The sequence below is a fragment of the Doryrhamphus excisus genome, chromosome 17, assembly GCF_030265055.1.
Source record: "Doryrhamphus excisus isolate RoL2022-K1 chromosome 17, RoL_Dexc_1.0, whole genome shotgun sequence".
NCBI classification, from domain to species: domain Eukaryota; kingdom Metazoa; phylum Chordata; class Actinopteri; order Syngnathiformes; family Syngnathidae; genus Doryrhamphus; species Doryrhamphus excisus.
Genome location: NC_080482.1, coordinates 7387347 through 7614975, shown reverse-complemented (window position 1 = coordinate 7614975; position 227629 = coordinate 7387347). Strand labels below are relative to the sequence as shown.

General features: G+C 41.0%; 26 protein-coding genes, 1 long non-coding RNA gene and 1 other non-coding gene across 53 annotated transcripts; 12 read left to right on the top strand and 16 right to left on the bottom strand.

Moving 5' to 3' along the window:
* Window positions 1–9931: 9931 nt before the first annotated feature.
* Window positions 9932–12930, bottom strand: med18 (mediator of RNA polymerase II transcription, subunit 18 homolog (yeast)). The gene is made up of 3 exons (XM_058053641.1): window positions 12165–12930; window positions 11972–12075; window positions 9932–11371 (listed from the first exon to the last, which is right to left on the bottom strand). Exons 2-3 carry the CDS (start codon window positions 12042–12044, stop codon window positions 10815–10817), a joined length of 630 nt encoding a protein of 209 aa, XP_057909624.1. The 5' UTR covers window positions 12045–12075; window positions 12165–12930; the 3' UTR covers window positions 9932–10814.
* LOC131105485 (cytochrome P450 4B1) lies at window positions 12491–22059 on the top strand. The gene is made up of 12 exons (XM_058053640.1): window positions 12491–12990; window positions 13086–13230; window positions 13313–13357; window positions 13440–13567; window positions 13715–13839; window positions 13921–14075; window positions 14141–14247; window positions 15857–16047; window positions 16124–16257; window positions 16329–16393; window positions 17823–17905; window positions 18050–22059. The coding sequence occupies exons 1-12, from the start codon at window positions 12802–12804 to the stop codon at window positions 18219–18221; spliced, it is 1539 nt and encodes a 512-aa protein (XP_057909623.1). The 5' UTR covers window positions 12491–12801; the 3' UTR covers window positions 18222–22059.
* Window positions 22060–24328: 2269 nt separating this feature from the next.
* ppp1r8b (protein phosphatase 1, regulatory subunit 8b) lies at window positions 24329–29749 on the bottom strand. The gene is made up of 7 exons (XM_058053266.1): window positions 29647–29749; window positions 29214–29274; window positions 28772–28925; window positions 27552–27769; window positions 26483–26627; window positions 26301–26365; window positions 24329–25144 (listed from the first exon to the last, which is right to left on the bottom strand). The coding sequence occupies exons 1-7, from the start codon at window positions 29697–29699 to the stop codon at window positions 24791–24793; spliced, it is 1050 nt and encodes a 349-aa protein (XP_057909249.1). The 5' UTR covers window positions 29700–29749; the 3' UTR covers window positions 24329–24790.
* Window positions 28999–29172, bottom strand: LOC131105760 (small Cajal body-specific RNA 1). The gene has a single exon (XR_009119992.1). It is a non-coding gene; the product is annotated as a small Cajal body-specific RNA 1 (non-coding RNA).
* Window positions 29750–30438: 689 nt separating the features above from the next.
* Window positions 30439–34518, top strand: themis2 (thymocyte selection associated family member 2). Of its 2 annotated transcripts, XM_058053465.1 has the most exons (6): window positions 30439–30557; window positions 30631–30771; window positions 30833–31243; window positions 32771–33888; window positions 33970–34078; window positions 34149–34518. In XM_058053465.1, the coding sequence occupies exons 1-6, from the start codon at window positions 30455–30457 to the stop codon at window positions 34241–34243; spliced, it is 1977 nt and encodes a 658-aa protein (XP_057909448.1). In that variant the 5' UTR covers window positions 30439–30454; the 3' UTR covers window positions 34244–34518. The 2 variants fall into 2 exon arrangements, with proteins under 2 accessions (XP_057909448.1, XP_057909447.1); XM_058053464.1 differs by having other exon boundaries at window positions 33970–34518.
* A 1262-nt stretch (window positions 34519–35780) lies between these two features.
* On the bottom strand, window positions 35781–40851 carry rpa2 (replication protein A2). The gene is made up of 9 exons (XM_058053753.1): window positions 40689–40851; window positions 40453–40547; window positions 40202–40303; window positions 39993–40106; window positions 39827–39901; window positions 38101–38211; window positions 37910–38029; window positions 37741–37835; window positions 35781–35988 (listed from the first exon to the last, which is right to left on the bottom strand). The coding sequence occupies exons 1-9, from the start codon at window positions 40699–40701 to the stop codon at window positions 35901–35903; spliced, it is 813 nt and encodes a 270-aa protein (XP_057909736.1). The 5' UTR covers window positions 40702–40851; the 3' UTR covers window positions 35781–35900.
* Window positions 40852–41111: 260 nt separating this feature from the next.
* smpdl3b (sphingomyelin phosphodiesterase acid like 3B) lies at window positions 41112–47606 on the top strand. Of its 2 annotated transcripts, XM_058053751.1 has the most exons (9): window positions 41112–41534; window positions 41604–41736; window positions 41800–42013; window positions 43496–43593; window positions 43674–43817; window positions 43896–44065; window positions 44873–45053; window positions 45200–45333; window positions 45397–47606. In XM_058053751.1, exons 2-9 carry the CDS (start codon window positions 41676–41678, stop codon window positions 45766–45768), a joined length of 1374 nt encoding a protein of 457 aa, XP_057909734.1. In that variant the 5' UTR covers window positions 41112–41534; window positions 41604–41675; the 3' UTR covers window positions 45769–47606. The 2 variants fall into 2 exon arrangements, with proteins under 2 accessions (XP_057909734.1, XP_057909733.1); XM_058053750.1 differs by having other exon boundaries at window positions 41112–41736.
* Window positions 42982–52015, bottom strand: mecr (mitochondrial trans-2-enoyl-CoA reductase). Its single transcript, XM_058053752.1, has 10 exons — window positions 51705–52015; window positions 51131–51228; window positions 50118–50249; window positions 49890–50033; window positions 49493–49595; window positions 49267–49369; window positions 48758–48831; window positions 48628–48688; window positions 48478–48550; window positions 42982–47143 (listed from the first exon to the last, which is right to left on the bottom strand). The coding sequence occupies exons 1-10, from the start codon at window positions 51908–51910 to the stop codon at window positions 46980–46982; spliced, it is 1158 nt and encodes a 385-aa protein (XP_057909735.1). The 5' UTR covers window positions 51911–52015; the 3' UTR covers window positions 42982–46979.
* A 257-nt stretch (window positions 52016–52272) lies between these two features.
* On the bottom strand, window positions 52273–66391 carry lin28aa (lin-28 homolog Aa). The gene is made up of 4 exons (XM_058053347.1): window positions 66259–66391; window positions 65983–66167; window positions 58407–58591; window positions 52273–55178 (listed from the first exon to the last, which is right to left on the bottom strand). The coding sequence occupies exons 1-4, from the start codon at window positions 66365–66367 to the stop codon at window positions 54944–54946; spliced, it is 714 nt and encodes a 237-aa protein (XP_057909330.1). The 5' UTR covers window positions 66368–66391; the 3' UTR covers window positions 52273–54943.
* Window positions 66392–69138: 2747 nt separating this feature from the next.
* yrdc (yrdC N(6)-threonylcarbamoyltransferase domain containing) lies at window positions 69139–84680 on the bottom strand. Of its 3 annotated transcripts, XR_009119962.1 has the most exons (7): window positions 84430–84680; window positions 83441–83636; window positions 83269–83383; window positions 83080–83199; window positions 82092–82222; window positions 71216–71329; window positions 69139–69260 (listed from the first exon to the last, which is right to left on the bottom strand). XR_009119962.1 is itself a non-coding variant. In XM_058053911.1 (6 exons), coding segments are annotated over exons 1-6 (744 nt in total). In that variant the 5' UTR covers window positions 84611–84680; the 3' UTR covers window positions 71182–71328. The 3 variants fall into 3 exon arrangements, 2 of the variants coding, with proteins under 2 accessions (XP_057909894.1, XP_057909893.1); XM_058053911.1 differs by lacking the exon at window positions 69139–69260 and having other exon boundaries at window positions 71182–71329; XM_058053910.1 differs by lacking the exons at window positions 69139–69260; window positions 71216–71329 and adding an exon at window positions 80304–81571.
* maneal (mannosidase endo-alpha like) lies at window positions 69809–80406 on the top strand. The gene is made up of 5 exons (XM_058053909.1): window positions 69809–69841; window positions 69985–70525; window positions 72092–72201; window positions 76835–76911; window positions 78189–80406. The coding sequence occupies exons 2-5, from the start codon at window positions 70048–70050 to the stop codon at window positions 78823–78825; spliced, it is 1302 nt and encodes a 433-aa protein (XP_057909892.1). The 5' UTR covers window positions 69809–69841; window positions 69985–70047; the 3' UTR covers window positions 78826–80406.
* A 58-nt stretch (window positions 84681–84738) lies between the features above and the next one.
* Window positions 84739–85213, top strand: LOC131105256 (uncharacterized). Its single transcript, XR_009119911.1, has 3 exons — window positions 84739–84896; window positions 84962–85063; window positions 85120–85213. It is a non-coding gene; the product is annotated as an uncharacterized LOC131105256 (long non-coding RNA).
* Window positions 85210–100114, bottom strand: mtf1 (metal-regulatory transcription factor 1). Its single transcript, XM_058053191.1, has 11 exons — window positions 99973–100114; window positions 98686–99169; window positions 93170–93408; window positions 91511–91642; window positions 91341–91414; window positions 91051–91184; window positions 90777–90857; window positions 89651–89753; window positions 88983–89590; window positions 88839–88908; window positions 85210–87903 (listed from the first exon to the last, which is right to left on the bottom strand). Exons 2-11 carry the CDS (start codon window positions 99127–99129, stop codon window positions 87434–87436), a joined length of 2355 nt encoding a protein of 784 aa, XP_057909174.1. The 5' UTR covers window positions 99130–99169; window positions 99973–100114; the 3' UTR covers window positions 85210–87433.
* Window positions 100115–100191: 77 nt separating this feature from the next.
* Window positions 100192–117256, bottom strand: inpp5b (inositol polyphosphate-5-phosphatase B). Of its 6 annotated transcripts, none has more exons than XM_058053186.1 (24): window positions 117121–117256; window positions 116445–116744; window positions 115787–115866; window positions 115584–115681; window positions 115452–115481; window positions 115254–115364; window positions 113733–113876; window positions 108646–108739; window positions 107138–107308; window positions 106664–106765; window positions 106361–106475; window positions 104693–104809; window positions 104411–104598; window positions 104045–104156; window positions 103858–103967; window positions 103652–103787; window positions 102942–103052; window positions 102700–102865; window positions 102315–102550; window positions 102140–102238; window positions 101950–102034; window positions 101717–101844; window positions 101522–101633; window positions 100192–100567 (listed from the first exon to the last, which is right to left on the bottom strand). In XM_058053186.1, exons 2-24 carry the CDS (start codon window positions 116499–116501, stop codon window positions 100443–100445), a joined length of 2727 nt encoding a protein of 908 aa, XP_057909169.1. In that variant the 5' UTR covers window positions 116502–116744; window positions 117121–117256; the 3' UTR covers window positions 100192–100442. The 6 variants fall into 6 exon arrangements, with proteins under 6 accessions (XP_057909169.1, XP_057909168.1, XP_057909172.1 ...); XM_058053185.1 differs by having other exon boundaries at window positions 117092–117220; XM_058053189.1 differs by lacking the exons at window positions 115452–115481; window positions 115584–115681; window positions 115787–115866; window positions 116445–116744; window positions 117121–117256 and adding an exon at window positions 113975–114106 and having other exon boundaries at window positions 100193–100567.
* A 261-nt stretch (window positions 117257–117517) lies between these two features.
* LOC131105374 (uncharacterized) lies at window positions 117518–125888 on the bottom strand. 3 transcript variants are annotated; one of them, XM_058053416.1, is made up of 8 exons: window positions 125612–125888; window positions 122454–123284; window positions 122167–122204; window positions 121982–122077; window positions 121082–121238; window positions 120906–120970; window positions 119697–119795; window positions 117518–118299 (listed from the first exon to the last, which is right to left on the bottom strand). In XM_058053416.1, the coding sequence occupies exons 2-8, from the start codon at window positions 123268–123270 to the stop codon at window positions 118051–118053; spliced, it is 1521 nt and encodes a 506-aa protein (XP_057909399.1). In that variant the 5' UTR covers window positions 123271–123284; window positions 125612–125888; the 3' UTR covers window positions 117518–118050. The 3 variants fall into 3 exon arrangements, with proteins under 3 accessions (XP_057909399.1, XP_057909400.1, XP_057909398.1); XM_058053417.1 differs by lacking the exon at window positions 125612–125888 and having other exon boundaries at window positions 122454–122567; window positions 122640–123314; XM_058053415.1 differs by lacking the exon at window positions 125612–125888 and having other exon boundaries at window positions 122454–123314.
* A 2165-nt stretch (window positions 125889–128053) lies between these two features.
* On the top strand, window positions 128054–133108 carry LOC131105401 (CAP-Gly domain-containing linker protein 2). 3 transcript variants are annotated; one of them, XM_058053463.1, is made up of 8 exons: window positions 128055–128221; window positions 128295–128416; window positions 128497–128581; window positions 129701–129885; window positions 129954–130035; window positions 130114–130231; window positions 132020–132256; window positions 132394–133107. In XM_058053463.1, exons 2-8 carry the CDS (start codon window positions 128345–128347, stop codon window positions 132449–132451), a joined length of 837 nt encoding a protein of 278 aa, XP_057909446.1. In that variant the 5' UTR covers window positions 128055–128221; window positions 128295–128344; the 3' UTR covers window positions 132452–133107. The 3 variants fall into 3 exon arrangements, with proteins under 3 accessions (XP_057909445.1, XP_057909446.1, XP_057909444.1); XM_058053462.1 differs by having other exon boundaries at window positions 128054–128221; window positions 128309–128416; window positions 129954–130231; window positions 132394–133108; XM_058053461.1 differs by having other exon boundaries at window positions 129954–130231; window positions 132394–133108.
* Window positions 133109–134795: 1687 nt separating this feature from the next.
* On the top strand, window positions 134796–140687 carry si:dkey-260g12.1 (uncharacterized). Its single transcript, XM_058053642.1, has 11 exons — window positions 134796–134864; window positions 134985–135057; window positions 135206–135257; window positions 136112–136222; window positions 137191–137334; window positions 139077–139176; window positions 139273–139313; window positions 139382–139501; window positions 139575–139597; window positions 139745–139802; window positions 139864–140687. Exons 1-11 carry the CDS (start codon window positions 134842–134844, stop codon window positions 140139–140141), a joined length of 1023 nt encoding a protein of 340 aa, XP_057909625.1. The 5' UTR covers window positions 134796–134841; the 3' UTR covers window positions 140142–140687.
* Window positions 140688–141409: 722 nt separating this feature from the next.
* cd27 (CD27 molecule) lies at window positions 141410–145074 on the bottom strand. 2 transcript variants are annotated; one of them, XM_058053685.1, is made up of 6 exons: window positions 144942–145074; window positions 144669–144804; window positions 144473–144598; window positions 143260–143394; window positions 141921–142007; window positions 141410–141842 (listed from the first exon to the last, which is right to left on the bottom strand). In XM_058053685.1, exons 1-6 carry the CDS (start codon window positions 144942–144944, stop codon window positions 141751–141753), a joined length of 579 nt encoding a protein of 192 aa, XP_057909668.1. In that variant the 5' UTR covers window positions 144945–145074; the 3' UTR covers window positions 141410–141750. The 2 variants fall into 2 exon arrangements, with proteins under 2 accessions (XP_057909668.1, XP_057909669.1); XM_058053686.1 differs by having other exon boundaries at window positions 144669–144735; window positions 144942–145006.
* Window positions 145075–147954: 2880 nt separating this feature from the next.
* Window positions 147955–155842, top strand: tnfrsf1a (tumor necrosis factor receptor superfamily, member 1a). The gene is made up of 10 exons (XM_058053267.1): window positions 147955–148106; window positions 148824–148924; window positions 149052–149160; window positions 149239–149364; window positions 150607–150762; window positions 150843–150921; window positions 151348–151403; window positions 153006–153166; window positions 153504–153630; window positions 153770–155842. The coding sequence occupies exons 2-10, from the start codon at window positions 148892–148894 to the stop codon at window positions 154069–154071; spliced, it is 1149 nt and encodes a 382-aa protein (XP_057909250.1). The 5' UTR covers window positions 147955–148106; window positions 148824–148891; the 3' UTR covers window positions 154072–155842.
* Window positions 155843–156886: 1044 nt separating this feature from the next.
* On the top strand, window positions 156887–167681 carry plekhg6 (pleckstrin homology domain containing, family G (with RhoGef domain) member 6). Of its 5 annotated transcripts, none has more exons than XM_058054038.1 (15): window positions 156887–156965; window positions 157768–157981; window positions 158934–159068; window positions 159364–159501; window positions 159604–159699; window positions 159774–159824; window positions 159992–160141; window positions 160926–161036; window positions 162462–162611; window positions 162679–162813; window positions 162898–163017; window positions 163090–163222; window positions 163290–163405; window positions 164668–165773; window positions 167317–167680. In XM_058054038.1, exons 3-15 carry the CDS (start codon window positions 158973–158975, stop codon window positions 167486–167488), a joined length of 2574 nt encoding a protein of 857 aa, XP_057910021.1. In that variant the 5' UTR covers window positions 156887–156965; window positions 157768–157981; window positions 158934–158972; the 3' UTR covers window positions 167489–167680. The 5 variants fall into 5 exon arrangements, with proteins under 5 accessions (XP_057910021.1, XP_057910018.1, XP_057910017.1 ...); XM_058054035.1 differs by having other exon boundaries at window positions 157768–158021; XM_058054034.1 differs by lacking the exon at window positions 156887–156965 and adding an exon at window positions 157227–157266 and having other exon boundaries at window positions 157768–158021.
* LOC131105715 (lymphocyte activation gene 3 protein-like) lies at window positions 167501–171478 on the bottom strand. The gene is made up of 8 exons (XM_058054123.1): window positions 171430–171478; window positions 171204–171315; window positions 170487–170707; window positions 169311–169565; window positions 168934–169245; window positions 168604–168858; window positions 168401–168504; window positions 167501–167823 (listed from the first exon to the last, which is right to left on the bottom strand). Exons 1-8 carry the CDS (start codon window positions 171476–171478, stop codon window positions 167728–167730), a joined length of 1404 nt encoding a protein of 467 aa, XP_057910106.1. The 3' UTR covers window positions 167501–167727.
* Window positions 171479–173641: 2163 nt separating this feature from the next.
* Window positions 173642–174741, top strand: mrpl51 (mitochondrial ribosomal protein L51). The gene is made up of 4 exons (XM_058053494.1): window positions 173642–173808; window positions 173993–174083; window positions 174274–174381; window positions 174459–174741. The coding sequence occupies exons 2-4, from the start codon at window positions 173993–173995 to the stop codon at window positions 174653–174655; spliced, it is 396 nt and encodes a 131-aa protein (XP_057909477.1). The 5' UTR covers window positions 173642–173808; the 3' UTR covers window positions 174656–174741.
* Window positions 174742–175384: 643 nt separating this feature from the next.
* Window positions 175385–178973, top strand: LOC131105634 (synaptobrevin-like). The gene is made up of 5 exons (XM_058053986.1): window positions 175385–175815; window positions 176956–177103; window positions 177186–177344; window positions 177432–177483; window positions 177858–178973. Coding segments are annotated over exons 1-5 (378 nt in total). The 5' UTR covers window positions 175385–175813; the 3' UTR covers window positions 177875–178973.
* Window positions 176427–184365, bottom strand: tapbpl (TAP binding protein like). 2 transcript variants are annotated; one of them, XM_058053984.1, is made up of 9 exons: window positions 184265–184365; window positions 184057–184114; window positions 183629–183835; window positions 183284–183553; window positions 183014–183214; window positions 181646–181813; window positions 180403–180506; window positions 180107–180332; window positions 176427–180024 (listed from the first exon to the last, which is right to left on the bottom strand). In XM_058053984.1, exons 2-9 carry the CDS (start codon window positions 184103–184105, stop codon window positions 179957–179959), a joined length of 1293 nt encoding a protein of 430 aa, XP_057909967.1. In that variant the 5' UTR covers window positions 184106–184114; window positions 184265–184365; the 3' UTR covers window positions 176427–179956. The 2 variants fall into 2 exon arrangements, with proteins under 2 accessions (XP_057909967.1, XP_057909968.1); XM_058053985.1 differs by having other exon boundaries at window positions 184213–184284.
* Window positions 184366–184831: 466 nt separating this feature from the next.
* LOC131105530 (tumor necrosis factor receptor superfamily member 5) lies at window positions 184832–192187 on the top strand. Of its 5 annotated transcripts, XM_058053716.1 has the most exons (8): window positions 184832–184970; window positions 185051–185176; window positions 185258–185404; window positions 185481–185574; window positions 185644–185720; window positions 188051–188158; window positions 190299–190448; window positions 190508–192187. In XM_058053716.1, the coding sequence occupies exons 1-8, from the start codon at window positions 184895–184897 to the stop codon at window positions 190651–190653; spliced, it is 924 nt and encodes a 307-aa protein (XP_057909699.1). In that variant the 5' UTR covers window positions 184832–184894; the 3' UTR covers window positions 190654–192187. The 5 variants fall into 5 exon arrangements, with proteins under 5 accessions (XP_057909699.1, XP_057909697.1, XP_057909698.1 ...); XM_058053714.1 differs by having other exon boundaries at window positions 185481–185720; XM_058053715.1 differs by having other exon boundaries at window positions 184843–185176.
* rbp5 (retinol binding protein 1a, cellular) lies at window positions 192173–195215 on the bottom strand. The gene is made up of 4 exons (XM_058053727.1): window positions 194951–195215; window positions 194595–194779; window positions 194041–194142; window positions 192173–192266 (listed from the first exon to the last, which is right to left on the bottom strand). The coding sequence occupies exons 1-4, from the start codon at window positions 195024–195026 to the stop codon at window positions 192213–192215; spliced, it is 417 nt and encodes a 138-aa protein (XP_057909710.1). The 5' UTR covers window positions 195027–195215; the 3' UTR covers window positions 192173–192212.
* Window positions 195216–195392: 177 nt separating this feature from the next.
* ptpn6 (protein tyrosine phosphatase non-receptor type 6) lies at window positions 195393–207970 on the bottom strand. 2 transcript variants are annotated; one of them, XM_058053709.1, is made up of 16 exons: window positions 207315–207970; window positions 207140–207214; window positions 205377–205499; window positions 204695–204889; window positions 201764–201947; window positions 200004–200120; window positions 199782–199910; window positions 198733–198829; window positions 198577–198656; window positions 198347–198493; window positions 198128–198259; window positions 197890–198044; window positions 196645–196712; window positions 196410–196561; window positions 196186–196250; window positions 195393–195650 (listed from the first exon to the last, which is right to left on the bottom strand). In XM_058053709.1, exons 2-16 carry the CDS (start codon window positions 207145–207147, stop codon window positions 195554–195556), a joined length of 1749 nt encoding a protein of 582 aa, XP_057909692.1. In that variant the 5' UTR covers window positions 207148–207214; window positions 207315–207970; the 3' UTR covers window positions 195393–195553. The 2 variants fall into 2 exon arrangements, with proteins under 2 accessions (XP_057909692.1, XP_057909690.1); XM_058053707.1 differs by having other exon boundaries at window positions 207341–207969.
* Window positions 207971–208814: 844 nt separating this feature from the next.
* Window positions 208815–227322, bottom strand: chd4b (chromodomain helicase DNA binding protein 4b). Of its 2 annotated transcripts, none has more exons than XM_058053698.1 (38): window positions 227178–227322; window positions 226812–227006; window positions 225842–225966; window positions 224827–225066; window positions 224633–224748; window positions 224062–224161; window positions 223795–223984; window positions 223599–223720; window positions 223392–223515; window positions 223142–223314; window positions 222348–222797; window positions 222051–222262; window positions 221777–221908; window positions 221589–221688; window positions 220982–221173; window positions 220562–220762; window positions 220333–220470; window positions 219306–219427; window positions 219054–219227; window positions 218518–218659; window positions 218187–218436; window positions 217994–218118; window positions 217123–217357; window positions 216812–216981; window positions 216557–216746; window positions 216168–216254; window positions 214622–214713; window positions 214399–214532; window positions 213370–213514; window positions 213138–213294; window positions 212929–213014; window positions 212645–212858; window positions 212532–212576; window positions 212239–212409; window positions 212028–212136; window positions 210669–210801; window positions 210402–210597; window positions 208815–210263 (listed from the first exon to the last, which is right to left on the bottom strand). In XM_058053698.1, the coding sequence occupies exons 2-38, from the start codon at window positions 226873–226875 to the stop codon at window positions 210061–210063; spliced, it is 5859 nt and encodes a 1952-aa protein (XP_057909681.1). In that variant the 5' UTR covers window positions 226876–227006; window positions 227178–227322; the 3' UTR covers window positions 208815–210060. The 2 variants fall into 2 exon arrangements, with proteins under 2 accessions (XP_057909681.1, XP_057909683.1); XM_058053700.1 differs by having other exon boundaries at window positions 216569–216746.
* Window positions 227323–227629: the final 307 nt, after the last annotated feature.

Below are 227629 nucleotides of genomic sequence, written 5' to 3'. Positions count from 1 at the left end.
ATTTTCTATGACGATTAGACAGATTTAGCTCAGATTAAGAGAGATTAGGTAACCCTAGATTTTAATCCGGAAGAGGTGAGGTAAAATGGGGTCTTTTTGAAAGTGGGATATATTAACAAAATGAAATGTCCACAGACGCACTCCAGGCAAAAAATGAGGAAATAAAAGACATGATAAAGAATCTAAGCGGACTCCTGTGAGATGCTGCCTCCTCCTCCTTCTTGACCTCCATCATCAGCCACCGTACCTGCTGCTGCCACAGGTGCTCTAAACTGATTGGAAGCCAAGCTCCACTTTCACAATGCATACATTTTAGTCAACATGAAAGATAAGGACCACCGGGAAAAGGAAATATAGTTCAATTGCAAAGACACGACCATAATGTCAAGACAATAACAGTCAAAATAAAGGCAACAATGTGACAAAGTCAGAAAAGAGAGAAATATGTAATATTAACAGCATTATGTAGGCTGCACGGCGGATAGTGGTTAGCACACAGGCCTCACAGCTAGGAAACCCGGGTTCAATTCCACCCTCGGACATCTCTGTGTGGAGTTTGCATGTTCACCCCGTGCATGTTTGGGTTTTCTCCGGGTACTCCGGTTTCCTCCCACATTCCAAAAACATGCTAGGTTAATTGGCGACTCAAAATTGTCCATAGGTATGAATGTATGGTAGGCTCCAGCGTGAGGATAAGCGGTAGAAAATTAATGAATGGCATTATGTGAGTAAAGTTGTAATTTACCAAGAAAAAGTCACAATCTTACAAAAAAAATGTCATTCATTAATTTTCTACCGCTTTTCCTCATGAGGGTTGCGGGGGTGCTGGAGCCTATCCCAGCTGTCTTCGGGCGAGAGTGGTCGCCAGCCAATCACAGGGCACATATAGACAAACAACCATTCACACTCACATTCATACCTATGGACAATTTGGAGTCGCCAATTAACCTAGCATGTTTTTGGAATGTGGGAGGAAACCGGAGTACCCGGAGAAAACCCACGCATGCACAGGGTGGAATCGAACCCTGGTCCTCCTAGCTGTGAGGTCTGCGTGCTAACCACTCGACCGCCGTACCACCAAAAAAAAATGTCATAATGTTAGGAAATGTTGTGAAAAGTTTAGAGCAAAGTGTCAGAATGTTACAAGAATAGTTAAAAACGTAAACTTATGTTGCAAGAATAGTCTGGAGGAAAAAACACAAAATATTACAAGAATAGTCAAAAAGTTAGGGGGAAAATTTTTCAATAATTTTTGGCGACTCCAAATTGTCCATAGGTATGAATGTGAGTGTGAATGGTTGTTTGTCTATATGTGCCCTGTGATTGGCTGGCGACCAGTCCAGGGTGTACCCCGCCTCACGCCCGAAGACAGCTGGGATAGGCTCCAGCACCCCCGTGACCCTCGTGAGGAAAAGCGGTAGAAAATGAATGAATGAATGTTATGAGAAAGTCGTGAAGTTAGTAGAAAAACTTCGTAATGTTACGAGAATAGTCATTAAATTAGGAGAAAAATCTCGTCATGTTACAATAATAGTCAAAGTTCGGAGAAAGGCATCATAGGAAAACGCATTTCAGCCTAGTGTATCCGCGATCTTGTTCTTACGGTCATGAATCCACAGCTCATGACCCGAGATGAGGGTAGGAACATAGACCAGTATATCGGACCGGTAAATTGAGAGTTTTGCCTTCGGGTTCAGCTCTCTTTTCACCACAACGGTCTAGCAATGCAGTCGCTGCGTCGATCCGCCTGTCAACTTCACGCTCCAACCTTCCCTCACTCGTAAACCCGACCCCGAGTTCAACTCCTCCACCCAGTGCAGAACCTCATTCCCCAATCAGGAGGGTGCAATCCACCCTGAAGACCATGGCCTCGGATTTGGAGGTCCTGAGTCTTATCCCAGAAGCTTCACACTCAGATGCGAACTGCCCCGGTAAATGCTGAAGGTCACAGCCCGATGACGCCGTCAGGACTACACGGTCTGCAAATACCAGAGACGAGGTCTTAAGGCCCCCCTGAACTGGACTCCCTCAACAGCTTTGGTTGCAAGTAGAAATTCTGTCCATGAAAATTATGAATAGAATCGATGACAAAGGGCGGCCTTGGCGGAGGCCAATGTTCACTGCGGAGAGGTTCGATTTACTGCTGGCAATGCGAACCAGGCTCCTACTCCGGTTGTACAGGGGCCGAATGGCATGGAGTAGCGCTCCGACAATCCCGTATTCCCGGAGCACCCTTCACAAGACACCACGAGGGACACGGTCAAATACATTTTCCAAGTCAAAGCAGTAATTTGAGTAAGATTAAGTTAATCAAGTTAATTGTGTGAGTAAAGTTACAAGATTATTCTAAGGTAAGAAGAATAGTCATAAAATGATGACAAAAAAAAGTGTATAAAATATTTAAAAATAATAAAATATTGCTAGGGCTGCAGGCGGTCGAGTTGTTAGCGTGCAGACCTCACAGCGAGGAGACCAGGGTTCAATTCCACCCTCCCTCGGCCATCTCTGTGTGGAGTTTGCATGTTCTCCCTGTGGTTAATTGGTTAACTAGGTTAATTTGGTTGACTCCAAATTGTCCATAGGTATGAATGTGAGTGTGAATGGTTGTTTGTCTATATGTGCCCTGTGATTGGCTGGCGACCAGTCCAGGGTGTACCCTGCCTCTCGCCCGAAGAAAGCTGGGATAGGTTCCAGCACCCCCGCGACGAAAAAGCGGTAGAAAATGAATGGATGAATGAATGAAAATATTGCTATTTTAAAAAATGATATGAGAATAAAAGTTATGATTAAAAAGTTGTATGATTCTAAAAATAAAATCTAGAAATAATTGTCATATTCTTTTTATCTCTTTACATATATTCAGAATGCACAGAAAAGTGAAATACATATGTGCTCATGTCCCACATAAGGATTGTGGATAATAAGAAAAATTAAGTACAGTTTTCCATGAAAGCAGGTATACATACATATATCATCGTAATATTAGGACTTCATTCTAATAGTATTTTTTTTTTTGCTCATCAGCGTGGCGCTTGGCATTGCTCCCGACTTTCGCCCTTTACTCAGCCAGTAAGATTTGCCAGACTATTTTGCAGTCTGCCACATTCCACACACACACTCACACCTGTAATGTTGGATGCTGGCTGCAGGGGAGGAGGTTATTACTTATTCATAAACTTGCAGAACCATTTTCACACACACATTAAATTCTGATTGCAGAGGCCACAACATTAGGTACACCTCCACAACATTCTGTGTTTATAGTTTTGATTGACACTGACACGGAGGCATTCATTTAACACAACTTGGGGTGTATGTACCTTGATTTTTAAGGTCACGGTTCAAGTCAAATTCAATACAAAACATCTAAATTTGTCAATTGATTTTTGGTCTAAGTGCCTATAGGAGTACGCATTCGTCCAAGCTGACTTTGGGCGAGAGGCTCGTGGACTCGTTAGTAAGCAATCGTGGGGTTTTGTTGAAATTCAAGCTCTGGTTTTGGCCTCGAAATCGTCACCACAGACCAAAATGGCTGACTTCCATTTCATTTGGGAATATGGGTTCTTGACTTTGATTTGACTTTTGATTGATGTCTCCACCAAATCTTGGGATGATCAGTGATGTGGTCTCCTTCACATCGAGAGGAGTCAGTTGAGGTGGCTCGGGCATCTAGTCCGGATGCCTCCCGGACGCCTCCCTGGTGAGGTGTTCCGGGCATGCCCAGTCGGGATAAGGCAGACCTAGGACACGCTGGAGGGACTATATCTCACAGCTGGCCTTGGTGTCGTTCCCGGTGGAGCTGGAGGAGGTGGCCGGGGACCGAGAAGTCTGGGCTTCACTACTAAGACTGCTTCCCCCGCGACCCGGGACCCGGATAAGCGGAGGAAAATGAATGGATGGATGGACAGTGATGATGGTGGCAGGGACAATTGAAAGCGGGTGCTAGCAAGTGCATTTTGGGAGTTCATGCTTTTGGGGCCCGTGAAATAATCAAATTTTTGGACTTGTAATGTACCATTACACCCCTACAAAGTAGGAGAATGAGGTAAAATCCATTTATACAGTAAACCTCGGATATATCGGATTCAATTGTTCCCACTGGTTTTGTCCGATATAACCGGAAAATGTCCGTTTTACGCATATATCGGATTTATATCCGGTATATGCGTAAATCGGATTTTATCCGTTATAAAAAGGCACTTCCTTGACTATGTTTCCAATGTACCTGGACTGGGCAATGAAAAGAGACGTAAGGTAATGACAATTTAACTTTATTGGACTCTGAGCATAACAAATTGTTAATTAAGCTAGGCCCTGTTACGCCCGTCAGGCCTACGTTATTTCCAATAGTGAGGTTAAGATCTCATTCACTGCTGTGCTAGTATTATTGACGTCACTCACTTTTTTATTGTCCTAAATCTGGAGCCAGGAGAAAGACAATAGCCAGTGACATCAACAAGATTAGCATAACGATGCGGCCATCCGATATATGCGAGGGAAATTTAATGGAAATGCATTGGAACGGGACTGGAGATTTTGTCCGAAATAGGCGAAATCCGTTATAAAAAATCCGATATATGTAATGAATTTTTATTGGAAATGCATTACAGAAAAATCGGTTCTTTTTTATCTGTCCGTTGTGAGCGAATTTCCGATATATCCGAGTCCGATATATCCGAGGTTTACTGTAATACGTATGTACATGTGCACTATGGGGGTCTTGAACCTTCAACCAGAGGTCAGAGGGTTTTGAGTGGATGTGTCATGTCGTGCGTGCGATGGCCAGGACTTTTAAGGGGGGGTAGAAGCTCAGAGGAGGCCTACTGCACACTGGAGTTGAACTGAAGCATTTTCTGAACGCCACACCAGCCACATCAGAACACGCGTTGTGTGTCTGCAAATGTGCCCTCTGCATGCAAAGTGTGCACATCAAAGTGGCACAACACAGTTTGCACATACCTAATGTCTGACAGACATTTGGACCAATACGCAGGATCTTTCCAGCCATAACTCCAGCAAGACACCGCTGTTGTTTGTGCCGCATCCCATTAACGTCCTCATCGCCTCAGCTCATGGATCCTGGAAAAACCAGAACCACCGAAGCTCAAAAAAAAAAACAGACGAGTCCGTCCAGGCTGCCTGCAACATTGTCCCCATACCAGACATTCCACAACGCTGGTGGCTGGGCTGAGTGCGGCTGATCTTGGAACAGCGCGTTCCTCGGAGCAGTAATCACCTCGCGTGGCCACAAGCGAGGCTGCTGCATCAACCAGGCGCAGCTTTGTGCCTGTCAATTAGCACCCTGGAAAAGTGCTCTGGAATTTATTTCACATAAGGCACTGGGGACGCATTTTCACTCCAAAAAAAAAAAAAAAAAAATCCCACCCTGGCTTCCTTCAACTTCAGGAGCCTAACACTGTTGGGTAATATCTATGAAGCTGCCCAGTGGGATTGCAATAAAATGAAGCTAGAGAAACCACAAGAGCGCTCGTGGGAGTTTGATGCATGTCTAGAAGACCCCCCCTCCCTCTCTTATTTTATCCTTCTCAACACACTAGCAAAAATTCTCCAACATATGGGCTCCCAATGACACAAGAAGGAGACGGCTCCAATCCAAAACAGTTGGAGACGTTTCTGAGAAGGTGAAGCTGGATTTCACCCCCCCTCTCGTGGCGCCGGCCCAAAAACGCCGACCGACTTAAAGACTTCCTGCCCTGAGCGCAATCCCGCATTTCGATGTGGCATCTTGTCATCCGGCGCTGCCAACTTGGCATATTTAGGCTGGGAGACAACACAGACAATGGCTGCCAAGAGTTTTAATTAAGACCGTGGTGAAATGGAAAACGCAAACGGCATGTTGCAGGTAATGACTCCTCTCCCCCCTGTTTTTTCAGTCTAACAAAATGTGATTAATTATCACTATCCGCCTTAGCCAATTAATTACATTTATTAGTTAAATGCCCAGAAAAAAAACACCCAAACGGTGCAGAGAGGTGAATCCAAAATCTCATATTGGCATGAGTGCATTTTAGGCGGCATAATAGGATTAAGATACAATAGTTAGAGATTTTAACAGATAAACATAAGAGACAAGCGGGTAGTGGAAATCATAATGAGATTGTTAAATTAGGTTCAATATCATGTTTTAAGACTCAACTCAATTTCTTTCCGGGTATCAAAATCAAGGGGTGAAGCGGTACACCACAATCAGGATTCTGTGGTACATACCCTGGTTTTAAGGTCATGGTTTGGTTCATTTTGGTAATGATAATGGTTTTATTTCATTTGAACATGCATCAGATTACAATTGAATGCATCACATAATCAGTTCACAGTTCCACATGTCCGAAAGGAGTAGGAAGAAGCAAAGCTTATTAAATCCTACCCCTCCATCTGGTACTTTTACAATCAGTAACTGTTACATTTGTTCACTTCCTGCTTTCCATAATACAGTTTCCTTTTACAATCAGTAAATGTTTCATTTGTTCACTTCCTGCTTTCCATAATACAGTTTAAAGACTCTTCATCCTTGTATTTAGCAAACATCAACTGCTTGTATTGTTTCTTGAATTGGCTCATCGTTGTGCATTGTTTGAGGGTCTTACTCAATCCATTCCATAGTTTGATTCCACATACTGAAATGCTATGGCTTTTTAACGTAGTCCTAGCATAGAAGTGTTTCAAATGTAGTTCTTCCCTGAGATCATATTTCTCCTCTCTTGTAGAGAAGTATTGGATGATATTTTTAGCTAATTGGTTATTTTTAGCCTTATGCATTATTTTAGCTGTTTGAAGATGAACTATATCAGTGAGTTTAATTTATTTGTGATTTTAGAAATAAGGAGTTAGTATGTTCTCTGTAGGCGGCATTATGAATTATCCTTACTGACCTTTTTTGCAGTACATTTAGCGAGTGAAGATTGCTTTTATAGTTATTACTCCATATTTCCACACAATAAGTAAAGATATGGTAGAACCAGAGAGAAATAAAGAGTGTGGAGTGATTTCTGATTATTGAATATTGAAATATTTCTGGCCACCTTATGTTGTATATTTGTAATATGAGGTAATCCCCAGAAATTTATTTTCCTTCACCCTTTCAATGTCTACACCGTCTATTTGTGTTTGTTAGTGCGTGGTCCTTTCTGCTGTTACCAGTAAGATTTACTTGAAAAGAAAAAAAAAACATGAAAAACTCCAAATTACAAACATGTATTGCCTGAAATGCAGCATTAATAGCATTCATTTTGCATTCATCTTATCCACTGGTCTTTGTCCGTTGATGTATTACACCAGAAAAGCTAAGTGTTCCCAAACAGGCCTTTAACTACGAGAGAGGGTTTTTCCAAGTAGTGGCTTCTCCTTGGCACTCTCTCTAGCCATGACTCCTACTAGCCAAACACTTAGGCTGTCCTGTATTTGTTTATGGGGAAGTCGCGTGACAATACGTTCTGTGTAGGAACTCTATCCACCTCTGCGCCATACGGGAAAAATGTGATTACAAGTACCTTTATACCTCTAGCTACCATATATCATCACTGGACATCTGGATAAAAAGCACAATTAGAGGGTAGTTGCTCTACAAGTGGGTGGGTCAGTAGATCACCATTTCTCGAAACAATGCTGAGATCTTAGACTTGTTTACTGTGAGATTCCACAATTATGCCTCGTCAGACCTGGTATTATCTGCCTGTAGACAGAACCCAGCGAAGACAGCATATTCCCTTAGCTGTGTGATGAAAAACACTGTCTGCATTGGCCGGACTATTATTATATACAGTAAACCTCGGATATATCGGACTCGGATATATCGGAAATTCGCTCACAACGGACAGATAAAAAAGAACCGATTTTTCTGTAATGCATTTCCAATAAAAATTCATTGCATATATCGGATTTTTTATAACGGATTTCGCCTATTTCGGACAAAATCTCCAGTCCCGTTCCAATGCATTTTCATTAAATTTCCCTCGCATATATCGGATGGCCGCATCGTTATGCTAATCTTGTTGATGTCACTGGCTATTGTCTTTCTCCTGGCTCCAGATTTAGGACAAATAGAAAAGTGAGTGACGTCAATAATACAAGCACAGCAGTGAATGAGATCTTAACCTCACTATTGGAAATAACGTAGGCCTGACGGGCGTAACAGGGCCTCGCTTAATTAACAATTTGTTATGCTCAGAGTCCAATAAAGTTAAATTCTCATTACCTTACGTCTCTTTTCATTGCCCAGTCCAGGTACATTGGAAACATAGTCAAGGAAGTGCCTTTTTATAACGGATAAAATCCGATTTACGCATATACCGGATATAAATCCGATATATGCGTAAAACGGACATTTTCCAGTATACGCATATAACGGATTTCACTTATATCGGACAAAACCAGTGGGAACAATTGAATCCGATATAGCCGAGGTTTACTGTATACCAATGTATGTTTTTACCAAGAAACCAGTATCTTAATTTTACTTATTTTACCAAAAATGTAATACTGTTTAGAATTATGTCAATAGTTGTCTCAACATCAGGATAAACTTAGACTTAAAGAACATGCCTACACTATTTGTCAATATTGGGGCACGCTCGTGTTGACATTGAGTGCCACTCCAGCAGTCCGGGTTCTATCAAATAAAAGCATGCAGCAGATATTGCCTCTGGCAGGGAGTTGAAGGTCTCACTTGTGCCCCGTCAGTGGTTGGCTGCATCCACAATAGCCGAGTAGGCTCGATGCCAAGACACTGATTAGCCCGGCTAGGCCCTCGTTCTCCAGGCGATGTGGAGTGGAGGTGCGGCGGGAGCGAGGCTCATCACCAAAGAGCACTGTGCTAAACACAAGTTTAAGTGGAAGAAAGCCAGCAAACTGTAGAGTATCCATGCCGGACACAGAAAGCCTTCGGCAAGGAGGCATCTGCCTCTTTAATGCATAATTCAGAGCGAGCTGAAAACACTGCGCTCTGGTCCCTCCGGTTGCTGGAAAACATCCATCCACTTGATCTAGAATAACCATAGCCATCATCTTCATGTACCACATGGACTCGGCAGCTTAAACATTTGGTATACCTGCAAAACCTCATCAGAGAATACCTCTCAATTTGTATCAGTGCAGACAGAGATTTATGTTTAGGATCCGTAGGCATGTAACAGTACATGCATTCTTAATCTACATTTTTCAGTACGGAAAAGAGGCATAACGAGTTCCCAATCCCAAACGGTTCACATTAAGTAAGGAATTGGAAGTGTAACAGCCTTGTGATATAGTTTTGTGTCTACTTCATGAACAAATACGGTGCAGCCCAACATGTGGAGATTCAGAGAGTCAGGCCGGAGTTTGAAAATGTTCCTCTGTATATTTTGCTTTCCATGTGAAATACATAACCAGACAAAGAAAAGTAGACAAAAAAGAATAAGTTTTTTAGAAAATTATAATAATTCCCTGTTGAGTTTATTACTGTTGTACTGACTCTATTAAAGGTACATACCGAAACATGATCATGGCATACCGTAACACCCCTATGGTTCAGTAATATTTATTCCCTGTATTAACTCGGTTCCCAAGTAACAGAAGATTAATTTAATATCCTAATACGATTACTATAGCGGCTGACCTCAAGATGATGCAGCACAGTTCTACACCATTGCAAACCACAATAAACACAATGACAGTGGCAATCAAAACTGTGCATTGTTATCACAAGGTCCAGGAGAACCTACAGTAGTATACGTCCTTATCCAATCACTATAGTACAATGGTCAAGGACCAGAAAATGTATGTCAGGGTGACAACGTCCCACCTTTTCACCTCAGCGACTTTGCCCTTATCACCTGTGATTTGCAGGTAGGTCAACTTGTACGGACAGCCATCGACCCCCCCCCCACCCACCCACCCACACTCAGTTTGAGCTCTTGCTTTCTGACATGCAATGCGGTCCCTTTACATCACAAATGCATCTTCCTGGCCGGATATTATTAGCGGCACTCATGTCCTATTGCCCGCATTATTATGGCAACTGACAGGATGTGCATTAGTTACTTCGGTTGGCGCTGTAGATTGGCCATAATGTTGACACACTGGCGTTACAGGCCAATTTGGAGCACAGCGTGAAGTGGGAAGAACCTGAGGCAGCTGTGGTGCTTTCATGCGTAATAGTCCCAAGCTCAAGTTCCCATGAAAGAGACTCTAATGGGTTAACAGTAGAAATGAGCGGGAGAGGGAGGGGGGATACAAAAAAAAAAATCAATGCTTTTGTTGAAGGGGAAGAAAGAAAGCCTTTCACAGGTCTATGTGTCATTAAGCAATTGAGAAAGCTAATTAGAGTCGGGTGGGGGATGAGCAGATCTCGCAGCTAATTATTTCCATGGCAACCAAAGCTCCTAGAGATGATCTGCTGTGGGGAGTCAAGCAAAGCAATTAGGAAAGCAAAATGAGGAGCAACAGTGACCCCTAGTGGATGAAGATGCGCATGAACGCTTTAGCCGGAATATACAGTAACGACTGTACTTTTGACCCTTGACTTCAGGCTGCTGTGATCACTTGGGATTGAAATTATGGATTAATCTGCGATTGTGATAATATACCGGGCCAAAGTCACCTAAGTAGAGTGGAACAAGGAAATTATATATATTATATGATAAATAGTATTGTATAACATGATCAATAGTTACCACTTTTTTTAACTATATGTAGCAAAAATGGTTAATGTGCCAAAATCATCCAAACAAGTAATTAAGTCAGGTGGTGCATTTAATGTCATGTAACATCTAGACTAAGTGGGAAAAAAGTGAAAAGATCTCGCATGTCCGTTGAGTCTGTCAATGTCTCTGTTTGCTGGGGTCAATCTTCTCCAGGTGTACCAAAGGTTTGAGCTGCTCCGCAAAACCACGCATGTCCTCGGATACTGTGTCCTGCCCGGCCGGCGCCAACACACTCAGTTCCACCAAGTACGACAGCGACAGGCGTTCCGTGTTGTCCGTGTTTCCCGGTACCAAAATGCGTGATAGCTTGCTGACGACAACTTTCATTGTACCTTTACGGAATATATGTCCGTTGGCGACAAACTCGTGATCCATGCGGAAGCCCATCTCGTTGAGGAACTCGGGCAAGCTGTGCGAGGCCGCCACGTCCACACAGTTGCGTACCAGAGCATGCCGGCTCTTGTCTCCCAATTCTGGCTGTCCAAGGTAGCGCAGGTGCCAAGGAGCTGTGGGGTGAGCGAGAGAGCGGCGGGCGCGGAGGATAAACGGGTTGCCTTGTTGGCCTTTCAGGAGGTAAACCAGTTCGTGGTCTGTAAAGGCTTCTGGTTCAATGTTGTCGCACAGGCCTCGCAGTCGATGCAAGAGGCTTTCCAGGGCCTGGTCAAACACACTTCCTAAAGGTGACCAATATACAGAATATGGTGTAATGAGTTTATCCTTACAACACACTTTTTAGGTGCTCCTGTTTTGTTTAGGGTATAAACATAACTTCAAAACACAAGGCCAGGAACTGAACTTAATATGATTACAGAATCCCTAACATCCATCTTCTATAGGGGTCACAGGCATGCCGGAGCCTATGCCAGCTGTCTTTGGGCGCGAGGTGGTAATCCCTGGACTGGTTGCCAGCCAATCACAGGGCACATATAGACAAACAACCATTCACACTCACATTCATACCTATGGACAATTTGGAATCACCAATTAACCAGAGTACCCGGAGAAAACCCACGCACGCACAGGGAGAACATGCAAACTCCACACAGAGATGCCAAACGGTGGAATCGAATGAATCCCAAACATGTTTTGATCCATTTTGCTAGGTTGGATAGAGTGACTACATACAGAACAAAAAGAGCAAGAAAAGCAATACAATGGGTATGTTTTTTTGTATCATTGTGGTTTATGAAACATAATTTCACAGCACTGCCTCTGTAATGTATTTTGTGTTTATTTTTGTTTATTTCCTGTAGATGTCATCAGATGTGTCTCACCTTGCAACAGATATTCCATCATGTTGATAGTGCCACCGGTGATGGGCATCACAGTGACAGGAGGAGCCTCCATCTCTTCTCAGGAGCGTCTTTTTAGTGTGTAACTGGTGAATAATAAAAAAAATGATGAGCTTCACATTGACCATCGTTAGACAAACTAGCTATGTAATTAAATACAATTTGATATAATTACCAGATCCGGGAGGTTCACCTGCACAGCAAAAGCCAACTCTGTCCAAGCTGGAATACTTAGCGTCTGCTCATACGTGTAGCATTGTTAGCCACCATGAGCTAACTAGCACGTAGCTAAACAGCTCTCAACACGTTCAAGCGATAAATAGGACAAACAGTGTGTATTGAAAAAAACTCTATATTACAGCCTGTTAGTGAATATATTCAGACTACGAGATATTTAAGCGAAGAACGAAAACTGAGCTAATTGCTAATTTGATGAGCAGACATGTAGCCTTGCTATCTTGCTATCGAGTGAGCTAACTAGCATACACGGCACATATACGTACGGCTAGATACTATATGTGATATGAAGATATATATTTTTTTCAAATTAAGCTTTAAAAAAAACTGCTGCCAAGGAAGCAACAACGAAGCCAGCACACAAAGGAAGTTAAGTCGAGCCAAACACGGAACGTGCTCTTCTTCTACTTCATCTATTAGTTCAACAGCGCATTACTGACACCTGGCGGAGGATGTGAAAGTTACCCTTTTTCTTCAGAACCGCCCACCCGAAAGTGAAGAATGCCGTCACGAATGTTGATGAGCGGACTTTTCTGCTAAGTGTCGCAGTCCGTTTTATCTCCACTTTTAAAACAATGTTCACCACGGAGGTTTTGTGGGGGCTTCAGCTGGGCGGCTTTGTGCAGTACTCGTTCGCTCTGTTTTGCCTCCTAGCTGTCGTCCACAAAGTTATCGTCCTATTAATGCACATCAGAAGGACCTCTCGAAACTATGACGCGTTCCCGGGGCCTCCGACACATTGGTTGTTTGGGAACGCACTTCAGGTAAAAAAAAAATATTACTTGATCGATTATCTTGATGAATCTCTGTGTATTGTCGTGTGCACACCTTTCTCCAAAGCATCAATTTGCTCTTTCAGTTTAAACAGGATGGGACTGACTTTGACTTGATTGTGAAATGGGGGTTGCAGTACCCCTACGGATACCCCATGTGGTTCGGTCCATTTGTTTGTTATTTCAACAGCCATCATCCAGATTATGTGAAAAGCATACTGAAAACAACAGGTGTTTATTTTTGTTTCTATTGACCTTTGAATGAGGGCAAGTGGAGTCTTTTTAAATGTGATGTCTCTACATTAAATTACAGAACCAAAAGATGATTTTTTCTACAAATTCATAAAAAGTTGGATCGGTAAGACATACTTTTTCAACTGAATATTGAGTTATGATGAAGTTACTCAAATAACTCAAACCCTGCCTGCATCCATTCTCAGGCGACGGCTTGCTGGTGTCTAGTGGTCAGAAATGGTTCCGCCACAGGAGGCTCCTGACACCGGGGTTCCATTATGATGTACTGAAATCATACACAAGACTGATGTCGGATTCAGTCAAAACCATGCTGGTTTGTACAATTTTACCATGACTCCCAGTAGCCGCAAAAGTAAGACCTCAAAATACTCTGTATGAAATATAAACTACTTTGCAATTTAAAAGCAGACATGTTTAAGCTTGCTAATGCTGCCTAGTCTAATGCACTCGGTCTCATCAGGACAAATGGGAGATTTATTCAAGCACCGGCGAGACCTTCGAGCTCTTCGAACATGTGAGTCTAATGGCGTTGGACAGCATTATGAAATGCGCGTTCAGCTACGTCAGCAACTGTCAAACTGAGAGGTCAGCCTAACCTGCACGGTTTCTGTACATTATTAACCTTGTTTTGAACGTTTTTTTTTTTAACATATATTCTGGTTACAGCGGAACAAACACGTACATCAAATCCGTGTATGAGCTCAGTTATCTGATCAGTTTGCGCTTAAGGACCTTACCTTATCACAACGACTTCATATTCCATCTCAGCCCACATGGATTCAGATACAGAAGAGCTTGCAAGGTTGCTCACAGTCACACAGGTAAGCCAGGAAACCGCAACATGTCACACCGCATGTCAATCATAACTCTTCCTGGTCTTTGAAAGAGGCCGTGATTAGAAAGCGAAAAGAAGCCCTGAACGGGGAAAAGGACACTGGCAACATCCTAAAAAAGAGGAACCTGGACTTTTTAGACATCCTTCTCCTTGCAAGAGTAAGTTTTAGAAGAAGAGTTGTTCTTTACATACATCTCTCAATGCATTGAAGGAAGAGTACACTATCGCTCAAAAGTTTGGGATCACTTGCAAATTTCTTTGTTTTCCAAAGAAAACATTTTCATGCATTTCACAAACATTTTTATATACTAGGACTACGTTAAAAAGCCATAGCATTTCAGTATGTGGAATCAAACTATGGAATGGATTGAGTAAGACCCTCAAACAATGCACAACGATGAGCCAATTCAAGAAACAATACAAGCAGTTGATGTTTGCTAAATACAAGGATGAAGAGTCTTGAACCAGTCATGATGTGCTATACATATCACTATATTGACACTTACTATGGTACCCATTATGTCATTGGATGGCCATATCACCTCGTACCGAAGTACGTTCATTCATTCATTTTCTACCGCTTATCCTCACGAGGGTCACGGGGGTGCTGGAGCCTATCCCAGCTGTCTTGGGGCGAGAGGTGGGGTACACCCCGGACTGGTCGCCAGCCAATCGCAGGGGACATATAGACAAACAACCATTCACACTCACATTCATACCTATGGACAATTTGAAGTCGCCAATTAACCTAGCATGTTTTTGGAATGTGGGAGGAAACCGGAGTACCCGGAGAAAACCCACGCATGCACGGGGAGAACATGCAAACTCCACACAGAGGGTGACCGAGGGTGGAATTGAACCCTGGTCTCCTAGCTGTGAGGTCTGCACGCTAACCACTCGACCACCCACTCGTGCCGCCCACTTCAGTACGTGACAAAAAAAACAAACTTAAATTATATTAGAAAGCAGGAAGTGAACAAATGTAACAGTTACTGATTGTAAAAGTACCAGATGGAGGGGTAGGATTTAATAAGCTTTGCTTCTTCCTACTCCTTTTGGACATGTGGAACTGTGAACTGATTATGTGATGCATTCGATTGTAATCTGATGCATGTTCTAATGAAATAAAACCATTACCATCCATTTAACAAACAATTAAAATTAATCAGATGGCTTTTTTAAGAATGATCTACATTTTTGCATAGAGGCCTACTATCAACAACTGTCAGTCCTCTACATCAATATCCTGGTATGGCTGCTAATCCAAGTTAATCATTTTATAAGACTAATAGTTTATTAGAAAACCCATCTAAAAATATCTTACCATGCTGTTAACTACTCCCTTCAGAGAGCAGCACAAACTGGGTCTAACAAGGACATAAAAACGATGCACAACTGTGCAAGAAGACAAATATCTGAGAGTGTGTAGCTTAAGACAAAGACGCCTCACAGGTCGTCACTATATAAATAGTTGCCGTCAAACACCAGTGTCAATATCAACAGTGAAGCGGCGAGTTCAGGACTTCAGACTTCATGGCAGGATTGCCAAGAAAAAGCCGTATCTCAGACTGGCCAAAAAAAAATTCCAAGTGATCCCAAACTTTTGAGCGTTAGTGTTAGTAGTAGGACTAAGTAGAAACCTACCAAGATAAAACCCGTAGGTTACACCTCACATTGAATGCAATGATGATGAACCATATGATGTGGAACCATAATACTGACCTTCCATTCATTGCTTTTTGTCGTCAACAATCTCAAACCTTCAAGGATGAAAACCAGCAGGGACTTTCAGATGAAGACATACGAGCAGAAGTGGACACCTTCATGTTCGAGGGCCATGACACCACCGCCAGCGGGATCGCCTTCATCCTCCACACCCTCGCCTGCCACCCAGAACACCAGCAAATGTGCAGGGATGAGATCAACCAGGTCCTGGATGGAAAGGACAACGTGGAGTGGTAACATAGTAGTTCCAGGTACCCTCGGTGTATTTGTTCAAGATGTTGCTTGATAACAAAGTACTGTCTTCACAAGGGAGGATCTCGGTAAAATGCCGTATACAACCATGTGCATCAAGGAATCATTAAGGCTATACCCGCCTGTACCGGGAATTGCCAGAATAAGTACCAAACCCATGACTTTTTTTGATGGGAAGACTTTGCCAGCAGGTCAGTTGAGTCTTTGGACAGTCTTTAAAGACGTATAACCTGAGAACCTGAGAATCCATTTCTGTTTGTAGGTTGTTTACTTGGGGCAAGTGTGTTTGCGCTTCACCGGAATTCAATGGTTTGGGAGAACCCACATGTGAGTAAGCTTGTTTTGGCAGATGGTGCAACAAAGCGTCCTCAAGCAGTTGGAGGACACTCAAAAAAAAAAAAAAAGACATAATTTCATAGTCTAATGACATAGCCAATTGTCAAGATATGTAAAAAAAAGTGAAAGGTTTCACTTTTTTTTTTTTTTTCAAGAGCGCTTGGATCAAATTTTAACAAGATGTATAAACACTGAGTTTAATGTTTTACTTTTTTATTCAGGGTGAAGAATGACGTTGGTCAAAATGTAACTAGACCTATAAAAGTTTAATGTTTTACTTTTCTTATAATTCCAGAGTGAAGCATGACATTCATAAGTACTTGCACATGCACTTTCTGTGCATATTGAATTTTTGGGAAAGCTTTGTGAAATTGGGTATAAAATTTGGACAGGTCGGACAAGTGGTTAGCATGCAGGCCTCACAGCTAGGAGACCCTGAGTTCAATTCCATGCATGTTCTCCCTGTGCATGCGTGGGTTTTCTCCTGGTACATTCCAAAAACATGCTAAGTTAATTAGCGACTCCAAATTGTCCATAGGTATGAATGTGAGTGTGAATGGTTGTTTGTCTATATGTGCCCTGTGATTGGCTGGCGACCAGTCCAGGGTGTACCCCGCCTCTCGCCTGAAGACAGCTGGGATAGGCTCCAGCACCCCCCATGAGGATAAGCAGTAGAATAATTAAATATCCGGGCTGCCCGGTGGTCGAGTGGTTAGCGCGCAGACCTCACAGCTAGGAGACCAGGGTTTAATACCACCCTTGGCCATTTCTGTGTGGAGTTTGCATGTTCTCCCCATGTGTGCATGGGTTTTCTCCGGGTACTCCGGTTTCCTCCCACTTTCCAAAAACATGCTAGGTTAATTGGCGACTCCAAATTGTCCATAGGTATGAATGTGAGTGTGAATGGTTGTTTGTCTGTATGTGCCCTGTGATTGGCTGGCGACCAGACCCCGCCTCTCGCCCGAAGACAGCTGGGATAGGCTCCAGCACCCTCGCGATCCTTGCGAGGAAAAAGCGGTAGAAAATTAATGGATGAATGAATGCATGAATGAAAATATTGCTATTGAAAGAAAAATCTGAACGCTATGAGAATAAAAATTATGATTAAAAAATTGTATTATTCTAAAAATAAAATCTAGAAATATTTTCTTTTTATCTCTCTTTATATCTTTAGAATGCACAGAAAAGTGAAAGACATATGTGTTCCACATAAGAATTGTAAATGATGGGCATAAGGATAAGCGTTAGAAAATGAATGAATGAATTTTGACAGGTTAATGTTACTTTTCAACATGTTCTCATGAGTGATATCATGATAGGCTTGAGAGATAAATTTCATGAGCCCTGAAGTTACACAACCTCCCAAAAATGACCTATTTTTTTCATCTGACCTATTTTTCCTTCTACTGTGTCACCACAGGTGTTTGACCCACTTCGGTTCCTGCCAGAGAACATTTCCCAGCGGTCACCACATGCATTTGTGCCGTTCTCCGCTGGCCCGAGGTTTGTTTATTCACTTGTGCGATTGTTTCTAGGCAGCTTCTCAACTATTTGAAACAGCACCACCAATAAATGGACCGATTTATAAGCGTGACCAGGGTGTGTTTACTCACCGCTTCCAAAATTTTACTCCATTCTGCTCACTAGGAACTGCATCGGTCAGAACTTTGCCATGAATGAGATGAAAGTGGTCGTGGCCTCGACGCTGAGGAGGTTCCAGTTGATAGATGACCCAACGAGGAAACCCAAGCTCATCGCACAACTGGTGCTTCGCTCCCTCAACGGCATCCATATTAGGATCAAAGCAGTGAACACTTGAGAGCTAAGCGCCATTCATTTTCGACAGTCTTGGATCATAATCCTTGTTAAAATGGGGCTCCTCTGTATAGGAAATCTTCAACCTAACATATTGTTTACATGCCAATACTATATACTATAACACACTTGCTGAAATGGATTATTTTACTCAACATGTTTCTGCTTTGTAATTACAGTAAACCTCGGATATATCGGACTCGGATATATCGGAAATTCGCTCACAACGGACAGATAAAAAAGAACCAATTTTTCTGTAATGCATTTCCAATAAAAATTCATTGCATATATCGGATTTTTTATAACGGATTTCGCCTATTTCGGACAAAATCTCCAGTCCCGTTCCAATGCATTTCCATTAAATTTCCCTCGCATATATCGGATGGCCGCATCGTGGCGCTCCGATTCGCCGAATCGTGACAGGCCGCTATACAACGTCATTTGCAGCGTTTGCAGCGTTGCCTGCGCGTCCAGGTACATTGGAAACATAGTCAAGGAAGTGCCTTTTTATAACGGATAAAATCCGATTTACGCATATACCGGATATAAATCCGATATATGCGTAAAACGGACATTTTCCGGTATACGCATATAACGGATTTCGCTTATATCGGACAAAACCAGTGGGAACAATTGAATCCGATATATCCGAGGTTTACTGTATTACATAGTAGTCTTGTCGGGTACAATAGCATGGCAGCATTCTTTCTTTAATCACGGAAGTCAACACACTACTACGTATATAATGTAGATTTTTCCAACAATCAAGAGGATGTGATATAACTGGATTCTGAAAAGGCATTTATTTACAAAATAAATATATTTGCCATAATTTCCACTGAGGGCAACATGGCGGTCGAGTGGTTAGCGCGCAGACCTCACAGCTAGGAGACCAGGGTTCAATTCCACCCTCGGCCATCTCTGTGGAGTTTGCATGTTCTCCCCATGCATGCGTGGGTTTTCTCCTGGTACTCCGGTTTCCTCCCAAAAACATGCTAGGTTAATTGGCGACTCCAAATTGTCCATAGGTATGAATGTGAGTGTGAATGGTTGTTTGTCTATATGTGCCCTGTGATTGGCTGGCGACCAGTCCAGGGTGTACCCCCGCCTCTCGCCCAAAGACAGCTGGGATAGGCTCCAGCACCCCCCCGCGACCCTCGTGAGGAAAAGCGGTAGAAAATGAATGAATGAATTTCCACTGAAAAGAATACCCTGTGCAAAATATCCACGTTCCTATTGTCTTCCAAAAGTTTACATACATGGATGTCCTAAGGCATGTACTATAGGTCATGCTTAACCTTCCTCTTGTATTAGTATCGGTTTTAATGCATAAAAAGATTCACATAACATTTGTTTATTGCATCAAGGCTTTTTGACTTTGTCAGGAAACTCTATTTCAACAAAATAAAACAAAAAAAAAATTTTTTTTACTAATTTTAAAATGAAATTATGACCACTGTATTGTTAGTGTCGGTTTCGACCCGGTAATAATAATATGATTATAAAGCAATATTTTGAGCCAAAACTGAAATTATAAGTGTACAATTAGCCAACACAATTACAACTAGCTCCTTTTCTCATATTGTAAGCTTCAGAGGATTCTCATTTTGACCGCTTTTCCAGTATAATAGCAGAAAAACTACATCCAGCCCTGTGAGGTGAATTCACTCATTTGACTGGCTGATTTCATATTTACAATTTGGATCATGGAAAGAATGGCACATGGAAAGAAGTACCAAATTTTTGGTGGCCATTACGGAGAGGACAGACCAGTATAGCTATTGAGATGAGCAGGAGGACTACGTGGAGTATGATCCAGAAGACACAGATGATGCGAGTCAGATGAAGAGGTTGCTGGTGCTGAAGCTGTTCTATATCCCTCAGTAATAACCAGGTAACAAAAGAACCTTCAATGTATTAATATGATTCTTTTGAGGTTCATTTTAACATTTTGGAAATTTAAAATCGAGGGGTATAGCGACAAAAAAAAGGCCTACTTGCCCACACCAAATGTATTAAATGAACATTTTCATGGGTGAGGAAGCCTAAGCAAATTTGATGGTAACTTATTGTTTTTAGTGTATTTTATAGCTGATTTAATACATGGATCAAAACCGACCCTTTAACATAAGAGGTGATACCAGAAAGCTAATACAAGAGGAAGGTTAACCGATGCAGGATCTCTCGGTTTGTTTTCTGGCTTAAGCAACTTAAACACTGGATAATGTGTGACAAGGAGTACTAAGAAGCTGTAACAACTTACTTGGTCCATGTTTGCTTTCCAAACAAAGCATTCACACGTTTTCTCAGTCTCTATGAAGAATGCAACTCTTTGACAGGAACCAATCATGAGCGATGAGAAAAGTCGCAATGAGCTTTTAAACCTATTGGGAATCACAGGATGTCATTACTTAATAAAACAACAACAACCAAAGAAATATACAAGACCAGTACCATTATCTCAAAATTAGTCCCACCAGAGTACTTCATTAGCCAATGGCTGCCATGCTGAGTTCATGAGCTTCCTCTAGTGGCCGGCGGCACTGCTTCTTAGTAGTTCTTGCAGTAGGAGACAATGTCATTGCATGTTTTTAATTACCGTATTTTCTGGACTATAAGTCATACTTTTTTTTTTCATAGGTTGGCAGTTCCTGCGACTTATAATTCACTATTTTGACGGTTACTATGGTACCCGTTATGTCATTATATGGTCCTGTCACCTTGTACTTCGGTACATGACAAAAAAAACAAACGTAAATTATATCAGAAAGCAGGAAGTGAACAAATGTAACAGTTACTGATTGTAAAAGCACCAGATGGAGGGGTAGGATTTAATAAGCTTTGCTTCTTCCGACTCCTTTCGGACATGAGGAACTGTGAACTGATTATGTGATGCATTCAATTGTAATCTGATGCATGTTCAAATGAAATAAAACCATTACCATTACCATAAATGAAAAAAACTGTTTATGTTACATAAAGACTGGACACCTTTTCTGTTCATGTTTATTTTTTGTGTAGCTGAATAACCATCTTACCTATTCTGCCTGTTCTCTATTCTTTTATTGTTAGAATTCGCCTTCTGTTTTGGTCAAGTCCGCAAACCTGCAAAAAGTGCGACTTATGTATGTTTTTTTTCTACCTAATTATGCATTTTTGGCCTTGTGCGACTTATACTCCGGAGCGACTTACAGTCCATAAAATACGGTAATTACAATCATAAACGTTTTTTTGAAATACACTGCTGAAATACAAACTTTCTTGCAACTTTTCAAACATGCTTCAAGCATGATATGTCACCCTCTTTCTGCTCCGGAAGCCTCGCCCCACATAACACACACAATTTGCCTGTGTACTGTGCCTTTAAGAGGGAGAGAATCTACAGTAGACAGGTTATGAGAAAGAAATATGACAAAGTTGACACAAAGTATATCTTAATAGGATAACTTTGCCTCTGAAACTCTGTAAATTTATAAGAAACAGGCAAAAAATTTGTTTTTATGAAAGAATATGCAACAGAATTTTGAATTTTTGCTCCATACTAGGAGTGGTTAATTAAATTGTGTTCTTTTTTTGGAGAAAACCGGCATCGCGACTGTGTGTCAGACGGTGACCTGTGGCGTTGCAAGTACGGGAAGTGCAAACTTTGGTTTCATAAAATGTTGCCAATATCTTCTCAACACATGCTTAGCTAATCATAGCACATGAACTGCGACAGATTCAGGCCTAACGACTGGACCTATGGCAATTGTACGTTATCGCTTTCCAACTAACTGTTCCCCTGCTAGTCTATTGAACGTTAATTTTAATAAATTGGTATCTAAATTGTTGACCACATGTCTTTTGTCGTTGCAACTCAAACCATTCATTCATTCATTCATTTTCTACCGCTTTTTCCTCACGAGGGTCGCGGGGGGTGCTGGAGCCTATCCCAGCTGTCTTCGGGCGAGAGGCGGGGTACACCCTGGACTGGTCGCCAGCCAATCACAGGGCACATATAGACAAACAACCATTCACACTCGCATTCATACCTATGGACAATTTGGAGTGGCCAATTAACCTAGCATGTTTTTGGAATGTGGGAGGAAACCGGAGTACCCGGAGAAAACCCACGCATGCACGGGGAGAACATGCAAACTCCACACAGAGATGGCCGAGGGCGGGGACCGAACCCTGGTCTCCTAGCTGTGAGGTCTGCGCCAACTCAAACCAGCTTCTTTCAAAATAGGTATTGTTTTTTTAATCTTACAAGTCGTTCTAACACTCAAGAGTCTGTGATATAATTGGTTGCTAAAACGGCATTTGATAGAGTTGAATGGAATTAGGTATTTTAGTTTGGGTGTAGATATTCTCTTTCATAAGGAATATGCTAAGGAATATCATAAACAAAATGTCAATTTTAATATTGCCGTCCAAATGTTGACGTGCTGTACATGGATGTCCCGAGGCATAGGCGACTGTGGACCAAGTTTAACTGACGCAGGATCATGTTTGTTTCCTGCCTTGAAGGGGGAACGGCACTTTTTTGTGTGTTTTTTTTCCCTTTTCTGTGCATTACAACACAAGAAAATGAGTTAATTTCAGCTAGCTTACAATGCTGTCATTGGGATACATCTACAGTATTTTGACTATGAAGCCCTCTATAAAAAAAACAACTAACATTGCAACTGTTGATAAACATGCTGTGATCATGCCATATCTTTCCGTATTTTAAAACACTACCGAAACTTATTTCCTCGGGGCATTGATATTAGCTAACATGACGCCTCGCTAATCGTTAATCTCAGCGTCATTCACAGACGGAAGAATCGCTACAAAGACTCAACAAGATGCTCGTTTGCCGTCAGCATATTTTACCTAAGGATAAAATAACACACCACGTCTTGTGCTGGAAGACACAGCCATCCCAAGGACAGCGGACATCGCAAGTTTTGTTGCCACTGTTGTTGACAGAACTAGCGTAAGTATGTATATCAATGCGGCATGTATATCAAACCATGAAACGTTGTCAGCGTTTTTTTTTAAGAGGGCTTCATCGTCGAAATAGGTGTATGACAATGACATGACTGTATGCTAGCAGAAATTAACGCTTTTTCTTGTATTATAATGCACAGAAAAGGGAAGGAAATCTGTTAATGTTTCACATAAGTATTATGAATGATGAGTAAAATCCCCCCCAAAGAAAAAGTTCAGTTCCCCTTTAAGCAACCCAAACACAAATTTACCTGCAAAATTTCTGCTTTAGTATTGCCAATGGCGGTTCTAGCTATGAGTCACATGGGCAATTGCCCAAGGCGGACTTTTCTTCAGGGTGCCGCGAGGGCTTAAAAAAAAAAAAAAAACATTAAAAAAAATAATTCCTCATGCTGTACAACATGATCAAACAAAGCGCCTACCAGGTTAATTACAAGGTTTTAAATAAGAAAGTATAGAATTGTTCAAATATAATGACATTCTTTTTGGGGATAATGTGTGATTTCATATATTATTTTTAAAAAACCATCTAAGCTCCAGCACCCCCACGACCCTTGTGAGGATAAGCGGTAGAAAATGAATGAATTAATGTGTGAATTAATCTTTTGTAAAGAAAAATTAGTAGTGTGAATTGGGTGTGGGAAGGGGTGGGGTTTAGCATCGTCCACTCAAGACGTCAATCAAGCCAGAACCGCCACTGGGTAAGTTGACATACTTGGGTGTCTTGAGGCATGTACTATGGAACAAGTTGAACTGGTGCAGATTCTCATTTGTTTTACAATTGCTATCGTTTGTTGAACAACCCAACAACACTGAAATGTGTGATATATGACGATACTGCAAAATATCCACCCACTTTCGATACCGCTTGTCCTCTGAGTCATTGGTAAGTTGGGACGGATCCCAGCTGAAGGCTGCAAAATGTGTTTTTTTTTTTTTTTTTTTTTTTGGGGGGGGTGCTTCACACTATCTCCGTATCGAAATATCATTATCGTGAGCCATGTATCGGATCTGTTTACCCAGATCTGCACCAATCTATAACAGCATAATTGTTCCCACCTGGGAATGTGGTCCTACCAAATTTGCCTTTTTGCATCGACATGCCGTACAACCATCATGTGCGCATAAGTCGCCATCTACTGGCTGCCAAAACGACTGCAATATATTTATTAGAATTTGGTCAAATCCATTAAGACACAAGACAATTTCTTCATCACATATCGACTGTAATGTGTTAGAAAATAAAAATAACCAGATCTCTTTCCTCCTGACTGACAGGACTGTCAGAGTAAAATCCTGGGTATAAAAATACTCTTTTCGCCATTTATTAATAGCGTTTTCAAAAGCACTGAAAAGAGTGGAAAACAACTAAAGACCGTTACATTAGTCTGATACACAAATCCCGTTACTGACACACAACCATTTCTAACCATGGCTCAACATGTGGTGTTTCGTTTCGTATGCAACTGCTCCGCACCAGAAGGCCCTCCAACACGAAATAAAAAGTGGCGTCAGGGCTGATTGACGCCACCTCGGCCAGGTTGGTATCAGTGAAACATCCCCGCCGGTACCTGAGAGTCAGCATGCAGGGCAAAGCGGTCATATGAGTAGCGACGGCGTGGGTTTCTTGCCCGGCCACGCCTCTTTGGCGTACTTCTTTTTGCGTGGCTCGTTGAGGGTCTCTGGTAGGTAGGGGGCCGTGACAGGAGTGGGGTTGAGCATGACGGGGGGCTGGTGTGCCTCTGGTGCCAAGTCCACCTCGGGTGCCGGATTGGGGAAAGGCAATGGGAGGCCGCCCTGCATGGAGGCGCCACCCGGAGCGCCTGTGGGCTGGTTCTCATGGCTGGTGGGAGGCAGGTCACCGTAGAGGCCGCTGCTCAGGGAGTAACCGTGCATACGTTTTGAGGCAAAGTTGTCCAGACCCAACGTGTTTTGACCTTCTGAGCGCCGTTTCTAAAACAAAGTGAGCACAATGATAACATCAGGCTGCATTTAAGCAGCAGCCATGATACATCCTCTTCATATTCTTGCGTGTTTGTGTCCTCTTAGGCTGGCATGACTGAGACCCGAGAGACCTTGCAGGGGGGCATCCCTCATGACTGAAGGCTTGGCTTTTACAACAGGACAATGCCGGATTTCGCAATTCCCACCTGACAGGACTTCGAAATTTGTCACTTTTTGGGACCATTCGGCGTGTTCCCCCTGATTTAAATTCAATTGCCAACATTTGAGGATGGATGGTAAGGGAAGTTTGTAAAAAAAGTAAAAATGTACACACTATCTGTATCTGTTCTCCCATCTAAATTATCTGTATCAGTACTCGGAGGGGTGGGAGGCATAAACTGGAAGTGGGTGTGGTTTAACCTGGAATGGGCAGGGCTTAAATCTGTACATTATTTTAGGTCTGAAATAGAAATTGGATTCATGTGTGTGTGTTTGTGTAAGTGATCCTTAAGACTTTATTCTTTAATTATTTTTAATGAGGGGCGGCACGGCGGACGAGTGGTTCATGCGCAGACCTCACAGCCCGGGTTCAATTCCACCCTCGGCCATTTCTGCGTGGAGTTTGCATGTTCTCGCCGTGCATGCGTGGGTTTTCTCCGGGTACTCCGGTTTCCTCCCACATTCCAAAAACATGCTAGGTTAATTGGCGACTCCAAATTGTCCATAGGTATGAATGTGAGTGTGAATGGTTGTTTGTCTATACGTGCCCTGTGATTGGCGACCCTCGTGAGGAAAAGCGGTTTCATACTCGTATCCGGCAAAAATACATTATCTGTAACAGATACTCATTTATAATAAGTGTCCGGCTACTACTACTAACTACTACGTATTACTGAGTCCTTTTTTCGACATTTCATTTCAGTTTTAGGAGGGTTTTGGGGGCTTTTTTTTAGGTATGGTCTTAAACTTTTAATCAGCTGATGAACAGCCTAATTCACTTGAACTGTTTACTCACACTTTTTTTGTCTCACTTATTTTTGATCAGGAGTGTAGTTTAGCGTAGTCGATGTGCAGTTTGTATATTAGGAGTACAGAAAATGAGTCAACAGACAGCCATTATAATCTGCAGTAAATGGCTTTAATAAGCGACAAAGCCAAACCTTACCTTGATAGGGACGACGGCGGTCTGCACCATATTCCTAAAACGTCCCACCGAGGGGTCGATGTCCTCTGTGAAATGAAAAAAAAAATAGAGTGAAAATAAAAAATAATAATTTTCTTTACAGCATTGTGCTATTGTGTGAAAGGCACAATCTCTAACGACTGCATGGAAGAGGTTATTGGCACCTGGATTGATTATGCAGTCCTCCTCATTGAAGGTAACTCTGGAGTTTCTCCTCTTCCTCTTAGGCCTTTGGATGTCCAGGTTGCCCTCTTCGATGGTCAAAAGGGAGATGCGCTTGTTGTGAGCCGTGTTAAACTCCGTCAGATTCTGCCAGGCAAAATGGTCCCACATGATTCCATTGTTATTCATTCATTCATTCATTTTCTACTGCTTATCCTCGCGAGGGTTGCAGGAGCCAATCCCAGCTGTCTTCAGGCGAGAGGCAGGGTACACCCTGTACTGGTTGCCAGCCAATCACAGGGCACATACAAGTCTGTTGGCTCATGTTATTCTTGTAACGTAACTTTTTTTTCACAACCTAATTTTGCGAAAATTGCTGATAATTGTTAATGTTACTAAACTGACATTTTTCCTCGAATTAGGTTATTAGAATAAAATTTTAACTTTTTCTTGTTAGATTACATCATTTTTCTCTTGCTTTTTTGACATTATTCTTGTAAAATTACTGCTGATTTTTTATTTCCTTGTTATATTCTATTTTTATAATGATGGGCAAGCTGCAAATAGCCCCCAGGCTCCAATTTTGACTGTAAACAAAAAAAAACTGCAAAAAACATATAAATGTTTGTTTTTATGCTGGACTGATGTTTTTTTTCATCAAATGGTGCAATTTCCCACTTTGTTCAATAGTCCTTGAATGCACCATAGTTGCTGTGAAAAAGTGGCACTAGCCCCGTCCCAAAAATTTTCTACCGCTTATCCTCACGAGCGTCGCGAGGGGTGCTGGAGCCTATCCCAGCAGTCTTACGGGCGAGAGGCGGGGTACACCCTGGACTGGTCGCCAGCCAATCACAGGGCACATATAGACAAACAACCATTCACACTCACATTCATACCTATGGACAATTTGGAGTCGCCGATTAACCTAGCATGTTTTTGGAATGTGGGAGGAAACCGAAGTACCCAGAGAAAACCCACGCATGCACGGGGAGGACATGCAAACTCCACACAGAAATGGCCGAGGGTGGTCCAATGTTATAAAGTGTATAAAAACAACAACATCCTCCATACCTCCAGCTCAGTCTCCTCCTCCGGTAGTCCGAGAAGTCCTTTCAGCTCATCTTCATCTCCTATCTTAATGTCTCCAGTGCCTCCCCCTCCCTGGCTTTGGGGTTTCTCTCGGATGGTGTAAGTCCGCGTGGAAGCGCCAAAGGATATTGTGGAGTCGATGGGAACCTGCTGAGGTTTGTGCGCCTCAAGACGGATGTGCCCAAGGAAAGTACCATGTGCTAAAAAAAAAAAAAGCAAAAAAATTATAAAATGCTCATTCATTACTTCTATGCAGTGTTTACCATTTGTGGTGGATCATCACAAATACTTTCGGTGCTACCAGTTTGCCCTTGCTCATAAACACATTATAATGGGATGTCTGGGAATGTAGCTTATTACAACTGCATACACTTGGTACTACTATATTATCCAGTATTACTGTTACGCGCTAACGATGGATCTGCACGATCGATTGATAGCGCTACGCCCGAGATGGATCCATCGTTAGCGCACAAATCGATCGATTTCTGCGCTCACAATCGATGGTATATTACTGCGCCCGGGGATGGATGTGTGTAGTTTGTTTAGATGCCAACAGATGGCAGCGCTGAGCGTTGTTACTTACAAGAATCAACAAGAAGTCGATGCATGCAAATTTAAAATCTTTGATTAATTGTCACAGCGGCACGGCGGTCTAGTGGTTAGCGTGCAGACCTCACAGCTAGGAGACCAGGGTTCAATTCCACCCTCGGGCATCTCTGTGTGGAGTTTGCATGTTCTCCCCGTGGGTTTTCTCCGGGTACTCCGGTTTCCTCCCACATTCCAAAAACATGCTAGGTTAATTGGTGACTCCAAATTGTCCATAGGTATGAATGTGAGTGTGAATGGTTGTTTGTCCATATGTGCTCTGTGATTGGCTGGCGACCAGTCCAGGATGTACCCCGCCTCTCACCCAAAGACAGCTGGGAATGAATGATTAATTGTCAAGCAGTTCACTTTGTTACCGTTCTCGGTGGGGGGGGGAGTGTGAACCCTAACCCCTAATCCTGTCATTGTATGCAATGAGCAGATCAACGATTGTCATTATATTGTCAGCGCAGTGTCAAAGTATCGGTCTCCAACGCAAGGCAGTTATATCCATCGTGAGCGCACAAATCGATCGACTTCTGCGCTAACGATGGATCCATCTCGATCGCGCAAATCCATCGTTAGCGCGTAATATTACTACTATTACTACTTACTACTGTTGAGATCTATGAGAAAGAGCCTCTTCAAATGTTTATGGTAGACGAGGGCGGCATGGACGCGTGAGCATGACTGATGGTCGATGGTGAAGTCGCACCAGTCTGGATTCCTCCCAAACAAGTAGAACTTCTTTTCGTCTATGATCAATTTCTACACACACACAAAAAAAGAGAGAAAATGCATCTTGCCGGATTGGACATATTCACCAACAATATTGCAGTATGACTGTGCCTCTGAGCCATAACTCAACAGTGTTCCTCCCCACTGAGAAGCTTAAAATCAGGGCTTTATTATGCTCTGGCACCGCTAAGAAGCCATGCAGCCATTGAAGTAAAAGTCCAGTTTGAGAAACTCAAGCTGGGACTCTACTAGACTGCCTGGCTTGTAGTTGGTGCCATTCAAGAGAGAGTATGATTGCATGCATCACATTCAGCTCACCTCGATCAGTTTGTCTCCCTTCATCACGTCGAGGTGGAGCCCGACGGGTGGCTTGCCTCCCCTGAAAGCAAACCATCTTAACTGGGAACTATTAATGCTGAATACACTGTGCTCTAATTGGAATAATGTTCAAGCTCTAAAAGATAACCAAAATACGACAAATTAGGGCAGAAAAGCAACACGCCTGCAGATATCTAGCACATAAACTAACACATCGTTATGTTTGGTTGGCTATCTGTGCATCCCCAGGTTAGCTAACCTCGTTAGCTAGCCAGCATTGCCGGAATGCTACGTTTAGCCACCTCCCGCTATATTACAAAAATGCATCCCTTAAACAAACATAAGGAATATAATTCCATTTTGGTGTACTTTCTTTGCATCAAATAACTGCATTGCGCCATAATGTTAAACAAAAAGATGTGGAATCGCTCACCATGATGGACAATCAAAAGGAGGGGGGCCGTCGTTACTTGTTTTAGTCGCCATCTTGGCCTCATCTTCCCAGAGCCGCGGGGCATGTTGGGTAAACCCCGATACTGATGCTGCTGGGAATTGTAGTTCTTTTTTTAAAAGTGCGGAAGAACCTGTATATTTGGCTGGATTTTCGTGATGTGAGGTTCTACAATGTCCAGTCAATTACAAGTGTACTTTGAATGCGTATTATTGATTCGATTAATTATTGTATTAAATGTGTATATTTATTTTTCAGATTTTGTACCTAATAATGCATTGTAATCAGTTCATTTTTTGCAGGTTCTTTGTATCTGTTTTGTTTTAATTACTTTACAAAGTATATGCCTTTATCATTGTTATTAACATAATGAAATATAACTATTAAATATGTGCTGTGGATATAGGAATTTCAATTAAATAATTTAATTTATTTTATAATTATTTAATTATACACGCAAATATAATTGACATTTATATTATTATCATGAGTAATATTATACTTATGGCTAATATTATTTGTATTATAATTACAAGTTTTGCTTTTTAGTTTATTAATGTGATTATATTACTATGACTAAATAAATATTGACTGTTTTCATGTTTTTGCACTGTTTTTGCATATTACCATGCCAAAGGCGTGTTATGCTTTCTGTTTGCAAGCTTTGTGCAGAAGCATCTGTGACTTCCTCCTTCTCTTTTGTGGTTTTGGATCTAGAGACACCCCACTATCGCATCTGTCTGTCTGCACGATTCATTCTCTGATGGCCTGCCCTTCGGCACGCACAGCAATGGCCGACAACAACGTGTTGCCTCTCCAGCAGTACATCGCATCACTAGACAGCACAAGTTTGCCCAGAATCCTACAAGTCTGCTCGGGAGTGTACTTCCAAGGTAGGTTTATGTCTTTGTGAGTAAAAGTGCCACTGTTAGATCTCCTCACCGGTGCTGCTGTCGTCTTTTCTAGGCTCCATCTATGAGATCTCCGGGAATGAGGTGTGCTTTTCCACGGGGGACATCATCAAGGTTACCGGCATTGAACTCTTATCTGTATGCTGCGAAGACGTCAACAGTAATGAGACGTTTGAGTTGCCCATCAACCATACAGGTGCTCCTTGGAGATGTTTAGCACCTGAAATGATCCATAGGTGACATTTTGTTCTTTTCAGGGCTGTTTAAAGTAATCCCAGAGGTGACGCCGTACAGCACAGTGGAGGAACTGGTCAAGCTGAGGCCTGTGGATTTAAAGTCCTGCCTCCCTGTCAGATTCACCACACGCTCCAAAATCACCCTTGAAGATGTAACGCTAGGGGCGGGATCAGTTTTGACGTTGCTGTCCGTGGAAGATGATCGGTGCCGCTGCCACGTCAGAAACCACAAGGAGGCCTCGGTTGAGATGTATATACCGCTGGAGACTCGTGGGGAGTTCTACGTGTGCGAGGGCGAGGAGAGCTTCACTCTCAGGGAGATCATGGCTTCACCATGCCTGCGTGTTCAACGGTTCCACTTCCTCAACACCGCTATGTGCACACGGACGCTCGTACTCAGTCCTGTCTACCAGATCTGTGCCATCATGAACTGTGAGAACACTCGACATCACACTTCCTGCTTTCATAGACATTTTTTTCCTTATTCATTTAGGGGTTGGGGGCAGCACGGCGGTCGTGTTCGTGTTCAATTCCACCCTCAGCCATCTCTGTGTGGAGTTTGCATGTTCTCCCTGTGCATGCGTGGGTTTTCTCCGGGTACTCCGGTTTCTTCTCACATTCCAAAAACATGCTAGGTTAATTGGCGACTCCAAATTGTCCATAGGTATGAATGTGAGTGTGAATGGTTGTTTGTCTATATGTGCCCTGTGATTGGCTGGCGACCAGTCCAGGGTGTACCCCGCTTCTCGCCCAAAGACAGCTGGGATAGGCTCCAGCACCCCTGCGACCCTCGTGAGGAAAAGCGGTAGAAAATGAATGAATGAATTTATGGGTTGGGCAACGAGAACACAAACTTTATCAACACTTTAGCTCTGTGACGTTAAAGCAGGGGTCCCCAAACTAAGGCCCGGGGGCCAGACACGGCATGCGCTGATAATACATTCAAACATTCATTCATTTTCTACCGCTTATCCTGACAAGGGTCGCGAGGGGTGCTGGAGCCTATCCCAGCTGTCTTTGGGCGAGAGGCGGGGTACACCCTGGACTGGTCGCCAGCCAATCACAGGGCACATACAAGTCTGTTGGCTCATGTTGGGTTATGTTATTCTTGTAACATAACTTTTTTTTCACAACCTAATTTTCCAAAAATTGCTGCTAAATGCTAATGTTACTAAACTGTAACATAAAATTTCATCATAAAATTTTTACTTTTTCTTGTTAGATTACATCATTTTTCTCTTACTTTTTTGACATTATTCTTGTAAAATTACTGCTGATTTTTTATTTCCTTGTTGTATTCTATTTTTATAGCTGCAAATAGCCCCCAGTCAATTTTGACTGTAAAAAAAAAAGGCAAACAACATGTAAATGTTTGTTTTTATGCTGAATTGATGATTTTTTCCCCACTTTGTTTGATAGTCCTTGAATGCACCATAGTTGCTGTGAAACAAAGTGGCACTGGTCCTGTCCCAATCATTTTCTACCGCTTATCCTCACAAGGGTCAAAAGGGGTGCTGGAGCCTATCCCAGCTGTCTTCGGACGAGAGGCGGGGTACACCCTGGACTGGTCGCCAGCCAATCACAGGGCACATATAGACAAACAACCATTCACACTCACATTCATACCTATGGACCTAGCATGTTTTTGGAATGTGGGAGGAAACCGGAGTACCCGGAGAAAACCGACGCATGCACGGGGAGAGCATGCAAACTCCACACAGAGATGGGATCGAACCGAGATCTCCTAGCTGTGAGGTCTGCGTGCTAACCACTCGACCGCCGTCGTTTATCTGTTAATAAAATCCATCAATAATGGTCATATTTCACACATAATGCTGATTAATCATTATTATTATTAATTATTAATTTGTGAAGTGTGCTTCATTTGATTACATTTTGTAACGTAACGATCCCAATATCTTCTCACAAATGACGTGATTTCTCCCATTCTGTGCGCAGTGAGGAAGAACATGTTGAGGTTCCCATCCAGCTTAGAGGTGGACGTGGTGGACATCACTCACATGGAAATGGAGGTCAACTTTGTCTCCCCTCTCAGTCTCACAGACATCCATTCCCAGCCTGACGAATACTTCCCCGTTGTCGTGGAGATCCTGGATGGTCCGGAGAGCTGTGATCTATTTAATTGCAGATGGCTGACACACCTCCGGAAAGGAACCTTGCTGATTTTCCACAAAAAGAGAACTTCGGAAATGACTGTGATGTCCAGTTTGAAAAGTCGCAAGTTGCAGTACTTCCTTGTCTCAAAGCAGTACGACGGACAATTCCGGAGGCGTCCCAGAGAGTTCGATTCTGTCTATGAGCTCTATGTGGCCTCCATGCAAACATCAGGTTTAAAAGTGTCCGTCACAAGGAACTGTGAGGAAGTTGAGGAGGAAGGTGTTCCTGTTCTGAGTGTCGGGGAGCAGCTTCAGGTGGTGGGTTGTCAAAAAGTCCTGCTTTCATGTGGAGGCACTGCGAGGCAATCCGTTGAAGCTCTTGTTTGCCGGCGCCTCCAAGATGCAGATGAAGAAGATGAGGAGGTCTTTCTGCCTTTGTACATGCAAGGTCACTTTGTGGAGGTGCTCAGCGACAACAAGAAGTACAAACTGGAAGACTTGGGAAGGATGTTCAAGTTACCGCTGGATGTGAAAGCAGTTACCCGGGATCCCAAACGGGAGACGGACCCTCTTGTGGGATTTCCGTGTCTTCGGATAGAGGGGGTCACGCTGGAGCCCACCATCCTAGCGAGCTTCCTGGACTCCCCGGAGCTCTCGTTCGAGATCCCAACCCAGAGGATCTCGGTGTCTGTGTATCAAACCCAGCATGCCCTTCCGTGGCCTGTTGTACCCCCTCAAGAGTGTCACATGGAGTGTGTTACTGAGGTGACAGACAGGTTCCTGCACCAGTTCCTTAAGGAGGCTATGACAAGGGAAGAGCCTCCCCCCAGACCCCCCAAAAGGAATCAGTCTGGTTTGACCATAAGGCTGGAAAAGTCGACCCAAAGCACGCCGAGCAAAGAGTTTTCCAGTTTGAGCTTAAGAAGCAGAAACGAGAGCTGCTCACTTCCTCCGCCTCCTGTAAGTACGACCATCATGAAAACCACTATCTCGCTCTCACACTACATTCAAAGCCACCCGTGTTCGACTTCCCCTCCCCAGGCAACCGACAAACCGCTGCCAGTCACGCCGCACAAGAACTCAGCGCCTCCAACGCTGCCCGCAAGGGCCACGGCCAACACATACGTGGGCGTGGCAACTCACGCTGAAGGTGAACGACAACCTATTCTCTTTGTGTTGCTGCAAACTGTGGAATCTACCAAATATGCTTCTTCTCGCAGGGTCACCACAGTGTGCTTCTGCAGCAGCAGAAGACACAGACGACTACGAACAAGTGGAGAACATGCTGGCAGTGATGGTGAAGGAAGCCCACTAGACTGTGGCTTTCTACTAACCGCACAATGCTAGCTTGCAGCAAACTTTTAGCTAAAGAATTACATCCAGCCGCTCACAGTGATGCACAAAGCTGAAGCAATTAAGCTAATGCTAATGTGGCAGGTTGACTCCCACAAGGTGGCGTTGTCGGACGACTTCCTTTTGCATCCCTCCTTCAGCTCGCCGCACTAAGAGTCCACTGGGTCGGCGCCTGTTGGTGACAGTTGGCGCCAATGGAATTTGCTGTGGCGCCTACTGTCGCCAATAAGGTGCCTAGTGGCGTGCAGTGGCTCAAACTGCCTCACAACTGGCTCGTGGTGGCCTGAAAAGAAAATTTCAAAATCTTTAAAATCTTCAAAGTGTCCACCAAGTGGAACCAAATGTTGCAAACAATCCGCCTATTGGAATCCACTGGAATGTAATGGCACGAGCCAAGTTGCGCCAATGATGGTCGGAGTCCACCGGGCCTCCGGCGCCAGTTCGCGCCAAAGATTATGTGATTGGCACGTAGTGGCACGCTGTGGCACCAAATAATGCAACATGCCGAAAGAACATTAATTCGGCGCCACAGCGAGCCACTACGTGCCAATTACATAATTTTTGGTGCAAACTGGCACCAACCCAGTGGACTAGCATAAGATAGCTGAGAAAGAAAATCAATAAGACTGAAGGTGACAACTGACAACTAATGGTGACTAATATAAAATTGTAAACAAACAAATATTGAAAAAGTGGTACTGAAAAAGATGGCCAATGGTCCAAGGTCCTGTTTTCTGACCAAAGCAAATGTGTCTCATTTGGAAATCCAGACCTCAGGGTCTGGATGAAGACTGGAGAGGCACGGGACAGACGCTGCCTAAAGTCCAGTGTGAAGTGTCTTCATTCTGTGATGATTTGGGGGCGCCATGTCATCTTGTTGGTGTTGGTTCACCAGAGTCAATGCAGCTGTCTACCAAGAGATCTTGCAGCACTTCAAGCTTCCATCTGCTGAAAACCTTTTGGGAGATGCTGACTTCATATTCCAAGATGGCTGCCAAAACCACTTGTAACTGGTCTACTGACAACGGTGTTACTGTGCTGGACTGGCCTGCAAGAATCTGGGGGTCATAATAGGTAGCCTGAAGGTCCTGAACAGTTGATGTTGGAATGGCTTGTATCGGTTCAGAATTGTGGAAGTAGTAGAAGGTACTTTGTTTTATGGAAAAATTATGAATTTGGGAAAACTTTTGACTTTCGGATCACCGACAAAATGTAACGAGTTCTACCATATCCCATTTTCAACAATTCTTGAAAATTTCATCCAAATCCATTCAGAACTTTTTAAGTTGGTTTGAGTGTAAACAGATGAATGCCGGCAAAAACATATCACAGCAATCCATCAAAACACCATTGTCTTGGTTATTCAAAATGTCATAAAGAATGAAAAAAAAAATGAAAGTCGAGACAATAATTCTGGTTATTACATCACAACTTATGTAACACCCCCACCCCCAAGGTTGTCATGTATCACAGTATTGTATGATAAATGACACAAGAAATCAATAGTATTTTGTTTATTCTCAGGTACAGGACACAAATTGTGTATTGTTTTTTTAAAAAATGACAAAATATCAACTTTTGAACAAAAAAAAAAATTTTTCTTAACGGAGGCAGAGCATCTACTCGTCGCAGTCTGTCGACTTGAAATGGTCTTCATCGATGGTGGAAAAGATGTGACCTTCGTTGCTGAGGAACTCCACCACTTGCCTGTTTTTTTTTTTTTTTTTTAAATAATTCCAAACAACAATACCGTTATCGTTAATCATCAAAGGATATTTTGGAGCTTACATCACTTACAGTACAGAACACAAGTTCAATTCCCTGAAGCTATGGGGAAGTGCAATTCATATTCTACGAATATTGAATTTGCATTCCGAGTTCTGAGAAATCTGCAGTTGCGCGTTTAGTCAACTGGGGTGTGAACCCACAAGTGATCAGGCCACATGACAAAAAGTAAAAAAAAAAAAAAAAATCACCACCAATCCCGCGGAAGCTCATTTTCGTGACTGAAAAAAAAATCTCAACGGTGAATCATAATTATGAGCTTAAATCCAAAAATTATGACTTATGATTATGGAGCCTATCCCAGCTATCTTGGGGTGAGAGGCGGGGTATACCCTGGACTGGTCGCCAGCCAATCACAGGGCACATATAGACAAACAACCATTCACACTCACATTCATACCTATGGACAATTTGGAGTCGCCAATTAACCTAGCATGTTTTTGGAATGTGGGAGGAAACCGGAGTACCCGGAGAAAACCCACGCATGCACGGGGAGAACATGCAAACTCCACACAGAGATGGCCGAGGGTGGGATCGAACCGAGGTCTCCTAGCTGTGAGACTGTACTTTCTTCAAGGACATTTTGTCAAAAATGTAAACAGACAGTATGGGAATCAGCACCATAAAACCCGGATGGGAACATCCCTAGTAAATTAGTGGTGCGCAAAACCGTTCATCTCAGTGAACTGGAACATTTCGGTTCATTCAGTAAAAAGATCTGTTCATTTTGTACTTCAAAGTATTATGCCAGCCCTACGGATCAGAGCATCTCAGCTCCCTGGTCCGGCATTACGACTCAGTTATTGACTCTCCAGCCAATCAAAAAAGAGCATTTGCAATTGGACGGACTGAACGGGTACTTTAGAGGCGGTGACCTTGTTCATTCCGTTCACAAAAAAGAACTAGTTCTTTTGGCCCGTTCGTTCATGACTGATTTTCTGTGCCTACTGAATCCTGTTAATCAAATGTTTAAGGTTTATGGGGACCATCTTTTTTTAATAGGATGCTTTTTTAAATATTAAAACACATCAATTTGCTCATTCTTTGTTGAAAAACAAAACTGAATAAACAAACGATTAGAGGCATGCAAAACATATGATAACAGTGACCAGCCATCTTGAAATTTTTATATATGCTGTAGTCAATATATGACTTCATTTTTTAATTTTTTCCCGCCAAAATCAATTACATATATAACGGAGAGCCTGAAGCATTGTTGCCGGTTTTTGCAAGACTTTACAGGTGGAATAGTTGCATCCCATTACGTGCATTCCTGCTGCCTGTTTTTCTTTCTTTAGAACGCCAAGAAAGAAGAAATATACATGTGCATGTCTCACACGAGGTATATGAATGGAGAAATACCCCAAAAATACAGTTTTCCTTTACGGATATTAACATTTTAAAAATAATTGTACAGTTAAAGACCATTATGTTTGACAGTTTGACCTTGGAACAGATTATTTCCAGTACAGTGAATTACTCCATTTATTTGAATTGGAACAATTTTACAATTCAAACAAATTGAATACTGTACTAGTACTGTACTGTTCACCGCAGTACATAAAACTTATAGAAGACTTATAGAAGGAAAATATTGAAATAAAATGACCTCACATAAAAGTCATTAAGCAATTAGAACCATGTAATTGACCTGTCTATCATGTTGTCACTTACTTGATAACAGTCATGCTGAGGCTGTCCAGTCTCAGCTTTATGTCGTGAATGCTGATGCCGCGTGGATCTGGACATCCTCGTATCAAACTCAGCACCTTCATGCACGTGAAAGGACAACCCATGAGAACATGACGCCATGTTTCAGCAAGAACATTAAATGTACTCCTACCTGGTTCTGGTTTGCACTGAGCCCGTTGTTAGTCATGTCAGATGCGCCCGCATAACCCACGTCACCACCCATGCCTCCTGTAGACCGCATCAATGCCGAGGAGCTCTGTCCCGGCTGACCCTGAAACCGCCATTAGCAACAATTAGCTTCCTAAGGATACCGGATCATCTTTCTACGTTTTGCTTCCTTACCGAAGTCTTGCCGAGCGCCATGTGCGCCTGGACAACCTCCAGCATGTGTGACGTGATTTCATTCATGTCCTCCAGGGCCCTGACACTGAATGCCACCACAGAGCGGTTATTCTGGACACACACGGGGGGGCACGTTTGGCGTTAAGATACCGATTACCACGACCCTTTTATATAAAACAGACACTTACACTTCATCAGTGACATAAATATAAATATATTAGTGCTGCAATGATTATTCTAATAATTAGAGTACCTGGATTACAAAAAATACTATTTTTCTTTAATATCTTATTTGAGGACTCGCTGACTACCGATTCGCTGTCGCCACTGTGCAGCAATAATGAAACTCCAGCGGTTGCTGGTGTGACCGATAAAACAACTATACGGTACACAATTGCCACCTGTCGTGTCGGCATGAATTTCTTTGTTTATTTATTTGTTTATTTATTTATTGTGTCACCTTGATTTCAGCTGTTTTTTTTATAATAGTCTCTTTTTATCTTTATCTTTAATGGTTGCTAAACTCAATGTAACTGGTAGAACATGTACTGTGTATAATGGATGCGGCCTAACCTGTTTGAAATCCTATTGAATCATTCATTCATTCATTCATTTTCTACCACTTTTTCCTGATTATCCAAAAAATTAAACCAATTGTTCATTCATTATTTAGTCAAATGTGCCGGGGCTTCGAAGCGTGTGTCGAGTAATCCAGTGGGCACTTCCGCGAAGCGTGTACCGAGGCTTGATTCATCTGGGGAAGGGGCCGGAATCGATGACGTCCGAAGCCGCGCTGCCCGGCTGTACCACGTGAGGGATTTGGGAAAAGGTTCCGAATTTGCCGGAATGTTTGCCTGTCACTCAGCGCTATAAATCTCGCAGGCTTAAACGTTAAAATGTGGAGTTTTGTGGTGAGAGTCAGTCAGTTGAGCGTGTGGATAGTATTTGTCGATGGTTTGGTTCCTATACGGTTACGTTAGTTTGGAGTTCAGAGAGAGAAGATATGGAGCCAGCTAGAAAGAGGAAATTTTCTCCTGTGTGGAAACATTTTGACTTGATCAGTAAGCCAAATCAACACTATTAAGAGATGGTATGTTTGCATTTCAAAACCTGTATTTTCACTGTTTGTCATTGTTATTGAGAGGTGAAGTGTGCACATGAAGCTTCAAGAAATGAATCCATTCTCGAACCAGTTGACTGAAATGGTTCAAAGCCTCATGGGGCTTCATCTCGCCATCACTAGTCAAATGTTTTATTCTTTCTTGTAAAATTATTATTGCTCTTTAACCAAGCAAAAACATGTTTTTTTCCCCCCAATTACTCGATTAATCCATAAAGATTTCACAGCAGCCATAACATACAGTGTATATATTTTATCTCAAGGAATATACTGTTTAGTCTAATTAGTGTGGATCAATTTTTAAATATTGTATTGGAACAGGCTGCAATTTTGTTGTTTATTTAAGATTTTAATATATAAATAAATAAATATAAATATTAATAAATTGATATATATATATATATATATTTAAATATAAATATTAATAAATTGATAAATATAAATATTAATAAATTGATAAATATATATATATAAATATAATTATATATTATAATAAATATAAAAAATATAAAAATATATTAAAAAATATAAAATATAAATAAATATAAAATATAAATATAATAAATATAATATTAATAAATATTTCCAGCAGGAGCCTGAACTCACCTGAAAGGAACGCAGGTTGCCAGAAATTTTGACATATGTCCCTGGAGGCAACATATTTCCGTCTACATTGAGGTCCTTGGACAAAATGAAAAGGATTGTGAAACATCCGGTGTTTTACAGTATCACATGATCAATTTAATAGTCCAATGACAGTCCAAATAATTACCTCTGCGTCCAACCACTGTTTCACATCCATGGGGGCTGACGTCATGTCGTCCACCTTGTACTGGATGTTGGTCATGGACTTGTCTGTACTCCTGACGATTCCCACGATGGTGACCTAAGAAACCATGCATTGTTTAGATTTTTTTCATAAACCTTCAACTTATAAAAGGAGACTGCATTTATTTTTTTTTAAAAAAAAGGCTTCCTTACTTGTGCCACTTCCACATCTCCAACTCTAAAGGCCTCATCCGACTGGGAAGCGCTCATCAGCTGGGACACAGTGCAGGGGATGATCTGTGAGGTTCTGGTTCTCTGCAAAAGTACACATAAAACGGCATCAGCAGCCATTATGGCAAGTGTTTTTGTGACCAAGGAAAACGACACTAGGAATCTTAAGCTCCACTTTGAAGAAAGATAATACACTAAACACATTACAGTAAGGTGCATATTAAAGCATTTACCCCTTTCTTCTCTCCTCCCTGAGAAAGGGAAGGGGATGCAAAGCCTCCATGGGACTGAGTGTATCCCCCCGCCACAGTGGAGTCATTATATCCACCTGAGAAATAAATAAACAACGTTTAAAAACAATGGCTGCATTTGTTGTCTATCACAAGCTGTGCTAACTCTTATGAAGCCACAAAAGCAAAGTTATTCGTCCGGTGTTTTTGTAAACAAGACGAACCGGCGTTAAACTCACCTTGGTTCCACATTTTATTCGAACAAAGTCGGTGGTAATAGTTGAACTTCAAATGTTAATAATGAGCAGGACATATGAACATGTCTGACTGCTTCCTCCCGCGCGTACTTCAACTCAGAGCGCATGCGTCAACTACAATTCCCGCGAAGCTCCGTATAAATTGAGAGTAGAAATGCCCCGATTGTTGTCTGACAACTTTCTGTCAGTGGCGTGTTAGAAATGATACATAGCCCTAGTTGAGACCATGATAGTGATAAAAGCGTCGTCGTTTGTTAGGAATTAAAATATTGTTGTAGATGACACAGAGGATAAGTATCACAAGGAGAGACGAAAAAGGAACCTGCAAGATTAACACCGGGTCAAAAAATGCAACATTTACAACAGGTCGTGCTGCCTTCAAGGAAAGCGAATCGAGTCGTAGTTCATAGAGTCGTTACGTGATCATATGCAGTTCTGTTGGTGCGTTCAAGCGTATATCCTGTATTATAAAAACATTTACTATTAGAAAATAATATACTTGTGGTGGAATGCAGTGAATGCAACGTATCGTTTTCATTTTACTTCAGTTTTCATGTCGTCCTAATGTCGTTCTAAGACGAGCATTTTTAAAATTTTTATGACTATATTTGCCATTAAGTGCAAGGACTTAATACCATAAACTTAAGAATTACTTAAAAAGTGAATATGGAGACATCCCACCCAACTTCTTGGATTTGTGAAAATATGTATTGACAGGTCATTTGACTATGTCTGATTTCAATGTGAGGGACGTTTTGGAATTACCAAACTGGTAATTGAGTAAATTCGGAAATTGCATGTAAAATCAACACGTGGTTTCTTTCCTGGGTGAGTGAAATATTGACAATATGACAGGCAATAAATTTGTGACGCATTTGGAGCCTTGTCTGCTATCAGGGCTGGCCTCTCCCATTCTCAGTGGACTCGAACACACACCACTAGTGTGTGTGTGTGTGTTCTTTCTTCAACATGTCTGCACAGAGGTTGCTGCTGTGTTGTCTTCTTTTTAAAGGGTCTCTTGCGCTGTTAGGTAAGTGACCTAAATACAGAACAAAGACAGGTGTGTAATTAAACAATTATTTAAATTCAACAGGCAACTTTTGGCACATCACTGACCTGCACTGGGACCCGTCCTACAGTCTGGGAGATGACCCCTTTAAGGTGTGTGCATCAAGCGGTTTCAGACCTGCAGCCAATGCGGGTAAATTTGGTGACCATGCCTGCGACTCCCCGTGGAACCTCATCAACTCCTCTATTTATACTATGAGGAACATCCTACCGGATCCGGATTTCATTGTGTGGACCGGGTATGTAGTCTCATCCATGCAGCATTCTCGACTGTTAACCGTTAGTTTGACAAGTCAGTTTTGCTTTCTCTTTCGTGATTCTTACCTAATGAATGCAAAGAGTCAAAAAGTAAACAGCATGTATGTCAACAGTAATAAACAAATAGCTTCAATAGATGTAATATGTAATGGTTAGCTTCTTTTTACACTTGTATGATGGGTAGGAATGTCCAAAAGTTTCGGTAACCAAGTCCCTAAACGCCACAGGCAATATTCCCTTTATTTTTTCCAAGTATCTGAGCATACACAAAAACAACCTGAGCATTTATTGGACCTATGTGAGTGGCATCGAACGTGCACACTGTAGTATCGCACCTGTGAACTTCCATTCATAGTCATATTTTTTGCATATAACTTATTTCTGGAAATTTACTAGAAATTGATGGCAAATTTATTGTAAATGTTTACTATTGTCTAAATAAAAACAATTAACATTAATTCTCAACTGACTTTCCGGTGACCCTGAAACAAAAAACAAAAAACATCACCCGATTGTTCTCCTGTTTACATATACTCTAAAAGCCAGTCCACTTTTTAAAGTTTTGGTTAAGTGAGCGGATGTTGCACTTCCTGCCTCTTAGTTCCACCATAATCCAGGGTTAGCATTTAGCCGTTCTTAGCTGGCTGCAGACGTAAATAAATGCAAACAGGATCTTATCACAGTGTTTGTCATTGTGTTATACAGTAATCCCTCCTTTATCGCTGATAATTGCATAGAACGCCTGTTTAAAATTATAATTATATTTTTTACTCATATAACTAATTATAGTAAACAATAATGTTTACTGTATAGAAATAGAAAATATGACAGGAAATAGACTAAAAGGAAGCACGTTTAGACATTTTGGAGTTCACATAAAAGTTACAGAAATGACTCACAAGAGCAAAAATACTTTTCCGCTGTGTAACAATAATGTAGAGACATTGTTGTCGCAACACGTGTTGTACGATGGTGAGGCAATCAGTGCAGAGGATACTGAACAATAACTTCCTGTATTGTAGGCCTATAGCAGGTGTACCCAGGTCTTGTATTTTCCTTCATTCAGCAATTTTTATACTTGAAATGCTTTATTTAGGCCAAAAAGACTTTAAAAATTGCTTAAATATGCATATTTTTGATGACTAATTAGCTGTAGTTAACCACAAAACAGCAATAATTAATTAATTCTTAATAAAAATAATCAAAATGATTTTGCAAGGCATTACTGTGTGTTGTTACTGCTTGTTATTCAACCTCAGAGGTTCCACTGTAATTCTCTTTTAGAATATATGTTAAGATTTTAAATATTTTAAATTTTATTTTAAATATATATTTTTTATTATTTTAAATATAAAATGAGATTAAATGATTATGTGCTTTAATCGTAAATCTGTGCACCTGGTCTCCTAAAAAAACACCCCAATGGGAATACAATTTTTCCATGCTTGTATTATTTCACACAGAGACGACACACCGCACGTTCCCGACCAGAAACTGGGCACAGAGGCAGTACTGAGCATTATCAGAAATCTTACAGACCTCATAAATGAGGTTTTCCCAAGTATGTCACACTCGGAAAAAGGGAAGTCAGAGAAATGACTTTTCAGTATGGCCTCATAAATGTTATTTGTCTGTGTGCAGGAACTAAAGTGTACTCTGCCCTGGGTAACCATGACTACCACCCCAAGAGCCAACTGCCTGGAGGCCCGAGCTTCATGTACGACGAAACAGCCCAAATGTGGCAGCATTGGTTGGAGCCCGAGTCCGGTGTAACATTCCGGAAAGGTGGTTGTTTTAAGCCTGGCGATCAGTGATGTCTTCTTAATGGAGATATAAGGAGATATGAATGTGTGTTACATGCAGGTGGATACTATACGGAAAAGCTGCTAAATAGAACTGGTTTCAGGATGTTGGTGCTCAACACCAATCTATACTATAGCAACAACATGCTGACCCAAAATGATGAAGACCCCGCGGGACAGTTTAGCTGGGCGGATCAGGTCCTAGCAGAGGCGACCAAAAACAAAGAAAAGGTAAGGAAAATATTCATTCATTCATTTTCTACCGCTTATCCTCACGAGGGTCGCGGGGGGTGCTGGAGCCTATCCCAGCTGTCTTCGGGCGTGAGGCGGGGTACACCCTGGACTGGTCACCAGCCAATCACAGGGCACATATAGACAAACAACCATTCACACTCACATTCATACCTATGGACAATTTGGAGTCGCCAATTAACCTAGCATGTTTTTGGAATGTGGGAGGAAACCGGAGTACCCGGAGAAAACCCACGCATGCACGGGGAGAACATGCAAACTCCACACAGAGATGGCCGAGGTTGGAATTGAACCCTGGTTTCCTAGCTGCGAGCCGCTATAATTATTAATTCATTAATTTTCTACTGCGGGGTAGCGGGGGGTGCTGGACCCTATCGCAGCTGTCTTTGGGCGAGAGGCGGGGTACACCCTGGACTGGTCGCCAGCCAATCACAGGGCACATATAGACAAACAACCATTCACACTCACATTCATACCTTGGAGCCTTATTCATACCTTGGAGTCGCCAATTAACCTAGAATGTTTTTTGGAATGCATGGGGAGAACATGCAAACTCCACACAGAGATGGCCGAGAGTGGAATTGAACCCTGGTCTCCTAGCTGTGAGGTCTGCGTGCTAACCACTCAACCACCGTGCAGCCTCCTATAAGGAATTAAGTTATTCAAAGTTAAAAGTGATGGAAGAGTTTCAAACAGGAATAAAGTGTACTAGTGTATTACAGCCCTGACCATGATAGCAAAGCCACACCCACTTATGCTACCTCATGTTTGGGTTTTGACCCACAGGTGTACATCATCGGTCACGTACCTCCAGGCATGTTTGAGAAGAAGAGAAACAAGTCCTGGTTCAGGAAACACTTCAACAAGCGATACATGGAATTGATCCAGAAGCACCATTCCGTCATCATGGGACAATTCTTTGGACATCATCACACCGATACGTTCCGCATGTTCTACAACCCAGAGGGTAACGTCCACACAGTGTTTGCTGCAAGATGGCGGAGAACATATACATCTATGTTTTATGCCACTTATTGTCACTAGGGTTGCGGGTATGCTGGAGCCTAACACAATTTTTTGCCTGGACTGACATCACAGTCTCTGTTCCTGCAGGTTCTCCTATCAGCACAATGTTCCTCACCCCTGGGGTGACACCGTGGGAGACGACACTCCCCGGAGTCAAGCACGGCGCCAACAATCCTGGCATTCGGATCTTTGAATATGACACCCAAACCCTCCTAGTCAAAGTAAGACTTTGAACATAAATGCCGCTAAGATGCCAGACCTGATGCCATGTCTTCCCCACGCAGGACGTGGTGACCTACTACCTGAACCTGACTCATGCCAACACTGCCCGGGATCGCTGGGAGAAGGAATACCGCCTCACCGAGAGTTTCCGCGTCCCCGATGCCTCCCCTGCCTCCATGGACCGGCTCCTGGACGGAATCTCTGCAGACCGCTGCCAGTTACAGAAGTACTATGATTTCAACTCGGTGAGCTATGACCTCAGCGAGTGCGACGGCGCCTGCCGCGTGGACCACGTGTGCGCGGCGCGAGAAGTCGATTACGAAAGGTACGAGCGCTGCCTGGTGACAGAAGCGGCGAGTTTCATTGGCGGTGGTTCGTTTCTCGTTCTCTCTGTGGCTGAAAGTATCCTGTTTGTTTTTAATCAGCATTTTTAATTCCTATTTTTGTTTACTATCAGTCACCATTTTGTTTTTGTCTATCATAATGGTGTTGCGGTCTGCAAATTGACGCTCTGATTAGGTTCCATTCTCAACCAAAATTCCGAAACCATCGCCACTTAATGTCCTGTATCGATGCAAGAACTGTTAATTTTAATAATGTCTTACACCAGGGGTCTCAAACTCAATTTACCTGGGGGCCACCGGAGCTAGGTTCTGGGTGAAGCCGGGCCGCATCAGGTTTTCAAAAAAAACCCCAAAACGCATTTATTAAAAACTGGAAAAAAAAAAAATAAAAAAAATATCTTCAATGCTTTTGCTTCTGCTATACCCTACACTTTTTCAGTACTTTGGTTCCGGTTTTCCACACCAAAATATCTGATAAAACATTCCACTGTTCTCAAATATCTTAATTTTTATTTTTCTATACACAAAATAAGATTAAAAAAATAAACAAATTAAGAATAAAGACAATAAATCAATTAGTAATAAATAAGTAAAATAATAATAAAACAGCAAATAAGAAAAACATAAGAAACCACATACAGTTGGTAGAGAAATTATTTTTTTCAGATTCAAATGTACAGTATTAACAGTTATTTAACCTTTAACATGAACATTAATGAAACTTAATAATTTTACCCAATTAGCAAGTTAGCATCGTACTCAGTTCCGTCTGGGAGCAGCGTCGTAACTTTAACAACATGTTTGATGAGATGCTTTATCTTGACGTGTATTTTCCGTTTTATTCCAAATCATTTCCTGCGTTTATTTGTACCCAGCGTCATAAGCCTTTAGCTTCATTGCTAATCCAAAGCAAAACAGGATAACAGGGTAGGGTAACAGTATAGGCGGGGCAAAATCATGTTAATTGTGTCCGGTGTGCACACAGCTTTAAGCTGTCATTTCAACATTAAACTTCGTCTCGCAGGCTGCATTTGGCCCGCGGGCCGCGAGTTTGAGACCCCTGTCTTACACCATTATGTTGAAGTTAAAAAAAAAAAAAAAATATATATATATATATATATATATATATATATATGCTGTTCCTCTCCAACCAACACTATCATGTTAGCTATAGCCCCTAATAAAACCATAACACAACCAGCCTCAATCCTTATGTGGATTATCTTAGCAACAAATATGACCCATGATAATGATAGTAAATATTCAACTCGACATTTATTGCGTGACGAACCAGCAAAGAGTCACGTGATCAGGACCTGCTTAGCGGAGGTGAACGGCTGCATGGCGTCGTCCAGGGCTTTCCTGTAGTCGTGGAGACGGACCTCGGTGCAGGCGGGAGCGCTCAGTTTCTTCTGGCGAATGAGGGAGCAGAGTTGGTCCAGCATGGAGCGGAATGCTGTTGAATCTACGGAGCACGGAGATAATGTTTTTATTCATCACATGGAGTGCTGTAATAGTATTTTAGTATAGGAAAACTGCACTTTTTCTGTCATTTTGCCCATCATCAACAATCCTTACATGAGACTAGCTAAGAATGTACATGATGGAACACATATTGCCCCTACGTTTTTTGTTTTTGAGTTTGGAAAAGTTAATACTAGGTGCAGGCGTTCCTAAGGAAGTCCCGCTAATGCTTAAAAATGGGCAAAATACTGTAAGTAAAACTTTATTGTACTTGCTAATACATGGTTACAGCATGTATATAAAACCATAACCCCCTTGTTGGGTTTTTTTTGGACATGTTTTAATTGCGGTCTTTGTAGGCGGCATAGTTGTGTCCCATTACGTGCAGTAATAAACTGTCTCTTTTCATGTTTTTATATTTTTAGAACACACCGAAAAGAGAAAGACATGTGCTCATGTTTCACATACGGAATGTAGATGGAAAAAAAAAACATTCATCCAACATCCATCCTTCCATTTTCTACTGTAATAGAATGTCAAAGCATTTTTGCTGTGTTGTAAGTGTTGCTGTTAATACAAGTACAAAATGGAAAGTTGAAAAAACGCCCAATAATATTCCACTCTAGTCCTGCAGGTGGTGATACTGCTGACTACAAAGTTGTTGGGTATGCTGGAGCCTATCCCAGCTGCATTTGGGCACAAGGCAAGGGTACACCCTGGACTGGTCGCCAGCCAGTCGCAGAGCACCATTTACATTCATATCATTCATTCATTTTCAACCGGGTGCTGGAGCCTATCCCAGCTGTCATCGGGCGAGAGGCCGGGGTACACACTGGACTGGTCGCCAACCATTCGCAGAGCACCATTTACCATTTCATATCATTGAATAATAATTTTCTAAAAAGTGATAAAAATTATATGCAACACGTCAAAATGTGGGGCTGCACGCCGGTCAAGTGGTTAGCGCACAGACCTCACAGCTAGGAGACCAGGGTTCAATTCCACCCTCAGCCATCTCTGTATGGAGTCTGCATGTTCCCCCCGTGCATGCGTGGGTTTTCTCTGCCGGTTTCCTCCCACATTCCAAAAACATGCTAGGTTAATTGGCGACTCCAAATTGTCCATAGGTATGAATGTGAGTGTGAATGGTTGTTTGTCTATATGTGCCCTGTGATTGGCTGGCGACCAGTCCAGGGTGTACCCCGCCTCTCGCCCGAAGACAGCTGGGATAGGCCCCAGCACCCCCCTGCAACCCTCGTGAGGAAAAGCGGTTGAAAATGAATGAATGAATGAATGAATGAACGTCAAAATGTGGACCTGTGTCAGTGAACTCACCATGTGAGTGCTCTCTCTTCCATTGTGTCACCCAAAAGCCGCAGATTTTCACATCCTTGAAAATAAGAGCACTCTAGAGAATATGAGAATGAGAATATTAGAGGTTTTGGGTTTTTTTTTTTTGGTGTGTGTCATGATGATGCATCTTACCACTGGGACAGTCACTGGCTGTTTGGACATCCCCCCATACGTCACCATGGACCCTCCAAGTCTGCGATAAACACCCACCATATGTATTTATTGTTATATTTGCATTCCACTCAAGACAGTGCAATCTTACTGTAGATGACGAAGCAGCTCAGTCGCACTCTTTCCTCCGACTGCATTCAAGGCCAATTTAGGCCTTGGGCATGTCTGAAAGGAAGCAAAAAGTGGAAAGTTTACCCATAGAAAATAATAGAGATGGCAACTGTTCTGTGTGATGATCTGTGTAAAAGTGTAAGATGAAGTTAACCTTTATCAATGAGAGGCGTGGTACACCCTGGACTGGTGGCCAGCCAATCACAGGGCACATATAGACAAACAACCATTCACACTCACATTCATACCTATGGACAATTTGGAGTCGCCAATTAACCTAGCATGTTTTTGGAATGTGGGAGGAAACCGGAGTACCCGAAAAAAAACCCACGTATACATGGGGAGAACATGCAAACTCCACACAGAGATAGCTGTGGGTGGAATCGAACTCCGGTCTCCTAGCTGCGAGGTCTGAGGCTAACCACTTGTCCGCCATGCAGCCCCCAATATTTTCAGTTCTGTGTTTTTCGGGTCTGTTAAATGACATACCTGAAATAGTTCCTTCATTTCGGGTCGCCTGAGGTCTTCCTCCTTGATCACGTGACTGGCTCCAAGGGCCTTCAGCCTATCACTGAGCTGTGTGAACTCTGGCCTTTTTTGTTTTTTTTAGAAGGAAGTTCATAAAAAGCAGTAATAGAGCTTATTTTATTAAATTATTCTTACTTTTCAAAAATATACAGTAATGTCATAGTTCAAGTATATAAAATGGAGAAACCTGTCTCGGACCACGTTAATGGTGTTTATTCCCCTGGCTGCAGCCAGCTGAATGACCGCCTGTCCAACTCCACTGTTGGCTGCATTCTGGATTACTGAATCACCTGCAGGGTCGTACACAGCCCATAACATTAGGTGCACCTTCTCCATCAAACAGGATCTACTGCAACAATTGTCCAGATGTGTACATCCAACACATGTATTCTTAGTGATACATTTGAAAGGCTTTTGTCTTCATTATAATATATAATATTTTTGGTTACTTTAGCTACACAAAAGACCTTGAAAAAATATATATAATTATATATATATATATATATATATATATATATATATATATATACACACACACTACACATTCATTAACATACAGCATATGCTATGGCATGCCAGCTTACCAGGCTTGAGGCTCTCAAAGTCTGAGAGCATCCTAAACGCAGTGCAAGGGTTCACCCCCAGCGTGGCAGCACACAACATGGGAATATCATTTGGCACCGAGATGACATCATCCTCTTTCAAGATGGCTGCCGTCCTCCACATCCCTACACACACACACACACACACACAAAAATACACATTAGAAAGATGCCATTGCTGCAGATATCATTGCAGTTTCACTCATTTACCCACGCCGGCATCTTTCGGAATGACCCAGTCTCCTATTTGGAGGGACGTCACCTGGCTGCCCACCTCCATCACCTGGGCCACTCCTTCGTTACCGCCCACAGCAGGAAGGTCAGGGAGAATGGCGTACGTGCCTGGAAAAAACACAGCATACTTTCAAACCTTGTTATATGTGCAGGAGTGATGATATCACTAGCCACGCTAACATGAGGAGTTTTTCTCTTTCCGAATGGAATCTTTCCGAATGACCTTTCCGAAAGCAATGGTATACATGGAAAGGAATATTCCAATCACGTGTCTACATGCGCCGCTACAATTAACCAGAATAGTCAATGGGGCATGCGCAGTAAAGCATAATCACCAACATCACGTGATACCGACTTCCTCGAGTTTTTCTTTCACTTGTTGGAATAACTCCGTATTGCCAGTTTTTCATTCGTCCAGTCTTGAAATTTAGTTTTAATCAAAAACAAACTTTCCACAGCAGTCCAGTGCCGATTTCTCGCCTCCATTTTTTTTTTTTTTAATCGGAGAACATCTCGTGCTACGTGTTACGTCATATCTCAGCATTCGCTGAAAGAACGCACCCGGGAACAGGAAAAGATAAAAGTTCAATCTTGCTAATATTTTATAATTAAGCTCGGCACATGTTTTATATAGATATGTATTTTCTTTTTTTTAATAAAACTGGACTTGTGAATGGCGTATAGAAGGGTTTAGATTCTGTTCCACAGATGGCGCTAAAGCACACGAAAGCTGCTTGCCAACCGCCAATAAACAAAAGAAGAAGAAAAACACCACGACAACTTTCCGATTGAGCGGGTACAAGATACCTCAATCGGATTGGGGAAAGGAATATTCCACCCCTGGGAATCCGATTATATATTCATTCGGATTGGCACTTTTCTTTCGGAATGAGGTGTATACAAAGGTTACATTCTTTCCGTTTGAGCAAATAAACCGAATGGAATTGGAATATTTGGGTCCATGTATACGTGGCTAATGAAGGGGTTACCTTGGATCATGTTGATGTCAGACGGGTTGATGGGAGCTGCTAGGATTTTCAGCAAAACATCTTTTGTACCCAGCTGCGGAAGGTCCAAATCCTCCAAACTGCCAATTACAAAATCCGCACATTGTACTTTACGTTATTTCGAATGCACTCGGAAAATGCTGCAAATTCTGTACGAGAAGCTGCTAGTGCTTTTCTTATAATCCATCCATCCATTTTCTTTCTTTTTTTGAGCTTTCGTACCTCCTGGGGCCACATCTGTCCCAGCTTACACCTTGAAATCCGCTGCATTTGTACAAATACAGGTCACAGCCTGGCACTCTCTGCTGTTGAGTAAACACCAATGGTAACTATACTTATCCGAGGAACTATCTAGTTAGTTTTGTAGTTCCCCAACTGATTGATAACCAAATTAAACACATTTATCGGGTATATTAGTACAGAAAACAGTGAAAAGACCACCCATATATTTTTTTAAGTCACAGTTGCTTCCGTTTGACCCACGCATGATGTCTGAAAAAGCTTACTTGTACTAGCTGTGATAACATATTTATTGTTTAGCTGTTAAATATCTTACCGGATGACACTGGAAGGGTCTCCGTGATTTCTGTACACCAGAGCTTGGCAGGTGGAAGCATGATGTCCGTAAAGTGCGGCTGCTTGTTGGCTCAAGTGGTTAGCGTGACGTCGGTAGCGTGACGGATTTAAATGAGCTACGGCAAAAAAAGTTCTTCGACAAGCGTAGTGCCTTTGAGTACAAACTGCGCGGATTTGAGTCCACATTGTGACACAGCGTAGCACCGAGTATAATCCCGTGGAAGTGCTATTTAAAAGTGTTTACAGAAATGGCTAGCTAGCTGACCCCTCACTGTGGGCGGCCATATTGCAATGGACCCGATTTACAATGTAAATAGCCGACAGCGCCCCTAGCGGATACAGCATCATTATGCACTACAGTACAGTACTGTATACATAAATGCTTTAGTAATGTGGTCAAAGATCATTTGATTATTTTTTTAATAATCGAGCAGTGAATCTACAATACCTAACTTTTTCATTTTTGTAGCTATGACAGAGGAAACCAGGACAATAATATGTGAGTACTGACATTTATTATGAAATGGAGCAGATCTTTCCACATAGAAACATCATGGCAGTGATACTTGATACATGCTGCTCATCGCCTGACAAAGTCAAGATCATCTTTTTATGGTAAACATCCATACATTCATCATAAATGCACATCTTTCATCTTTTTAAACAATTTTTGTTTTTGGGGCTCTAGAGCCATTCACCCGATTAGATAAAACACAAACAACTACGGTAATGAAATGGCTGATGTGTCACAAAGATAAAATAAGTAAAAAAAAAAAACAAAAGAAGAAGAGTTACCCTGAGAATCTTAGAAATATTAAATCACCAAAACACGTCATTGAAGGGGTTTGATGACATCATAGAGCAAACATCACAATACAGTTTCTAAATCAACAGAAAGCACTTCCACTTTGCCTTCACAACGTACAGTGACTGTGTGTATATATATGTGTGTGTGTGTGTGTATGTGTGTGAGTGACAACATTCTATTTGTCATAAGCATTGATAGTCTGGAACACCAATCGTTGGCCATGTTTCGAGAGAGATGATTTCACTATCAGCCCCACCCTGCATCCCTTCTTATTCTACTACATCCCCATCTACCAGCATTATAGAGGAACAGAACAACAGCGGAACATTATCTTTCATGGCGTGGCATGTCAAATCAGGACAAAAAAAGGGGGAGAAATGGCTGAAATCCCTGAGTTTACACCATTTTCCTGAGAGAAGAGGAATGATACTGAATGTTAAAAGTAAAAAAAAATAACACATAAAAAGGAAGTTTCTCAGAAGACATTAATGCATCTTACACATGATTAGTGCAGAGTAACATTGCATTGTTTTTTTTTGGCATAGATAGAAGCGTTAAAAATTAATAAAAATCCTATGACATACTGTATTTTACAAGAGATTTGATGACATTTCCTTGGACCGAGTGTCCAAAGTGGAGGTCATTTTTTCCAATGGCCCTTAACACATTGTAAAAGTAAAATTAATTCATTATTAATGCAATATACTGTATTATTCTATATCACATTCATTTGCTTTCTCACCCTATTACATGAAGCTGAGATGTTAGTGTTTTCTTCAAATAGCATATACCCAAACTACTGTTTAGCATAGTAAAGAATGTCAAAGCATGTTTTGATTTTTCTACATGAGGCCCTCGATGGAAAAAGGCCTATGGGGGGGTGTCAATAAATAGATTGTTGTGTTATCCTGAACTTCCATTTTGTTTTTGTGATCCATTTTCTATACTACTTATTATAGGGGTATGCTGGAGCCTATCCCAGCTGACCATAATATACATTCATTCATTCATTTTCTACTGCTTATCCTCACAAGGGTTGGGGCAGGGGTCTTCGGGCGAGAGGCGGGGTACACCCTGGACTGGTCGCCAGCCAATCACAGGGCACATATAGACAAACAACCATTCACACTCACATTCATACCTATGGACAATTTGGAGTCGCCGATTAACCTAGCATGTTTTTGGAATGTGGGAGAAAACCCACGCATGCACGATGAGAACTGTCAGGGTTTGAATCAAACTCTGGTTTTCTTGCTGTGTGGCCTGCATGCTAACCACTCAATCACCGTGCAACCGATACTGTATATTATAGGTGCTACAACTAAAGCAGTCTGTGTCGTTGGTGACAAAGCAAATGGGTGTAATATCTAAAATATAATTCATAAGGATTTCATTTTAATCTAGTATGCCAAGGGCAAATAAAAAAACAAAACAATGGCAGGCCACAAATGGCCCCTGGGTCGCACTTTGGACACACAGAAATCAATGACTACGCCCGTCCCTAATGTCTACTATGGTGAACTGTAAGGTTAAAATGAGTAATATGAGGCTGAGAAGCTGCATCACATCTGGGATGAAAATAAATACATAGCATTCTCTCTCTTTTCCAAAAAGAAAAAAAAGCATAACTTTACATACAGTATATATTAATTAGGCGCCGCCGTCTCCTGTAAAACGGGAGTATGACACCATTTAGCTAGGTAGGTCTACAGGTCTGCTCTGCTCAGGCTTGTTCCCGAGGGTTCTAGAACTATTCCTCAAAGGGAGCTGAGAGGGGAGGGGAAAAAATAAAAAAAATGGGGACATCCGCTGTTTTGGGAGGACAGCTGTGGATTAATGCTGGGATTAGCATGTGATTAAATCTCTATGAATCATGTGTGGTTAGGATGATTAGTACTGATAGTGTAGCATAATGCCACCATGATTTAAAAGCAAAAAAATGATCACAAAAAAATGATCACCGATTTTGACATTCAACGTGGCCGTCAATAGTGGCACTGTAGTAATCCTAACGCCCTAAACCCTTCCCACCCCGGAACCCCACCCACTGTCACATCGCTCATCAGGAAAGTAAGGCAGCTAAAGTGTGCGATGTGATGACCTGAGTTTTAAAAAAAGTAAAAAAAAGAGGTAGAGCTGCCTAATAAGAGGCCAAAAATTAAAAAAAAGAGTGATTTATCATGATGGTGGTGGTCCTCTTCATCCAAGAACAGCACCGATTCTCACAATTGGAATGAGTGCAATAAAACAGCGGAATTCCTGAGTGTAATCAATAACAAAATCTGCAGCATTCAATGAGAATATTTTTCAACCTGAGGTAGTTCCAAAAAGAAGCTTCAGGCCTCCTTCTTCTCCGTTAAAGCAGTTTGATTGGCCTCCGTGCTACCCGTCACCTCCCCGTCACCGACCGGCTAATCAGAGGGCTCCTGAGGAGGCACAGGCGGAGGTGCAGAAGAGCGTCCGTGCTCCTCCTCGTCTCCCTTCAAGGACGAAGGATTTCCCTGAGAACCCGGCGAGGATTGCTGTGCTTTGATTGGACAGTTGGCCACCATGTGATCAATGCTCTGGCAGAAATGGCACTTTTTGGGCTGAGGTGGCAACTTGCACTCCTTAGCGTGGTGGTCCAGGCCGCCGCAGTTGTAGCACCTGGAAGTATTCACAAAAATAGTCATTAGTAATTATATGTGGGGCGGCACGGTGGTCGAGTGGTTAGCGCGCAGACCTCACGGCTAGGAGACCAGGGTTCAATTCCACCCTCGGCCATCTCTGTGTGGAGTTTGCATGTTTTCTCCGGGTACTCCGGTTTCCTCCCACATTCCAAAAACATGCTAGGTTAATTGGCGACTCCAAATTGTCCATAGGTATGAATGTGAGTGTGAATGGTTGTTTGTCTATATGTGCCCTGTGATTGGCTGGCCACCAGTCCAGGATGTACCCCGCTTCTTGCCCTTTCCAGCACCCCCTGCTACCTCGTGGTAGAAAATGAATGACTGAATAATTATATGCGGCTCGCAGCTAGGAATCCAGGGTTCAATTCCACCCTCGGCCATCTCTGTGTGGAGTTTGCATGTTCTCTATGTGCATGCGTTTGTTTTCTACGGGTACTCCGGTTTCCTCCCACATTCCAAAAACATGCTAGGTTAATTGGCGACTCCAATTATATGAGTGTGAATGGTTGTTTGTCTATATGTGCCCTGTGATTGGCTGGCGACCAGTCCAGGATGTACCCCGCCTCTCGCCCAAAGACAGCTGGGATAGGCTCCAGCACCCCGCTACCCCGCGGTAGAAAATTAAATGAATGAATAATTATATGCGGCTCGCAGCTAGGAGTCCCGGGTTCAATTCCACCCACAGCCATCTCTGTGTGGAGTTTGTATGTTCTCCCCGTGCATGCGTGGGTTTCCTCCCACATTCTAAAAACATGCTAGGTTAATTAGCGACTCCAATTATGTGAGTGTGAATGGTTGTTTGTCTATATGTGCCCTGTGATTGGCTGGCGACCAGTTCAGGGTGTACCCCGTCTCTTCCCCGAAGACAGCTGGGATAGGCTCCAGCACCCCCGCGACCCTTGTGACGATAAGCAGTAGAAAATGAATTAATGAATTATATGGGGTGACCATTAATACAACTGGCATAGTTCATACAGTGTATAGAATGGAACCTGACGCCGTGTGCCGCTAGAGGGCGACATTTCATCTCGACTGTATACCTTTGCAGGAGGGCATTTCAGGTCATCACACGTAGAGTCAATGGAATAACTGAAAGGATGGAGCTAACTTATACAGGGCTTAACATCTTACATTACTAAAACGTTGCTACACCATTATTGTTAGCTTTTTCAATGATAAAGGTATGTATTTAATTTGAGGTGGCATAAAGTCAGATATCCAATCCCAGTTGAGTTTATTGGCTTTGAACTATGGGTTCAAACAATGGCAAATGGTCCACCTCCGTTTGGACGTAAACTATAGAAAGGCCACGTGTGCATTGCCTACAAGACAGATGGGTGGTGGGCGTGTGGTGGTCACTTTGTACCATTAAGGGACAAATCCTTGCCACCCACTAAAGAAACAGATGAGCATTGTACAGGGGGGAGGTGGGGGGTGCGGCTGCCCAGGGGTCAGCGCTGCTTTGTGGTGGCGCCCATTGGGATGGCGCGGGTGTCCAACCCGTGGAACCTCCCTGAATCGACATCGATCAGGAGACGCGCAGTGGCGAGTGCAGGGGAAGTGGTCCTTTGTCCAAGAGGGCGGCAGTAATGACCTCTGAACCTTGACCCCCACCCCCCCCTTCTCAGTTCTTTAACCCATCCCCAGCACCCCACCGCAGTGCGCTTGCAGTACTCATACATTGTTGCCATGGCAACCCTGACCTTTCACCCAGCTTGCCTTGCCTCTTGCATCTGTTATCAATTAAACGGACAGCGGTTTCTTCCACGCTACCAAATACGCCCGAGAAATGCGGCAGCACCGAAAGCAATCTTTCAACCCCCCCCCCAATTGGTCCACCAAATGAAAGCGTCCAATGTTGCATAATGAAACTTGATGGCCGGAGGGGGAACGATATCTTATCAATGGATTAGCGCCGTCCAAGGAGAGTTATTGAACCACAAGCAGGCCTCGCAGGACTCTTTGAAGTCATAATGATCCCCTTTCTCATACCAACTACTCCCTGGTTCTAATCACCAGTGACAGTAGGGTGAAGGTGATACACCTCAAACCCCCGCCCCCCACGCTGTCATGATATTCAAAGAATGGAGCTATAAAAAAAAAACATGGTACTGAAACATTCAGTTGAACATCAGGAATATAAATGATCCAAGTGGTGTATTTCGTCATTTCTTGGTCAAACTTATCAGGTTTTGGTTGAACGTGAGGGCCAGTTCTGGGTGTTAATCCACTGGAGTCGGGGGGGTTGCAGATTTTAAACAGTTATTGATCCAGGTCACACGTCCAGCTTGCTGATGTGACCCTTTTCTAGCTGCCTAAAGGTGGGGGGTTTCAGGACAGGAGGCAGTAGAAGCTAGAAGAACAGTATTGGACTGGACCAAAATTGGACTGGACCACTTTGACATAGGAAAACAATGAATACACGGTTGGCAGAATTACACCCAAAATAACAAGACAGATCTTGATGAAAGGAAAAGGAAGAACCTATAAAAATTTGAAAAATTTTGTCATGGCAGCTTGCTGATGTGACCCTTTCTAGCTGCCTAAAAGTGGGGGGTTTCAGGACAGGAGGCAGTAGAAGCATAACAGTATGAAGCTAAATTGGACTGGACCACTTGGACATGGGAAAACAATGAATAGGAGGACACACGGTTGGCAGGATTACACCCAAAATAACAAGACAAATCTTAATGAAAGGAAAAGGAAGAACCTATAAAAATTTGAAAAATTTTGTCATGGCAGCTTGCTGATGTGACCCTTTCTAGCTGCCTAAAGGTGGGGGGGTTTCAGGACAGGAGGCAGGAGAAGCTAAACAGTATGAAGCCAAAATTGGACTGAACCACTTTGACATAGGAAAACAATGAATAGGAGGACACACGGTTGGCAGGATTACACTCAAAATACAAGACAAATCTTAATGAAAGGAAAAGGAAGAATCTATAAAAATTTGAAAAATTGTGTCATGGCAGTTAATCATCGTCCATGAACCAGGAAGTAGTGTTCACTCTACTGTGTGACATTTATGGTCATCAGACATATCAACTGAATTTCACATCAAATGGTGAAAACTGGTGTGCCCCCCCCATTTTTTCCATAGGGTGCTACTAATTGCACTTTTTGGGTCCTCGTTCAGGACCCATTCATTTTCACCAGGGACCGCAGAGGGCATCAAAAAAGCATCGTAAAGAAAAGTCAAGTCTCTTACCGATCTCCTTTCGAGCGTCGCTTCTGGACTTTCTTGCCTTTAGGTCGGCGTTCGCTGCCCACACAGTGGACGCCGCCGGGACCCGTGACCCGCTGCGATTCCAGACCCTTTGAGGATTTCTTGAAGGTAAACTCCACGGCTTCACCTTCTTTCAGACTGCGGAAGCCATCCATGTGCAACTTGCTCTGTGTGGGGGGAAAAAAATCGGCAAAAACTGAAGATATTTGTCACAAAAAGTGGATTTTTTTCTGTGTAAATGGCACCGGAATTGCGGAGCAAGGTTGATTCGGCAACTTCCCGCCTTGAATAGGTATTCGGCAATGCGAGGTGTCGACCCGTTTCTACCACCTTGTTGGGTTAAAGGCAATGGTCACTGTCCATCTTATTATCTAGGATGTTGTGTTGCTGTATGAAAGTGCACACCATCAGATCAATGCTGCGCTTTGCTGTGTTCTGTCATTCATTCATTTTCTACCGCTTATCCTCACGAGGGTCGCAGGGCACATATAGACAAACAACCATTCACACTCACATATTTGGAGTCGCTAATTAACCTAGCATGTTTTTGGAATGTGGGAGGAAACCTGAGTACCCGGAGAAAACCCACGCATGCACGGGGAGAACATGCAAACTCCACACAGAGATGGCCGTGGGTGGAATTGAACTCGGGATTTCCTAGCTGCGAGCTGCATATAATTATTCATTCATTCATTCTTTTTTTTTTTATTTTTTTTTTACATAAATTCATTTTCTACCACGGAGTAGCGGGGGGTGCTGGAGCCTATCCCAGCTGTCTTCGGGCGAGAGGCGGGGTACACCCTGGACTGGTCGCCAGCCAATCACAGGGCACATATAGACAAACAACCATTCACACTCACATTCATACCTATGGACAATTTGGAGTCGCCAATTAACCTAGCATGTTTTTGGAATGTGGGAGGAAACCGGAGTACCCGGAGAAAACCCACGCATGCACGGGGAGAACATGCAAACTCCACGGGTGGAATTGAACCCTGGTCTCCTAGCTGTGAGGTCTGCGCGCTAACCACTCGACCGCCGTGCAGCCCGGTTAGAAAATTATGTGGGAAATATGACATCTCCATATAGCCATCCACCATTTGACGCCCCTGAACAACCTGAAGGTCAATTTGTTACTTTGAAGGAAACAGCAAACTAGCGTCCCCTCCACTGTACCATGTGGAAAACATCTCAGGTGGGTTCTCCTTGTCATTCCAGTAACGTTGGAAGCCATCAGGACCATCAAGGTTATGTATGAATAAAACCCTTCTTCCACCTCTCAATGTCCCATGTTTAAATCCCTTCTCTCACCGATGCCGTTTGATGCTTTCTCGACTGCATTCGCCATTCGTGAACAACAGCCAATCACATCCTGTGGCTGAGGGCGTGTGACATGTTTTGGGTCTACCACTTTTTTGTTCCATAACCCTCAGGGCGTTTTAGGATGTTTAGAATGTCTGCCTTACTGCATCCAACCGTTCAAAGAGAAAAAACTTGTTTTCTTCTACCCATTTCACACAGAACCCAGTAAATGTGTGAATGTAAATTTGACCTAAGAGACCTAAGACCTAATTTTCTACCTTAGTGAAGTGTCAGATCTTAAACGTCCCACTCTTGGCATTGTTGTATACACTTTCACACAGGTATGGTTCCACCTCTGTTGCTACCTCAGAATTTGGATAATTGCTGTTATTTTGCATTGCGTGTCTTTTAGGCATTTAGGTGGGTTAAATACTGTGTGGAAGGGGGTGGGGGTGGGGGGGGGGGGGGTTCTACCTTAGTGAAGTGTCAGATCTTAAACGTCCCACTCTGGTCCCGGCATTGTGGTATACACTTTCACACAGGTATGGTCCCACCTCTGTTGCTACCTCAGAATCTGGATAATTGCTGTTATTTTGCATTGTGTGTCTTTTAGGCATTTAGGTGGTTTAAGTACTGTGTGGAAGGGGGTGGAGGGTGGGGGGGGGGGGTTGTTAACAAGAAGCATTCTTCATTGTGTCACCGGATAAATAATACACACCTCCTGTATGCAAACACATACATTGCCCTGCAGTGTTGGTGCTTAATGCCTTTTTCTGCCCCCACCCTCCCTCCCTCCCTCCCTCCCTCCCACAATGTTCCAAGTGGTCAACCTGATGAGGGTAACCTTCAACCCACCCCCCCACCACCGCTTCTCTGGATGGAGGAACAGCATTCCACACTGCTGCCCCCCACTCTACTAACACACTGACCACCGCTACTAAAGACCCAAACTGCAGGATGCAAGGGTTAGCATGATGGGTGGGGGTGGGGTGGGAAGGCAGGGTGGCTTCTCTGGGAGGTTTTTTTTTTTTTTTGGAGGAGGAGGAGGGAGGGTGAGGGGTGATCAGAATGACATTCCTTGCATGGTTGTTCGGCACAAAAAGGCAAAACAAGATTGAAAGTTTAAGGGTAGAAGTGTTGGTCTGACTGATGTCTTCCTTTGATAACACCCCCACCCCCCCTTTTTTTTTCCCCAAACGCACCCCACCATGAACCCTCCTCGCGACATCTTGATGTGCGATTTTCATGTTGGGGTTTGTTTAACTACGCGTGCCAGGGGGCCGACTAGTTGAATTAATCAAGGGGGTGACAATGAAGGTGGGGCCTCGGCAAACATGAAGATAGCTTAGAGATACGATAGTTAGAGAGCAAAAACAACAAGGATAAGATCCTTGCGTGACTTCCTGATAAATGTACCCTTTAAATGGGGACCATATTTACTTCCTCTGGTGGGTGTCCATGGCATAATTCACTATAAAAGGTAGTACAGTAAACCTCGGATATATCAGATTCAATTGTTCCCACTGGTTTTGTCCGATATAAGCGAAATCCGTTATATGCGTACACCGGAAAATGTCTGTTTTACGCATATATCGGATTTATATCCGGTATATGCGTAAATCGGATTTTATCCGTTATAAAAAGGCACTTCCTTGACTATGTTTCCAATGTACCTGGACGCGCAGGCAACGCTGCAAACACTGCAAATGACGTCGTATAGCGGCCTGTCACGATTCGGCGAATCGGAGCGCCACGATGCGGCCATCCGATATATGCGAGGGAAATTTAATGGAAATGCATTGGAACGGGACTGGAGATTTTGTCCAAAATAGGCGAAATCCGTTATAAAAAATCCGATATATGCAATGAATTTTTATTGGAAATGCATTACAGAAAAATCAGTTCTTTTTTTAATCTGTCCGTTGTGAGCGAATTTCCGATATATCCGAGTCCGATATATCCGAGGTTTACTGTATAATGACAACCAATCAGCTGAATGATGTGGTATCTTATTCTGTAAATAATCGACTCCTTCGAGGGTATTGATTTGACCGACACCAAATTCGAATCAGTTGATGGATGAGTAGTGCCGCATTGCAAAGTTATTGACTTTTTTTTTCACTGCATGTCGGTAACGATTTTGCACATGAAACTGGCATAATTTTTGTTATTTATTTTATTGGGGCAAATATATGAAACATTACAGTGCATTTCTTACATCAATCAAAATATAACTTTCCATTATTTACATTTGTATTCAACTATCTGATCACAAGCCCAAAAGGAGTAGGCTGAAGCAAAAGCTTATAAAAGATATAATCATGTTCATGCCACAGTATTGTTTTCCCTTGTTATTATTATCATTGTAATATTATTATTGCTATTATCATTATTATCATTGTTGTTATAATCTTTATCATTATTACCATTATTATTATTATAATTCATTCATTCATTTTCTACCGCTTTTCTCATCATTAATATTACCATTTTCATCATTATAGGTGTAACATTTTTTTTATTTTTTATTATTTATTATTTAATTTTACAAATTTCATTGCTTCTTGTAGAATGCTGTATTATTCCATCTGTTTTCTGAAATTCATTCACAATAGGTTGATAATCATTTTGGGGTTGCTCCCTATATAACAGTATGTAAATTCGCATCCAATGCATGAACCAGCTAACCTGGGGTGTGCATTCTGGGAATGGAAACTCATTTATAGAATTGCTCATATACTTTTGGTAATGGTATTATTTCATTTGAACATGCATCAGATTACAATTGAATGCATCACATAATCAGTTCACAGTTCCACATGTCCAAAAGGAGTAGGAAGAAGCAAAGCTTATTAAATCCTACCCCTCCATCTGGTACTTTTACAATCAGTAACTGTTACATTTGTTCACTTCCTGCTTTCCCAATATGGTTTAAGTTTTTTTTTTTTTTCATAATGTACCTCGTACTGAAGTACGGGGTGATATGACCATCCAATGACATAATGGGTACCATAGTAAGTGTCAATATAGTGATATGTATAGCACACCATGACTGGTTCAAGACTCTTCATCCTTGTATTTAGCAAACATCAACTCCTTGTATTGTTTCTTGAATTGGCTCATCGTTGTGCATTGTTTGAGGGTCTTACTCAATCCATTCCATAGTTTGATTCCACATACTGAAATGCTATGGCTTTTTAACGTAGTCCTAGCATATAAGTGTTTCAAATTTAGTTATTCCGAGATCATATTTTTGCTCTTTTCGTGCGATCCAGCAGTTAACAAGAACTACATCTAACTCAGGTAATTGCACCCCCATCACAAACCGATTGGCAATCTAACGACTGCCACTAACGAGCTCATTTCAATTTGTGAATCCTTGTAACGAAAAAAAAAAAGACCATCTGCTGCAATGTCCCACATAGACATGACCGCTCGGGCCGGTGGACGACCACCACAACCACCCAACAAGTAGCGCTTACAACCCCAATCACATCAAGCCTCTGGGCCCTGATGGTGACCGTTAACCCACTTCCTCTCCCAAAGTGTGACCTTCCCCCACCACACCAATGCTAGGCCCTCGTCAACAAGTCTCCAGCAGGTATACAGAAGATTAAGGTGGAGTTAAGTTTGTTTGGTTTTGTTGTGTTTTTTTTAAAGGGATACACCCAATGTATCTTTTGTTTTTTTCTACTATAAAAGTTGAGAATGTGTCTGGAAGTGAGACATCACAGCCATGGTTGGTTGGATGGTGGTGGGGCGCTATAAGAACCGCCACCGAGACAAAGAGGGGCTCGGTCACGGCTGAGGGGGTGCCCCATTCACATGCATGGTCCTATTGTCCACCTGCACAAAGGCCCAGTAGATACTGGGAGTTTATTTTCTGTGAAACAAGGCTACTAATTTTAGGGCTTTTTTTTTTTTTAACGCAGCCATAACCTCTTATAATCCGTCATTGACACGTGCGTCTCGCTTCCCTCCAGTGAAAGGAAGTGGGGTTGGGCGGTAGGGGTTGCTCGGGGGGGGGATTGGTTGTCAGCCATCAGTGACACCTTTCTTAAGTTTCGTTGAATGAGACACTTTTGGAATGAACATCAAATTTCAAACTTGATGCACAATCAAATCATCAGCTTGATTGGATAAGATGATTTAAAATGGTGTCCAAAATGCGGCCCCCGGTGCGACGTATGCGTTTTTTAATTTATTTTAGAAACAAAGAAAAAAAAAGACTGGTAGAAATGTTGTTGCTAATAAGACTAATAATACTACAACACAAGTTTTGTCATTAAATACATCAAAAATATATTAGTATTGACATCACATTAACTTTTAAACACGTCTTAATGTTAAGAAAAGTTGCATATTTCATGCAATGACAATAAAATATCTAAATTTGGGGATGGGGGGGTGGTTGGCAGGGGCTCAGACAGACAGAAAAGACCCGTTAATGACTTTACGACAGGCACCTTGAGGTGAATGGAGCTAGCGTCTCTTCCTCTCATTCACATGCTAAGCCTCTCCCCCCCACCACGCAATCTTATCACACAGCAATGTAGGCACTCATTGAGAACGGTGGAGGTGATGGTAGGTAGGGTGGGGTGCAGCGAGGACACCTCTGCACCTCCCACTGACAGCGGTAAGTTATCATTAAGTTGAAGATACTTTGATTTTATTGGAATATTTCACATTTTTCTGTGATTAAAATACAAAAATGTTAAATTTATCAACAGTAACTTATTTTCTGTGTGGATTTAATTCTGAAAATATGTTTTTCCATGTATTGTTTGCAGCAGATGGAATGGAATGAATGGAGTGGACAACCCGGTCTCAGGTTTCCTCATTACGAAATAATGAAAAATGTAATAAAAGTATAAAAATACATTCCAAATTTATGAATCTGACTCATTTTATGATCACAAATAAACAGGATAATTACATAAAAGAAAATAGATTTGTTCATTTTAAATGTGAATGTAGCTCCTGATTCTATATGATGATTACTTTATGACAATTATGTAGATTTACTCTTAGGGATGACAGAAAAGTAATAATAATAAATAAAAAAATCTAAAATAGTATAAATTAAATTTAAATACACCAATTTTATCTCCTGCTGCCCCCCTCCTCCTTCATTATGGATAACAAGATTGCATAATCAAACAAAAGAAAGATGAATAGTACACCTTTTTAATTAACATATACATTTAGCCGCTGATGTGGGGTGATTTTTATTATTTTTTAACAATGAAAATTATGTAGATTTGCCCTCAGGGATGACAGAAAAGTATAATAATAATAAATAAAAAATCTAAAATAGTATAAATTAAATTTAAATACACCAATTTTATCTCCTGCTGCCCCCACCCCCATCATTGTAGATAACAAGATTGCATAATCAAACAAAAGAAAGATAAATAGTACACTTTTTTTAATTAACATATACATTTAACCGCTGATGTGGGGTGATTTTTATTATTTTTTAAAAACATACTGAAGTTAAAATATCACATAATTTGATTTATTTATATTTATACTGTTTATTCTGTATATTTTGTATTTTCATTCTTTTTTTTAATAGATGTGTCTGCACCTACTTCACCAAAACAAATTCCTAGTATGTGTTTGATCATACCTGGCAATAAACCATTTCTGATTCTGATTTGATTTTTTTCCCCGCTTAAAGGAACTGCAATAAAAATAAAGAAAAACTTAATAATAATTCAAATATACCCCATCTAACTATAGCACCTCATTTGATGACTATATTGTACTGGCTTTTATCATCAAAAATAGATTGATATTACAAAAGAAATATCTGAAATAAAATTCAAATCAAATCCAATAATTAACTATGAAAAACAAAAGCATAAACTGGTGAAAAAATATAGTGATTGTTAAGCAGATGAGTAAATGTAAAATGTACATAATGTAGCTGCTGACATGAGATGATTATTAAGGATTAAATGTATCCAAAATGAAAACCTCACGTGTGCCTATGACAATAAATAATAAAAATAAAATAAAAATAAAACAACATACAGTTGTTCACATTGCATCACATTGCCTGGCTGTTGCACCATGGGGGGAGGAAACACCCACAATGATGACCCACACCCCCCCCCACGCCCCTCCACCACCACCACAAAAAAAATCTGAGTTATACGTGTATTTCATGTTAGTTTTAAAGAGTACTAAGATGTACTTTTTAAGGAAAATGGGGTAAAAAAAAAAAACACGAGTGGGTCCCACGTCCTACCTGGTGCACGAACACGTCCACCGGCTCCTCCAACTGCACGCCCTCCCGGCTGGTCATGGACAGGAAGCCGAAACCCATCCGCACGTTGAACCACTTACACACGCCGAGGCCGTGGAAGGACTGCGTGGAGTCCTCCACCTCCTCCGTGATGCTGGGGCCCGAGTTCTCGTCGGCCTTGCACACCCCTGCAAACACAATCATATATATTTCTAACTTGTGATACCCCCCCACTCCCCATTCATGCCTGGGGGAGGACTTTTTACCTCCTCGACCCACCTGGGAAGTCCTGGTTGGAAACGGAGCCCATGTCCTCGTCTCGAATATTAAGCAACCACGCTCCCCTCGGCTGGCGTCTCCTCAAATCCACGCAGGTTTCCACTCTCATGCAAAGTCAAGCTGGGGAAGAGAGGGGGGGGGGGGGGGGGGGGGGGGGGACAAAAAGGGGGCTGGCAGTGGAACCCCCCTCACAATTGGAGAGATTGCAAAAGACAATGCAAAGAAAGCCCCGCCCAATCAGGTTGGACTGATTTCACTCATTCTGCCATGTTTGCGTCTTTGGACCCCCCCCCCCCCCCCCCACACACACAAAATAGTGATTTCTTTACGCACACACACACACCTATCACCATTATAAGGTTCGGTCAGTACCACGTCATTTATTTTTGTGTATCTGAACCCTTGTAATTATAAGATTAAATCAACATTTAATTGTGGTGTGTTTAAGTTGATTGTATATGATGTTTGTTGTATGATGTACAAAAAACATTTTTTTTGGTTAACATTTTAAGGTGATTTATTTATTTTTTGCTAATTGTGGTCAGCTGGGATAGGCTCCAGCTCACCCAATGAGGACAAGGTGGCAAATTGGATGAGTTGAACATTTTGTCCTCTTTCAACAACAAAAAAAAGTTATGTAATGCTTATCATTTAATAGTATTTTCTGCATTAAAAATATGTTGCCATTTTATTTGCTATTTTCTTTGTTGTATGGTTATAAAATTATGATTGTTAAAACTTTGATTTAGAATTTTGTTTTTTTTAATTGTAATTTGTTGTATGACTTATAGTGCATTTTTTAAATTATATATATTTTTGTGCATATTTGTATAATTCGTGTGATTAAAAAAATCTTTAACAGTTTTACTTGCTATTTTTAGGTATATTTTATGAACTGATCATGGTTTAAAATTAGCTTATATATATGATGTGTAAAAGTATATATTTTTTTACATTTTTCGTTTAATATTTTCACTCATTCAAACCTAACAAAAATTTTTTTTAATACCGTACATAATTAGTCGTGTTAGCCCATTTATGCAAAAGGAACGCTGTTATATGCTGGCTATTATTTGTGGATTTTTTCGTTATTATTAATTATAATTTTTTGCTATTTTATATGCTGGTTTTTATAAATGTGTCATATTATCTTGACTTTTAGATTAGATTGTCTCTATCAATTTTTTAAATTCTTATTAGTGTTTTTAATATTATGCATTTTCACGACAATTATTCCACATGCAGGAATCTTATAAAATAATAGTACTTTAAATGATCAAATTAAGCCACATTTAATAAGATTTCAAATTACAGGCCTTATCGATGGCATGTTTATGCAATAAAGCTGCATCGACAAATTAATTTAATATTTGCCTTGTACATGTTGCCTCATGTTTCATTGTTGTTTTAGCTGTTTGGCTGCAAAATATAGGGTCAAAACAAAACAAACAAAAGAGGGACATTTCAAAATAGCAGCTCAAGCACCGTTTATGCTTTTCCCCCCACTTTTCTGACCTATAAATGTTGTTAGGATTTTGTATTTTCAGATTATGAGGTTTGCGAATTTGGAAGTGAGTCCTGAATGAAGTTTGGGATGACTCAAAACGCTTTTTTTTTTCCTAACACAGGCTCCCGGTTACCTTTCTTCCTTATATGGGCATGCCCAGGTACAAGCTGAGTGAATGCAATCACAGCGGAGTGGCTGTGCCCTGAGGCGGGCCGTGGGTGGAATTAATTAAAACAAACCGTTTTTTGGATATGCAAGGAAATCCATCTGGAACGGGCACAGATTCTGGAAGATCTAGAAAGCTTTCTGTGGAGGTTATCGTGTGTAGCTGTTCTATAGGAGTCCACAACTCAATACAAAGAGCCTAAAATGAACACAATAGGTCCCCTTTGAGTCAAGCTCCAAGAAAATAATGCAAGCACCTCAAACCGATGCATGGATCAATACAGTGATTGATCACATCATGTTAATACGTCGACCCCCCTCCACTGATAAGATGACCGCATCTGAAAGACACAGAAGAAAAATCTTTTTAAAACATACAAACGCACATCATAGATAAAACACAAGATCATAATTTTACATAAACTATGGATTACTTTCTGGAATTATTACATTTATTTTACATGTCTACATGATGATCAATGTTTCTATGTGATGAATTAGGTTGCATAAATATTTGAAAAGTACATCATGCAATTTGGAGATGAAAGAAACCGGGGAAAAAAATCATAAATATGACTTTTTTTGTGTGTTTGGGTGATGGTAGGTAGGTAGATACTTTATTCATCCCCATGGGGAAATTTGCATGATTGGGGATTCAAAGCTTCAGTACCGGCACAACGACACCTAGTGGACAATGTGCACCATGCACGCATTTTTAATGCACTTTTAATCATTTTATGGAAAGCATTGCCTAGAAATTACCATAATTTCCTGAAGAAACTGTTTTAATTTAATGATATTTAAGTTGAATTATTTTTCTACTTGAAAAAAATATATGAATGACTTAATATTTAAGACTTTAAGTTACGGAAACATTTGTATTGTATATACAAAACGACATATATGGAGCTACTATATGAAATCATTGTGTTTTTAGTAGGATAAACTAACTTACCTCTTTTTTGCCTGTATTGTTAAATACCATGTTAAAGTGAGTTGTATCAAAATATAATATTTATGCTTTAAAATGTCCCAAAGTATATCATTATGGTTGCAGATTAACTATTCACCTTTAAAAGCCCTTTATGGCATTAAGGGAATGCCATTAATGCTCAGTGGCCATTAATAAAGTGCTTAATTAAAAAGTCAAACAATCTAATGTCTTCCTTTGAAAACAATAGTGGACTGGAGGGGTGGGGGGTCCAAGGCGACCCCCCCCATCCATCATCTTGGCCGGAATCCAGAAGCTAAAGAGTTGGATTAATTGCTGTGACAGTGATAGTTGTTTCACGCTGTGCGCCGTGCTGCATTCAGGGACGCTTTTCACCCCCTGTTGACAAAATGACAAGAATGTATGATGAATGGAGGTTGATTCATGACTATAAACATAAAAACACACACACACACACACACACATATATATATATATATATACACACACACACACACATATGAGAAACAATGCACAGATTTGCATAAATACAGTATCTTTGTAAAATAGTGGTGTCCAATATTTTTCTTAAGAAGGCTGCTCCTGAAAAATCGAAGGGTCACTTTGCTATATGAATTATGTTTTTTTAAACAGAAAAATCAACGTTATATTTATTAACATCACCATTTCCGCTTTTTTTCTGGTTCTACCCCCATTTTTTGTTTATAATATTTATGTATTCAAACATACCGATTGTACCTAAAACATTTTACACCGCCCATATTGACGCAGGAAAACGCTAAATTGCATTATTTCCAAGCGCGTCTGAACGCAACAAACTGACGTTTTCAATGCACTACCCACTCTGGCCGCTGGATGTCAGTATAAATCACCTCCTGACACCCGAACCGGAAACACAACCCTACATTCGTGTGTCCTGCCTCATCACAAATGACCGCACTACAACAGAACCTCTCTGGGTAAGCATCTCTTGTGTGCTGCTGTCAGTCTGAGAGGACCACCAGTGTCGGACTCAATGGAGGAAGAACTGCTGAGTCCACAATCCGGATATTTATCATGTAGAGTCGTACAGAAGATGGAGATGTGGTTTCTGCTCCTATAGGCTGACAACCATAGAGTCACACACCAAAACCCAGCGAGGACGAGCCGCCGGTACCGGTCTAGCATGGGCAGACTGCGGAGGAGAGCATGCGTTGCGCTCTTTCTCTTCGCGCTCTTTATCTTCGGAACCATGATGGGACTCAGGACCCTCAAGACGGGCGACGGTTTATCAGATCTGGTTCCGAATCTGGAGCTCGCCGGGAAACGATCAGTGTCCTCCTCGTCATCCTCCTCCTCACCGGGTCATCACAACACTAAATCCGCTTTGCCGAACTCCGGTCCGGAGGGATCGATATTCGACGACGTGCACATGTTCTACTATGTGTGGTACGGAACCCCGCAAGTTGACGGCAAGTTTGTGCACTGGGACCACGTCCTGGTTCCACACTGGGACCCGAAGATCGCATCCAGTTACCCGAGGGGCAGACACATGCCTCCTGAGGACATCGGCTCCAGTTTCTACCCAGAACTTGGACCGTACAGTTCTAGGGACCCGAATGTTCTGGAGTCCCACATGGAGCAGATCGCTGCTTCTGCTGCAGGTAAAACTCCCGGAAATAAGATACTGTATTCATCCATCCATATACAATTAGCTGACATTAGCGTTGGAATTTAAGGGTAATTAACGATGAATGTAATCAGTTTTGATGACGTTTGATACTAATTTAAGGATTAAAAACAGAATATCGAATAATCTATAACCGACTTTTAATTCAAATTTAGATAAACATTTAGAATAATCTATACAGTTAGCTGGTTTAATTGCAATTTTTGGATTAATAACTAACTAATCTGTTTTAAAAAATCTAATTTAAGTATCAGATAACTACATATGTAATAATGTACATATTAGCTGACTATTGTAATTAAAACATTACAAATTATGATTAATCTCTACAATTTGCTGATAAACAGAACCAAAACGTGGGTCAAAACTATTCAGGACCATGGACAGCTCCTCACACAGCGTATTGGAATATACGCACACAGTATAACTGCATTAAACATAAATATAATCATAAAAATATACATTTCACCATCAATTTACATTTACATGTTTTTAAACGAATCTAATATTAATTATTTTAATGTAAGCCAATAAAACAGTAATGATTTTAAATAGAAATAATGCATGAATGTCAACTAGAGCGACAGTTGAATGCACAATATTTAACTTAAAACCACAAGATTGAAGTTGTGTTGAAATATTAATGTGTGTTGCCAATCGTTACCCTCAGTGACACCAGAATCCTTGGATAGTGTTCCAGCCTGGAGGAGTGGGGGTGGTGGTTGGTTAGCGTACACCCCGGCGTTGGTGACAGATGGATGATGAGTGGATGGACAGTCTGGTGAAACATTTCACTTAAGACACTAGAGCAATAAAAGCAATATAATATATAATATATATAGCAACAATATACGATAAGTGGTCAGAGCAAAAGTAGTAAACCAGATTACTTGGTGAAACATTGTTGCAAAAAAGGGACCCTTCATGTTGACCAATTCGCCAGTGGTGTCCAAAGTTTGGCCTGGGGGCCATTTGGGACCTGCAATTTAGTTTTTAAAAATTGTCATGAGCATATTCTGAATATGAAAATATTAAAATGTAAATGAACAAACAATCAAACAAGTACATTTAAAAAAAGCCAATGTTGAAAAAAAAAAAATTCAGTGCTCCTCCCGCCAGTTATTCATGATAATGATTTTTAATTGTTATGGGCATATTTTCAATATGAAAATATTAAAATGTAAATGAACAACTAAACAAGAACATTTAAAAAAGCCAATGTTGAAAAATAATAATAATTCAGTGCTGCCCCTGCCAGTTATTCATGATAATGATTCATGATTTTTAATTGTTATGGGTATATTTTGAATATGAAAATATTAAAATGTAAATAAACAATTAAACAAGAACATTTATAAAAGCCAATGTTGAAAAAAAGTAACATTTCAGTGCTACTCCCGCCAGTTATTCATGATAATCTCTACCTCTCAAAATAGAAATAAACAGCAAGACAGAAAACAATTCACAAAAAGTCAGGAAAGGTTTCAGCCTGGATTCCGGCACTGTTGGTTGAAGTACGGTATTTTTATGTGTCCTTTAGGGGTTCTGGTCCTATCCTGGTACCCTCCAGGCCTGGCTGATGACAATGGGGAACCCACTGAGGATTTTGTACCGGCTATACTGGACGCTGCTTATAGGCACAATCTCAAGGTAACAAAAACAAACAAGAGTATGGGTAAGGGATAAACAGGATCGGTCTATTTTTGGTACAAGTTCAAAACTACAAAGATCAAAGTCCTGTAAATAGAGTTTATATCTGAGGCCACATGAAAAATATTATTTAGTGCTTCTAGTTTTCATAATGAGGCACTTTATTGGTAGAATGGAATAGATCAGTATCTCATTTGCTCTACAAGCTTGACTTGCAACAAAATAAGTCAGAGGAACCGGAAACAGGACCTCATCAATGCAAATTCAACGTGGAACAAACAGAAATGGGTGCATACACACCAATATACATGCAAAAGAATACCAATTTATACTAATGTATAACCCGCAAGGCATGCTGGGCACACTTCCCCAACAGGAAGTGTTGGGGAATTAACAAGTCATACCACTTCTGCATGCAATACAAGAGATATATGCTTTTAAGTGATCAGATTTTCTGGAACTTTCTGTATAACCCGCAAGGCATGCTGGGCACACTTCCCCCACAGGAAGTTACCCAGCATGCCTTGCAGCAGGATGTCTGGTGACTCAAGTCAATTAAACCCCAACAATACCAGTGCCCACACTTCCCCAACAGGAAGTTACCCAGCATGCCTTGCGGGTTATGAATGAGTATGAAAACTATTGTTTTTATGTATATTTGTGTGTAAGCGTCTATTTCGATAGTCCTTGTGGTACAGTTGTGTGTTCCACATCATATGGTGTTGGAACTGAGTACTGCTGTTGTGTTTAAAGGTTTAAAAACAGTGTTCGACTCCATGTGCCTCATTACTTAAAAGATGTTACTTTCACAATATGACCTTCAAATACGTGTTGCAGGTGGCTGAGTCTGCATCTTTTGAGGTAAAAAAAAATGAACTTTTCTTTGCTTCAGCTCAAGCATTTCAGCTACGTAGATGCTGGCAGTGCAGGTGAACAACGTTAAGCATAACAATAATGAGGCACTAACCTTATTTTAATGAATATCTACTTAGTGTTTCAGTCTGGTTTCTATCATTTAACTCGCGTCATTATGGTACCACATTTTGGAACACTTCCCTAGTAGTAGGAGTTAAAGTCGGCTATGGCTACGTTTGACAGAAAACCAAACAATGTTTAAAATAAGCTGAGTACAGTTGAAGCAGAACTCACTCGTATGTGCGGTTCCTTGTTAGGATGCTTGCAGAGCTGTTGACATTTGCAGCACAGGAGACATGAGGGACATGGGTCAAAGAACCGCTTCCACTGCCTAATCTACAGGGACTGAACAAGCTGTGTAGAACAGCAATACAATATAGCAGAGCGATGGTGGACCATGTAACCCATTGCCAATTAGGTCGGAAAATGGGGGAAAATAAGCGCAGAAAAACACGCGTGGGCGTGCTGTCGCCATATTGAAGGCTTATTAAAGTTTGAAAAGGGAGCGCTTGATAATGTGAATTAACAAGTCATGCCACTTCTGCATGCAATACAAGAGATATATGCTTTTAAGTGATATGATTTTCTGGCACTTTCTGTAAAATTAATGCAGAAGGTGTGGTTGAAAAAAGTGTCTGTGGTCTTTTTTTTTTTTTTACTGGTCATTAATATTGCAACGGCTGCACGGCGTTCGAGTAGTTTGCGCGCAGGCCTCACAGCTAGGAGACCCGAGTTCAATTCCACCCACGGCCATCTCTGTGTGAAGTTTGCATGTTCTCCCCGTGCATGCGTGGGTTTTCTCCCACATTCATTCATTTTCGACTGCTTATCCTCATGAGGGTCGCAAAGCTGTCCCAGCTGTCTTATGGGCGAGAGGTGGTGTACACCCTGGACTGGTCGCCAGCCAATCACAGGGCACATATAGACAAACAACCATTCACACTCACATTCATACCTATGGACAATTTGGAGTCAAAAATTAACCTAGCATGTTTTTGGAATGTGGGAGGAAAGCGGAGTACCCGGAAAAAACCCACAGGGAGAACATGCAAACTCCACACAGAGATGGCCGAGGGTGGAATTGAACTTCGGTCTCCTAGCTGTGAGGTCTGCACGCTAACCATACGACTGCCGTGCAGCCCCATTCCAATTGGATTAGATTACAATTGGATTACAATTATTCTGTACTATACATTATGTATGTTTTATCAAAAATATGACCTTTTGCCATAGTTTTATTGCATTTCATCCTAGTGTAGATTAGTGTCATGAGATAGGAATAAAGACCCAGAGAAATGAGATACATTTGCATGTTGAATTATCTTACAGTCGTCACTACTGCTAAACAGCCGCAGGCTAAGACATAACTACACAGAGTACACACGCAATGTCAAGAAGAAGGGGTTTTATACACGATCCTGTCATGAGAGAAACGCGACTACATGGAATTTAATGCGTTACTGGTAGTGTTGAAGTATAACGTGTACGACCTGTGACATGCACTTACTACTCAACACATACAGGGAGCTCTTAACATCTCAATCGTACAAAAACAACCTCAGAGAACACGTTTTAGGAGTGAAATATTCATGTTTTTGTCTGCCCTTTTCAGCGTGCAAGAATCAACCTCTCAACTCTCCAGTGGTTTCATGCCTAATTTCAATAGAAAGAGAGGAATTTTTATATGTTAAAACACTTTTTAAGATTACTTTTAAAGCTTTTCTGCACCTGGCAACTATGATAAACTAGTCTTGTTGTACTATGTTGCCATAGGAAATAATGGAAAATGAATTAATCCGTTCCAGGGTTAAACTGTCATCGTAAAACCTTTATGAACTTTTAAAAAGTTGTTGTACGCCTTGGACTTTTAATTCATTCATTCATTCAGCCAATCACAGTGCACATATAGACAAACAACCATTCACACTCACATTCATACCTATGGACAATTTGGAGTCGCCAATTAACCTAGCATGTTTTTGGAATGTGGGAGGAAACCAGAGTACCCGGAGAAAACCCACGCATGCACGGGGAGAACATGCAAACTCCACACAGAGATCACCGACGGTGGAATTGAACCCTGGTCTGCATGCTAACCACTCGACCTCCATGCAGCCCGACTTTTAATTTGAAAGTGTGAAAATAAGTTAACTGTTAGGCGTGTAAAGGTGATATAGGGGTGTTATTTCAGGTCTGGAGGGCTCTAATGTAAAAAATATATATATTTAGAAGATCATAAAAAGGTTTTCTATGCTCCAATTATGAATATATTGCATTTATAAAGAAGGAAAAAATCACTTATTCTGTCAAGTCTGGACACAATTAGCCGCAATAAGCATTTTTATGGTGTATATTTTGTTTTTCTTTTTTCATATGAGTGTCCCAGCCAGGACAGAGATCCATATATTGCATCATGACATCACAAATACTGTATTTGAAAGCACTTTTGTAATTCTACTAGCACCCCACAGTGAGCCCACTTGGGGTTGATGCTAAAAGGCAAGCTACACACCTTTATTTAAAAAAGTTATTATATAATCTGAACAGTATTTGAGCAACACCCACGTACTCATCCCTTGTGCAGCACTACATTGCATTGCATGACCTCCCATTGAAGAGGACCTGAAATCCACATCCACACTAAGTGAGGTTTTGTGTGTGCACAGAGGCTGCAGGGAGGCTCCCTGGAGTCAAGTTTGTCTCGCTGGACAATCACGTCCCTGATGGCATGTAAAAGTTTTGCATGCTAAATGGACCGTGAGAGGTGCATGCACAACAGGGAGATACGTACAGTATTGAACTCTTAGTTAAGTAAATATGGTCTTTATTGATTCAATAGGACTTCCTATGTTTAAAGTATCCATTAAAAGAAGGACAGTTACTGTGAATTAGGAGTGGAATTACCGCAATTGTTTATTGAGAATTAATGTATGCCGCTAAACTGTTAAGCTATTGTGGTAAAATGGAGTGTAGAACTTCTGTAGGTACTTCTGATTCAATGAATCTCAACTAATTTGCTATCTACAAACAATTATGTGGTTAACAAGTTGTTTTGTTTCTTAACTGTTAAAATTAGATATATGAGAATATTATGTTGGAGTACCCCAGGGGTCAATGCTGTGACCAAAACTGTTCAACTTGTATGTCAATGACATCTGTAAAGTGATGAAAGACTAAAAGTTGGTATTATTTGTACATGTTCTACTACTGTCTTTTGTTCTGAAGAAAACACACAAGAACTAATAACAAAAAAAACACAGATTAAAAGGCTATATTAAAAAGTTGTTTAGATTAAGGTAGGTAACAGCAAATTTTAAACCAATACAATCAGAAAAAAGCCTAAAAAAATATGGAAATATGTCCAGTGAGATGGTTCACATATTTAAAACCCAAATATTTAGAACAGGAAACCGGCACAATTAATAAACTGTGTTCTTACCCCTCTTAAGACATTTTTCTTCATGTTTTCGCAGGATAGAAAAGTGTTCCATGCCAGTCATGAATATTTTACATTGAATCCAGCGTCCGTTTGCCTTTTAAGTATTCATATTATGAACTTTTTGAGTGCGCGTCATGTTGGATTGTTTGTCGCATGGCTGCTTCTGTCAGTCAATTATAGGGTATGTTTGGGGGGGGCGGGGGGTGGATGTTAGGGGGCTACACAGCATTGTGCATTAAAATTTAAACATGCATTTCGATCTATGTGTCGTTTGTCCAGGTTGCCTTTCATATCCAACCATACAGAGGACGAAACGACCAGAGTGTGCATGACAACATCAAGTACATCATTGACAGGTAGACACTTTCTCACTTCCATTACCAGCTGAACTTGAATGTTATTTTAGAAGGTGGTTATATAAAGCCTGGTTTTGGTGTATTAAAGTGAAAAGGCTATTTAAATATTACACAGCAAAAAAGGCTTTCAGACCACATATGAGAAAGTTTGGGGATTTCTGACACTTTTTAACTCAACTTGAAAATGTAGTCCGATTACAAAAGAATGATGGACTCTCATTTTAGGCTAGGCTAGTTGGTAATGGTAATGGTTTTATTTCATTTGAACATGCATCAGATTACAATTGAATGCATCACATAATCAGTTCACAGTTCCACATGTCCAAAAGGAGTAGGAAGAAGCAAAGCTTATTAAATCATACCCCTCCATCTGGTACTTTTACAATCGGTAACTGTTACATTTGTTCACTTCCTGCTTTCCATAACATTTTTTTTTTTTTTTTTTAAATAATGTACCTCGTACCGAAGTACGAGGTGATATGACCATCCAATGACATAATGTGTACCATAGTAAGTGTCAACATAGTGATATGTATAGCACATCATGACTGGTTCTAGACTCTTCATCCTTGTATTTAGCAAACATCAACTGCTTGTATTGTTTCTTGAATTGGCTCATCGTTGTGCATTGTTTGAGGGTCTTACTCAATCCATTCCATAGTTTGATTCCACATACTGAAATGCTATGGCTTTTTAACGTAGTCCTAGCATATAAGTGTTTCAAATTTTGTTCTTCCCTGAGATCATATTTCTCCCCTCTTGTAGAGAAGTATTAGTTAACTATATAATAAGACAAAAATATGAATTGCGATGTAGCGACAAAACTACATTTGTAGAACTGTTTTTCTTCCTGTGGGTTGACTTACTTGTAAATGTTACTCCATTAGCAAAACAAAGCAGCGGATTAGTGGCATTATCTATGGAAGGCACCGCTAACGGTTAGCAAAAGGATCATTACAGTAAGATAAATGACATAAAATTAGTGACTAACAGCAGATTAATAGTATGAGCAGAGCGAGGAACTGCAGGTAAAAGCAGACAAACAACATTAGCTATGAAATATTAACAGTATGAGCCATAGGAATCAGAGCTAGCATACCATTAGCTGTAAGAAGAAGAGCTAACAGCTAGCAGCATACCAGTAGCATGAAAAGACGAATGTTAAGCTAGCAAAGAGCTATGAAAAGTAGCAGTAAAGCTAGCAGAAGACCATCGGACAAAGATTGACCCGACATCCATGAAGGTGTTTCAATATGCTTGTCTAAATTCTGTTGAAGGTATGGCGACCATGCAGCCTTCTACAAGTTCACCTCCAGCACGGGGAAGAGTCTTCCTCTGTTCTACATCTACGACTCGTACCTGACCCCTGCGGAGTCTTGGTCTGAACTTTTGTCACCCACGGGCTCCCACAGCTTGCGGGGCTCCGCCTACGACTCGCTCTTTATTGCTCTGATCGTGGAAGAGCGCCACAAGCAGGACATCCTGGCTGGCGGATTCGACGGCATGTACACATACTTTGCCTCCAACGGCTTCTCCTTCGGCTCTTCCCACCAGAACTGGAAGGCCATCAAGAGTTTCTGCGATGACAACAATCTCCTCTTCATCCCAAGTGTGGGACCGGGATACGTCGATACCAGCATTCGCCCGTGGAACAGCCACAGCACCCGGAACCGAGTCAATGGGCGATACTATGAGACAGCACTGCAAGCGGCGCTTAACGTGCGTCCCGAGATGGTCACCATCACATCCTTTAACGAGTGGCATGAGGGGACACAGATAGAGAAGGCGGTGCCCAAGAAAACTGCCACTAGGGTCTACTTGGACTATCAGCCACATGGACCTGAACACTACCTGGAGTTGACACGGCGTTGGGCCGAGCACTTCAACAAGGAGAAGGAGCAGTGGCTCATGTGAGTGGCGCTTTCTACCGACCCACCGGCATCAAACCATGCACTTAAATGGACGTTTGTAACCCCTTTCAATGCTGGCTTTTTCCTTGTGTTATTGGTTAAAATAAGGGGGACAACTGCACCCTCTGATGGACTATCGCAGCCGTAACAGAGGTGGCACGGCAACAATGTGTAAGGGTATATATTCCCCAACGCCGGGACTGGGGTGCAACGTTTAACACCCATTCTGTTGTGCTGAAAGTCGCTGTCCGACAAGTATCTTGCACTGTATGTCACACCAGACGCAGGCCGTCTAATTAACTGGCTGCGTGTCGCTGTGTGAAAAGACACACAATCACTCTAACGTCCCGCCTTCACGAGGTTCCTGAAGGGCTCAGGACCTAAGAGGGCTTGGATTCAGCTATTTTGTGGTATATCTAGGGGCTGGTAAAAGCAAAAGTGACGGACACGGATGACAGTACTTAGGTTGTTGTGTCGTCACAAAATTTTATTCGGAAATCACGATTATAAATAAATGTTTTACAGCGACATAGCCATCACTGTCCATGACATCACTACCATGCACTGACTAGTCTATGAATTTGTCAGCTTCTCCGAAAAATAGTCAACCCTCATTAAATGGAATGCTATCATCTTCGGTGGATTTCCTGGTTGAGTCACATTTGCACCCATGTTGTGACAATGCTAGGTGTCAAAATGTTAGCATTCTAACGTCAGGGATTTAAGAAGATAGCTGGCGTTAGTGCTTACGAACAAACGTACAAGGCCGTTTTCATTCTACGGTGGACTATTGATCAAAGAAACATTTAGTATTACATCCTAATAACATTTTCTTAACTGTGCTAGGTAACCGCTGTGTAGTTTTTGCGTAGCCCCAAAAGCTAACCGGAGAATAAACAAAGTTGGGTGATATGTAACCTCCCTCTCGAGAGAAAACAGTCCTCATTAAATGGAATGCGACAATCGTCGGTGGACTTCCTGGTTGAGTCACATTTGCACCCATGTTGTGACAATGCTAGGTGTCAAAATGTTAGCATTCTAACATCAGGGATTTAAGAAAATAGCTGGCGTTCGTGCTTACGAACAAACATTACAAGGCCGTTTTAATTCTACGGTGGACTATTGATCAAAGAAACATTTCGTATTACATCCTAATAACATTTTCCTTAACTGTGCTAGGTAACCGCTGTGTAGTTTTTGCGTAGCCCCAAAAGCTAACCGAACAATAAACAAAGTTGGGTGATATGTAACCTCCCGCTCAAGTCATGACAAGGTTCGAAAAAAAGATTTGATATATTTCCACTAAATTTTCCCGTACCATATCCTACTCCATTCAAATGCAAAAATATGTTTACACTTTGTTCCCTGCTGATTTGTTAAAAGTTTTTTTCCTGGAGGGTATTTTCACAATAAAAAGTATTGAGTCTCTTGTGGTTGTGTGGTTAAATTCCCAATTTGAAAATAAACGTACGCAAGGGAAACAGACAAGTCATAATTTGTTGGTAAATACGTAGAATTTTATTATAAAGATTTAACTTAGGTTAACAGTTTTTAACATGCATGAAGGCATTGACCTTCCCAAAAGGCAAGGTTAACATTGAATTCCCAGCTTCTAATAATATATACTATATTGCATAATAATTAGGGCTGTCAAAAATAACGCGTTAACGTCATTTTGTTTGTTTCCGCTTTTTCCTGATTACGGAGTAGCCACAGCGGATCTTACCTAATCTATTTCATTAATTACCTTAATTCTTTTTGTGTAATTAACGCATGTGCAGCAGAGCAACAACGCCTTTCTGTTAAGAAGGCAGACTGAATCACATTGGAGCGCTTTTCTAGCTTCGTTCTCACCTGAACACATCAACAGCAGTACAATTCCAACACCATATACTGTATGTATCTCCGATTCACACACACGTCTTTAGTCTGATCATCCTGGGAACGACACTTCCTCATTGTCATTACAAGAACGCAAGATGCATTCAGGGACATACCGAACAGCTTCAAAAAACATGGAGGTGAAAATAATAACTCTTAATTCGAATGTACAATTTGCTACATTTAAGTATACTGAAAATAAGTAAATTATATCTTAAAATTATATGACGTCGCTGACCGCAATTACTCATTGCTCATAATAACTTGATTTAAAGTGTGATTCAAATGTTCTGCTATTATTACTAGCATTAGACTGATTTTTAGATTGACATATTCAGTTCATTTGGAGCTGTTAACACATACAAACATATATAATCCTATCCTGTCATTCATCTTTCTGTTCAATTCTGTAAAATATTTCATATGACGGAGTTGCTAATGATTAAATTCAAAACTGACTAAAATTTGTAATCATTTGACAGCCCTAATAATACAATTGTAAAAAAATGTAATATAACTATCCCATCCCTCGCAACCTTACACATGGTTAAAAGGTACAGGAAGGAGACAGAAACAAGATGGAGGAAAAATTCCACACGGTCCCACGATAAGGACGAAAATAATGACGCCATATAAATAAAACAATCACACCCTTATAAAAATATTTTAAGCAGTCAGCTTTATAACCGTAGAGTCATTCCAGAGTCCAATGTTCCCAGGGAAAAAAAAAATCTGTAGTCCCATAGAAAAAATAAGGCTTGTTGTGCGTTCCAGCCAATGTGTTGACTTCAGTGAGGGGGTACTATCCCAAATCCGCAGAGGAGAGTCCATATTTACCTTCCAGCACATCGACCGTGGAAGAAAAGGCACTAAAATCCAATTGAAGTGGTTTCTATTTTAATAAACTCACATACATATTCAGAAATAAGTACATGTAATTACCGTGTGTGTTTATTTGTGGTGAACAAAGTGGGAAGGATCGCCGCTCGCAACAAACAACATAAAGCAAAAACGATGGGATTTCTAACTGCATATTCCTTTTAAATAAATAGTGCATTTATGTAAAATTCAATGTAGGTACTTACAAATGTATTTTATTTTTAAGTGTATTTTTAAAAATCATTTCACCTGAAAGCTTTTGGCGGTCTGGTACCAATCCACTTACCTCACATTTTTCTTAAACTAAATTTTAGTTTCGGGCATATGTACGTATTTGTTGACCCAATTAAGTAAATATACAGAGAAGTCAGATTTATGCAGTATTTTGTGTCTTTTTTGTTTGACTATTGATTTAGGATTCACTATAAAGTGTTTAGATATCAATATTTGTACATTTAAATAGTAAAATGAATACTAAAAATAAATACTTAAGTAAGAGTGAGAACTTACCAGCCAGCTCTGATGATGCGGTACTTGCCGTGTACTGATAGGTCTACTACGGTTGACCCGAGGCGACTCTGGTCTCCTATTGGTCCTGCGTCCACTACTATTGCTAGTTTGGGCCAAAGATCCTGAAACTCCTTCACATCAGAGAGAGAAACAAGAAAAATTACATTTATTTCAGGGGTTCTGATACATGTCATTTATTGTGATGCACCACCATGACAAAAACAAAACCTAAATTTTTGTTAATATATAATATATGTTAATATATTGTATGTATGGCTGTACAGATACGAGAGGCGAAGTACACCCTGGACTGGTCGCCAGCCAATCACAGGGCACATATAGACAAACAACCATTCACACTCACATTCATACCTATGGACAATTTGGAGTCGCCAATTAACCTAGCATGTTTTTGGAATGTCTGTCCTGTTGGCACTTGCACGTGTGACCAGATAAACGTAGTGTTTTCATTCACATTGATCATTTTAAATCGTGAGAATGAATATCATATCATTTCAATATCATTTAGTTTTCCGCCATCTTTGTTTGCACATTTTGTCTGGCTCTCACGACCTCTCTGGCGGCAGGTAGCTAACTCATACAAGCCGATATAACGTTCATGAGGTACATGCTAACTTACTTTTTTTATAAATGTTACTTCATCTTGCATTTTTGTTCTCATTATAATACTTATGCCTTGTTAAAGCTGTTCAACATAAACAAATTGTGTGTTCAGCTTTAAGTAGTGGACACTATCATAGGGATCAACAGGTAGCTCGTATGCTAGCAGCAGCTCGCCAGCTAATGTTGAGTAGTTCAGCAAATATTTCCTTTACCTTATATTTTTATAAAAGTGATCTATTCCAAATTTATTTTATTAACCGCGTTTTGAAAATATATTATGTAAGGATAACATACAATACGAAGAATTAAATAAGCAGGAGTTGCAATACAAATTGTTGTGTATGATCATGACTTTACTACTTACATGGACGGCCACAGTGCTCGTTTGTGCGCTCACGTTGGCGCTGGTGAGCGCCAGAGGCTCGCCGCACATCTGGCAAAGGTGTTGTATAAAAGTACAGTCTGGAATACGGACCCCTACAAGCTGAGTGGTACAAGAGTACATGAATACAACAATTTTAGGTCACTTTTTGGCTTGTTTTGATGGACTTACTTGAGTGAAAGGGTTGAGCTCTTTGTTCAGTATATCCGATCTTTCAAACACTAGGGTAACAGGACCCGGCAGGAGGTCACCTAGCAGCTCCTCCGTTACTTTCACCTTACAGTACCTTCAACAATAAAATCAATGGTGGAATGCTCAACATCAACAACGCACATACACATACTTGTATATATCCCGGATGTCTCCCACACATATGGCAAGAGGCTTCTGCTCATTCCGGCCTTTGATGTCATAGATCCTCCGCACAGCACCAGAGTTCTGGGCCAGACACGCCAGGCCGTAGATGGTGTCGGTGGGTACAGCGACAACATGGCCGTCCTGCAGAGCCTTCACCGTGCAGCTCAGGATGCCGGCAAGGTCTGTGACAGGCAATCAGGAAATAAATATGATGAACATCTCAGTGTGGAGTTGGCATATTCCACCTATGCATGCATTAATTTTCTCCCAATACTTCGGAATCCTCACACATTCCAAAAAGGAAGTTAGGTCAATTGGAGACACTGTATTTTCCACAATTGTAATTGTGAATGACAAAGGTTAAGCGGTATAGAAAATGGATGGATGAATAAAAATGTGGGAAAAGTTGCCAAAATTATGTAGTCTTAAAACATTAAGGAAACTAATATGAAATATATAAACAAAGTTATGTGAGTATAATAAAAAAAACTGCTCAAGGAGTACTAGCCGCCGCGTCGCATTGCGTTACGCGTTTATATGCAGAATTACGGTAATACACGCACGTGTTAAATTGTGAAGTCGCATTTCAAAATGAAAGCACCGCAATTTTAAATTACATTTATTGTGACTCCAAGGGGACTCAATGAGTTAAGAGGGCCAAAAAAATGCGTTTATGGACAAAATGTATGTTATCCAACTTTTCCAAAACATTTTCACCAAAAACAAAACACCAAAAATAATTGAAACCAAGTAGTGCTTCCCTCTTAAAAACTAGCTTGAGATGCTAGGTCACAAATTAAATACAATGTTCCAATGTCTATTAAAACTCAAGTTTATGCAGTAAAATGGTCCGTTGTACCAGCCCAACAGGTCCTTACAAAATCTGATGCAACATGCCGCCATTTTTACGTTTACGTTCAACATTATACAATTACAATAAGCTTTGTTTATTATTAACCCTAAATGTATTCTCACCTGTCCGGGCTTTCTGTGTAACAAACGAAGGCTCGTCACCAGTCGCGGGTGACAAATGAAGCACTTTGGTCTTCAGCTGTTTGCACATTATTTCAGGTCCGGCTCGGCAAACTACTGTGGAAGAAGAGTGTGCCGCTCGATATTTAGTAAATTTAACAGCAAAGCTCCAAAAATACTTCATGAAAAGCGTGAGAAGAGAAGACTTGTCAGAAACATGTTGCCGCCTGATGTCATGAAAGTGAGCTCTTCCGGGTTACGCCCCCTAAGTGCTGACGACATATTTCTTAAAGCGGTAACACTACAACGGCCTTTCATTAAATGGACATTTGAATCAGCTGCATAACACTGTTTAAAGACACTCGACATGCTATTTTGTCGCTAGATTGAGCTTTTTTTTTGTTTTTTGAGCTTGCACAGCATCTACAATGTCCCAGTCTAGTGATGAGCACACTCCTACAGTCACAACGGTCTGTGGTGATAATTTAAATACCTAAATTAATACCTGATCACAAGATTTTAATGTATTTCATAGGACCTGGATGATGTTCAAGTGAAAATGTGGATTGCTTCCGACAAAATAACCCTGTGCAACAAGATCCTGGATGATTTGAAAGACCTGGATGGTGTCATAAAGGTGAGTGCCTTCATTCTATATTGGACACTTCACAATTCACCTTCTTTCCCCCACAGATGAAATCTCTCCAGGATGTCACCCTGCTGCCACAAAATGAACCCAAGTGATTTCATGTTGAAATGATAATAAAAATGCACACATTTGCTGTGACAGTAAGGTTTTTATTATTAGTATATTGCTCCTTATTTGAGAAAGTCGTCATATCACTTTATACAAAACGAGCATATGCAAACATTTACCATTATACATTCTTTTAAAAAATACTACTCCTTTTTAATAATCCCTTGCTTTCTTGGGTGATGAGACATCCCTTTGGAAGCACGCATTTTATTTATTATGACTTAAAATCATGTCATTATTATCCAGAAATAGCCAATTGATTTGAAATCTGCTTCCAAACAGACATCCCAAGCGTTCAAGTTGAGACTTTTCAGTGTAGAAGGCCAACAAACAACTGATCCACACGTCAGAACATCAAAACATGGATACTAAATGAGTTAATGAGCCAGATGAAACATTTATATTTTGATATATTTATTACCAAAGCAATTCTTAAAACAGAATCATTCATAACTTGTGTTCCTTCAAAAAGCAGAGCGCCGTTAAAACTCTTCTCTCCCAAATGTTAAACTAAATTCTTTCTATAATTATGTTTAGTGGACATGAGTGGTTATGTCATATCGTCTGTATATGCAAATGGTTAAAGAAACATTTTGTGCATATAAAAATATCCTAGCACATCACTATATTTAATGACGGAGTCTGTGTGCATACAACTCTGAATGCCATACCTAAAAATTGCATAGTTTCTTTATAATATGCATGAATAGTGACATAGTGATGGTTTCTACTTTTCATATAGTGCCTTTAACGTCTTTGATAATTGGACCCTTGTAATACTGCATCTCTGGAATGGTTTCTGGAATCTGTTTCCCAAACTCTGTTTGCCAAATGTCAAGTTATAATAAATAAGTATTTTCTTTATCATAGTTTATGTACAATGTGTTGTTTGGGGGAGACCCTGCTTAAGAGAGTTTGCACATTGTATGCCTGCAGCCTTTCCTTCACACATCTAAACTGGCCTCATGATTGCTTCATGTAAGGTAATGCTCAAACCGAAGGGGACAAAAACACAGCAACAAGTGTCAAATACGTGATAAATACTCCTGCGATTCTCACATATTAAGTCCCCCCAAGAGAATACCGCACATTCTCTTAGATAATGCACCTTGCAGGAAGTGGGTGCTCAAGTCGAAAAGCAGAACATTTACATTTAAGGCCAACAAAATTCTGATAATTAAAAAAATCCGAGCAGGAGGCAGTATCATTATTATCTTGTTGCAGTGGGATGTTAATTTAACAAAATTGTAAAATATTCACTGACTGACCAAATACATTGTTAACTCAGTAGATTATTTCATCTGTCTATACAAAAATACAAATTCTAGAATAATCTTACATATACTGTATACACACACCTTTTTAAATGATACATTTACAGCAGCTGTGTACAAAACTGGCGGTGCTGCACGTTAAGGTTACTCTCTTTACAAGGTTAGTGTGCAGCAAAACGCAGGGCAAATGTGAGTGAGGGCCAACCGTGAAGGAAGGAAACATAATAAACATGAAGGGAGCCGGGATCAATTATGACCCAATGCGTCCCTGAGAGGGTCACGACCCGAAAAAATAAAATAAAATAACACGTTGACAGTAGTTTCTTAGCTGTGAAATAATTTTTACAGAAAGTAAGGTCCGTATAAGAACTCTAACAAAAATCAACTCAAATACACAAGTAATTGGAATAAATTAATAAAAGATTTATCATCTATCAACACCATTAGAAATAGGAAAATTAAATGTCTTAAATAAATTAAAATGTACAATTTTAAATAAAAAATTATAGGGAAATTGTGTGGCTTATCAATTTTTTTTTTGATAAGGCGGCTCTAATCAAATCTTTTGGACCAACACGTGAAGATCGATCGCACTCACTGCATTCCAACCACCTTTTCCAAGCATTTGTCAGGCTTCGGGAGTACAGTACACACACACACCTGCTGAGGTGCAACGGGATCTTTCACCATTTCAGTGTCAGGACATCACGATGAAACTAGGTGTCATCAGTGACTTGTATACATGTTTGAATATATATATTCATTAGCAACAACAAAAAAAAGCTTCTCTACTGCCTTTTTCCCCGCGTTAGCTTTGTTAACGTTCAGCGAGCAAACTACCACACGGAGAGTGAAACAGGCGCAGGTAAGTTGCACAATGCCACAGAGAGAGAGGAGAATGCACTGAAGGTACAGAGGTTCCAAGCGTATGCTATTTTAAGGAGAAAGGCGAGGCATCTCACACGTACACACTCTTTTAAGCGTTGCCATCAGTGGGCATGTTGAAGTCGTTGGTGACGAGCAACAGAGCCTCAATGTTGGCGGCCGTCTCTGGGCTCTGCATGGAGAGGAAGTCTGACACGTCCATGTTTGCCAGCGCGTGAGGAGACGAGGCGTTGACGGAGGCGGAGCCGCTCACCATCGTAGAGAAAGTCTGCGTTGAGGAAGAAGAGACGGACTCCTTTCTGATGTCGCCCAACTTGGAGGAAGACTCCGGGAGGCAGCACGAGGAAGAGGAGGCGGCGGCAGGATGTGGCGGGGGCTCTTGGGGCTGCGACGGAGGAGGGGCGGCGCCTTCTGGTGGTTGGGGCTGTGCTGCGGTGGGGACCACAGAGGAGGCGCTCTTGTCTTTTGTCATGTCCCTGCAGGCACAATGACACTGGCACGACTCCTCCTGCTTGATGATGATGACTGGCAGGCTCAGGCCGATCTGCTGGACAGAGCTGCCTGAAATCACAGTCGATGGCGCGTTTCAGTTTCAGCATATACTTGAGTATATTTCCATGAAAGAGGTGCCATGAGGTAAAAACGAGAAAGCCACAAGGATATTTGGATATTTGATTTAACATAGTGGGAACATCTAGAATGCATCAGTATCAGCCCGATACTGGACATGGTTAAACTCTATATTTTATCAGTATCACTGCCCCGGGCTTTGACACAGTATCATTTCGGCATTTTCCCGTATCATTCATGGGCGGTTTCTAGGGTACAGGGCCAATTAATACTGTAGTATGTGATAATTATAGGTTATCACATGGTTTGTATCAGCCTGATACCAGACAAACCATGTGATGATCTTATTATCACATACTATTTAATCATGAGCTTATTATCACGTACTATTTAATCAAAAGGCCATTTTGTTTCCAGAAAATGTTCAGTTTATTACATGTATTATATCTAAACAGTGTAAACACAACAATTACAAAAAAATATTTCAACAATAATATTTTATCAACAGTCTTATCTTATCAATGTCTGACAATTAAAGTTCCATTAATCAAGTTTGGGTTTTTTGGTGACTGGAGAAGCACTAGGCACTAAGCACTCGTGTGCTGTTCTCTGATTGGTTGTTTCACGGGCACGATACCAGCTACGGGGGCTGATACTGGACATGGTTAAACTCTATATTTTATCAGTATCACTGCCCTGGGCTTTGACACAGTATCATTTCGGCCTTTTTTCCCGTATCATTCATGGGCGGTTTCTAGGGTACAGGGCCAATTAATACTGTAGTATGTGATAAGATCATCGCGTGCCCTTCGGTCTCGGGCTGATACTGACACTTAGGGGCATGATACCTGGCCTGATACCAGACAAACCATGTGATAACCTATAAATATTCAAGTGTTGGCATGCTGTTGTTCATTTAATCTTACCAGCATTTCCTCCCACTGGTATGGCTGTAGTGAAGAATACCTTCTCTACCTTTGGACCTCCTTGATGTGACTGTGAAGGAAGCCAAAATTTAAATCCAAGTCCAAATAAATTAGTTTTCGGCGCAATCGGGACTGGAAACTCACTTGTTCAGGGGTCTGATTGCTGTTAGCGGCACTGCTCAGGATCCACTGGAGGTTCTGGTCAGACATGACCAGGCCGGGCTGCAGCAGGCTGGGAGTTGAAGCGATGGTGATGGTGGCTGGGCCGGAGTTGGAAACGACGCCGCTGGCCAAAGGCACGGGTTGAGCTACAGCTGCCAGAGGGTCTGAGGTGGCGCCTGCGATGACAGACACGGCTGGAGTAGTGCTGGCCGCCGTGCTGCTCAGGACCGGGGCTGCTACAGCGGGAGTGGAGTTCGGGTCAGACAGAGCAGTAGGTTGGGCGACGGTGTCCGGCTGGAGGAATGTGGATGGCAGTGTGACGTAGTGCTGAGAGGTGACGTGGTTGGGAGTTTGGGCAGGTCCCTCGGAGATGTGCACAAAAGTGGGTGGCTGCATGGAAGTGGCGGCGGGGGGCGCGGCTGAGGCGGGTGCGAGGGCCTGAGAGCAAGGAAGAGCCTCGGTGGCAGCGGCTGCGTGGGAGCAGGAGGATGAAGAGGAGGCGGGATTGAGGGAGAACGAGATCAGAGATGAAGCTTCAGTCACCCTCGGCGGGGTCGGGGTGTCCAGGGCGAATGACTCAGTGAGGCTCTCTGAGGGGAAATAAAGTATGAGTAAGCGGATGTTCACAACACGAATGTTTGGTTTCTTACCGTTCGGCTGGACCTCATCTTGGCTGACGCTGTTTTCAGGACTCTGGAACATGAGCTCAAAGATTTTCACAGGGGTCACGTTGTTCAGATCTAAATTCTGTGCCTGGGAACGAAATCGTACTCATTTAATGACACATCTTTACCATGTACATTAATTACTTTAAGTATTTGAAGGCTTTCTATTTCGTTTCTAATATTAAATGTCTGGGCTGCACTGTGGACGAGTGGTTGGTGCGCAGGCCACGCAGCTAGGAGACCAGAGTTCGATTCCACCCTCTGGCCATCTGTGTGGATTTTGCATGTTCTCCCCGTGCATGCGTGGGTTTTCTCCGGTTTCCTCCCACATTCCAAAAACATGCTAGGTTAATTGGTGACTCCAAATTGTCCATAGGTATGAATGTGAGTGTGAATGGTTGTTTGTCTATATGTGCCCTGTGATTGGCTGGCGACCAGTCCAGGGTGCACCCCGCCTCTCACCCGAAGACAGCTGGGATAGGCTCCAGCACCCCCGCAACCCTTGTGAGGATAAGCGGTAGAAAATGAATGGTGTGGATTGTATGGAAGCACTTCCACCACTGAAAGAAAAAAAAAACTATCCCAATGGAAAGTCGTAGTTATGAGCTGAAATGTCGAAATTGTGAGGTACAAGCTGTACAGCTGTGTCTCCTTCTTCACCGATGTCTTCCTCACATGGTGACCTCTGTCATAATTTTCGGATTTAAGCTCATAATTATGATTCACTGTTGAGATTTTTTTTTTCAGTCACGAAAATTAGCTTCCGCGGGATTGGTGGTGAATTGTCTATATGTGCCCTGCGATTGGCTGGCAACCAGTCCAGGGTGTACCGCCTCTCTCCCAAAGACAGCTGGGATAGGCTCCAGCAGTCCCCGTGATCCCCCATAGAAAATGAATGAATGAATGAACTAATATTAAATGTCTGTTATCATTCAAACCATCTATAACTTCACTGCTTTAACTCAGCACAGATAAGAACACTCACAACAGCCAAAAGTGCTGCACGTTAGTTGTGACGTACGATATGATGTACGGGACGATTGCACGATGGCGCACACCAGAAACGAGACGACCTTGTGATTAGGAATCTATAAAGCTGAGCTCAACTTACATTGTGAATTTGCTCTCGTAGTTCAGCAGAGTCAGTGGAGATCAGACTTAAATCACTGAGGCACAGTGAATGATTTGCATCCTGCAAACAGATAAAAATGAATGGAACTGACAGTCCTGCAGTAAAACCCTCCAATGTGCAAAGCCAAGTCGTGCAAAACAGGATGTAACTGTTAAATACCAATGCAGTGATTTGTGTATGTGAGAAAGTGGAACGCGGAGCAACACAAAAACGTGTCCTGGCAGAAGTGCGAAGCCGCAGTGCCGTGACTCACTTCAGACAGCGGGTGAGTGAGGGTGACGCTGAAGGCCTGTCCCTTGTCGTGACCCCGGATGTGGCTCTTCAGACTGTACTGGCTGCTGAACGTCTTCTCGCAGCCGTCACTCGGACAGTTGAAAGGCTTCTCGCCTGTAAAAGGATGTCAATCAAACAGAATCAGACTGCAAGCAATACTATAATAATAATAATAATAATACAATCATTATACTTAAAAAGCACACAAAAACAAAAACATACACCATAAGAAATATTTAATTAAGACATTCAAATGAGCAAACACTATACCTGTGTGGGTCCGTACATGGGTTTTTAGGTGATGACTTGCAGCAAAAGCTTTGCCGCAGCCGTCATGGTCGCACCTTGAGGCAAAGAACAAATCATGTCAGACATCTCTTTGTATGTAATATTCATAAGGATTATTATCATTCAACTAGTTCCTCATTGGGAGTGCTCACCGGAATGGCTTCTCTCCAGTGTGCGTGCGAATGTGCTTCCTCAGGTCGCTAAGAGTGGTAAAGTACTTTGTGCATCCCTCGGATTCACAGTTGAATGTTTTGCCCGTGTGGAGTCTCTGGTGTGCTTTTAGCCTGCAAAGACAAATTGAGTGGGTTTCAACTGCATGAAAGGTCCCCATTACTAAATATTGACTTATTAATTATGTTATACAGAAAGAGTAAAATGTGTAACTGAGAATCAAACATGGGAAATGTCCAAATCTCTTTCAATTATTTGCACCACATATGAGAGAAGAGTTTGGTCGCTTTTGAAGTTGAGGGGGGGGAATATGACATTTTTCCCATGGGACCCAGAATTCCTGACAGCACCCCTGCTACTGGCTTTACGATATGAAAAAATATAAACCATAAAATCACCTCAAGTTAGACAAAAAAAAAAAAACTTATTGAATACAATTCAATTCTTTTTCAGGTTTATTAGCTTAGCCGTGTGACAGTCACAAACATACGGGTGGGTGTTAGCCACATGTCTGCAATAGCTGTCGTTTGATGAAGAAAGACTAAAACTTGAAATGATGCTTGACAAGGTTTATACATTTGTTGATATTGTTCAGTGATACATTCTATTTTTAGAAATGTTACAGTGCTGCTTGTAAGCTGTTATTAGAGTTGTTTGATGTTTTGCAGTAAATGTTACAATTGGTAAAATGTGTGACTTTTATTTATTTTTTTAAAGTGTTGTGGGTCGGCTAAAAAAACATAGAAATAATGTAGAAATGTATGCACTTTACTTTAATGAAGGAAACATTTAATTTAAACAATTTAACTATCCCATCTTTTGTCTGTCACAGCCAGCAAGTGTTAAAGGGTGATGATGTTATGAGAATGGAATGGAATGGCATGGAATGGCCTTTATTGCCATTATACAAGATGTACAACGAGACTGGAGAGCTTCTCCTTTCAGTGCAATAGTCAAGTTAAAAAAGTAGATTAAAAAAAAAAGACAGTTTAACAAAATATCTACAATATATCCAAAGTATACACATAATATTGCACAGGAGCATATCCAGGAGCAGACATATTGCAGATATATTAATTATTATTATTATTATTATTTAGTGCAGTGATGAATGGGTCTTATTCATTAAATAATGAATGGTGAAAACAGATGAGTAAAAGTCACATTTGAGTGTATTGTATTGAGTTGTTAAATAAATACATATTTTTGAGGTAGTAACAGAGGCAGTGATGGAAATATTGCACATTTGCATTACGCTAATGAATACGCTAATCAAGTTGTGTCCCATTTTTTTAGTGGCTTCTTTCACTTGGCCCGAGGTTTTAAGGGTTAAGACAAGGTGTAAGACAAAGGGGAAGGGCTAAGGGGGAGAACCGAGATTCAGCCTTAAAGTGGCTTGATTCCAGCATCAAGGCTAGCTTTTGGCTAGCATACTTCCAATACACTACTGAGAGACATTTAACTTATTTAACATTGCTGAAAAATATTATAATACATACGTCCTTTAAAAGGGGAACTGCACTTTTGGGAATTTTGCCCCAAAAGTTCCCCTTTTAAGACACAGGCTGGGTGCTTCGAAAGAGACACAAACAAGCAATGTGCTTGTGAATGCAGCACAATGGTACAATGAAGTGGCTCACCTGTACAGAGTGTTGAAGGCCTTCTCGCAACCCTGCACATCACACTCAAACGGCTTCTCCTTAGTGTGCACGCGGACATGGATCTTGAGGCTGTACGAGGTGAGGAAGGCCTTGCCACAGCCTTGCTGGTTGCACACAAAAGTATACTCTCCCCGATGAGTTTTCTGGTGCGTGCGCAGGTTGCCTGCCGTGCTGTACGTCCTTGTGCAACCTTCGAACATACACTGGTAGCGTTTCACCTGATACAGACGTGGAGACAAACAGGGGAATGAGTGCCAAGAGTAAAAGGAATTTGCAAAAGGAATTTGACTCATTTTGGATGAAGTGGCTGAATGAATGACCTTTCCCGAGGGACTTGGACACATTGAATCAGCCACCATCATCAGCGCATGAGGTGGACAGACTGTTTTATAACACCAACGCCTGCAGCAGTGGAGCGGCCTCCTACTTCACTCACTCATTCATACATGCACATACACAGCCTCAAGGCAATGGACATTAAAGTAGTCCATTTTCTTTTCAGCAAAAAAATGTCTCTGCTGTTTAGAAAAATGCAACAAAACAGAGAGAATGCATCAATGGATGTTTCTCAGTTAAAATTCTGAAGACATTTTCTGCAGACACAAATTAAACAGTTGTCGGGCCAAACCAGGTCAGTGAGACAGTAAAGCAGGGGTCTCAAACACGCAACACTAGTTTGAGGCCCCCGCCTTGATATGAAAGTTTAATGTCAGTGCGGGCCGCGCAAGTTTGATATGGATGCTGTATGGTATCATGTACCCAGAATAAATGATTACGTTTGATTAATGTTCATGTTAAAGGTTAAATAACTGTTAATAGTTATCCTCCCTATCTGTGTGGAAGTGGTAAGTTTTTGGCTATTTAAGTTTAAAGGAAATAACTTGAAGGCTACCGTTTAGGTCGCTAGCTCTCTAGTTTGCGAGTTAGCATGTGTCTCAAGACCCTGCAGTTGCACAATATGTTGTAAATAAAAAAAGTAGAAATGTGACTATAGTTGTGTTTTGTCATGTCTACAGGGCTCTAATAATGCTTTGTTCATTTTAATCTGAAAAAAATAATTTGTCTACCCACTAACTATATGTGTTTTTTATTATTTGCCGTATTATTATTATTATTATTATATTTATTTATTACCAATTGATTGATTTTCTTTATTCTTGATTTGTTTATTTATTTTTCATCTTATTTTGTGCAGAAAAATAAAAATTAAGATGTTTGAGAACAGTGTAATGTTTTATCAGAGCTTTTATTGTAGAAAATCGGAACCAAAGCACCGAAAAAGTTTGTATAATTTTTTTTTTTTGGAAAACCTGATGCGACCCAGCCTTGCCCAGACCCTAGTTCCAGTGGCCCCCAGGTAAATTGAGTTTGAGACCCCTGCAGTAAAGACACCGTCGGCTGGTTCAACATTTTTTAAGCAATAAAACATCAAAGTCATTATAGTGGACTCTCTGACACAGCATGCAAATATCTGGGATATTTTTTGGGGGGGGGTCAAACATGCCTCTGAAGGTGCAAAATAAAAAGCAGTCACATGGGAATCTGTCAGCAAATCTTGTGAGACCTCGAGTTCAAGACAACAAAGGATTAACTCTGCCTGAGTTTGGCTTTCTCTCTGTCTTTTTTTTTTTTTTTTACAACGCGCATTCCATTGGAAGAACATCAGATAAAAACAGACTCTGCAAGGTGTCATCAGATGTGTAATCACTTCTTACCAAAGTCAAAGTTGACCGTTTTTTAGGTTTTACAGAGCTCAACTTCTTTTTACACTTGAGTGGCCCTTAAACAAAAGTATATGAGACACATCTGTTATGAAAATCACTGTTGCTTTATGTCTTTGTTATTCAAATCATAAGGTTTATTGTTTTTATGTCTTAATGTGAACAGCTTTGTGAAAAAAAAACAGACAAATTTGAAAAAAAAAGTTTGTCCTAACAATCTGAGAGCTGTAAATTTGGTCATTCCGTTTCATTTCAGTGTAAAGGCTCAGATAGCATGAAGTTGCTTTTAAAAGTATGACTGCAACGTTAGCCATAGCTCACACGGCTATGCTAGTTGTGGCCAAGATTCCTGTTTGTTTTGGAAAACAACAATTCAACATATTTAAAACCTGGATGACAACATAAAATGTTATAAAAGACAATACCCTTCCTGCTGATTGATTGTGTTGCTAGCCATTGCAAAGCCAGGACACAAACCTTCATCTCTATGGAGACAATATGCGCCTTTCAAGTTCTACTACTATTTTTTTTTTTTACATTTATTGTCCTCCTGGAGGACCATTCTGTCCCTAGGCTAGCTAAGCGTGTTAATAATACCTCATGGAGACATGGTCTCATGTGACAAAGAACACAGCAAACACAAAGACAATCTAACAATGAATACATTCTGAATCAGGGAAGCACCCTTGTCGCGATAACAAACATGGCCGCGCACGCATTCTGATGAGAAGTATATAAAAAATGAATAGCTCACTAGTCCAATCAAAGCTGTGTGTTTATTGTATTGTAAAGTCAGACTCTTGATTGTGCAAGTGGACATAATGTTGAGGCTAATCGGTGTGTGACTAAAAACAGGAAGTGAACTTTTCCTTTGTTTGTGACTCAAGTCACTGTTTCGACATCTTATTTCTTTTCGATTGGAAGTGTTAACCAAACTTTATGTGCAAGTATTGCTTAAAAGATACTTCACTTCCTCAAATAGTGGCTTGTTGTGTTGATCTACTCAATTGCAGAAAGCGCCAGGCTTATATCAGGGGTAAGGTCATCCTATTTTTCTCCAGTCCCTAATTCTTTTTGGGTTAATGTTGAAATGTTTCGCAGCCCTGCCAACTTTGTCAATTAGCATATTGATTATTCATTCATTCATTCATTCATTCATTTTCTACCGCTTATCCTCACAAGGGTCGCGAGGGGTGCTGGAGCCTATCCCAGCTGTCTTCGGGCAAGAGGCGGGGTACACCCTGGACTGGTCGCCAGCCAATCACAGGGCACATATAGACAAACAACCATTCACACTCACATTCATACCTATGGACAATTTGGAGTCGCCAATTAACCTAGCATGTTTTTGGAATGTGGGAGGAAACCGGAGTACCCGGAGAAAACCCACGCATGCACAGGGAGAACATGCAAACTCCACACAGAGATGGCCGAGGGTGGAATTGAACCCTGGTCCTCCTAGCTGTGAGGTCTGTGCGCTAACCACTAGACCGCCGTGCCGCCCAGCATATCAATTAATTAGCATATTTTTTTCTCAACACTTGAAATCACTCTAAACTAAATCATAATCAATTGGCATGATGGCTTCTGTAAATGGCTGTAAAATAACAAATGTCTATCCATCCATCTTCTCCCAGCTATCATGGGTGTCAGCAGCCTAAGCAGGGAAGCTCATACTTCCCGCTCCCTGTCCGGCTATTTTGTCCAGTTGAGGCCTCCTACGAGTCTTCCCCCTGGCCATCAGACTGCTGAATGCCAAATAAACCCCTCTACCTGCCCACACGCACACGTAAAACTTGAAATTATTATTATTTATTCAAAATTATTTAAATTATTTGTACAAATTACTGTTTACGCTGTACATTGTTGTTCATATTTGATGTCATCTATTTATTCTCCATATTGTTATTATTATTATTATTATACAGGAGCCAGGCAACGACATTTCTTTGGCAATTTCACTGCTGTGTTATTGTGCAATGACAATAAAGGAAGTCTATCTATCTATCTTGAACACCTCCCCAAGCCACCTCATCTGGCTCCTCTCAATGAGTAGGAAAAGTGGTTCTATGCTGAGTTTCTCCCAGTTAACAGTACTTCTCGCCTTATCTTTAAAGGAGATACAGAAGCCACATCACTGCAGACACCGCGCCAATTCTCCTGTGGAACTTGCTTTGCATCCTTCCCTCACTTGTGAACAAGACCCAGCAATACTTAAAATTCTCCATTTGGGACAGAGTGGAATTGGCACTCCACCCATTTTAGAATGAGAACCATGGACTCAACACATTGAGGTGTTGGTTTTCAACTCGGCTGTGAACTGATAGTAAGAGTTGAAGGTCATGGTCCAACGAAGCCAGCAGGACAACATCATCTGCAAAAAGCAGAGACCTAATCCTGCAGCCAACAAACTGAAACCTCTTAACACCTTGGCTGCACCTAGAAATTCTGTCTATAAAAAGTAATAAACAGAATTATTGACAAAGGGCAGAGCCTAACCATCACTGGAAACGGGCCCAACTTACTGCCGGGAATGCGAACCAGGAACCAGAGTTCCTCAATGAACATGGTTGAACATCTTCTCCAAGTCCACAAAATGCATATAGAGAGGTCAGACAAAATTCACGGCATGGTCAATTCCTGCCGAGAATGTCGAACTGGTCCACAGTTCAGCGACCAGGACAAAAACCACGCTGTTCCGATCCAGCGGATCCTCCTCTCTAGAATCCCTGAACACATCTTCCCAAGCAGGTTTGGAAGTGTGATCCCAGTTAGAAAAGACACCCTCTGTAGCATTCATTCACTCATTCATTCTCTACCGCTTTTTCCTCACGAGGGTCGCAGGGGGGTGCTGGAGCCTATCCCAGCTGTCTTCGGGCGAGAGGCGGGGTACACCCTGGACTGGTCGCCAGCCAATTACAGAGCACATATAGACAAACAACCATTCACACTCACATGCCACAATTTGGAGTCGCCAATTAACCTAGCATGTTTTTGGAATGTGGGAGGAAAATCGGGAGTACCCGGAAAAAACCCCACGCATGCACGGGGAGAACATGCAAACTCCACACAGAGATGGCCGAGGGGGGAATTGAACCTGAGTCTCCTAGCTGTGAGCCCTGTGTGCAGCCCACACTATACATTCATTCATTAATTTTCTGCTGCTTATTCTCACGAGGGTTGCAGGGTGCTGGAGCCTATCCCAGCTGTCTTTGTGCGAGTCCAGCACATCCTGGACTGGTCTCCAACCAATCACAGGGCACATATAGACAAACAACCATTCACACTCACATTCATACCTGTGGACAAACCGGAGTACCCGGAAAAAAAAACCCACGCATGCACGGGGAGAACATGCAAACTCCACACAAACATGGCCAAGGGTGGAATTGAACCCTGGTCTCCTCGCTGTGAGGTCTGCACGCTAACCACTCGAACGCCGTGCCACCCCCTCGCTAGCATTTTAGGCTAATCTTCAACTAGCATCAATCACAAGTGGTTTATTCTATGGTAGCTTGTCAACATGAATGATATGAGTTTGTCTAACTGAATCAATTTGCTTTGACATAATTTGATGAATAGGCTGACATGAAGAAATGTTTATCTAAAAAGCATGCTTACTACACCATGAGGTTATTTTTTCACAGCCAGGGGGAAATGGGAGGGGCTTGAAATCATGGTCACATGACTACCACACCTTCCCCTAAATAAGTGCACTGGCTATAATTTCAGCATTTAGGTTCATCATAACTGTTAGTGTTTGTGTCGTCTTACCTCTCTCTGCTTCGTCTCTGGACACTCAGAGTGCAGGGTGAGGGTGGCGCCCTCTATGTTTCGTGGCATGGGGGTGGATCCGGGATTAATAGTGAACTGGATCTGGTCCGGCGAGATGGTGTGGTGCACATAACCCTGAGACATGGCGTCCGGGTCTGCCATAAAGGCCAGGGACCCCTCCTCTTCATCTCCTTCGCCTTCAGTGATGAAAGTGACCCCGTCATCATCGCCTCCGCAGTGACCCTCCTCCTCGCCCTCCTCGTCCAGCCGGATGGGGTCCCGCTCGATGAGGACGGTGGTTCGGTCGTAAATACGGCCAGACGACGACGACGAGGGTTCGGCCATCAGGTGCTCGGCCTTGTCGAAGTGGACCTTATCTTCATCTTCATCCACCTCCACCTCAAAGTAAAGTGGCGCCTCTGTGCGAGGGCCATTTTCAGTCATGGTCCTTCCCTTTTTCCAAGGAAGACTTGGACGCTTCACTCTGACAAAACAATAAATTTAATTAAGTTTTCCAGGAAATAGTTTCCACAATAACACTCTTCGCCTTAGAAGGGACTTGATACAAAACTGACTGAGTCCCAATGTACACAGGAAAGATGACATCTAGAACATTCCATTATCAGTAGTGGTTGAAACTTCACAAATCACAAAAGAAGTGTTACGTCTACCTTGTAACGTCACAATGACTTTGTTGTAACTGATAATGAAACACAAGCTAACGTTGACAACACCGCTGCGCCGCTACACACACAACACACACACACACACACACACACACACTCCTACAACACTCTTCAAGGTTGGCCTGCTAAATGCGCACTTTTGTTGCAAATTGTGCTTAACGGACTCACAGAGGCAAAAATATTTTTGGTTTGTCATATTTTCGTTTCTTAGCGTCTCATCCTGCGGTGCTACGAGCAGCCACAAATGATGATTTGACTGAAAAAAAAACGGTAATGTGTGCACCGGTGATTACGCAGCCAACGTTGTGACTTTTGGAAAACTCATTTTTGTCTATTACTAAAAAGTATTCATTAATACATTAATCCTGTAACGTAAATATTACCAGTTAGCCTTAGCTAGTGTTACTCCGGCACTACGTTGCTAGGCTAGAAGTTAGCTTAGCTCCTCAGCTAGTCCCCTAACATTTTAATGTCGACAGCTGACCTCAGAGCGCAAATGTTTTTTTTTTCCCACGCGTAACAATACAATCTGACAAGATGACAAAGCGATATATTTACTCTGAAGACAATAGAGTTGCGAAATTAGAAAAAATACATTTACCTGCGAGGATTGTTTTGGGGTTTATTCCCGTGCTTTGGCTGTTGAACACTTTCTTCCTGTCATATCCCCTCCCTAGGTTGCCAAATGACGTCACGCGCAATGGATTATGGGGAATTTCATACTCAAATCAGGACTACCAGCCTTTCACTTTCTGTTCCAAACGGACTTATAAAACCTATTAATGTGTCTGTGAATGACAACATCACAAAACAGCCACTTTCCAACAACTTTATATAGAAAACACTGATACTGGAGGGATCAGAAACATTACAATACAAATTGTTTTTAAATAAACATACATTAAAAGTGGTCTCTCAATGCACCCACGGATAAGTCACTTATGTTAATTAACATACTATCTTGATGTTTATGAAGACTTTCCAATGAATATGCAAAATTATGATTAACAGTTTATTTCAAACATTGCACAATAGCTTTTAGTGTTAATTTAACATAGGTGGTCCTCAAATCTAGGGTGACGACGATGACAATGATGCCTGGACTAAGAAGTGCTGAAAGAACTCCCGCGCCTTCCTCTTCTCTGATAGGTCCTGCTTGGTGGGCGACCTGAGGAGCAGCGAGGCAAAGATCGTGCCTACACAAAAGGAAAACATGGCAGGAGCTCAGAAATTGTTGCCAGGTATTAATACCATTCTCATTTATGAGTCTAATGTCTAATCAGTTGCTAAAGTTGAAAGCCCTGAATGTTGTACAATTTGGAATTTGAACCAAAACTGTAAAAAAAAATCAACTTAGAATCAAAGGATTAACTATTTTGTTTTTTCTTTGGCTTTTTTGGAGACATTTGTTCCAAAAAAGGAGCTTGTCATAGTGTAGTGGTTAGCATTCTGGACATTGGAGCGGATGCCCCAGGTTTGAATCTCCACTAGTAAGCACCATCGATATTTGTCAGGAAGGGCATCCGGAATAAGCCAGAAATCGGTATGCGGATCAAAAAGTTTTGTCCGGCAACTCCGGACAAAAGCATAAAGAAACAATTTGTTCCAAAAAAGGAGCTACAGAATGTGAGAAAAAGAATATACAGATAGAGTGAATTGTATTTATTTTTATTCATATAATTACCTTTGTGCATTTGAAAGTGAGCCCTAAAAGAAGTTTGTGAGAAGCTACCGGATGAATGGGCGTGCCCAGGTACAAGCTGTAGGCCCCACGCTCCCCCTCCGTTTTGAGATAATGGGTGAAGCTGGACTATTTGCCAAACTGTTTCTGAAGCGCTCAAAAAGGGTTTATTCATTTATCATCAACAGTAGAAAGTGGGTTCGGCAGTAGTCTGGAAGTCCTTGGGGGTGCTTGGGAATGTGACCAATCACAACGGAGTAGGCATGCCTGGAGGCTGGCAGTGTAAGTGTGTTTTTTACATGGCATGTTAAAATATGACTTATAAGTTGCCTGTACAGTTAATTTAAGTTTTATGATGGCAACATTTTATTTGTATTTCCATTGTTTCTTATGGCTGTAAACGATTTCAAAATCCAAACAAATTGAACGTATGTGATAAAGAATAATTTGCATTTTTTTAATGTCTTACCTACGATGGTTACATCTAACCGATTACTTGCAGAATTCTTCAACAGCTCCCGCAGGAAAGCGGCTAAGTAGTTAAAAACATTTCTGTGGCACTGAGGTAGCGTGGAAATAACCTTTAAAAAAAACAAAAAAAAGACATTTTAGATTAAATGTAAATTAAATGTAAGAAACTCAAACAGTACAATGCGGTGTGTACCTTCTCACACTGGCTGGCATTAGCGCAAGACTCAAGGCAGTGCTGGTAAAAAGCATAGGGGACCACTGGCTCTGGGAGGGCGTCCAGGAAGAGGAGCAGGGCTTCCGCTACTGAGTGGTTGCTGCCAGCTGTAGGTCATTACAAAGTTAAGGCCGGTCTTAACTGCATTAGCTATTGCGCTATTATCTCACTGTCCCTGATGTAGACAACAATGATGGTTTCTAAAAGGATACAGAGAGAATCTGCCATGCCGGTGTCGAGGCAGTCCCTTATTTCGGCAAATTCACTCCGGAGTCCAGGTTGCTGAAATATGTCTTCCTGTGAATACATAATATATAATATAAGGTGATGTGTCAAAACAACAGAGCAATTTGTGTTTAAGTATATGTAGCTGACAATGGCTTAATGATCATAGTTTTGTACCTGTTTGATTGCATTGCGAAACAAGTGATCCACCATCATCCACAGTTCTTTTGGAATGTCGAGAGGCTTTTCATTGCTCTCATTCCCAGACGTTACCACCTGTTGTTGAGATGCCTTTCAAATCAAAAGGTACTCAAGTGTGCTTATCTGCAAGTATGGAAGAAAAGTTACCCACTAGTTCACGAAGGGCCTCCTGGGGCATGTCTTGGATGGGCTCCCTTAGCCGACACAACATATGAATGGGCGTGCCAAAGCAGCTGGGCAGGTAGCGTCCCGTCACAGAAATGAAGTAGTCCTTGCCACGTTGCAGGTGCAGGACCAGAATGTCTTCCATTTCTTGCTTGCAAGAGTTCAGCTCAGGCGCTGTTGAGCGGTTGACAAAAACCTCCAAGTCGATGTCCACTGAAGTGCCTAAAATGTAAACAAAAGGCTAGTAACTGCTAAAATTAATTCACACATCCACCAGACGTTGGTCATTTTTATTCACATAGGTGCAAAACAAAATGTTCCATAATGCAATATGTAAAGACATGGGTTCTGTAACATCAAACACGGCTCACCCTGAGGAATAAAGCCTTTGGGGGGGTTGGCAGTGAGCCAGGGCTTGCAGTACGTGTCCTCGTTTGGCTTCTGGATGAACTCAAACTGACACGGGACCTGGCCATCATTGAAGAGGCTCAGCGTCTTGGCGTGGTGCTCCATGTACTTCACATTCTCAAAGTGGAACTGAGGACAGGATGGCAGCCATCATTGTGAATAATGACAATAATGCTTGGTTTCACTTCATTTAGACTTTTTTTACCTCTCGCTTGGACAAGGTTACGGACGGAATGCACTCGTTCTCCATCTTGTCTAAATTGCGAACAATTTCTTCAAAGGTCTTCTTGTAGGATTCTGCATTAACTCTCTTTATCTGTGATCCAATGGAAAGGATTGTTAACGTTTAATATATTGTTAATGCAATTAATCTAGAAAATATTAATAAATGAAGCATTTGCACCTTTAACACTGTACACTTGCATTTTTTTACATTTTGTCTAGAATTAGCATCAATGAAACTGGACTAGGGCAACTTTCAGTTGACGTGATTTAAAAAAAACTATAAAAACATAAATGTGTAAATGACATAAAATTTTATGTAAATGCATTATTATTTATGCCATTATTTCATAAAAATCTCCCAGATATTGAGTGTTTTATAGTGTTTTAGTGAGAGGCAATGAGTACCACTTTTGACAGTCCTTGAATGTACCATAGGTGTGTGCTAACTTTCTCCCACGCTGTACACATAGGGTACGATACTGTATTTTTTTTCATCAAAAATGTTGTCCCAAATACTCTCCAGGAAGTACATGGGAAAGGTTTGACTGTGTTATTGAGTGCTATGGTGGAATGTTGCAGCAAAATCCCATTGTACTGGCTAGGTTCTGGGTTACAAACCACCGTATTAGCTATCACGGCTTTGAGGGAGCTATTGTGCCTCATTTATTCTCGAAGAAAGAAGCTCCTTACCCCGATTACAAGCACAGAACTGACAGGTTTGTGGTCACTGGTCTTGAGAGCCATGTGACTCTGATAATGTTGCTGCTTGATCTCCTTTCCTCGCCACAGAATACGATCACACCACGCAGGAACGCGGCATTTTTCACTAAATTTACACAAAAAAAAAACTTTACTTAAAGACTGTGGGAAAATATTTTTTGTGTGTTTGACAATACCTGGTATCCCACATGTCGGAGCCTGTGTCATATTTGTAGGTGGGCTGGAAGTCGATCTCGCCCTCCACAAAGCCAACAAACACCGCCTCCTCGTCGATCTGCCTCTTGAGCTGGAGGATCAATGCAACCAGTGAATGACAATGGTTTAAACCACCATAAAAAAATATAAAAACAGTAATCAAAGTACCTGATCGTAAGTGTGCAGCATCTCAAAGTCCTTCTTGCTGATGAGATCCTTTACATTGTTGACATCGAGGTCGCTGATCCTGTAGTTGAGGTCCCCAATCCATAAAACCACACTGAGAAAGGACGGTTCAACAATGCATATTCAGTGACATAATATAAAACAATGATAATACTTTAAAGAGGGATTATTCTCTATTGCCACATATAGTGGCCTGGGGCATGTATTTGCTGTATGTGCACAATTTCTTGGCAATTAACAACATGCCGTGTATCTATTAGAGCAGAGGTCACTACATGTTGTAGTTTTATGTAGTTTTATTGTAGTTATATGTAGCTGTGTACTGTAAATGTGATGCTCGCTCCATACTCATGCTTCATGATGTTCAGCGGAGGCTGAGTAGGATCAATCGATCGAAACTGAAGCCGGCTACAAATGTCCTTGTAGTCCTGATTGCGCCTCTCGTACTCTTCGACGTGTGCCGCCAGGTGAGAGTTGACCACGCAGATGTCCGAGTTGTGGAAGCGGAATCGTATTGCCACGGCGCCTTTGTTTCCCTGTCGATCCACAGGATAGTGATTGATAATGATTGACAGGAGAGTGGAATAGAGAGGATAATTCTGGGGAATGTATTTGAAATCGGGTCTGTACCATTCGCCCCATGATGCCGGTTCCCACCGACTCGGCCTCCACGTCGGAGATGAACTCCGCATGCTCCTTCTTCACGTAGAAGAGCAGCATGATACCCACCAGGCGCACCAACTTCACCTGCAGCAACATTTATTTTCAATCCATATTCAACACCATTAGCAGGAAAGCAATATCCTCAAGTGCAGTCTCAACAATCAGACCTAAAAATGTAATATTTTCATATTCAATCATATTATATAGCTTGGCAGTGGGTTTATCTAGACCAGGGGTGGGCAAACTTTTTGACTCGCGGGCCGCATTGATTTAACAAAATTGACAGGGGGCCAGACTATATATTTTACGCATATAATTCTAACAGTCCACCTGGAATGATTGTATCTGTAAGTGTCATGCAACCTGCTATGTATATGTGCTTGTGTCATTTTTTCAGGAGCACTTTGTAAACAGCAGATCACATCAAATAAACAAATTGATTAAAAAAAAAAATACCTAAACCATCAAAAGGTTGGCTAAAGCCATGATGTCAGGTTGTATGTTAAGTTTGGAAAGAACGTGCGGGCCATATTTAAACACATGGCGGGCCGGATGTGGCCCCCGGGCCGTAGTTTGCCCACCCCTGATCTAGACAGATCGCTAGCCAATTGTACTTTAGTCTACCTTTAATTCTAGCAGAACATGCACAAGAAATGCACTGCAGCCACTTTCTGGTTAAGAAAAGCACATTGGGTTTTGACTGGTAGAGGTGTCCGATGCTGATATTACAGGCTTGAATATGGTTGCATACCAATATCAATCCGATATCAGCACAGCTGTTTGTTTGTAGTGTTGAATGTTAGAAAAGGCTTGATCAAATGACATCACTCAAACTGAAAACAATACTCAGCAAAAGTATGCATGAGAAAAACTTACCCATTTACTTCTTTAAGCATCTGAGGTACAGTTTTATGCACAATGTAGTGGCGGCTAAGCGTAACAACAATTTAAGGTGCTCAATTAAGCGTTTAAATAGGACTTTACTAACCACTGACACGGGTTGGTCATCTTTACTGTTGTAGCTAATGACTTTTTGTCATACAATGCTGCTTCAAATGTGCAATGAGTTTGGTCGTCTTAAAATTCCCTGGTTCTGTGCCACCAAGGGAAACTTGTCCATGTCAAGTGTTGCACACTTTTACGGACATTAGCAAAAAATACAAACACACTTCCTCCACGTTTAACACGTTAGCACACAGTGTTGTGATCGCGTGGGCTCTATCTGGCCGCTGCTGGACAGACGTGCTGGGGCGAAGTCTGGAATCAACTTCTTGTATCGGAGTGCCAACAGTAGATATTTTAGAAAGTCATTTAGATACAAATTTTTTGCTGATATTGACCGGATATGATGTCAATATTGGATCGGGACACAACTAATTGTTGGTGTTTTGATGTCTAAAAGATAACTTGTGTGTGTGTGTGTGTGTGTGACACAGAGTGACTTTAAGTGGATGAAAATATGTTAACACGGGCAACTGACAGAGGAAGCGGAAGCTGTTAATCTACTGTCAGCAGTCACCACAAAAAGGGAAGCAGATGAAAGAAAAGAAATCCAATTATTAGGACATAATGTAACGGTAATAGTCACATTTCCATAAATTCTTGATTAGGGTGAAAAAAAGGAGACGTTCTTACTAAGGCATACTTGGCATCTGGATGCAAGGCTTCAGACACGGCCTTTGTCCACTCCAGCTCTTTAGGAGTGTCGTTGAAGAAAAAAGCCTCTTTGCTAAGGTCGAGCTCCTGGAATCTAGCAAAAAAAAAGTGTCCATTTATTCAGAGTTCTTTACAAGGTACCTTTATAATCCTCCACAGCCAACTGAAACGTAGGCAGGATCAGTGGGTGCTTTATCTTAAAAGCTGATCCGTGTTCACCTTTGAGTGGTTGGAGCCTGGCTGTGGGATACGTTATGGGTGTAGCTGAAGTTGATACCTTACCCCACACAGTACATGTCAGGAGGGTCGGGAGTGCAGCTTAGCCATGGATGGAGGCTTTCCTTCGGTGTCTGCCCATTCACATTATACGTGCCCAGGAAAAAACTGCAAGAAAGAAAGAGCGTTAGACTGCATACACAGATCCGTCAACAGGCGGCAGTGTGTGGCGTTGACTTCTGGGAAATTTGTACAATTCAATAATACATAATACAAAACTACAAGCAGAGTGGAGTCAGTGCTAACACCTACAGGCTGCTGCTATTGCTGCCTAATTTAGCAAAGAGCTGCACACACAAGTACAAACCCACAGACGTTGACTCACACTTTTTTTTTTACGTAACACTTGCAGTGTGTTGACAGTTAAGCTTGTAGAATATATATATGTAGGTTACGTATTTTACACTGACATTAAGGTATACCCGCAAAATCCAGAAACATAACTAAAATACTACAACAAAACCAAATTAATAAACCTACCTGAAATGTTCTCGGTAAATGTACAAATCCTCATTCTTCAGCAGCTCACACCGGATGAGGTTGTCTCGCAGGCCAAACTGCGGCATGGCTAAAATGTGCGCTTTGTTGGACGGCGTGTGGCTAGAGGAGCGCACCAGGTCATCACGCTCGTCTCGGCTGGAGATGCCCTGGCTATGGAGAAGGAAGCGAGGCAGAGCGAAATGCAAGACCGTTGGATTATTTTGTCATGCTGATTGCGTGATGATACCCTCTGACATAACACAGCACTTGTCTCCTTACACCTAGGAATGATACAACGTTATAAGAGACTGATGTCCAAATGTAGATGACAACCAGAACTGGTATGCAAGTCAAGCTCTATTTCTGTGTAGAGCAAAAAGGAAGGGAGGGAATGTAATATAGCCTCTATCCTTCCAGGAATATTCTGTAACTTAACTCCATCTTTGAAGATCAGCTCAAGTGCGGCAACCGTGGAATGCACGGCTTGGTAATTCGCCTCAATAAAAAGAAATGTACTATAAACTAGGCATGGGCCATCTTCCCCTGATGCTAGGATGCTAACTTTGCAAGCACTGGGAACCCTCTAAAGCTAATACTTACAAGTAAGTGAGTATACCAATGTTGCCCTAACTTTTATTGAGCCAAGGTACAAATTTTACATTAGATAAATCTCACATGCCATACAACGTACCCGGTCATTAGCATAATGCAAATGTGCAATATTTCCATCACTGCCTCTGTTACTAGCTCAATCATATTTATTTATTTAACAACCCATTACAATACACTCATATGTGACTTTACTCACCTGTATACACCGGTCATTATTTGCACTATGACCCATTTATCACTGCACTAAAATTAATATATCTGCTCCTGCGCAATACTATGTGTATATTTTGGATATCTTGTATATATCTTGTTAAATTGTCTTTTTTACTCTACTTTTATATACTTTTTTTCTTTTTAAACTTGACTACTGCACTGAAAGGAGAAGCTCTCCAATCTCGTTGTACATCTTGTATAATGACAATAAAGACCATTCCATTCCATTTAATGTAATTTCCCAACTACAGTAACAAGTACAGCAACTTACAAGTAAAAAAGCATCCCAAACATGAGCTTATGTCTCAAGAGCATTAAACATTTATCTTGGAAAATGCTGCAATTGTAGTTGCGTTAACACTTATGTTAACATCTTAAAGTGATGTTTGCGTGAACTTCCTGTAACTGCTGGCTTTTTAAGTTTCTTGCTGTAAAAGAAAGAAACTTAACTCACTTAACCGAGAGTCAATGTTTTGACGCACCGTTTGTTTTTCCACACGCAGTCGTCCTGTAATTAATGTTCCACCGGTGAATTTGAATAATACATTTACAGCTATTTAGTGAGTATTTGCAGCTTTCAACAAAAAAATGCTCCAAAAGTCTTTCATTCGAAAGCCTTTCCATCATTTGGTACAAAGCTGGTTATGTAAAAGTATTAATGACGTTACTAAGAAAGACTTTACCTCTCAGGGGCGTAATGTGCTCTGGTGATGTGCGTCGCACTGTTGGAACTTTTTTGCCCTTCAAAGCTTCCCTTTTTCTTGTCTGACGATTTCTCTGTTTGCAAAAAGTAGAGAGTGGGAAATGAAAGGAATCAATAATGAGCAAAAATTTACACACCACATTAGGTACACATGCATAATCTAATGGGGTCCCATGTTTGACAATTACATAATTTAATTAACCACAATACCTCAGCTCCTGCATTGATCGGTCAGTGCAGGTGTACCTAATGACGTGTCTGTAGACTAGTGCTTCTAGTTAGAGTCTCTGCATCTTAAATAGGTTGCATCTAATGGATGAGAGGGGTAGACAGCATGGCCTCTGTCTCCTGCAGCTTGGCAGGACAACACAGCTGGCTGAGCTCCTACTGCAAAGCAAGGAAATGAACTCTATTCCATAGCTTAAGGTGCACCTGACTAAAATCACACAAAAACAGACCTACTCAATACATTTTCAGCCCAGCGCCTGTGCTGTACACGGCGACAGTGAGAGGCATTGGAGGTGTTAGAAGTTGAACAGGAAGGGCAAAAGAGGAGTGCCCTCGGTCAACCCAGATAACTGTGAAATGATTTTGCAAAAGCAGTGTGCTTGAAAAGGAACTCAATATGGGTGGTCAAGGATGAAATGCACATCACTGTAAGTAGAACAATGCAATGGATGTTTACTATCAGTAAATGTTGTTATAACACACAATTAGCTGTCGGCTAGCATACAAACACAAAACACTGCATCATTCATCACAATCACCATAGCAATCATGTCCTCCACACAGACTCGCGTATTTTAAATAGAAGTAAAAGAAGTCAAAAAGACATGAAAAATGTTTTTTTCAGTCTTTGGTCATTCAATGAGGGCTTGTTCCACTCAATTTTGTTCAATACGATCGATGAGGGTGTTTTTGTATGACTCTGTTTGCTGATTTATTTTGCCTCCATGCAATGGATGTTTACTATCAGTAAGACTGAAACATTGTGCTACCATGCAATAATATAACTGTATTACCTCATTAGGTTGTTTATTTCCTCAACTGTAGCATATACCGAGCGTTCATTAGGGCCTAGTTTACTTGAGGTTTTTAAGTAGATGTGTATTATTTCTAAAAGGTTGATATTTAGTTCTGTTGTCCTTTCGTAATTATTTTTTGCATCATTTTATGAACGTAAAACTATAAATATTGTCTATTAAATGTGCTATGTGTTAACATGTATGGGTGTCTGGAACGCTTTAATTGTATTTACATTAGTCAGACCATTTGTAGCTAATTAATGACCTTAACCAATGCACTGTACATCAGTTTTTTCCCCCACAAAGGAAAGGGTAGACTCAGTCACCATTTTTATGGACACTACCCGGCTTGTCCCATACAATATAAATACAAGTTTGTTTTAATAATCAACATAACATTGCTTTTTTAAATTATTATTTTCAGTTCAGTCTTGACATTTTTAGCATTGTTTGAAAACTGCCGCACTGTCTCTTCATAGTCCACCGTAGAAGTCAGCTTTACAGATGACATAGTTTACATTCCTGTGCATACTTAGCTCATCTTAACTAATGAGCTCAGCTAGTGGTTTGCTGGTAGTGGTAGAGTGAGATGGAATTTCACATATAATATGCATCTTATTCAAACGCTCTCATATTTTACACTAGTCATTCATAGCCTTATAAGCACACATGCACAAAGTTCAATATTACACAACTCACTCTGCTCTATCAATGCAGCTTAGAGCCATAAAAATTGACATTCTCCAATGCACAGCGATTAAACACGACAAACCAGTAAAGGATAGCGTTAAGTCACATAGAATACACCCTTAAAACGCAGATTGTGTCTCAATGAATGACATGTTATTACAACTCTATAACCACAACAAGGGGCAACCTCAGTCTTCCTGACGACTAGCATCACAACATCAGCGAAAAACAAAATACAAGTGGTACAGCAGCAATTTTGTATTAATGTAATAGCTGACAGCTCATTCATGCATTTATGAGATATTTCAGGATAGTGTCTGTGATTTGTAATATTAGACGACTTCCTGTCAAGAATTGACGGCAAGCTTGAAATCACTTCCTTTAGCTCGGCGGCTAGCTAATTAGCCAAGTTAGCTATCAATGGCGTCAACCACACTAGGGTGCGAATAATACGGATGGAGAAAGATTCTTTTCTCATACCAGAGTCTTTCATCACCCTTGACATGTCTCTTCTCTATCCCCGCACATTCTGGAGAGGAAAATGGTGCTGTCCGTGAGTCCACACCAGGGAGCTATGGACTGAGACCTGCCCATGCTAGCTTTACAGTGATGGGAGGAGTTATGTCTTCACTCCACTGATTGAGAAAGACATCCAAACTTCAAACACTTGTGTGTGTGTGTGTGTGTGTGTGTCTACAATAACGACATTTAAATGTTGTTATAACACACAATTAGCTGTCGGCTAGCATCCAAACACAAAACACTGCATCACTCGTCACAATCACCATAGCAATCATTTCCTCCTCACAGACTCGCGTATTTTAAATAGAAGTAAAACGGACATTAAAAAAACGTTTTTTTTTTCAGTCTTTGGTCATTTAATGAGGGCTTGTTCCACTCAATTGAAGGTGAAGGTGTTTTTGAACCCCCTCGTTTTTGTATGACTTTGTTTGACGATTTATTTAGCCTCAGCTCTTGTACTCTGTGGTGGTAAGAGGGCAAACCGTTCATTTCAGTGAACCGGATCATTCCGGTTCATTGAGTAAAAAGATCCGTTCATTTCGGTCAATTGGTCGTTAGCCTGTGAACTCCCCCCTGTGCATAGACCCGGTCAGCCGTGTCGAGTCAGTCCGTTCACTCATGTTCACGTTCGTTCCGACTCAACAGCACAACAACACGCGAGTCATGAACGAACTGGTCAAAATAACTAGTTCTTTGAATGAACGAGGTCAACGGGTATATTAGGGGCGGTGACCTCGTTCATTCCGTTCACAAAAAAGAACTAGTTCTTTTGATCCGTTCGTTCATGAACGACACACCACTAGTCCCCTGTCTCAGTTATCATACAATATTGTGCATAACAAAAATGTTACCTTTTGGCACATTTATGCTTGTGGTATTAATAAAGATTCCTAGCATTGCTTGTTTATTCAGCCATCTTGGATCACACATCCAAGAACCATTCTTGTGACAACACTACACTCTCCTTTAAGACTCATTTGACAAACCAATATGGGAATGTTACACAAATTAGTCTGTTTGCCAATATTATCCTTCTGTGTACTTGAGTGCTCAAACAAAGCATCCCAAGTGTTGGTAACTCTTTTATCATTACAATGCCTCAAGCGGCATAGAAAATGAAAAGAAGGAAGGGGCCAAATAAGGTTGGAAGTATTAGCACTTTGATTAAAAAAAAGCAAACCTATTGAATTCCAGAAATAAAAGTGTCCGTATGTCTCTCGCTTCCCCCCTTCGTTGCTCGTCATTACCTTCTTTGCCAACAAGTAAAGGTAAAAGTGATGTTAAATGTTCATTTATCCATTTTATTTGTCATGTTTATGTATTTTGCATTGTTTATTTTGCAGTATTTTCCATCAAATGTATTTTGTGTTAACATTGTTTCCTATGGGAAAAAATGTTTCAGTGTTCTTACAATTTTTCTATAAAACAGCAGTTTTGTCTTTGGATACGTAGAGATAGTATCATGATGTCAATTTCATTCTATTAAAGACTTTTATTAAACTAACCATATTGTTGATATCGATATAAACTGGATTAGCACTGTAGGAGGGGCGGAGCAGAAGCCCGGAGGGTAGCAAACAGGCTACCGTGTCTGCGGTGGAAGAAGTCGGCAAGAAATAAACAGTAACTTTAATATGGAGGTACTTAGAATCCAGAGCATTCATTCATTTTCTACCGCTTATCCTCACGAGGGTTGCGGGGGTGCTGGAGCCTATCCCAGCTGTCTTTAGTCGAGAGGCGGGGTACACCCTGGACTGGTCGCCAGCCAATCACAGGGCACATATAGACAAACAACCATTCACACTCACATTCATACCTATGGACAATTTGGAGTCGCCAATTAACCTAGCATGTTTTTGGAATGTGGGAGGAAACCTGGAGAAAACCCACGCATGCATGGGGAGAACATGCAAACTCCACACAGAGATGGCCAGGGGTGGAATCGAACTCGGGTCTCCTAGCTGTGTGGCCTGTACACTAACGACTCGGAATCCAGAGGAACAAAAAAAAAATTTCAATCATCATTTTCACAACCTTAGAACTTGGTATAAACGTCAATATGAGAAAAATGTGCGATGTGCGTATTCATTCATATCTTCACAGGGGTCGCGGGGGTGCTGGAGCCTATCCCAGCTGTCTTCGGGCGAGAGGCGGGGTACACCCTGGACTGGTCGCCAGCCAATCACAGGGCACATATAGACAAACAACCATTCACACTCACATTCATACCTATGGACAATTTGGAGTCGCCAATTAACCTAGCATAGGCTCCAGCACCCCTGCGAGCCTTGTGAGGATAAGCGGTAGAAAATGAATGAATGTATCTGTTTAAAAAAAGAGAATGGTCCACTTCATTTTAGCAGCTATTTTTAGATTTTTTTTATGTGCATCTTGCATGAAGCTTTAACATAAAAAAAAACATCCTCAGTTTAAAAAAAATTATAAAAATTTTGGCTTTGATTTTGTCTAAACTCACTTTGTGGAAAAATATTGGGATATAGATATATACTGTATATTGATATTCAACCTAAACATATTGGGATACCGGTTTTTGGTCCATATTGCTGAGCCCTACCCCACACATCGACACCTACATTGATAGCCTGAACACCAGTTGATTTATTTGGCCCCCACGGCAAAATTTGACAAAGTTCAATTTCTAATAGTGATAAATTGCTTCTATTTTTGGTTTGAAAAAAAAAAGTCATCTCAAGGCAGTGACATAGGGCAGCCTTAATAGATGAACTATCACCTCCTGATGTGATGTTATGACTTAACACCCTCAGACGAAGAGTTAAAAAGTTTATCGGTGGTAATGCTTGAGACAAACCTGTTTTCCTGTGCTGGTTGAGTTTATTCAGTGTGGTGCCGAGGGGTGCGAAGGCTTGTTTGACGAGTCCCTGGCCTCTGGTGGCTGTTCGGTATTTGCTGATCCACTCAAACTTGGTTTCTTGGCTTGGAAACTTGCAAACATCTGCAGGCAGACAATGAAACAGGTAGACATGAAAATCTATCGAGAATACAAGCCAGAGAGAGTTTCTTCTTGTGTTGGGATTCGTTCAAACTGCTCACCGTTATTATTTGCTACAGCTTCACTTTGAACAACAAGCTCATCTAATCCATCCATCTCTTCGATCCGTCACAATGCAAATCACCTTTGCGGGTACTCCCGACAACGTCTTCATTCGCGCTGCTGAGAAGATTCTAGTGGAAGATAGCACCCCGGCGATGAAAGTGACGTATCTCTAACAAAACTGCCTGACTCATCCCATCGCGGTGAGCAAATAAAAGTTAAAGAAGTTGGAGAGGGGAAAGTGTTCCTGCACTTCTTTCGGCAAACCCCTTAAACTCCGCCTTCATCAGCTTTCACTCCTGAATGAGTGTTTACAGCCAAATGAGTCGGGTAAAGTTGGGTCCATTTGGAGCAATGCGGGTATTTTGCTTGGAGTTAGCCGCACCAGCACAACAAGGAAGGTTGACTAGACAAACAGGTTTTTTTTTTCCCATGAAAAAAAGTGTTTGACATAGAACAGTTTTCCGGGAAGTGGGTGCATTAAAGACGTACAGTGGAACTTCCACAACACCATGACACAAATGCTTTTTCTTTTCTTTGTCATGCCACCATAGAAGAATACCAGTGATATCATTGAATCGGAACTGGAATGGACTTACATCCCCATTTGGGCTGAATGTGGCTGAAGTGATAATAAGTTAATAACAATAATAAAAGAATGAGGACCCTCGTATCACAGACACACACTTGTCACGTTGTCAGAGGAGGGATATCATATCTTTTTGGTACACTGAACTCAGAGGTGTCCACATTTCTTTACAGCAAAGGCAGCATACATAACATTTAAAGGATGCAGGGTGCATGTCTTATATATTCTTCACTATGCTTAAACCAGGGTTCAATTCCACCCTCGGCCATCTCTGTGTGGAGTTTGCATGTTCTCCCCGTGCATGCGTGGGTTTTCTCCGGGTACTCCGGTTTCCTCCCACATTCCAAAAACATGCTAGGTTAATTAGCGACTCCAAATTGTTCATAGGTATGAATGTGAGTGTGAATGGTTGTTTGTCTATATGTGCCCTGTGATTGGCTGGCGACCAGTCCAGGGTGTACCCTGTCTCTTGCCTGAAGACAGCTGGGATAAGCTCCAGCACCCCCGCGACCCTCGTGAGGATTAATTAATGTTTATTTTATACCTTACTATTATTTCTATTTACGTTTTTTACGAGGTAGACATGTTAACCCTGAAACAGACACATTTCTAAGTTCCACCATTGTTTTGAATGGCTTCCTGTATTATTGTGCTATGTGGTTTGTGCTTTAAATGGAAACTCAACTGACCGCTCCACGCTCTGATGACCTCGGCGAGGAAGAGGCGTGAGTGGGACCCAAAAGGAAGCGTGAGCTCCAAATTCTCTTCCTGGTAACTCACTCTCACTCGGGTATCAGCGCCTTCAAGAACACACACAAACACACACAAATAGTGAGTTACTTAAATTGCACTGTTGAAAAAAAATCACACCATAAAGAAAAACTCACCAACAAGTGCAAGATCCTCTGGGGAAGATACTACGAAATGGAAACATGCATTCAAAGTGATGTCACATCTTCCGAATTGTGTGATTGACAGCGTGGTAACTCACTCCCTACCTTGTGTGAATAAATACTCACTCTCAACAACAGCAAATTCCAGGCAGATTGGTACGACATCCTCCAGGCAAACATCATCAGCAGTGATGGCCATCCGTCGATGGGTATAAATAAAGATTCTACAAAACAAAGAATAAATAAAGGACTGTAGGGTTACATACTCTACATTCTACTGACATCCAATACAATGAAAGTAAAAGAAAAATAACCACATGACAACTCACGCATGTTCTTTTGCAGACTGTACCAATCCCAGCAGTCTGCTTTCAGTGATATCATCTAAGAGGACGTCACATTGTACAGCATGTTTTCATATGAGTTAAGTTTAAATAATTATACATAACAAATAGAAGCCCATAGAAAGTGTCTGAATGCACATTTTACACTAATTTAGCCCATAATATCACTGCTTTGCACGTTGTCTCGTGTTAAATGTGTACAGGTAAAGATATACTCCTAAAATGCAATGAGTGCAAAAGCCAAGCACTATATTATGCCCCTGAAGGTAGCACAATGTGCTTTAAGCTCTATTTATTGAATATACTCACTGTTCTTTAATGCAGATGAAATATAACGCTGAAGTCTATAGCTAAACTGATGTTGAAACAATGTTGCCATCTAGTGGTAGAAAGTTGCTATTACCAAATTTGGCTCACCTCCTGGTAAATGTCTAAAAAAACACACACACAACCGTGTCCTTAAAACGCATTTCCACCATATAAACATTACTTCTGCTCATGTAAATTCATATTTAAGCTTACAGAGATACAATCACCCACGTGGTGATTTTAAAAGGCTTCACACTGTGGATTAAGAAACTAAATCCCGCCATTTTCAGTGGAAAAAACACACAATTCGGCACCACAAAGCAAGAAAGGATACTATTATGCAGTTTTCGGATCCTTGCAGAGTGTCTTGGATGGCTACAGACTGATCCATGGTGGTTGTAAGAGGTAGGAAAACTTGCAGAAAGTCTACGCGTGGGTCATGGATGTCCCGAGTGGGGTGCAGCACGACGGACAAAACAGCAGCCTGGCGGTTGTTGCCGCTTCTGCTTGTTGTTGGACATTTCTTCGTGTGCCCAAAGTCCAGATGTTGTTTGCTGGATGTCTACAAAAAGTGAAGACTGCCACGCACTGATTCTGTAACCAGCGGCCCCCTATGACGTCACAACCGGGCGGGCTGTCAACACACAGTACGAATAGGAGGTTAAGTTTAGGACTAGTCCTCTGTCTAGGTAAGAGATCTAAAGAGGATTATCGGGCTGATTGCGTGAAAGCTCCTCAGCATAATAGATTACAAATGTGAAGCATCGACAAGTTTTCGAACGAGAATGAAAAAAATGAGGCTAGCTAGAAGCTAGCTAAAAAAGTAACACCAACATAGCTTCGACTCCAATTTGATGATGTCACTCACGTTTAAGCTTCATAAAATGAGTCAAAGTGTAGTGTAAGACAACATTTACGTCAAAAATAACTCATGGCTGAATATAAAACTATAAAAAGCGACTATAATAAGTGTTAGCTTACTAGCAGGTACAAGGATGTTGTCCACTTACACCCATTTGCTTCGATTAGTCGTCCTGTTCAAGTCAATGTGATTGGATTGGCTACTTGTTGCTAGGCAGAATTTTAATTTTTTAACGCTTATCCTAACGAGGGTACAGGGCGTGTGATGGAGCCTATCCCAGCTGTCTTCGGGCGAGAGGCGGGGTACACCCTGGACTCCTCGCCAGCCAATCACAGGGCACATATACAGGAAACTGCGAACTCCTGCGCACTAACCAATCAGCCTTTTTGCCGCCATCCGCCATTTTATTTGTTTACGTGAGACAGCGCCTCCTGCTGTGGAGCTGCTTCTATTGCCTAGAGTTCCCATTGTGTTTTCTTTTAATTTACATTGCTAGTGAGTATTATCCCCACTTGCACTCATTAATCATATAAATATGCGTCAATTGATAAGATTTATTTAATTATAGAAATAATTGTATTTTGTACAATACGCAAAACTATATGAAGTCGATTCCAGTTGACATGTTTGCCTTAAAAACCACACAAACATATTCACAATTCACAGGGAAACCCACAAACAAAAACCACAACTCATTGATTTAAAATGCAAATAATCTCAAAAAATGACTTTTGAAAAACAAACAAACCCTGTAACAGCTCGATGTTTGTGTTTGCGTAAAGTGCATTATATATCATAACAGCTGCATTATTCTCACAATGGCTTTTTAAAGGAGGGCAATGAAAAGAAGCGTACAGTATCATTAGGTACACCTGCAGTATCTATAATGTGATGTTTCTGAACCCTGTATTTTTCTATAAATACTTTTAAAATGAAATTGTCACTGGCCTTTAGACAAAAAAAGAACTCAAGAGGGGAATGTTTTTAAACGGAATTTCCTAACATCCTGTACATACAATCACATATCAGCAACAGAAAAAGACGGAGGTGTAAGTGATGGAGCTCTCAGTGTGCTTTCTCACAGAAGAAAACCTAAAGCGACGAGCCAGCAGAGTAAAGATGCCAACTGTTCTGCGTGAAAAATCCTGCCGGCAGAGGATTGGAAGTTCACCGTGCCGTTCAGCCACAGGCAGGAAGTCACGGTGACGTTGCAGCACTCCAGGTGACATGGGGGCTGTGTGGTGGGTGTGCACATTGTTTCGCTCGAGCAGTTAGCTGCGCAGCCTGCCGTCCACCGTAGGTCAGAGCCGACTGTTTCTTTTTTCAGCTGCAAAGGTGAGAATGGGTGGAGGGGTGGGAAAAAAATTGGTGCGGGGCCAATGAGTTTGAGTCTATTCTACACCAGTCAATCACATATACTGCAGAATAACCAATACAGTGCCGGTACTCATATGTATTATACTGAAATGACTTAGAATGGTAATATGTAGCTACTTCAATGTCGTCTTCCTTTTTTATGATTTACTTTTATCATAATGGTTAATATTTTCATGACTACTACTACCACTAATATTTCAGTAATATCACTGTGGCTGTTTAATACTTTATCCTCTCCATTATGGTCTTTTATAACCACCATATACATTTGCTGATGTAGTCCTTTTTGTTTCTGTTGTTCTGTTATTGTCATTGCAATTGTTGTTCTTGCTGTTGTTCTTGTCTCTTTTTGTCCCCATCTTGTCCCCGCATTCCCCCTTCTGTTTTTTTTTCTTATTATTTTCTATCCCCTCCTGCTCCGACACGGATGCTCCAAATTTGCATAACAACAAAACATCAAATAAACACTTTTCCTAACACAATTAATATTACAGTTGTATTACAGTAGTTCGATCAAAGGCTTAAATGGCTTATTTTCAGTGATTATATCTATTATATTGGGTAATAGGAGTGTAAAAGTGACTATAGGGATGTTACATCATGTCTAAAGGGCTCTAACAATAATTAAAAAAACATGTAGAGGGTCGTAAATAGGTTTTCTATGCTGTAAATATTTGATTTATAATAAGGAATCCAGGGGGCTGCATGGTGGACGAGTGGTTAGCGCGTAGACCTCACAGCTAGGAGACCAGGGTTCAATTCCACCCTCTGCTATCTCTGTGTGGAGTTTGCATGTTCTCACCGTGCATGCGTGGGGTTTTCTCCGGGTACTCCGGTTTCCTCCCACATTCCAAAAACATGCTAGGTTAATTAGCGACTCCAAATTGTCCATACGTAATTGTACGTAACATTGCTGTAAGTGCAGTATGTTTGCCAGACAAAAGAAAAGGACAGTATCTTCAGCGTGTAACAGAGTAAGTGCATGGTTTGAAATATCTTTTCCTCTATGTACTAGCCAATGCGCCACAAAATGGTGTGTGGTCAGGATGGCGATAGCTGCGCCAGCTATCTAGCATGACATCATAGCAGCGTGACACAATGCAACAGTGGCCAATGAATTTAACAAAAGAAAGAGGAAGGCCACATAGTAAACAAAGGACAACAATGGATGGATCAAATCCGGTGTTTGTTGTTCTTTCTTCTTGGCACTGGGCACCGAGTACACAATTCCATAGTCAGTTTGTTTTTATACAGTTTAAATGTTCCTTAACAGCATGTACCGTGCAGCAATGAACATTATTTGGTATCGGAATAGCTAATTGTAGCATCATTAGCGGCGATCCTCACCTGGCAGTGCAGATCTGAGGAAGAACACGTCTGCAATGTGCTGCTAAAGCTCGTGTAGCAAGTCGCACCGGTGCACGTGCCTTCATTGCATTTGTTTCCCTGAAAGAACAGGAGATGAGAAAAGTAGACACACAGCAGCACACTTATGTTGCATCATACGATATGTTGCCCCTTTTTCCACTGCATGGTGCCTACTTGGTTCGCCACTCGCTATTGGGAATTTTCCACTGGCAAAAACAGGCACTATTATTAGTGTTAGCAGGGACACTATGGAGGCAACGTAAACATTTGAGGACATACTATGACTAGAAATAGGGCTGCACGGAAGTCGAGTGGTTAGCGCGCAGGACACACAGCTAGCTCAAAGTTCAATTCCACCCTCAGACATGTCTGTATGGAGTTTGCATGTTCTCCCCGTGTATGCGTGGGTTTTCTCCGGGTCCACATTCCAAAAACATGCTAGGTTAATTGGCGACTCCAAATAGGTATGAATGTGAGTGTGAATGGTTGTTTGTCTATATGTGCCCTGTGATTGGCTGGCGACCAGTCCAGGATGTGCTGGACTCGCACGGAGACAGCTGGGATAGACTCCAGCACGCCTGCAACCCTTGTGAGGATAAGCGGTAGAAAATGAATGAATGAATGTACAGTGTGGGCTGCACGGTGACAGAGTGGTTAGCACACAGGGCTCACAGCTAGGAGACTCGGGTTCAATTCCGCCCTCGGCCATCTCTGTGTGGAGTTTGCATGTTCTCCGGGTACTCCGGTTTCCTCCCACATTCCAAAAACATGTTAGGTTAATTGGCGACTCCAAATTGTCCATAGGTATGAATGTGAGTGTGAATGGTTGTTTGTCTATATGTGCCCTGTGATTGGCTGGCAACCAGTCCAGGGTGTACCCCGCCTCTCGCCTGAAGACAGCTGGGATAGGCTCCAGCACCCCCGCGACCTTTGTGAGGATAAGCGGTAGAAAACGAATGACTGAATGAATGAATGACTATAAATACAATGGAACCTGATTATGTCACGCCCCTCGGATGGGCTGACTCACATCAACATAAGCGAATAAATCGGCAATAACCCTTGCTTGCAAATTTACATGTGACTTTCGATGGAGACAAGAAAAATGGAAAACTGCCCCCAACCTGGTAGAGTAAGAGCTGCTTTGTGTAGTGCAAAAGTGTCATAATGACGTTCTTTAGTCCTTACATTATCTGATGTCGTTGGCTGGGGGTTGGCCATGGCTGTGGTGACGGGCGCGGCGGTTGAAGCAGCTGCCGGGCAATAATGACAAAAAAACAAAACAAAACAATGACTCGACTTGCTGCCCCGAGCAACACGCGGAGGATGCTCAAATATCCCAAACAAAAGATGAAGTTGTGTACCTGCAGACGGCATCATCACCATGGATGCAAAAGTGGAATTGAGGCAGCCCGTGTAGTTGCAGCAAGCCACGCTGCAGTTGGTCTGGGAGTCGCTCATGCAGCTGTCGTTGCAGGACGAGCTGCAGCCAGCCATGTAGTACATGTCCATCTTGCACAGCTGACGCAACATTGCACAATTACACAATTACACAATTACACATGAATGTGTCTTAGCAGGCACATACTGGACTTTAACTTCAATGTCTATGCAGGTATAGGCTTGTCATCATTTTAATTTTATTTAAAAAAAGCCATTGTATTGTGGCAAATGTTAGCAAATGCTCCGGAGTAAAGTTTGTCCTAACTATGAAGTCATGTCATCATTATAATATAGGCGTATTATGACAAAAATTGTATCATTATTAAGTCATAGTAATACAGGAATGACGTTATAATTTTTGTAGTAATAAAGTCTGAACTTCCCAAGCGTAAAGCCATAACATTACCAGAATAAAGTTGTAATTATACAAAAAAACCCTCACATAATATTGCAAGAATACATTTATGATTTTTGCAGAATAAAGTCATCATTTCATGAGTGTAAAGTTGCAATTTTATGTAAATAGAGACTTAATAGTACAATAAAAGTATAATGTAATTTTATTGTAAAAATTCTACAATAATGAATTCATAATATTACAAGAATAAAATTAATTTACAGCAATAAAGTCGTCATATTTTCAGAACCAGGGTTGTATATGCTGATAATTTTACAGGAATAAAATAGTATAATATTATGAGAATTAATTGGTAATTTTACTTGAATAAAGTAATCAAGTCCTAAGAATCAAATTTAAAATTTTCCAAACATTTATCAGTACCTCATGTAGCATGCAGTACATATGTAGTTGGCCTCCCTACCTTACACCATTGACCAGCGGCACACGGAGTCATATTTTGACTGGCGTACATTGTGTTGCAGTCTGAGTAGTTACATGAGAATTCAGGACAATATATCTGCATTTCGGAAAGAATAAATAATATGGATGATGATGACAGTAGCACTGCTATGTAATGCAGTACAGTGTATTTTGTAAGTAACTTGCCAGGCTCATTGCGGTTGTCATCATACTGGTCATGTTATCTGTGGTGTAAAAATGGACAGGGAAGAACAATGTCATAATAATTATAATATCATACATTTGATGATAATTAAGACAGGTGAAACCTACATGGTTATGGTTTTATAAGCCCGAAACAAATTAATTCACATTTATATAATTCCTTATATAGGAAAAAACAATCTGGTTTTGGATTTGTTTAGAAAAACTTGGAAGTCAACCAACATCATCAAATGGATTGTGCTGCCTTAACTGGTGCAAACTAAACATACCAGAGGAGGCTGTCGTCTGAGTGGTGGACTTCATGGAGGTCCAGGAGTCAGTGTTTGAACTCACGGAGGAGGGTGAAGCGGCGTTCGCCATAGTTGCGGTGGACTTGGGCATTGCTGTGGAGGAGGCAGAGTTGGTTCCTGTGTTAGGAGCACTGACTGAGCTAACAGACGCTGTGAGTGTAGAACCAGCAGCAGTTGTTCCTCCGGACATTGGCTGCATGGTGCCGGTTGCTGAGCCTGTGGATAAGGGTGAGCTTGTGGGTGTCTGGGTGCTGGCGGCGGTGGTGGTCGGTCCCTCGCTCGCAGGGTTGGTGCCACTGGTGGACCACTGCATGTTGGTAGTTGCTGAGCCTGTGGATAAGGGTGTGCTTGTGGGGGTCTGGGAGGCGGCGGCGGTTGTGGTGGCTCCCCCACTTGCAGGGTTAGTGCTCATGGTGGGCCACTGCATGTTGGTAGTAGCTGAGCCTGTGGATAAGGGTGTGCTTGTGGTGGTCTGGGTGGTGGTAGCTGTGGGTAATGTACTTCCAGAGCTGCTTGAGGAAGACTGCATGATGTTGGAAGAAGAGCCTGTGGGTATTAAGGGTGTGCTTGTGGGGACGGGGGTCATGGGGGCTCCGGTATTGGAGGTGACTGTGGAGGTAGGCATGCTGGCGGAGGACATTGTTGTACCTCTAGATGTGGTGGAAGAGACGGGCTGGGTGGTGGCCGGTGTCGATGTGGCAACCATGGTGACTGTGGAGGTGGGGGCTGTGGAGGTGGCGCCTGAGGTGAATCCTGGCATAATAAGAAGACCTAATAAGAGGAGGTGTGATGGCATGATAGCGCTGCAGCCTGGGAACATTACAGAAAATAAAGTCATTAAAAAAAACATCAGTCAAGTCAAAAACATATTACAAGAATATACATCCATGCGTTTTCTATGCCGCTTATCCTCACGACAGTCGCGGGGGTGCTGGAGCCTATCCCAGCTCTCTTTGGGCGAGAGGCGGGGTACACCCTGGACTGTTCGCCAGCCAATCACAGGGCACATATAGACAAACAACCATTCACACTCACATTCATACCTATGGACAATTTGGAGTCGCCAATTAACCTAGCATGTTTTTGGATCTCAGGTCTCCAAGCTGTGTGGCCTGCACGCTAACCACTCATCCACTGTGCAGCCAACAGAAACATTTAACAAGAATAAAGTAGTAAATGTACAGGAATGTTGCAGGAATGAAGTTGAGCCATTAAATTATGAAAATAATGTGAGAGGAATAAAGCCATAATATTACGAGAAGTTGTAATGTACATAATTTTAACTTTACATACATAAAGATATATTATTATAAGAATAAAAAGCAAAACAAGTTAAAAAAGTCATATGAGCAATAATTTCGAAGAATAAAGGAGTAATTTACTCAGAAATAATGTCGTAATTAGACATGATTAAAGTTGCAATTTTACGAGATTAAAGTTGTTATTCTATCAAAAAATAAAGCCACATTTGTCATAAATAAATATAAATAAATATAAATAAATATAAATAAATATAAATAAATATAAATAAATATAAATAAATATAAATAAATATAAATAAATATAAATAAATTAAATAATAATAAATAAAGTCCTAATATTACCACAATGAATTTGTAATGTTACAACGATACAGTTGTAATCCTCTTCAAATCAAGTTGTAATTTTACAGAACTAAAGTTCAACAGGAATAAATTAACACCTTAAGTACACCTTAACAAAAGAGCAGAAGTGTGTAAACTACAGCCATTATAAATGCCAAATAAATAACAAATTGTTCATACATTTTGTGTGGCCCTAAGAGTACTAAAACTGTGGGGTTTTTTTGTCTCTATAGAAAACTGATGCTGATTATGTCATCAGCTCAAAAGCTAATCCAAACAACAAAAGACTTATCTCTCCTATACAAACTATACATGAAGTCAATACAATCTGTGTGTATTGTAAAATTAGTTGTGGTCATTATTGTTGTGGCAGGAAAGAAGAGCCGTAATGATAAATCACAGGAGCGCACATGACAGTATATAATATGATGACATCACGGTGCTTTCAAAGATGTTCTTTGGACACAATGCAGATGATTTACCACCCCTAACGGCTTTGTCAACCATAATGAAATCGATCCAAGCAAATATTTTCGGAGTCACCTGCTCCTAATTGTTGACATGAAACTGATATCATAATAGTTTGCTTAAGGGAAGCAAGAACCACATTCATGCAATTTGTTTACTCCCTTTACACACACTTCGTCATTCCTGCTAAAAATATCTTTGTCATATCGTGATTTTAGTGAGCGAGTTTATCCGCGGACACAATTAAAATGTTTTTCTTTCTGGAACTGTCCTCGTGGGAGAACCGCTAAGCAGGCACTGCTTGTTTTTCCCCAGCACAGCCTCCTCTGGGCTCCACACCCTGGAAACTCAATGACAACATATCTCACTCATTGCACAATCATTTGGAAACAAATATATAATAACAAATTATATATATATATATAGATATACATACTGTACATATAGTTGTTCAGTTAATATAGTTTTTTACGATCACTATTTTAACTTGATTGATTATTTTCCATGCTAAAAATATAATTGCTGCTGAACATGATGTTGACATAATGACATAATGTTACTAAAATACTATAAGTGTTAATGATAACAATAATTATTATCAAAATTATTAAACCAATGCATATAATTCATATAAAGAAAAATTTGTCTTTCACAGTGACGTCATTGCTTGTTATGGAATATAAATCTATATATATAAATATTTAAATGTATGAATCGAAATTACACACCGAAATAATGTCGGTCCAATGCACTCACACAAAAAAAATCCAACTGTTTAAATTGAAACATATGAAAATGTAAATTAGACTTGCCTTTATGATGATGTAACATCATCAAAAATATACATAAATACATATTTTTTAATATATTTTTCTGATTTTATGTGAAAACAATTTGAATTCATTGAATATTTAAAGTTGTGATAATAATATGTTATATATATGTATGTAACTTTTGCATCCTTAACACTCATCATCACCCTGTCACTGCATTAAAATGCGTTTGCATTAAAACTACAAAATGCATTAATAACGCAAAAACTAGTCTCCACTTGGGTCCACTCACCTGTCGCGTTGTTGCTTCTGTCAGCTGTGGATGAAGTGAATGAGGCGTTGTGGAGAGTTTCTTTCCCGCTGTTCTTGCTGTCTGTCAAGCCCACCCCTCCTTCCTCCTTTTTTGTGATGCCGTAATAGGTGGACGCCCTCACCTGTGCACTGGGAGGAGACAATGTCTTGAGGGGGGGTTTAAAAAAAATTTTAAAAAAAGGAGATTTAGCTTAGTTTCCACAAGAGTTTGACACGAAATGTCACAGAAAGCGAAAGCTTAAGGTAGCAGGGATGATGTACTTTGACTTGCATCCTCCATCACGTCACGTCAACACAATGGAACATATTGCATTACAAATCACCGTGTTGCACACCTCCCTCTAACTCCGTCACGTCAACAAAAAAAATATCTCAGTGGATTAAACCTTCTTCCTGTTAGCTGATATTTGAATGAGGCACTGGTTGAGGTTGTATATGGAGGCCCTTGGTTTCGGTTGAAGACAATGTGAAATCAGACGCCCCCTCACCCTACTCCATGACCCCCCCCACCTCCCAGCACACTACAATTACGCCTTTGTGGCTGACAGAACATTGAATTCTTTGACACAAAAGACGCTCAAATCACAAATCAGACGTGATGGCTTCTCACGGCTAATTCTTCTTGTAGTTGTAATTGTTATTAATAACAATGTTTTTTTTGGGTTGGTAACCTTTGGTTTCTTTGGGGATGTTTAAGTTCTCCACTGCATGGACCAACGATGCATTACACCTCCAAATACCTGTTACCCGATCACCTTGGCGAGATGATTGCATGCTACAACATGGGTCCATATGTGTTTCTGTTAAAGGAACCCACATTCTACATTGTTCTTATCAAAAAAAATGGTCAAATAATTTGGAGCCAATTTTGATAACATTAGATGGTTTTCAAAATAAAACATTTGATATTGATAGCTGGGGTCACACATCACCCGACATTCCAAATTCCTCAGGAACCTATCTTTGAACTTTGACCCCATGTTTAGGATAGTTTAAGGCAGGGGTCTCAAACTCAATTTACTTGGGGGCAACTGGAGCTCGGTTCTGGGTGAGACTGGGCCGCATCAGGTTTTCCAAAAAAAAAAAAAAAAACACATTCATTAAAAACAGAAAAATATACAAACTTTTTCAGTGCTTTGGTTCCGATTTTCTACAATAAAAGCTCTGATGAAACATTCCACTGTTCTCAAATATCTTACTTTTTATTTTTCTGCACAAAATAAGATGAAAAATAAATAAACAAATCAAGAATAAAGAAAATCAATCAATCAGTAATAAATAAATATAATAATAATAAAACGGCAAATAATAAAAACTTAAGAAACCACATATAGTTGGTGGGTAGACAAATTATTTTTTTCAGATTTAAAATTAACAAAGCATTATTAGAGCCCTGTGGACATGACAAAACACGACTATAGTCACATTTATACTCTTTTTATTTACAACATATTGCGCAACTGCAGGGTCTTGAGACACATGCTAACTCGCAAACTAGAGAGCTAGCGACCTAAACGGTAGCCTTCAAGTTATTTCCTTTGAACTTAAATAGCCAAAAACTTACCACTTCCACACGGATAGGGAGGATAACTATTAACAGTTATTTAACCTTTAACATGAACATTAATCAAACGTAATAATTTTTTCTGGGTACATGATACCATACAGCATCCATATCAAACTTGCGCAGGGCCGCACTAACATTAAACTTTCATATCAAGGCGGGAGGCCTCAAACTAGTGTCCTGCGGGCCACATTTGGCCCGCGGGCCGCGTGTTTGAGACCCCTGCTTAAAGGGATGTCACCACCCTCGGCCATCTCTTTGTGGAGTTTTGCATGTTCTCGCCACACATACGCGGGTTTTCTCCGGGTACTCCGGTTTCCTCCCACATTCCAAAAACATGCTAGGTTAATTGGCGACTCCAAATTGTCCATAGGTATGAATGTGAGTGTGAATGGTTGTTTGTCTATATGTGCCCTGTGATTGGCTGGCGACCAGTCCAGGGTGTACTCATCCTTTCGCCCGAAGACGGCTGGGATAGGCTCCAGCACCCTCAGCGACCCTCGTGAGGCTAAGCGTTAGAAAATTAATGAGTGAAATGAATATTTTAATCTGAGATATATTGTGATGTTACACAAATGTGCTAAGATATTGGATGTTTTTGTTCAGCATCTTCTGATCTTAGCATATTAACCTCCAGTTGGTTGGGTTTAGCATCCTTTAATGTTTTCTGTATGGTGGGTGGGAAATGTTTGGACAGCCCTGGTCTTAATAGACGCTGCCTGTGAGAAGACTTGCAAATCAAGGGCAGGCTTACTGACATTGTTTATAGGTATAAGGCTCAGTGGACCAAATTAAGCAAGTCCATGACTTAAGAGGATTAGATCCGATTTACGCAGCCAGCAGTTGTCTGCGGCAGCAGGCGCATAGCAACAGGTCACCCACACTGCCTCTACGCAACATTAGCATTCAGTGGCGACTGGGATAGAACGTAACCCACCTGACAGAAATGGGGTGCTGACGTCCCCGTCTGACCTCATATTTTTGAGCTGGTTTTCCTCATGTCCTTCAACTGAGCCTCAAGATAAGGTCAGTGTCCAGCTTTGTCTCAGTTACAACCACTTCACCATGTCTTAATATTTCATATTTTATGATCATTTGGCTTGCTAATCTCAGGCAGATGGTCGCCATGTGAGAAGATGCTGCACCACCATGGCATGTATGCTGTGGAGTGTGTTCACATGGACTTTCAAAGGGATACTGTGCACCTGCAGGTTCCTTTGGGTGAGAGTGATCTGCAGTCGTGACATAACTCATATAACGATGCAAAAAGTAATGCTTTGTTTTGACATTTCGCATCTTAGATTTGCCCATACAATGCAGTCCGGTTTCTACCAAAGGAAAATCACACAATTGTGGAAAAAGACTGTCATCATAAACAATCTATAGGTAAGAATAATGAGGACTGTTTAGCCATGTATAAAATCTTATACAAATACAATACCTATTTGGAGATATCAGATGCTGGTGTATATCTAATCAATTAAAACGTTAAAATGTCTCAAGATTTGCCCATTATTTTGCATGATGATGGTTTGAAGCTGTTTGACTTTTGAGATCTGTTTTTCAAGTAAAAGTAAAACTCCAAATTGTTACATTGTAAACACACAAAAAGTACACTTTTTTAAAAGAGATGCAAATGTAAATAATCACTTCATTTAACAAAATAAAACTAATTTTTCGCATGTTCTCCCCATGCATGTGTGGGTTTCCTCCCACATTCCAAAAACATGCTAGGTTAATTGGCGACTCCAAATTGTCCATAGGTATGAATGTGAGTGTGAATGGTTGTTTGTCTATATGTGCCCTGTGATTGGCTGGCGACCAGTACAGGGTGTACCCCGCCTCGAAGACAGCTGGCATAGGCTCCAGCACCCCTCACAGCTAGGAGACCAGGGTTCAATTCCACCCTCGGCCATCTCTGTGTGGAGTTTGCATGTTCTCCCCGTGCATGCGTGGGTTTTCTCCGGGTACTCCGGTTTCCTCCCACATTCCAAAAACATGCTAGGTTAATTGGCGACTCCAAATTGTCCATAGGTATGAATGTGAGTGTGAATGGTTGTTTGTCTATATGTGCCCTGTGATTGGCTGGCGACCAGTCCAGGGTGTACCCCGCCTTGAAGACAGCTGGGATAGGCTCCAGCACCCCTCGTGAGGAATAGCGGTAGAAAATGAATGAATGAATGAAACTGATTTTTCATTTTTTTTCAATAGCAAGACATGGCCCATAACAAGGTGGCACAAATCTTGAACAAAATAAAACTAAAATAAAGCAAAAGTACTAAATTCTTGGGCTACATTTTAATATTCTGAACTGTGATATAACTGCAAATAATTAAAACGATCCACTTCATAACAAAATTAAATAAAATTCAAATTAAGCCCGTCTGTCACTCAAAAAAAGGGATGCTCTTGAAATGCAACATTTATTTCATTCATTTATTTCATTTCATTCATAGCAACACTAAAAAGACTCTTTTCATGATTTGATTTACCTGCTATTGTCAGGTTCTGACAGCAAGATGGTGGCCGCCATACCGGGCTGCCCTGACCGCACTGCAACCCTTCAGAAGCGACTGACCAAAACCGAGCAAGACATCCTGTCGCTCAAAACCAGGATCGCCTGCGAGAGAGCATCATGGGAAAGGAGGTTTGCGGAGCTGCAAAGGAAACAGGAAGAGCTATGCAATCATGTGTGTACCATTTGTTTGACTTGTTTATCATCATGACTGATGACCATATATGTTCTTATGTCCTTCAGGTCATCTTTGACACAGGAGCCCTGATGAGAGTACAACCAATAGTGGACAATGGAGACATATTGGACGAGTCTTCCAGCAAATGCAAGTTCAAATATGGCACTCCTTTACTCTCCGATCAGGTCCTTTTGTCACTATCATTGGTGTGTCTTCTCAAATTAGCCTTCAATGTCTCTCGGCTGATGCTCCATGACAGAGGGTCTGATGGTACATCACAGGGAAGCCACTTATATTTGTCAACAGCATCAAGCGCCACCTCATCCTGTTCTTCAGCATCAAGGTTAGTGACACATTCAGTGAGTGTAGGATAAAAGTATACTGTGTTTGGGACCCTGAAAAAACAAACCCTGGTGTTTACTCTGCTTAGAAATAATAACAAAAGTCAAGTAAATATCAAAGTTGTACTATATAAGACCACAAAATGAGGTACTTCAGAAGTTTTAACAATTGAACCATATTTTAAATGCATTTTCTGTATGATTCCAATAATTCTTTTAATTTTCTTAAGTAGAAATCATTGAATTTGCACATTTTCAAATGAAATACATGGCAGAAAAGTAAGATGAGGCTCCCGCAAGCATTTCTTCTCAGCTTAGTGCCCAAGCCCTGTCCCCTGCCTAATGACCGAGTGCACTCAAAATAATATTGCACCATGTCTTTCTAATGTCTTTCTTAATGTAGGTGTGACATTATTTATTATTATTATAATATAATAATTGTTATTTTTATTAATTATTATTTTTATTAATTATTTTTTATTAATTATTATATAATTTATTATATAATAATTAATTATTATCATTATTATATTATTATTAATTATTACACAATAAAATACAGTCACATATTATAAGGTGCTTGCCGTATTATTTTTATTTTTATTAATTGTTATTTTTATAAATTATTATTTTATAAATTATTTTTTATTAATTATTATATAATTTATTGTATAATAATTAATTATTATTATTATTATTATATTATTAATTAATTAATTACACAATAAAATACAGTGACATATTATAAGAAAGGTGCTTGCCGTATTTTTCTCATTCTAAAGGGGCAGGGGCTTGCTTGAGCTGGAAAGTGCTTGTCACTGCCGTCCTTCCATAGACAGGAAAAGCCTGTTTTGTTTTGTTTTTTTTTTTTACAGCAGCATCAGGTGGGCAGCAGCAAGTCAAATGTATTAAATATATTTACATGCTCTGCTGAAGAAATTGATGAATTATGCTGCTAAAATGGAGGATTAGGATTATTATTATTATAATTATTATATATCCAAGCTCACCAGGAGATGATCAGACTTTTACAACAAAGAATCTGTATTAATATTAAAATATGAGTTTGAGTATATAATACTTCTTAATGGCAGTCATATTCATTCATTCATTCAGCAGAGAATGAGAAATGTATGGAATTATTTTTTTTTTCTGCTAGCTCTAGCTAGCTAACTCTGGCTTTTCCTCTGTGGAAGAACATCCGTTACAAGCCCCGTCCAGCTCACGGACACCACCACCATCAGGATGATGGAAGTATTGCAAGTGTCTCTCTTATGAGATTTCTGTGTTTTATTCTCTGATTAGGGGCGGCACGGCGGTCGAGTGGTTAGCGCGCAGACCTCACAGCTAGGAGACCAGGGTTCAATTCCACCCTCGGCCATCTCTGTGTGGAGTTTGCATGTTCTCCCCGTGCATGCGTGGGTTTTCTCCGGGTACTCCGGTTTCCATCCCACATTCCAAAAACATGCTAGGTTAATTGGCCACTCCAAATTGTCCATAGGTATGAATGTGAGTGTGAATGGTTGTTTGTCTATATGTGCCCTGTGATTGGCTGGCGACCGGTCCAGGGTGTACCCCGCCTCTCGCCCAAAGACAGCTGGGATAGGCTCCAGCACCCCCGCGACCCTCGTGAGGAAAAAGCGGTAAAAAATGAATGAATGAATTCTCTGATTAACAAGAATGATGACATCACATTTACAGACTGACTGAACCCACGGTAGCCTCACCTTAGGATGAAAACATGTGCATTGTATTACATGACGACAGTGCTTACCTCTCCCCACTCCAAGTGTAAGATCAGGAAGATCTTTAGGACCGCACCGAGTTTTCGTCCCCCACTCTCCCATGGATCTGCAGCTGGGTCACCGTGTCAGAATTATGCTGCCTTCAGGGCGAATCAGCACAGGTAGCGTTCGCTTCCTGGGTCACCTGCAGGGGGAGTCAGAACTCCACATTGGCGTGGAGCTGCAGGCGCCTGATCACGGCGTGCGGGACGGCCACCATAAGGGACACTGCTACTTTGACTGGTAAGGTGGTAAAGTTACTGTTCTTACAAGAAATATTCCATCCAATTTTCATTCATTTGGACTACAAAATGAGTTAAGGAGGCATTTTAAATAAACCTATGACATTCAGTTCAGGTTTCTCTCTGTGTTCTGTGCAGCAAACCCGGCCATGGTGCCTTTGTACCTTTCCATAAGCTACTGATGGCCTGGGAATGACACTGAAACAGCGTGTGGAGACACCCTGGACAGAGCAGTATTGATTTATTTGAAAAGCAATACAGCTTGGATTTAAATCAATCATCAAACTCGCAGTTTTTGCAATTAAAAACTACAAATCCTCATAGAATAAGAAGTTGTAAAAGGAATTGTGTGAGGCTTTGGATCTTTGTATCTTAAAAAATGCTCTTTTTTTTGCCTTGAATAACATATTTAAGATTGTAGTCTGAAGGTGTTTCTGAGTTATTTCAAAGGCAACATTATTGAATTGAAATATTTATATGTATTTATTATCACAACATTTCCCTCTGCTGTATGTATATTGTGTAATATATTGTGTAATTCCTGCAAAAGGAATTGTGTGAGGCTTTGGATCTTCGCATCTTAAAAGAAACGCTCTTTTTTTTGCCTTGAATAACATATTTAAGATTGTAGTCTGAAGGTGTTTCTGAGTTATTTCAAAGGCAACATTATTGAATTGAATTATTTATATTTATTTATTGTCACAACATTTCCATCTGCTGTATGTATATTGTGTAATTCACAGCCAAATAGACCGATGTTTTACTAACCAAAAAGTCCCATGAGCAACTGAAGCATCATAATGGTTACACATTAATTCATTAAATATAGAAATGTCATATATATTTGCATACGTTGCATATATTTGCAAATGTGATTCTTTAGGTCCTACCGGGACCCCTGATTAATGTGTGGTGGGATTTGTCCACCTCCCGGACCAGAAAAGTGTTGTTTTGGCACCTCAAAAAAGGAGAATTCACGACAGCCGCGGACCTGAAAAACGGGCGAAAAAACAAAGCGTCAGAAAAGTGGGATTTTTTGCCTTCTTTAGGTCCTGCTGGGACCCCTGATTAATGTGTGGTGGGTTTTGTCCACTTCCCGGACCAGGAAGGTGTCATTTAAACAAGTCAAACAAAGGCGAAAAATCGACAGCCGCGGACCTGAAAAACGGGCAAAAAACGAAGCGTCAGAAAAGTGGGATTTTTTGCCTTCTTTAGGTCCTGCCAAGACCCATGATTAATGTGTGGTGGGATTTGTGCACCTCCCGGACCAGAAAAGTGTTGTTTTGGCACCTCAAAAAAGGAGAATTCACGACAGCCGCGGACCTGAAAAACGGGCAAAAAACGAAGCGTCAGAAAAGTGGGATTTTTTGCCTTCTTTAGGTCCTACCGGGACCCATGATTAAAGTGTTGTGCGTTTTGTCCATTTCCCGGACCAGGAAGGTGTCATTTAAACAACTCAAACAAAGGCGAAAAATCGACAGCCGCCCTTACATTTTTTGTCAAAAAACGCAAAATTCAAACTCTGGCATTTTATGCCATTTTTGGGTGCTTCTGGTGCCCCTGTTGAGTGTGTGTGAGTTTTCCACGGTGTTTTTGACCAGAACAGTGAATTAGAAGCAAGTTGAAAAAAACTGAAAAAAACGATACACCGTCCCCTTACGTTTTTGTCAAAAATCACAAAATTAAAACTCTGGCATTTTATGCCATTTTTGGGTGCTTATGGGGCCCCTGTTGAGTGTGTGTGAGGTTTCCACTGTGTGTTTGACCAGAAAAGTGCATTAGAAGCAAGTTGAAAAAAACGATCCCCCCCCCCCCCCCCCCCCCCCCCCCTTACGTTTTTTGTCAAAAATCGTGAATTTCAAATTCTGGCATTTTTTGCCATTTTTGGGTGCTTCGCGTGCCCCTGTTGAGTGTGCGTGAGGTTTCCACGGTGTTTTTGACCAGAAAAGTGCATTAGAACAAGTAGAAAAAAACAGAAAAAAATGACATACCCCCCCTTACGTTTTTTGTCAAAAATCACAAAATTCAAACACAAATGTCTTAATATTTGGAAAATTGTCATTATTTTTGAAATATTTTTTATTATTGTCTTTATTTTATCCCCTTAAAATACGGCTTTAAAAAAAAAAAAGAGAAAACACAGAGGATGTCTGGTGGGGTACATTATAGCTATCAACCACTTTTTAAAAATGTTTTTAGCAGAATCAATTTCTTATATTGGATCTTATTAGATTACAGTCATATTTTTCTTATTTTACTTGATTTGCTTGATTTTCCCATTTGAATGGGAATCCAAAAATATATATATATATATGTCTTAATATATGAAAAATGCCCATTATTTTTTTATATTTTTATTATTGTCTTTATTTTATCCCCTTAAAATGCGGCTTTAAAAAAAAGAGAAAAAGTCTATTTTTTTATTTGTTGCCCTATTTCCTGTAAAAAAGATGCATGTTGATGTTTTGCATCTGAAGTGAGCACACTTGACACGGAAAGAGGCCAAGTGTGTTGAGATGCTGCTGGTGCTCAGTGGGTGGAGGAAACGTAAGCCGTGGAGGAAAGAGTGACAGCAAGGTTGGCTGAATGAGGAGACACCAGTCACACCAGTAAGTAACAAGCAAGTAACAAGTTATACAGGGAGGGGTGCAGCGTAAGGTAAAAAAAAAAAATCGTTTAATTTCCTCACATTATCATATCAACAAGCTAACATGACTGGATATCCACAGGATGGGCCTGAAAGTGCAATATTTAGTGGGTGTGCTGTTGTCATCTGCACAACTGCTACTCACTTTACCGCTGGTAAGTGGACTTCCTCTTGGCTTTTTATTTTCATTTGCAATCCATACAGTACCATCCATCCATATTGGTATTATTATAGCTGTATACAAGTTATCTTTATGGTACTGATGCACTATGACCTACGATATGCATTGATTTGTGCACACAGAATGAGAAGGACTCCTACATCCAGCAAAAAGTGTGCAAAATGTGCCCTCCAGGTGAGAAAAAAAACTTTGTCTGACATTTTGATGGAATTTATCATGATTGTGAGCACATTTAGAGATATATTTTTTCCCGAAATTCAGTCGAATTATGCTTCAGACGTTGCTGTGGAATTTTGGTTGCTGATTGTAATTTAGATGAATCCATTTATTCTTCCACATTTGGCACAATAGAATGTTTTTATGCCCAAAATGCAGCATTTTCAGGCCAGGTTGTTGTCCATTTTTTATATAACTTGACATTTTTGACTTCCGTATTCTGTCATGTTTAGATCTTTACATTGTATTGTATTGTAACTTTTATTATGTATTTTAGACACAGAAATTAGTTGAATTCTGAATTCAAATTCACTCTTTTTTGGTTGTTATTCCAAAAACCTGAACTCATTTTATTTAGTTTATGGTCTATATGTTTGTTATGTTTTGCATCCTTGTTGTTTGGTGTTATTTAGTGAAAAAAATATTGCATTTTTTCTTGCCATCACAGCAATTTTCACTGCAGAATGACATTCTAGCAGATAAAAAATATTATATTAATATTGGTATTTTTTTCAGTCCAGCTTTTTTTGTTTTTTTACATGAAAAAGGTTTGTGTATTTTGCATTGTATTTGCTTTGCATTGTGTTTTGTTTAAATATGTATCGTCCTCAACTTAGCCGCTTATGAAATGGTGGCTAACTATAGCTATAGCTATTATTTATATTTGCTAAATCTTGGAAATGCAGCTTTCATCTTCTTTTCATATGTTTGTCTTAATGCTGACAAAAGAAGCGGTATCGGTCCGTGACCACATCCTGCCTCAGTATGCTCTCCGTCATCCTGTCGTCAACGTGTCGCTCTTCTTGTGTCAGGTGAGTTCCAGAAAACTTGTGAGCAATGCGAGCCGTGTCCCGCATGGAGCTACACCACAGTTTGGAACCACAAGGACAGCTGCCATCGTTGCTACGGCGACTGCAGGCCTGGTAAAGCATCAAGGGGACCTACTATGCTCATTTTGGGCTATTTGTATTGAGTTGTGGACTCCTATAGAGCAGCTACACACAATGCCACGCACAGAAAGCTTTCTAGATCTTCCAGAATCTGCACCTATTCCAGCTGTATTTTCATGGATTTTCAAAGCATTCATTCATTCATTTTCTACTGCTTTTTCCTCACGAGGGTCCCAGCTGTCTTCGGGCGAGAGGCGGGGTACACCCTGGACTGGGCGCCAGCCAATTACAGGGCACATATAGGCAAACAACCATTCACACTCACATTCATACCTATGGACAATTTGGAGTCGTCGATTAACCTAGCATGTTTTTGGAATGTGGGAGGAAACCGGAGTACCCGGAGAACATGCAAACTCCACACGTAGATGGCCAAGAGTGGAATCGAACCCAAGTCTATGGAGTTATTATATTACGTTATACGGAGTACCCGGAGAAAACCCACGCATGCTCGGGGAGAATATGCAAACTCCACACAGAGATGTCCGAGGGTGGAATTGAACTTGGGTCTCCTAGCTGTGAGGTCTGAGCGCTAACCACTCGACAGCCGTGCCGCCGATTTTCAAAACAGTATGTTTTAATTTGTTCTACCGCCGGGCACGCCCACTCCACTGTGATTGGTCACCCTCTGAAGTGCTCCGAACCCCCACTTTTCTTTCCTGCACATTTCCAATATTACTCATATTTTTCCCGAGTTTGATTGACAGTTATTGACTTTACATCATGTTGATGATTGGTGTAAACTAAATCATACAAAATATCCACACACATACCATTTATGATGCATTTTATCATTAAGGATTATGCAATAACTACTAAGAAATGCAGAGGAAAACTCCCATACAGTCCTGCTAACGCACATTATTGTTATTGTTTATTGTTTTTATTGTTATGCCTCCAATTAAATCCCATTATATAATGTTTCTTTTTGTCTCTTGCAGAGTTTAACCAGAAGGTGATTGCCAACTGTACCAGCAGGTCAAATCTCAAGTGTGCATGCCAAGCTGGCTTTCACTGCATCGACGTGGTTCCGTATACCGAGAACTGCAGGAACTGTGTCAAGAGAAGGGACGTGACCATATTGGGTAAATCACATACTGAGCACTGCTGTGGTTGACTTTATTGTCGTGCACGCCAACGGCAACCAGGCCCTCACAAAGCTTATTTATGGCAATGCATGCTGCAGTCTGTAAGCATCCTATTAATCAAAATGACGTGATGTCACATTCACAGTTGTCGCACTTGTTCCCAGCACAAGCAGTTGGTGGGTAAATAAGAGTATTCATAGCTAGACGGCAAGTGAAGTCAGAGCGAAAATGCCACATATTGTTCTCGCATGTGAGAATCCTTCGAGTAGGGATTTCAGAAAAAGTTCTGACTAAGATAGTCCATGATTAAGGAGAAAAAAATTCAAGAAACAAACAAAAAAACGGCGAGAAGGGTGGCTGCTGAACATGCCAGACTGACAACACAAAAAATTCTCATAAAAATGGTAAATATGTAGTATTCTGGTCACTAGGTGGCAGTAATGACACCTAACATTGCATTACCTTAACACCACAGGAAGTCATCCATGGCATGTCCAACATAATAGAATGAAAACAAGTTCTCCTCACATTTCATGTGGAAGTGGTAGTTTTTTTTTTTACTTTTTAAGCTTAAAATAGCAAACGGCCTCCTCGAGTCCCTGCAGAGTTGTGCAATGTGATGTAAACAAGTAATAATAGGAGTGTAATGCTGACTTTAGGTGTGTCTTTTCATGGGTCTGATAAAGATAAAAACCTTATTTATGAAGTCATAAACTGGCTTTCTATGCTCTAACTACAAAAATGTACCTTTTATTGAAAGGGGACCATTTCATTTTCTTTGTATTGAGTTGTGGACTCCTGTAGAGCAGCTACACACAATAACTAACACAGAAATCTTTTTAGATCTTCCAAGAATCTGCACCTATTCCAGCCGTATTTCCAAAACTGTCTGTTTTATTTATTTATTTTTTACTTAACCTTTATTTAACCAGATAAAAAAAACATTGAAATCATTATCTCATTTACAAGAGGTCAAATAGCACACGTCATGATAAATACAGAGATAAAACGTCCCAAAAAAAACGTAAGATAATTAATAAATAAATAAAAACACAAGCATTGCTCATGGGTTTCTGGCCGCCTAGTGTGCAAAATAGTATGAAAGGCTTTGACTGAGACCAGATATGACATTTTCAATTCAGTCTGTATCGTGCCAAAGTGATAAAAGGCATTGGATACATTTTCAAGTTATTGATATAAATAGCGGACGGCACGGCGGACGAGTGGTTAGCGCGCAGACCTCACAGCTGGGAGACCAGGGTTCAATTCCACCCTCGGGCATCTCTGTAAGGAGTTTGCATGTTCTCCCCGTGCATGCGTGGGTTTCCCACATTCCAAAAACATGCTAGGTTAATTGGCGACTCCAAATTATCCATCGGTACAGTGTGTGAGTGTGAATGGTTGTTTGTCTATATGTGCCCTGTGATTGGCTGGCGAACAGGATAGGCTCCAGCAACCCCCAGCGACCCTTGTGAGGAAAAAGCGGTAGAAAATGAATGAAGGAATGATATAAATAGCAAATAATAAGGGTCCTAAGACAGAACCTTGAGGTACTCCTTTGGGGATGTTCAATCCGGAGTAATCGATCAATTAAAAATGTGTGATGAACTGTATCAAATGGCTTAGATAAATCAATAAATAGTGCCAAACAATATTTTTTTATAATGTAAAATCATTTCTAACCTTTACAAAGTTTCCACTAATTTGTCTTGATTAAAACCCTGCTTTTTGTCTTTCAGCAACAACAACAGTTGCTGTCACTTCAGATGAAGACAAACAGACTCCTTCTCCCTCGTCCTCAGGAGACGGCAGCATCTCTGCCAGATTGTTCTTTCCAGAGTGAGTGACGCTTTATTTCACTCACACATTAAAAAATCACCCGATAATCTCTCAGATGCCCTCATTTTGACATATTTGTGGCTAAATATCACCTAGGTATGATGCTCAGCATGGATACAACACACATGTTGACAGAGGTGAGCGTTTACTTACATAAAGCGAATGAAACAACACCTGAATGTCGTCAAATGTTCTTGTGAGACAGCAGAGAGGAACACCATCCACCTGGCGGCCATCATGTGTCCGGCAGCCATCTTAGTCGCCGTCTCCGTGGCGATCCTGTTCTGCATCTGTCGGCCCCAAGATAAAACCTGCTTGAAGAGAGGTATGATGGCCGATCAGTTCATTATTGATGAATTGATTGGAACCTGATGATCCATATGCTTTGTGTCTTCCAGCTGTGGTGAAGTTACATAACAAGGTGAGTGAAGTGTACAACTGTAGTAGTATGGAGTAGTATTTTGCTCAAACACAGTATTCAGCTTCAGCGGCTGTATTGTAAGATTATTTCGAGATACTCACCAACATTTTCATTTCCAGCACCTTATAACTGATGCTTCCTTTCCAGGGTGGTGCTGATGTTGCAGGCAAGGATGCAGAGGAGCATTTCCCCATCGACCCATCTGGTAGGAAACCCATGCGTCCATCTTAGCTAGCTACCACGTGTTGACTCCTTTTATTCTGCAGGTGCCGTGCATGTCCACAATGCAGGCACGGTCATCTTCAGCTGGCTCAGTCACTTCACCGGCCAAGTGGGCCCCGTCATGGAAGCCAGGAGAGCGGCAGACAAGGACGAAGATGAGGAAGACCAAGACCCTCCTATATTTTATACAAACCCTGTGAGCTCAGCCAATGTTCCCCTCTCTGAGGAGGAGGAGGAGATGAGCAGCAAAGTAGTAACAACGCTCTTCCCATCTCAGGAGGAAGGTAAAGAGTGGCACGTCTCCAAAGAGGAGGTGTTCTGATGGATGAATGAAAAAAGGACTATGGCACTGGAACCACTGCAAGGTTCACAAATGGGACCCATTGAAGTCCACAATGTGTTTGATGGTGGACTTCATTCAGAATACGGTCATATTTACTGTAAAATGTTTGTTTCGCTTTAAGGGCCATTGCAATCAAAGCTATGCTAACTTGCAAGCTAAACAACACTTAGGATCATTTAGTGTGCCTCACATCTCCTGTTTACTTATTATTGGATGTCATACTTGAATGCAGATTTATTTGAATGAACAGAAGAACAATTTTATGTATTTGAAAAAGGTTTTTATTAGCACAATCTTGGATAAAACAACCAGATTGTAACATGCACTTGCAGGGCAAAGCTCGGTTATTTTAATTTGAATGTAACAAGAAAATAAGTACTATCGTCATTGATTAGTATTTATTACTTTTTCTCAGTTTTTTACTTTTTACTTTTTACTCAGGCCTGCATGACAATAAAGCTATTTAAATAACAAAATTTAAAAATGAGGGAGTGTGTTGGAGGGATCCACACTTCCAAAATAAGAAACCAGGAACAGGGCAAACAATGTCACACTACTGAATTTATTTAGGACCATCCTTTTTGCTACAAAAAAAACTATTACTAAATATTGGTTCAAAATACGCCCCCCCCCCCCTTTGGTGCAAGTTGTCAAACATATCAGAACAATGGCTTTTAGCTTCAGGGGGAATATAGAGTGAAAAAAAAGTTCTCCTCCCAATCCATGTGGAAGTGGTATATTTTGGCTTCTTACTTTGATCTTCTTCCTCTATTTGAAACACTTAGGACAAGTAATTTGGAGGCTAACTAATTAGCTCAGTAGCTTGCTGTGAGCAGCAGCTGTCTCTTATGCCCCGACACTGATTGCAGTGTTGTGCAATGTGGCGTAAACAAAGAATGATATAAGTTCAAAGGTTATTATAGGGGTATTATTTTATGTTTACAGGGCTCTAATCATGATTAAAATGTATTTAGAAAGTCATTAAAAAATTTCTTACTATGAAAGTATTACATTTATAAATATTGAATTTTTTGCAGACATTCACTGGGGGTCATTTCTATGAAAATTGGGTTATCGCTTGACTGTTTTTGCAAAAACAGATTTGTGGTCCAAAATGAATAAAAAAGAACAGGAAAAGGAAGCACCAGTCGATCTTTCATCCCCCTTTCCGCAGTTAAAAAATGCACCCATTTGCCAAAATGGAGGAAAACGTCAACAAACGGGTGTATAGGTTAAAAATATTTTATTACTATTACTATTACTTTTATTATTATGTATCTGGTCGAAGTCTGATGTGGACATGAATCAGGCAATCCCAGGGATACTAAACAGGTTCCACTGTATAATGTGCCAAAACTTAAGCATGGAAAACTTTCAACTCCTCTGCATCAATTATAGAAAACAATAATAAAAAAAAACATATAAATAGAAACAACAAGGCAAGACATCTTCTCTAATAATACATAGATGCATGGTACTCTCTGCGGTTGAGTGAATAGTATTTTAATACCTGGCCTCCGTGTACAAATGTACACACATCTTTTAGCGACACGTAATACAATGTTTAACCGATAAAAATGCCCCATTATTACACTTCACCTGTTCGGTCACATTTGCCACACATCTCTTGGACAGGCTTGCACGCCTCCTCTTCTTGGTCTGTGCACCGCATCACTGCAACTGGTTTGACGAGTACGCTCATATAAGCGACAAAAACAATATTTTTAGATGAATGACATCACATAAGGATACACTCACCGTGCTTGGATCTGACACAGCGGAGAAAGACTATGACAGTAATGACAGCACACAGGAGGACAATTGCTACCAGGTATCCCACTGCATCTGTAAGAGAAATTATAAGGTCATCCACTAGAGGGGGCAATTGTTTATTTTTTGGTACATTTGTGGCTGGTTCAACTGTCGTGACTATCCTTCATTATCAACACAATGTCATGTGATTTGGGCAGTTTGACTCATGCTAGGACCAGACTTCACTTTAATGACTTTAATGCACTTTTACAGGGAGGGGTGAAATACCATGCTTTAATAGCAATGTTAAGAGTCACAAAACAAAACAACGGAAGATTATTGGTAGATGGTAGTGGCATCATTAGGGCTATCTTAGGGGGGCTTCAGCACTAACATATTTTTTATTTTTTGTTTGTTTTTTTAACAAAACAAATCTCTGACAAATTTCATATAATTGGGCAAAAGCAGGCTAATAAGCAAGCCAATAAGCAGGCTAATACTAGCCTACTACTACTAGTAGTAGTAGTAATAATAATCAGAAGGAGAAGAATGATGATAGTAATAATAATAGGCTAATTAATAATATAATAATGATTATTATATATATTATGCTATATCCTGGTTTTTGTTTATTTGTTTTTTATTTGATTTTTTGATTTTTTTGCGAATGTCTAACATATTCATTCATATCCTGTGCATCTCCAGTCCTCAAAACCTAGTGACGCCCCTGATGTTTACCAAACTTAATGGGGCTAAAATATTAGAAACATGTTTGCAAAATATCCACAAAAATATAACATAATATAATAACTCCATAGACTCGGGTTCGATTCCACTCTTGGCCATCTCTGTGTGGAGTTTGCATGTTCTCCCCGTGCATGTTCTCCGAGTCCTCTGGTTTCCTCCCACATTCCAAAATTCCAACACTCCAAATTGTCCATAGGTATGAATGTGAGTGTGAATGGTTGTTTGTCTATATATGCCCTGTGATTGGCTGGCGACCAGTCCAGGGTGTACCCTGCCTCTCGCACAGTAATAACTCCATATATGTGTTGAACTTTATTCCATCAAGGGCAACCAGCATCACGGAATGCACAGCATCATCTCCCCAAAGAAGAGTCGTTTCATTGGCAGATTACTATCTCTGTCCTGCTCCTCTCCGAGACCCAACAGATCCTCAACACAGCCATAAAACACACACAAAACTAGACTTGTTACCTTATTATGTGTTATTGCTAGCTAGATACTGTAGCTATATGTTTGTAAAGGGAAATTTTGGCATTATTTATTACATACGTAATTTATTATGTGTTACTATAAGAAGACTGGCTGAAGGTTCAGGTACCTGTAGTGTTGGACTTGATGGTTCCTGGTACATGGAAGCATCCTGTGCACTCTTGGTCTACGCATGTGTAGCCCTCTATACATCTGCACACGGCGTTGGAAGATTTTTGGCAAGGTGACTCATACTCCATGTTAGCTGGAAGGGAAATCAAATGATATTGTTAAAAGATAGAATGTTATCGAGGTATACGGTTGTTTATACGGTTGTTATTGTAGCACCGTGTGTCATGCCTTCACCTTGGAGACCCCGCCTCCTGCCTGATTGCGCTCAGGTGTCCCTCATCACCAGGATTACCTTCTTGCTATTTATTGCCTCTGATGCCTCCTGGCTGGTGCAAGTTCGTTGTACTCTCATGTCTTGTCCTAGCATTCCTTGTGATCTCCTCGCCTGGTTTTCGACCCCTGCCTGCCTTTCGACCTCTCCTTCTGCCTGCCGCTCTTGGATACCTTTGCCTTATTGGACTGACTTCCTGTGTATCGACCCTCACCTTCGTGTAGAACCTTGAACCGTGCCTGCCAATTCTGCCTTTGGGTCCTCCTTCCCACGTCCTGCCTTGACACCGTGGCCTTTATTTGAACCATGGGCAGTCAGCCTCGACTAAAATATAGTATAGTATAAAAATAAGTAGGGCGGCACGGCGGTCGAGTGGTTAGCGCGCAGACCTCACAGCTAGAAGACCAGTGTTCAATTCCACCCTCGGCCATCTCTGTGTGGAGTTTGCATGTTCTCCCCGTGCATGCGTGGGTTTTTAAATGGGTTTCCTCCCACATTCCAAAAACATGCTAGGTTAATTGGCGACACCAAATTGTCCATAGGTATGAATGTGAGTGTGAATGGTTGTTTGTCTGGGATAGGCTCCAGCACCCCTCGTGAGGAAAAGCGGCAGAAAATGAATGAATGAATAAAAATAAGTTCATCCTTGCTCGTATTAAGATGCTAATTAAACCCTCTGTGATTGAATTTGTGTTTTCGTCTGACCCACAGCTCACCAGAGTGGGCAGCACTCATGTAGCTCCACCCTACTATCATGGTGTAAATAAGTAATTTTGATAGTATTGTCCCATGAGAAGAAATACAGTAAACTAAAATACAGTATTGCTAAAATGTGGAAGTTGTAGTAAGATGCTGTATATTCTTGTAACCATAAACCACAAACTGTGCACCATATAAACAAACCATCGAGACGGACAAAAACAAAACTGCACCAACTCACGTTTATCACACATCCTACAGACGTTGCAGCTCATCTCCACGTTGTAAGAATCAGAGTAGCGGTAGCCCGTGCAAGGTTCACAGTTGATAGCACAACTGCTTGATGAGCGCTGAATCATGTGTTGACCTGGAATGCACAGTCTGATTGATCGCAAGCTGCACGCTATCACTTGGATTGCAAAAAGGTGAATGTATACCTGGTGGGCACTTGTCACAGCAAAGTTGTGGGGCCTTTACGGGCCATGGGTATTGTGAGTGGTTGCACTGCATTGTCAGCACAGAAGAATACAGAAAGAGGGACGTTAAAAGAAAACAATGGAAGGTTTGCATCATCTGGAAGGACAAGCAAGACAAGCATAATTGTTTAGTTGAGTACAAAATTCATACATAAATGAGCAATTAGTCGATACAATGTACATATATCTACACACAAGTGATATTTGGTCTTTTATCATTTACCAAATACTCACCATGGATGAGGAACAGAATCAAAATGCAACCTGAGACCCCCTTTGTTACCGTCAAACTGAACAGGGGGACGAAAAGTGTGTGTTGATGGGTTTTCTTTTTCAGATGTCACAACGCTGACTCATTATGAAAGCCAGACATTTTGTTTTTGTAATCTCACAATGAGCGGTAGCGGACCCCCTTCCTTTCTGCAGAGACCCTTGCAACCTCTATCTCTCTGGATTTGTCTTCCAGGAAGTCACTTATTCTGATTACTGGCTGAGGATCTACTTAACCGGACTGACGCTTCACCCTTTCATATTAAAGTTTGATCCACAACAGAATGACTGACTTCCACATTGTCATTACGACACAAAACACAACAATGCTTCAGGACCAGATAGACTGACATGTTGCATTATTGACTCAGGTCAGCAAATAGAGTCCAGGTCCAAAATGACCAGGATGAAGCAACATGTCATATCGTGTTCAAGTAAACAGCAAGTCAAGGCAGTCATTTTGTACACTGTGAATCGTTCATAAGCTCTTGATTTTTTTTTCAATGTGTTCACCAATGTATGGCAACATGCACTTGAATTTGTTTGCTATCTGCTTATGTAAAGAAAGAATACACGACTGTGTGCAATCTTATCATGTCAATAGGTAGCCTGCAGACCTCCTCCAAGGCTGATCCATTGATGAGTGGGAAAAGTGTCCTCATTTGTATCTTATTATGGGCATGCACTGCAATGCAGGCCCCACTGACAGCTGCCAATCAGCAGTCAATGGGGGCTCTGCAGTGCAGAGCAGCCCATCTTAATATTGCTCAAAATGTTTAGTTATTAAAATTCTTATTATATCTTAATCTTCCCATTTTTCCATTTTTGTGCGAGTAATGCGGCCAAAACAATATATATATTTTTTTTTTTTAACACAAATCCTCCTGGCCACACCGTTTTAGCTAGCTTGATTTCTTTTGGTGAAAATGTAGGAATCAACGAGTAAAATGAGAAAACAGGAAAAATGTGAAAATTTGAAAAATTTGAAAAATTTGAAAAATTTGAAAAATTAGACAGTCCAGGGTGTACCCCGCCTCTCGCCCGAAGACAGCTGGGATAGGCTCCAGCACCCCCGTGACCCTTGTGAGGAAAAGCGGTAGAAAATTAATGAATGAATGAATGAGAAAAAAAATTATTATAAAATTCAGTAAAATAAGAAAAATTAAGAAAATTAGGAAAATGAGAAAAGTGTGGAAAATGGGGGAAACGAGAAAAATAAGAGAAAGCTAGAAAAATAAGAAAAATACGGAAAAACTGGAAAAGAAGAAAAATGAGAAAGACGACAAAATGAGGAAAATTTTAACATTTTGAAAAAATAAGAAAAATTAGGACCGCCTTGACGCTTTCGCTATAGAGTTCCATCACGCTAGATGCTAGCATGCTAACATTTAGCATGTTTGCTTTTTTGCTAAATTCCTCATGTAATGTACGCACGGCATTGCTCGGCGGCGTGGCACAGCAGAAACTGGGCCCGGGGTTCACAGCACACAGGTTGCATGCCCATCAAAATTTTCGCAGGAATTTTCTACTATGAAAATATTGATACAAAAGTAGAAAAGTATTGGTGGCTTTAGATTTGTACCAGGGTACCTAATGTTGTGATAAGTGATTGACAGCGTGGTGGTGATAGCGTGGTAGTGGTTGGGCAAGGTCCAGCGTGATTTCACTTGCGTACGGAGAAAAAAAAACACAGAAAAAGACCTTTTGTGTGTGTTTCGTTAGTCACTATCACTCCTCTTGTTCTTGTTGACGGTGACATGCGAAGTGCTCGACTGCTTGCAGCACCCTCTGCTTAAACCAGTTTCCTCAGAAACCCACAACATTATGAACTGTGAAACAGGAAGTGTCAAACAGAGAGTTGGTATGATGACTCGACACTATAATGACTGACCGATATGATTGAGATGACCGTGTGAGAAATACATGCTGGGAATTGTGTGACTTTTCTGGGGTCAACGAAACTTATGACATTTTTTTCAGGTTGCATTCCGACACAGTGTATGTACAGTGTATTTATAGCCATATATTTATCCATCTAATTATCTATCTAATATGTATCTACCTGCAACACGGTGGATAAGTGGTTAGCATGTAGCACTCCAAAAACAATTAGCGACTCCAAATTGTCCATAGGTATGAATGTGAGTGTGAATGGTTGTTTGTCTATATGTGCCCTGTGATTGGCTGGCGACCAGTCCGGGGTGTACCCCGCCTCTCGCCCCAAGACAGCTGGCTCCAGCGTACCCGCAACCCTAATGAGGATAAGCGGCAGGAACTTTTTGTTTTCTTATTATATCATTATTAGTTTTTTTTATTGAAATAAATTATCATATGTAAAATAACATTCAATGATAACAATTAATTCATTTTTCCCCACTAAAATAACTATATTATTAAAAATGTATGGTTACATTAAAAAAAATATTGACACAATTAAATACAATTAAAAACACTTCACACGCCTCAACATTTTCTTCATTTTATTACTATTAATAAATTAATTAATTAATACTTTTATTCTGATCAAAATTCAACTCTAAATTAAAAAAATAGTAAAAAAATACTAGTAAAAAATACTAGAAAAAAATAGTAAAAAATACTATAAAAATACGATAAAACAATTAAATCACTCAAAATGCATACTGCACTTTTTATTTATATTGGTACATTAGTTTTATTAACATTAAAAAACATTACAAAACATATCCATCCATCCATTTTCTATGCCGTTTATCTCCATTAGAGTCACGTGTTTATGCTGGAGCCTATCCCAGCTGACTTTCCGGGCTAATAAAACTGCAAACTGTCACTGGAGTTCAACACCACAATGCCAACTACAACCACAAATAAGAAAGATAGTTTAGATAAAGCCAATCTTTGTGCTTCAGGTTAGACTTGGCTTAATTGCCACCAAAGTGCGGCATCGTTCTTTGAAAGGTTTCGGTGACGTCACGACTTCCCGCTTGAGTCCGCCTTCTCGCCTGCTGCCAGTGCCTTCGCCTCGGATTTCTTCCTTTTTTGCCCCCATCGCTTTTTAAAACATAACGTTCAATTTTCATTAAATTTCCGAAGAAAACAAACGAGGACGAATCCTGGAGGGAATTTGTCTTGTGACGGTACTTGTCCAAGGTAAGTGAGGCTATAAGAAATGAAAATGTGGACGTGACGCTTTAGTGGAAGTGGGCGCAATGTTGGCAGCGCTCAAGCGAAACCACCTCCGTGGTAGAAAACGCAAATAAAATAGTCAAATATTGAACCCACGACTGGCGTTACAGATACGTCAGTGACATTTGGTACCCTTTTTTTTTTTATTTGTGAAGACTTTAAAAGTAGCTCCTGTTTTTTTTTTTCAAAACAGTGTTTTGTATTGCGTTCTTTTTAATGGCGGCATTTGTTCCCTTGAATGTCTCATATCGTCTATAAGAAATATATACCTTACATACTGTAAAATATTTACTATTTCACACCAGAATGGGACTAAATTGAGTTAGTTTCTACTTCCATGCAAAAAAAACTATGACAAGAAACAGTGTAATGTTTTTTAATGTGCAAAGTGAATGACTGAAACAGTGCTGTCAAGTCAACACCTGCATTGATGATTGTTTTTGTTCAAGTATGAGGTGTGACATGAATTTAAAACCAGCCGAGCAAGAGTTTCCTCTCTGTCACACTCTATTGAGTATTCCTAACATCCATGTTTTGACTTTTTTTCCATACAATCTCTGAAACTAATTAATTTTGCTATATTAAGAATGGTTAGCATTAGCAATGAGTTGATGGTGGGGTGGCCGCTCCACAATGTTGTGTTTGTTAATGATTTGTACTTATAAATGACTTTATTCATAGGTGTTCTCGCCAATGGAGTAAACTAAAGTGTAGGATCTTCACGACGGACGGGCATCAGGCACAGCAAGATGGTGGGTTATGGTGCCCTTCTCCTAGTCGGGGTGAGTACTGACTAGATCTTGAGCACAATGTAAATTAGTCACGCTTTAGCCACACTGTTTTTGTAGCGGCATGCTTAAACAGAACAGAATGTTGTATCACCAGTGTGATCTGTTTTTTGTGTCGCAGTGCGTGTTCACACCCACCCTGGCGCTGATTCCCACCCTCAAGAACAAAACATGTCCGTATGGTGACTACCTGACTGAGACGGGAATATGTTGCTACAAATGCTCTCCAGGTTAGAAGCAATTATTGCAGCGTCTGTTTTTTTGGATCGCTTTCACAGTGTCAACTTGTCACTTTTCCTGTTATCCAGGTTTCAAGCTTGTGCACATGTGCCTCGCTGAGGGGATGAGGAGTAACTGCGCGCTGTGTCCTGTGGACCAGTACACGGATGAAATGAACTACTCTCCCAATTGTATGCGATGCAAGCAGTGCAAAGGTAAGAAGACTTTCTTAAAGGTACGGTATGTAATAGTGGTACCTTCAGATAGTCAATCTAACATCTTTTATTGTTGTTGTTACTAGTTATGGTGGTGCATACATTAGCGCTGGACCAGCCAGGACACCTACCATGCTAGCACTAGCATCAGCTACTGTTTTGATTTGTGTGCAATGTTTGTACGACTTTCCATACACTAAATGGGCACACATTTTATTATAACTTTTTTTCTTTATCACTTCCAATGTCAAATTAAATTGATATTAAATGGAGCTTAACTTGGCAAATATGTATAAAATCAACCTCTACTAAGCAATAATGAAGATTAGGAATGGGCATAATAATTTATTGTGTGACTAATTGACAGCTTGTTGTCTTGTGGTAAAAGACAGGAAGCAGAACTGGAGGTAGCAGAGATGAGGATGCTGAGGTTCTCATTGGGAGTGACCAGGATGGATAGGATCAGGAACAAGTACATCAGAGGGACATTACATGTTAGAGGCCTTGGAGATAAAGTCCGAGAGGCCAGACTGAGATGGTTGGGACATGTCCAGAGAAGAGATAGTGAATATATTGGTAGAAGGACGCTGCCAGGTAGGAGGCGTAGCGGAAGACCAAAGAGGAGGTTTATGAATGTAGTGAAGGAGGACATGAGTGTAGTTGGTGTTAGAGAGACAAATGCGGAAGACAGGGTTGGATGGAGGTGGTTGATTTGCTGTGGGAAAAGCCCAAAGAGAAAGAAGAAGTCGTCTTGAAGCAGTTGAGGCAAAATGGAGAGTGCAGTACTTGGCCACAACCAACAGAGGCGCTGTTGTCACTCTTAAAATAGTTTGCTGTCTACAGAGGAACAACACATCTGTATGGAAAAACACCATTTCTTTAGTGTTAAATAATATAAAAATATTAAACAAACATAGCAAGTAATCAATAAAATCATTTATTTATTTTCACTAATTTATATGTAGTTAAATGTTCACTTTTACTCAAGTAAGTCAATCAAAAGGGGTAATCTTTAGCTCTTTATTGTCCACCATCTGTGTGGATCACCTTATCAGATCAACAAATGCAGCGCATTTCCTGCTATAGTCGTTACTGTTTACTCAGTGGCAGAGCATACAAGGTGTCTACTAAGGGTAAAGTGGAAGTACATCATGGTTCAACTCCAGGGGGGAGCACAGGAGCTGCCGATTCTTGGCAATGTTTTTTTTACCCAGCGCCTCCTTCTGATTGTTTTCCCCGCAGAGTCCAAAAATGAAGTACAAGTGTCCAAATGTGAAAGACACAGAAACACTATCTGCCGCTGCAAGGACGGGTATTACACTTTTGTCATCGACTCCGAGACGACCGAGTGTCGCAAATGTTTGCAGTGCGGTCCTGATGAGAAGGAAGTCGACAAATGTAAGTCTTCCTTATGATGGGATGAATCTCCTGGTCATGTTGTTTTTTGTTTTTTATTTAAGATTTGTTGTTTCATGCAGGCACATCGGAGAGGAACACGGGTTGCGAGTGCAAGGAGAAGTACCATCGAGTGAAAAGGAAGTGTGAGCCATGCAAGACGTGAGTGTGTGTCTGGAGAGGGCGGCGTTTGTCCCCTCCTCGCTGAAAAGTTTGACGGGGAAGTGGTTTTGTTGAACCGAAACCTGTTGCGAGCATTTGTTCAATCTTTCCATCAGGGAGCGGAGAAGAGAGAAGTCAGTTAGTTCTAAATATAGCATTTTATGCCGGTGTTTCCCAACCTTTTTTTTGTCTTGTGTACCCCTAGAGCCTTTTTGCACCCCATCACTCATACGGATTTGCCACAGGTTATTGTCTATGTCTATTGTCTACTGTTTAACCCAAAACATATTTTAACACATGTAAACATAATAGTGACTCCAAGGTTTCCAGTCGTGGCCAGATTGTGAATATTTATCTTCTTTGCTGATCTCCTAAACAAACGCGTTGACGTGATTGCTTACTAACCCACACATCCTCTCTACACAGTTGCTCAACTGATTGCAAACATCTTTGCGAGTCGCTTCCTTCCCGAAATCCTACAGGTGAGTCTATAAGCTACAACATTTTCTTTCATTTCTAAGTGAATCTTAAAAGAAAAAGGTGTCTAAAATATTAAATATTGAATTAATTAATTGAAAAAAAATCTGTAAAATAATTAAAATGGCAAATATTACATAAACATATTAAAATGAAGAAATGTAAATATATGTGTTTATTTTACCCTAGTGAGGGTAAGCGGCACAGAAAATAGATGGATGTATTTATGTAATATTCATAAAAAGTATATTCGAATTTTAATGCATGTATATTTTTTATGCGGGCTGAAGGGCGGATGAGACCTCACAGCTAGAAGACCCGAGTTCAAGTCCACTCTCTGTGTGGAGTTGGCATGTTCTCCCCGTGCATGCGTGGGTTTTCTCCGGGTACTCCGGTTTCCTCCCACATTCCAAAAACATGCTAGGTTAATTGGCGACTCCAAATTGTCCATAGGTATGAATGTGAGTGTGAATGGTTGTTTGTCTATATGTGCCCTGTGATTGGCTGGCGACCAGTCCAGGGTGAGGATGAAAAGCTGTTGAAAATGAATGAATGAATGAATATTTTAATGCATCTTTTACTCGGTTTTGTACTCAACTCTATTTTTCTTCACTGTAAAGTGTCTTTGAGTATTTTGAAAAGCGCTATACAAATTACAATGTATTATTATTATTTTAAATAATTGTATAGTACATGCATATATACTGCGTGTCGCAAGAATAGAACAATGAACCCTTCTGTGCTGACAAGATTTCGACTTGTTACGGGAGTAATGATGTGTCATGCCTTGTGTTCTGGCTTGTTTCGCCTCCGCCATGCCTTAACATTCAAAACAACTTTATCATAAGGATCCATCTGTTGGTCTGACGTCCCAAAAGCCCCGCCAAATGTAAACATAAGAATGATGAAAACATAAAAAATGTATAGCAGTTTATAATGTTATGTAATTACAACGTACTAACTGACAAACTGCAATTAATCCATTGCAGGGTCACAAACTGTCGCTATCATAAAACATTTGAAGTTACATTCATTTAAGCAAGACTAAAATAAAGTAGAGGTACTCACTCATCTTGATAATGGAGAACAAGATGGCTAGTCAAGAGCGATACTGCCACCTAGTGGTGTTCTATAAGCAGTACTAGTGTCCTATGATAGTTATATTGCAAGAAATGTGTGCGTGCAATTGGTTGATTTGATTGTAGTACTCAACATATGTTGCAATATTTTCCATTTCTGGATCTATGGTTATCATCACTCTATTTTTCCCCCCCTTTTTCATCTGTGCTGACATCACAAACAGTGACAAACATCATTTTTACCTGTCACAAAAATTGAAAAATTAGCTAACCGCTAATATCAAAATATAAAAACTAGGCTGACGAATGGCGATGGCGTAAAAAGTGGATTGTGTCTCAAAGTTTTGCATTCTTAATTGTCACACAATTGTTAAAAGAATGTAACCAACTTAAAAATAATAGCACACAAACCATTTAAGGTTCTATTACTGTATAAAGGTGTCCAAAAAAGCCAAAGAAAAAGCAAGTTCAACCTTTCATGTCCACCTTTGTCACGCTTTGTTCCCTTTGTGTCCTACTCGTGTTCAGCTGTGGAGGAGAGTGGAAACGGATTCCTCATCAACGTCCTGGCTGGAGTGGTTGCCACAGCCTTGGTCTTGCTTCTCCTGGTCTTCCTTGTTACCTACAAGGCCACCAAAAGCTGCACAAAAAAGACACTGCTCAAAGTCACGTCTCCAGAATTATACGAGGTACAGTTTATCATAAAATGATCCATTTCATTTTATGATATCTTATCAAGTGGCAATGCTATAGAAATCATCACACTGAGATATTATATAAAGCTTGTGTTTACGCTTCACTGAAAATGAGTGTTGTTTAAATCCCTAATAGCATCACCTTCAGCATCGTGTTGGAAAATGACCATACATGGAAAATGACCATGCATGGAAAATGACCATGTTGGAATTCATGTTTCCGCGGCTCCCCAGTGCCAGCAGCACTTGTGCAGCCCCACAGACCGTCAGATACTGTCTATACTTAGCATCTAGCGTTCTAATAACATGTTGTGGTTGCATCCCATCGCAGACACTGGTTAGGAACACGGAAGCACCGAGCAGTAGCAGCAACAACAGCGACATGGCTGTTCCTCAGAACACTGTACTTGAAATGGACCCGTCCGTGTTGCCCGACTGTGTCCCTCTGGAGGTCAAGAGTGAGTGATTTTGGACAATACCCCCTTTCATGCCTCTGGTATCTCGGCCGCTGTGTTTTCAGGCCGAGTACATTCTTGACATCTTCATGAGCAAATATAACATGAGAAGGTTTACTGTCTTTCTGCTGTCTCGTCTCAGTCAGCGACCTCATCAACACACTGCTTGAGGTGGTTCCCGTGCATCAGGTCAAGCAGCTGGTGCGTTCCCTTGGTGTGACAGACAACATCATCGAAACAGCCATGTTGGACCACCGCTACGCCAGGGAGGCCCACTACCAGATGTTCCGAGCGTGGGCCGAGATGGGCTCGCTAGGCGGCGGCGGTGGAGGTCGCAGTGGAATGCTGCACTCGGCTATGCTGCAGAAGCTGCTGCACAATCTCAGACAGATGCAGCTGGGGAAGGCGGCCGAGGAGCTGGAGACAAAGTACAGCATTCAGTAACGCTCTGATGTGTGCCAAGTGGGACCCAAAAAAAACACACACACACACACCTGAATCTACGTTTTTGTTCTCAAAGACGGCCTGAAAGATTGTCCGTGATAGACACAGTTGTTGCACGCGGCCTTTGTGGACATATGAGCTAGCTACCTCTCATCCTGCCATCTCTGTGTTGGATTCAAACTACTGAGAGAGATCAAGATGGCTCAAGATGTTTCCTGGATTTAAAGATGGACTATGCAGAGGCAAATTTGCCGTTTTTTATTTGATGAATGTGAATCTTTTGGCTGGAAGTGACAGAATGTATGTTCTGAATGTAAATATAGATTAGAATGTTCTAGATCAACACTATTTAACTGGCGGAAGTCAAAATGGCCCTCAAGTGTAGTCTTTTTACACTTGAAAAAATGCTGAAAAATTGCAGCCTTTTTGCAGTCGTACTTAAATCAGCAGCAAAGGCGACGCAAAATAGAATAAGACGGGATAGGATTCAATTTATTGTCGTTTCACATGCACAAATACAATGTAAGGAAAAGTTATTAAGCATCCATTTAGTTAATTAATGGGATTTTGATCGCATTTGTCGTCCATCCATTTTGTGTTTGTGGGCAGGAACAATTTTTTTTGTTGCTTGCTGCCTTGCAAGTAAACAATGCTAAATCTATGTTAGCAGGTAAGACAACCACCAAGAGCAGCTTACAGAAAAATTGAAGAATGCTCAGGATATTCACCTTTAGTTGATAAAAAACACTAGAAACAAATTCAAATTCAATATGTAAACTTTGCTATGCTTACTGTTTTTATAAGATTATTCTTTTGACTTCATAATGGTCCTGTACAATGTTCTGAATCATGGCATGTTATGTTTTATTATCAGAAGGCTGGACTTAGGACAACATTGTTATAGATGATCTTCGACTATCGGTTCATCAACGTTTATGGGCCTGACGATCGCTCTTAAAAGTACACATGGTTCCCGTTCCTTTCCATTGGTATTCCCCGGTTCTAGACACTTGGATCATTTAAAATGGTGCAAAAAATAATATTTTCTCTAAAAAAGAAAAAATAATGTTGTTATTTTCACGTCTTTTCCAGCTAGAAGGTATCATTCAACACATAAAATGACCTCATATGGACAGACTATGAATTGTTTTGTGTGATTCAAACCCTTCATGGTATATCTCAAACTCTCATTGTATGGTTAGAAGTTTTGTCATATCAAACCAATGAAGCAATGTGGTGCGGTAATGTTGTACATACTGTATATACTTTTTAAAATACCTATTAAGGAAATGTAGGCAGAGTAAATACTCTTCAGGGTGAATAGTTCTACTTTAAAGTCGGAACACTATTCAACCATGGCTGAGGTTAAAGGTCATCTGGGTGCTAATTGTCGCAGTGGTTGCTCTTGACTTTTTTTGTCATTTGTTTTGAAGCTAGCAGCGGGGGGGTTCTTTTTAAACTGTATTAAAATCAGTGTCCATTGGGGAAAATCCCTCCCGTATTCCCAGATGTCCTCCTCCTCCTTCACCTCCTCCGACTTGTCAGCATTCCATTAGGCCCCATTCTTATGCAAGCATTAATCACGGCCTTTAATGCGAAGCAGGGCCGCGCCTTGTTTCAGGCCGTCATACCAATCTCAGCCTGCACCAACTAGTAAATGTGCCAAGGTCTTTCCTCATACACTTTATGCAACACACTTTAATATGGACGTTCTCCAGCACAATGAGTGTTGCAGCGAGGTTCTTTTCAATAAAGCAAAGGTCAAGTGTCATTGACATTGTTTTTTTGTTTTGAGTGGGATTGCGTCAGGATTCCAACGTAAAATCATAAAAAGGTTGATCATATACTATATTTTGAAATCATAGGAAATACTCTGAAGAACAAGTAGAAGCAGAGTGATCAAAATAATAAGTGTTCTAGTATCTATAGTATGTATTGTTTAAGATGGCATTCAACTTTATTTGGGCCAGAGAATCTAAGCCACATTAAATTGTAAGGATTTCAAATTTTCAAGTATATGACTTGATTTAACTTGACTTGACTTGAGACTTGGGATTAAAGACCTGAAACTTGCAAAAGACTTGACTTTCCCCCATGTCTGTTCTGTTTACAGAAAATTTGCATTGAACATCAAATTGTACCACTTTATAAAGTTAATGCAGTGTTAAGTTAATTTAATTTGCAGTGGTGTTCGCCATGCTTCTCTATTTTCTGATTCTATGGTCGAGTGGTTAGTGCGCAGACCTCACAGTTCGGAGACCAGAGTTCAATTCCACCCTCGGCCATCTCTGTGTGGTGTTTGCTTGTTCTCCCTGTGCATGCGTGGGTTTTCTCCGGGTACTCCGGTTTCCTCCCACATTCCAAAAACATGCTAGGTTAATTAGCAACTCCAAATTGTCCATAGGTATGAATGTGAGTGTGAATGGTTGTTTGTCTATATGTGCCCTGTGATTGGCTGGCGACCGGTCCAGGATGTACCCTGCCTCTCGCCTGAAGACAGCTGGGATAGGCTCCAGCACCCCCTGCTTATCCTTGTGAGGATAAAAGGTAGAAAATGAATATTGTGGCCCTGTTGTGAATATCCGAAAACGATTTTCTCCCATGTGGAGACGAGACACACTTGACATTGAAATAACAATCCGTCAGCGCCTCACCGTCTGCGCTTTCTTTTTTTTCACTCGTCTCTCACATAAGATCAGCCATAAGAGCGCTGATTTGTGGGCCGCACAATGCAGTCGTTCCCGTCGGGCCAGTTGTGAGAGGGCACAGGTGAAAGCCACAGAGGGGAGGGGCCCAGGTAAACAGGACGAAGAGGAAAAGAAGAAGAAGGAGGAGAGAAAGTGAACAGAAACTAAAGATGACCATTTTATACTAATGGATACACTCAAGCCCAGGTAGGTTTTTATTTTTGGTACTTTATTCTAAGTTGTGTTTGTTCTACTCTACCAAGAAAGTACTTCTTATGTTACAACATACTTCTTCAAGATTTCTTAACTCACCCAAAGAGGAAAGTACACCACAAAGCGTATTCTATACGCTTACACATTTGATTTCTATGATAATGTAGCCTGCAGGTATTAGAGGGGATAAGCGTAATATTTGCTGTCACCGATCAATCAAACGCTCTGTGATGGATTGCTTTTCACTTCCAACAGGTTAAAGTTCAAAATCTGTGACAACACAAACGGTTTTCAGGCAAGTCATTGCCGCATTACATTGTTTGTCTGTGTTTCCTTGAAGTAACCAGTATTGTATACGTCACTTCTTCAATGGACGGCCAACAATAGTAGGCACACCTGTATAACTGTTGTATCCTATACATAGATGTTTATAATATTACTATTTTCTTACTATGTACTACTTACTATGTTTATGAATATGTTGTTGAAATGATACTATTTCTTTTCTGGGGGTATTCAGGTCAGAAGTGGCATATCTATTCCTTAAATTAGACTACAATAGCAATATTAATTGAAATATATGGATCCCACATGTATCTTGACTAAATTAATACAGTCTTTGATGTTAATATTTCATTGTCAATTTCAAATTGTTGTCTACAAGATAGTACTACTTTTTCCCATTCAAAAGGTTCCATTTTAACATGCATGTATATGATATATATTATTTGTGGGAAAACGTCAACTACAAACTATATTTTCACGTCACTAATAATAACCCCACCCCCTCCTGTAGACCCTCCTATCAGGGCCGGATGACTTTCTCTGGGCAATGAGCGAGCCTGTGGGCACAGCGTCCTCCCCACTTTAAACATCACATATGAGCACCCTTGGATACATTTTTATCGTCCAACAGCAATGGAGGTGGCGGTAGTGCCGTCACGTGATGCTGCTGGCAGGCTGAACCACAGCGAGTCTCATATGCAGGACACCCCGGCGGACCACAAGGGGTCAGCAGACAAACTCAAATTCTATACATATGCACATCAGGCAAGTAAAAGAAGACACAATTACCGGTATATTCTATATTCCTCATCATTAGGAATCACTACGAAGTATCATTAGCATCATTAGCATTAGCAAACTTCCATTGCGTTATTAACGTGTAAACGATGACAGTTCTACTTTATGTTTTTTCTTGTTTTTATTCAATAATTATATTTATTTCTAACAAGACCAAAAATAACCATCCAATTACCTTAGAACCAAGGTAGGTATGCACTGAACTGGGATTATGGTCGTAGCTTCACACGTTTAAAATTTGTAAAAATTGTTTGAAATATATTTTTATTTATTTAAAATAAAATCATAAAATTTGAAAAAAATACAACATGAAATATATTGTTTGTTTATTTATTAGTTTGATTTTTAATATTGTTTTTGGCACAATTGAATCTATAAAAACACAGAAAAATGTGTAGTTGTTAGTAGAAACAACAACACATTGTTGTTTCTACAACAAATTGTAGGAAAAATAATTCATGCTAATATTGTAATATTAATTATATGTATGTGTGTGGGAAAATGTATTTATTTATATTAATAAATAAAATAATTTATATAAATAAAAATAATGTATTAAAAAATAATAAATTTTTATATGAATTAAATAATTTAAATTTAAGTAAATAATTTATTAAAATAAATAATTTATATTATTTGTTAGATCAGTTCGCTTTTTTATTTAAGCACTTAACATTTTTTATTTTATTTAGGCATTTATTTTAGTAAATTCTTCTACTTTGCATCTATTTTTTGTGACAAATGCTTACTGATAATGTAAATGTTTTCATAAGTTCACAATTTTATAAATTATTTGTTTTTATAATGCATGTATTTATAAATAATTAACATTTTGATTGTTATTATCTTTATTCATGTAATTATGCCTTTTGTTTCCAGAGGCGAACAAGACAGAAAGTTGTGAGTGACTACGCGTCGATGAGTAAGGGAGCGACAACAGCTGCCAAGCCTAGAGCTGCACTCAAACAAGTTTTTCTCAACCAGGGAGCGTCTGATAGGAACCCAACAGCTGAGGTACCATCTTGTCTTGCGGTTACAACACTATTGCAGCTGCGAGTACTGTAGTACCCCATGGGTCAATACTGGGACCAAAAATCTTTATTTTACATACCTGTATAAAGTAGTAAAGTAGTAGAAGTAAACAATCAGTAATTGCTGAGACGTATGCATACTTCCGTAGTTAGTCTTTTGAGTGCATAAATGTGCTGAGACTGGCCTTATATTTGTGTTCCTGTAAGGAGTAATAACATTTTAGGGATGTTTAGGGAATGAAAACCCTATTATGATATAAAATCATTCAACCTCTTAGGAGCAGAGTCAGCTGGATGTTCTCAAGCAGGGGCTGGAGGCCTTTGCTGTACCCGTCAGCTTGAAGTGGAGATGGAGGGAGGAAATTCGTGGAAGCACGTTGGAGAGGAACTGGACTGACATTGTCCACTCTCACTCGGTAAGAGAAAAAAAAAAAAGTTAGAACCTGGAATGGATTATGAGCTTCCACTAATAAGTTTGGTTTTATGAATTTCACTCACTCTTGCTCCTCTCTTGCCAGATGATGTCTCGCATGCAGAAGCATCAGCAGGAAGCTCTGTGGGAGTTTGTGCACACTGAGCTCAGCTACATCAACAGACTTTTCATCATCAAAGATGTAAGACCCCGCCCACACCACTGCATCATCAGTGTTAATATTGTTTTTAAATGGACGCTCCATGCTTCTTGCAGTTGGTGATTGCAGCCCTGGTCAACTTGCACCTCCGTGGCTTCCTGCAGGAGGTCAGTGCAGCTCATGCTTTTTCTTTTTTTTTTTTTGGGTCAGAGCACATGACACCAGCACACGAAAGGAAACATTCAAATGTAGCACTGCATGTTTCCATTTCGATGGCGGAACAGTCACGCAACTTTGATTTTTCAACTTTTGTATTGACTTCCTGTGTCGTCAGGTGACCCCCACGCTGCTTTTCTCCAACCTCCCTGCCATCCTCAGCGCACATCAGCTGTTCTGGCAGGAAGTCATTTATCCCATGTTAGAGGAAGTCCGTTCCACAGGCAAACCCTTTGACCCCATGAGGTTAGAGGCTGGCTGCCTGCATGTGAGTGCTTACTGGGGTTGGTTTGAAGTCGCGACATACGGTGGTGGGAAAATGTGTTTGCTACCCCCTTCCTGATTTCTTCTCTGTGCATGTTTGTCAAGTTTTAAATGAAATGTATTATTATTAAGGGAGAAAAAAAAAATCAAACCTACATGACTTTAAAGTCGTTTCTAAAGCTTTGGGACTCTAACCAACCACAATGAGAGCCATTATCCACAAATGTTGAAAACGTTGGTGAATCATAATTATCCCAAGAGCGCCACCAAGTTGAATTTTCTGGAAGGCACCATTACATTTGGCATAAAAGCATTTCAGAAAAAGAAGATCATACCAACAGTAAAATATGGTGGTGGTAGTGTGGTGGTATAGGGCTGTTTTGGGGCAATAATTCTTCAATTATTGCAAACGCTTGATTGTAGTTGTTGCTGCTATGGGTGGCCCAACCATGTTTACGGGGCAATCATTTTTTTTTTATTTGGACTGCATTTTGTATTCAGTTGTGTTGTCATTGAGTAATATTTACATTTGTTTAATGCTCTGAAACATTCATTCATTCATTTTCTACCGCTTATCCTCACGAGGGTCGCGAAGGTGCTGGAGCCTATCCCAACTGTCCTCGGGCGAGACCCTGGACTGGTTGCCAGCCAATCACAGGGCACATATAGACGATTTAACACACACACAAGTGCAAAAATATAAGAAATCTGGATGGGGGGGCAAATACACTGTCACTGTATATCATATATAAAAAGAATCAACATACAGTCAATGTTTCTATCTGCAGTTCCACGACCACTTCTCTCAGTACCACCATTACTGTGCTGAGGAGGAGAACAGCATTGAGTTTGCACGCAATCAGATGGAGAGCAACCCACATTTCTTCACATACGTCCAGGTGAGCCTTGTGTCGATAACTTTATGCGGAGTAAAATTAGGGTTTTGACTAGTTCGGTGGTTTTGTTTAGTGGTACATGTTTTCCAGTCAGACTTACAAGAACATTGACAGTACGATAATAACATGTGACTACATCCTGGTGACAGACAGTAATGGTAATAGTAATGGTTTTATTTCATTTGAACATGCATCAGATTACAATTGAGTGCATCCCATAATCAGTTCACAGTTCCACATGACCAAAAGGAGTAGGAAGAAGCAAAGCTTATTAAATCCTACCCCTCCATCTGGTACTTTTACAATCAGTAACTGTTACATTTGTTCACTTCCTGCTTTCCTAATATAGTTTAAGTTTTGTTTTGTTTTTTGTCACGTACCGAAGTACAAGGCGATATGACCATCCAATGACATAATGTGTACCATAGTAAGTGTCAATATAGTGATATGTATAGCACATCATTACTGGTTCAAGACTCTTGGATATGCAATCCGCCATCTTGACTTGAAAACAGCTTCATCTTAGGTTTTTGGCCTATATTTGATCAGGAAATATGCCAATTTTTACTTTTTTCATTTTTACATTTGTTCACTTCCTGCTTTCCATAATACAGTTTAAGGTTTTTTTTGTTTTTTTTTAATAATGCATTTCGTACTGAAGTACAAGGTGATATGACCATACAATGATATAGTGATATGTATAGCACATCATGACTGTTTCAAGACTCTTGGATATGCAATCCGCCATCTTGACTTGAAAACAGCCTCATCTTAGGTTTTTGGCCTATATTTGATCAGGAAATATGCCAATTTTTACTTTTTTCATTTTTACATTTGTTCACTTCCTGCTTTCCATAATACAGTTCAAGTTTTTTTTTTGTTTTTTTTTTTTAATAATGCATTTTGTACTGAAGTACAAGGTGATATGACCATACAATGATATAGTGATATGTATAGCACATCATGACTGGTTCAAGACTCTTGGATATGCAATCCGCCATCTTGACTTGGAAACAGCCTCGTCTTAGGTTTTTGGCCTATATTTGATCAGGAAATATGGCAATTTTTACTTTTTTCATTTTTACATTTGTTCACTTCCTGCTTTCCATAATACGGTTTAAGGGTTTTTTTTTGTTTTTTTTTAATAATGCACCTCGTACCAAAGTACGAGGTGATATGACCATCCAATGACATAATGTGTACCATAGTAAGTGTCAATGATGGGCTATATGTATAGCCCATCATGACTGGTTCAAGACTCTTCATCCTTGTATTTAGCAAACATCAACTGCTTGTATTGTTTCTTGAATTCGCTCAGTGTACTCAGACTCTGTTGTCACTTTTCTAAGTGTTGTTTTAAATACTGTTATTGTTTTTAAAATGTAATCAGTTGCAAATATAATGAAATGATGTTTGTTTTTTTTCCAGTGGGTGGAGACTCACCCTCAATGTCAGCGTATGCGTATCGGAGACATGCAGGCCAAACCTCACCAGAGGATCACCAAGTACCCCCTCCTTCTCAAGGCTGTCCTCAAAACCACCTTGGACCCTCGTGTGCAACGCAGCATTCGCAGTATGGTGAGAAACTATGAAAGCGGAATAAAAATGTATTAAAATGGAATTAAAATGTGCTTTTTCTTTCCAGTTATACAGTGTGAATACTTTTCTAGACAGCATCAATGAACACCTGAGACTGAAGGACGAGGAGATGGCGCTCTCCATCTCCGCGCAGAGGCTGGAGGGGTATGAGATGGAGGGACTAAGCGAGGAAATTGACAAGGTAAACGAGAAGTTGGACTAATAGAAAACAAGGCTTTAGTCTGACCTTCTGTTGCAAGTCATATCCATCACATCTTCTACGCAGCATGTCCGAGATGTCTGTCAGTTCAAGCTGACTTGCCCCATCCCAGGCGTCGGTTCCGGGGTGGTACGCAAGCTCCTCTTAGAGGAGAACCTGAAGGTCCGAGGTAGAAAAGACAGCAAGGTGAGCCAGTGGATCCTGTTTGGTCCTTTCACTTTACCTCCTTACTAACCTCATCTTTATGTTCATCTTCAGCTGGAGGTGGTGGCTCTGCTCTTCTCAGATGTTCTTCTCATGACCAAAGTGCAGAAGAAAGGCGAACACCTGAAAGTGGCACGACCTCCTTTAGCCCTTGACAGAACCTACTGCATTGCACTTAAGGATAACTGTGAGTACAATCACGGGAAAGTTGAGGAAGATTTCAGTTTTAATTAAGACACGCCCCTTTTTTACAGGTTCTTTTCTTCTAGTGGAGGTGGGGGAGCTTTGCTGTCCTGTAAATGCCTATGTGTTTGCAACCAGCACCCCAGAAAGCTGCTCCACGTGGGTGTCTACCATTAATCAGGCAAAGGTAAAACATAGTTGAAATACTATTTCTTAAACCTTAATAATGATTTGGACTGCATGAGAAAGAGGAACATGTACCTGTCCTTGTCCACATGCTCCTTAATTCATGAACAAGTACAACATATTGTACAACACAGCAGCAACAGAACCCATGTTGCAACAGTGAGAAGTGGCAAACTGGCACGGGTAACGAGATTTCAACTACTGCTATCTTGGGGAGTTGATTTGAAAAACTACAATGGGTGTCGCCTACAGCCACAGTTGTCCATTCCAATGTTTTTGACCCAAAGACTCTAAGAAACTGTGGTTCCTTTAATAGAGATCTTCATTGGAGAATTGGTGGTACATAAAGAGGCCGGGTACACCCTGGACGGGTCGCCAGCCAATCACAGGGAACATATAGACAAACAAAATATTCATATTATTATTATTTTTTCATATTATTATTTTTTTTTTACGCGTGCAGACCTCACAGCTAGGAAACCAGGGTTCAATTCCACCCTCGGCCATCTCTGTGTGGAGTTTGCATGTTCTCCCCGTGCATGTGTGGGTTTTCTCCGGGTACTCCGGTTTCCTCCCACATTCCAAAAACATGCTAGGTTAATTGGCGACTCCAAATTGTCCATAGGTATGAATGTGAGTGTGAATGGTTGTTTGTCTATATGTGCCCTGTGATTGGCTGGCGACCAGTCCAGGGTGTACCCCGCCTCTCGCCCCAAGACAGCTGGGATAGGCTCCAGCACCCCTGCTACCCTCATGAGGAAAAGCGGTAGAAAATGAATGAATGAATTTCATATTTGAAGAACTACATTGGGCATCGCCTACAGCCACAGCTGTCCACGCCAATGTTTTTGACCCAAAGACTCTAAGAAACAGCCAATCACAGGGTCGCCAGCCAATCACAGGGCACATATAGACAAACAAAATATTCATATTCATATTCATATTCATATTCATATTCATATTCTTATTCTTATTCTTATTCTTATTCTTATTCTTATTATTTCATATTTGAAAAACTACATTCATACAAACTACATTCATATTATTATTATTTCATATTTGAAAAACTACATTGGGCGTTGCCTACAGCCACAGCTGTCCATGCCAATGTTTTGACCCAAAGACTCTAAGAAACTGTGGTTCCTTTAATAGAGATCTTCATTGGAGAATTGGTGGTACATGAAGTTAGCTGCTTAGTTCTTTAGCTGCTACACCTCAGCTAAAGTCTTCTGTGTGAACTCGTTTGTGATTTTACGTTGCCAGGTGACGCTGGAGAACTTGAGGGAGGCGGAGACAGGAAGACACTTGGGGGCGAAAAAACCTTTGGTGGCCGATGAGAAAGATGGTCGTATAGTTCAGGTGCTAAACGGTGCTGATGCTGGGTATCAGGATTCTGCTAGATTGTTGCACCAGAGATTGGGCATCAAGGATCATGGCTGGAGAGCAAGACAAAGTGAAGTCCATCAAGAGAAGGTACTGAGTCAGTCTCTAACCTGGAATCACGCTAATCCACCCCCCACCACGATGGTTGAAAAACAGATTTCTGAAAAAGCCACCCGGCCACGTAGTCTCGTACCAGGCGGTTATCCAGCTGTGGACTACCCAATGGATGACCTGAACACGGAACCATCAAAAAAACACTTGGAAGGACATTTCCAACCTGCTAACCATTCCACATGGAAAAAACACGAATTGGGAGACATTGCGTTTCCTCCTGAGACGAACGGACTCCACAAAAATCTGAAGCTATTACGCAAGAATAAGCCATTCAGCGCAAACCAAGACCCCTCTCCTCACATGGTTCAAGGTTCAAAGCCACCATGGTCAACATCCAACAACTCCTCTTCTGACTCTGACTGCAGCGTGAGCACCAATTCCCACCTGGTGCTGAAGCTCAGCTCCCTGAAGCCCACCCAGGGAACCTTTTGGACTACAAACATCTCACCAGACCCTCAGACCTTCTCAGAACCTGAACTGAAGACTCTTAGCTTTAACGATAAAAAACCTAGACTGAAAACCCAGAGGAGCGTTTCCAATCCACACATTGGAATTCCAGAGGAATCCTCCAGCATGTCTACGCCACCATCTCCTCTGAAGGATCTTCTTGAAAGAGCCAAAGGGAGAACAAGAGACAAAGATGGTTCAAAAAGCCACAAAAACGTACATATGGCCCATTTAAAGCCCAAGTACCACCCTGCTCCGTCGCCATTGCTGTCCACCTCTTCATCTCCGTCCCCGAGTGACGGAGACAGAGACACGGAGTGGGAAGAGGGAGGAGAGGTGCAGCTGCTGCGGCACCGAGCCCTCACGGTGAGTCAAGGATGGAGGGAGCAACTGGTGGACGGAGAGGACAATGACAAGATAGACAGGTGAGAATTAAAACTACTCATCCTTGGAAGATGTCTGACAAAGTTAATCCATTCATTCATTTTCTACCGCTTATCCTCACGAGGGTCGCGGGGGGTGCTGGAGCCTATCCCAGCTGTCTTCGGGCGAGAGGCGGGGTACACCCTGGACTGGTCGCCAGCCAATCACAGGGCACATATAGACAAACAACCATTCACACTCACATTCATACCTATGGACAATTTGGAGTCGCTAATTAACCTAGCATGTTTTTGGAATGTGGGAGGAAACCGGAATACCCGGAGAAAACCCACGCATGCACGGGGAGAACATGCAAACTCCACACCAATAGTGGAATTGAACCCTGGTCTCCTAGCTGTGAGACCTGTGCGCTAACCACTGTGCAGCAGGAGATATGTCATGTTACACAAATCGGTATCGGCTGGTATCAGAAATTGAGAGTTGGACAATATCGGCATATCGGTTTTTGGCAAAAAAAAAAAGCCAATATCGGACATCCCTATTTTAAACATTGATTTCACATAAGCTAACTAAGCTAACGTTATTTCTGTCAACAAAAACAACATCAAAAGAACTAGTTTTTTGCTCTTGCCAATCATGGCAGACTCTGTAAGAGTGAAAGACTTTGTGTCATCACCAATGACTACTTTTGGACAAATGAGGAAATGGAAGCTTATCTTTTAAGCCAAAATATATGGAGGATGAACTTCAAGTTATTAGGCAACACTTCCCCCATAGTAGTACAATGAAGACAGTCACTTACAATGTCTTCTCTCATTGGGATGTCTTTGTCTTTCAGTACAAGACTTGTTCTCCTCGTTGAGCTGGTAAAGTCAACATAGTACTCGGGTAAAAAATGCGGACAGCAAACAAGCATCCGGTTGAGTCTTCCTAGCGAAGTTGAGAGACGTGTCCACTTTTCGGTCTGTCTTGTTGCAGTGGCTTGAGGCGTTATGTTACTCCCCCAGAGGAATATCATTACTTGTGTAAGCTGCTATTATAACAATATCACTGTAGCATTGATAATATGCTACAAAATGAGACATTTTTGGAGGATTGATTTTAGGGTTTTATTTTCCAAATAGGTGGCTCTATGACATCCATTGTTAGCTCTGTCGTGCTAACTCATGTTAGAAAAGGGAATTCAATATGTGTTCATGTTTCACATAAGTGGTTAGCACACAGGCCTCACAGCTAGGAGACCCGAGTTCAATTCCACCCTCGACCATCTCTGTGTGGAGTTTGCATGTTCTCCCTGTGTATGCGTGGGTTTTTTCCAGGTACTCCGGTTTCCTCCCACATTCCAAAAACATGCTAGGTTAATTGGCGACTCCAAATTGTCCATAGGTATGAATGTGAGTGTGAATGGTTGTTTGTCTATATGTGCCCTGTGATTGGCTGGCGACCAGTCCAGGGTGTAGACAGCTGGGATAGGCTCCAGCACCCCCGCCACCCTTGTGAGGATAAGCGGTAGAAAATGAATGAATGAATGAAAATATAATATAGTAGGTACTGTACTTCTAATGTGTATGCCTCCCTGTTTAGCCCTCTATTTACAAATGGTGTCAACGTGGACTGGCCTGGCTGGTGCTTCGATGACAAGGAGGTGATGGACTATTTGCATCCTGGAGGCGAAGGAATTCCGGACGATATCAGTCAGTCGTTGACGCTCTGTGATCTTTCCGAGCAAGACTTGGGGCCGTGTAGTCAAGTGTAGTAAAGACACCGAGCTCATATTTTTTTTTGACTTGAATGTAGTTTACATATAGATCTGTGTTTTGTGTATGTAACTTATTTATATTGGCCATTGTTTTGTGTACATATATAGTTCTACTTTTTTATTGTGTAGTGAATAAAAGCATTTACCACTCAACATACATACATTACTGTCCTTCTTTAGCAAACATTGGTTCATGTACAAACATCTATAATACAAGTCTCAGATGAAATATGACTTCACTTTTTCACTTGACTTTCCTCTCTTTTGTCGTGCTCGTTGACCTTAACATGAAGAATGGTCTCCAGTGCAGAGAACTGAAAGATCTTTTTTCTCTGTAGAGTGGAAATAAACAAATGAAAGTGAGCATAATAACAGTATTTTTTACAATTTAAGATACTGTACAAGGTGTGTAGTTAATAGGCAGTTCACGGTTATTACGTTTTAAATGTACTGTATTTGTGTTGCACACATAATAATAATTAAACGATGTGTTTCTTTAATAAGTGAACTTCCTCAATGTAACTCTAAAGTTACCCGGATGTTCTTTTTCTCTGCTCGGGAGCCACCACCTGCTCAACACTGCCCCCTGTGGCGAAAGAGTGCCACTGCATCCTACTAGTTATTTGTGCGCATGCAATACACATTAATTTAACAATTGCTACGTTTGTCATACCATAAAAATTGTTTATTGTATACTTTTTATTGTATGATTATTATTATTATTTTGTTTTTTATTTATTTATTTTAGTTTGTCAAATACTCTAAAACCTTAGACGGAATTATTTTAAAATGATGACATAATGTGTTTAAAGCCAAATATAGTACTCAGTACTATATGTTTGTCATTTTTGTAGCATGATTGGACTTGATGGTTGATACAGTTGCAATATGTAAATAAACGACTCTTACCCTCTGGTGTTTTTTGTACAGCTGAACCAGGATCAGAACCAGAAGAACGAGAAGAACGCTGAGACTGAGTACAAATGATGTGTTGTACAAAGAACTAGTTGACCCTGTAAGGTGACCGGTCATTTTTAAAAGAAAAAAAAAACAGAAAAGTCAATTTAAGTCAAATAAAAATAACTAAAATCTACAAAGAAATCAAAAGTTACCATTTTGAGGTGCAATGCGATGTGTTACGTTTCCCAGAAGGCGTTCTTTCCCGTGGAATCGACACACCCATTCGCCCACATCCTCGACGTTCACTTTGCCCATATAAAGAGTCTTTCCTTCCTGGATGGATTTAACCAAGCGTGTGCCACTGGGGTCATAGGTCACGTGAACCCACTCGTAACGCATGACCTCACTGGTGTCCGTCAGCTGACATGTCAATGTCACCATTTTCATCCAGGAGACGCCGCGGTCAACTTTAGACACAAAAGTGGCATTAATACAATTTATTGGGAAATATGGATAAAAAGATGACTAAAACTACTTCATACTTTTTGCGATGACGAGCTGCATCCTTCGAGACAGGCTTTGTCCTCCGACCACTCCAGCACATGTGTACCTCCCCTCATCTTCAAGACCGACATCTTCCACCCTTACTGATTGGTCCCAAGCAGGCTTAGAAGCTGGTGATGAAGAGGAAAAGGAAGATGGAAGACGACCAGGTTTTGTTGAAGAGCCAGGATGTAGTTTCCGCCAGCTGGGTTTCGAGGGGATCGAGCCAGGGGAGAACACACAAGGGAGGGTGGCTGCACATCCCACAGCTGCATACACTCTTGCATCATCTCTGGGTGGATGGATGATTCCTGCAGGGACAGAAAGGAAACTGTAAAAAAAAAAAAATTCTCTCGTGTATAAAAGTTCCTCTTACCTTTCACGGTTAAAGATGCAGATGCTCGGCCCTCAAAGCCCCGGTGGGCCACCACACAAGTCCACTCGCCTGTCAGTGTCACGCTAGCCGTTTCCTCTATAGTCCACTGAGCTGTCTTAAGGTTCTTTCCACTTGGAGACACAAACATGCTGTTGTTCAATCTCCATTGTACGCTGGCACCCACAGGCTCAGGTGTCACTCCACAGTGGACTGAAAACTTGATCCCAGCAACGGGGGCTGCCGAGGAGACAGATACTACGAACAAAAAATTTGATTTATATTATATTTGTATATTTTATATTTTTTTATGTATTTTAAATATATTTTAAAAATATTAAAAAAAATATATATATATTTTATTATATATATATATAATAAAATTATATATTATATATGTTATATATTATATATTTAAGCTGGCACCCACAGGATCAGGTGTCACTCCACAGTGGACTGAAAACTTGATCCCAGCAACGGGGGCTGCCGAGGAAACAGATACTACAAACAAAAAATTTGATTTATATTATATTTGTATATTTTATATATTTATATTTATTTTATATATTTTTATGTATTTTAAATATATTTTAAAAATATTAAAAAATATATATATATATTATATTTATATTTAAGCTGGCACCCACAGGATCAGGTGTCACGCCACAGTGGACTGAAAACTTGAACCCAGGAACGGGGGCTGCCGAGGAGACAGATACTACGAAGAAAAAAATTTGATTTATATTTTATATATTCATATTTATTTTACATATTTTTATGTTTATAAAATATATATTAAAAAATAAAAATATATATATTTTTAATATATTTATATTTATTATTAATTGCCACATATTATATTTCTACCTTTAAAAAATAAAGGCTTTATACATTATTATTATTGTTCTCACTCATAGATGAATACGCTACAAAAACAAACAAAAATAATATAATAATATTGTGCAGCCACCCAAGCTTGTTTACATGCTTCAGAATGTGTTTTGACGAGGTCATCATTTGTTAAAAGGTAAAAATCTCTATAACTGTATACAACATTTTTTTAAATGGTTGTAACCAATTGTTTTACTGTAATTGAAGGGTTTTATGATAATAATCAATCCTTATATAAATAATAAATAAATAAATAATCAATCATTGGTATTATTTGAATGACAGTACCTTTAATGACTCTCAGCATGACTGAGCGTGTCATGAACTGTCCTCCGCTGATGAACCTGCACTCAAACACGCCGCCATCGTCCTCCCTGATGTTGCTGATGTGCAGGCTGCAGTCACCTCTTTCAAATCGGGAGTGCGGGCATCTGACACGTCGAGCTCCGTTCTGCAACCATCTGGAGCCCCAAAACTGCATTCCGCTCTTCTCTTGTCTCCAGACAGTACTGTGGACGGTGAGGCCACAACTGGAATTCATTTGTAATTCATTTCATGTGCAGCGGGAAGAGAAAAGTGCCTTCCTCAAGCTGTTGGAAGGCCCAAAATATGAATAATTGTAAAACTTTCATTCATTCATTCATTCATTTTCTACCGCTTTTCCTTACGGGTGCTGGAGCCTATCCCTGCTGTCTTCAGGCGAGAGGCGGGGTACACCCTGGACTGGTCGCCAGCCAATCACAGGGCACATATAGACAAACAACCATTCACACTCACATTCATACCTATGGACAATTTGGAGTCAACAATTAACCTAGCATGTTTTTGGAATGTGGGAGGAAACCCATGCATGCACGGGAAGAACATGCAAACTCCACACAGAGATGGCCGAGGGTGGACTTGAACCCTAGTCTCCTAGCTGTGAGGTCTGCGCGCTAACCACTTGACCGCCGTGCCGCCTAATTGTAAAATTTTAAATAAATAAAAGCAATTGAGAGGTCTTACCCTTGGTTGACTTTCCTCCAAATGATAACACGTGATGAAGTGTTGCAGACACACGGGAGTACGACCTTGGAGTTGGATTCAGCAAACACTTCCTGTACTTCATGGTGACCCTCTAGGACAAGACAGAGAAATTAAAATGTGCAACTTCCATGTGCACCAATGATCCCAGTGGGATGGATGGAATTTCCTTCTGTAAAATACAGTAATGAAATTCCCCATCAATTACCTGTCATAGAAAATGAAATCAGGCCAAACACCAAAAACTCAAACAACATTTCTTGTTGTGTCTTTTGACAATATGTGAAATGTTTCCCCTCTGCAGGAGACTTTTTGGTGATGTTGCGTGACAAGATGTACCATATATGCCTACAGACGGGGAGGCGGAGTCTTCGATTGGTTGTTCTTCTGCTGTGGGTTCTCTGTCAGATTGGAAACTATGAGCGGGAGGAGACCAACTTCCTCCCACGGATTCTCTCTGTTTGTCTCTCACATATACTGTAATTGTGCTGTGTGGACGTAAATACTGCAAGGTAGCGTAACTTCGAGGTGTTACTTGTTCACACCTTCGGTGTCACTAAACCAAGTGGTTAATGTGCATCAGCGTGTGTCCTTCGTCACTGCTGGTCAGCCATCTTTCACAACATGGATTGACATCATTACCAGTAAAGGAGGCAGAGAATGAAAATGTAAAATACTGTAAATTTTAATATTTGTCCATTGACTTGCACTATGAATGTCTTTTCTGTATTATTCTAATAATTTTTAACATTATTGTAAGTAAAAAATTGGCATATTTCCTGATCAAATACAAGCCAAAAACCTAAGATGAGGCTGTTTTCAAGTCAAGATGGCGGATTGCATATCCAAGAGTCTTGAACCAGTCATGATGTGCTATACATATCACTATATTGAAACTTACTATGGTACCCATTATGTCATTGGATGGTCATATCACCTCGAACTTAGGTACGGGACAAAAAAGTAAAAAAAATATAAAAATAGTAAAACTTGAACTATATGAGGAAAGCAGGAAGTGAACAAATGTAACAGTTACTGATTGTAAAAGTACCAGATGGAGGGGTAGGATTTAATAAGCTTTGTTTCTTCCTACTCCTTTTGGACATGTGGAACTGTGAACTGATTATGTGGTGCATTCAATTGTAATCCGATGCATGTTCAAATGATATAAAACCATTACCATTACCAAGCTCGCCAGAAGGTGATTAGAACTTTTTGAGGAGAAGGACTGCAACTACATAGACTTTATATACAAATAACAGATATGTTTTTTACTTATATAAAATATGGACTAAAGAGTCAGTGCCTCACCAGCCATGAACCTCACCACATGTCACTGGTGGTGATGTGCCTAATGCTGTGCCAAATAAATGTGTGTCACTTACTATGGGGGGGGGGGGGGGGGCTTTCTAGAGACCCCCACGTGGGAAGAGATGAGACTTTTGGACTTGTGCAAGTTTAGCATTTTGATGATTAATATATTGTAATGAGCTTGTCAGCAAACGCATCACACCTCCTGGTAGTCAAAGTGTTGTTGATGACACTGAATGTTCCACTGACTGACGGTTTCTGGCAGAGAATGCATCTCATTTCGGAAAAATTATTTCACATTTGGTTAGTCAGCATTTATGACTGGCGATGTTGCTTGCATTTCTAAAATTACATTTCCATAAATACTCTTTACTACTCCAGTACCTGTAATGCATGCACATAGGTTGTTAACTGCAATTATGTATTTTTTTTAATATGGAAAAAACATATGAGTGATGTTATTTCTCATCAGATAATTTTAATTGACAAAATCACTCATCCACTGCCCACTCATATCACAGAGTAATGGAATCTAATCGTTCATTTGGGGTTTTTTTTCATTTAATTTCTACCTACACTCACATAGTCAGCATAATTCATAACTTGCAGTGATTGTTACTTTGAAGATGACAAAATATTCCACTGAGGTTTTATTCTGTGTGGGTATGTGACGTGCATGTATTAGAAATACACTGTGATACTTTAATTGTGATTTACTTGGCATTGTTGCAGCTGTGTACTTAAAGACACAGTACATTGTTATTGTGTTTAAGCACTAGCTAGCAAGACTTCTACTTAGACTTCTACAGATTCTACTTAGTTGATTGTGTTTGAAAAAAACTTTAGATTACTCAATTGCATCACTGTATTGACAACAATAAACTACACACAGGAAATGCCTTATGCACAATTCGTGACAACACTGAATACGTCACACAACACTGGCGCACTTAAAAAATGACGTCAAAGCAGAATTTAAGTAATTACATTCAGGTATTTTGATTTTTTACTGTTTATTTTTTATATTTTACTGTCTTGATGGTATTTTGAACGCACAGACATTGTAACATGTTTGTTTTGGTGTGTTAATTTGGTTCCGTTTACATCCGGGTAATTCGTTTTCGACGCAATGCATTGTGGGACAGTGAGTAAAGATGGCGGCGTCCACATGCATCCAAAATTTCCAATAACATAGCTTTTCAAGCCTCAGTCTTCACTTATACCAATTATTGAAATAACATATTCGTTCTTCTTTGGGATTCAAAGACGGGACGAGGTAAATATATAACAACATGTGTCACATTGTTGTCTTTTTATTACGAAAACGAAAAGCTAATGTATGCTAGCTCCGATACAGCGGGTCAGTATATCGGTGAAGCTAAACGACACATTCACACGCAGCGTCATTTATGGCGATGAAATACATTATAATAGAGTATTAAATGAGTGTTTTATTGTAGATGTTTGGTGTGGGAGTTTTGCTGCGAGCTGGAGCCTACCTTTGTCGGTCGACCGGGGCTCTGCTGGATTCAGCGAAAACCTTCTCCACTGGTAGGTCGAGTACAGTCATTCCTAATTAGGTTTAACATGTCATGTTTTTAAGGACGGGCATATCTATAGCATAAAGTAAAGTTAGCTCTTACCTTCTATGGTAGCATTTGAATAAATTAGTATTTCGTCTCTCTTGGCAAATGTGTGGAACATTTCCATTATGAGCAAACTATGCTTCTGACGTTTGCAGGTACGAGCTGCCTCATAAGGATGCACGCCATCCCCAAGCCGAAAGTAGTGGACAGATGGAATGAGAAAAGGAGCATGTTTGGAGTATATGACAACATCGGAATCCTAGGTAAGTGATTCAAGGTTAATGATATTCCTAAGTTACTACATACTATATATTTTAAGAATGTATTTGTGTACCTGCAGGGGATTTTAAAGCCCACCCCAAAGACCTTTTCATCGGTCCTTCCTGGCTGAAGGCGTTCAAAGGCAACGAGCTGCAGCGTCTCATTAGGAAGAAGAAGATGGTGGGAGACAGGATGATGACTCTGGAAAGACACAACTTGGAAAAGAGGATCCGATTCCTCTACAGACGTTTTAACCGTACTGGAAAACATCGCTAAGACATGACATGGGAATCAGACCAGCTTGTGTTTGTTTTGTCTTTTAGAAGTTGTATGCATATGATTAAAACTAGTATTGACAAGATGTTTATTGTGTTGTTTTTCCACATTTTACTTTAAAAGATGGCAGTTTTGCACAATCTAAAGCGTCCTTTATACTTTCTTGGGAGAAAATGTGACTTTATGACAATATTTAACCACTACATTAGATACATTTATCCAATACAAGTGCTGTAACCTAAAATTACCCCTTTATAAATATTATAATGGTCATACATTTCCATTACTTTAGGTAAATATGTTTGTATACATGTCAGTGTGTGTTGTCTTTATTTATAAGAGAATCTGTGCTGCACCCTAGTACCACTAGGTGGAGCCAGAGTACCACCGGTGGTACTCGTAACAGTTTAAACGTGACTGTAGTATCTACAGTACTTGTATGACTGCATTGCATCATACTGCGATGAGTTTATGTATTTTTTAACCTGACATAAATAAAAGAATACACTAATAGAGGCGGGTGTACCTAAAGTAGTGTCCAGTGGGTGTACTGTATCGATGACAAATACGAATGAAAATAGGAGAATCCCAAGCTAAACTGTCGAGTCAACTCATCAAGAGGGGACATCCACGCACTGCAATGACGTCCACGCTCGCCCACCCCACCCCCCACCCACAGCCTCACTCCCATCCGAGCTGCAATACTGCAAAGTATGCATGTTGGGGAGGGAGAGGTGGGGGGGTTAGTACCGCACTGTGTTTGAGAGCCCAAGTGCGGAAGGAAAGGTAGGAGAGGATATAGACGCATTACTGCAGCAACCCACCGTGGCACTTCCACGCACACACACACACACACACAGAAAAACATTGAGGATTTGGGAGATTTTTTAGCGTGAAGTGAGCCAATCTGCATCTTTTCTGGAGGAGCTGGATGCTGGGACTGATAGCATCTTCATCTTTTGACTACTTCTTCTTGTGGCCTCATTGCGACACTTTAGAGCCGCTACACTGCGGCACTTTTTTGGAACTCTTGTCATCTTCTCCACGTCCCTTTGAAAATCCTATGTGATTCTTTTGGTTTTTGTTTTGTTTCGCTTCAGTGTTGGACTTGAGAACGCTGCCGCCTCTGCTGAGTCAGCACAAACAGCTGCATAGACGATGTGAGTGTTAATGCGGCTGTTTTTTTAATTACCCCAGCATTACAGTCACTGGGGAAACACTATGAATGGAGCTAATTGGCTGTGTTTTCTTCTTAGTTGTGTTTGTCATCATTTATTGGTGACTAAATGGTGCAATGTGATATCATGGTTCATTAAATCATTGCTGTTTACATATAGCTTTTTATGTTATATTATTGTGGTCATAGTTAAAATATACAGTATATATATTATGTATGTAATGCAAAAAATTATATTTTACAACATTATTATGAGCAGATTTTAGCATATATTTTCAACTTTTTAAAATATTAAACAGGCATGTTTTTATTGGTTTTGTCATTATTATTATTATTTATTAGTATTTTGCATATATCACTGCTGTCTAATGCAATGCTCAAATATTTATTTAAAAAGGAAAATACAAAAAATGCATGACTTTATATTTTTATCATATATATGTAATATATTTATTTTTTATTTTTTAATATTTTATTTTAATATAATTATATTAATTTTAATATTAATTATAATATATACATTTTGAATTAATATATTTATTTATAATATGCCCATATCACTAAAAATCTTCGCATTTTGTGAGACCAAAATATTCATAACAAACTAAAATACATGCTTTCTATTTCAATATTTATGTACAATATTTTAATAATAAAAAAATGATTCAATACTGTTTGAGTGTATGAAATATTATGAACGGTGTCAGTATTATTGGTGCCAATCAAAGCAATGGGTCCATCAAAATTTGTCCAAAATATCGGTCACAATGTTAGGTAATACACAATTCAAGATTTGGATTCTACAAATATAATAATGCCCATTTTAACATTTTTAACAATTTTTTTCTAGCTATACAGTAAGTACATAAAGTGACCAAAATATTGTAAAATATGCAGTGCAATGCAAACTAGAACCACAATATTAATAAACATATATGCAAGTTGGTATTATTACCTTTGCAAATGCAGAATTGTCTTGAATTGCAGGTGTACCTAATGTGTTGACCAGTGAGAGTGGAGTTTAGGTTTTAATTTGAATTTCGGTGTTCATTGACTCCTAATTGATGATCAATTCCATGCATTTCATTCACTTTCTGAATCCCTCTTCCTCCTATCTCCCTAGGTCCGCCCCAGATGCTGCCGCCCCAGGTGGAGCCCCCGGTGCTCCAGGAGCTCCCGGTGCAGATGGCGCCCCGGCCGGCCCACCTGCCGGGCCACCCAACACCTCCAGCAACCGTAGGCTACAGCAGACGCAGGCCCAAGTGGAGGAGGTACGGCACAGAAAGAATCAAAACAATAAATGCCACTTCCAATTCTTCATATTTGAAGAATATGAAATGTGTTGTCATGAAGGTGGTGGACATCATGAGGGTAAATGTGGACAAGGTTCTGGAAAGGGACCAGAAGCTCTCAGAGCTGGATGACAGAGCAGATGCGCTCCAAGCCGGGGCGTCGCAGTTTGAGAGCTGCGCAGCCAAGCTGAAGAACAAGTACTGGTGGAAAAACTGCAAGGTGGGGCAACGTTTTAAGGGTGGCTCTTTTTTTTGTTTTGTTTTTTTTTAACACTGACGACAAAGTGATGATGTCTTCTTATTTCAGATGATGATCATGATGGGGATTATTGGAGTCATTGTCGTGGGGATAATATTCTGTGAGTACAATATACTCTTCAGTGTAGTATACAGATTTAATTAATATACCCAACTGGTCGCTTCATTAGGTACACCTGAGATAATAATGCAAGTATGCGTGTCCATTTATGTCCACATACCTGTATATACGTCATTATTTGTCTGCCCATTCACACCAACTATACTGCAAATACAGATAAATATGGGAAATTAGCATTCACATACACATATCACACATAATATAAACATATTATATAAATATAAAAATATATAATATAAAAAGGAATCTTTTGTGTGAGTGTTTATGGCTTTTTTTAGTGGTTGAGGCTCGGATGCTTTGCAAGACGGGGGGGCCATTACACTAATGACTTCCTCTCTTCCTCGCTATTTGCAGTGTACTTCTTCTACTAAGGGCCGCCCATCACTAAAGGTGGATATGGACTTGCGAATGTTATGGGATGGATGACAGAGAGAAAGAGAGAGATTTTTACCCCCCTCCTCCTCCTCATCACATATTATGGAAACTGTTTTGTTTTGGTTTAAATGTTCATGCCATGAATTATTGAGAAGAAGGAAGACGGGTCGATGTGATGATTACCAGTACCAAGCTTATTGTTATTGTTGTGAACACTAACTTTGTTCTTTTGTTGTAAAGTGATGAGCCTAACTAATTGCAGCCTACTAATACAAAAAAAAAAAACTCTTCTACGGGAGCGTATCTGAAACTTGAGCAAAATTTGAGCCACTTAAAAGAGACAATCTCCAAAGCTGATTGGACCGCTGAATTGCAATGCAAAGTACTTTAACAGCCATAGACGGATGAATGTGGAGAATCACACTGATAGCTTTGTACAGAACAGATTCAAGTCAGGATTCCGTACTTCTTTTTAATCCATTTATAGGCTCAGAAATTCACTATTTCTCGCTTGTAGTTCTTGTGGAGTGTTTTATTGCTTAACTTGACACAATAACACAAAGTAGGCCAAGGTGAGCTGATTGTTTCCTATTTGCATGGCCATCCTTGTCGGTAGTTTTCTCCCTAATAGCAACACTTGTGCATCCATGCTTTCTTTATCTAACGACGACTGTATATTTTGCTCTCGTCAGCAGGTTTATGGACATTTAATGTCCCCCTGATCCAATAATAATAATAATAATAATAATAATAATAACAAAGTGAAGCTTTTGCAAAGCCACAACGCTCACCAGTGCCAAACACAACTTTGAACTGTTAACATTATGTAGCATTGAGAACATTAACATGCATTTTTTTTTTGGTGGAGGGGGTTGTTAAGATGATTTATAGAGGCATTTATTTTAATTTATTAAGACTAATTGTGAGTTATTTCTGCACAAATGTAGCTAATGAAAAATTCAAATGATAGTGTGCAAAAATATTATTTTGGGTGACAGAATTACAGAGTGAAAATGCAGAAAAGGTGCAACTGTTTGCAAAAAAAAGAAATGCATGCCTGTCCATTTTGCTGATGCCAATAAAAGACGATAACAATGCAACTGTTGTCTGAATTATTTTTAAAAGACGTAATATCGCCTTTTAAAAAAAAAAATCTAGTTTATATGCTATATTGATGGCCCAGTGGTTAGTTAGCATGATGGCGATCGAGGGGTGCGGATCTCTGCTTTGTGTGGAGGACGCCCACTTGCCAAAAACATTCATTCATTCATTTTCTACCACTTTTTCCTCACGAGGGTCGCCCCAGCTGTCTTGGGGCGAGAGGCGGGGTACACCCTGGACTGGTCGCCAGCCAATCACAGGGCACATATAGACAAACAACCATTCACACTCACATTCATACCTATGGACGATTTGGAGCCGCCAATTAACCTAGCATGTTTTTGGAATGTGGGAGGAAACCGGAGTACCCGGAGAAAACCCACGCATGCACGGGGAGAACATGCAAACTCCACACACAGATGGCCGAGAGTGGAATTGAACCCTGGTCTCCTAGCTGTGAGGTCTGCGCGCTAACCACTCGACCGCCGTGCCACCCCTAGGTTAATTACCGACTCCAAATTGTCCATAGGTATGAATGTGAGTGTGAATGGTTGTTTGTCTATATGTGCCCTGTGATTGGCTGGCGACCAGTCAGCTGGGATAAGCTCCAGTATATGCCCTTGACGCTAATGAGGACGGGAGGTATAGAAAATGAATGAACGGATGGATGGCGTATTGGTACGTTCTTATTAATATCAGGGGCGAATACCCGAAGACAGCTGGGATAGGCTCCAGCATGGACCGCAATCCTCGTGAGGATAAGCGGCTTAGAAAATGTATGGATGGATGTTCAAAGTAAACTAAACCATTTACACAATAATTTATTCACTCTTACTTGCTTATTTAAACCCAAACAGTAGTGCACAAAAACCATCAAATCTCTATGCAAAGTACAGATAATGACCTTAACCCGAGTTTTCATTCAAGTCAAATAAAATCTAGTAAAAGTGTAACAAAGTGAAACAGTGACTATGTAATTATTTAAGGAGCTGGTAGAAGAAAAGCACAGTGACAAAAAGAAAGCACAGCACCCACCAGTAGTCATCTGCAAAAACGAAAAACAACACGACCATGAATCCCATCACCGTTGCTAGTTTTATGATCGGGGTGTGAAATGAGCCACTTACCTGCTTCCTGGTGTTCGACCAGTACACTAACAAAAAGAGGAGCATCCAGAGCTGGGTGTGACACCTTACAGATGATTTCAGTTCCGTGGGGGACGCTGGAGGGCACAATGAGGCGGGATGAGAGTGTATACGTGCCGTCGCCGTGCTTCCGGTGGCTGGACAGGAAGCCTTGATCGGGGAAGATGGTGGGCTCCTTGTTTGTTAGCGAGCGCGACAACCATTCCACCTGGAAGCAAATGTCAACATGTGAAGTACTGCATGTTGGATGGGTTGTTGTTTGAAGTGTAGTACCTCACCTGAGCATCCAGAGGGAAGTATTTACTACAATGGCACCTTACAGTCTGTGGGGTGTTCGCCTTTAGAACCAACTTTGTCTCCGAGAGAGAAACAATGGGGGGTTCTACAAAAAAATAAACAAGAGAGAAGGAGATTTCATTGTAAACATGTGTCTGTCCATTCACATACACATACATTGAAAACATTGCAAACAATGGGGGAGGGTCCATTCACATGTAAAAATAATGTAAACATCTTCTTCTTTAATGTGAGTGTGAATGGTTGTTTGTCTATCTGTGCCCTGTGATTGGCTGGCGACCAGTCCAGGGTGTATTCCGCCTCTCGCCCGAAGACAGCTGGGATAGGCTCCAGCACCCTCCCGCAAGCCTCCTTCTTTATTTACCCCCCCCCCCCCCCCCGCACACAAAATGTGAACCTCTGTATGTCCACTCACATACAAACACACTCTATATTATGACATTTACCACATCAAATGATGTATGTCCACTCACATACAGTATACAGTAGGAATGTCACAATACACAATAAAATGATCCATGTCATTCATTTCATTTTGACTATGTTATCTTGAATTGCTCCTCATGAGGCAACACTCTTCTGCAGTTCTGTGTGTATGCTAGCGGCCCCGCCTCCACCCACGGAAAAAAAAAGCGAGATTAAAACGTGACTTCTCATTCTGAAAAAAAATCTCATAGCAATTAGGTCAAAAAAAAATCAATCATCATTTTGGGCTGCACGGTGGAGAAGTGGTTAGCGCGCAGACCTCACAGCTAGGAGACCAGGGTTCAGTTCCACCCTCGGTCATCTCTGTGTGGAGTTTCCCCAGGTACTCCGGCTTCCTTCGACATTCCAAAAACATGCTAGGTTAATTGGCGACTCCAAATAGGGTCGCGGGGGATGCTGGAGCCTATCCCAGCTGTTTTCGGGCGAGAGGCGGGGTACACCCTGGACTGGTGGCCAGCCAATCACAGGGCACATATAGTAGACAAACAACCATTCACACTCACATTCATACCTATGGACAATTTGGAGTCGCCAATTAAGCTAGCATGTTTTTGGAATGTGGGAGGAAACCGGAGTACCCGGAGAAAACCGGAGAGAACAAGCAAATGGCCGAGGGTGGACTTGAACTCGAGTTTCCTAACTGTGAGGCCCGCATGCTAACCACTCGGCTAATTCACACACAATGTAAAGTGAGAGTAGCCTTATAGGTCAAAAAGGTCCAATATGGGTGAAACTTACGAACGACCCGGAGATTAACGACCTGCTGGCCATGGAAAGGACCTAAAGATACAGAGCAGATGTAGGCGCCCTCATCCGTCACCTTTAAATTGTTCAGGGTCACAGATGCGTTTCCTTGACCAACAACCTGGAAAGCATCCACACTGGATTCCTCTCTGTCATGATGCACTGAGAACAGGGAAATACTGTCAGCAAAACTGATATTAGTCCTACACAAGTACATCCCCGACAGTACAACAACTATCTTGCCACAAATCATCACCTAACTTAACTATACCGCTATTTACCTCTTTTTGGTCAGGATTTTTTTCATTTGTTATTAGGTTTAGGTGTCGACCAACAATGAAAAATTGTTGTCTGTACGCCTTTTAGTGCTGTTTTCATGATTCGGCAAATCTGCTGTATGCCAAACATACAGCAAATAACATTAGGTAGAGAAAGCCAACCTGTTACATTACCGGATGATTAAATATGCTAACATAGTTATACTTAGTTTTACTATTTTGAAGCCATTTTGAATGCACAGAGATAGTGTGATGAGGTCAGTATCTGGTGGTAAAACCAGATTGGGACCACTCTGGACCACCCCCAATAGAGTTAAACTGTACATTTTGGAGTGTCCTTTTATTGTGGCTAACCTAAGGCTTACCTGTGCAATAATCATGCTGTCTAATGGATGATGACTAGTCCCGTAGAGAGATATGGTAATGGTAATGGTTTTATTTCATTTGAACATGCATCAGATGACAATTGAAAGCATCACATAATCAGTTCACAGTTCCACATGTCCAAAAGGAGTAGGAAGAAGCAAAGCTTATTAAATCCTACCCCTCCATCTGGTACTTTTACAATCAGTAACTGTTACATTTGTTCACTTCCTGCTTTCCTAATATGGTTTAAGGTATTTTTATTTTAAATTTTTTTGTCACGTACCGAAGTATGAGGTGATATGACCATCCAATGACATAATGGGTACCATAGTAAGTGTCAATATAGTGATATGTATAGCACATCATGACTGGTTCAAGACTCTTCATCCTTGTATTTAGCAAACATCAACTGCTTGTATTGTTTCTTGAATTGGCTCATCGTTGTGCATTGTTTGAGGGTCTTACTCAATCCATTCCATAGTTTGATTCCACATACTGAAATGCTATGGCTTTTTAACGTAGTCCTAGCATATAAGTGTTTCAAATTTAGTTCTTCCCTGAGATCATATTTCTCCTCTCTTGTAGAGAAGTATTGGATGACATTTTTAGCTAATCGGTTATTTTTAGCCTTGGTTATCAATATTTGAGAGATAGGCCTTTTTTGTATAGAGAGACCTATACAGCTCTGAACTAATCCTTACGTTGACGCCACACTTACCCTCCGTGCTCCCTTCTGGATCATTCAGCTTAGTCTTCATCGTGAGGATTTTCCGACCTTGTCCTCGATGCTGCTGTCGCCACTCAATGTGCACTTCCTCATCGGGCAATGCCTCTACGTATCTAAAACCACAGCCAAGGAGGCAGTTGCCTCTCAGAGGCACAGATGGAGTCTTGACGGTGGAAAACACCAAAAAGGGTACTATGGAGACAGATTAAAAAAAATATATGACTTAGGACATCTTTCACACCAGTTCTGTTTGTGTCTCACCATCAGTCAACAGCGTTCCAGCATGGCTCATGGGCAGGTTCAGTGTGCTTTGTATCAGTGTCGATTGGTCCATTACCACGGGTAAAGTGTGGAGGATCAACATAGCACTGAAGTCAGCACCTTCCACGTCGATGGACACCATGAAATAACCAGATCCCGATTCCTTCTTTGAACCGTGGGGGGTATAAGACGTTATTTCACACATCACTTCCTGCTCGTTGCAGTCGGCATGGAGTAGCAACTCCACATTGGGAATCTCGAAGGATGACGCTGCAACAAACAGGAAGAACATCAAAATAGGAGAACAATTTATTTGGGTATAGAAAAGAAGGCGAGGAAAAGAACCTTTGGTCTCAAACAAAATGAGATCTGGATCCTGCTTGAACGGTGGAACAAACGGGGTGAGTGCTTCCAGCGATTCATCATCGGAAGCAACGGTGACATCTTTCAAGATGAGAGTGGATGGAGTTCTGGCAAAGACAGAACCTCCTTGGACTCTGACCGAGTCCTCAATGAACTCACACGACAGAACCACATCAGCAACCCCGGACGCTGTCAATCACAGTTTAAAGAGACAAGGAGAAGCAAGGTTATGATTCTGGAAGTCGCCATTTTGTTTATACTTGCAGGTAATTGTTTGAACACATGAATGAATGGGGGATAATTCTGACGTCAAAACAGAAGTTTTAATGTCAGATAAGATGTACACATGTCTAAAAATCTGTACTGTACTATACCCTACTACACATATATGCTGCAACTAAATTGCTTACCACGAACAAATGTCGTCAGGAGTCCAAACAAAATGATTCCTGTCACCATCGTGGAAGTCTTCATGTTAAAGAGAAACAGAACACATTCACAGCTACTTTCACTTTTGATTTCAACAACAAACCATATCAAATTGAAACGGACCGACGGGCACTCACACTATAACGCTCACAAAAGTCACATTATTTCTGTAAACCAGTAATTACTAACCTTCAGTAACAGGAAGGAACAGTTGAAAATATTGTCATGTTTATGGGGCTCGAGTTGTGGCGCATGCGCAAAGCAAGAGCTGTCAAGCGGGAAAATGAAAGTAAACTTCCTCGTGGCTTTGACGTTTAAAGTCCCAGTCTTATAAAGGGTGATTTTTAAGCGGAATTAAGCAGGAGGATAAAAAAGTTAACAATTCTACAACAGATATTGTATGTATTTTTTAATAGTTTTATGGGTATTTTCAACTATTAATGATTTTTCGTTGACTTTTGATTGACTTGTGTCGAGGTAAAAAAAAATTGTGTGCAGTTTATACATTATACCACACGATGGCACTGTTTAACACTGTAATGTTGGTGTCATGCAATACACATCTTGATATTCCAAACACAAGAGAGGAAAAGGTGAACAATTAAAAAAAACATTTTATAGGTGGCAGGGGGGGAGTGACAGCAGGAAGGAAATAAGGGAGGGACCAAAAAAAAAAAAAGAAGACAGTGGTGGGGGGGTCAATGGGGGTTTCCACTGTGTGGGATAAGCAAGGTAAGGTATCACACAGCAGAGATGAGACAAAGGTGTTCTTTGGGACGGCAAGTCTTGAAGACCAAAGTTTTGGATATCTGAGTAGCGATGGCGGACGGGAAGTGCACTGCTGAGGATAGGTACTTGAGTAAAAGTGGAAGGTGCTGCGATCGATGCCCCCCAGGTCAGTTGGAGGGTCACACAGCTACTTTACTCTGGTGTTTTTGAACCGTGGGTGCCTGTATGCTTTTGTTGGCTCATCAGGAAGCTATGTGCAAGCCGACTGCGACGTTGCCATGAAGACTCGGTGTGGTGAATGCGGACGTGGACTCTACACGGCCACCAGAAATCATTTAAGTAGCTGCATGGTGTGCAGGCAGTGCAGCGGCAGTGAGTCACTCAACATTTGGCAAGGAGAATAGAAACTGATCCAAATATAATATTCATATATTATATATAAATTCATAACAGGCAACAACCAGAAGACACTAAAGCAGTGCACGGCTGACAAGGACACAGTGTGCGGGTGTTTGACAGGTTTCTTGTGTGACCGTGAGCCATGCGAGGACTGCATTCCCGCCACCTTGTGCCCTCCGGGATCAGGGTTGAAAGTTCAAAGTAATATGGCTACGTGAAGAAACAGAAAATACACATATCTAAAAATGAAAGTGAACAAAAATGTTGTTTATTGCAGCCACAGAGGTTAATGATGCAATCTGTGCTCCGTGTGAAGAGGGCACCTACAATAACGTGTCGGATTTCCAATCAGCCTGTCAAATACACACCAGGTTAGACATCTTGGAATTGTTATTATATTGTATAGAATCGGGTGTATTGTTGTTGTGTTTTATTCACAGGTGTGAGGACTTGGGGCGAGAGTTGAAAACCCGAGGAACGTCAACTTCGGATGCCATCTGCGGGGACTTAAAGTCTGGTGGGTTTATTGTTTGGACATGCAATGCCATGAAATTCAATCAGCCCAGAGACGATTAAATACAAACGTTTCTCTATAAATGCTCAGCCGGTTCCTCATGTTACAGTCATTTTGGGAAGTCTTGTGGGAACTTGTACTGTATGCCTGAAAGGCTTTGGCCAGGAAGGAAGTTCGTCAATGACTGCAAGTCCACATAACTTTGAGTTGTAGGGGCTTGGGCTAACAAATCTTTTTTTTTTTTTTACATACCAGTATTTATGACTATTTTTTAACTTCTGTATGTATTCATGAGAGCAATAGTACAAGTAACCATACCTCCATAATTGGGCTATGTTCTTAGTATGTGTGCATAAAGAGAACAACTATTTTTGCTTTCATCCTATGGGAGAGGGAGGCTGACGTCATCGATCTTTTTTTCTTTAACAAATTCTGTTTTTTATTGATCTCTTTTTAAACACCAGTATTTATGACTTTATTTGTACTTCTGTATGTATACATGAGTACAAGTCACCATACCTCAATATTTGAGATGTGTTTTTAGTATGTGTGCAAAAAGAGAACAACTATTTTTGCTTTCATCCTATGGGAGAGGGGGGCTGACGTCATCGATCTTTTTTTCTTTAACAAATTCTGTTTTTTATTGATCTCTTTTTATACACCAGTATTTATGACTTTATTTGTACTTCTGTATGTATACATGAGTACAAGTCACCATACCTCAATATTTGGGATATGTTTTTAGTATGTGTGCATAAAGAGAACAACAATTTTTGCTTTCATCCTGTGGGAGAGGGAGGCTGACGTAATTGCAGATCTTTTTTTCTTTAACAAATTCTGTTTTTTATGAATCTCTTTTTACACACCAGTATTTATGACTTTATTTTTACTTCTGTATGTATACATGAGTACAAGTCACCATACCTCAATATTTGGGATATGTTTTTAGTATGTGTGCAAAAAGAGACTACTATAACTATTTTTGCTTTCATTTTATGGGAGAGGGAGGCTGACGTCATTGCAGATCTTTTTTTTAACAAATGATGGGTTTTTTTACTAATCTCTTTTTACATACCAGTATTTATGACTATTTTTTTTACTTCTGTATGTATTCATGAGAGCAATGGTACAAGTAACCATACCTCCATATTTGGGATGTTTTTAGTATGTGTGCATAAAGAGAACAACTATTTTTGCTTTCATCCTGTGGGAGCGGGAGGCTGATGTAATTGCAGATCTTTTTTTCTTTAACAAATTCTGTTTTTTATTAATCTCTTTTTACACACCAGTATTTATGACTTTATTTTTACTTCTGTATGTATACATGAGTACAAGTCACCATACCTCAATATTTGAGATGTGTTTTTAGTATGTGTGCAAAAAGAGAACAACTATTTTTGCTTTCATCCTATGGGAGAGGGAGGCTGACGTCATCGATCTTTTTTTCTTTAACAAATTCTGTTTTTTATTGATCTCTTTTTATACACCAGTATTTATGACTTTATTTGTACTTCTGTATGTATACATGAGTACAAGTCACCATACCTCAATATTTGGGATATGTTTTTAGTATGTGTGCATAAAGAGAACAACTATTTTTGCTTTCATCCTGTGGGAGAGGGAGGCTGGCGTAATTTCAGATCTTTTTTTCTTTAACAAATTCTGTTTTTTATTAATCTCTTTTTATACACCGGTATTTATGACTTTATTTTTACTTCTGTATGTACACATGAGTACAAGTCACCATACCTCAATATTTGGGATATGTTTTTAGTATGTGTGCAAAAAGAGACTACTATAACTATTTTTGCTTTCATCTTATGGGAGAGGGAGGCTGACGTCATTGCAGATTTTTTAACAAATGATGTTTTTTTACTAATCCATTTTCACATACCAGTATTTATGGCTTTTTTTTACTTCTGTATGTATTCATGAGAGGTGCAACGGTACAAGTAACCATGCCTCCAAATTTGGGATATGTTTTTAGTATGTGTGCATAAAGACAACAACTTTTTTTTGCTTCCATCTTATGGGAGAGGGAGGCTGACGTCATTGGAGTTTTTTTTTTAACAAATCCTGTTTTTTTTTTTTACAAATTTCTTCTTACATACCAGTAGTTATGGCTTTTTTTTTTTTTTTTTAACTTCCGTATGTATTTATGAGAGGTGCAATGGTACAAGTAACCATACCTCCATATTTGGGATATGTTTTTAGTATGTGTGCATTTTTTTTTTTTAACAAATCCTGTTTTTTACTAATCTCTTTTTACATACCAGTATTTATGACTTTTTAATAAAACTATATTGACAGTGTTTTTACTGTGTGTTCTGCAGGTTGCTCGTGGATATTACCTGCAGGCTTGTGGTTGGGCTTTGTGCTGACCATACTGGCTGTATTAGGACTGATGTGCTGGACTGCTAAACGCAAAGCACGCAAAATGGGTGAGTAGAACATTTTTCCTCTGAATGTTTCACATGGGTCTCTAACACATTTGAGTGCTACCTGCAGTACAGTTTCGGGTGCGCTACTTGCAGACATCCTCCCACTGTTTCCTCTGTGGTGGATGTACAGAAGAACATATAGACAATAAGGTAAAAATATAATTTACAATACTAGGCTCATTCATTTAAATAGTAGACTCCAGAGCGGTTGCAATATTGACTTTTGAGTCATATGTTATTTTTCAAGGAATAATTCTCTCTGAATATGCATATTTAATTCCAGCAACATGACAAACTGAAAAAGGACACGACATAAGGCACATATTCAGCTTGATGTCACAAATGTGGCGGCCATGTGACGCACGTATCACATATGAGTAATAATAGCGACTCCTACATGTGTGCCACACTGTGTTGACTGACATTTGTTGTGTAGATGAGATAAGGATGGAAATTACAGACACAATACATCTTGCTGTGTGTACACGTGTATGTGTTTGTGTGTAGTGACACATTACCACTCAATTAGCATATGACTTGTGCTCAGTATAGCTATTTACAGTCATTGAACACAACTTCAATGTAAAACTAATTGAGCAAACTCGAATATTTGATACAATGAAAAAGTCGTAAATATCATACATTTGATGAGGAAGTTTTTTTTATTTATTAAAAGGAACCCATTATGCAAATTTTTCAGCCCTTTGTATTGAGTTGTGGACTCCTATAGAGCAGCTGCACACAATAACCAGCACAGAAAGCTTTCTAGTTCTTCCAGAATTTGCACCTATTCAGCTGTATTTCTTCGGATTTCGTGCTTCCCAAGAATTCTGTCTTGATAAATATATTCCACCCTCAGCCCACCCTCAGGCACGCCCACTCTGCTGTGATTGGTCACACTTGTGAGTGCATAAAAGGACTTCCGGTATGTGCCGCTAGCTGAGACCCTAACTTTATAGGAGTTGATAGACGGTGATGTATCTTTTTAAAATGTTCGGAATCCAATCCTGAAGTAGAAACTGGGAAGTTTCTCAATAATAGAGGTTACTTCATGATGTATCTCAATGGTAAATAGCTTTAGCATTTTAGCGTTAGGTATTCTAAAGTATCGGTAATGTCTAATGTGTTGTGCGGAACTACCAGTGTTTAAAAAACTAGGGTAGAGCCACTAATTGTGGTGGGAAATGGCTACTCGCAACCCCACTTCCTGTATGCACACTCTATAATGCTACACAAACAAGTGCTTTTGCTCCATGACTTACACAAAATAAACACAGTTAGGACACTGATAAATTGTTACTTACCGCTAGCTCTTCTGACTCTTCTACACGACCAAGTAACATTGGAAAGGCGTCGGGCTTCAGGAAGTTTGTAGGCAAGTCCAGCTTTCCCTCACGAGCCATTGCTAGCAATGTGAACAGAGAAGGAGAGCTTGGGGAAGGACAGAGAGCTTATCCGGCTTACAGACACGCCCATATAAGGAAGTCTGCTCCTCTGTGACATCACAAAGGGGCAGTTTTACCACGCCTTCTGAAACCGAGCATTTTGAGACATCCCAAACTTCGTTCAGGGCACACAAACCTCATTATCTGAAACTTTGGGATCGTTTAACACGAGAATACAACATTCTAAGTATATTTATAGGTCGGAAAAGTGGAAAAAGCTTAAGAGGTCCCCTTTATTGTACCACAGCAGTAAGCCCACAATTGTAGCGTGTCACCTAAAATGGCAACGCAAACAGTGAGAGATGCATTTATGTTGAAAGTGTTATTTTTTTATGGGAAACTGGAAATAGGTGCGTAGATATATCTGCACATATATCAGCATATATCTGCACATATCATATATGTCAGCCATGTTTACATTTGGCTTGAATGTTGTCTGTGAATATGTTATTTCCCAGCTACCTTGAACTTTCAAAGAGTCCAGTGAGAAAATGTGGTCACGTGCGTGATGATGTCATAAAACACGTATTTACAAATAGCCTTTTATTAAAATACAAAACGATGAAAAAAACTAAAACTCTAATTTCTCTTCTGAGTTTTAACATTCATTTTTGTATTTGGTTTATTTGTTATCATGAAATTTTAGTATCCAAAACATGATTGTTTTGTTTTGTTTGTGTATATGATGTCCTCAGCCAGGTCAAGCATTCCTGTTCCTTTGGTAACGACGGCTTCAGTCATCACCGACAGCCTGATGGAGCCTCCGCTACCAAACCCAGCACTATACGATCTCTGCCAAAAGAGTGATGTGCCATCGGCGTGCCAACTTAGCATATTTAACCCAGGTAATAAACATCACAACACCGCAGTAGTCTGATTTGGTGCTGATGATCATCTTCTTCAGATGATAGTGCAATCAACCACAGCACAGAAGACAAAATGGACCTTCGTACTACACTTATGACTGACTCCTCGGACCGCTGCAATGGGACTGATGTGTACCACAGGAGCTACTCTGAGCCACAGGAGAACGAGTGGTGTGGAACATGAGTGTAGTTTGTTTGGGAGTATCCATTCTATTGTCATTTGCACATTCATACACAAGACAGATTAAATGTGTCTTGGAATGTGTGGCACTGCCCCCTGCAGGACAGTTGTGGTACTGACAGTGTCACATAAGGGGTTGACGTTTATTGTTTTCAGAAACATATCGAATTTGAAATTAACAGTTCATTTTAGTGTATTTATGAATCAAAATGTAATCACTTAATTACACTCATTGGAGACTTCATTAGTTACACTTGTCACTTATCAAATGCAGAGATGATCAAAGTGTAGTATGAGTACTACTGTACCAGTACAAGATACAATGAGCACTATATGCAGGATATGTAAATACAGCTCTTGCATTGGAGTGTGTGAGACTATGGAGGTGTACCTACTAAATGTCCAGTGTGTGTAATATATAGTCTTTTTCTTTTTTTAATTCAATAATCAGAATAATAACTGGAAAATATTTAGCAATATACTCTACATTAATATTTAAAAAATAATATAATATATATTATATAATATATATATTAGATATAATTACAGTAAACCTCGGATATATCGGACACGGATATATCGGAAATTCACTCACAACGGACAGATAAAAAAGAACCGATTTTTCTGTAATGCATTTCCAATAAAAATTCATTGCATATATCGGATTTTTTATAACGGATTTCGCCTATTCGCCTAAAATCTCCAGTCCCGTTCCAATGCATTTCCATTAAATTTCCCTCGCATATATCGGATGGCCGCATCGTGGCGCTCCGATTCGCCAAATCGTGACAGGCCGCTATACGACGTCATTTGCAGCGTTTGCAGCGTTGCCTGCGCGTCCAGGTACATTGGAAACATAGTCAAGGAAGTGCCTTTTTATAACGGATTAAATCCGATTTACGCATATACCGGATATAAATCCGATATATGCGTAAAACGGACATTTTCCGGTATACGCATATAACGGATTTCGCTTATATCGGACAAAACCAGTGGGAACAATTGAATCCGATATATCCGAGGTTTACTGTATATATAATATAAATATATATATAATACCGCGACCCTCGTGAGGAAAAAGGGGTAGAAAATGAATATATATAATATATATAATATATATAATAAAAAATAAAACAATAATAATAAATTATTATTAAGGAGTCACATTTTTTTAATTCATTTTTTTACGTTAATTAACCAAATTCTTCCAAAGTTTTGGGATTAGGGTTTATCATTTACACTGTTTATTTTCAACTACACATGCATTTTTTTGCTGATAACATGTTCAAATCCAATGATGATCATGCATTGTACAATAAGCATATTCAGCTACATCCACAAGTGTATAGACAGTGACAGATGTTGCACCACTGTCCAAAACCCTTGTGAAACCTATTCTTTTACGGAATGTTTTACACGTACTGTCTCTGTTATTGGTACCATACCACACAAACATTCACCCTCATTCTAACATTTCATAATAGTGATTAAAATCCATGTACCTTGATGATTTTCTATACAGAATAAACGAGGTTAATCACTAAAAAAAAAAAAAAGGTACTTCAATCGGCCTTCTTGAAGACCTGCTTGGCAACGACGCCTTCAGCTCTCATCTCCTGCAGAGGACAAAGGGAGAGAGAGGAGAAGAAGTGAGGGTGTTTAATTAATAGGGACAATCAATAGAGGAGTGCAGAACATGAAAGGGGGGGTTGCTCAATGATGGGATTGTATCCAAAACATTGCCCCTTCATTATTTGACCCTGTAATCTCTTTCACTTCCTAATTGTACCAACCCCCATATCGCTTTTTCCCCTTTTCTTGAACAAGGCGCTGCTGTGTCCACCCCCCACTGCAAGTAAGGATATTGGAAATCCTCCATAAAGCTACTCAGTGGAACAATGCCTTGTGTTTGACATCTTAAAGACACTTAATCTTTTACAGTTTACACCCAATGTATAGTCATTCATTCCTTTTCTACCGCTTATCCTCACAAGGGGTGCTGGAGCCTATCCCAGCTGTCTTCGGGCAAGAGGCGGGGTACACCCTGGACTGGTCGATCAGCCAATCACAGGGCACATATAGACAAACAACCATTCACACTCACATTCATACCTATGGACAATTTGGAGTCGCCAATTAACCTAGCATGTTTTTAGAATGTGGGAGGGAACCGGAGTACCCGGAGAAAACATGCACACTCCACACAGAGATGGCCGAGGGTGGGATTGAACCCTGGTCTCCTAGCTGCTGACAGTTTGTAAAGTCCTTTGAGACTCTTTTGTGATCAATGGTTGTATAAATAAACTTGACTTGACTGATTAATGGCTGCACGGCGGTCGAGTGGTTAGTGCCCAGACCTCACAGCGAGGAGACCTGAGTTCAATCCCACCCCCCTCTGCCATCTCTGTGTGGAGTTTGCATGTTCCGGGTACTCCGGTTTCCTTAATTGCCGACTCCAAATTGTCCATAGGTATGAATGTGAGTGTGAATGGTTGTTTGTCTATATGTGCCCTGTGATTGGCTGGCCACCAGTCCAGGGTGTACCCCGCCTCTCGCCTGAAGACAGCTGGGATAGGCTCCAGCACCCCCTGCGACCCTCGTGAGGAAAACGCGGTAGAAAATGAATGAATGACTGACGTACATAGTGGTTACCTAGCAACAATGCCGCATAAAAAGCTAAATGGTACCAGCCCTGGAAACCCGGGTCCAGAATCAGAAACAAAGCCATGTACCTTTGAATGCAAACTGTAAGGTAAGCTCTAAGAAGATAAGATAAGATATGCCTTTATTAGCCCCACAAGGGGTAATTCCAGGTTTACAGTAGCGAAAGTACAAGAGCAGATAAAAGGATAAAATATGAAAGGTCACATGATGACAACAAGGAAATGGAAGCTACAACTCACAAACAAAGAACAATGCAGCTGGATGGATTACATTCAATAACTGACATCAACTATACCTTCTATGCTGGAGCTTATCCCAGCCGACCTTTTGGGGAGAGGCGGGTTACACCCCGGAGTGGTCGCCATCCAATTGCAAGGCAAGCATTCACACTCGTATTCATTCATTCATTTTCTACCGCTTTTCCTCACGAGGGTCGCGGGGGATGCTGGAGCCTATCCCAGCTGTCCTTGGGCGAGAGGCGGGGTACACCCTGGACTGGACGCCAGCCAATCACAGGGCACGTATAGACAAACAACCATTCACACTCACATTCATACCTATGGACAATTTGGAGTCGCCAATTATCCTAGCATGTTTTTGGAATATGTGGGAGGAAACCAGACTTCCTGATCTCCTGCCTGTGTGGCCAACATGCTAAGCAACCACTCGTCCACCGTGCGTCACTGTAAAAAGTCATGGTGATGGGCTCTGCCTGTTTTTACTCACCAAATGCAGCTTGTCACCCTCCAGCCAGTGTGTCCATCCTCGGCCTTCTTTCTCGCCACGCTGTACACAAACCAGCTTCTCCCCTTCCCAGCTCACTGTGGTCTGCAGGGGGGGTGGGGGGGCAGAGGACACAAACATGCTGTGTGTTTGTGTGAACTGGGTGGAATGTTAAGTAGCTCAAGCATTTAAAAATCACATCAGGACCAACTGGCCTTCAAGATTTGGGTATTTATGTGTGCTGTTATTTATTTCATCATACGATGTAATATTCCTATAATTTTGGGTATTATTTGGAGTCATTCTCTTTATATCCTGGTATACTGTGATACATTAGAGCAGGGCGAGTGTGAAGCAGGGGTGATTGAATTATTTGCTTCTCATGTTTTCATTGGCCGTCTTTCAAACACACCAGTTGTCCATTGTGAGCGGAGCAGCAGGAGGTGGTTAGAAGACAAAATCCCAGCGGGGGGGGGGGGGGGGGGGTCACCATCTGATTTTACCACAGACACATAAACTTACTGACGCCACAACATGAACAGGAAAAAGGTTCATACCTGACACGTACGGCCATCCACTGGACCCAGATCTTCTGTAAACTCTTGTCCTATGATGAAATCCATATTGAAGTTCTTGAAAGTGGTGATGGTGCGTATCTTCATGGCTCCCGAGGCCGCATCGTGGATGATCTCTTTGGTGGGCTTCAACAGGCATACAATCTTCCTCAGTGCGAAGTTAATGTCTGGAAGAAGGGAGCACACTTGAATGTAAAACAGGACATTTTTCTTCATCATGGGGTCACACAGAGGACAAGCTGATGAGATCACTTCTCTCTTGTGCAGCTGCAAATGGAGATGTTATTAAAAAAAGACATTATTAGAGGAATTATTAGAAGAAGAAAAAAATATCTTACCTAAAGCAGCAAGGTAGGCGTCCATATTGTCCTGTTCCACCATATGAAAAGTACCAGAGTAGTCAGGTTTGGACATTTTTGCTTGTTCTTAATCTTAGTTTTAAAAGTTTCTTTCCTTCTTTGAGTGTGTAAAAATGTAAAATGTTGTTTCCAGCAAAGCAGTGACTCACAATGAAGCTCTCTCTCACTCACACACACACACAGCTTCTCCTTTTCTCCTCATGGAAGGGGCAGGAGGAGGAGGTTTCATTCAGTCTTCTTCCCTATTGCCTTTCACTCAAAGGGGCGTGGCCTTCAAGCAAGCAGAAACATGTGGTGTGGAGGGAGGGGCCTAGCAGGGGCGCTACCAGGAATTCTGAGCCCCATGAAAAAAAAAATCACCCCCCCCTTCCCATCTTAGAGATAATACTAATGATTTAATCAAACATCCAAATAATTTTTGTGTTTATCACGACTATTTATTCATATGTGTATAAATTCATACTGTGTTACTTTACTTAACCATTCACCTTCATGTTTTGTTAAAGGTTTGTTAAAGAGTGAGAGAAGGCAAAATGGTCCGACATAAATAACACATCATGACTTAAAAATATACTCCTGTTATTATTTCTTCTTTAACGAGCCACTCTTCTTGTCTGACTTTGCCTTCTTCTTGTCTTTCTTTGCTTTGCTCAAGTTCTCGTACACATCCTCCTTGTTTCTGCAATGGCAAAATATCAATATTAAAATGTAAAAACCTATATTTATGGTAATGGTTTTATTTCATTTGAACATGCATCAGATTACAATTGAGTGATCACATAATCAGTTCACAGTTCCACATGTCCAAAAGGAGTAGGAAGAAGCAAAGCTTATTAAATCCTACCCCTCCATCTGGTACTTTTATAATCAGTAACTGTTACATTTGTTCACTTCCTGCTTTCCTAATATATATATAATTTTTTTTTTCACGTTTTTTAAATTTTGTCACGTACCAAAGTACGAGGTGATATGACCATCCAATGACATAATGTGTACCATAGTAAGTGTCAATATAGTGATATGTATAGCACATCATGACTGGTTCAAGACTGTTTGAAGATTAACTATATCAGCAAATTTACAATTTGATATGTTAATCTTAAAAATGTTTTCCGCTAGATTTTTTTTCATTTGACTATTTTATGTATTTTGCCATCACATGCATGATTTTTGTTGGTTACAATGCTTAATATGGTGATATGGCAATCACTCACTTTGTGGTGTTCCTGCTGGGCGGCATGTGTTTGATTTGTAAATTTTCATACTCTGTCTCGGCTTCCTGCAGAAGACACAAAGTGACAAATGGTTGAGAAACGGTTAAGTCCGTCGCGCTGCACCATGTGGGTGAAGGTTCATGTGTTGATAAGGAGTTTGTTGACATACATTATGGTATTTGCTGACTACTAAGCTAAGACAAATGGAAAGAGTTTGCATTGACCATGGAGGCGCCATCTTTGGCTTTGGTGGTCTGGATGTACTCAGAAACGGCCAGGTAGATGAATCTGTACTGGGCCTCGGTTTGCACCATGCCAGAACGCTGCTCCCGCACCATCTGAATGTACTTGGAGATGTCGATGTCACAGTTTAGACCTGCATGGAGGACACCATCGGAAGAGGAGGAGTTAGTCCAGCCAATTCAAGCTGGGACTCTTTTTTTTTTTTTTTTTATTTACCGATGGTGTCAATGGTCTCAATGATCATGTCAATCACCACGATGGTGCCCGTCCGACCGATCCCAGCACTGCACACACACATAAAACATAAAACATCACTGCAGAATGTGGACACTTAATTTGGTTGGTTATATTAACCATTGGTGAATCCATGAATTGCTCAATTAGGATAAACTAGTATGAATCAATAGTGCCTCTACTGGTGGCAAACAAGTAATGTATTCCATTTGCACATCAGCACACATCCATTCATCATCTACTCTGCTTATCCTCACTAGGGTTGCGGGGGCATGCTGGAGCCTATCCCAGCTGTCTTTGAACTGGTCTCCAGCCAATGGCAGGGCACGTATAGACAAAAAAACATTCACATTCATACCTATGGACAATTTGGAGTCGCCAATTAACCTAGCATGTTTTTGGAATGTGGACCACAAATAATAAAACTACAAAAACTAAAAAAAAAGATCCCACACTGAGGCAACATTTTTTTCACCAAATTACATCCATTAAAGAAATTAAGTCCAATGTAAATACTACCGGCTGCACGGAGTACAAGTGGTTGGCACGCAGGCCTCACAGCTAGAAGACCCAAGTTCAATTCCACCCTCGGCCATCTCTGTGTGGAGTTTGCATGTTCTCCCCGTGCATGCGTGGGTTTTCTCCCACGTTCCAAAAACATGCTAGGTTAATTGGCGACTCCAAATTGTCCATAGGTATGAATGTGAGTGTGAATGGTTGTTTGTCTGTATGTGCCCTGTGATTGGCTGGCGACCAGTCCAGGGTGTACCCCACCTCGCACCCGAAAACAGCTGGGATAGGCTCCAGCAACCTCCCGACCATCGTGAGGATAAGCGGTAGAAAATGAATGAATGAATTCAACATAGTACTAACTTAACATACAAATAATTATCACAAGGCACAATTTAATGATCACTATGATTGGATTTTATGAACAATATCTGGCGGATAAACGTCTTAAGTAAAGGTTATTTTGGTTAAAGGTTACTATAATTGTTGTGCAACATAGATTTCTAAACACGTATCTAAGAGTGCAACAATCATGTAACAAACAAACCTACTACCTCAGGTCACAAGCACATTCCAAAACATTCCAAAAGGATAAACTCCAAGTTGACTCCAAAACCTTTTGTTACTACTAATCGTAATCCTGGAAATAGAATTTAAGCCCTCAGAAACATAAAAACACTTTATAAGATTACACTTGCCATAATCACAAGGGTATACCTGCAGTGGATGATCATGGGACCAGCATCGGTATATTCGGCCTGTTTGGCGTTGACTTGGGTAAGGAAGCTGAGGATGGCGCCCGGCTCTTGGGGGACGCCGTGATCAGGCCAGCTCAGGTACTGGTAGTGCCACACGGTGCGGGATTGTTTGGGCTGGAGAAGAAGCGACGATGTAAGCATCTTTTTTTACTGTAAATTAATACACAGTGAATTGGTGAGTGTTGTGAGGGGCCAACCTTATTTACAGGAGCAATCTCCAGGACTCTGACTTTGTAATCTGATGCTTCCCTTTCTAACGTGGAGGTCACCACATAGGCGCCCACCTCCTTTGAGGTCTCACCGTTGGGCCAGTATGGCACACATTTATTCTGCGCAAAAGTTAAACATGCGTTTCTGTATGAAATGCACACAAAATGAAAAATGGAGTCGTGACACGGCTTGGTTGTGATACCGACCCGCCCTTTCTCAACCTCCCTGGTCGTCATAACGATAACCCTGGAGTTCTCTTGCCAAACCATCTGCCAGAAGTCGTTGACGGTTGTTGCCAGGCAACCTTGAGTGGCAATGTAAACTTTAGGATTCTCAGACTCCATCAACGTGTTCTGTAGTACATGGGACCCAAAATAACAAATGAATAAAAAAACAATGAATATGTTTTTTTCACATTTTGCATGAAGTGACATACCCGCACATAGTTGGCGTTGATGTAATCTGAACCCACCATGTTGGGGTCAGCGTCCTGCAGGGTGACTCTTGTGTCATTGACTGTGGAATGAGTTGAATTGAATTGAATTGAATGAATACATATGTATATGATTTTAACATAAAGCATAAAACTTACACGGCAGAATGTTCTTGTATCTGTTCTTGCTCTTGTTTTCTGGTCTCTGACCTTCCTCTCGACTCTTTTTGACCTTTGCCTCCAACTTTTGAAGAGCCTGGGTGGGGGTCACCAATTTAAGTGTTCATGTCATGTCAACAAAACTCATCTTGTTTGACAACAGAAGTGCAGATTGTGCTGTTTCCATTCATCCGTTTTCTATGCCGCTTATGCTCATGAGGGTTGCAGGTATGCTGGAGCCTATCCCAGCTGACTTCGGGCGAGAGGCAGGGGTAGGCTCCAGCATACTACCACAATCTTAATGAGGATAAGCGGCATAGAAAATGGATTTTGTGAATGTTAATGAAGTTGAAGAAATTTCATTAATTCATTATCTATCGCTTATCCTCACGAGGGTCGCGGGGGTTGCTGGAACCTATCCCAGCTGTCTTCGGGCGAGAGGCAGGGTCCACCCTGGACTGGTGGCCAGCCAATCACAGGGCACATATAGACAAACAACCATTCACACTCACATTCATACCTATGGACAATTTGGAGTCGGCAATTAACCTAGCATGTTTTTGGAATATGGGAGGAAACCGGAATACCCAGAGAAAACCCACGCATGCACGGGGAGAACATGCAAACTCTACACTGAGATGGCCGAGAGTGGAATTGAACTTGGGTCTCCTAGCTGTGTGGCCTGCGTGCAGCCTGTATTATATTATTATTTGTTTTATATTTTCATTTTTGTATTCTATCCATCCATTTATGCTATGAGGGGCGCAGGTATGCTGGAGCCTATCCCAGCTGACTTTGGGTGAGAGGCGGGGTAGGCTCCAGCATACTCCCACAATCCTAATGGGGATAAGCGACATAGAAAACTGATGGATGGATGGATTTTGTGATTGTTTATGAACATATATATTTATATTTAGTTTATATTCCACCACAACCAGCAGATGGCAGCATACTAGCATTGTGCAGCAAGAAGAGGCAGATGGAGACATTATGAACAAAATTTAACCGTGAGTGAGGAGGAGGAGGATCATGAGGGTGAAGTGTCTTACATCGAATTCCTCCCAGAAACCCGCCTTGCTTTTCCCGCCTTCTGTATCCTGCTGCTGTTGTGTGGTTTGGTCCAGTTGTTTCACTCTGCTGTCGATGTCGGCTGCGTTCACCCTGGTTGAGTAATATGGCTGCCAAGATGCACACAATACATACTGTATGTAGCAACTATATAATAACATCCAAGAGCTGCATCCTAAACTCTGCATTAAGGCCACACGTACCTGTTTGAGATGCACCCAGTTGCCAGAGATTTCCTCGATGCCTTTGCGTTTGTAGAACTCCACCAAGTCGCTGAGTGTGTCAAACAAGTCCGAGCCTCCCACGGTATATCGGTCATTCTAGACACAAAGATACCAACAGGTACAGTGATGAAGTATGGACCCGAATATAAGACGGTATTGTTTCCCCAGAAAAAAGTCCAACATCGCTCCCTCACGTTTTGGAAAATGAATGAATTAGTAAATGGCTGCTGTTTCGTGCTTGACAAAGGACTATTATTAGTCAAACAATATTGAAAAAACGTGTTACATGTGCGTTATCTGTAGATATATATTCTTGCCACTAGGGGTCATTAATGTTACATGACACTAGATTATATTACAGTAAACCTCGGATATATCGGACTCTTGCTCACAACGGACAGATAAAAAAGAACTGATTTTTCTGTAATGCATTTCCAATAAAAGTTCATTACATATATCAGATTTTTTATAACGGATTTCGCCTATTTCGGACAAAATCTCCAGTCCCGTTCCAATGCATTTCCATTAAATTTCCCTCAAATATATCGGATGGCCGCATTGTGGCGCTCCGATTCGCCGAATCGTGACAGGCCGCTATACGACGTCACTTGCAGCGTTTGCAGCGTTGCCTGCGCGTCCAGGTACATTGGAAACATAGTCAAGGAAGTGCCTTTTTATAATGGATAAAATCCGATTTATGCATATACCGGATATAAATCCGATATATGCATAAAACGGACATTTTCCGGTATACGCATATAACGGATTTCGCTTATATCAGACAAAACCAGTGGGAACAATTGAATCCGATATATCCGAGGCTTACTGTACCTTCAAGATCACCTTCACTCTGCATGGGTCAGACACAATATAGCTCTCCTGTCAGTTCTCCTCCCATTTGGTGTAAGATTTTGGCTTCTTACTTTGTCATTCTTCACTTCAAGTTTATTCGTTCATTCATTCATTTTCTATCGCTTATCCTCACGAGGGTCGCGGGGGTGCTGGAGCCTATCCCAGCTGTCTTTGGGTGGGGTCAATCACAGAGCCAATCACAGGGCACATATGTATAGACAAACAACCATTCACACTCACATTCATACACAATTTGGACAATTTGGAGCATGCAAACTCCACACAGAGGGTGGAATTGAACTGTGGTCTCCTAGCTGTGAGGCCTGCGTGCTAATCACTCGATCACCACTTTAAGTTTCGAGTAAGTCAATTGGAAGGAGTTAACTAGTTAACTAGATAGCTGCATAGCTTGCTACGATGCAGCAGCCGTTTCTTGTGTCCCATAGCAATTTAGAATAAAAGCAGTGTAACAATGACTATAGGGGTGTTATTTCATGTCTACAGGGCTCTAATAATGGTAAAAATCTGATTTAGAGAGTTATAAACAGGTTTTCTGTGCTCGAACTACAAAAATATTCTGTTTATTAATATTGAATCCTACTTGTAGAAATTCATGTATCACGGTCAGGTCTGGATCCAATTACTCTAAATATTTATGTATGCAAACAAACATGGTGCCAAATGACTTTTGACTCCCTGAACAGCTAATAAATATATCCTTTTTAGTGTAATGTACCAGTTTTTTGACTCATATTGAAAAAACTTGGAAAAAATAATATTTAAAAATATAAATCTTGAGAAAGCGAGGTCATTTATTTGGCTCAAAATGTCAATTGTCTTGTCAGAAGACTAAAAATAACTCTTTTGGTGTTGGTAAATAAACACACCTGACACATGATCTTGATGTGGGACACTCTCCTCACTCCCGTTTTGGTCCGTTCATCCGTCAGACAGGACAGCACAAAATCTCCGGGCTTAGACAGCGACTCTCTGACCAGGTAGGTCCCAGAATCATCTCGAGCAATCAGCATCTTCTCAGCGTTTGGACCGGACAGGTGACCGTGGTACCACCTGGACAAATAAGTCAGTTTGATGACAATGTTGTACACTAAGAATGTTCCATCTTGAAGAAAACCTAGACTGTCAACTTCAAATTATATATATTATATATATATATTATTCATATCAAAGAAGTGCCATAGTGCCAAGTGCCATAGTTCCGTCCATATTGTGATTCACACCAAAAATAATACAACTTCTATAGAGCAGCTACACACAATAACCCGCTCAGAAAGCTATCAAGAGCTTCTAGATTCTGCACCTCTTTCTGCACTGTAGCACTTCTTCCCAAGAGCCATCACCACCCTGAACTCAGACATACAACCTACCCGGTCATTAGCATAATGCAAATGTGCAATATTTTCCATCACTGCCTCTGTTACTACCTCAATCATATTTATTTATTTAACAACCCATTACAATACACTCATATGTGACTTTACTCACCTGTATACACCAGTCATTATTTGCACTATGACCCATTGATCATTGCACTAAAATTAATATATCTGCTCCTGCATATGCTCCTGTGCAATACTATGTGTATATTTTGGATATCTTGTATATATCTTGTATGTATCTTGTTAAATTGTCTTTTTTACTCTACTTTATATACTTCTTTTTTTTGTTTTTTTTTAAACTTGACTACTGCACTGAAAGGAGAAACTCTCCAATTTCGTAGTACATCTTGTTTAATGACAATACAAGGCCATTCCATTCCATTTCCGGAAAATATACAATTTATTGACCTTGAATTAAGTATTAATTAACTTTCCGTTTAATTTGTTTCAGATAGGTATTTTAAGTGTGAAGGGTACAAGGTACATGGTATAAAACAGTATTTGCTGATGGAATAATCACATAATGCAAACAGAGTATGCAATCAGGTCAAGAAGTATCTTGTGTGTGAATGTGTAGTGTGACACGTGTAGATGTGGTACAACAGCGTACTGGGTAGGTCGACAATAAGGGCACACTGAATGAAAAAGAGACACACAACCCACAGCTCATCGTGGGACCCACGGCATCTTGACGTTATGCTTTCATCGTATGGACGTGTTTGACCTTTGAGGGGACATTTAACAGGAAAGGACACAATATATGAAAAGGCCGTTAGCGGTGCGTCGTGCCATTCAATGTACACAAAGCTGTGTTGGGCATCATTTTACACAGAGTTCTCGATTTCTTCTTCTGCTCAACTTCCTGTTTTGTGGTCGGAAAATTTCTGATGACAGATTTTGTGGCTAAAGAGAACAAAGTATTTTTAGTTGTCAACCAGCCTAACGCCACCACCCCCCTCCCTCCGGGTCCCTCAACCAGAACGTCCACTGCCCCTGCACCACCGACACTATTCTTTAATGAAGTATTCAATCTTGTTCTCGAAGTACACTCATTTTAAATGCGCATTTGGACTAATTACGTGATGAATCAAATGTTGATATGAAACAACTGTGTACATATGAATCATTCACAAATAGTGCGACTATTACGCTTAAAGTGCCTACTTGTGTGTGTGTGTGTGCAACTTTTTCCAAGACAAGACAAATGGTGAGGACATGATGGAGTGTGCGAAAGAGGAAGACAAGCAAGGACGGTCTGGCCATCGCTTTCAAGAGTGTCAAAACGTCAAGTTTCCAACCGCAGTGATAAAAGGGAAGTTAGACAACTGACAAAGAGAAGGACAGCTGGGACCGGGTGGTGGTAGGGTGGCGCAGGTTGGGGGGGTTGCTCATTTTTTCTGAATAGCTTCCCTTTGAAAGCTATTTTAAGGTCAAATTAAATTAAAACAGATTATTGTTGCTATAAGGTCAAATTAAATTAAAACAGATTCTTGTTGCTACAAGTAGAAGCGTATGCCACTGCAAGAGGAATAATTATAATTCTGCATTCATATAGTACGTATGTATATATGACTGTATATGATTTGTAATTATTATTATTATTATTGTAATGTAGCCTTTCTTCGTCTAGTGTTGGTATTTAATTTGAGTCAATTTGCTGCTAATTTTTAAATATTTCCTACCAAAAGCAGTCATTAATTGTAATGCGTTTTATACTTTTCATCCCAAATTGTACAAAATTCTTGTGAATGTATTTTTGTACGAATAAATAGCACTTTTATTATTTTGTATTTTGTTGTGGTAAGGACATAATATTTATTTTAAAAAAAAATCTATTAATTAAATTTTTTTTATTTACATTTTTTTGTCACAACAGACAAACAACTAATTTATGTATTCATAAAAAACCCAATAAAGCTTGTTAATTTTATTCTTTAAGGGTGAGGTTATAACATAGCATTTGACATTTGAAAAAAAAAGCACAGAAAGCATGTAGATAATTTTAGTACTTTTTAAATTCAAATTCCGACTAAATTTACAGTAGCATTTCTATATTAATGGAAAATAATGTAATATTCTATTTTACGTAATGGCCTTTAATTGTCCTTCTTAAAAGTTAAGGTTTATCATTATATACAGTAATAATTGTGTACATTTTCCAACACATTTTAATTATTTTTGTACAAAACGACACTAAATTATGATGAGTAGAAGTCGGAACTGTATTACTATATTACACATTTTAAATACAGCACTTAGTATTCTATTTTTTATCAGACATTATTAAATAAATGCATCGATTTTCTACCAATGCGAACAGTTTTTCCACAAAATCACACTAAATTTTCAGGCCACGCATTATACCCAACCCGAGATATTGTGTAGTATTTTGTCAGCAGGGGTCAAAGTATTCCAAACCTCTCAGTAGTGGGGTCGGAGCAGTTGAGAGGGTATCTGAGCTCGATGACTGTGCCGTCCTTGTCCTGCAAAATGCCATTGTCGGCTGTGTAGTACTCCACCAGCTCGGACAGCGTGGCAAACTTTTCACCGCCGTAAAGGTCGTAGTAGTCCCCCGTGTTCTGGATCCGGATGTGAGTCACTTGCTCACCCACCCTGACAAGGAACAACAATAACTTGTGACAATAAAAATTAAAAATAAACAATAACATACAACTCATAGATGAGTAGAAGATGCCTTAATCTGGATTTTTATGGAAATATTATTATGAAGCATCACTAGAACTGATGGTGTATATTCATTCATTCATTCATTCATTTTCTACTGCGTGCTGGAGCCTATCCCAGTTGTCTTCGGACAAGAGGCGGTGTACACCCTGGACTGGTCGCCAGCCAATCACAGGGCACATAGTTGAAAAGAATAAGATCATATACCATAAAAGCTAAATGCAAGTATGCCGCAAAATCCAATGACACATTTTTGATGAGTTTTCATCATCTTGCTTGTCTATTAAAAACAACACAATTAAAATGAAATAATCCACTGCAGTTAAAACAATGTAATGATCCTTCATCACAGTTATGTAATATTTTCCCTTCTTGTAGGGGGTAATAAGATATAATAACAGTTTTACTAAATTACCTGACAGACAGGGAGAAATCCCCCACGCTCTTCTTGCTGGGTCGGGCCAGGAAGCTGCCGTGGATGCCGTGAGTCTTGAGTATATCCTCGGCCTGCAGGCCTGTGATGTCTCTGTGGAACCACCTAGATGGACACACACGGACACACACTGGCTTAATAGTCTCTTAATAGTCTTTTCAGTTTTAAACAATTGAGTGAAATATATGCACAGGCATGTACAGGCATAGTCACTTTCATTTTCAGAAAATGTCCATACATTATACACTATGCCGATTTTGGGTGAGGGGCAAGGTATACCCTGGACTGGTCTCCAGCCAAACGCATGGCAAAACTATAACATACAGGTCACTATTTATTGACATTGTCCATCTATTAATAATGTTTGTACCTTTTGCAAACAAATGTAATTTCCAATTAGATTTCTTTGTGTAATGATTCATTCATTTTCTACCGCTTATCCTCACGAAGGTGCTGGAGCCTATCCCAGCTGTCTTCGGGCAGAAGGTGGAGTACACCCTGGACTGGTCGCCAGCCAATGACAGGGCACATATAGACAAACAACCATTCACACTCAGATTCATACCTACGGACAATTTGGAGTCGCTAATTAACTTAACATGTATGTTTTTGGAATGTGGAATGAAGTGTATAATGATTGGCTTAATTTAATTACATATTTTTGTTATTATTCAATTTATTTTTGTTGGGAACTGATATTTCCCTGAAACTTACCTATGTTCGACAGCTGATTACTAAAGAATGGAAAAAGGTAAAACATCCCCTTTTTTCCTGATGAGAGACAAGAGTCTAATTCAAATCTTTTTTTTTGTTGGGAACTGATATTTCCATGAAACTTACCTATGTTCGACAGCTGATTACTAAAGAATGGAAAAAGGTAAAAACATCCCTTTTTTCCTGACGAAAGACAAGAGTCTAATCTTTCTTTTGGTAGGTTCCATGTTTTATATAGCCTAGAACAGGGGTCCCCAACCGCCGGGCCGGGAACCTGTACCGGTCTGCATAGAAATAATAAATAATTTATTAACGACTCACAGTCTCCCATCACACCTAGATGGGACCATCTCGTCTTAACGAAACAAGCTCAGGCCTCCCACTGATTCAGCGGGTGAGTTATATTTTCCCTGCACTTAACATTTGCTTTTAGCCCTGTCGTATTTTTCTGCTACACATTGCCGGTCCGTGGAAAAAAAGACCCAAATCACACTGGTCCGTGGTGCAAAAAAGGTTGGAGACCCCTGGCCTAGAATACAATATTCTGTGTGCCTTGAAAAATCAGTCAAAATGGCCTAAAATGGAAGGGATTGAATAAGTTAATGACAACAACCACGTTGCATAATTCCAAAAAAAGAGAAAAAAAGCCAAAATAGGCCACAAAAGTGAAGACAATTGCAGTAATAGTCTTGTGCGATGAAGTGATGGCACATTGTGTGAGTCTTGAGGGTAAGGACAGGGAGTAGGAATCACGACCAAGCCTGGCACAGTGAGAGCGGGCCCTAAAGATTTCCAAAAAAACAAATACTCTATATACAAGCAAGCTCAGGCACCTGTAAGTTTTTTTTATGGATTTGTTGTTAGTGAAACAGAGAAGACTACACTGAAATGCGTCTTACATTTTTAAAAATGAACGGAAACATTGCAGCAAAGGTTTTCAGAAAAGGCTGCTTTTATAGAAGCACCTGAACACAACATGTGTACATGAAAACAGAGAAGTTGTCATCTTTGCTCAAGGGGTGTTCACTCACCGAACCATGACGTGTCTGGGTCAGAACCGAACAAGACCGGTTGGCTGGCTGGCAACAGTTACCTCCTACCTGCCCCTGTTTTTTTTTTTTGTTTTGTTTTTTACAGAAAGCATCATATTAGCTGTCATCATGCAAAAACAATCACTAAGAATTGTGAAAAAGAAGCTAGAATAACTTATTTTGGTGTCTAAATTGAATTACCCGTTCTCTCCTTCCTGGCTTTAGGTTGTGCTTGACTCTCAGGAAAGCAAAAAGCCAAAAGTCCTCTTCTCGGCTGGTCCCTGAACCTCTTCACACTATCTCCTCCTCTTTCTCTCTCACTCTTCCTTCCTTTTTGTTGATCCTTTCACAAAATAGTGAAAGCAAAGACAGGAACCAGAACAGCTGACAAGGTCGAAAAATAAATAAATAAAATATTAATCTTTAATGAAACTCGATGTAAGTTGGCATCATAGAAATCAGTCATTCTCAAAAGTGGTTAAAATAAATAAACAAAATGTTAACTTTTTTCCTCTGTGGCTTTCAGGTGTGCATTTGTCCGTTAAAGTGTGAACACAAAGGTTACAGTCAAAGTACACTTCCTTATTTGCATCTCAGTAGTACTGTATGTGTAAACAAAGTTATTTCAAACACACAAAAAATTGAGTTTTCCATTGTTAACGTAAACTGTATGAAATATGTCGTAATGTTTAGATGCTAAAAATGTAGCAAAATAAAAAAACAAATCCTCACAATGCTTTGCTAACATGTTGTAGAGATAATAGTGACCTCTCGCTATAAAAGACAAACTGAAATGAAGAAAGCTAAACATAGCTTATAGGAACTTATCCACTTTGTCAACTCACCCACACTTCATTGTTGTTCCTCGTCGCCCTGCGGGTCAACAACAGTCTGGACGTTTCTGCGGGCAGAGAACTCCACATTTATATTAGCAGGTTATCAACACTTTTGTTGCAGTTGGGCTCCCACCCTGTAATTTACTTCAATTCTCTTAATTACAGGAAGATAATATGCTTCTTCCTTTCTCCCGCAGAGCTTCCTCTTACTCAATACTGGTCAAAAGTACTGGGACACATGGTCATTCCACACAGGAACTCCTAGAAGAAAAACTTTTATGACTAGAACTTTTTTTGTACACATACTTCCCATATTGACTGCAACATGAAACGGTGTAAAAACAAAATCTGATACATACGAAAGCAATGACAGTAATAAGTAATACCGTAATACCCCAAAAACAGTCTGGAAAAGACGAGCTGTCAGTGGATATAAACATGCTCACCAACAGGTGGCGCCAAAGCACATCTCCCGAAGTGAGACAGAGCGTTTATTCCTATCACGCACACGCACACACACACACACACACACACACACACACAAACGAAGATGTAGCCTCTACACAGAAACCCTCTAGGGAAATAAAATGTCCAAGGTTGGTAATTTCAAGATAATGGTGACCAGAATCAAGATAAATGGATCTTAAAAAAGAGCAGTAATCTTATAGTAGTCAGTATTGTCTTATACTCAGGTCTATACACCAATAAAAGATAGGTGTACCCCATTCAGTTTGCAGCGACTGCTTAAAAGTGTAAATAGGATGAACACGGTCATGAATACAAAACCAAAAAAAATGGCGATCTAAGAAATGGAATTCAATATACTGCAAAAAAAGAAAAACAGTTGACCTTTTATTGTGGTCCATTGAAAACAAAACAGTTGGTAAAAACAAAAAGGCAGTCATCATAATAATAAAAATGACACATACAGAAATAAATTTAAGTTAAGATTGCCAACATGTCTCAAAACTGCCCACGTCGTGTGTACCCTTTGTTTTTACGTAAAACAGGAGCTTCAGGGGAGTGACTGGAGGAATGTTGAGGTGTACTTTGTCGCCGTTTGAGCTGATCCCAAACCAGTTAAAGTGATGTCACATAGGTTTTTGGGATGGGGGCAACAATCGGACAAGACTAAGCGAAGGTAACAGCCTTGTCCGCCAAATATGACCTGTTTCATACATACATACAGTATATACATACAATACATACATACAGTACTGTGCAAAAGTACAACAAAAACAGTAATTTGTTTGCAATTGAGTCAAAATGGAGTACACTACTTGGCTTCAACTAGCACAGATGCTGTTGATTCAGTTTCACCTTGTTTGCCATCTAAAGAAATACTACATGACATCAGCTAAGGAAAGCAAAGCTGGTAAACACTGGTATAGAAACAGGAGTTCAAAACATTCAGTGTTATTTTCCCATCTCTCTGACAAAATTAGTAATAGTAGTTGTAATAGTGACGTTATATAATATATACTCCTATTGCAATTAGTTAGCATAATGTCTGCTTTATTTGAGCAATAACAGCAACAAGCCTCTTCTAAAGCTAACAGTCGTATCCGTCCTGGTTACACACTTATCTGATGTACCCTTAAAACTAATGGCCGTCAATGATTTTTTTTTGCACAGTACTGTATGAACTGTACATACAAGAGACAGAAATACGGGAAAGACACACATTCAGGTGAGAACGTTACATGACACTTTTAAAGGAAAACTGCTTAAAAGTTCACAATTTGTGTGAAAATGAGCCGGATAATCCTGTGAATTCAACATCCACTGTCAATAGTCCCCAAAAATTGCAATGAAGAGCCAGGATGCTGTTAGCATCTTCGGTGTATAGTGTATATAAATACACATAAACCTGGTACAGTTTGGCATTGACGCCATGAAAGTCATTTCTGTTCATTTCCTGTATTGACTTCTGGAAGTCCTGCAGCACAGCTGATGTTCCTTTGCATGTGTGTGTGTGTGTGTGTGTGTGTGTGTGTGTACCGAAGAGGATTAACCTGTGCTGTACAAGGTAGTTCAAGTGGGGCAAAAGGGGGATCTGCTACACTGTCGTGAAAAGTTCTTGGCTCAACGTGAAACCTGCATCTGCTGCACACTCTGCGATTGGTTCTGGCCGGTCACCTCGGGCCCACGGCTGGCTAGTCGGCTGAGGATGTTCCTCTCGGACATTTGCAGCCGCACAGCAACCGGCGGTATCCTGGCGATGGTCGCGGGGAGCCTTGTGACGTCAGCTTTCATGTCGCTCAGCAGCTCCTCCAGCTGTTTGAGAACTGAAAGGTGTCGGGAAAAAAATGGTACTTTGAATTTAGTGATGCAAACAGAAGACAACCCTGAATATAAATCTTTTTTGCAAAAAAAAATCATCATGATTACATAAATCGGTGTTTCTGTTATAATCCAATCGTTACCTTTATGCAGCACTGCATTGGCAGGCTTGTTTCCAGACATGGACTCCTTGCTGAGATGCTGGTGAGACTCGGCCAGACACTCCACCTCACTGAAGCGAGTGTTAAGAGCCATGGAGGGGTGGGCTGGGTCCTCTGTCATATTGAGATAAGCCGCCCGGCGGAGCTGCTCCTCGATGACCAATGCCTGCTCCAGTAACTAATAAAGAATGCGACAATCGGTATGTGAGACACGCAGGCAGAATTTCACACACGCTGCATTTAGTTCACCTTGAATCTGCGTGCCAGGAACTTGTTCTTGATCTCCAGAAAGTTTCCCCGGCTCATCTCGCCTTTGAAGGGCTCATTGAGGATGGCGAACCTTACATCGTTCTGGACATCCTGCCATCGGGCGTAGCCGTGTCTGAGAGACGTCATGGTCAAGTGGATAACTATTGATATGAGATCGACAGTGGCCTAAGGTTTGTCTTTGACAATTGTGGGTCTCTGAGGTCCCACAATAGTGTATTTGATGCTGAAATTTTATTTTATTTTTTTAAAAGTGCCATTTTGTGTGTCTGTAGTGTTTGCATGCCTGTCTAGCGACTAGCTCTACTTTAAGATGTTTATATACTGGGCTTTTTTTTTTTTTTTTTTTAAATACAAAGCTTTCTTCAGTGAAATGGTATACACAGGGTGGGCTCAGATAGCTTAGGGGGGGTCAGAAGCAGTATCGTGCCCATGAGAAAGGAGGTTTTTCCCACATGGCCACGGGGAACATCTATTTCAGGAGCAACCATTTGAGCGCTGCTTTTCCTCACGAGGGTCACGGGGGTGCTGGAGCCTATCCCAGCTGTCTTTGGGCAAGAGGCGGGGTACACCCTGGACTGGTCGCCAGCCAATCACAGGGCACATATAGACAAACAACCATTCACACTCACATTCATACCTATGGACAATTAACCTAGCATGTTTTTTGGAATGTGGGAGGAAACCGGAGTACCCGGAGAAAACCCACGCATGCACGGGGAGAACATCATTCAGTTCTTATGTCCACTTACTGCTTTAGACATCATCACACTTTCCCTCTCTGAAATCACTGGTAATTTTCTATGGTGACATCACAAAAAATCTCAAAACACATGTTAGATCCTCACTGAGGCGAGTTTCTCCGCTTTGGAGGCACATTTTCCCCCAAAGTTTCCAAATTGAAAAACCTTTTTGAAGGTCCATATCATTCATTCATTCATTTTCTACCGCTTATCCTCACGAGGGTCACGGGGGTGCTGGAGCCTATCCCAGCTGTCTTGGGGCGAGAGGACCGGTCGGCAGCCAATCACAGGGCACATATAGACAAACAACCATTCACACTCACATTCATACCTATGGACAATTTGGAGTCGCCAATTAACCTAGCATGTTTTTGGAATGTGGGAGGAAACCGGAGTACCCGGAGAAAACCCACGCATGCATGGGGAGAACATGCAAACTCCACACAGAGATGGCCGAGGGTGGAATTGAATCCTCGTCTCCTAGCTGTGAGGTCTGCGCGCTAACCACTCGACTGCTCTGCCGCCCCCATTTGAGCGTCTTTTCTCTCAAAAAGGTGTAATTGCAAAGTTTTGCATGGAAAAACAAAAAAACGGATACTGTATGATGCCAGCAAGGAGCCAGTAGTCATGGCGACGGTGCCAAATCTCAAAGGTCTTCTTGGTGACGGTGGCTGCCCTTTCTTCATTCTGCCACAGGGAGTGAAGCTCTGCAAAACAAGAGGGAAAGGTCATGAAATCCTAAAAATAAAAATAAAAAACATACGTGTGTGTATATGCTTGTGTGTGTGTGTGTGTTTGTGTTTTCCAACCTGTGAAGCCTCCATCTGCGATGTTGAACATGAACCTCTGCTTGCTGGCTTTTCTCTTCTCTTCAGTGACATTCACCATGGACAAAGCTGCTGCTCCTTCTCTGGCATTCTCTCCATTCTGAAGTTTGCTGGATTCGTCCGATTTCATGCTGTCTTTGTCCTCTTTTTGATCTATGAGAAAAACAGACAGATATAAAAGGGACACATGCAGCATCTAATCAGATCCAATACACAAGCTGTACCAAGTGTACCATCACATGACCATCAGGTAACCAAAATGTGAGCGTACGCACCTTTCTCGGTTGATGTATCCATCTTGTCATCTTTCGCCTCTTCTGCTGAAACCACAAAACTAAGTTAAATAGACATCAAAATGAAATAAAGCGACTGAAGACGCAAACTGCACCTTTCAAGCGCTCCTCTCCATCCGTTTTCCCCTCTGCCGCTTCACCCTTCACCTCAGCGGCATCTAACACATGTGACGTCTTGCTCAAGTCATCAGCTTCCTTCCCTTCCTCCTCACCTCGTGCCTCCTTCTCTTTGTCCTCCTTTCTCGCGGGGGAGCCGTCTTTGTTTTCGGAGGCCGGTGACTTGTCCGACTCATCTGGGATTTCGATAATCTAGGGCAAAGGAAGAAATAATCAATAACATCAGAGCCAAAAAAAAAAAGATACACGAATGTAGTATTACCTCTGGATCATCTGCCTTCCTGGCGCCTGTGCTTTCCTCTGCATCCTTCCTGAAGTCCTCTCTGTCCTCTGATCTCGAAAGATCCTCTGTTTAAAAAATAACGAATGAACAAAAAAAGCATAGAAAGAGCCTGCACATTCTAATGACATCTAATGCACACTCACTTTTGATTGACACTGTCAGAGAAGTATCAATTTAACAATATTTACCCGGCACAGGAGTGTTAGGTTGTGTATCCGCAGGAGTCCCAGTTGAAGGAGTCTTAGGATCTTCACCGGCAGCCAAAGCCGCAGCCCTTTTGTTCTCCTCTAGTTCCGCCATCCACGGCATTGACCACTGACCATTCACATGCTCAAACTCCTGCACCTGGAGTCATCATTTGATCATTGATGGGTGATTTTAATTACAGATATGTCCAGAAAACTATGCGGAAATCCTTACCTTTTTCCTTATGAGGGACATCACACCGATGCGAGTGAGCACGTGCTGCCTAGACAGTCCCTCGCGGGGAACACCATCTGCAAAGGTCTCAGCTCCGTCAGCTCCGGGTTCGCACAGGTGCCTCATGAAGAGAGACACATAAGCCCTGCGAACAATGTGTCAAAAAAAAACAAAACAATGTGAGCCAACTTTTTTTTACAGTTGAAAATCAACAAAAAAACAGCATACAATACTAAAAAAATCACAACTTATAAAGAAAGAATTACAAAGTGGGGTTAGTTTTGAGCAAACTTTCATTCATATTCACATTTTCATTCATTAATTCCTCACATTCATAGATCATGCTGTTCATAATTTGTATAATCTGCAATAGCCATACTATAGTCATTAATATCCCTATATATATCCACACTGTATCATAGTCACTTCATTGCACTACTGTACATATTACTGTTATTATATCTTGTCACATTCATACTGTGCATACTGTTTATAATCTGTATAATCTGCAATAGCCATATTATAATCATTTATATCCCTGTATATATCCACACTGTATCATAGTCACAGCCTGTTAAAGTTTGTACATATATCTGTCCATTTACAGCTCTATTCTATTTCTATACTTACTTACTAATAAGGTATTTATAAATTTGCACTTCTGGTTGGATGCTAAATGCATTTTGTTGCCCTGTACCAGTGACATGAGCAATAACAATAAAGTTGAATCTAATCTAATATTTATATGGATTTTGGTGATTTAAATCTTCTTCAAAGAGTGTTTCAATTAAAAAAAACTAATAAAATATAATACAAATCATAGGACTATGGTCGTCCAGTCAACTCTGGGTCATGGTGGGTTGTGGGTTGACATAATACAAACTCTAAATGACTGCAACATATAAAAAAAATCTTGATTTGAATCCCTTAGTTGCATCCATAGTGAAGGATGTGCACCTAATCAAGTTTGAGTGTTTGCAAAGCATTTATAATGTGATGGCTAGAAATTAGAAATCATTTCCTCCTCACTTAAATTCCTTTTCAGACTTCCCTCGAAGGTCCCGCACCAGCCACTGGTTGGTGAATGCATCCTGCGGAGGCATCCCATACCGCATCACAGCATTTAGGAAGGCCTTTCTCTGTCGTGCGTTGAAGCCCAGAACCTGCCAGGTTATATGAATAATATCTCAGTGCAGCATGGAAAGAAGTGATTAAAAAAAAACAACAGTAAAATGGGTGCAATAAGCTTCACCTCGATGTTCCCTCCCACTCTGGCCAATAACGGAGGTAGAGGCTTGTCCCTGTCGTTCCTTAAGCCTTTGCGATTAGGTCTGCGGGCGTTGGCTGTGGTGGGACAAGTACAGTCATCTCAACAAGCTAAAAATATAGCAACGATGAAATGTTCAAACTGGAACGTGATGTGTTCATTGTATCGGGGCTGCTCTGTAAGCACTTACGCGAGAAAATGGCACCCTCTTGCTGAAGGTGCCTGTCTCTTGCGCTCTTTTTCTCCCCATACTTTTTACATATATATGTACGTCTTGGAGCAATTGTGCTTTTAGAACAATTACAACTGAAAGTAGTGTCATTTAATCCAATTCCAGCAACAATTAGATTCATAATTAATGGAAACAACAGTTACAGTAGACATGACAATGAACTGAAACGGGTAGAAAAAGTAGTTTGAGGTGTATCTGGAAACAAACTTAGTTACAATGAACACATTTACTTTCTCTTCTGTCTAACGAGACAAAAACATGCATGAACACATTCTGCTGTTTTTCATGTCGAACCCATAGCCGATGTTGCAGTCATCCAAATCCGAATACAGAGCTGCAGGGGTAAGTGGGTGATGTGGAGGGTTGTTAGTCAGGTAAAGAACTCCAGACTTTTACATCCATTCTTAATTAGAAATTACAGTGGAACTTCAAAAAGGTTTTTCAATTTGGAAACTTTGGGGGAAAATGTGCCTCTAAAGCGGAGAAACTCAGCTCAGTGAGGATCTAACACGTGTTTGGAGATTTTTTTGTGATGTCACCATAGACGTTTACCAGTGATTACCAGAGAGGAAAAGTGTAATGATGACTAAAGCAATAAGTGGACATAAGAACTGAATGACGTTCCCCCCGTGCATGTGTGGGTTTTTCTCTGGTTCCCCCCACATTCCAAAAACATGCTAGGTTAATTGTCCATAGGTATGAATGTGAGTGTGAATGGTTGTTTGTCTATATGTGCCCTGTGATTGGCTGGAGACCAGTCCAGGGTGTACCCCGCCTCTCACCCGAAGACAGCTGGGATAGGCTCCAGCACCCCCGTGACCCTCGTGAGGATAAGTGGTAGAAAATGAATGAATAAATGAAGAACTGAATGGACACTGCACGGTTTTAGCAAACATAAGAACTGTTGTGTTTAGAGTGTTGTGATTTTAAAGTTTTCCTACGCAGGGGTTGCCTTTAACTTATTTTTACACTTTAATGAGTTAGGAAGATTAAAAAGTTTGATGGATGATGTCCACTGGCCCTCCAGCAAGCCTAATTCAGATTTATAATACAGCAGTTAAACTTATATTAAGTTCAATTTAAGTGTGACTTACAAAATTAAAAACACAGTTAATGCATTTATGATGGTACTATGGTATTATTTTTTACTAAACGCAAACATATAGGGAGTTGAATGCCTTGTGGTTGGCCTTTAAGGTTCCACTGTACTTTGGTAACTCCTCAACATAGAGCAACAGTCAGCTAAAGGCCAAAGTCAACACAGGGCCCCAAAAAAAGCAGCAATGAGTTTAAGTGTACCTTCAGAACGCTCATCAAAGTCTTCGTCACCCTCCTCTGACGCCACAGAGTAATCAGACTGGTTGTCGGATTGATCCTCTTGCCAGTCTGAAGGAATGAGCGACACACTTCATTAACTCTTGGACAGAATCTAATCATTAATTTGAAAGTGCATCAAAACAAAACAGTGCTTCTTCAATCAACTCTGTAATAGAAAAAAAACATGCATCAGAAAGATTGCAAATTTTTAGCAAATTTACCTACTGTGTTCTCATACTTGGTTTAACTAGGACAATACAAATAGTAAACAGAAAGTCATTAAAATAAAGCATGCAATGCACTCACAAACACAAATGACACACGCACAGCACAGACAGAAAGAAGAGGTTGCATTATATAATGTTCTGTACCCTGTCTTATACCTCGGTCCTCCTGGGAGCCGTCGTTGTAATTGACCGGCTTTCGTGTTCTTTTGCCTTTGCCTAAATTGCGGGCCAGATCTTCCTGCTGCTGCTCATAGTGATGGCGAAGCAGCTTCTCCCAATAGTCGGGATCCACGCTTTCCTCCTGCTTGATCACCTCCCTCTCCACTTCCTCCTCCTTCAAGAAAACAGCGTATCAATAACAGCCACCCTGTTGTTTTCAGTTCTTCACACACTATTTACCTCATCATCCTCGTCTTTGACCACGTATTGAGCTACTTTGAAGGAACTGAGGTATTCATTCATGCTCTGAAGCTCGGTGTCGTCTGTGGCGTCCTGGTTCCTATCCAGCAAACGATCAATGGCCTGGTCGTCGTAGTGAATCACGCTGCTGTCATCCTCCTTGTTGTCCCCTAGTAAGCAGGACAGATCCAATATAGTGATGTATAAAAATGTACAAGTATCAAAAACACTCATAGGCTACAACATCGGGGACACCTGGATCATGCAATCCAATCACAATCCATACATGTCCCTTCTAGAGTGACACGAACCTTCTCCAACCTCATCCTTGAAGAGCTCCTCGGTTCCAAATTTGAGAATATCATCAAGCTCCTGCTTGGACATAGACCCCGTCTTGGAACCGAGCCCAGGTCGCACCACTAGGTGGGTGAGCATCATCTTCTTCTTTGCTACCTGTGTGATCCTCTCCTCGACAGACGCTTTGGTCACAAAACGATAGATCATCACCTTTCTGTTCTGACCGATACGGTGAGCTCTGCTGAATGCCTACACCGTAAGAAGAGAACATGCAAGAAGCTGTCACCATATACATTGTTGCTCACAATAAATGTTACGGTACATTGTTTTGTTGATATTACAGTGGTTAACTTCTTTTGACGTTTGCATAACAAACAAGAATATTACAATCACCTTTGTGGTTCATAGTTTTTATGTCTTCATAGCAACAGTGGTTATACAGTATAAACATCCATTTGAATATCACACAGCAAGGTGCAGACTATCACAAATGCATAAGAATCCCAATTTGGAAGAGCAACCTTCTGTATCCGTCAGTATTTTAGCATTAGAAGCTCTGTATTAGTCATTAAAATACAAACAAATCCCTATCTTGGATTGTAAAGTGAATCTTTATCCACATTTTGTTATGTTACATATCATCACCTGAACTCAATTTTCAGCCTCATGGCAAACACTGAATACTTATACACATTTGATTTGTTAGTTCCTTATTATTTCATACATTCTGGAATAAGGATATAACATAAAATGTGGTATTGTGAATACTTTTCCAGATGCACTGTATGCATACTTCCTGTATCTTAACCCAAATATAATCATATTGTCCAATGAAAAGTGTGAGGAAGTTTACTAAATTACCTGAACAATGGGGATGGGTCATACCTGAATGTCATTGTGAGGGTTCCAGTCTGAGTCATAGATGATAACAGTGTCTGCGGATGCGAGATTGATTCCCAAACCTCCCGCTCTAGTCGAGAGGAGGAATGCAAACTGGGGAGCACCAGGAGCTGTTGGATTAAAGATTAACATATGAGTTAGCCGCATAGAAAATACACCATATCACGGGTCGGGTTACCATTAAAGCGGTCGATGGCCTCCTGTCGCATGTTGCCTGTCACTCCTCCGTCGATTCTTTCATATTTGTAGCCCTCGTTTTCCAGGAAGTCCTCCAGCAGATCGAGCATTTTGGTCATCTGAGAGAAAACCAAAACCCTGTGGCCTCCCTCCTTCAATTTCTTCATCATTTTCTGCAGGAGCATCAGCTTGCCAGACGCCTTAGTCAGAGACATGCCCTCATACATGCCGTTTGGAAGTTTCGGTGCCTCCTATGGTGGAAAAAAAAAAGACTGGATGATGACTACATTTTAACATGCAGTATGTGAGTACAAAAAGGATGTGGATCGTACTGTAGCAGCAGCAGGAAAGAGGTATGGGTGATTACAGCACTTTTTCAGATCCATCACCACGTTGAGAAGAGAGACTTGGTTTCCTCCTCCGCGAGTGTTCAAGGCCTCAAAATTGCGTGTTAGAATAAACTTGTAGTATTTCCTGGATGCAGGTAAAGAGAAATATGACCTTAGAGAAAATGTAACTTAAAGCACCTATACACCCGCTCAGCATATCAGTATGTGTGATCAAATTATGGAATGGATTGAGTAAAGAAATCAAACAACGCACTCACTCATTTTATAGAGTTATTCAGAGCTGGTTAATGGAACATGTTGAATGGGAAATTAATAAATATATTAACAACTGATGGGAAACGAGGGGTAGAAACAAATAAGCTGTTGTTCTTCCTACTTCTTTTCAACATGTCGAATTATGAATTGTGATAAGTGGTATATACTGAAGTAAAATCAAGTGTTCAATCATGTTCAAATAAATAAAACAAACAGGAATAACAAGTAAACTAAAAGAAGATGTCATTACTTTTATTACTTACTTCTGCATGGGGCTCAGCTCCACTCGGACAATGAGCTCCGTCTTGGATGGCATGTGTTTAAAGACGTCCGCCTTCAGCCTCCTAAGCATGTGTGGTCCCAGCATGTCATGGAGTTTCTTGATCTGGTCCTCTTTGGCGATGTCGGCAAACTCCTCCAGGAAGCCTTCCAAATTGCTGTCGAGGTAAGGAAAACAAGCTCAGCCAAACAAACAAGGTGAGACACACATGCGACAAAAAAAAAATTATGCTGACTTGAATCTCTCTGGAGTCAGGAAATTAAGCAAGTGGAAGAGCTCCTCCAAGTTGTTCTGAAGAGGGGTGCCGGTCAGGAGAAGCTTGTGTTGTAGCGGGTAATTGTTCAACACTCTGAAGAACTGACATGACGAAAAGACTCAGTGAATTCAATTAGATGTATATTATTTGACATTTGTCATGAAATGCAAGTTAATAATAACTCCAAGTGTAGTAGCACAACCTAGTGGGGAAGGTGCAAAGTTGCAGCTGACAAAAAGTACTACTTTACATTAATTCATTCATTCATTCATTTTCTACCGCTTTTTCCTCAGCCTGGAGCCTATCCCAGCTGTCTTCGGGCGAGAGGCGGGGTACACCCTGGACTGGTCGCCAGCCAATCACAGGGCACATATAGACAAACAACCATTCATACCTATGGACAATTTGGAGTCACCAATTAACCTAGCATGTTTTTGGAATGTGGGAGAAACCCACGCATGCACAAGGAGAACATGCAAACTCCACACAGAGATGACCGAGGGTGGAATTGAACCCCGGTCTCCTAGCTGTGAGGTCTGCGCGCTAACGACTCGACCGCCGTGCCGCCCTACTACTTTACAAACATACCCAAATATCTGCAGTACTTAAAGGTCCCTTATTATACAAAATTAACTTTATAATGACATTCTAACAGTAATATATGTCCCAAAAGCCATTTATGACCACCAAAACTTGAGCGGTAAAAAAAACAGGCTTTACTACACATCTTAAAATCAAACCTGGACCTCTGTCAACTATCCATTAGTCAGCTACAGACATGGGAGTTGTACATTTTAGCATTTTGTTCTTCTTCAGCAAATGAGCTAACCAAGCATGATGTCGATGTTAAAATGTGACCGTACTGTTAGTGTTGCTTATGCTCATCTCATCCTTGGCCCATTCCTTACTGCCTTTGCCTAATTCTGCTAACTAATAGAAACAAATATCAACAAATCACTACCTCTATGGCAGCGGTAAATATAGGAGCTACAAAATAGTAAAACACCTTGGACTGGTTGTTCTTGAGCCTGTGTGCCTCATCCACCACCAGACAAGCCCATTCAATGGAGCCCAGCACAGCCTGGTCAATAGTTATTAGCTCATAGGATGTCAGCAGGACGTGGAACTTGACTGTTGAATCTTTCTGCAGAGCCAGCATCAAAAAACAGAAGAAGAAAACAACTTTTAATGCTATGTGAGCCATAATTGGAAATGAGTCACTGCGTCTTTCTCACCTTCATCTTAGATGCCTTCTTCCCACCTCGGATAGCATTCCCTTCGAAAGAGAACTCGTTCTCTCGGATGACAGCCCTGCTGTCCTTGTCTCCAACATATGTGACAACATACATGTCCGGCGCCCACATCTCAAATTCTCTCTCCCAGTTGATGATGGTGGACAGGGGTGCACTGACCAGGAAAGGACCTTTGGAGTGACCCTGAGAGAAAACAAGAATGGGGTCCGCATTTTGAATTTAACACACACAGGAAAGGTGCAACCAAGTGTCTTGCCCTGCTTTTAGAATAGAGCTCATCCCCTTTAAAGGGGCAAAATGCCCATTTGATATATGTCACATGTCTTGATTCATCCTACAACTGACACTGACTGACAGAGCAGGGCACAAAGAACACAATACACTGGTGATTGCGCCCCTCACCTCTTTGTAGAGTGAGTAGAGAAAGACAGCAGTCTGGACAGTCTTGCCTAAGCCCATCTCATCAGCAAGGATGGTGTCGGTGGCCTGAGCCCAAGAAAACCGGAGCCAGTTCAAACCCTCCAGCTGGTAGGGGTGAAGAGTTCCTCCTGTGCTGTCCAGGTAGTCAGGCTGACGGTCAAACTTGCTGGTGGGCTACGAGAGGAAAGCAAGCGGATGATTAATGCTTTTCTGTAATGTTCTACTTCCTGATCCACATTATATTTAATGCAAAACGTTGGTATCATACTGCTATTTATAGATCAAATTCACACCATTTAAGCACTTTAAACATGAGTTATAAGACTTATTTCAGCTCTTCAAAATACTTCATGCAAACGTCATCCTGTTTTGTAAGATAACAGGGAGACAGAGAAATAAACTTCAACCATTTTCAAAGATTTCAAACACTTATGGGACCCTGCGGGATATGTTGCTCATCCTGCTAAATAAGGTAAACACAAACAAAATGTTAAATAATTAATGCATATTGTTATAGCAACAATGCCAACCAAAACTAACTATTTTATACAAGGCAGACCATTTCATGGCTGGTACTTGGAATACTTACGTCTACAACTGGATTCGCAGGTGGACGCTCCATCTTCTTGACTTTGACTGGCTTCTTCAGCTTCTTACCAGGCCTTCCCTCATCGCCAATCATCAACTCTCTAGTTTTAAAACATAATTAGGTTACAAAAATTTGGTTCAAAAGGGCACAGATGATAGTCAAAAGACTCAAAACGTGTCAAGGCGCACCTGTGATTCCAGTAAGTCTGCTTGTAGGTGTCAAACTCCGGGATATCCATGTCTTCGCTCTCCCAGGTTGACTGATCGTAGGGCAGATCTCGCCACTTGATCAGGTAGTGCACGTTTCCCTTTTTGTCCACACTGGCATTGAGATATAACATTAAAATATCAAAGAGTGATAGAAGAAGATAAAACTGTTGGCTTGAGTAAATACAAACAATAAATTAATTTGTATTAATAATAACAATAACAACAACAGTATGTAAATAAAAAGGGACTATACCTGTGGTTGAGAATGCGGTGTATCATCAGCCACTCCATCTTGACTCCATAGCGGTAGAACTCTGCCTCCATATGGACAAAGAGCGGATCCTTGTTCTTCCTCTTTGTGCTCTTGTCGTCATCGCCCTCACCTCCAAAATCCACCGGAGGCGGCTCATCCATGTCGGTCTTCCTCTGGTAGTTGCGGAACATCACCTGGCAGTTCAGCTCCAGCTGGTAACCACAGGTAAGAACAGAACACACATGAGATTTGATTTATTGCTCCATCATTGGTGTTTGCAATGTTGGCAACATGTACCTGTAACTCTAGCACCCAGGAGCAGTGCCAGTAGGAAAGATTGCACCATTTGACAAAAAACTCCCTCTCCCTGCGGCCAACCAGCGGTGGCGGGTCAGGAGCATCAGCAGGCAGGTCAGCAGGCCGGGGGACGGGCATGGGGGCGGGCAGCTCCCCCCAACGCCATGTTATAACTTTCTGGACTTTACCCTTCATTTGTGGACACTTGCAGCGGGGACAGATCCACTCGCCGTTGGGGATTTCAGGGAGAGGTGGGTTGAGACAGTGGATGTGATACGACGAGGGACAGGTATCGCAACAGAGCAGCTCTCCTCCGTCCTTGCACACTCTGCAGTACTCGATGTGGTGGTCGTCTTCTTCCTCTGCGCCATCATCCTGCCTGTCGTCCTCGTCTTCCACTTCAGCATCGGAGAGATCTTCTCTGGCCTCCCACTGGATCCCCTCCTTCTCCTGGTGTCACATGGGCGGACGGTAATTGGGAAAGGGTTAGCAAGTAGTGCAATAATACTACATCTACTACATCTCCCAAAAGTGAGGATGCGTCTCTCATTTCAGCAACTATTTTTAATACAGCATATTGTCTCAAGGGACGTTATAGATTAATTGGAACACCAATATAAAAGAAATCATCAAGATGAAACACTCTCAATGTACAAATTATTCATTCTAATGTACGCGTACCCCACTTTTGGAACCTAGGACTTAACAAGATATAATAAAATGCTGTACTGGGCTCTACTGTATTTTGTGAGATACTGTGAGTGGATGACTGGAGCCCAGACGACTGTACTTACACAGTGTGGACAGCTCCACTTGCCCTCGGGTGCCTTCTCCATGTCAGGGTCCAAACAGACCATGTGATAAGCCCTGGGACAGGTGTCGCAAAGAATGATCTCTCCTCCCTGCTGGCACACCTCGCAGTAGTCCTGGTGGTCTGTTTCGTAACCGTCACCATCCTCTGTCTCGACTGAAGGAGACACAGGAAGTTAGTGGGCAGTTAGTGGTCCAGAGGTGATGTCCAAATGGGGAAAAAAAAGGTCACACCTTTCTTCTTCTTCTTTGCACTCTTGGATTTCTTCTTGCTGCGGCTGCTGCGGTTGGAGCCTTCTGACACGGAGAAGGTCGCTTCGTCAAAGTCACTGTCCGCATCTGGCTCGTCCTCGTCGCTCTGATTAGATAGTGGGGATGTATTTTTGCAGAAATTATAAGCAAGTTACAAAAATGAAAACAATGTAGTGGTAAATAGCTTACAGAAGAGCGCTTCCTCTTGCTGTTCAAGCCTCCTAGTTTAATTTTGAGTGGAGCCACCTTCTTGGGTTTGGGCTTCGGCTGCGCTTTAGAAGAAGACTTGGACTTTTTACGAGCATTAGGGCCTGAGGTGGAAATAAAGAAAGACAACTTCAAGCAAATACAAACCAGATGTTTTCTAACCGAACATTTTACTTACCTTTGCCCTCTTTGGTCTTGGCCTTGCGAAGCGGTGGTGCTGGAGGCGGCACCCCCGAAGCAGCAGATGTCGTCGTGGGAGCGGCGGCAGTGCCAACGTCCACCCCTCCGTCTGTCCCGGCCACGACCATGTTCTCCACAGCTGCAGCCACATTGGCGGCTGCCAGAGCTGCATTTGCTGTGGCGGAGCCCTGCGGGGGAGATTCAAGAACTTTGCACACGAGCGCTCCTCCATTTACCCTTCATTCTAATCGACTAAGTACAATACCTTCAGGGGGTTGTTTGTGCTAAATTCTCTCCACTTGGCCATCATTAAAGTCATCATCTTGGAAACAGCAATTTTGGGGTTCTTGGCTGCAATCAAGGGTCTAGGGGCAACAACAAATGTGACATAACGTAAATACCCTCAAAGTTTTACAATCACTACACAAATTGGTGATAGGTCAGTGATTAATAACTTATTGACAATTATTTGCCCACACAAGTTTTGCTGGTGGTCACATTTTTCAACCAATTTTGTTAAAATTAATCAGACATGTGCTTGCCGGTCCCCTAAAAGGTGTGTCCCAAATTCTGTGGTGATTCATCTAAACATCGTAATTACAGTGTTTTGCAGAGTTCCCAGAGTTGTTTAAGTCAATCTGACTTATGGAGTCCATCTTTGAGGTTGAATAACAGCGCCACCATATGGTGTATTTATATGAAAATAGCATGCGCAACACAGTGAGGTTGCATAGTTTGACAAAAGGTTCACCTTTTTGTATGCAGTAGTTCAGGAGTAGAATACACAGTGTGCCCAACTCTTCCATACATGTACATGCATTTCAAAGTTTCCTTACCTGACAAACTGGCTGAATGCTTTATAGTTGGTGAGGGAGTTGTAGTCTTCCTGAGTAAAGACATGGTCGATATCTTTCATCCCCCACGCTTCCAGCATCTGTGAGGAGCTTTTCGGCTGAGGTGGACAAGAGTAGAAAGGTTATCCCTATAGGAATTAACAGCTCTTGTTTCTTGTTTTAGAGTTGCCATTTACTTGGCAGTCATCGTCATCATCGTCGTCATCATCCGGTTCCGGATCTTTGCGTTTGCTCTTCGAGCCACCTTTCTCGGATGCTGTGCTTCCTTTCTTTTTCTCTTTGGTCGAGCTGGAGCGTTTCTTCTTTTTCCTCCCCGGGGCATAGTCACTTCCGTCACTCTCCGAGCGCAGACCTCCGTCATCCCGTTCGGCTGCCTCCACTCCGATCAGATGCTCTGGGGAGCTCAGCTGCAAATCCTGGTTATGTGAATAGCAAATACAGTACACAGGAACATCATATGGAAGATCTTTAAGTTGGGTTTCTGTAGCAGACTCCTCAAAAACAGCAAAGCACTCCTGTCATGTAGAAGGTAAGATCTTTGACTGGCGCTTCTTTGTCTGAATTAATGACAACAGTTTGGTGAAGTAAAAGTTGGACTTGCATTGACATTATATAAATAAAAACGATGAAAAGTGTAGGAAGAAGTCCAGTCTCTCGGCCCTTAGCTTTCTAAAAATGTGAATACAGTGAATTTCCTTAAAACAGGGGTGTCAAATGTGCAGCCCAGAGCTTGTTATTATTTCCCCACAAAACATCATAAAAATACTATTAGAAAAAACAACAATAGAAAAGAGAGCAAAAAGGCATAATCTAAGAAGACATTTTTAAAATGTTGCTGCAGTTACCACCAAATATGACATGCAGGTTTTTTTTTCCACCACTCTTTTCAGTATGCTGCCCTCAGTGCAAAACATTTGGACTTCCCTGCCTTAGACCGTGCAGGAGTACCTAATGTAAAGAAAAATTATAATCATTGGTGTGGATGCTGGTACTGCTCGTCTCTAGGAGATTGACAGCAAACTTCCATCATTTGTGTGTGTGGGCACAGAATGAGAACGACTTTAAGTTATAATTAAGTTAGAATAATAATTATGTAATTATGATCATACTGTTATATGTAGCTAATGTGACTACATTTGAAGGGGTTGCCATGTGGAGGGTGAAGCATGAGTCATGTGAAAGCAAACTCGCCTCCCTGATGGCTCTTTGCCTCTTGTTGCTTCTGCTCTCACGGCTGCTCTTCTTGGCTTTCTTCTTCTTCTTGGACTTGGGCACCTCCTCCACGTCAGACATGACGTCCTCCGCCTCGTTGTCGTCTGCAGGGGACACTCGCACTTGTCACACTTGCAGCAGTGGAACATAAGTGCAGATACTTTGAAATGTACATTTTACTTATGGAGAAATAAGAATAAATGTCATGATGACTTTGTGATTGTTGGTGCCATTTATACAGAACAGTGACACGGTACAAAGATGCCTTTTACAGGCAGTATAAAATGGGCACTTTTACTACATTTGATACATGTAAAAGCAAGTGCTTTTTAAGTATGGTTGTTGATCCGGTAGTTCTACTTTGACTAACATAGAGTACATATATTTTGTGTTTTGTTATATTTTGTTATTTGTACTAAGACAATATATAACACTACATTTAGTACTTTACGTCCATTTAAACACAAGTGCTTACTTACTTTTAAGCATGGTTTGTTGATGACATAGCTCTACTTAATTTTGCTGGCTATTTGTACTAATTTCTCCAACTACTTAACACTTGTCCTGTCGCGTTATAATTACAGCGCATGCGTAGTGGAGAGCGCCCTGCAGGCGCGATAAGGGATGGGGAGGGCGCGCGTGCACATCCCCGTGCGCGTCCAAATCCGCGTGCACGCTCTCACGCATTGGCGTGTGCGCGTAATGTGGTACAAAAACAAAAAAAAATACCGCGATAAAAACAACTTGACCGCCTTTTTTGATCAAACTTTGACAGTAAACGCTATTCGTCCCTGAAAAGGTAAACAAGGAAGGAGGACACCTGCACGTGAAGTTATCTTAACTAACATGGCGACAACTCCCCCGGTTAGCTAGAGCTAATGTTAGCATCGCTTTGAAGGCTAGCTCCGGTCAACACAACAAGAAGCGGTGAGGGGCCGGTGGGTCTTACCGTGGAGGAGTGAGTGTTCCTCGGCGTCCCCGAAGTTGTCCCTGTCATCCTCGCTGCCTGACATTTCTCCAGTGTTCCTCGCTGGGTTTATTAATCCCCCCTAAAGCTGGCTCCTCGGTCGACGAGGGAGGAGGGAAAATGACGTGGGACTGCTGGAGAGAGTGGACCGAGGGTGACCAGAAAGGGAGGGGGCGGCTAGTGGAAAAGATAAATTAGTACGTTTTTAAAATGACATTTATTGCCCTGGATAGCATTATATCTTCGTTGTTTATAATAGGTCGCACTCAAACAAGTTGGCTAATTAGAATATGTACACACAGGAGTGACACAAGCGCCTCATTTAGTGAAAGAAAAAAAAAATCTTACCTTGATACCTAGGAAACTAGTCTATGTAGTCCAACAACTCAATTTAGGGTTCATTCATTTAAAACCTAAAAACACACTCCCCTTTTTCCCATCTGCCCCAGCCTCACAGCTTAGCTAACATCCTCACAAACACACAAAGGGGGCAGACATCCCATAATAATCCCCCCCCTCCCCTCCCCTCCCACACAGGACTCTGCAGAGTTACCTCGCAACGGACAGACCATAATACTCACACTGCCCCCACCCCCTTCCAACGTGCACGCTGCCTGACACACACGCGCTTACACGCACGCTACCACTCCTAGACATGCATGCACGCAGGCCTCATTCCATGCACACAGGCCTCAGAGCTAACCACCTCATTGTCATGGTGACGCCCCCCCCCCTCCCATATGCCTCGCCAGACCATAATACTACAAGTAGCAGTACTAGTAGTACTAGTAGCATACAGG

Excerpts from the sequence above, each read along its gene's own strand:
- med18 (XM_058053641.1), bottom strand. The coding sequence starts at position 12,044 with ATGGAGGCTCCTCCTGTCACTGTGATGCCCATCACCGGTGGCACTATC. Across the intron at positions 11,372-11,971 it reads GATGGAATATCTGTTGCAAG|GAAGTGTGTTTGACCAGGCC; the intron begins GTGAGACACATC and ends GGTCACCTTTAG.
- LOC131105485 (XM_058053640.1), top strand. The coding sequence starts at position 12,802 with ATGTTCACCACGGAGGTTTTGTGGGGGCTTCAGCTGGGCGGCTTTGTG. Across the intron at positions 13,568-13,714 it reads ATTCAGTCAAAACCATGCTG|GACAAATGGGAGATTTATTC; the intron begins GTTTGTACAATT and ends CGGTCTCATCAG. Across the intron at positions 16,394-17,822 it reads TGGTTTGGGAGAACCCACAT|GTGTTTGACCCACTTCGGTT; the intron begins GTGAGTAAGCTT and ends GTGTCACCACAG.
- ppp1r8b (XM_058053266.1), bottom strand. The coding sequence starts at position 29,699 with ATGGCGACTAAAACAAGTAACGACGGCCCCCCTCCTTTTGATTGTCCA. Across the intron at positions 27,770-28,771 it reads TCTCATAGATCTCAACAGTA|CACATGGTACTTTCCTTGGG; the intron begins GTAAGTAGTAAT and ends TTTTTTTTTTAG. Across the intron at positions 26,628-27,551 it reads AGGAGGAGACTGAGCTGGAG|AATCTGACGGAGTTTAACAC; the intron begins GTATGGAGGATG and ends TTTGCCTGGCAG.
- themis2 (XM_058053464.1), top strand. The coding sequence starts at position 30,455 with ATGGCCGACAACAACGTGTTGCCTCTCCAGCAGTACATCGCATCACTA. Across the intron at positions 30,558-30,630 it reads CTCGGGAGTGTACTTCCAAG|GCTCCATCTATGAGATCTCC; the intron begins GTAGGTTTATGT and ends CGTCTTTTCTAG. Across the intron at positions 31,244-32,770 it reads GATCTGTGCCATCATGAACT|TGAGGAAGAACATGTTGAGG; the intron begins GTGAGAACACTC and ends TTCTGTGCGCAG.
- rpa2 (XM_058053753.1), bottom strand. Across the intron at positions 40,304-40,452 it reads AGGGAGGAGAGAAGAAAGGG|AGAACCAGAACCTCACAGAT; the intron begins GTAAATGCTTTA and ends GTACTTTTGCAG. Across the intron at positions 39,902-39,992 it reads AACAGTGGTTGGACGCAGAG|GACCTCAATGTAGACGGAAA; the intron begins GTAATTATTTGG and ends ATTTTGTCCAAG.
- smpdl3b (XM_058053751.1), top strand. The coding sequence starts at position 41,676 with ATGTCTGCACAGAGGTTGCTGCTGTGTTGTCTTCTTTTTAAAGGGTCT. Across the intron at positions 41,737-41,799 it reads AGGGTCTCTTGCGCTGTTAG|GCAACTTTTGGCACATCACT; the intron begins GTAAGTGACCTA and ends TAAATTCAACAG. Across the intron at positions 45,334-45,396 it reads CCCAAACCCTCCTAGTCAAA|GACGTGGTGACCTACTACCT; the intron begins GTAAGACTTTGA and ends TTCCCCACGCAG.
- mecr (XM_058053752.1), bottom strand. The coding sequence starts at position 51,910 with ATGTGGACTCAAATCCGCGCAGTTTGTACTCAAAGGCACTACGCTTGT. Across the intron at positions 48,689-48,757 it reads GAGCTGCTTCGTCATCTACA|ACTTGGAGGGTCCATGGTGA; the intron begins GTAAGATTGCAC and ends TGTTTATCGCAG. Across the intron at positions 47,144-48,477 it reads GAAGAGAGAGCACTCACATG|ATTCAACAGCATTCCGCTCC; the intron begins GTGAGTTCACTG and ends CGTGCTCCGTAG.
- lin28aa (XM_058053347.1), bottom strand. The coding sequence starts at position 66,367 with ATGAGAGTGGAAACCTGCGTGGATTTGAGGAGACGCCAGCCGAGGGGA. Across the intron at positions 66,168-66,258 it reads TTCCAACCAGGACTTCCCAG|GGGTGTGCAAGGCCGACGAG; the intron begins GTGGGTCGAGGA and ends TTGTGTTTGCAG. Across the intron at positions 58,592-65,982 it reads TGGACGTGTTCGTGCACCAG|AGCAAGTTGCACATGGATGG; the intron begins GTAGGACGTGGG and ends CCCCCCACACAG.
- maneal (XM_058053909.1), top strand. The coding sequence starts at position 70,048 with ATGGGCAGACTGCGGAGGAGAGCATGCGTTGCGCTCTTTCTCTTCGCG. Across the intron at positions 70,526-72,091 it reads GATCGCTGCTTCTGCTGCAG|GGGTTCTGGTCCTATCCTGG; the intron begins GTAAAACTCCCG and ends TGTGTCCTTTAG. Across the intron at positions 72,202-76,834 it reads CTTATAGGCACAATCTCAAG|GTTGCCTTTCATATCCAACC; the intron begins GTAACAAAAACA and ends TCGTTTGTCCAG.
- yrdc (XM_058053910.1), bottom strand. The coding sequence starts at position 84,610 with ATGAAGTATTTTTGGAGCTTTGCTGTTAAATTTACTAAATATCGAGCG. Across the intron at positions 83,637-84,429 it reads TACACAGAAAGCCCGGACAG|ACCTTGCCGGCATCCTGAGC; the intron begins GTGAGAATACAT and ends TGCCTGTCACAG. Across the intron at positions 82,223-83,079 it reads CGAGCACTGTGGCCGTCCAT|GAGTTTCAGGATCTTTGGCC; the intron begins GTAAGTAGTAAA and ends TCTGATGTGAAG.
- mtf1 (XM_058053191.1), bottom strand. The coding sequence starts at position 99,129 with ATGACTGAAAATGGCCCTCGCACAGAGGCGCCACTTTACTTTGAGGTG. Across the intron at positions 89,754-90,776 it reads TACGAGAGCAAATTCACAAT|GCACAGAATTTAGATCTGAA; the intron begins GTAAGTTGAGCT and ends TTTCGTTCCCAG. Across the intron at positions 87,904-88,838 it reads ACCAGTGGGAGGAAATGCTG|GCAGCTCTGTCCAGCAGATC; the intron begins GTAAGATTAAAT and ends CTGTGATTTCAG.
- inpp5b (XM_058053186.1), bottom strand. The coding sequence starts at position 116,501 with ATGGATCAGTCTGTAGCCATCCAAGACACTCTGCAAGGATCCGAAAAC. Across the intron at positions 113,877-115,253 it reads GGTCATCAGAGCGTGGAGCG|ATGTTTGCAAGTTTCCAAGC; the intron begins GTCAGTTGAGTT and ends GTCTGCCTGCAG. Across the intron at positions 101,845-101,949 it reads CGGCATGGCAGATTCTCTCT|CTGGCAGCAACCACTCAGTA; the intron begins GTATCCTTTTAG and ends AATGACCTACAG.
- LOC131105374 (XM_058053415.1), bottom strand. The coding sequence starts at position 123,312 with ATGACTTTATTTTCTGTAATGTTCCCAGGCTGCAGCGCTATCATGCCA. Across the intron at positions 120,971-121,081 it reads GGTGATGATGCCGTCTGCAG|CTGCTTCAACCGCCGCGCCC; the intron begins GTACACAACTTC and ends ATTGCCCGGCAG. Across the intron at positions 119,796-120,905 it reads AGCCAACGACATCAGATAAT|GGAAACAAATGCAATGAAGG; the intron begins GTAAGGACTAAA and ends CTGTTCTTTCAG.
- LOC131105401 (XM_058053462.1), top strand. The coding sequence starts at position 128,345 with ATGGCATGTATGCTGTGGAGTGTGTTCACATGGACTTTCAAAGGGATA. Across the intron at positions 128,582-129,700 it reads TCATCATAAACAATCTATAG|GTTCTGACAGCAAGATGGTG; the intron begins GTAAGAATAATG and ends TGCTATTGTCAG. Across the intron at positions 132,257-132,393 it reads GGACACTGCTACTTTGACTG|CAAACCCGGCCATGGTGCCT; the intron begins GTAAGGTGGTAA and ends TGTTCTGTGCAG.
- si:dkey-260g12.1 (XM_058053642.1), top strand. The coding sequence starts at position 134,842 with ATGAGGAGACACCAGTCACACCA. Across the intron at positions 139,502-139,574 it reads TAAAACCTGCTTGAAGAGAG|CTGTGGTGAAGTTACATAAC; the intron begins GTATGATGGCCG and ends TGTGTCTTCCAG. Across the intron at positions 139,598-139,744 it reads TGGTGAAGTTACATAACAAG|GGTGGTGCTGATGTTGCAGG; the intron begins GTGAGTGAAGTG and ends CTTCCTTTCCAG.
- cd27 (XM_058053685.1), bottom strand. Across the intron at positions 143,395-144,472 it reads CTGTAGGATGTGTGATAAAC|CTAACATGGAGTATGAGTCA; the intron begins GTGAGTTGGTGC and ends TTTCCCTTCCAG. Across the intron at positions 142,008-143,259 it reads CATCAAGTCCAACACTACAG|ATGCAGTGGGATACCTGGTA; the intron begins GTACCTGAACCT and ends TTTCTCTTACAG.
- tnfrsf1a (XM_058053267.1), top strand. The coding sequence starts at position 148,892 with ATGGTGGGTTATGGTGCCCTTCTCCTAGTCGGG. Across the intron at positions 150,922-151,347 it reads AAGTGTGAGCCATGCAAGAC|TTGCTCAACTGATTGCAAAC; the intron begins GTGAGTGTGTGT and ends CTCTCTACACAG. Across the intron at positions 151,404-153,005 it reads TCCTTCCCGAAATCCTACAG|CTGTGGAGGAGAGTGGAAAC; the intron begins GTGAGTCTATAA and ends ACTCGTGTTCAG.
- plekhg6 (XM_058054035.1), top strand. The coding sequence starts at position 157,890 with ATGGAGGTGGCGGTAGTGCCGTCACGTGATGCTGCTGGCAGGCTGAAC. Across the intron at positions 162,612-162,678 it reads AACGCAGCATTCGCAGTATG|TTATACAGTGTGAATACTTT; the intron begins GTGAGAAACTAT and ends TTTTCTTTCCAG. Across the intron at positions 162,814-162,897 it reads TAAGCGAGGAAATTGACAAG|CATGTCCGAGATGTCTGTCA; the intron begins GTAAACGAGAAG and ends TCTTCTACGCAG.
- LOC131105715 (XM_058054123.1), bottom strand. The coding sequence starts at position 171,478 with ATGTTGTTTGAGTTTTTGGTGTTTGGCCTGATTTCATTTTCTATGACA. Across the intron at positions 170,708-171,203 it reads TGGAGGAAAGTCAACCAAGG|TACTGTCTGGAGACAAGAGA; the intron begins GTAAGACCTCTC and ends CACCGTCCACAG. Across the intron at positions 169,566-170,486 it reads CATGCTGAGAGTCATTAAAG|TATCTGTCTCCTCGGCAGCC; the intron begins GTACTGTCATTC and ends TTTTGTTCGTAG.
- mrpl51 (XM_058053494.1), top strand. The coding sequence starts at position 173,993 with ATGTTTGGTGTGGGAGTTTTGCTGCGAGCTGGAGCCTACCTTTGTCGG. Across the intron at positions 174,084-174,273 it reads AGCGAAAACCTTCTCCACTG|GTACGAGCTGCCTCATAAGG; the intron begins GTAGGTCGAGTA and ends TGACGTTTGCAG. Across the intron at positions 174,382-174,458 it reads TGACAACATCGGAATCCTAG|GGGATTTTAAAGCCCACCCC; the intron begins GTAAGTGATTCA and ends GTGTACCTGCAG.
- LOC131105634 (XM_058053986.1), top strand. Across the intron at positions 177,104-177,185 it reads CGCAGGCCCAAGTGGAGGAG|GTGGTGGACATCATGAGGGT; the intron begins GTACGGCACAGA and ends GTTGTCATGAAG. Across the intron at positions 177,345-177,431 it reads ACTGGTGGAAAAACTGCAAG|ATGATGATCATGATGGGGAT; the intron begins GTGGGGCAACGT and ends TTCTTATTTCAG.
- tapbpl (XM_058053984.1), bottom strand. The coding sequence starts at position 184,105 with ATGGTGACAGGAATCATTTTGTTTGGACTCCTGACGACATTTGTTCGT. Across the intron at positions 180,507-181,645 it reads CGTTAATCTCCGGGTCGTTC|AACCCCCCATTGTTTCTCTC; the intron begins GTAAGTTTCACC and ends ATTTTTTTGTAG. Across the intron at positions 180,025-180,106 it reads GGTCGAACACCAGGAAGCAG|ATGACTACTGGTGGGTGCTG; the intron begins GTAAGTGGCTCA and ends TCGTTTTTGCAG.
- LOC131105530 (XM_058053713.1), top strand. The coding sequence starts at position 184,960 with ATGCCCCCCAGGTCAGTTGGAGGGTCACACAGCTACTTTACTCTGGTG. Across the intron at positions 185,177-185,257 it reads GTGCAGGCAGTGCAGCGGCA|GCAACAACCAGAAGACACTA; the intron begins GTGAGTCACTCA and ends AATTCATAACAG. Across the intron at positions 188,159-190,298 it reads ACGCAAAGCACGCAAAATGG|CCAGGTCAAGCATTCCTGTT; the intron begins GTGAGTAGAACA and ends TGATGTCCTCAG.
- rbp5 (XM_058053727.1), bottom strand. The coding sequence starts at position 195,026 with ATGTCCAAACCTGACTACTCTGGTACTTTTCATATGGTGGAACAGGAC. Across the intron at positions 194,143-194,594 it reads TGGATGGCCGTACGTGTCAG|ACCACAGTGAGCTGGGAAGG; the intron begins GTATGAACCTTT and ends CCCCCCCTGCAG. Across the intron at positions 192,267-194,040 it reads AGGGTGACAAGCTGCATTTG|GAGATGAGAGCTGAAGGCGT; the intron begins GTGAGTAAAAAC and ends TGTCCTCTGCAG.
- ptpn6 (XM_058053709.1), bottom strand. Across the intron at positions 199,911-200,003 it reads ACTGGGTGCATCTCAAACAG|CCATATTACTCAACCAGGGT; the intron begins GTACGTGTGGCC and ends GCATCTTGGCAG. Across the intron at positions 198,045-198,127 it reads AGATTGCTCCTGTAAATAAG|CCCAAACAATCCCGCACCGT; the intron begins GTTGGCCCCTCA and ends CTTCTTCTCCAG.
- chd4b (XM_058053698.1), bottom strand. The coding sequence starts at position 226,875 with ATGTCAGGCAGCGAGGATGACAGGGACAACTTCGGGGACGCCGAGGAA. Across the intron at positions 225,967-226,811 it reads GGAACACTCACTCCTCCACG|ACGACAACGAGGCGGAGGAC; the intron begins GTAAGACCCACC and ends TGTCCCCTGCAG. Across the intron at positions 222,798-223,141 it reads AGTGGAGCTGTCCACACTGT|GAGAAGGAGGGGATCCAGTG; the intron begins GTAAGTACAGTC and ends ATGTGACACCAG.